This window comes from Lepus europaeus, chromosome 2 (assembly GCF_033115175.1).
Source record: "Lepus europaeus isolate LE1 chromosome 2, mLepTim1.pri, whole genome shotgun sequence".
Lineage (NCBI taxonomy): Eukaryota > Metazoa > Chordata > Mammalia > Lagomorpha > Leporidae > Lepus > Lepus europaeus.
The window spans coordinates 76,334,590-76,622,947 of record NC_084828.1 but is presented as its reverse complement, the minus strand read 5'-3'; the positions used below and the strand labels follow the sequence as shown (position 1 = coordinate 76,622,947).

The 288,358-nt window shown below is 39.7% G+C and overlaps 1 protein-coding gene and 1 non-coding gene across 2 annotated transcripts; one reads left to right on the top strand and one right to left on the bottom strand.

Moving 5' to 3' along the window:
- The first annotated feature begins 48,815 nt into the window (after positions 1-48,815).
- On the top strand, positions 48,816-282,546 carry GSK3B (glycogen synthase kinase 3 beta). Its single transcript, XM_062208662.1, has 11 exons — positions 48,816-49,932; positions 131,278-131,471; positions 167,571-167,654; positions 174,232-174,342; positions 183,872-184,002; positions 191,581-191,687; positions 209,178-209,275; positions 222,231-222,326; positions 235,872-236,058; positions 263,954-264,052; positions 282,264-282,546. The coding sequence occupies exons 1-11, from the start codon at positions 49,845-49,847 to the stop codon at positions 282,329-282,331; spliced, it is 1,263 nt and encodes a 420-aa protein (XP_062064646.1). The 5' UTR covers positions 48,816-49,844; the 3' UTR covers positions 282,332-282,546.
- LOC133752616 (U6 spliceosomal RNA) lies at positions 250,312-250,418 on the bottom strand. The gene has a single exon (XR_009864956.1). It is a non-coding gene; the product is annotated as a U6 spliceosomal RNA (small nuclear RNA).
- Positions 282,547-288,358: the final 5,812 nt, after the last annotated feature.

The window sequence follows — 288,358 nt, the reverse complement described above, 5'->3', positions numbered from 1 at the left end:
GATAAAACAAATGAAGCAAAACTTTATGTAAAATTAGGAACCGTCTTAAAGATATATTGTAAAAAGATAAACATGAGCTTCAAAACAGTGTGTCCATTGTGCTATAGTTACCCCTTGTCCTTATGCCCTGCCACTCCACCTCCAGCTCCTATATTTGTAGACTATTTCTGAAAGGAGACACTAGAAGCTAGTAACAGCGGTCGCCTCTGGGTTTGGCACTTGGTTGACTGAGGTTACAGCGAGTAGCTAATAGTATAGGTTGACTTTTCATCACACACCTTGGTGTGTATACCTTTTTAAATAATAAAACAAAAACAAATAGGTATTAAAGGAATTCCAGTCTACCTGTATTTCACCCATTAGTAACTGTTGCTAAATTATCTCAGATGTCAACCCCCATCTAAGTTTGATTTGTAGGCTTCATTAACCTCACTGCTTGGTTTCCAGCGCTGCTGTGTTGCTCTTTCTTCACTGTTGGACTCTTAAAGAATTGTTTTTCTTATTTTCTCTCTGAGAATGTATCTGTTCCTGCATCTTGGAGCATTCTCATTGCAGCTACCTGGAGCTTCCTGGTGGTGTAATCAGGAAGAGAAGATGCCTTTGTCCTCTTTCCACTGCCCTAAAGACGTCAGAGAGAGACCCACCAAAGCAAACAAACACTTACCTAAGAGCACAATACCATCAGTATACTCAGTGCCATCTTTCCTTGTGGTCTTCTCCAATCAGGGCTTGCTTTCTTTTTTTTTTTTTGACAGGCAGAGTGGATAGTGAGAGAGAGAGACAGAGAGAAAGGTCTTCCTTTTTGCCGTTGGTTCACCCTCCAATGGCCGCTGCGGCTGGCGCATTGTGCTGATCCGAAGCCAGGAGCCAGGTGCTTCTCCTGGTCTCCCATGCGGGTGCAGGGCCCAAGCACTTGGGCCATCCTCCACTGTCTTCCCGGGCCATAGCAGAGAGCTGGCCTGGAAGAGGGGCAACCGGGATAGAATCCAGCGCCCGAACCGGGACAAGAACCCGGTGTGCCAGCGCTGCAAGGTGGAGGATTAGCCTGTTAAGCCACGGTGCCGGTCAAACTATGCCCTTTCTTTCTTTCTTTATTTTGATAGGCAGAGTGGACAGTGAGAGAGAGACAGAGAGAGAGAGATCTTCCTTTTTCATTGATTCACCCCGCAATGGCCACTGCAGCCGGTGTTCAGCTGTTCCGAAGCCAGGAGCCAGGTGCTTCCTCCTGGTCTCCTATGCAGGTGCAGGGCCCAAGCACTTGGGCCATCCTCCACTGCACTCCCAGGCCACAGCAGAGAGCTGGACTAGAAGAGGAGCAACCGGGACAGAATCCGGCACCCCGACCAGGACTAGAACCCCGGGGTGCTGGCGCTGCAGGCGGAGGATTAGCCTATTGAGGTGCAGAGCCGGCCAGGGCTTTCTTTTAACAACCATACTTTTTCTAGCAGGATTCTCTAATCCTTGCAAGTACAAATATTTCCCTACAATGGAATTTCTCTATTTAGAAGTCAAGTTTTGAAGATTTACAATGAATTTGCTCCTAAATATTCCCTGGAAAAAAATTTCAAGAGGACATTTTAAACACATTTTCAACCTAGTTCTTAAAAAAATTTATAGTCTTTTGGTTTACTGCATGTAACAATGTGAAAAAAGCATTCAAATCAAGGTCTGTTTATAATTTCCCTTCTAGAAAGGAGCTTCTTCAGCTTGAGATGATCACAGAATCACTATTGCCATAAGAGAACTGTAGGGATCAACTAGTTCCTTCCTCCACTGAAGATGAAAATCACTGCGCATTATTCATAGCATGTGGCTCTCAGGAAGTTTTAGAAAGGCACTTTCTCCAAAGGCAACTGTTTCCATTTTTCTCTTTCTTTCAACTATTTCCATTTATTTCTTTTTTTTTTTTTTAGGTTTACTTATTTGAAAGAATTACAGAGAGAGAGGGAGACACAGAGAGAGACAGAAAGGGAACTAGCGAGCTTTCATCCACTGGTTCACTTTCCAAATGGCCTGGGGCTGGGCCAGACTGAAGCCAGGAACTCCATCCAATACTCCCACTTGAGTGTAGTGGCCCAAGCACTGCTTCCCAGACCATTAGCAGCTGGTTCAGAAAAGGAGCAGATGGGACACAAACCAGTGCCCATATGGGATGCCAGCACTGCAGGTGGAGGCTTAGCCTTACTATGCCACAGTGTTGGCCCCTCCATTTCTTAATGGTTATTACTATTAGAATTCTTTTTTGTTTTTCTAATGCCAAGTTCTGTCCTATATTCTATCATTCCTCTTTATTCTTATTGCCTTCTGGATAGGGAAAACACTTATATGATACTAATAGGCAACAGATGGTACCCACGAAATGGAAGACTCGGGGCCAGTATTATGGTGCAGTGAGTTAAGTGAGATATGGCTCACTATGACAACACTGCATATCAGAGTGCCAGTTCTTATTTTTTTTTAAGATTTTATTTATTTATTTATTTGAAAGAGTTACACAGAGAGAGAAGCAGAGGCAGAGAGAGAGAGAGAGATCTTCCATCCGATGGTCCACTCCCCAATTGGCTGCAACGACTGGAGCTTCACCAATCTGAAGCCAGGAGCCAGGAGCTTCCTCTGGGTCTCCCATGCGGGTGCAGGGGTCCGAGGACTTAGGCCATCCTCTACTGCTTTCTCAGGCCATAACAGAGAGCTGGATTGGAAGTGGAGCAGCTGGGTCTCAAACTGACGCCCATATGGGATGCTGGCATTTCAGGCCAGGGCATCAACCCACTGAGCCACAGCGCCGGCCCCGAGTGCCAGTTTTTGTGCCAGATGCTCTGCTTCTGATCCAGCTTCCTGCTCATGTACCTGGGAAGGTGGTGGAAGATGGCTCAAGCACTTAGGCCCCTACCACCCATGTGGGAGACCCAGATGGAGTTCCTGGTTCCTGGTGTCAACCTGAACCAACTCTGGCTCTTGAAGTCATTTGGGAATGAACCAGATGATGGAAGGTCTTTCTGTCTGTCTCTTCACCTCTCTCTGTTGCTATATCTTTCTGAATGAATAAATAAATAAATAAATAAATTTTTCTTTAAAAAATTGGATGATTAATGAGAGGTTGATAAAAGGACTATTAATAAAGTTATCTTTTAATTCTATTTTCATAAGCTTTTTTGAAGTCCCCTTGAATTCTTCTTCCCATCCCCCTATTATTTTTCAAGGATTCCAATTACATGGATATTAGATGTCTTAAAGTTGTCTCACAACTCACTTATACACCACATTTTTTTTTTCAATTCTCTTTTCTCTCTTTATTTAAATTTGGACAGCTTAAATTAAATTAAATTAACTAATCAAGTAATTTTATTTTAAAGGTAAAGAGAGAAAGAGCTTGCATCTGCTGGTTCACTCCCTAAATGTCCAGAACAGCCAGAGCTGGACCACGGTGAAGCCAAGAACCTGGAACACCATCTGGGTCTCCCAAATGGTTGACAGGGACCTAAATACTTGAGCCATCACCTGCTGTATCCTGGGGTACACATGAGCAGGAAGTTGTATTGGAAGTGAAGCAGGGACTCAAACCTAGGGATTCCAATATGGGATATGGATAGCCCAAGCAATATCTTGCATACTGCATCTAATGCCTGCCCCTAATTTTGAATATCTTCTATTGCTATATCTTCCAGTTCACTAATCCTTTCTTCTGCAATGTCTAATTAGCTGTTAAGCATATCCATTGTATTTTTCATCTCACACAGTGTTTTTTTTTAAAGATTTATTTATTTATTTGAAAGTCAGAGTTACACAGATAGGAGAGAAAGAGAGAGAGAGAGAGAGAGGTCTTCCATCTGCTGGTTCACTCCCCAATTGGCCACAATGGCTGGAAGTGCACAGATACAAAGCCAGGAGCCAGGAGTTTCTTCCGGGTCTCCCACGCAGGTGCAGGGTCCCAAGGATTTGGGCCACTTTCTACTGCTTTCCCTGGCAATAGCAGAGAGCTGGATCAGAAGTGGAGCAGCCGGGACTAGAACTGGTGCTCATATGGGATGCCTGTGCTTCAGGCCAGGGTGTTAACCCACTGTGCCACAGCATTAGCCCCCACAGTGTGATTTTATCTTTGAAGTTTGGATTTGAGTATTTTCTTTACCTTCTATATCTCTACTTATATTTTTGAACCTGTGGAGTACCATTTTAATATTTTTATCTAATAGTTATCTACATCAGTGCTTGTTTGATGTTCATTGATATATCTGCTTACTGTGAACTAAATTTCCTGCTTTTTTGTATGCCTGGTAATTTTTTAAAATTAATAACAGACTTTGAGAAGAATAATGACATGAGAACACACTACACAATACACACACGAACACACACACATGCAGACTATTGTGACACAATTCTCTGAGATATTACAATATCTATTATCAAGGGTTTTTTATGGTTTATATACATTGAGTTTTTAAGTCAGACCTTGTTATGGGTGGTTTCCTTTTTCCAATAATGTTGAAAGGAATCAAATATTTCTTTTTTGGGAGAGGGTCTTTTTTCCCAAAGAAACCTTTTATTTAATGAGAACAAATTTCATAACTATAACTATAGGAATATAGTGATTCTTCCCATCATACCCACCTTCCCGCCCCTACTCCCATCTTAACTCCTCCACCCTCTCCCATTCCCAGTCCCATTCTCCATTAAGATTCATTTTAAATTAAGTTTATACATAGAAGGCTAAGTAAAGATTTTAACAATTTGCACATACACACACACACACAAAACTGGGAACAAGTTTTACAGTTAATTCTCATAATACAACTCACTGAGGATAGTGGTACTGCATAGGAAATGCACAGTGACTTCTTAGGTTAATTTAAGAATTAACACTTTTATGTATTATGTCAGTGGTCATCTTGACATCAGCTGCCAAGGCTATGGAAGCCTTTTCAATCTACAATCTCAGTATTTAGACAAGGCCATAAGCAAAGTGAAAGTTTCTTCCTCCCCTCAAAGAAAAGTGCATCCTTCTTTGATGGCCACTTCTTTCCACTGGGGTCTCACTCACAGAGATCCTTCGTATAGGACATATTTTTGCCATAGTGTCTTGGCTTTCCATGCCTGAAATGCTCTCACAACCTTTTCAGCCAGAACAGAATGCCTTAAGGGCTGATTCTAAAGTCAGAGTGTTATTTAAAGTGCCTGTCATTATTATTATTATTTTTTTTTTACAGGCAGAGTGGACAGTGAGAGAGAGACAGAGAGAAAGGTCTTCCTTTTCTGTTGGTTCACCCCCTCAATGGCCACTGCGGCTAGCGCGCTGTGGCCAGCGGACCGTGCTGATCCGAAGCTAGGAGCCAGGTACTTCTCCTGGTCTCCCATGTGGGTACAGGGCCCAAGGACTTGGGCCATCCTCCACTGTACTTCCAGGCCACAGCAGAGAGCTGGACTGGAAGAGGAGCAACCGGGACAGAATCCGGTGCCCCAACTGGGACTAGAACCCGGGATGCCAGTGATGCAGGTGGAGGATTAGCCTATTGAGCTGTGGCGCTGGCCAAGTGTTTGTCATTCTATGAGTCTGCTGTGTGTACTGCTTCCTGTGTTGGAACATTCTCTCCTTTTTAATTCAATTATTAGTACCAGACACTTGATCTTATTTATATGATCCTTTTAACACTTAATCCTATCTATATGATCACTTTAACACTTAAAATAATTACTTTAACATTTAAGATGGCATTTGTGCCACCCAGCTTAATGAGAGTTAGGGTCCCAAAGCAAGTTTTTAAACTGTACTCTTAGAAGAAAGTCCATAGGAATAAATGCAGAACTATACAGCTTTAAAGTAACAAACTTCCCCCTCCCTCTCTTATTCCCACTATTATTTTGTACTGAGGCCTATTTACAATTGACTTTATAAACATATGATTAACTTTGTTAAATAAAGAGTTCAATAAGTAGTATGAAGAAAAAAGAAACTGTTCTTCAACAGTCAAGATAAGAGCTATTCAAGTCATTACTTCTCAAAGTGACAATTTTACTTCTATAGATTTCCATTTAGGTGCTCTATTAGTTCTCAGAGATCTGGGAAAACATATGATATTTGTCCCTTTAGGACTGGTTTATTTCACAAGTATGATGTTTTCCAGATTCATCCATTTTGTTGCAAATGACTAGATTTCATTTTTTTTTTTACCACTGTGTAGTATTCCATAGAGTACATATCCCATAATTTCTTTATCCTCAGTTGATGGGCATTTAGGTTGATTCCATGTCTTAGCTAATGTGAACTGAGCTGCAATAAACATGGGGTACAGATGACTCATTTATTTACTAATTTCATTCACCTTGGGTAAATTCCCAGGAGTGGGATGGCTGGGTCATATGGTAGGTCTACATTCCAAGTTCTGAGGTATCTCCAAATTGTCTTCCATAGTGGTTTTACCAGTTTACATTCCCACAAACAGTAGATTAGGGTACCTTTTTCCCCCACATCCTCGCCAGCATTTGTTGTTTTTGAATTTCTGTATGAAGCCATTCTAACTGGGGTGAGGTGAAACCTCATTGTGGTTTTGATTTGTATTTCCCTGAAGGCTAGTGATCCTGAATATTTTTTTCATGTCTTTGTTGGCCATTTGGAATTCCTTTTTTGGAAAATTTCTCTTTAAGCCTTTTGCCCATTTCTTAACTGAGGTTGTTTATTCTGTTGTTGTGGAGTTTCTTGATCTCATTATATAATATGGGTATTAATCCTCTGTCAGTTGCATAGTTTGCAAATAATTTCTCCCATTATGTTGGTTGCCTTTTCACTTTCCTGACTGTTTCTTTTGCCATACAGAAACTTCTAAATTTGATGTAATCTCAGTTGTTAATTTTGGCTTAGTCTGTGCCTTCTGGGGTCTGCTCCAAGAACTCTTTACCTATGCCAATGTCTTGTAGGATTTCTCCAATGTTCCGTAATAATTTGAAAGTATCAGGTCATAGATTTAGGTTTTTAATCCATTTGAATGGATTTTTGTGTAAGGTGTAAGGTAGGGGCCCTGATTCATACTTCTGCATGTGGAAATCCAGTTTTCCCAGCATGTTTGTTGAAGAGACTGTCTTTGCTCCAGGGATTGGTTTTACTTCCTTGTCAAATATAAGTTAATTGTAGATGCTTGGATTGATTTCTGGCGATTCTATTCTGTTCCATTGGTCTATCCATCAGTTTTTATACCAATACCAGGTTGTTTTGATTATAACTGCCCTGTAGTATATCTTGAAATCTGGTATTGTGATACCTCCAGCTTTATTTTTGTTGTGTAAAATTGCTTTAGCTATTTGAGGTCTCCTGTGTTTCCATATGAACTTCAGCATCATTTTTTTCTAGATCTGAGAAGAATGTCTTCAGTATTTTGATTGGTATCATATTGAATCTATAAATTGCTTTTGAGAGAATGGACATTTTGATGATATTGATTCTTCCAATCCATGAACATGGAAGATTTTTCCATTTTTTGTATCTTCTTTATTTCTTTCTTTAATGTTTTGTGATTCTCATCATACAGATCTTTGACATCCTTGGTTAAATTTATTCCAAGGTATTTTATTTTTTTAAAGCAATTGTGAATGGGATTGATCTTAGAAGTTCTTTCTCAGCCATGGCATTGTCTGTGTATAAAAAGGTTGTTGATTTTTGTGCATTGATTTTTTTATTCTGCTACTTTAATCTTATATGAGTTCCAATAGCCCTTTGGTGGAATCTTTTAGACCCCCCTATATATAGAATCATGTCATCTGCAAATAGGGATAGTTTGACTTCCTCTTCCCCAATTTGAATCCCTTTGATTTTTTTCTTGCCTAATGGCTTTGGCTAAAACTTTAAGAACTATATTGAATAACAGTGGTGAGAGTGGGCTTCCTTGTCGGGTTCTGGATCTTAGAGGGAATGCTTCCAACTTTTCCCCATTCAATAGGATGCTGGCTGTGGGTTTGTTATAAATTGCCTTGATTGTGTTAAGGAATCAACACAATATATCTACACCCAATTTGCTTAGAGTTTTCATCATGAAAGAGTGCTGTATTTTATCAAATGCTTTCTTTGCATCTATTGAGATAATCATATGGTTTTTGTTCTTCAGTTTGTTAATATGGTATAGCACATTGATTGATTTGCGAATGTTGAACCATACCTGCATATCAGGGATAAATCCAACTTGGTCCAGGTAAATGATCTTTTTGATGTGTTGTTGGATTCCATTGGCCAGAATTTTGTTGAGGATTTTTGCATCTATTTTCATTAGGGAAACTGGTCTCTAGTTGCATCTTTTCTGAGTTTAGGAATTAAGGTGATGCTGGCTTCTAGAACGAATTTGGGAGGATTCCCTCTTTTTCAATTGTTTTGAGTAATTTGAGAAGAATTGAAGTTAGTTATTTAAATGTCTGGTAGAATACAGCAGTGAATCCATCTGGTTCTTTTTTTTTTTTTTTGTGGGGAGGGTCTTTATTACTGAATCAATTAATGAATCTGTTTAGCTTTTCTGTGTCTTAATGGCTCAATTAGATAGGTTGTATGTGTCCAGGAATCCCTGCATTTCTTCTAGGTTTCCCAGTTTGTTGGCATCTAGCTCCTTGTACTAACTTCCGATGATTCTTTTTATTTCTGTGGTGTCTGTTGTTACATTCCCTTTTTCATCTCTAATTTTATTTATTTGGCTCATGTTTCTCCTTTTTTTTTTTTTGGTTAGTTGGGCCCATGGTGTGTCAATTTTGTTTATTTTTTCAAAAAATCAGCTATTAATTTTACTGATATTCTGTATTGCTTTTTTGCATCAATTTTGTTTATTTCTTCTCTAATTTTAATTATTTCTTTTATCCTATTACTTTTGGGTTTGGTTTGCTGTTGTTTTTCCAGATCCTTAATATGCATTGATAGCTCATTTAACTGGTGCCTTTCCAATTTATTGATGTAGGCACCAACTGCTATAAATTTTTCTCTTAACATTAACTGCTTTTTGCCGTATCCCATAAGTGTTGATATGTTGTAATGTTGTCTTTATTTGTCTCTGGAAGTTTTTTTATTTCTCTTTTGATTTCTTCTATGACCCACTGTTAATTCAGGAGCACGGGGATGGCACTGTGGTGTAGCTGGTAAAGCTGCTGCCTGCAGTGCCAGCATCCCATTTAGGGGCCGGTTTGAGACCCGGCTGCTCCAATTCTGATCAAGCTCTGTGCTATGGCCTGTGAAAGCAGTGGAAGATGGCCCAAGTCCTTGGGCCTGCATCCACTTGGGAGACCCAGAAGAAGCTTCTGGCTCCTGGCTTCAGATCAGCATAGCTCCGGCCAATGCAGCCATCTGGGGAGTGAACCAATGCATGGAAGACTTCTCTTTCTCTCTCTGCCTCTCCTTCTTTCTCTGTGTAACTCTGACTTTCAAGTAAATAAATAAATCTTTTTTTAAAAATTCAGGAGCATGCTGTTCAGTCTCCATGTGTTTGCATATGTTCTAGAGATTCCTAAGTTGCTAATTTCCAGCTTCATTGCATTGTGGTTTGAGAAGATGCATGGTATGATTCTGATTTTTTTTTTATTTGCTGAGACTTGCTTTATGGCCTAGCATATGGTCAATCCTAGAAAAAGTTCAATGTACTGGTGAGAAAAATGTGTATTCTGTGGCCATAGGGTGGACAGCTCTGTAGATATCTGTTAGGTCCATTTGGTCTCTAGTGTCAATTAACTCCATCACTTCCTTGTTGATCTGTCCATTGCTGAAAGTGGGGTATTGAAATTCCCTATTACTATTGTATTTGAGTCTATGTCTCCCTTTATATCCTTTAACATTTCTTTTTTAAGTCACCAGGTGCCCTGTAATTAGGTGTATATATGTTTATAATAGTTACATCTTCCTGTTGAATTTATCCCTTAATCATTACATATTATTCTTGTCTCTTTTAACAGTTTGTGTGTTAAAGTTTATTTTGTCTTTTATTACTATGGCTACACCAGCTCTTTTTTTGGTTTCTGTTAGCATGGAATATCTTTTTCCATCATTTCACTTTCCCACATGCATGCATCTTTGTTGGTGAGATGTGTTTCTTGGTAAGCAGTAAATATATGGGTTTTGTTTTTTTAATCCATTCAGCCAGTCTATGTCTTTTAACTGGAGAGTTGAGGCTATTTACATTCAAAGTAACTATTGATAAGTTACAACTTTGCCCTGCCATTTTCCCATAAATATTCCTTTTTTTTTTTTTAACTTTGGATTTCCTTTGCATTTTTACTGGGAAACTTTCTTCCTTTACCTTCTTTCTTAGTGATATGTTTCTGTGTGCAGCACATCCTTAAGTATCTTTGGCAAGGTTGGACAGGTGGTGACAAATTCTTTCAATTTCTGTTTGTTATGGAAGATCTTTATTTCACCTTAATTCATAAATGAGAGCTTTGCAGGTACAGTATTCTGAGTTGACAGTTTTTTTTTTCTCTTAATACTTGGAATATATTTTGGCATTCTCTCCTAGCCTGTAGGGTTTCTGATGAGAAGTGCACTGTGAGTCTAATTGGAGATCCTCTGAACGTAATCCGGCATTTCTCTCGTGCCCATTTTAGAATCTTCTCTTTATGTTTTACAGTGGTGAGTTTGATTGCTATGTGTTGTGGTGAAGATCTTTTCTGGTCATATCTATTAGGAGTTCTACATGCTTCCTATACTTGGATGTCCTTTTCTTTCTCCAAATTGGGGAAAATTTTTGTTATTATTTCACTAAAAAAGTCTTCTAATCCTTTCTCTCCTTACACACCTTCAGGAACTCCTGTAACCTGTATGTTGGGTCATTTGATAGTATCCCGTAGATTACCAATAGTGTTTTTTAATTTTCTAATTTCTCCTTGTGTTTGGTCTGACAATATAATTTCCTATGCTTTGTCTTCTAAGTCAGATATTTTTTCTTCTGCTTCACTGTTTCTGTTGTTAAGGCTTCACACTACATTTTTTTTTTTGACGGGCAGAGTTAGTGAGAGAGAGAGAGACAGAGAGAAAGGTCTTGCTTCTGTCGGCTCACCCCCCCAAATGGCCGCTATAGCCCGCACTCTGCACCAATCCGAAGCCAGGAGCCAGGTGCTTCCTCCTGGTCTCCCATGAGGGTGCAGGGCCCAAGCACTTGGGCCATCCTCCACTGCCTTCCTGGGGCCACAGAAGAGAGCTGGACTGGAAGAGGAGCAACCAGGACAGAACCAGGAGCCCCAAATGGGACTAGAACCTGGGGTACTGGCACCACTGGCAGAGGATTAGCCTAGTGAGCCACGGCGCCGGCCCACACTACATTTTTTAATTTGTTCTATTGAATTCTTCATTTCCATGATTTCATTTTGCTTTCTCTCTAAGATCTGAATTTCAAGGGAAAAGTTTTCTTTCATCTCATGTATGGATTTCTTCAGTTCATACATTTGCTTCTGATTACTTGTAAGTAATCCTATGATCATTTTTTGAATTCCATTTCTGGAATTTCTTCAATCTCTTCATCTTCACAATCTAGTTCTGTTCTGTCCTTTTTGGGGTGTCATATTGTCTGCCTTATTCTTGTTTCTTGAATTGGTGTGTTTGTTATTCAATACTTATGGAGATACTCGTTGGTTTCTTTATTTTTTCACCATGGCAGTTTTTATCTTTGGACTAAGTCTGTGTGGACTGGTGGAGTGTCTGCTTTCAGGGAATACCTAGAGGTGTGGTGGGTGTAGTCAGGGAGCTCCGTTCAGTGCTCCAGCATGAAGGGCATGTCTGAGGTACCACACCCAGGTTTGGCTTGGTAAATCTCCACTTTATTTATTTATTTATTTATTTATTTATTTTTTCTTTATCAGAGGGGAGGTTTGTTCTTTTCTGTTGGTGTAGACTCAGCTGAACTTTCCTTGAAGGAGACCAGTGCCTTGGAGCTAGCCCCAGTGGGTATATTATTTGTCTGCTCTGCCACAAGGACCACACAAAGGATCTGTGCAGTCCTCAGTGTAAGCTCAGATTCCGTAGCAATGTCCCTTGCCAGTTAACCAGGCAGCCCTGACCATGTGGAGCCTCCCACAGAGACTGCCCAAAGTCCCAGCCACAACCTGAGTCCTCCCATGCAGCCTCAGTGTTTCCACAGTCCCGGCACACACAGTTTCCCACAGTCACGAGCACTCAGCCCTCTGTCTGTTTTCCCCATCAGATGCAGGAGTCTCTGCTTGGCTAGTTGCTGGGTGTGGACACAAGCTGGTACAGCTCTTATGTATGTCCAAAATGGCACCTGCTCTCTGTTAGCTTGTTACAGGACACTGTTGCAGGGTGATTGGAGATACAGAAAACATGCCCCCTCTTTGTTTTTTCTCCTCTAGTTTGGCAGGTACAACATCCCCCATGGGACTCCAAGATGGATTCCTTCTAGGCTCTTCGTGAAGCTTTTTTGCCAGTAGCTTGGGCTGCTGCAGTCTGGTCTCACCTCACTCTCCCAGTGCTGGTGCAGAGGCTCTAGGCTGCTGTGTCCTGAGTTGTGTGTATCTATGCCCCCCATGTAGGTCCACTGTGTCCCTTCAATTTGTGTAGAGTTTCCTCTGCTGTTTTCTCCCTAACTCTTCCCTGTACTCTTTTCTCTTTTTTAAAAACTGTCTTCTAGACTAGAGCAGCAAGCTCTACCATCTTAACCCAATTCACATATTTCTTTCCTTCTTTCTTTCTTTCTTCCTTTCCTTTTTTTTTTTTTTTTTTTTTTTTTTGACAGGCAGAGTGGACAGTGAGAGAGAGACAGAGAGAAAGGTCTTCCTTTACTGTTGGTTCACCCTCCAATGGCTGCCACGGCCGGCGTGCTGCAGCCGGCGCACCACACTGATCCGAAGGCAGGAGCCAGGTGCTTCTCCTGGTCTCCCATGCAGGTGCAGGGCCCAAGCACGTGGGCCATCCTCCATGGCACTCCCGGGCCACAGCAGAGAGCTGGCCTGGAAGAGGGGCAACCAGGACAGAATCCGGCACCCTGACTGGGACTAGAACCCGGTGTGCCGGTGCCACAGGCAGAGGATTAGCCTATTGAGCCGCGGCGCTGGCCCAATTCACATATTTCTTTTTAAAATCAACAAAAAGCCATGAGATGAGATTCCAGATTTCCTTCTGTGCTCAACTGATTGATAAATGACCAGGATGGGACCAACCTTTTATACTTTAGGGAAATCTGGCTGTTTTCTTAATTGATTATTTTTATAAGCTTTCATATTACTTTCTTGAAGTAGTTCCTTGCTTGTAGCAATAGGTTAACAAGCTGATAACTTTTTCATCCTTCTGCATGGCCACCTGAAATTGGTAAATAGTTTGTGAGGACAATTTCCAATAGACTTAACCTATCTGATCTTCACTTTGATTATGAACAGTGAGAATATTAAGACTTAGCTCACAAGGCTGTGTGAGGACTAAATGATATAGCAAGGGAGAACCTGCCAAGAAGAAGGTGTGGCGTTTAGAAGGTCTGCCATGAATGTGAGTTTCTTTACTTGGGGGTGGGGAATATTTGGTGGATACGGTTAAATTTGACTCTGTGTTTTCCTAATTGTGGCCTTTTTCCTTCTAATTCTGGTCTAATCTTGGAGTATTTTATATCAGATTAAAAACCTATCTGAGAAAGGAGATATACTTCTGCCTTTGCACCTGTTACATATCTTTTGCTGCTTAGCTCTTAGCTCGAGAAATGAAGGGGCCACGTGAACAAACCAGACATTAGATGGGAGCGCCTGTTCTAAAGGTGAGGTTCTGAGACTAACAGCATAAGGATCATCTGAAAATTTGTTAAAGATGTAACCTTTTGGGGTCAGCATTCTGGCACAGCAGGTTAAGCAGCTGCTTGCGACACTGGCATTACATATCAGAATGCCTGTTTGAGTGCCAGCTGCTCCACTTTCGATCCAGCTCCTGGCTAATGTGCCTGGTTAAGCAGCAGAGGATGGCCCAGGTACTTGGACCCCTGTCACCCACATAGGAGACCTGACCCAACCCTGGATGTTGTGGCCATTTGGGCAATGAACCAGTGAATGGAACATGTGTGTGTGTGTGTGTGTGTCTCCCTCTCTCTCTGTGTAACTCTTTTGAATAAATAAAAATATATCTTTGTTTTTTAGAAAAGTTAAGTATCCTTCTTTAACAACATCTTTTCATGCAATTCAACATATCAACTAATCTGAATTATTTGGGACATTTCTTTTAAAAAATGCAAACTTTTGGGCCCTACTCCAGACATCCTGGAGGAGAAACTCTAGGGGAGGGAACCATTAACCTGTGCTTTATTAGGCCCTCCAATTAATTCAAATGCATGCTAAAGTTTGAGGATTTCCTTTGAAGCACTAAATGAAGAAGCCAACTGTCTGCTAATGGTCAGAGCAACTTCAAGAGTGGCTAATAACTCTGTGACAGGAAAAATGAAAAGGTCAGAAGGAAACACAGCTGTGTTTGTGTATGCAAAGGGAAGGAGCTGAAAAAGGTAAAGTATAAGCACACAGGGTTTGGAGCAAAAGAAATACCCCTAAAAGGCAGAGGAAGAGAATGTGGGGTGGAGCATGTGGGGTCAGAGGAAGAGGACTCAAAGCCCTGGAATACATTGTGTGTGTGCATGTACACATGCATGAGTGTGTGTGCAAGCATGCATTAGCGTGCATGTGTGCATGCACAGGTGTGTATGTGCACATGAACATGAGTGTGCATGTGTCTGTGTATTTCTACTCTTTGAGAACCAAAAAGGGCAAGGTCTCCCTCAGCCAGGGACCAGAATAAGACTCAGATGGTTGTGGACCTCGGCAGCGTTGTTTAAGCAGAGCACTTTTTCAAAGAATTTTGAAAAATTATGTTTTTTTTAATATGTTTAAGGTTGATATTTAAATTTTTCATCAAAAACAAAGAATTGGGAAGGATACAATTTCCAGTACATTGTAAGTAAATATTTCATCACTTTCATAATTCTCCAATGATATCTGAATACCAGAGTATCTTGATATCCACCAAATCCATTTTACAACAGATTTTGCTTTCGCAGCTGAGACTTCTTTGGTTTTTTTTCTCCTTGAATTTGTATTCCCATCCCACTTCTTCCACAGATTTTAATCTAAAACACTGTATTTCTACACATGAAATATTTTTATTATTATTTGAATAATAAAGAGAGAGAGACAGATCTTCCATCCACTGGTTCATTTCCCAAATGCTGAATAGGACTTGGTCAGGCTGCAGCCAAAGGCCTGGAACTCCAATGTGGATGGCAGGGACCCAGTACTTGAGCCATCACCTGCTGCCTCCCAGGGTGTGCATTAGCAAAAGCTAGACCAGAAGCAAAGTAGCCAGGACTCAAGACAAGGGACTTTGATATGGGATGCAGGTGTCCCAAGCAACAACTTTCCCATTGCACCAAATGCCAGCCCGAATGCTTGAAGTCTTTCATTGATCACTCTGCTGATCAACAAAAAATATACATGTGTAAAATGAAAGTTAAAAAAGAATTCTATGACCATAAATATATGCTACACAACTGAGCAAAATAGCCTCCATCATCAAAAATTCTAATGACTTATTAAATTTTAAAAGTAAAAGCAAGATGGGGCTGGAATTGTGTCATAGCAGGTTAAGCTGCCACTTGCAACATGGGCATCCCATATTGGAGTGCTGGTTCAAATTCTGTCAACTCTGCTTCTGATCCAGCTTCCTGCTAATGTCCCTGGGAAGGCAGCAGAAGAGGGCCCAATTACTTGGGCCCTGACACTCCTGTGGGAGACCAGGACAGAGTTCCTGGCATCAGCCTTGCCCAGCCCTTGCTATTGCAACCATTTAGGAAGTGAACCAGTGGCTGGAAAACCTCTCCTTTTCTTTCTGTCACTCTGTCAAATAAGTAAATACATCTTTATTTGAAAAGTTTTACACTTGATCTTAGCCAAAAGGCCGAGAAGCGATTTATTTGAAAAGTTTTAAAAATTTTATTTATTGAGAGGCAAAGGGAGAGAGAGAGAGAGAGAGAGAGAGAGAGAAAGAAAGAGCGCTCCCACCCACTGGTTCACACCCCAAATGCCTGCAATGACAAAGCTTGAAGCTGGTAACCAGCAACTCAATACAGGTATCCCACATGGGTAGAAGGAACCCAGTTATTTGAGTCATCACTGCTGCCTCTCAGGATGCATATTAGCAGGAAGCTAGAATCAGGAGTGGAGCCAGAAAGGGAACCCAGGCATTGTGATATGGCGCTTTCACACTTGCTTCATTCAGTACGCACAGCAGAGACTCATATAAAAGGCAGGGGTGATGATCATTAGTTGTTTTTTTTTAACTTTTATTTAATACATATAAATTTCCAAAGTACAACTTTTGGATTGTAGCGGCTTTTTCCCCCTATAACCTCCCTCCCACCCACAACCATCCCATCTCCCACTCCCTCTCCCATCCCATTCACATCAAGATTCATTTTCAATTATCTTTATATACAGAAGATAAATTTAGTATATACTAAGTAAAGATTTCAACAGCTTGCACCCAGCACAAAAACACAAAGTATAAAGTACTGTTTGAGTACTAGTTATACCGTTAATTCACACAGTACAACACATTAAGGACAGAGATCCTACATGGGGAGTAAGTGCACAGTGACTCCTGTTGTTGATTTAACAATTGCATTAGTCTTATTTTTATTTCATTTATTTTTAAAGAGTTATTTATTTATTTGAAAGGCAAAGTTTCAGAAAGAAGGTGGGGGGGGGGGGAGGAAGGGAGGGAGAGGGAGAAAGGGAGAGAGCCAGAGAGATCGATCTTCTATTTGCCAGTTCACTCCCCAAATGGCTGCAACAGCCAGGTCTAAGCCAGGTTGAAGCCAAGAGCCACAAACTTCATCCCAGTCTCCCACATGGGTGGTAGGGACCCAAGGACTTGGGCCAGCTTCTGTTACCTTCTCAGGTCATTAGCAGAGAACTGGATCAATAGTGGAGTAGATGAGATGGGACTTGAACCAGTGTTTTATTATGGGACGCCAGTGTTACAGGCAGCACCTTAATTCACTGTACCACACAACATCTGCCCCATAGTGTTTCTTTTTATTTTTTATAGTTTTAAAGATTTACTTATTTATTTGAAAGGCAGAATAAGAGAGAGAGAGAGAGAGAGAGAGAGAGAGAGAGAGAGAGAGAGAGACTCTTCTATCTACCGCTTGATTTCCCAAATGGCTGCAATGGCTGGGGATGGGCCAGGCAGAAGCCAGGAACCAGGAGCTTCTTCCAGGTCTCCCACAAGAGTGGCAGGGGCCCAAGAGCTTGGGCCGTCTTCTGCTGCTTTCCCAGGTGCTTTAGCAGGCAGCTGAATTGGAAGTGGAGCAGCCAGGATACAAACGAGTACCCATCTGGGATGCTGGTGTCATGGCAGCAACTTCACCCACTATGCCATAGTGCTGGTCCCAATAGTGTTATTTTTAAACAGGAAAACTGAGGCACAGCAGGTGAAGAGCCTAGGCTAGTGTCATACAACACATCAGAATGGATCCAGGATTCAACCCCAGCTCCACCTCCAAAGCTCATGCTGCAATGATTCTGTAACAATGCTTCCTTGAACAAATCATTCTCCGACTAAGGGCCTCGGGCATTCACCCATAAAATTGTGGGAGATGAGTTGGAAGAACCTGAAAGTCACTTATGTATTTGGCATCTGATGAATGTTTGAGTGGTAAAGGCCCATGTTGGAGGTAAAAAGGACTTCACAGAGATTCACAGTCCAAGTGATTCAGAGTGATTTTAAGAAATCCAGAAATTCATTACCCTAAATGAGTGGTGATTCCAAGAGAATCTTAGAGTCTAAAGAATTTGACCTGGCATTCAATCCAGGCATAAACAGAACTGATGTGAAAGACAATGACTAGGTATCTAATGACTGGACAATGGAAAGAGAATGGGGTGGGAGGGAAGCAAGACAACACATGTAGCCCTTTTTAGGTTCACTGAAATTTATCTATAAAAATATATTTCAATTTTTTCCCTCTTTTATGTAGCGAGATCTTTTGAATAATTGGTACAGTCATAAGACTTACAAAGTAACTAATTCTAGAGTCAGTTACAAATTGCAGTGAAGTAATAATTAACCTCATCTTATATTTTACAGTACTGGATCATGTGGATTTGCTTCTTTTTACTTTACATTGACGAGCTGTATAATCTTCTCAAATTATCAGTCTACATTTATCCTTAACTTCATTGCTTTGATTTACTCCTAATTTTTTTTCTTAACTAGTTGTAATCTAGCTCTAAAGCATCACTGGAATTATTTTCTCCAAGGCCATTAAACTATTTCACTGAAAAACTCAGGAGTATCATTAAAATTTTTATTCTCTAGGAACTTCCTATGGCATTTAATGTGACTTGTTTTTTAAAATACTTCTTTTTTTGTTTGTTTTTAGCTACACATAGTAATTGTACAGAATACGGGGTTACATGTATTGACATTTCAACACATATATATATATATATAATGTGTAATGATCAGACCAGGGTAATTGGCATTATCTATCACCTCAAACATCTACCATTTCTCTGTATTGGGAACACTGAAGAATTTACTTTGTTAGCTGCTTGGAAATATTAAATTAACTGCTGTCCACCACAGTTATCATATTGTGTTATAGAATATCAAAAGTAAGGCTTTTAAAAAGAATATCAGCCGGCGCCACAGCTCAATAGGCTAATCCTCCGCCTGTGGCACTGGCACTCCAGGTTCTAGTCCCGGTTGGGGCGTCGGATTCTGTCCTGGTTGCTCCTCTTCCAGTCCAGCTCTCTGCTGTGGCCCGGGAGTGCCGTGGAGGATGGCCCAAGTCCTTGGGCCCTGCACCCGCATGGGAGACTAGGAGAAGTATTTGGCTCCTGGCTTCAGATCAGCATGGTGCGTTGGCCGCAGCGCGCTGGCCACAGCAGCCATTGGGGAGGTGAACCAATGGAAAGGGAAGACCTTTCTCTCTATCTCTCTCACTGTCCACTCTGCCTGTCAAAAACAAACAAACAAACAAAGAATATCAAAATTTCCTTCTGCTACCCAGCTGTACCCCTCTACCGTCCTTTCTTATCCCTCCTCCCTCACACCTTTCCCAGAGTCTAGCAACCACTACTCCATTCTCTATCTTTGCAAGATCAACTTATTAATTTCCACATGTAAGTGAGAACATGTGGTCTTTGGCATCCTGTTCATAATTTATTTCACTCAACATAGTGTCCTCCAGTTCCATCCATGTCACTGCAAATGACAGAATTTTATTTTTTATGGCTGAATAATATTCCAACATGTATAGATGCCATCTTTTCTTTATCTATTCATCCATCAACGACACCTAGGTTAATTCCTTGCCTTGGTTATTGTGTATAGTGCTGCAATCAACATGCAAATGCAGATGCTTCTTTGACATGCCAATTTCAATTCCTTTGATTATATGACAGCTCTATTTCTAGGGCTTTGGTGTTTGAGAAAACACCAAACTGTTTTCCACAATGGCTATACTAATTTACATTCTCACCAACAGTTAGAGTTTTCTTTTCTCTATATCCTCACCAGAATGTTACTTTTTATCTTTTAGATAATAGCCATTTGGGGCTGGCGTTGTGGTGTAACAGGTAAAGCCACCACCTATGACACCAGCTTCCCATATGCATGCCAGTTTGAGTTCCGGCTGCCCCACTTCCAGTCCAGCTCCCTGCTGATGATGCACCTGGGGAAATAGCAGAAGATGGCCTAAGTGCTTGGGCCCCTGCACCCATGTAGGAGACCCAGAGAAGCTCCTAGCCCCTGGCTTCAGATCTGCCCAGCCCCAGACATTGTGGCCATTTGGAGAGTAAACCAGCAGATGGAAGATTACTCTCTGTCCCAGTCTCTCCCTCTTTCTGTAACTGTGTCTTTCAAATAAAAAAAAAATTTAAAACAGATAATAGCCATTTTAATTGGAGTGAGATGATATCTCATTGTGATTTTGATCTGCGTTTTCCTGATGATTAGTGATGTTGAGCATTTTTCATATACTCATTGACCATTTATGTATTTTTTTCCAAGAAATATCTATTCAGCTCATTTTCCCATTTGCCCATTTTTGAACTGGAATACTATATTTTCATTTTGTTTCAGTTCTTTATATTATCTGCATACCAGTCCCTGAGGAATGAATAGTTCACAAATATGTTCACACATTTTGTAGATTGTTTCTTCACTCCATTGATTGTTTTCTCTACTGCACAGAAGCTTTTGGGTTTGTTGCCTTCCTATTTGTCAATTTTTGCTTTTTTGCCTTGCTCTGGGGTAATATCCAAAAAACTTCTGCACAGACCAATGTCCTGAAGCATCTCCCCTATATTTTCTTCTAGTAGTTTCATAATTTCAGATCTTACATTTATCTGATACTTTCTGACTTGATTTTTTAATTTATGGGTGTGAGATAGGGATCCAGTTTCTTTCTTCTGTATATGGAGATTCAGTTTTTTCAGTACTGTTTATTGAAGAAATGTTCATTCTTGCTGTCTTTGTCAAAAGTATGAGAATTTATTTTTTGGGTTCCCTATTCTGTTACATTCATCTGTTTTATACCAGTACTATGCTGTTGTGGTTACTTCAGCCTTGTAGTATGTTTTTGAAGTCATATGTTGTAATGCCTCAGCTTTGTTCTTTTTGTTGAACAAAGGATGATTTGGCCATTGTGGTTCTGTACAAATTTTAGGAGTGTTTTTCCTTTCTGCAGAGAATGCCATCAGAAATTGCACTGAATATGTACAATGTATAAGATGATGTGGACATTTTAACAATATTAACACTTACAACCCATGAACATAGGATGTCTTTCTTTTTTGCTTTTTTTGATATCCTTTTTAATTTCTTTCATCAGTATTTCATATTTTTAAGTGTCCAGATCTTTCACTTTGTGGGCTAAATTTATTTCAAGTTTTTTGGTAGCTATTTTGAATGTGATTGCTTTCTTGATTTCTTTTTCAACAATTTTGTTTCTGGTGTATAAAAAACTACTGATTTTATATGTTGATATTGCATCCTACAACATCACTGAGTTTGTTTATAAATTCTTACAGCTTTTTGGTGTCATCTTTAGGTTATTCTACATATACAATCAAGTCTTATGCAAAACGGGATAATTTGGCATCCTCTTTTCTTATTTGATGCTCCTTATTTATTTCCTCTGCCTTATTGTGCCAAGACTTCCCATAGTATACTGAATAAAAGTGATAAAAGTGGACGTCTTTGTCTTCTTCCTGGTCATAGAGGAAATGATTTCAGACTTTCCCCTCAGTATGATGTGAGCTATGGGTTTGTCATACATAGCTTTATTGTGTTGATGTAATTCTTTTTTTTTTTTTTTTTTGACAGGCAGAGTGGATAGTGAGAGAGAGAGACAGAGAGAAAGGTCTTCCTTTTTGCCGTTGGTTCATTCTCCAATGGCTGCTGCGGCAGGCGCATCATGCTGATCCGAAGCCAGGAGCCAGGCGCTTCTCCTGGTCTCCCATGCGGGTGCAGGGCCCAAAGACTTGGGCCATCCTCCACTGCCTTCCCGAGCCATAGCAGAGAGCTAGCCTGGAAGAGGGGCAACCGGGATAGAATCCGGCACCCGAACCGGGACTAGAACCTGGTGTGCCGGTGCCGCAAGGCAGAGGATTAGCCTGTTAAGCCATGGTGCTGGCCGATGTAATTCCTTTTATACCTAATTTTTTGAGGGCTTTTTGTTCTTTATCATGAAAGCATGTTGAATTTTATCAAAGGCTTTTCTGTATCTATTACAATTTTCTATGGTTTTTGTCCCTCATTTTGTTGATGTGATACAGTATGTATATTCATTTACATATATTGAAACATCCTTGCATCTCTGGGATAAATTGAATTATTTGATAAATTGAATTTGACCATGGTATTTAATCTTTTTGATGTGCTACTGGATTCAATTTGCTACTATTTTATTGAGAATTTTGGTATTTACGTTCATCAGGGATATTGGTCTATAGTTTTCTATTTTTTTGTTATGTTGTTGTCTGGTTTTGATATCTGGTTAATGCTGGCCTCGTAGGATGAGTTTGGAAAGGTCCTCTCTCTTTTAATTCTGTGCAACAGTATGAGATGAATTGCTGTTATTTCATCTTTAGAGATTTGGCAATACTAAGCAGTGAAGCCACTCAGTCCTAGGTTTTCTTTGTTGAGAGACTGTATTATTGATTCAATCTTGCTATTTGTTATTGATCTATTAGTTTTCTAGTTCTCATGGTTCAATTTTAGTAGGTTATATATGTTCAGATGTTCATCCATTTCTTCTAAGTATTCCAACTTGTTGGTATATAGTTGTTCAGTATATAGTTGTTCATAACAGTTCCTAATAATTCTTTACATTTCTGTAGCATCATTTGTAATGTCTCCTTTTTCATCCCTGACTTTACGTGGATCTTCTCTTTGTCTAGGTTAGTCTAGGTAAAGGTTGTCAATTTTGTTTATCTTTAAAAAAATCATGTCTTCCTTTTATTATCTTTTATATTTTTAAGTCTCTTTTATTTATTTCTGCTCTGAAATCTTTCTTATTTCTTTCTTTCTACTAATTTTGAATTTGGCTTGTTTGCTCTTGTTTTTCTAGATCTATGAGTGACATTGTTAGGTTACTTATTATAAGTTTTTCTATTTTTATGTAGGCATTTATTTCTATAAACTTCCCTCTTGGTATTTTTCTGTATCCATACGTTTGGGTATGTTGTGTTTTAATTTTTATTTGCTTTAAGAATATTTTACATTTCCCATTTACTTTATTCATTGACCCACTGGTAATTCAAAGCAATGTTGTTTAATTTCCATGTTTTTAAAATTTCTGAAGCTTGCCGGCACCGTGGCTCACTAGGCTAATCCTCCGCCTTGTGGCGCCGGCACACCGGGTTCTAGTCCTGGTCGGGGCACCGATCCTGTCCCGGTTGCCCCTCTTCCAGGCCAGCTCTCTGCTGTGGCCAGGGAGTGCAGTGGAGGATGGCCCAAGTGCTTGGGCCCTGCACCCGCATGGGAGACCAGGAGAAGCACCTGGCTCCTGCCATCGGATCAGCGCGGTGTGCCGGCCGCAATGCGCCTACCGCGGCGGCCATTGGAGGGTGAACCAACGGCAAAGGAAGGCCTTTCTATCTGTCTCTCTCTCACTGTCCACTCTACCTGTCAAAAATAAAAAATTTAAAAAAAAATTTCTGAAGCTCCTCTTATTGATTTTTTTTTTTTTTTGACAGGCAGAGTGGACAGTGAGAGAGAGAGACAGAGAGAAAGGTCTTCCTTTACTGTTGGTTCACCCTCCATTGGCCGCCACGGCTGGTGCGCTGCGGCCGGCGCACTGCGCTGATCCGAAGGCAGGAGCCAGGTGCTTATCCTGGTCTCCCATGGAGTGCAGGGCCCACTGCACTCCCGGGCCATAGCAGAGAGCTGGCCTGGAAGAGGGGCAACCGGGACAGAATCTGGCACCCCGACCGGGACTAGAACTTGGTGTGCTGGCGCCGCAAGGTGGAGGATTAGCCTATTGAGCCGCAGCGCCGGCCCCTCTTATTGATTTTTAGCTTTATTTTATCATGGTCAGAAAATACACTTGCTATGATTTTGATTTTTTACATTTGTTGACAGCTGTTTTGTGCCCAATTTATATTCTGAGAAAATGTTCCATGTGCTAATAAAAAGAATGTGTATTCTGCAGCTGTTGCACGAAATGTTATATAAATGTCTTTAAGCAGGCTGGCATTGTGGTGTAGTGGGTAGAGCTGCTGCTTGCAAGACCAGCATCCCATATGGGTGCCAGTTCAAGTTCTGGCTGCACCATTTCTGATCCAGCTCCCTGCTAATGTGCCTGGGAAAGCAACACATTAGAAAATGTGCCCATGTGCTCGGGCCCCTGCATCAACGTGGAAGACCTGGAGCCATGGCAGTTGGGACCATTTCACTTAACAGTTGAAAGATCTCTCTCTCCCTCTCTCCTACTGTGCCTTTCAAATAAATTAAAATAAATCTTCAAAACAAGTCTTTGAGGTTGACTTGGTCTATAGTTAGTGTAACACTGATGTCTCTTTGTTGACTTTTTTGTCTGAATGACCTTTATTGATTAAAGTAGTGTTTTGAAATCCCCAACTATTAGTGTATTAAAAGTCTCTAGGTTTACTTTTAGAGCTAATAATATTTGCTTCATGCAATTGAGTACTCTAGCATTAGGTGCATATATGTTTACAATTGTGATTTCCTCTGGTTGAATTTGTTCAATTTCTTTTTTAAAGATTTATTTATTTATTTGAAAGTCAGAGTTACACAGTGAGAGAATGAGAAGGAGAGAGAGAAAGAGGGAGAGGTTCTCCATCCATTGGTTCACTCCCCAATTGGCCGCAATAGCTGGAGCTTCGTCAATCCGAAGCCAGGAGCCAGTTTCTCTAGGTCTCCCAAGCAGGTGCGGGGGCCCAAGGACTTAGACCATTTTCCACTGCCATTCCATGCCATAGCAGAGAGCTGGATCAGAAGTAGAGCAGCCAGGATATGAACCAGCACCCATAAGGGATGCCAGCACTTCAGGTGGTGGCTTTACCTGCTATGTGACAGTGCCAGCCCTTGAATTGGATCTTTTATCACTATATAGTGACTTTCTTTGTCTCTTTTTGACTGAAAGTTTATTTTGTCTGATGTAAATGTAGCTACTCCTGCTTACTTTTGATTTTTGTTTACATGGTATATCTTTTTCCATTTTTTCACTTTCAGTCTATGGATCTCCTTACTGGTGAAGTGAGTTTCTTGTAGATACTACATTGTTGTGTCTTATCATTTTTATCCAGCCAGCCAGCCTATAAAAATTTTATGGAAAGGCTTATATAGTATTTGGCAATGTTTCCTAGGGCATTGTTTAGGTAGGCTGTATTGGCTTTGGTTTCAGGTACTTATTTTACTAAAGTGTCTGTGTAGCTTCTTTTTATAAATAACATTTATTCATTCATTTATTTTCAAATTTTATTTTATATCTCAGAATCTGGCAAGGAAATACCCAGAATGATGGCAGTGCACTTTCTTTCTTTTTGTAAAATACTTATTTCATTTATTTGAAAGGCAATGTGACAGGGAGTGAGAGAGAGCGCGCGAGTGTGAGCATGATCTTATTCCACTGGTTCACTCCTCAAATGGTCACAACTTGCAGGGATGGGCCAGGCTGAAGCCAGGAGACTGGAGCTCCATCCTCATCTCTCACATTGGTGCAGGGGCCCAGGCATTTGGGCCAACTTTGCTGCTTTCCTAGACACATTAGGAGGCAGCTACATTAGAAGTGGAGTAGATGTCACTCACATGGCATGCTGGCATCACAGGTGGTGACACAACACTGGCCCCTATTTATTTATTTGTTTGTTTGTTTGAGAGACAGAAAGAGAAACAGGGAGAGAGAAAGAGAAAGAGAGCTCTCACCCTCTGGTTTACTTCCCAAATGCCCACAATTGTTGAGGTTAGACTAGGCCAAAGCTGGGGAGCCAGGCACATAATACAGGTCTCCCATGTGAGTGGCAGAGACTCAACTATGTGACTCATCACCCACTCTTCCCAGGGTGCACATTAGCAGGAAACTTGTCTATTTCCTGGGGTTCTTATGGACAGAGATGCTTAAGGTCATTTTCCCAGGTGCTTCCTGTGGCCATGGATTAGGGAGGGGGATAGTGCCACCCAACTGGTTTGCAGAGCTGGTCAGGCAAATTACTGGGGGCAGCTGAAGACCTGCTCCACAGGGATTTGGTGGGCAGGGTCTCAGGATGGCTTCATGCAGCAGGAGTCTGAACAGAAAAGGGCTCGGCAGGACTTTGCCTTTTCTCAAGGGCAATGCAGTGGAGTGGGAAGGTGGCAACTCTTCAAACTGCCTTCAAGGTCTGTGAGGGTCAGGTACCTGTGGCATGTGTGAAGACTTTTGGAGGCCTCATGCTCATCCTTCCCCAGTAAGCAAAGGCCCTTTTGGTTTAGGGTTGATTTCTAGAGACGGGACAGTAGATGCTGTGTGCTTTGTTCCCTTTTTGATGGGGCCATTATGAATCTCCGTGCTCTGTGGAGTGTCTGCCTCATCCCCACTGCACACTGACATTCGCCTCAAACCTCCCGTGATGTAGCCATTGTTTCTTCCTTGTTCTGCACTTTTGTTGTGGGGGGAACCATGCCAGGCCCCTCTAGTCAGCCATCAAGCTCCTGGTGTGAGAAATTTATCTTCTTTTTGGAATCATGTCCAGCTTTGGCTGATCTAATATTAAAATCATCGAGTTTTCCTCATACCCTCTAAGCACTCCTCTCTTTCTGGGAGCTTCCTCCAAATATCCATTGTCTAAGCCAATTGCTCCAGGTTTTGTTCTTAGCCTTGTCTTTTCTCTTTTCAGAATGTTTATTTTGTTTATTCGAAAGGCAGAGTGACAGAGGAGACACATACACACACAGAGCGATCTTCCATCTGCTGATTCACTCCCAGTCAGAAGCCAGGAGCCTAGAAATCCATTTGGGTCTCCCAAGGACTTGGGCCATCTTCCACTGCTTTCCAAGGTGCATTAGCAGGGAGCTGGATCAGAAGTGGATCAGCCAACAGTGGAACTAGCACTCCCATAAGGGATGCCAGTGTTGCAGGTTGTGGCTTACCTTGCTACAACACACTGCCAGCCCCTTTAGCCTTGTCTTTTTCATTCTCATCCTGTGGGTAAAGCCCCAACGACTTCTGTTGACAACACATATTTCAGTTTCGTCCTTCAGACCAAAATACTAAAAAATGTCTAACTCCTCAAGCTTCAAATTCAACATGTCACAAGCCAGGGCTTCATTTTCACTTGAGGACCTGCTCCTCCTCTTGAACTTCTTGCATCTATAATAGGACTTACCTTCCTTTCAGTCATCCAGGATAGGAATCTCGCTGCCTTTGACTTTATTGATTACATTTCTAGGTAGTAACTAGGAAAAATATATAAAACACTTAAAAAGAGTTGTATCGCTGCTTCAAGGGCAGATAGATATGGAGAAGCTGGGAATTTACTCCTAATTTATAAGTGGTCTGGAGGAGAGGCACCTACCAAGAAAATATGCTGGCAGCCACTGGATCTCATTGCCGATGCCTCAGGTATGTTGCTCTTTTGGCCTCATCCTTTCTGGCTGCATTGTTCTAATTCAGTACCTTGTGCTTTTTGCCCTGGATTATTGTAATAGCTTTTAAACTTGAAGCCTTGGGCTTGGTTTTCAAAATCTAACTGGACAAGTCAAGACAGGAAAGCTGTGAGCAAGCAGTAGAACACAGCAAAGGGCGGAGGGAGTGGAAATGCAAGTGGTTAGCTGCCCATTGGAGAAACACAAGACAACTGTGTGAAGTCAGCCTCAACAGAGTTAGTGCTGCCTTGGGTTACAAGATCTAGAACAAGCAAGATGATAGGACCTAACTAGAGGGTGTCACAAAGTTGGAGTACTATCTTCTGTTCTTGCAGCAACACATTAAAATAAATAAGGACAAAATTAGAGTTTATTTGAGAGTGTAATCAGAATAGTGAATGAACCCAAAGTTTTTTTTTTTTTTCAGTGAGAAATTGTTGACTAACTGGCTTTTAAACTTGGAGAAGGTATGAAAGGGATAGTACAGTTGTCTTCATCCATGTAAAATACTGTCTTGTGGAAATCAACTAAGAGTTTCCTAAACATCAGAGTTGTCCTGAGATAGAATTCATTCATTCCAACTAATATTTATTGTGTGCCTACTCTGCGCCAGGCCCTGGGGTTATGTGATACAAGATAGTCTCTGCCTTCAGAGAACTTGGATTCTAGTCTGGCAGAGCAACAGCGAGCAAATAAACGAAATAGTAAAAGAATTTCAGAAAGTGATGGGGCCAGCTGGCATAGGAGATAATAATGTATCTGATGCTGGGAGTTTTTGAGCCTAACTTTGATAATCACTCTGTTGGGAAGTTTTAGAAGAGACTTAGACAGTGGATGTGTTATTGGATTAGATGACTTTTGGGGACCCTTTCATGATTTCATATTTCATGAATTTTGCCTTCTTACTATCATCTTCCAAATTAGGACTTCCTTCCAGATGCTCTAAGGCTTGGAAACTCCAACCCCCTTGCTATTCCAGGAACAAGAGGTTCCTGAGGTTAGTGACTCAATAGTGACTCAGGGTGAGAATTTGCCCATGTGGTTCCCTTGCCTAGAATGTCTTTCCCGCACTTCTCTGCTTCTCAAAAATTCAACTTGTTCATAAAAGCTCGACTGAGAGATGAGCTTTTTCATTAAGCCTCCTGGGTATCACTGAAATGTGTTGTTTCCCTCTGGGCCCAGTGGCCCTTAGCTTGGAGCACTATTAAAGCACTTAGTGTATTTTATTTCTAGTGGAGTTCATTATTTCTCAATTTCCCAACTAGCTTATGATTTTTTTGAAGGCAAGGATCAGGTTTTTCTCTTTTCATAATCCTGCATATTGCAAGTCTCCTCTTGGAGGGAGCTTCATACCAGAAGATACTCAACAATCCCATGGATGTTACATAAGGCAACACGTTCATTATCATCTGGAGTGAATTAGAATGACCACTGCTGGAAGTAAGAAAGAATAACCTAATGGCTTAATTAAGAACTTCTGGGGCCAGTGCTGTGGCATAGTGGGTTAAGCCACTGCCTGCGGCAGCACCAGCATCCCATATGGGCACCAGTTTGAATCCTGGCTGTTTCACTTCCAATCCAGCTCCCTGCTAATGTGCCTGGGAAAGCAGCGGAAAATGGCCCAAGTGTTTAGGCCCCTGTACCCATATGGGAGACCCACATGGAGCTCCTGGCTCCTGGCTTTGGCCTGGCCCAGGCCCAGACATTGCAGCCATTTGTGGAGTGAACCAGTGGATGGAAGATTCTCTCTCTCTCTCTCTAACTCTTTCAAATAAATAAAATAAATGTTTGGAGCCAGTACTGTGGCACAGTGGGTTAAGCCACTGCCTGCGGCAGCACGAGCATCCCACATGGGCACCAGTTCGAGCCCCAGCTGCTCCACTTCGGATCCACCTCCCTGCTAATGGCCTAGGAAAGCAGCAGAAGATAGCCCAAGTCCTTGGGACCCTGCACCCATGTGAGAGACCCGGAAGAAGCTCCTGGCTCCTGGCTTTGGATTGGCCCAGCTCCGGATGTTGCAGCCATTGGGGAGTGAACCAGTGGATAGAAGACTTCTCTCTCTGTCTCTCCCTCTATCTGTAACTTTGCCTCTAAAATAAAGAAATATTTTTTTAAAAAAGGAAAAAGAATAAATCTTTGAAAAAAATAACTTTCTCCTCTTATTTCTGCTTACTATCTCTATTTACTAAGCTGAATGAGTCTGGGAAAGTTGTCTAAAATCTTTATACCTTGCTTTCTTCACCTGTACAATGATCAATAATACCTAATTCATTGTACCTACTTCATAAGCTTGTTGCAAGGATTAAGTGTAATAATTCATGTGAATTCATATTAAGTGTCCAGTATAGTATTTACCACAAATTAGTCTTCACTGAATATTAGCAATTATTATTAATATTAGACATATCTGTCATATAAAACCTTTATGGTTTAAAAGTATTTTTTAGAAATATGAAAAAATAAAACATATTTGAACAGAAATAACAAAAGAAGACAGAATAGTGATATTGTTAGGTAATGTTTCTATCATCACATCAAAGATAATTTGAGACATAAAATTAAGAGTGAAGCCTTTACTTTCATTCAACTTAAAAATAAAAATAGCATCATATAAACACTGAATATAGACACTATCAGTAGTCTCTGTAGGGCATGGAAACTGGAGACAATCACCCCTTGACAGTAAGGAAATAGATGGTGCAGAGAGGCAATTAGAGGCAATTTTGAAAATTTTCCAAAAACCTGATGTGCTCAAGGCCACACAACTAAGGGTCAGCTTGGGGAGATCAGCCTTAACTTTCCAACTCTGGCTCCCTATTTGCTGCTCTCTCTACTACAATCTGTTGCTTCACAGTTGCGTGGCTGAAGTCAACATAGATTAGAGGGGCCAGCTCTGTGGTGTAGCAGGTAAAGCAGCCGCCTGCAGTGCCAGCATCCCATATGGGCACCAGTTCAAGTCCCAGCTGCTCCACTTCCAATCCAGCTCTCTGCTATGGCCTGGGAAAGCAGCAGAAGATGGCCTAAGCCTTGGGCTGCTGCACCCATGTGGGAGACCCAAAAGAAGCTCCTGGCTCCTGGCTTAGTATCAGAGCAGCTCCTGCCATTGTGGCCATCTGGGGAGTGAACCAGCAGATGGAAGACCTCTCTCTCTCTCTCTCTCTTTCTCTCTGCCTCTCCTCTCTCTGTGTAACTCTTTCCGAATAAATGAATAAATCTTTTTTTTTAAAAAAGCATAGATTAGAGATGCTGTCACTCCAAAAAACCAAAACACATTGCTAGCACACTATGGGGCAGCAAGACTATTTCAAACTGTTGGAGCTGAAGTTGCCAGTACTCTTCTGGCCTCAGACAGAACTGTCTCCCAGGATCAGGCAGGCAGGGACCTGCAGGTGGAGGTTACCTGAGGTTCCATCTGTGAAGGGCTGGGGACAGGATAAAGGTGGAAAGTCCAAGGATATCTGATATGTGTGTAACCCAGGAGAAGAGAGAGTACTGCATGGGTTTTCATTTGATTTGTCAGGAAGACAAGCCCTAGAATAGATACACGCTTCCCCAATGTGCCAAAGCCAAACAAAATGGATTTTCAAACTCTGTTCAGAGCAAGAACAAAAAAAGTATGAATGGATAGTCCTCACCCTCTTGCTCTTTGAGAATGTGTGTAAGCTTAATAAAGAATGGAAAGCGGCAGAGTAGCTATGATCTGAAGCAAGGGAATGGTATCCAACTAGACAGATTAGAATAAACACAGGGAGAAAAACTGAAGCCCTTCTGAAGCCAGCTGCTTTCCCTAGGTCTTAGGCTTAAAAGGATTATATGCCAAAGAACTGCCTAACACTGATGTTCTTATTTAACCTTTATATTTATGTAAGGCTCTTCTGTTTCAAAGGGTTGATGTTTCAACAGTCAACAAATTCAATTTAATAAACATTTATTGAACTTTTCTCACGTACAGAGAACAGCTACTTCACCCCAAATCAAATGGGATGACATGGCCTCCAAAAGCATCTATCCTAAACACAATTCAAGCACATTCTGTTTCTCACCCTGGCTTACACTCTGTGTACCCCTACCATGTGCCAGGAAAGCAGAAAGCCATGGGTGATGTGGAGTAGCTCCCTAAAGACTCAATTATTTGAAGATATGTATGTGGGTCTGTGCGTACACTTCTGTAGTAAACAAACATCTATTTGTGGAGTAGAAGACAGTCTGCTTTATTGGGCTGTTTTTGGTTTTGTTACAGAAAGAGGGATAGTTTTCTAGTTGAAAACTTTGAAAAGTGGTAAATCTTGACCTGGCCTCTCAGACTAATGCATTAATTTGCAGGTGTATTAAAAACTCATGGGCTGGTGCCGTAGCTCACTAGGCTAATCCTCTGCCTGAGGCGCCAGCACCCTGAGTTCTAGTCCCAGTCGGGGTGTCGGATTCTGTCCCGGTTGCGCCTCTTCCAGTCCAGCTCTCTGCTGTGGCCTGGGAGTGCAGTGGAGGATGGCCCAAGTCCTTGGGCCCTGCACCCGCATGGGAGACCAGGAGAAGCACCTGGCTCCTGGCTTCGGATCAGCGTGGTGTGCTGGCCGCAGCGCGCTGGCCGCAGCAGCCATTGGGGGGTGTATCAATGGAAAAGGAAGACCTTTCTCTCTGTCTCTCTCTCTCACTGTCCACTCTGCCCATCAAAAAAAAAAAAAAAAAACTCATTAGGGGCAGCCCATATGGGCACTGTTTTGTGTCGCAGCTGCTGCACTTCAGATCCAGCTCCCTGTCAATGCGCCTGAGAAAGCAATGGAGGATGACCAATGGGAGAGACATAGATGAAGCTCCTGGCTCCTGGTTTTAGTCTGGCCCAGCCCTCGCCATTGCAGCCATTTGGGGATGAACTTGCTGATGGAAGACTTCTTTCTCTCTGCTTCTGCTTCTCCTTCTTTGTAATTCTGCTTTTCAAATAAATGAATAAATCTTTTTTAAAAAAAGCCTCATTAATTCTGGTTCTATTTGGAATTTATAATAATTGGAATGAGTAATGTAGTTGGTATATAGTCATAATATTAAAATTATGATGAGATTTAAAATTTTTCAGTTCTATGATTATTTAAGTAACAAAGAAAACTAAAAAAAAAAAACCTTAACACATTACAAGCAGTAATTTATATTCAACTATTTAATACACAAATTGTAAGTATTCTTACCTACTCATCAAAGTAGAAGCTGACATTTTGTCAGTATTTTTTTAAGATTTATTTATTATTTATGTGAAAGGCAGAGTTATAGAGGCAGAGGTAGAGAGAGAGATCTTCTATCCGCTGGTTCAATCCCCAAATGGCTGCAAGGGCCAGAGTGGGGCCCATCCAAAGCTAAGAGCCTGTAGCACTTGGGCCACCTTCCACTGCTTTATCAGGCCATAGCAGACAGCTGGATTGAAAGTGGAGTAGCCGGGACTTGAACTAGCACCCATATAGGGTGCTGGTGACACAAGAGATGTTTTAACTTTCTATGCCATAGTGCCAGCCCCTGATCAATATTGTTTAGAATTACATTATGTAACTAAATACTCACACTTCCATTTGTTTAACAATATTAGAATAAAGGCTTTCCTTTTTTCCCACCTTTCTTGCCATTTCTGATAATCTCTAAGATTTAAATCACTAACCACTTCCTATTTTCTACCACATAAACTTTCTAAAGAAAATGTGGTTCCCTACCTTGTAGTTGGGCAAGTTGTAACCAGATCATTGCATTGAGGTTTCCTCACATTATCCTTGAAATGACCTTGTTAACTTCTATTCATTGGAAAACAATTGGTAAACAAAAATAATGCAAAAAATAATGAGCCGTTCTCTAGGGATACCCTGACATACCTTTAATTATTGCTAACTTTGAATAATATACTCTATTTAGGTAGAAGACAACAGTCACAGTGTCAGTGTTGTGGTACAATGGATTAAGCCACTGCTTTCTTTGCAAGCTTCTAATATGGAACTCTGAGCCAAGTCCCAGATGCTGTTTCTGCTCCAGCTCCCTACTAATGTGTCCGGGAAAGTAGTGGAAGATGGCCCAAATGGTTGGGCCCCTGCCATCCATATGGGAGATTCAGATGGAATTCTGAGTCAGTCCTGGCTGTTAAGGCCATTTGGGGAGTGAACCAGTAGATGGAAAATCTCTCTCTCTCTCTCCTTTCCTCCATCTCTCTATTGTTCTGCTTTTCAAATAAATAAATATTTTTTTTTAAAAAGAAGACAATTGTCAAAAAATTTCCCTTCCAAAGTCCATTGAACAAAAGTTTGCAAGTTCATTCCCAGTTTTATTGAATTCTCTAAGAGGGTGGCAAATTCAACATAAAGGTCATTTGCTGCAAACACAGCATGTTGCAAGCACACTGGCATTTTAAGTTCTCAATATTGCTTCATCTATTATTTACCCCATGCCATCCTGGTCCCTGGACACCAGTTTTATACACCCTGTCCCAGTGTTGAGGACCAGAGGAACAAGTTATAAGTGGAATGCAAAGCATATTATCATGGCCACAGTGTAAAGGCTGTGTGTTGTCTTGGGAATATCACGCAATCTCTCTGGCTTTCATTTTCTCCAACCATGATATGTAAGAGTTGAACAAGCACCAGTTTTTGTTAGGCCTGCGAGCTCCAACAGTACTTGCTTCTAAATGTAGAGCACAAAGAGCTGGCACTGAAAGATGGTGGAGGCTGGTGAATGAGTGGCAGGGATGGATAGCTGAAGGAGAACTTTGAATGCAAGACTGAAGAGCTTAGGTTTTCTGCAGCAGACATCGGAGGCAAACCCGAGAGGCAGGGTGAAGTGATGACAGTGGCATGAGAGTAAGATTAATCTGGTGAATGTGAAAGGTGTGCTAGAGCAGATTTAGGGATGTCACATACACAGCAACAGCAAAGTCAAGGCAAATATTCTTGTTATTTTTGCCTCCCAGAAGGGAAAAGATTCCACTCCAGTCCTCTTGAAAAGACCTAATTAAAAAAGAAGTAGTGAGCCCAAAGGGAGATTCAGGATGGAGGCCTTACCTTTTTATCTCCTGGCAATCATCCCCATTCACACACCCCACCCCCGCATGAGTACAGATCTTTAAAGTTTTCAAACAATTTTCACAAGTGCTGTCTCATTGCATCCCCTTAAGAATCAAGCATTTTCCAACAACAGAACAGTCTTAAGCCAGCATCAAGAAGTAACTGACTATAGATTCTTTTAGGCAACCAGCCACTTGAACATTTCTTTACGGAATGATTCACTCAGCTGATGGCTACTTGGTGCAGGTACTTTGGGGAAGTGGACCGTTAGCATTAAAGCATAGAAATCCACCTCCTGGAGCTGGCTGGATGGCAAGTGGGTCCCTGACCTGGACATCCTCATGAGTATACACTGACTCAGTTATGCTGCCCAGTATTTTAGGAGATGAGATTCCCTCCCATCACCAAATGATTTTCAGGTCTGCTATCCTCTCATCTTATGGTAGATCAGGCTTATGTCACATGGGAACTATTCATAGGCAAGGAAAGAGGTTTAAAATGATCTGAAAATTCCCAGTGGTGGTTAGTCGCTATCGAAAGTGCTGTGTTGATTAAGAAAGATCCTGATTAGTTATGTTATCTGCATCTGCTGTGGATATAGAAGGGAAGAATGCTAGCAAAGGTCCTCATTCTTGTCATTCCTGCCCTGGGTCTTAACACTGAAGTCTTAAACCTCTCACTCAAAGATTTCCCTTTACCTAGGGGGTTTCCAATTTGCCTGGTCATTAAAATAGTGAAATGCCCAGTTACTTCTACTTTGATTTCAGTACAGCCTTCAGCAAATTCTTTGTTAACAGTTTGTAATGTCTTCTCTAATGTAGGCTACCTTTCCCTTTCTGGGTTATGCTCCTTGGTCATCCATGATGGAGTTTGATTTATTTTTTATTTTTATTTTATTTTAGCAAACTATCATTTGGCTGTCAACATAGTATGCATCCTCTAAGTAATCCTGATTTTGGCAAGGAACACTTTGGTTCTTTAGGGAGCATGATGAGGCTTCTTTTTTACATTTTCCTACGAATGCCACTAGATTATAGCATCAACACAGGAGCCCAAGTCAAGAGTCCAATCTTGCTTTTAAATGTGAACCTGGCAAAAACACGGAAGTTTGTCCCTAGATTCACTGGATCCTGGGCTGCCTTCCAGAGAGGGAGAAAATCTATTAGACTGCTTGGGGAAGCTTCAGCCAGTCTCTAAAATTGGCAACTTTTGACTTATTAGCTTTGGAGTAAAACTGTAGTGTGCTATTGACAAAACCCTATAGATTACCAATGTCCTTGCAAATATACAAAATATCAATGCAGATGATCTCAATTTAACTTGCAATTTTTCCATTTGGGAGATTTTAAACCACTGTTCAATTTTCTGTTTTATTAGTGAGTAACACAAATCTGAATTTAGGTAGAAGAGTACATGTCTGTGTCAATTCTTGCCTTCCAGAGTGATCGTTATACTCACCTTCCAAGATAATGTGTGTGTGTGTGTGTGCGCGCATATAATGGTGGAAGGCAGTGGTTCAGGACAACTTCTGTTTCATTTCCAAGAAAAACATCAATATTGCCATATCTTTTACTGTACTATTACCTACTTCTAGCTCTTTAATTCCTGCAGTGAAGTATTCTTTTATCTATTCAAATTGGTCCTGCAATGTGACCTCAGCTTAATTCTGACTCTACATGGTTCTAGATGCCTCTCAAGGCTACTTAGTGGTGAATCTAATATTCTTTTGTAGTCTTTAAAAAAAGTTGATATAATGGTTTACTGCCTGCCTTCTTTGCCTGTTCTACTGTTTTCATATCTTCACAATTCTTGAAAGTGAGACAGTCATCATCTCAACTCTCCATTTACTTTTTTTTTTTTTAAGATTTTATTTATTTATTTGAAAGAGTTACACAGAGAGAGAAGGAGATGCAGAGAGAGAGAGAGAGAGAGGTCTTCTGTCCTCTGATTCACTCCCCAGTTGGCTACAATGGCTGGAGCTGTACCGATCTGAAGCCTTTTTTCGGGTCTCCCATGTGGGTGCGGGGCCCAAGGACTCCACTGCTTTCCCAGGCCATAGCAGAGAGCTGGATCGGAAGTGCAGTGGCAGGGACATGAACCTGTGCTCTCATGGGATGCCAGCACTAGAGCTCAAGGCTTAACCTACTATGCCAGAGCACTGGCCCCTATTTTATGCAGTTATCTTACACCAATCACTGAAACACATAAGGGAATAAATAGGGCAACGAGAAAAAGAAGGACATGGAGAAAAAAAATGATGTCACATTATAAGCTACTCTCATTTTATGAGATAGTTCTCTTGTCTGATCAGAGCATACTTTCATGCCTTTTCTTTAATGTTACTCCAAGAAGATAGCAAATTCCATATACCTGTGACTACTCAAAAAATACTTATTTATCAATGTAATAAGGTTGAGCCATAAAATGTAATTATAGTTTTCTCTGCCATGTTTTATCTGTAAAATGGGAAAAATACCAGTGTTTTGTCCACCCTGTATGTCTCAAACCTATATCTAATACTATAATGTTCATTATAAACTACTGAACACTATATGAAATGCAAAACCCTGGAATTTCCACTCCAGCAATCTTTAGATTCTTAAAATAGCATTTTAGCTGCAAATCATATACTTTCAAAATTACCTTTTAAAAGACTAGACAGATTTTTCCCACAAATATTGGAACATTTATCAGTTTCTTAACCTAACAGAAGATGAACCATATTTAACTTGCATTTGTGGATCATATTGTGGGAAAAAAATGCCCTGCATTAAAAAAAAAAGGAGCAGTAATCTCGGCTCAGTGATATGATCACACAAATAAAACCTGGGTGAGGAGGGGGGTAGCGTTGTGGCATAGCGGGTAAAGCCGCTGCCTGCTGTGCCGGCATCCCACATGGGCACTGGTTTGAGTCCCGGGTGCTCCACTGACAATCCAGCTCTCTGCTGTGGCCTGGGAAAGCAGTAGAAGATGGCCCATGTCCTTGGGCCCCTGCACCCACATGGGAAGACCCCGAGGAAGTCCCTGGCTCCTGGCTTCGGATCAGCACAGCTCCAGACATTGAGGCCAACTGGGGAGTGAACCAACGGATGGAAGACCTTTCTCTCTTTCTGTCTCTCCTTCTCTTCCTGTGTAACTCTGACTTTCAAATAAATAAATAAATCTTTAAAAAAAAACCCAACCCTGCGACCCTGGGGACCAAGTGAGGAAACAGATTTACTTCTCAACAGCTCATGTTCTTTATCAGGTAAAAAAGCAGTTGAAGGTTTTGTAATCCATATTTCATTGGCTCCTGCCATTGCCTGCTGATGCTGATATTGGACTTCAGCTCCTTGCAAAGTCCCCTGTCCAAAATTTCTGAGAGCCCATAGGTTCCTGCTACCCACGTGGGAGATTGGACTGAGTTCTTGGTTCCCAGCTTTTGCCTTGGACCAGACCTGGCTGTTGCAGATACTTGGGGAATGAACCCTTCTGTCTCCTGGGTAAATAAATAAATAAGAAGCCTTATCTGTAGCCACATGGATATCTGCTGCTGAGGTTTCCATTGTCTGGCACTCATCAGTGAGACAGCCCCATGAAACCAGGTCACCACTACCTTCTGTTGGAAATCCATCTCCTGATCTCCCGTGTGACCCTCAAGTAATCAAAATGCTTCTGTGTTTATTGAAGTCTGCAGAATCATGCCATATTTTCTGCACAAGTGGCCACAAGATGCAATCATTCAACTTTGGATTATATTTTGTGATGTAATAAATATTTTAGTGCTCTTATTTCTGCTTTTGATGTTCTCCAAGGGGAGTCCTTGGGGTTTACATTACTGTCTGAATCTTCAAGATACATAAGGAAGGGTGACATTCAAAACAGGTTAACAACTGGTATGATGTGGGACACTGGCTGGTGACTGAGGCAGTGCAAATTAAAGAACAGTGTGGCCAACCTCCCCTCACCTCTGGCACCCACCCTTCCTGGAAGTCTTTCTACCAAAACCCTTATGTAAACCACCTCTTGGCAGCCTGAGCCTATTAATTTGCCAGATATGCCAAGACATGTTTGAAGGCCAATGATGAACACAGCTTTGTCCTACATTGTGATTCTTTTTTAATATTTCAATGTATTTAATTTTTAAAACTTGACACCCAAAGCATATTATAGCAACAATACCGGAAAAATTTTTAATGTAAGGAAAACATCCAGAAAACCAAAAAAATTAATGAAGCAAATGTTTTTCTTTGGGGGCATTCCTGCTGAGTGCTTCCTTACATACAAAAACTTTATAAAACTGTAATTTTAATGGTTATAACTAGGCTTCATTTTCCAATTATAATCACCTACTCATTTTGCAAACATTTACTGAGTTCCTACTATGTGTAACTGAGATCAAAAGAAATCCTTCATATATTCATGTAATTCTATCTAATGAGGAAGAAAGTTAGATATAAAGGCAAATCATGTATGTGTTGTGCTTTTGGCAACTCCCTGTTGATGTATTTTTTTCCCACTCAGTGGTTTTCCTTGTATTTAGAAGTACTTCACATTAACTCCTCTGATGCCAGATTAAAAGCTTAACCTCCACAAAATAGTTTACTCAGAGTTCCAGTTGACAAGGCTCTGTAAGAGACTTGTTTTTAATTTTGAAAGAACCCATACCCGTTTCACATTGGAAATATTTTAAAAATGCAGTTGAATAAACTATAGTGAGGTTTTAAAACATATCAGCAGTTTTCTCAAATACAGGCATATGTGTTTCCTACCACAAGTGACACAGTTTTGAGCTTACAGTAAGTAGACACACAGTAAGCACTTCCTGGTGTAATAAGGATACATTGTTTTTATCTTTTCTTGTATTTTGCAACGCTGATCAACGTTTATGAAATCTTATACAAAAACAAAGTGTTTCATGATTACAAACTAAAATAATGGGAGTACTTCTGATAAGAAAACTAACAATGAAAACTGTATTCAACTTGTATTCTTTTTTATTTATTTATTTATTTATTTTGACAGGCAGAGTGGACAGTGAGAGAGAGAGACAGAGAAAGGTCTTCCTTTTTCCGTTGGTTCACCCTGCAATGGCTGCTGCAGCCAGTGCTGCACCGATCCGAAGCCAGGAGCCAGGTACCTCCTCCTGGTCTTCCATGAGGGTGCAGGGGCCCAAGCTCCTGGGCCATCCTCCACTGCCCTTTTGGGCCACAGCAGAGAGCTGGACTGGAAGAGGAGCAACCAGGACTAGAACCCAGTGCCCATATGGGATGCCGGTGCCACAGGTGGAGGATTAACCAAGTGAGCCACAGCACTGGTCCTGATCTCCCTCTCTCTCTGTCTCTCATTCTGCCTTTTCAATAAATAAATAGATCTTTAAAAGAAACTGGTTAGAGAAAGTAGAAATGTACTGAGAGAAAAATGTAATTACCTATCTCAGACATGCTGATTCCCTAAAAAGAAAAAAAAATCTAAATTGGTGTTCTCCTGAGATTCCCAAATGCTCTTAAAAGGGAAATAAAAGTCATTTTTGGAAATATAGTTATTATTTTTATAAATTATTATTTTCATCTTCAAGTACTGGACACTACTAATACATATTAGTTATAAAAATAATGACTGGGTTAATGGGCTTCCAAAATGGGAATATAAACTGGTGTAGCCACTGCAGAAGACAGTATGGAAATACCTCAGAAATCTGAATATAGACCTACCATGTGACCCAGCCATCCCACTCCTGGGAATTTATCCAAACCAAAAGAAATCAGTATTTGAAAGAGTTATTTGCACCCCCAAGTTCACTGCAACACAATTCATAATAGCTAAGATAGGGAATCAGCCCTGAACCGTAAAAACCCTCTCCCATAAGAATCCTTTCTGTTCCAGTATCTAGCACTTTCTACTACTGTCTGATCTGATGTTACATTCCTCAGAGCTTTTCACATTCCCTCCCATTTGCTTTTAGAATTCTGTCCTGCAGGGCACAGTAATGAAGTTAGAGAGATGATGCATCTTGTTGGCCACAATCCAAGAGACTCTGGCCTTACTGGGGGAAATAGGCTGTATGCATTTTGGAATTGGTTTTTGGATAATCCAGGGGACTTCATTTTTTTTCCAACTTTTTTTTCTTTCCTTACCCTTAAAAATATTTAATAGTCAAAAATGAAATGCCAATTTTCTTGTAGCTTTCACATTTACATAATATAAAGATAAGTACTTTTATCAGTTATGAGATGTGAGTCTTATTCCCTTGTGAAGAAAATCTGACCATTTCTGATTTACAGCTGACTATTAAGGTACTAAAATATTTGTCCTGAGAATTTCTCAGACTTGTATTTATTACCTCCCCCTCTCTCCTCCTTTTTTTCTTAGTTGGGTTGCAGGAACCCAAATACTTGAGCCATCACCTGCTGCCTATCACGGGCACATTAGCAGGAAATTGGAATCAAGAGCAGAGCCAGAACTTGAACCTAGGTATTCCAATATGGGATGCAGGCATTTTAAAAGTGGTATCTTAACCACTTTGTCAAACACCTGCCCCTACTTATTATATTTCAATGCACATGAAAACAAACCTGAATTTGTTGTAAAAAAGTATGCCTAGGGATGGACATTAGGAGCATCTGTGAATATGTGGTTTGGGATGCTGGCAGCCCATCTTGGAGTGCTTTGTTGAAGTCCCTAGGGCCTCCACTTGATTCCAGCTTCTTGCTAATGCATATCTTGGGAAGCAACATATGGTGGCTCAAGTCCCTACCACCATGTGGGAGATTCAGATTGAGTTCTAGGCTTCTGGCTACTGCCTGTTCCAGCTCAGGCTGTTGTGGGCATTTGGGGTGTGAATCAGAGGGTGGAAGATCTCCATCTTTCTGTCGCTGTATCTTTCAAATAAATTGAAAATAAAGTTTTTAAAGAATTAAATTGATCCACACTTTTAAAATCAACAACAACAAACAGCCCACTTAAGAAATGGGCAAAGAACGTGAACAGGCATTTTTCAAGAGAGGCGATACAAATGGTCAACAGACACGTAAGAAAATGCTCAGGATCATTAAACATCAGGGAAATGTAAATCAAAACCACAATGAGGTTTCACTTCACTACAGTTAGAATGGCTCCCATACAGAAATCAACAAGCGACAAATGCTGGTGAGGATGTGGGGAAAAAGGTACTCAGGTCCGCTGTCAGTGGTAATATAAACTGGTGCAGCCACTGCAGAAGACAGTATGGAAATACCTCAGAAATCTGAATATAGACCTACCATGTGACCCAGCCATCCCACTCCTGGGAATTTATCCAAACCAAAAGAAATCAGTATTTGAAAGAGTTATCTGCACCCCCATGTTCACTGCAACACAATTCATAATAGCTAAATAGGGAATCAGCCCAGATGTCCATCAACTGTTGACTGGATAAAGGAATTATAGTATATATACACTACAGAGTACTATCAGCAGGAAAAAAAAAAATGAATCCTGTCTTATGCCACAAAATGGACGCAACTGGAAACCACTACACTTAGTGAGGTAAGCCAGTCTGAAAAAGACAGATATCATATGTGTTCCCTGATCTGAGGTAACTAATACAGTACCTGAAATGCCATGTATTGGAGTGAAATAGACATTTTAAGATTCAATGATCATTTATAGCCCTTGTCTTTTCCATTGAAGAACAGTGTTTTTGTTTTGTTTTGTTTTTCTCTTCATACTATTTTTTGAACTTTTTATTTTCAGTAGGGTTAACTATATGATCATTAAGTATACTGAAAATAGATCTTTGCAAAAAGAGTGGGATTGTGAGAGGAGGGGGAGGAAAGCGTGATGTATGTGCTGGAGGGAGAGTAGAGGAGGAAGTGTCACTATGATCCTAAATCTGTATATATCAAATATATGAAACTTGTATAACTTAAATAAAAATTTAAAAAATTAAAGAAAATGGTGTATTAGATACTTTAACACTTTGTATTGGAGGAGAGTATAGTAATGTAAAACCTAAAAGCATTGTTACATCTTGACATAATAAATGAATGTCCAAAGTGCTTCGATATATAGACTACTCCAGATAATTTTGCTCCTTTACTACTTGTAGCTTATTGTATTTTTTTTAAGAAACTCAAGGTCATTAGTATCACACGAAATAAGTGCTTTAATTGATACAGCTATATAGTTTTTTGATTTTTGAAAAACCCATAGAGACAGCATTCTTGTCCTTAAAATATGATAGTCCTTTCAGTATAATGTCTTAAAGTCTTTGCCTTTAAAATCTGTTGGATAGAAATATACAGACTTCAAATCTCCTTATTTTATGGTTTTTTTTTTTTTGTTTACATAGGGAACAATGTTTATGGTTTTGTGTACAGTAGGGGTCTACAACAGGAAGAGCATATTTTTAAATAATTTTTAATGATTTAGTATTTTTATAAATAATTTTTGTTATTCTTCTGCTGTAAATTCTGTGAATCCCTTGCTTACTCATGCATAAGTGTACTTGCAAAGTCTACCAAATATACAGGTTTAGTTCCTTTGCCTGCTAGTTATTGTTTCACATGTGTAGTATTTTAATTGAGATGTTAAATGGTGGACAAGTACTGTGGATGTGAATGTGGGAAGTAATTTTAATCATATGCCATTGGTCATAAGACCTAATTTCCAGTAATCATTGCTGTTTTATTTAACAATGCCTTGTTGCTTTGTATGCATTAACATTTCAGTGTAAAGGCTGTGTGTTTATCCAACAAGGAAATACAGTATTTAAACTGACCAACCTAATGTCATAAGTACTTTGAGATTGCCAAATGTAAACTAATAGCCTTAATTAAAATGATGCAGTTTTATATAACTTAGCATCAATAGTTCAATAAATCTGTATTGGCATAAAAAAGTATGCTTAGATCAAAGTATTTAATCAACACATCCTGATTTTAGTTCATGTGAATTCATTTACTTAACTCAATGTTAAAATATTTGCACTCTTATCTAAAAAAGCTCTCGAGGAAATGCAAGTAGAAATGGAATAAAATAAGTAAAATAAAGGTAGTGTGAAATAATGTAATCAGTAATAAGATAATAAACTTATGGGGGCCGGTGCTGTGGCGTAGGGGGTAAAGCCACCACCTGCAGCGCCAGCATCACCTATGGGCACCAGTTCGAGTCCCAGCTACTCCACTTCCGGTCCAGCTCTCTGCTATGGCCTGGGAAAGCAGTTGAAAAGGGCTCAACTACTTGGGCCCCTGTACCCACATGGGAAATCCCAAAGAAGCTCTTGGCTTTGCATCGGCCCAGCTGTAGTTGTTGTGGCCATTTGGGGAGTGAACCAGTGGATGGAAGAACTCTCTCTCTGCCCTGTGACTCTGCTTTCCAAATAAATAAATAAATCTTTTTACAAAACGATAGTAAACTTATGATTATACTGTCAGAAGCAAACAATGTGATAAGCATAAACAACTAAAAGGATTCCTCAAGGCTTTGCTTTATTTTAGTACCAGCTGTCTTCGACAATTAAGAGTATTTGGGACAGACAGTTTTGTGTAGCTATTAAAATACTGCTTGAGATGCCCATGTTTCATATTGAAGTGCCCAGATTTGAATCTCAATTTGGCTTCTGATTCCAGCTTCTTGTTAATGCGCATCTAGGAAGCAGTAAATGATGGCTCAAGTACTTGGACCCTTGCCACCCACACGGGAGACCATGATTAAGTTTCTGGTTACTTGAGGATATGAGTAACAACCATACTAATGTTGGCAAACAAATTACTCTGTTTTACAACTTTCTGATGAACTCAAAATATAACTTTTAGAATTTATTATTTAACTTTTCATGTAGTTGTTCTCCAAAGGGTTAATGAAGCTCCCTAAGAGCATCGGACCATTCATGTATTTCTTTGTATCAGATACCTACCAGACACCTTGCATTTGTATGTACTTAATAAATATTGCCTGGTTTTCTGAATTCAACTCATGACAAAAGAATTATCAGTAAAAGCTTGGTTGGAAGGCTCTGCTGAGATTTGGAGTTTTTGTTAAAACTTCCATTGTGTTCAGAGGCTGCTGAGGTACATGTGAATTACAGTGAAGAGATGTGTTATTTTGAGAGCCAATTCCTTTTAAAATCAAGAAAACCGAAATTTGTTATAAAAATACTAAATAAAAACATTTGGAGTGAATATTTCCATGTATAATTAAACATGAAAATATACTAACAAAATTATTTTTTCTTTTCAAACTTCACCTAAATGTATTTATATTTTGCAGAATTGGAAATATGGTACATATATATATATATATATGAGTATAATCTGCAGTTCTGCATTTTTCAAATAGTATTGTTTCCTAAATATATATTTGTAGTTGCCTTAGTTGCCTTTAGTCCTTGCATTTATTTTTACTGGCTACCTACTATGGAGCTAAGATAGCATAGCTTAGTTCACTGCTCTTCTATTATCCATTATTGGCTTCTTTATTTTCTCTTGGTTCAAATCTTTTTTTTTTTTTTAAGATTTATTTATTTATTTGAAAGTTAGAGAGAGGCAGAGACACAGAGAGGTTTTCCATCTGCTGGTACATTCCCTAAATGGCTGCAATGGCTGGAGCTGGGCCGATCCAAAGCCAGGAGCCAGGAGCTTCTTCCAGGTCTTCCATGTGGGTGCAGGGGTCCAAGCACTTGGGCCACCTTCCATTGTTTTCCCAAGCCATAGCAGAGAGCTGGATCATAAGTGGAGCAGCTGGGACTTGAACTGGTACTGAAGGTGGCTTTATCTGCTATGCCACAGTGCTGGCACCTGGTTCAAATCTTATATGCTACATTAATTTCACAGTACCTTTAGGTTTCTGAATATCTTGTTACATGTATTTTTGTCATTGCATATCCTCTTGTCTTTGCCTGGAGTGTTCTTCCCTTTCTTACCCATCTGGACAACTAATCTTTATTTAAGCTAGTTGTCTATAAACTTTTTTGATCTTAATCTTGAACTAATATAGTATGCATATGATAATATATACAAAAATAAAAAGGAAAAAAGTATAATAAAGAACATTTTAAAAATAATAAGATCCTAAATCTTTTTTTTTTTTTAATATTTACTTTATTTTCTTTGGGTCTGTGTTGGCAAGAACCTGGAGTCAGGAGCTAGGGCAAGGTATCACTCAGGTACTCTGATATGGGGATCTTAACCCTTCCTGTTAATCTTCACGTTGGTCCTGCTATCGGTGGGCTTTCCTAGGGTTTATCACTTAACAATTCTTTCCATCTCATTGTATCTCGTTGCAAGTACCTGGAGCACAGAGTGAATATCCTATTAAATTTTGAGCACCCAACATCATTTAGGTGTTTGATTCATATTGGCCAAGTAAGTGAGATCCTGGGAAGAGCTGGCTCACATTCTGTTGGGAATGGTTCACTCTGGCTTCATCAAAATAAAGTGTACCTTATAATCTATGTGTTACTTTATTATTAATCCCGCCTTTAGGGGCCAGTGTTGTGGTGCAGGTTAAGCTGTGACTTACTACACCGGCAGAGAGGTGGGGACTATGTACAAGAAAGAGGTATGTGAACCTTGGTTCTGCATTTTAGTTTTGTGAACCTTGGGTAAGTCAGTTTCCACATGCAAAAACTGGAAGTGATAACAGTACTTAACTTCACAGGATTATTTTAAAGTTTAAGAGGGTTATGCACAAAGAACTGAAGAGCACATTGGAACACTGATACACTGTAAACAATAAATATTAACTATTAAAATTATTATGACTTTTTTTTTTTTTTTGACAGGCAGAGTGGACAGTGAGAGAGAGACAGAGAGAAAGGTCTTCCTTTTGCCGTTGGTTCACCCTCCAATGGCCGCCGCGGTTGGCGCGCTGCGGCCGGCACACCGCGCTGATCCGATGGCAGGAGCCAGGTGCTTCTCCTGGTCTCCCATGGGGTGCAGGGCCCAAGCACTTGGGCCATCCTCCACTGCACTCCCTAGCCACAGCAGAGAGCTGGCCTGGAAGAGGGGCAACCGGGACAGGATTGGTGCCCCGACCGGGACTAGAACCCGGTGTGCCGGCGCTGCAAGGCGGAGGATTAGCCTAGTGAGCCACAGCGCCGGCCTATTATGACTTTTTATGTGATTAACAGCATATGACAGGTAGAGTAGGTTTGAGAGTTCAGAGAAAACGATAGAATGTTGGTTTCAATAGTTCCATATTCTCCCACAAACTTTGTCCTCAAGTCCTAATTTTAGACTGAAATACGCCCTTTTTTCTCCTATAAAATTTCCCCCACTTGGTCAGGTCTTTAAACAATATCAGTTCAAAATATTGGAAGGCAGGAACAGCAAAACTAACTATAACCTGAAAGTGGCCTACTTTTGTATTTATATACAAACAACCGTATTTCCAATTTGTATAACTTAAACATTTGTTATTTATTTTCCTGCTGGTATAACTGCGAACAGGGATGGGAAGTACAGAAGTAGGCAGGATTTAAAGCTTTGCATCACAGGACATTCAGGAAACAGTGGCAAAGGTCTTTCATAATAGCATGGAGAGGCACGACTAAGATGACAGAGTTGCCAAGCACTGAGTTTGCTTTTAACATTCTTTACCCTCCCCCATAGCATCCAGTGACCTCATGTTCTCTTTTAATTGCAAAGAACAAGAGTCTCTACTGCTATAAAAATGCAATCTTAGGTTTGAAATTACAAATTGATTACCTATTGGTCACATCTAGCCTGAGATGTTTTTAGTTTGGCCTGCAGGGTTTTGAAATGCTGGTAGCCAATACTTAAAAAATCCAGAGACTTTGCACAAAAATCCAACTTCAAGGTTTCTTTTGGAATAAAACCGAGTGTCTCTGAACAGAACCAACATTTTGCAAGGGCAACAACCTGCTCGCACTCAGCAGCTAGTCCCTTTAGTTAAGCATGTAAGCTCCAATTTGTCATATTCCCTATCATCCCCCACTGTCTTATACCAGGCCAGTCTCATTTGTTTTCCTGCAAGCCCTATCTAGACTTTCCTGTCTCCCATCAAAGGTTACTTCCTTACCTCTCAAGCCCTTCATTAGTTCTGCAAAGCAGCAGCCAGGTAATCTGATCAAGTATGGGTTCTTTCACAGGTGCTTTCTGGAGATAGCATCTTAACAGAAAGGGATGACTCTGCAGGTGGAAATGACAGGCGCCGCTGGATTACAGTCGGGATGGCAACAGCCCCCTCTACGTTCTCCGCTGTCCTAATACAGCCCCACCTTACTGCACGAAAGGAACTGGTTCTGTGGCAGAACAATGGACACTGGTTTATGTATGAGGCCTTCTCCGAAACCACTTCTACAGTTCAGTGCGGCTCCCAAAGACCCAGAGCTACTAAGGGCTCTTCCGACTCCCCGCTGCCTCGGAGGCTTCAGGATATCCGGCTTGACCGCATTTCCCCTCACCTGCTATCGGGGCCAGTTCTGAGGCGGGCGGTCGCGCCCAAGGAGCGCGCGCATCCAGCATGAGCTCATCTTTCGGGGGGCGTTTCCAGAAGGCCCGGCCCGGCCGCGCGCACCCACCACAGTGAACCCCACTCTGTCAATGGCCCTGGACAGGGCGAGGCGCGGCCGCCCACAGGCGCTGCCTCTCTGGAAGCTTTGTTCGTACTTTGGCATCTGAGGGCTCGCACCCCGCTGGGGAGACCCCTTAGTCCGTCAGGCCCTTTCAGGAAAGACGCCGCTGACACTCGGCAGGCGCGACCTCGGGCTGAGGGCAGAGCCAGCCGCGCCCCTCGGAGAGCCTCTCGTGGGTGGGGGGAGCCCCTGGACCCTCTGCTCATTTCAGCGCGCCTCAGAAACCGGCCCCGCCGACCGCAGCAGTTTCGGACGGATGAGGGGAGGGCTCGTGCTTCCTTCACTGCGGTTTCCACACCGGTCGGGAGCAGCCACAGGCGAGCCCGACACACAAGTCCGCCCCAGCCCAGTCAAGCTTCTCTCAGCTCCTGGGACCGCCGCCGAAGGCCAAACGCCAATCACGCTGCAGCTAGGTCTTGCGATTGGATGGCACTCAGGGCCCATTGGCCACCGCTACGGGGTTCGGCCTCCCTCCCTTTCTCTTTCGCCACCCCTCCGGCTCCAAAGCTTCCGGCCAATGAGACGGCACCTTATAGACCTCCTCCCTCCGCTTTCCTCGCCCCACCTCGGCGAGGGGGGAGGTCTTCTGACTGGCCACATGTCCTCGGAAGCCCCCTGCCCTTCGCCAATCATCGAGGGAGGTTCACTCCCAGCGGAGTTTTCCAGCCAATTACGAAGCAGCCCCAGCTCGCAGCCCTGCAGCTTCACCAGCGACTCTGGGTTTCACCGTCCTTAACTCTTTAATGCTTATTCGCGAGGGCGACGACTGTGATTGGCCCCTGTTGCCCTCGTCGAATTTGTCCTCCAGCCAGCCACAGAACAAGCCGAATCCACCTTTTTTCCGTTCGGATGCCTTCGGCATTTTCCGCTCTCTAGGCGAGGCTTCCCGGGGGCCCTTTCTAATTGGCTCTTCAGGCCGATCGGCTTTTTCCGGGAGGAGCCGCAAAGAAACGACGCCCGTGATTGGCTTCGCTGGGGGTTCGGCTCCGCCGCCGAAGAGGGCGGGCGTTGGGCTCGGCCGGCGATTCCCAGACGCCTGTTACGCGGGCGGCGGGGCGCGGGGCGGTATAAGGCTGGGTGGGGGAGGAAGGAGGCGGAGGACGAGTAGGAGGCGGGGAGAGGGAGGGGGAGGGGGAAGGCGCTAGGCGGCTGCGCAGACGGAGCTCCTCACACAGAGCAGCCCCCGACCCGGGCGAATGCGGGTTTGTGCTGCTGCTGCCGCCGCCCGGGCCGAGTGACAAAGGAAGGAAGGAAGGAAGCGAGGAGGAGCCGGCCCCGCAGCCGCTGACAGGGCTCCGGACTGGGGGCACAGCACGGACACCTCCTCAGCGGACACGGAGCTGAGGCGCGGGGCGTGAGGGCGGCCGCGCTGGTGCTTTGGCCGGGGGAGGGGGCCCCGAGGGAGACGGAAGCGGTTGCCGGGTTCCCATGTCCCCGGCGTATGGGGAGCAGTCGAGGAGCCGCTGCCTGGGGTCTGAAGGGAGCTGCCTCCGCCACCGCCGCCGCCATGGCCGCTGGATCCAGCCGCCGCCTGCAGCTGCTCCTGGCGCAATGAGGAGAGGAGCCGCCGCCACCGCCCGCCTCTGACTGACTCGCGACGCCGCCGCCCTCCAGGACGCCGGGCCCCCGCCGGATCCCGCCGCTGCCGGAGCCGCAGCGTTTCCCGTCGCATCTCCGAGCCGCCCCCTCCCTCTCCCTCCCTCCTTCCCATCCCCCCTTCTCTTCAAGCGTGAGACTCGTGATCCTTCCGCCGCTTCCCTTCTTCATTGACTCGGAAAAAAATCCCCGAGGAAAATATAAAATCCAAAGTACTTATTTTCAATCAAGTATTTGTCCCCATTTCACGTGATTTTTTTTTAAGGAGTCCCCCCTCCCAGGAAAGGGGGGGAAAGAATTGTGGGTTTTTTTTTTTCCCCCAGCCCCAAATCATCTATATGTTAAATATCCGTACGGATCCGTCTTGAAGGAGAATACATCGCTCGTGCTTTTTTTTTTTTTTTTTTTTTTTAATATAGCTATACAAAAGGAGTGAAAAGCCAAGAGGACGAAGTCTTTTTTTTTTTTTTTTTTCTTGTGGGAGAACTTAATGCTGCATTTATCATTAACCTAACACCCCAATATAAAACAAAAGGAAGAAAAGGAGGAAGGAAGGAAAAGGTGATTCGGGAAGAGAGTGATCATGTCAGGGCGGCCCAGAACCACCTCCTTTGCGGAGAGCTGCAAGCCAGTGCAGCAGCCTTCAGCTTTTGGCAGCATGAAAGTTAGCAGTGAGTATTGATTTTATTTTACACCCCTTCTCCATCTCACCCCTAAAATAAGAAACCTCGAAGTACTAGAACCTTAACATACTAGACCTGATGGAACACTCACCAGAGCTAATGGAAAAGAGCAAGACCTGTCTTCAGTCGAGGATGAGGCAGCTCCCTCTTTTCTCCTCCCCTAACCCCCTCCCTCGGTCTCATTAACCTTGAGTTCAGAGAGTACGATTTTTATTTCGATGATTCTATTTGAAACATTTCTTGTGCTTTCCTTGCTACTGATGGTCGCCTTTATCCAGTGCTTGGGTGTTTCCACTTGGAAATTGTGATGGAAGCGTTTGCTTGCAGATCCTTTTGAATAAAGAGGACAAAACGACTCATAAACCATTATGTGCATTTGCAGAGTGTTTGTCTTTTGGAACGAGGGAGGAAATTCTGGTTAGCTCAAGTGTTGGGTTATCACAGCTTTGTGTACTTCATAGAGACATGAAATGTCCCAGTCTCCTAACGTTTCTCTTCGTGCTGGTGTAACTATACAAAGTATTTGTTCTTAACCTGGGGATGAACTTGTTCAGTAGCCAGCATTCATGTGTGGAGGTGATCATCGCTCCCTCCCTTTACAAGGGGCTGATGGGAACAGATAAATATGCAGCAGCAGTAGCATCTCCAGATACATTGTCTTCAATTGGATAAGTGGTTTAATCTGTTATCTCTTAACCTTCCTGTTTTGGCATTACCAATCTGCCACCATATAATTTGTTTAATCAAAAGGTAACTTGGAAGGAGGTCCAAGTTTTGATTGAGGCATATGTTGTCATAATGCCAGATACTAAGTTAAATGTTAATTGTCACTGACTCATTGTCATTTAAGTTCAATTTGAACGTGCTGTTGCATTTGTTACTTGTTAAAATATTCTAGAGTACAGAGGATTCCTTTTTAGGAATACTTAAAATATCCTTGCATCAGTTTTCTTGTAGATAAGATTGAATTTAGTTAAAAGAACATAGATTTAGTCCTTTCCATCATAGTTTTTGCAGAAGGCTGTCCTGGAAATGGTAGGGCTGCCTGGACTGTGGTCTCAGGGTTGTTACCAGACTGTACTTTCACAAAGTCTGTTTTCTTGAGGTGTTTGTTATACTAAGTATCCAGTGATCCCACAGAGCTCTGTTTGTGAAGGGGTTTGTGTGGCAATTAATGGCAGGTTATTTAAATATACTTCCAGATTTTGACAAAAAAATGTTTATATTGTTTCCTTATTCTCTGAGAAAGGGGCATGAAGAGGGCAAAGACAAACTATTTTGTTGCCTAGAGGAGCTAAGAGAACTAAAGAGCCTTAAACAGTAGATTCTGTTATGTGGACTTGATTACATCCTTAAGCAATATAAAATGTTTACTTTTAAATGAACTCAAGATTCCAATCACTTTGGCTTTTGGAACTTGCCTGAAACAGGATAGTCCAAGATAATAGCTGAATGGGAGATTATTTTTGAGTTAATTTTTTTTTCAGTGACTAGCTAGTAGAGAATGCAGACTATGTGAAGAGGGAAGCTGATTATGCATCTTTTTAGAGAAGGGTCATGCTTTCTAAGCTCTTCATGGGGTCATTTGAAAGAAGTTTTTTATTCTGGGGGTAATTTTTAGCTATGATGAAGCAAATATTACAATAGCTAATGAAGAGCCTCTTGTGATACTGCAGTGTTTGTGTGTTTTACATCTTGGTAATAATTAAAAAACATTGAAAGTCAGTTTTAGGAATATAATTAGATGTATTTCAGAGATCTGTAATACTAGTGTATAATGCTAAATTCTGGGATTTTATATTTTGTTTCTAGGATTTTCTTTGAAGATGACTCCTTAATTCTTGATGGCATACATGTTGACCAAGAATGGTGTGATTTTTGTAAAGTATGTAGGTTAAAATGTTTGATTTTCTGTTATCATGTCCTTCAACTTAATATTTAAAAAGTTGGAATTTATTGCCGAATATGCATTTTTGATAAGCCTAGCTTTAGGGACCTTTAGAAGAAAGGGGAGTCATTAAGCATTTGTTAGGTGCTGGTGTTTTCAGGACCCATGTTCAAAACAGAGATACATATGAAATTATAGTCCTTGGCTTCAAAAAAAGCTGGTCAATTAGTAGTAGAGGCAATTTATGGGAAGAACAACGAAAACAGTGGCATTATGACTGCAAGATGATAAAATACAAATTGAATCCTTTGTTCAGAGGGACAAAGAATAAAGGGGTGAGACATGCATTGGAGGGAGAAGGCTTCCTGTAGAGAAGGTGTGCTTTTAAGACAGGTGTTAAAGAAGGCTGTGTCTTGAATTGGTGGAGAAGCATGAAAGATTCTAGGTGAAAGGACTCCAGGCACAGAGATGGTGAGTTTTGGAGGAGAGGCAATAAATAAACTGGTAAATCTGTAAGCCTAAGTAGGAAAATAACAGGTAAAATTTGAGACATATTGGAAGGATAGCTGACAGAGGGCAAGGGGTCTGAAAAAGTTTGACATTCATGAGAGCTCTGAACAGTTTTTTTTTTTTTAAACTTTATTTATTTTAATTTTATTGGAAAGGCAGAGAGACAGAGATCTTCTCATCTGCTGCTTCACTACGCAAATGGTCACAACAGCCAAGGCTGGACCAGGCCTAAGGCAGGAGCTGGAACTCAGTCTGAGTCTTCCACTTGGGTGGTAGAAACCCAAGTCCTTAAGCTTTCATCTGCTGCCTCCTTGGATGTGCTTTAGCAGGAAGCAGAGGAGCTGGGACTAGAACTGGCACTACCATGTGGGGTGAGAGCTGTACCAAACACCCACCCCTGAACAAGGTATTTGAAGATGATTTGGGCAGCTAAGTTGAATTAGAGTAGAACTATATTAGAGCCCTTTAGGGAGATGCTAGTGTATGTTGTGAATCCTGAGGGAATAAAATAAACTGAAAATGGGATGAAAGGAACAGATTTGAGAGATGGTGTGAATGAAGAACTGGCAGGGTTTTGGATTGGACTGAAGCGGACTATTTGTGAACAAGTCAGGAGTTAAAAATAAGTTCTGAGGTTATTGGTCTGGAAGACTTGACCGCTGAGTTACATTGTTAATTGTAATGGGAAAATTGAGAAAGTGCTGAGATGCAATGGTAGATGAGTTAACTTTTTTTTAAAAAGTTTCATATAGGATAAGTTGCCTTGAAATTCATCAGACAGCAGTTATTGACAATTATATTTAACTTTCCAGTCTAAAGTTGCACTGATTCTAATTTTTCTGTACCTACAAATGTTAGATTTATATTTAGGAGCATTAAACTAAAGGTTTTTATTTCCAGGCTTTTCATTAAAGTCTTAAAAAATAATTTGAAATTCAAAAGCCTCACATTTGAAACTAAGTTATAATTTATGTTTCATGGTAACTTAAAAACAATGAATATACTTTTTGGAGTAAATTGTGACTTAAACATTTTAAATATTTTGAATATGAATATCAGTTTTTAGTTTTTGTTGCATACTTAAAACTTTTTCATAAATAATTTTTTTCCGGTAAACCTTACATTAAAAATGATAGTAGTAATACTAAGAGCCTTCATTTTGCATGTGAAGATTCTTACAGAAATTAAAAGTTGATTTTCTAAAAAAGTAATTTTTGTTAAAGTATTTATTCCAAGTTTAAATTGGTATATGAGTATTGAAATCCTTACTTGGTAAAGTAAAATCGGTTTCATTTTCGTTCACATCAGGTTTATGTGTTATTACCTAAATGTTAATATTATTATAATTCCTTCTTTAGAATCATGTGATCTTTTACTCAAAACAGAAAGTAAGGGGCTACCAACTATGGCAATTTCAGTTAAAATATCAGTAATGAATCCTTTTGACAAACTTTTGGAAAAAAATTTAGCTATTTGTCTAGGTTCAATGTTTAAATAGAAAATTGGTAAAAGAGGAAAATAAGCCAGTGAGTAGCACTTAAATTGTTTCCTTACATAAAGCTTTTTTTAAAAAAAGATTTACTTATTTGAAAGGCAGAGTGATAGAGGAAGAGAGAGCAAGACACACATGCGTACACACACACACCTTCTATCTACTGGTTCACTTGCCTGAAACATCCAGACTGAGATAAACTGAAGCCAGGAGCCAGGAGTTCCATTCAGGTCTCCCATTTGGATGGCAGAGACCCAAATACTTGGGCCATTATCTGTTGCCTTCTCAGGCACATTAGCAGGAGGCTGAATAGGAAGTGAAGTAACACCATCATGGGTTACTGGCATTTTAAGCAGCAGGCTTAACTTGTCATGCCACAATGCCTGACCCTCATGTAAAGCTTTTTTGGATCAAAAATGTTATTACCAGAGAGAATAATTCATAATGGTATGTTTTGCAGTATTAAGTTGTGTGATAGTTGAAACTGAAGAGTAAATAAATAACAACTTACTTTGTGACATATAAAAATTAGATTATTAGAATTCAGTTTCTTGATTAGCCTGTAATAATGTAGGAAAGAGCTCATGTTTGAGAATGAAAACAAGAACCTCATTTTTACTCTTCCAATCAGACTTAGCTCAGAATTGTTATAACAGTTAAGATGGTAATGTAAGAATTACATGCTGTTTTGTTTTATGCACCTGTAGAATGACAATATGACATAGGCATTAGGAAAAAACTTCAAGGGCACCCAGTGATTGACAGTTCAATTTCTGACTGGGCGTCACGTTTAGAAAATGACATCTCATTCCACTGATATAGTTCAGCTGAAAATCAGACTGTACTTGCATCTGTCCTGTCTGTCCCTTTAATTGTACTTCAGTTGCAGGAATAAGATACTATTTTGTAAAAAAACAGCAATGCTGGGAAAGCTGGCTTTTTTTTAAGTGCCAGCAGCAGACATGGAAACAGCTCTATTTTTCTATTTGCTTTATGCACAGAGAAGGCTGTGGAACAGTATATGCTGACCATGCTGCCACAGTTCCATACTTTTAAATAAAACTCATGGGATTGTGAGAGAGGGATGGGAATGGGAAAGATGTGAGATTGTGGTGCCTCTTGTGATGCCCCGTCTTAAAATGTAGAATGGCAGGGCTGAGCACATGGGTGTGACAGGAGTGTGTGCTGTGCTGGCATTAACAGGACTAACCTGATTGCCTGGATATTGTTCTTCTAAAAACACAATCATCATTAGTATATGAATTTGGTGGAATATTTAAGATCACTTTCTAGCTGATTTGGAGGTGGGAGGTGGAAGGGGGAGTTTAGCATAACTTCGAGAATAAAAGCATTTTAATAGTTTGTGGATTTAAAAGTAGAGGTTGCATTCTTTGCTTCTGTCCTCAGTTGTACAGCTATTCCTTGGCACAAATAGTTTTTGAATCATGCTGGAGGTGACGTTGACCTGTATATTTATATAAAAGCCTGTGTGGATAGAACAACAAGGCAAAATTGACAGTAAAATTAAAGAACTGTTTGTGTTTCCAAAAAAAAGTTTCCTACCATTAAAATTAAAAAATAAATGAATATATTTATTCTATTTTAGTTTTTTCATAAGAAACACTTAGGATATAGTAGACAGTAAATTATTCCAGTATACACTTGCATCTGTAATGCACTGGTTTTGATATATGATACAAAGACACACAGCTTTGTAGATTTGGGTTGTTAGTTTACAGACTCTTCCAACTTTGAGGGAGGAAAGCCTGCATTCAAAGAGTTCTGTTTTGTAAATTGTTGAATCTCACACTTTTGTATTGGGTCATGTATTTGCATTTTTGGTTTGATCACCTGGAGGTAGTGATGTATTTTTCTTGAAATGGATCTTGTAAAATTGACTTCCCCTTTTATTTCCAAGACACTGTGGTCAACAATGGCACAAAGCAGCACTCTTATGTTCCTATATTAACATGATTATCCTTTCAAATCAATTTAGTAATAAAAGTAAACATTGCTGAGAAAGGAGGAACTTTTTTTCCTAGAAACCTGTATTTTATTTTTAAAGATTTTTTTTTTTAAGATTCATTTATTTATTTAGGGGCCGGCGCCATGGCTCACTTGGTTAATCCTCTGCCTGTGGCACTGGCATCCCATGTGGGCACCGGATTCTAGTCCTGGTTGCTCCTCTTCCAGTCCAGCTCTCTGCTGTGGCCTTGGGAGGGTAGTGGAGGATGGCCCAAGTACTTGGGCCCCTGTACCCGCATGGGAGACCAGGAGGAAGCACTTGGCTCCTGGCTTCAGATCGGTGTAGCTCCAAGGTGAACCAATGGAAGGAAGACCCTTCTCTCTGTCTCTCTCTCTCACTGTCTAACTCTGTCAAAAAAAAAAAAAATTCATTTATTTATTTGAATGGCAGTTACAGAGAGAGAGAGAGAGAGGGAGACAGTGAGAAAGGTCTTCCATCTGCTGGTTCACTCCCCAAATGGCCATAACTGTAGGAGTTGGGCCGATCCGGATCTGATCCCATTCAGGAGCTTCTTCTAGGTCTCCCACATGGGTGCAGGGCCCAAGCACCTGGACTATCCTCCACCACTTTTCCAGGCCATCAGCAGCCAGCTAGATTGGAAGTGGAGCAGCTGGGACTTGAACCGGTTCCTATATGGGATGCTGGCAACACAGGCTGAAGTTTAACCCTCTATGCCACAGTGCCAGCCCCAAGATTTTTATTTTAAGGATTTAGTTTTGTTTCAAAGGCAGAGTGACAGGGAGAGACAGAGACAAAATTAAAAACTTGTATTTTAGATGATTATATAATTTAAATGAATTTAGCAAATTCAGAATTAAATAGGCATGCCCTAAAGCCAGAAAGGTAGTAAGTAAGTAGGCAGACAAAAAGAAACATTGGGATCTGGTGTTGTGGCTTAGTGGGTAAAAGCTACTCTCGGAGATGCCAGCATCCCAGATGGGTGCTAGTTTGTGTCCTGGTTGCTCTGCTTCCAACCCAGCATCCTGCTAATGGCCTGGGAAAAGCGGTGGAAGATGACCCAAATGTTTGGGCCCTGCCACCCATGTGGGAGACCCAAATGAAGCTCCTGACTCCTGGCTTCAACTTGGCCCAGTGCTGGCCATTGTGACCATCGGGGGAGTGAACCAGTGGATGGAAGATTCTTTGTCTTTTTCTCTCCCTCTTTATTTGTAACTTTGACTTTAAAAAAAAAAAAAACAAACACTGGTAAAAAGCAGTGACATTAATATTCCATTTCCATTATAATTAATTGTATCATGGCGCAATCCTTGGCTTAGGAAAATAACAATAGTTTGCTTTAATAGAAAGTGGCTATAAATAATAATGTTGTTAACATATTAATATTAGTGTGTCTCTTGAGTGTTTAGGAGTCTGTCCTTTTTTTTTTAAGGTTGATTGATTTATTTGAAATGCATGGTTAGAGAGAAGGAGAGATCTTCCATCTGCCAGTTTATTCTTCAAATGCCCACAGCTGCCAGATGTGGGCCAGGCTGAAGCCATGAGCCAGGAACTCTATACTGGGTCTCCCACATGGATGGCAGGGGCTCAAGTATTTGAGTCATCTTCTGCTGCCTTCCTAAGTGCATTAGCAGTAAGCCTGGATTGGAAGTGGAGCAGTCAGGACTCAAAGGCACTCAGGTGGGATGCTGGTGTCCCAGGCAGTGGCTTAACTTGGTGTGCCATGGTGCTAGTTCTTGACAAATTCCTTATATGCAGTATTTCATTTTAATCATTATGGCAAGTTCTTTTTTTGAGAAAAAAATTTTTTTGACAGGCAGAGTTATTAGAGAGAGAGAGAGACTGAGAGAAAGGTCTTCCTTTTTCTGTTGATTCACCCCTCAAGTGGCCGCTATGGCTGGCACATTGCAGCCAGCGCGCTGTGCTGATCAGAAGCCAGGAGCCAGGTGCTTCCTCCTGGTCTCCCATGCGGGTGCAGGGCCCAAGAACCTGGGCCATCCTCCACTGCACTCCCGGGCCACAGCAGAGAGCTGGACTGGAAGAGGAGCAGCAGGGACAGAATCCGGTGTCCCAACCGGGACTAGAACCCGGGGTGCCGGTGCCGCAGGTGGAGGATTAGCCTAGTGAGCTGCGGCGCTGGTGAGAAAAAAACTTTAGGATGTATTTATTATGTATTTGAATGGCAGGGTGAAACAGAGAGAGGAGAGATCTTCCATTCCCTGGTTCACTACCCAAATGGCCACAACAGCTGGTAGTCAAAGAGCCCAGAACTCTATCTAGATCTCCCATGTAGGTGGATGGCAGGGGCCCAAGTCTTTGAGTCAACTTCTGCTACCTTCTCATACACATTTGCAGGGAGCTGGATTTGGAAGCAGAGGAGCCAGGACTTGAACCAGCACTCAGATATGGGATACCTGTATTACAAGAGGCAACTAGCTTATCCTGCTGTGCCACAATGCCAGCACCCATGGTACGCAACTTAATAAAGCAGCTAATACTGTTTGTTATCCACACCTTATAGATGAGATAAATGAAATAAAGCGCACTGTCCAAGATTACCTAGCCAGAAATGTGCTCAGCCAATTTAAACCTAGGCATTCTGATTTCAGAGCCCTTGTTCTTTTTTTGTTTAGGTTATAAAGAATGGATTGTTGTTACCTTAATACATGGATTCCAGAGGTTAAATGCCTTTTGATTTTAGGATTGTCTTTCTTTAGTAATTTAGCAGTGATTAGGTAAGACTTTCATTGTTAATTCTTTGGAATTAGTTCCAGGCATGCATATTTGCACAATATATATCCATTTATAGTTATACTGGAAAAATCTCCAATTCTTTTAAGATATCTGGGAAAACTTAAGACAAACTTTATGAAAAATAAAAATATTGGGGCCAGTGTTATGGTGTAGTGGGTAAAGCTGTTGCCTGTGAAGCTGGCATCCTATATGATCACCTGTTGCTGTCCTGGCTGCTCTACTTCCCATTCAGCTCCCTGCTAATCGCCTGGGAAAAGCAGCAGCAGATGCCCAAGTAGTTAGGCCCCAGTTACCCATTTGGGAGGCCTGGAAGAAGCTTCTGGCCTTGGCTTGGCCTGGCCCCAGCTATTGGGGCACTATGGAGTGAACCAGCAGATGAGGCGCTCATACACACACTTCTCTTTCATCTCTGTGTAACTCTGACTTTTGAATAAATAAATATTAAAAAAAAAGTAGGGCTTATGCTAGCACAAGAAGAAAAATAAGTAATTTACTTTTTTGTTTTGTTCTGTGCCAAGTCAGAGCATTGTTTGCTGTTGAATAGTAATGACCACTCATAAATAAATCTGTATTTATATCAGGTAATATTAAAATGTGATTCTCCACATCAGCCATTATCAACGAGTTTTATTTCTCTCCATCTCTCTTCCTGTGAGTTGTGAAAAATGTTTTATCCCTCCTTTGAAAATTGGATGTGAAATTACATGAAAGTATTTTTATTATGTACAATCCATTAGTCAGTCATATTGAACATTAGTTATGTTTTGAACTTGAATCCTCCTCTCACTTCTTTTCACTTCTTTTTACCCCAGAGAGTAACAGCTATACATCAGTGTGGAACTGGAATTAGCTTGTAGTTGATAATCAGGAAGTAAAACAAAGTCTCCTGAGCAGTTCCTATGGGCAGGCAAATGGAACATATACTTTGTTCATTTTATTTTTTAAAAAATATTTATTTATTTATTTGAAAGAGTTACACAGAGAGAGAAGAGGCAGAGAGAGAAAGAGAGAGAGAGGGGGATCTTCCATCTGCTGGTTCACTCCCCAACTGGCTGCAGTGGTTGGAACTGTGCCGATCCAAAGCCAGGAGACAGGACCTTCTTCCAGGTCTCCCATGTGGGTGCAGGGGCCCAAATACTTGGGCCATCTTCTACTGCTTTCCCAGGCCATAGCAGAGAGCTGGATCGGAAGTGCAGCGGCAGGGACTTGAACTGGCACCCATATGGGATGCCAGCACTGCAGGCGGCAGCTTTACCTATTACACACAGTGCCGGCCCCTTAAGTTAGTTTTTAGGCTTATCACTTTACTATTTCATCCACTTATTGGTTTCTTAAAAACTACAACTCTGAGGGGAATGGATAGATGCTGATGTTAAGTATTATGCCTACTAAAGAGAATAGATAAATGATTCAGGAAAACAGTATATTGGGATTAGTTAGTATAGGCTTATGCAGCTTCAGGGGTAATGATTGTTCAGAATGTTCACCTAGAGAAGGTTAGTTACACTAGCTTAACTCTTTTAAAGGGGCAGGAGGCAGGAAAGTCTCTACTGGAGAACTGGGGTTCTTCAGTAACTCTTCCCTAAATCAAACATACTCTAATTTGTTGGTCACTGAAGTAATGATGAGGAAGAAAACTGGGTTCTTTCTTTAATTCTTTCTTTCTTTCTTTAAGAAAACTGGGTTCTTTCTTTAATTCTTTCTTTCTTTCTCTTTCTCTCTCTCTCTCTTTCTCTCTTTCTTTCTTAAGATTTATTTATTTATTTGAAAGTCAGAGTTACACAGAGAGAGAGAGAGAGCCAGACAGACAGACAGACAGAGACAGGTCTTCCATTGGCTGGTTCACTCCCCAAATGGCCACAGTGGCTGGAGCTGAGCAGATCTGAAGCCAGGAGCCAGGAGCTTCCTTTGGGTCTCCCATGCAAGTGCATGGGGCCCAAGCACTTGGGCCATCTTCTGCTTTCCCAGGCCATAGCAGAGAGCTGGATCGAAAGTGGAGCAGCCAGGACTCGAACCAGCGCCCAAATGGGATGCCAGTGCTTCAGGCCAGGGCGTTAACCCACTACACCACAGTGCTGGCCCCAAGAACTGGGTTATTTCTGATTGGCCAACCTCCAGTTAGATTTCTGTGATATGGTCAAAGGTATTAAAATTTTTAGAATGCTAGCCAGGATATTGATACCAAGTCTTTCTTCCATTGTCCATGTACATTTATTACCCCGCAACAGAATTATATGTTTTAGTGTTTGTTGGTCTTGTTTTTTTCTCCTTGGTGCATGTGGAATTAAAGTTTGGCTTTTGATCTGCCTATACCTTGTTTGTGGAATGCATAGAAGGACTTTCATGGAGTCATTTAAGCTTTCCTAATGAATTATGAATAGCTATTTAGAGGGTAACATTACCCAGTACATTTATAGGTGTAATGAAAACTGAAAAGCTAGGTTTCTTAATTGATAAGCTGAAGAAAAAAGGATTGTCATGGCAAAGTATTTTTTCTTTTACAGGTCTGAGAAATTTTTAGAGGATTAATTGGCTGAATAACTAAAACGGTTATGTGTCTTAAGATTTCTTTGAAGAGGGGTTGGTATTGTGACGTGTTAGGTAAAGCCTCCACCTGTGATGCCAGCATCCCCTACTGGCACCAGTTCATGTCCTTAACGGTCTGCTTCTAATCTACCTCCCTGGAGGTGCCCTGGAAAGAGCAGTGGAAGATGGCCCAAGTATTTGGGCCCCTGCTACCCATGTAGGAGACCTGGAAAAAGCTCCTGGCTTCTGGTTTCAGCCTGGCCCAGTCCTGGCCATTGTGGCCATCTGGGGAGTGAGCTACTGATGGGAAGATCTCTCTCTTCTGTTGCTCCCTCTCTTTGTAATTCTGCCTTTCAAATAAATAAGTAAATGAAAAACAAAAGAATAAATTTCTTTCAAGGAATGTGACTCCCTCTACTACTTATTATACAAAATTGTGAATCTTTTTATTTGATCAACAATTTTCTTCATGATTTATGTTGAAGTTATTGAGTTTAGGCAAATAAATTGTTAGTGGCTAGTCTTTTGAGTTTGTGGAGATGCACCTAAAGAGGTAGAGTTGTTGGAATTGTACCTGGAATCAGAATGACAGTATTCCAGATACATCTCTGGCTTATTGGAATTTTAAGACTTTCATACTCCATTCATTATCTAACTCTGAAGGAAAGGGGAAATTTTTGAGTTGAAAATTTCAATAAAATATATGATTACATATAGCAGAGTATGTCATATCTACATGATATATGATAATAACCACAATAAAATGAGTTACGTCCTATATGCTAGACAGTTACATGCTTATTTATATGTTGTGCTTTATTTATTTTTTTAACTTTTATTTAATGAATATAAATTTCCAATGTACACCTTATGGATTACAATGGCTTCCCCCTCCCATAACTTCCCTCCCACCTGCAACCCTCTGCTCTCCCGCTCCCTCTCCCCTCCATTACATCAAGATTCATTTTCAATTCTCTTTATATACTGAAGATCAATTTAGTATATATTACGTAAAGATTTCAACAGTTTGCACCCACATAGAAACACAAAGTGAAACATACTGTTTGAGTACTAGTTATAGCATTAAATCACAATGTACAGCACATTAAGGACAGAGATCCCACATGAGGAGCAAGTGCACAGTGGCTCCTGTTGTTGACCCAACAAATTGACACTCTAGTTCATAGTTCTAGTAACCACCCTAGGCTCTCATCATGAGTTGCCGAGGCTATGGAAGCCTTCCAAGTTCGCCGCCTCTGATCATATTTAGACAAGGTCATAAAAGACAGGGTGAGGATAGTAATCAATGATCCTAAGAGTGGCATTAACCAGGTCTGAACAATTATACAGCATTAAGTGGGGAAGAGGACCATCAGTACACACAGGTTGGGAGTAGAGCCATTGGAGGTAGAGTAGAGGTTATGATTATGAAGGAATGAGGCCCAAGTGTGCTAGACAGGGTCTAGAACAAAGGACAGAGTCAATATTAGAGGAGCTAAGAAAGGTGCTAAGCTACAATTAAGTTTTCTGATTGAGAGGCAAATAGAACCTGAAAGAAGGGGCTTGATAATAATCTAGTGGGCTTTAGGCCTTGTAAGTTAAGAGGCCCAGACCTATCTATCTCTTCACATGAGGTACATCCTAAGGGAGGGGTGACCCTCCTGGGGGAAGGCACCCTGTTGACTCTCATTACTTAGTTGGCCTGGGAGGAGAGCTGTCCAGGTAAAGGCAGGTGGCATCTCTAACAAGAAATATACAGTTCTGCCTGCAATGTTGCTGACCCTGCTTGGCCGTCCCCTCAGCTGCAGTGGTCACTTTGGAAGTTGGGCTAAGTGAAGGGCTTTTCAGCTTAGAGCCAATCAGATCTGTGGCTCTGACCTGGGCATCCTTCGACTCCAGGGCAGGTCCATTTCCAGTGATCCAACTCTTGGTAGAGCTGCCAGGGCTCTTCGCAAGCTGACTTCTGCTGAAGCCCAGGCTCACATTGAAAGCCACTGCAGTGGACTGGCCTGTTGGGTCTCCTTGAGGGCAGATCACTGTACAGATCAGCCATTAATAGGCCTGCCACCCATTGCTTCTGATGCCGAGCTTTCTTTTCCTCCTGGTTTGTGTTAAAGCAGACCAGAGGATGCAAGTCAAGGGAGTGCCCGTTTCCCATCTCTAATCTTCGGTGGCCTGAACTACAAGTCTGTAGTCACAGGCATGTTCTGTAGTAGTTTTTCTAAGGTAGACAATGCCCATGAGGAAAATTATATTCTCACTTTAAAACTTTCTTTCCCTTTGGTCTGAAAGGGAGGTTTTTTCTACTTACTGTTTACTTCACTGATGGCGAAATAAATCTAGCTATGGGATTATAATTTAAGCTCTTATTTTGGCTATGCTATTACAGAAAAATGTTAGCCATCTCTTTTATAAGGTCTAAAGATTAAATTGTGCATCCTACAGATTCCTTCATAATAGAATTAGTTTCCTACCTTGAAGAGAATAGAGAAATGAAAGAACAAGTTGGGCTTAGAATAGAGAAATGAGGGAGCAAGTCCTAGATTGCTTGCTGACAATAGCAATATCACATGAATACTTAGCAAACAGTTTCAACCATTAGGTAACAACTTAAGAAAACATTTACCAGAAGGTCCAATGCCTTCTATAAATTTTAAGAATCATGTATTTCAAAACACCTCTTAAATATCTAACATGGTGTAGTTTGTTTAGCCAGTAAACTTAAGCACAACCATATAAAATGTTTTTAGTTTCTTTCTACCAACAAGTATAAAACATATGATGCAGAGATTCAGGTCACACGAATTAAAATGTATCTTTGATTAATTTTAGCAGCTTAAATTTATGGACAATCTTATTTATAAGCCAATTAAAATAAAATTTTTAATAAAATTTTCCCATGTGGACATACAATATGTACACATATATAACATAACATAATAGACCAATATAGCAATTTTAATAATAGCTTTTAAAATCTTTAACTCTTTTTGTAAATTGTCAATTGATTTGAATTGCTTTTTGTTTTTAGTAACCTCAGTTAACCATACTTTCTCTCAGTTGGTACTGTTAATACATAATTGGCTTCATCTGTTTACAGAGCCATTCCAAAGTGCTGAATACAATAGAAGTGGCTGGGAAAAGTCCATAGGAACCTATAGGAGGACAGCTAAACACAGAACCAACAATGCTTTAGTTTTATGAGCAGCAAATCATATATAACTGTGGATGACAAAAAACTTTAAGTTGCCATGTTTAAAATTATAAGCTCATCAACCAACAAGAGGCACTTCCTTACTTCACAGTATTTTTGAAAGCACCTGCAGGATTTTACAAGTATTTAACCCTTTAGGCCTCTGGGGCTTTCTCATTAAGATAACTATCATGTCTAGTAACACAAGATCATTAGACTTTTTAATTCTCAAACATTTGTATTAATAGCATTTTCCATTATAGAAACTTAAAGTTTAGTACCACGTCACATCTTGACAGTACTTCTAATCTAATCCAAATAGAATGATTAGTTGGTGTCTCTATAAGATGAGAGACATAGGTCCTTCGATTTTTTCAGTTGGGCCCAAACTGGAAAAACCAAAGTCCAGGATTTACTGGAAATTTTAGAGTCAAGATTGTTTGGAACTTTGATTTTTTGGATGCCTGTCAATAATGCCAAGAAGGCTCAAAATCCATAATATCTGGTTGAAATAAGATTCCTTAAAATCATGACATAATATAGACCAAATTTGATTGTTGTTACAAGGTGATTATTCAGATCTTTAAAAATAAGCACATATTTAAATAACCCATAGCTCTTAATAAAAATTCAGCTGTTTTTGAACAATTAGAATTTAACAGACATCAAGAGAACATAATAGATTACTTTAACACATTGCTTTAACAGAGCATCAGAGTTTAATTCTATGTCAAAGAGAAATTGAGCTTCGTGTGATCTTTTGCTGTGAGGTTTCCTTCCTTTACCTTCTTTCATATTGGTGACCATGTTTCTGTGTTTCTGTGTGTAACACATCTTTAAGCATCTTTTGCAGGGCAGGATGAGTGGCAACAAATTCTTTCAATTTCTGTTTGCTATGAAAAGTCTTTATTTCACCTTCATTCACAAATGAGAGCTTTGCAGGATATAATATTCTGGGCTGGCAGTTTTTCTCTCTTAGTACCTGGGCTATGTCTTGCCATTCCCTTCTAGCTTGTAGGGTTTCTGATGAGAAGTCTGCTGTGAGTCTAATTGGAGATCCTCCGAGAGTAATCTGACGTTTCTCTCTTGCACATTTTAGGATCTTTTCTTTATGTTTCACTGTGGTGAGTTTGATTACAACGTGTCGTGGTGAGGATCTCTTTTGTTCGTGTTTACTAGGGGTTCTATGAGTTTCCTGTACTAGGATGCCTCTGTCCTTCTCCAAACCTGGGAAGTTCTCTGCAAGTATCTCACTGAAAATGCCTTCTAATCCTTTCTCCCTCTCCATGCCTTCAGGAACTCCTAGAACCCGAATGTTAGGTTTTTTAATAGTAGCCTGTAGATTCCCAACAATATTTTCTAGATTTCTAATTTCCCCTTCTTTTCTTTGGTTTGCCTGTTTCCTTTCCTGTTCTCTGTCTTCTAATTCTGATATTCTCTCTTCTGCTTCACTGATTCTGTTTTTAAGGCTCTCTAATGTGTTTGTCATTTGATCTATTGAATTCTTCATTTCATTATGATTTCTCGTCACTATCAGAGTTTCTTGTTCCACTAGTTGTTTCATTTCATTTTGATTCCTCCTTAATATTTCATTTTCATGAGAGAGATTTTCTATCTTGTCCATTAAGGATTTCTGTAGTTCAAGAATTTGTTTTTGAGAACTTCTTAATGTTCTTATCATAAATTTTTTGAGATCTGCTTCTTGCATTTCTTCGATCTCATCATCTTCATAATCTTGAATTGGGGTGTCTTTCATTTGGGGGTGTCATAGTGTCTTGCCCTGGTTATCTCAGTTTTTGCATTTGTGGTTTGGCATATTGGAGATATTCTTTGGTTTCTTCACTGTGGTGTTTTTTCTTTTTATTCTATGACTCTAGATTAAGTGGACTGTCTGCTTTCGATGGAGCCTTAGAGGCTTGAGATGGGTGTGGCCTGAGAGCTCTGGTTCCTCAGGGTTAAGGGTGTGCCAAAGGTGACACTCCTAGGTTAGACGTGGTAAATCTCTCTCTCTTTCTTTCTTTTTTTGATTCAAAAGGGAAGTAATTCCGCACAGCTGAATGGAATTGGAGGTAGTTAGCAGGCGAATGATATACCCACAGGAGCCAGAGATCGGAAGCTCTTTCCCAAGGACCACACAGGGAATCTGTGCTGCCCTCAGTGTGGGCTCCAATTCTCCTGCAGTCTCCCACTGGGTTGCCAAGGTTACCGAGTTGTAGTGTCTCTGGAGAGTACTCACATGAATTCTGTGAGTTCTCTCCCCCACCGTCTCTTTTTTCACAGTCTCAGTTCATTAGCACCACACATTCATTAGATCCTAATCTCCTGTTATTTCACACACACACACACACACACACACCCTGCCAGGCTCAGGTTTTTCTGCTAGGCTCAAGGCCGGTGCAGTCCTTACTGAGGACGCCCTGCTTATGACGTATGTCCAAAATGGCGCCTGCTCTTTGTCTTACCCGCCTTTCAGCGGTGAGTGGAGAGAGAGAAACTCGTGTCTGTATTGGTCACTTTTTTTTCTCTCTCTCTCTCTCTCTCTCTCTCTCTCTCTCTTCTAGTTAGCCTGGTGAACTTTTCCCCACAGGGTTTCAAGCCTCATTCCCTCTAGTCTCCTCTTTCTGCTTGCCTGCTGGTGTGTCAGGCTATTGAGGTTCGGCTCACCTCGCGTTCCAGCGCTAGCGTGTTGAGTCTGCCGCTGGTGTCCTGAACTTGGGCTCCCACGCTCTCCATGCAGGTCCACTGTGAATCACTAGTTCTGGAAGAGTTTCCTCTGCTGTTTCTTCCCCTACTCTTCCTTGAACCTGCAGTATCTCCACTTTTATTAAACTGTCTCTTCCCGGACTATCAGTGTGCTCCCTTCCTATTCCGCCATCTTACCGCTCTCCATGTTTTGCTTTAAATTAAGAAAAGTTATAAGCAGTGATTCAAACAAATAGAAAAGGTGTTCAGTGAAGTTTTCCTCCTCTCCTGATCTGTAACTATCTGTTTCCTTTCCTGGAAAAGCTAACGTTACAATTTAAGTGTCCTTCCATAGATTTTCTGAATCCTTACAGAGTACTGATGTCTATACCTAACATAATACTGGCTTTAGCAGAAGAGTGTTGGAATTACACCAAAATTTAAATCAATTATTCTTGAAAATTGTTACTGCTTTTCAACTAGTAGATTACTGAGCTTTTATTTCTCTGAATGTGAGTTAGATGGAGAATAAGTGCAAAGATAAGAGAGCTTCCCTCTTGGCTGTTGTAGGTAAAATGTAATATTCTTAACCAGTGAACACTTGGTAGCACTTTTAAAATACTTTCCACCTTGTGTGTATTTATGAAAGTATTGCAAAGTAGATACTGTATTCTTCATGGAAATAAATGTTTATTTCATGATAAAGAGAAAGACAAAGGGTGATTTTTTTTCTTTTAACATTTCATGTTTTGGACATCTTAGATGAGAAAACCTGTTCTCTTGAGAGATCAGAGGCGCAGAGTGCGTCAATATCAATGAAGCCTGTGCCTTTTACCTCTTTAAGAGCGCACGGTTTCATTCTGCTCCTAAACTAAGCATTTGTCAATCTTTAAAACATATTTTGTTACTTTTATAAGTAATTTATTAATATAATTTTAAAAAACCCAATTATACAAGAAGGCTTGCAGTGAAAACTTATATTCTGCCTCCAGCCCTGCTTCTCAGAAGCAACTTTAATTATGATAGCTTTTTCTCTACTAGGTGTGTTAATATTTTTAATTAGTATGTTCCAAATTTATCTCTTAGTTTAGATATTTTATCTTCCCATTGTGGTGGAAACCATTTATTGTGGAACATCTTCTTTTTGCCATCATGCTAATATAATTATACAACTATTTTTAGTCAACCTATTGTTTAAATTAAGTATTACTTAGAATCTAGACACCAAATAATATTTTTAGCAGAACAAGTAGTGTACAATGACCACATTACTTTTTTTTTTTTTTTTGTAAGATTTATTTATTTATTTGAAAGCCAGAGTTACACAGAAAAGAGGCAGAGAGAGAGGTCTTCCCCAACCGGCCGCAACGGCCAGAGTTGCACCGATCCAAAGCCAGGAGCCAGGAGCTTCCTCCAGGTCTCCCACGCAGGTGCAGGGACCCAAGGACTTGGGCTATCCTCCACTGCCTTCCTATGCCACAGCAGAGAGCTGGACTGGAAGAGGAGCAGCCAGGACTAGAACCGGTGCCCATATGGGATACTGGCGCTTCAGGCCAGGGTGTTAACCCGCGCCAGCCCTGACCACATTGCATTTTAAAAACAGATTTATTGAGATATAATTCACCATAAAATTCACTCATTTAAGCTATGCATTTTAGTGGTTTTTAATATATTCACAGAGTTGTGTAACCGTTACCACAATCTAATTTTAGTATACGTCTGTGGTCCCAGATAGAAATCTTGCACCCATTAGCAGTCATTCCCCATCTTTTCACTTCCCCCCAGCTTTAGGCATCCATTAATCTCTGTGACTCTATAGATTTGCCGATTCTGTATATTTCATATAAATGAATTTATATAATATGTGGCCTTTATATGACTGGCTTCTTAGTATAATGTCTTCAAGATTCTTCCATGTTGTATCATGTATGAGTACTTCATTGCTTTTTTTTTTTTGCCAAGTAATATGTCATACAGTGGATATACCATAATTTATTTATTCATTTATCAGTTGATGAGCCTTGGGTTCCCTCTGCCTTTTTGTTGTTTATTTTAAAGATTTATTTGTTTATTTATGTGAAAGAGCAACAGAGAGAGGCAGAAAGACAAATCTTAGGTCTGCTGGTTCACTCCCCAAGTGGCCACAACAGCCAGGTCTGGCCCTTGCTGAAGCCAATAGCGAATTACCCCATCCTGGTCTCCACATGGGTGGCAGGAGACCAAGTACTTGAGCTATCACTGGCTGCCTCCTGGAGTATTAGCAGGAAGCTGTGTCCAAAGCCGAGTAGTCAGGTGTGTAGCAGGCACTATGATATGGGATACAGATGTAAAAATTAATTTATTAAGTTAAACCTAGGGTTTTTGTTTAAATGTGAGGAAACAATAGTCGAGAAAGGTAAGAGACACAGATATAGATACTTCTCTTACACTATGTGCTTAGCACTGAGTGGCTGTGAACTCTTTGGATGGCTGAATGAATGAAAGAATTCAGATGGTAAGTTGCACTGGTTGGTAAGTGTCAGTACTTTGCAAACAAGGGGCATGTGTGGTTATTACAGTATTCAAGGCTCCTATAAAGCTTCCCGGATTTTATTTTTAGTGAGTGAAGATGAAAGAGAGATTTAGGATGGTGAAATCTGACAAATCAAGTTCTTTCTTTTCACCAAGTAGCTGATCCTGCAAAAGAGTAAAGATAAAATAGTATTTAAATATGAACAGTTCCTTTCATCATGGATATACTTAGGCCTATGTAATTGTCCTATTGTGGAAATCATAAAAACTTTGATTTTTACAGAACCTGGATCTTAATAATATTTGTTTGACATACTAGTACATATTAGTGTTTCAGTTCTATAGCTTCCCCAGAGAGTAAGATATTAATAAATAGTATAGATTCTGTTGCTAAGTAATACAGCTTCTTATATTGCTGTAAAATATGGCTGTCTGTTTTTGGGAAAACTGTTCTACTGATCAGCATAGTATCTGCTTCTGTGACTAATTGTGTACTTTATGAGGTGTTTGGCTGGCCTAACATACAATTCTTAGACATGGATGGAACAATTTGTTTTCTGTGTTAAATAGCAGATCTTTGCTATGTCCTTCTTAAACCAAAAGGAGTTACTAGAGAACAAGGTTTAATTCTATTTAAATTGAATTGAACAGCAGGGGTAACTTCTATTGTGAGACTTTTGAGACCTTTAAAATATACACTTGCTTGCATGTAGAGCTTTGCTACTTTTTGGTACTTGAAAGCAACCAATTTTGAGCCTGGTAAAACTCATTAGCTTGATTCAAGGCAGGAATAAAAGTGATAGATTTTGCCTGCCTCCATCCTTATTATTTCCTATGGCTGCTGGTCTTGGTATTTTTTTGTTGTTTCTTTATATTATTCTTTCACACAATGATTCTATTTTATTTTTTTAAAGATTTATTTATTTACTTGAAAGGCAGAATTACAGAGAGAGAAGGAGAGATAGAGAGAGGAGAGACAGCGAGAGATCTTCCATCTGCTGCCTCACTCCCCAGGTGGCCTCAAGGACCGGGGCCAAACGCGCCAGAGCCAGCAGCTTCTTCTGGGTCTCCTATATGGGTACAGGGACTCAAGCACTTGGGACATTCTCCTCTGCTCTCCCAGGCTCATTAGCAGGGAGCTGGGTCATGAGTGGAGCAGGTGGGACGTGAACAAGTGCCCATATGGGATTCTGATGCTGCAGGCTGTGGCTTAACCAAGTGAGCCACAGTGCTGACCCGTGATTCTCTTTATTTAGTTGGCATTTAATGAATAATGAATGTTAGAATATAAAACCAGAAATTTAAGACTTTGAATCTTAAATATAGAGACCAGATTGTGATATGTTATTTCATGGTCATATTTTCTTTTTAAGAAGTGTTTCTGTGGCCAGCGCCATGGCGCAGTAAGTTAATCCTCTGCCTGTAGTGCCGGCGTCCCATATGGGCGCCGGTTCTAGTCCTGGCTGTTCCACTTCTGATCCAGCTCTCTGCTGTGGCCTGGGAAAGCAGTAGAAAATGGCCCAAGTCTTTGGGCCCCTGCACCCACATGGGAGACCGGGAAGAAGCTCCTGGCTCCTGGCTCCTGGCTTTGGATTGGCACAGATCCAGCCATTGAGAAAGACCATTTGGGGAGTGAACCAGTGGATGGAAGACCTTTTTCTCTGTTTCTCCCTCTCACTGTCTGTACCTCTACCTCTCAAATAAAAATAAATAAATAACATCTTTAAAAAACAAAGAACTGTTACTTTGGTCTTTGGAAGTAAATACTAATAGGAGAGGTTGATCTATAGTTCTCATGATTTGCAGAAAATTTTCTGTACCTCTTATTTGAGGAATCTTTTAAGTATCAGGTTACAAATAAAATCTGGTGATTACAGAATTCAGAAGCAGTGTAATTGGCTCTGCTGTACCTTTTGTCTACAAATAAGGGCCCAGGTACACATTTCGTTTGTAATAATTAACTTATTTCATCTTAGGTCATACATTTCTTTTCTTTTCTTTTTTTTTTTTTTTAAGATTTATTCATGGGCCAGTGCTGTGGTACAGTGGGTTAAAGCCCTGGCCTGAAGTGCCAGCGTCACATATGGGCGGTGGTTATAGTCCTGGCTGCTCCTCTTCAGTCTAGCTCTCTGCTATGGTCTGGGAGAGCAGTGGAAGATGGCCCAGGTGTTGGGCCCTTGCACCCACATGGGAGACCCAGAGGAAGTTCCTGGCTCCTGACTTCGGATTGGCTCAGCTCTGGCTGTTGCAGCCATCTGGAATGTGAGGCAGCAGATGGAAGACCTCTCTCTCTCGTGTGTACCTCTCTCTGTAACTCTGTCTTTCAAATAAATAAAAGAATAAATAAAAATATTTTTTAAAAAATATTTATTCTTTTATTCATTCATTTTTTTAAAAAAAGATTTAATCATTTATTTGGAAAGCAGAGTCAATAGAGAGGCAGAGAAAGAGAGGCCTTCCATCTGCTCATTCACTTCCCAAATGGCCACAGTGGCCAGAGCTGGGCTGATCCAAAGCCGGGAACCAGGAGCTTTATCTGGGTCTCCCACGTGGGTGTAGGACTTGGACCATCTTCTACTGTTTCTCCAGACCATAACAGAGAGCTGGATCAAAAGTAGAGCAGCTGGGACTTGAACGGAACATATGGGATGCTGGCACTGCAGGTGGCAGCTTTACCTGCTGCGCCACAGTACTGGCCCCTGTTTCATACATTTCTAATATGAAAATCAATTTATGAACTTTTTTCCTTTCCTTCCAGTATGTAACTGAAGACTAGAGGGAAATGCTGTTTTGTGTTAACGTTGTAATAAGAAGCCCTGTTTTTTTATGAAGTTGGATTTTTTGGATGGTACTTTAAAGAGTATACCTGGGTTTTAATGTACAGTATTTATTATTATTTAGAGTACTTATATATTTGGAAAGTATTTATTTGCTAGCTCAGCTGTCCAAAATGAAGGTGAGAAGTAAGTAGCAGATAAAAATGAGCATTGGTTCCTGAAGTTTTGTTTTTCCTGGGATTTTACTATACTGTGATGTGATTTTATTGAACTACTGCCTATTGGATTTTATTTCTTAATAAGAGCAATTTAGTAGCAATATAAGGAAAAGACTAAGCTGCACTTTTGAAGGAAGAGGAAAAGATAAAAAATTGACACAAGTCCCACATTTTTGTTTTGTATTAATGAATTCCATGTCCCAAAGGGAAAATTTCACTGTAAATTAAGGTGCTTCTTGAGTGACGTTTGATATTGTCTTTGGGTTTCTTGAGCTTTTTCTCTGTTTTTTTTTTTTTTTTTTTTTTTTTTTTTTTTTTTTTACTTTTTGACAGGCAGAGTGGACAGTGAGAGAGAGAGACAGAGAGAAAGGTCTTCCTTTTGCCATTGGTTCACCCTCCAATGGCTGCTGCGGCTGGCGCGCTGCGGCCTGCGCACCGTGCTGTTCAGATGGCAGGAGCCAGGCACTTATCCTGGTCTCCCATGGGGTGCAGGGCCCAAGGACTTGGGCCATCCTCCACTGCACTCCCTGGCCACAGCAGAGAGCTGGCCTGGAAGAGGGGCAACCGGGACAGAATCCGGTGCCCCGACTGGGACTAGAACCCGGTGTGCCGGCGCCGCTAGGCGGAGGATTAGCCTGTTGAGCCACGGCGCCGGCCTTTTCTCTGTTTTTGACATCATAAGGCCATCTGGTTTCTTCTCTGATCAGGTTTAATGGTGTTTAAGAAAGTTACTGCTTTAAAAGTTTGCTTATTTAGAATGTTAGTAATAAAATCTACTTTTCTGAGTGATGATGAGGCTTAAAGGAAGTAATTATGCATGTAAGGTGCTTAGCATACTGTCTGGCACTTAGTGATATTAGCTGCTATTATTATTACCAGCACTAACAATAATAAGGCTTAGGTGGAGTTTATTAACCTTTCTGTAGCCTGGTTTTTTTTTTTAAATTGGTCTGTGTAAGGTGGTTATAAAGAAAGCCTCCATATCTTCTTTTTCCTTTGTGTTCAATTGAGAAAAGAAATCATCACAGGGTGCTTTTTTTTTTAAGCAATGGAAATTCCATAGAAGGACATTAAAGAAAGTTGCATTTCTCACCCTGGATGTGGCACTTTTTTAGCCAGTATTAGGTGTAATCAGCAGATGTTGGTTGGCCTGGGTGCCTTTAAACTTTTGTTTTTAATGTATTTTAAGTAGATCTGATGTTTATAGAGTTTAGTCTTTTTAGACTGCATACTTTCCCTCTTAAAACTTATTTTGGGGGGAGGGGGGGCGGTGCAGTTGCTCACTTGGTTAATCCTCTGCCCGCAGTGCCGGCATCCCATATGGTTGCCCGGTTCTAGTCCCAGTTGCTCCTCTTCTAGTCCAGCTCTCTGCTGTGGCCGGGGAAGGCAGTGGAGGATGGCCCAAGTGCTTGGGCCCTGCCCCTGCATGGGAGACCAGGAAGAAGCACCTGGCTCCTGGCTTCGGATTGGCGCAACGCCGGCCGTAGCGGCCATTTAGGGAGTGAACCAGCGGAAGGAAGACCTTTCTCTCTCTCTGTCTATAACTCTACCTGTCAAATAAATAAAATAAAATAAATTTAAAAATTAAAAAAAAACACAAAACGTATTTTAGGGGCCAGCGCTGTGGGGTAGTGGGTAAAGCTACCTGTAGTGCTCACATCCCATATGGGCGCCAGTTTGAGTCCTGGCTGTTCCACTTCTGATCCAGCTCTGCTATGGCCTGGGAAAGCAGTAGATGGTCCAAGTCCTTGGTCCCTTGCATCTGCGTGGGAGACCCGGAGAAAGCTCCTGGCTTCAGATCGGTGCAGCTCCAGCTGTTGTGGCCCACTGGGGAGCGAACCAGTGGATTGGAAGACTTCTCTCTCTCTCTCTCTCCCTTTCTCTCCCTCCCTCTCTCTCTTTCTCTGCCTCTCCTTCTCTCTCTGTGTAACTCTTTCAAATAAATAAATAAATCTATATTTTAAAAAACTTATTTTACTCTGATTTGTATGCAGTGGCAGTTTGTTTATATTGATCACTAGGTATTAAATGTTTTAGTTAAATGTTTATATGTGTTAGACATACCAGATTACTATGGGATGTAAAGATTTTTTTCCCAACTGTGATTCGTTTTAAATGAGAAAATATACCATGGCCAGTGTTTCCAAGTCTAATTTTGTTTTAGGATTAAGGGTCTAGAATTAGAAGATTTGTCTTTAAAACTGTTTAGTTTTAGACTTACAGTTCTTTTATGCTTAAAATCCTGAGACTAATAAATTATTTGCTGTATTATTTATGTTTGTACATATACAGGATAATACTGTTATCTTGATATTGTAAAAAATTGTTGTTAAACAATTTAAGAATTATTTTCAATTTAAAATCTAGTTGGGATGTATACTCAAATTATTATTTTTAAATCATTCAAAAAGATTGTTCTCTGTGTGTTTAAGCCACCCATTTGATGTGTGATTAAGTTCATTTTAATGTCAGCTTGTAAGAATGGCCTTTTTTGGGGGCCGGCTCTGAGGCATAGCAGGTAAAGCCACTACCTGCCAGTGCCGGTATCCCATATGGGCACAGGTTCAAGTCCTGGATGTTCCACTTCCAATCCAGCTCTCTGCTATGGCCTGGGAAAGCAGTAATGGCCCAAGTCCTTGGGCCCCTACACCCGTGTGGGAGACCTGGAAGAAGCTCCTGGTTCCTGGCTTCAGACTGGTGCAGCTCTGGCTGTTGTGGCCAATTGGGGAGTGAACCAGTGGATGGAAGACCTCTCTCTCTTTGCCTCTCCTCTCTCTGTGTAACTCTTTCAAATAAATAAATAAATCTTAAAAAAAGATGTTTTTAAATTTTGATTTAACTTTGTTTTATAATTGTAAGGAATGTTTACATGGCTCCAAAACCAAAGGTGAGGTAAAATCAGAAAAGTGCTTTTATGCTTTACTTTTCCCATAGAGAGCTATGTTTATTAGTTTTTGGTTCTTTTAAAAATAAATGTATATGTTTATTCATATTTCTCTCTCCTTTTATCTTGCTTGCTTTTTTTTTTCTTTTTTAACTTACAAGTCCTAGGGATCACTCAGAAGTGTATGTGGAACTCTTTCTTACTGCCTTCTGTACAGCTTAGTACTCTTGATTTTTTTTTTTCCAAGCAGTTCCATTTTCATGGGTATTAGTGTTACACAGTAAAATTTTGATGGAACTGGGTGCTTGGTGCAAAGATACTTAAAATAGTATTGGAAATGTATACAATAAAATGTTTCAGACTTTCTCTTATTTTCGTATGCTCATTTTTCTTGTGTTTCATTCTCCAGAAATTATCACTAGTATGTTAGTTCAAGCCCTTTTTCTAGACAAGTATAGTATTTATATATTACAGATGTTTTTTAAGCAAAACTGGGGTATATCATGAATATTTATAACTTGATTTTTTTAATGCAGTTAGTTGAGCTTTAATTTTGGATAATAAAAGATTGCTGAAAAAAATAGAGCTTTAAAGCATGATTTTTTTTTTTTTTTTAATTTTTGACAGGCAGAGTGGACAGTAGAGGGAGATAGAGAGAAAGGTCTTCCTTTTTGCCGCTGGTTCACCCTCCAATGGCTGCCGCAGTAGGCGTGCTGCGGCTTGCGCACTGCGCTGTTCCGATGGCAGGAGCCAGGTGCTTATCCTGGTCTCCCATGGGGTGCAGGGCCCAAGAACTTGGGCCATCCTACACTGCACTCCCTAGCCACAGCAGAGAGCTGGCCTGGAAGAGGGGCAACCGGGACAGGATCGGTGCCCCGACTGGGACTAGAACCCCGTGTGCCGGTGCCGCAAGGCGGAGGATTAGCCTGTTAAGCCACGGCGCCGGCTAAAGCATGATTTTTGAGAGATTTTTTTCTTCTGCCCTTAGTACTAGATATGTATTGTCTATGTGTGTATGTGCATTTCTGTATATGTACTTCCTAAATATTCTATTTTGCAATCATTGCTCTAAAATCCAAAAAGTGGTGTGTGCAGCTATGTTCCCATATACTTTTTTTATAGACTTAAACTTACCTTTAGTAAGAAACTCAGCAAAATCTTACCTGTTATGGTTTAATACTAAAAGTAAGTGCAGATAAAATTGAGAGGTGCCTATTGACCATCAGAGTTTAATGTAATTTATTGAAAAGCAGGGAAGAACCTGTCTATCTTGTTCATAATTGGGTCTTTAGCACCTGGGATAGCAACTGATACTTCATTCTTCAATTTTCTATTACTTAGGTTTTGCCATATAAATTATAACTGAATCACATTTTACAAGCCATTCTGTGTTCTTTTTTCATTTGTCAATATATCATGGACATTTTTTCATGCTAACACTTAAGTATTTATTCCTTGAGTGTGTTACTGGAGATACTGTAGATTACATAATTAGCTAGTTTAAGATTTTAAAATTGTTTGAAAGGGGGAGACACACTGAGACTGATAGAGAGGTGTTCATCCTCCAAATGCCTGCCAAGATTATGGGCTGAGGCTTAAGCTGGGCCTGGGGAACTCAATCCAGGTCTCCCATGTGGGTGACAGAAACCCAGTTACGTGAATCATTACTGCTGACTCCCAGGGTCTGCATTAGCAGGAAGCTGGAGTGAGGAGCAGGAGCCAGAACTGGGAATCAAAGCTAGATACTCTGATGTATAGGACATGGGCATCTTAACTGCTAGACTAAATGCCCACCCCATAGGTAGTTTTAAAGGGGCCAGCACTGTGGTATAGCAATAGTGGCATCCCGTATAGGTGCTGGTTCGTATCCTGGCTGTATCACTTGTGATCCAGCTCTCAGGTAATGTGCCCGGAAAGCACTGGAAGATGGGCCAAGTGCTTGGGCCCCTGCACCCACATGGAGATGTGGAAGAAGCTCCTGGCTTCTGGCTTCAGACTGGCCCAGCTCCAGCCATTGTAGCCATTTGGGGAGTGAACCAATGAATGGAAGCTATCTCTCTGCCTCTCCCTCCCTTTCTCTCTTTGATTCTGCCTTTCAAATAAATAAATCTTTTTTTTTTTTCCAAAGACTTTGAGCCATTTATTTTCTCTTGGTCTTTGGCATTAGTGTTTTGTTTTTAAGTATTAATGAAAGATACTAAGTTGGGGGTTATGATGGAATGAGAATGTAACTTTCTATAGATTCATGAGGTAAATATGTTGTATTGAATGGTAGTACATGGAACTTGTTTTAAACAAATCCAATCTGATTATTCTCACTATGAATATTGGAATAATTCACTTTAAAATTTCTGACAAGCAGTTCATATAAGAATAAAAATCAACATGTGAAAGAATGTTTAGTTTAGGGTGTGTATAATTGTAGAAGCAAAATTATATTTCTTGTTCCCTAGTCAGATTGTTATTGATTAGAAATGCAGTCACTTAGTGACAGTGGTGATGTATTACTGAAGGAAAATAAATTTGTGTATTTTTTCAGAGAACACTTTAACAAGACTTCAGAAGTCCTACTTCTGGGACTTCATTTGAAAGAAAAAAATTAAAGATATGACCAAAAATTTAGGTATACTTGGATATTTGTTAAAAGTTTAATCCTGGGACCAAGAATAGTAGTAGTACAGGTATTTCTCTGGTCTTTGAGAGGTTGGTTCTAGGACCTCTAGGAAGAGAAAATCTCTGGTTGTTGTCCCTTATTTTTGTATTAAATTGTGTAGTATTAGCATGTGACTTAGACACATCTTTCTATGTACTTTAAAATATCCAAATTAAAAATTTAAAATTTTTATAACTAATGTAAATACTATGTAATAATAATTGTTAATACTATTTGGTTAGGGAATAGTGATAAGGAAAATAGTCTACATGTTCAATAGGAATGTAGTTTATTTTTTCAAAATTTTTTAAAATTATTTTTTAAAGATTTTATTTATTTATTTGAAAGTTGGAGTTACACAGAGAGGAGAGGCAGAGAAAGAGAGAGAAAGGTCTTCAATCCCCAATTGGCTGCAACGGTCAGAGCTGTGCAAATTTGGAGCCAGGAGCTTCTTCCGGGTCTCCCACGCAGGTGCGGGAGCCCAAGGACTTGGGCCATTTTCTACTGCTTTCCCAGGCTGTAGCAGAGAGCTGGATTGGAAGTGGAGCAGCCGGCTCTCGAACCGGTGCCAATATGGGATGCTGGTGCTTCAGGCCAGGGCATTAACCCGCTGCACCACAGCACTGGCCCCTATTTTTTCAAATGTTTTCAATCTCAGGTTCATTGAATCCATGGATGCTGAACTCATGGATATAGAGAGCCATTGTGCTTAAATAATGCTTCCTGTGTGCCAAACAGTATGCTTACTTCATACTCTCAATAATTTGGTGATTTTAAAGCAAGATTTATATATTTATTTGAAAGGCAGAGTTACAGAGAGGCAGAAAGAGAGAGAGAGAGAGGTCTTCCATCCGGTGGTTCACTCCCCAAATGCTTGCAACGGCAAGAGCTAGCCAGGAGCTAAGTGCTTCTTCCAGATCTCTGATGTGGGTGCAGGGGCCCAAGGATTTGGGCTGTCGTCTGCTGTTCTTTCAGGCACATTAGCTGGGAGCTGGATTGGAAATAGAGCAGCCAGAACTTGAACTGCTGCCCATGTGGGATGCCAACACTGTAAGTGGTGGCTTTTCCCACTGTGCCACAGCGCTGGCCCCTTGTGATTTTTTTTTTTTTAAGATTTATTTATTTATTTGAAAGGCAGAGTTACAGAGCCAGAGAGAGCCAGAGAGAGAGAGAGAGTGCACTTCCATCCACTGATTCACTCCACAAATGGCCACAATAGCCGGAGCTGGGCTAGTCTTAAGCCCAGAGCTTCTTTGAGGTCTCCCATGTGGGTGCAGGAATACAAGTACTTGGACCATCTTCTGCTGCTTTCCCAGGTGCATTAGGAGGGAGCCTGATCAGAAGTGGAGCAGTAAGAACTCAATTGGCGCCCATATGGGATGCTGCATTGCAGGCAGTGGCCTTATCCTCTATGCCACAGGACCAGCCCTGATAATTTTTTTTTTTAATGCAATAGGATTACAAATGGCGATTCATGCAGTAGTGAGTGGAAACAATAGATTTCAAAGGAATATGTGATTACATTGACGAGCAACAGTATCTAGGGAATAACTTGTGAGAATATTCTCCAGAATATTTTGTCAGTTTTACTCTTGTTACTCAAGTTACAGAATTTCTTTTGGCTGTTTTTTATTTTCTGTGGTAAACCTATATTATCTAACAAGAAACTTAAGCTATTTTTTAAAGTGGCATTTGATTTTTTTTTAAAGATTTATTTATTTATTTATTTGAAAGGCAGAGTTTCAGAGAGGCAGAGGCAGAGAAAACCTTCCATCTGCTGGTTCACTCCCCAAATAGCTGCAATGGCCAGAGCTGTGTGACTGAAAGCCAGGAGCAAGGAGCTTCCTGCAGGTTTCCCCTGCAGGTACAGGGGTCCACATACTTGGGTCATCTTCTGCTGCCTTCCCAGGCCACAGCAGAGAGCTGGATCAGAAGTGGAGCTGCCAGGACTTGAACCCATGCCCATATGAGATGCCAGCACTGCAGGTGATGGCTTTACTTGCTTTGCCACAGTGCTGGCCCCTTGATTTTTCAATAAGATTTACTTCAGGATTCTTATAAACAGTAAATTCTGTGAAAGTTCCTTTAAAATAGAATTCTGAGTAAAAACTAAAATCTGTAAATAACTCTTGGAGAGCATATAAACGGATTAAAATGAAGTACATTTTGTACAGTCTTTAATTTTTGCTAATTTGAGTTTTTATTTGAGATGCAGAGACAGATTTGAGGGACAGAAAGGGAGGGAGTGTGCATGCATGAGAGCTTGCATGTGCTGGTTCACTCATTACAACTGTGGTTAGGCTGGGGCCTGAGCCATAGAGGAACTCTAGTTTTCCCAGGTGGGTGAGAGGAACCCAATTATATAAGCCATCACCATCTTCTGGGGTCTGAGTTGGGGGGATAGGTGGAGATTAGAGCTGGGTTTCAACCACTAGGCAAAATGCTTCTTTCCTGATGATTTCTTATTGTGTGTAAACTATTTATTTGAAAAATCTCAGTAAAGCTGATAAGGGTAAAAAGACACGCACAATTTTGTAATGTATCACTTCTTGAATAGAAATAGGTAAATAAGGCGGCTGGAAGAATGTAAGGTTTTGTATTTTGCTGGTATTTTTTGTTGCTAGAAATGGAAAAATGGAAAGTTAAGCTTAAACATCCAAAGTTTGAAGGCTGACAATGGCAAAATGGCAGATTTTTTTTTTTTTTATTTGACAGGTAGAGATATAGATAGAGAGAGACAGAGAGAAAAGTCTTCCTTCTGTTGGTTCACCCCCCAAATTGCCACCACAGCTGGCACTGGGCCGATCCGAAGCCAGGAGCCAGGTGCCTCCTCCTGGTCTCCCATGTGTGTGCAGGGGCCCAAGTACTTGGGCCATCCTCCACTGCCCTCCCAGGCCACAGCAGAGAGCTAGACTGGAAGAGGAGCATCCGGGACTAGAATCCGGTGCCCATATGGGATGCCGGTGCTGCAGGTGGAGGATTAAACAAGTGAGCCATGGTGCTGGCCCCAAAATTTTTAAAATATTAATTTTGTGGTTGTTGGCAATGAGCTTTACCAAAAATGAATTAATGAACTTGCAGTATTTTCGTGATACTGTAATTAGATTTTTTTCTCTTTCTCAATAACTTAGCAACTCTTATAATTGTTGTTTCATCTTGTTTTTAAAAATATTTAAAACTCTTTGTTTGAAAGTTCAAGAGGTACGTGTGCACATGTGCAGAAACACACACAAACACACACATACACATGCAGATTGAGAGAGACACAGAGAAAGAGAAATCTCATATGCTGGTTCACTCCCCAAATAATAATAGTTGTTATACTGTTTGTTTAGGAAATAATGACCCGGCCAGGCTGAATTCAGGAGCCTACAGCTCAGTCCAGGACCCGGTCTGGTTAGAGGGATCCAACTACCTGAGCCATCTGTCTGCTGCCTCCCAGGCTGCACATAAGTTGATTGCCATGTTGGGGAGCAGAGGCAGGACTCAAACCCAGGAACTTCCATATTGGATGAAGGAGTCCCATTCTGCATCTTAACTGCTGTTCTAATGTCTTCCCCTGTTTCACCTTCTTAAGAATTGATTTCTCAGGGCCGGTGCCATGGCTCACTTGGTTAATCCTCCACCTGCGGCACCAGCATCCCATATGGGCGCCGGGTTCTAGTCCCGGATGCTCCTCTTCCAGTCCAGCTCTCTGCTGTGGCCTGGGAGGGCAGTGGAGGATGGCCCAAGTACTTGGGCCCCTGCACCCGCATGGGAGACCAGGTGGAGGCACCTGGCTCCTGGCTTCGGATCGGTGCAGTGCGCCAACCGTGGTGGCCGTTTGGGGGGTGAACCAACAGAGGGAAGACTTTTCTCTCTGTCTCACTATCTGTAACTCTACCTGTCAAATAAAAAAAAAAATAAAGAATTGATTTCTCAAATCATCTATGTCTTATGCTTTTCTTGCTTCCTACCTTTTTGAAGATTCGAAAAAAATTAGTTCACTACGTAGCTGTTACTGAATCTGATCTATCTAGAACTAAAACGTGTTAATATTATATAGTTTCATTTTTAAGACTGTTGAAATATTTTTCTTAGTAGTGAAGTTTTAACTCTTATTTTAAACATTGCAAGTGTACCCCTTGACCCTGCACTTCATTTCCCTGCTCTGCTTTATTTTTCCTTTAAATATTTGCCATTTTAATACAAGATAATTTACTTATTTGTGTCTACTGTTACCTCCTCTGCTTCTCAGCTTTATGTAAACTCTGAGTATAGGAATTTTTGTTATTAGTTCATTGTCTATTCTCTGAGTTCAGAATAATGCCTAGCACCTGAGGGATTTCAATAAAATTTTTTAAAGATTTATTTATTTAGGGGCTGGTGCTGTGGCACAACGGGTTAACACCCTGGCCTGAAGCACCGGCATCCCATATGGGCGTTGGTTCTAGTCCCAGCTGCTCTTCTTCCAGTCCAGCTCTCTGCTGTGGCCTGGGATGGAAGTTGAAGATGGCCCAAATCCTTGGGCCCCTGCACCCGTGTGGGAGACCTGGAAGAAGCTCCTGGCTCCTGGTTTTGGATCGGCACAGCTCCGGCTATTGCAGCCATCTGAGGAGTGAATCACCAGATGGAAGACCACTCTCTCTCTCTTTCTCTGCCTCTCCTCTCTCTGTGTAACTCCGACTTTTGAATAAATAAATCTTTTTTAAAACAATAAAAAAAAAAGATTTATTTATTTATTTGAAAGTCAAAGTTACACAGAGGAGAGGCAGAGAGAGAAAGAGGTCTTCTATCCGATGGTTCACTCCCCAATTGGCCACAATGGCCGGAGCTGCACCAATCCGAAGCCAGGAACCAGCAGCTTCTTCTGGATCTCCCACACAGGTGCAGGGGCCCAAGGACGTGGGCCATCTTCTACTGCTTTCCCAAGCCATAGCAGAGAGATGGATGGGAAGAGGAGCAGCCGGCTCTTGAACCGGCGCCCATTTGGGATGCTGGTGCTTTAGGCCAGGGCATTAACCCACTGTACCACAGTGCCAGCCCTCAATAAATATTTTTAAATAAATGAATAATGGGCACTAAGTATTTGTGGAATGATTGTATATACTATTTGGTTGATGGAGTGAAATTTGTTCTAAGTATTTACAGAAGAGGGTTAGGTTTGCATAGTTGTGTAGTGTGGCTGTTGCATTGTGGGTCTAGTAGTCGAATGTACACAAGTTGGAATTTCAGAACTTTGCTCCCTGGCACATAGTAGGTACTCCTTAATTATTGCTAAGTGAATACCACAAAAACACTAACTGTTCTGTGGGGGGAAAAATCTACCTTGCCATGAGATTCTGACCCGTTGGCATAGCCTTTTTGGTAGTGGAGTTGGACTATGATTTCAGAGCTTTTCTGCTTTCTTGATCTCCTGCTCTCACTCATGTTAAGATTCTCTCAGGCGACTTTGTAAGTATATTTCTTTAGAAACAAGATGTTGTGAGGAGGTGAATTGGATGAAACTTCACTCAGGATTGCTTTTTTGGATCAAAACTTGTTGAATCTTATTTAGCACCACAGCATTGTGTGAAGGCTTTTAGACTTGAGTGATAATGAAACTTGTTATTAGAGAGCCAAGAGTGTTAGATTTTCAATGGCCTCCACGTTTATTTATCCAACAGTTAAGGCACTCTGCTGGATGACTGAAGATAAAAAAATCAAAAAGGGCAGATTCAGTAATGAATCAAACATAAAAATATATGTTCCATAATACTGCTTCTGGGCTTGAGGTTTTCCAAAAGGCAAGGGAAATTTGTTTTCTAGGATAGTTTGATTTTGCTTTAATTTAAATTGAAAGTACATATGAGCCATTAACTATTGAGAGAGTATGTAATTAGGGTATACTTATATCAATTTTGTGTTAAGTTAGAGTTTGCATGGTTCTTTTTGACAGAGTGAGCATTTACTAAATATTTCTTATTTTATTCTCTTAAAGTATATTGTGATTGTAAACCCTTCAGATTTTTTTTTTTTTTTTTTTTTTTAGATTTATTCATTTGAAAATGACAGGGGAGATAGACAGCTTCTGGTTCACTCCCCAAATGGCCACAATAGCGAGATCTGGGCCAGGTTGAAGTCAGGAAATCCATCCTGATCTCTCATATGTATGGCAGGGTCCCAAGTACTTGAGCCACCTTCTGTTGCCATCCTAAGTGAATTGGCTGGAAGCTGGGTCAGAAATGGAGCAAGTGCTGTGCCAAAATGCTAGGCCCTAGATCTTACACTCTTTCATGTATTATTGTTTTAACATAGAGCTCATAACAATCCTGAAAGATAAAAATTATTACCTGTATTTCACAAATAGGAAAATTGAGTGTAGAGAGGTTAAGTAATTTGATTAAGGTTCTCAGCTTGCAAGTTGTTGATTTTAAAATAGGTTTCTTTGATGCCAAAGTCCATCTACATTTTGTGACACTTGCCAAATCATCAGACAATAACTTATCCATACAGTGGAATGCTATAATATTTTCAACCATCTATTTTTTATTAAAAATTTTATTTAAGTTATACAAGTTTAATATGTTCATATATGTAGATTAGGAAACATAGTAACACTTTTCCCCTACCCTCCCTGCCGCCTGTGCTCCAAACCTTCCCTTTTCTCTCGCAATCCCACTCTTGATTTTTACAAAGATCTATTTTCAGTACACTTAATGATTGTATAGTTAATCCTATATAAGTAAAAGAGTTCAACAAATAGTATGAAGAGAAAACAAAAAACCAAAACAGTGTTCCTCAGTGGAGGAGACAATGGCTATAAACAATCATTGAACCCCAAAATATCTATTTCATTCCAATACATTACATTTCAGGTACTCTATTAGTTACCTCAGATCAGGGAAAATATTTGATATCTGTCTTTTTGGGGCTGGCTTATTTCACTAAGTGTAATGGTTTCCAGTTGTGTCCATCTTGTTACAAAAGACAGAATTTCTTTTTTTTTTTTTTTTTTACAGCTGACTAGTACTTCATAGTGTATATGTACTATAATTTCTTTATCCAGTCAGCAGTTGATGGACATCTGGATTGATTCCATATCTTAGCTATTGGGAATTGCACTGCAGTGAACATTGGGGTACAGATAACTCTTTCAATGTGCTGATTTCTTTTGGTTTTTCAACCATCTTCTTGATAAGCTTTTGTCCCAGGTTTTTTATCTGCAGTTGAGCATAATGCTTTAGTGAATATTCTGGTAGCAGAACTTGTCATATGTTCTTACTCCGGAGTTGGTTGACTGAGAAGTAGGTACACTTTTAATATTTCTAATCCATTTTGCTTTTGATTGTCTTCTAGATAGGTTGAAATAATTTATATTCTTAGTAGTAATTTATATGGGCACCTGCTTACCTGCATTATTACTGAATTAGATAGCTAATTTAAAAATATCATTGATTAGTAAGTTTCAGATTTTTTTTTTAAAGGTTTGTTGTATTTATTTGAAAGGCAGAGCTACAGGGGAGAAAGAAAAATGGTGATCTTCTATTTGCTTATTCACCCCCCAAATGACTTAGCTTGGGCCAAGCTGAAACCAGAAGCCAGGAACTCCATCCTGGTCTCCTCCTGGGTGACAGGGGCCCAAACACTTTGAACCATTTTCTGCTGCCTTCCCAAGCACATTGGCAGGGAGCTGGATCAGAAACAGAGCAACCTGGACTTGAACTGGCACTTTTTTTTTTTAAAGATTTATTTATTTGGGGGGAGGAAGAGAAAGAGATCTTCCATCTGCTGGTTCATTCCCCAGATGGCTGCAATGCCTAGTGCTGGCCCAGACTTAATCTTTTTCCTGGTCCAGACAGGATCTTCTTCCTGGTCTCCCATGGGTACAGGGGCCAAGCACTTGGGTCATCTTCTGCTGCTTTCCCAGGCCATTAGCTGGGAGCTGGATCAAAAGTAGAGCAGCTGGGACTTCAAGTGGTGCCCATGTGGGATGCAGGCATCGCAGGTGGTGGCTTTACCAACTCCACCACAACACCAGCCCCCCAGACCTGCACTTTTAATAAGGGAGATGTAGTTCTAAGTGGTAGCTTAACCTCCTGTGATTAATGTCAGCATCAAGAGCTCTTTTTTTTTAAGAATTTATGTATTTCAGAGAGTTAGAGAGCGAGAGGCAGCGAGAAAGGTCTTCCATCTGCTGGTTCACTCCCCAAAAGACAGCAATGGCCAGAGCTGGGCCTATCCAAAGCCAGAAGCCAGGAACCAGGAGCTTCTTTTGGATCTCCCATATGGGTGCAGAGGCCCAAACACTTCCCCAGGTCATAGCAGAGAGCTGGATTGGAAGTGGAGCATCTGGGACTCAAACTGGCACCCATATGGGATGCTGGTGATGCCCTCAAAAAAGTCTCCTTTCTAATTATGAAAGTGATGCATAATCATTGTAGGACATATAAACTGTACTTGAGAGTAGGAGTGTTTGGCCTAGCAGTTATGACACAGGTTGGGTTACCTGCATCCCATATCAGAGAGCCTGAATTGGAGTCCCATCTCTGATCTTGATCCTAGCTTCGTGCTTAATGTATACCCTGAGTGCTCTGTGTGCAGTGGGGAAGTGAATCAGGAGACAAGAGCTCTGTCTGCCTCTCAAATAAATTAAAAAATTTTTAATGTACTTAGAAGTATAAACAAGTACAATCACTATTAATATACAAAGTGCTGCTGTTTTACTCTTTTTACTGTGGTAGAGGTTACTTTTATAGTTCCAGGAAATTGACTATATACAAATTCCTACTCCATTGTTAATAAACTGTATGTCTCTCTCTCTTTTTTTAAAAGATTTATTTATTTATTTGAAAGTCAGAGTTACACAGAGAGAAAAGAGGCAGAGAGAGAGAGAAGTCTTTCATCTGATGGTTCACTGCCCATAGGGCCGCAACGGCTGGAGCTGCACCGATCTGAAGCCAGGAGCCAGGAGCTTCTTCCAGGTCTCCCATGTGGGTGCAGGGGCCCAAGAACTTGGGCCATCTTGTACTGCTTTCCCAGGCCATAGCAGAGAGCTGGACTGGAAGAGGAGCAGCTGGGACTAGAACCAACGCCCATATGGGATGTCGGCGCTTCAGGCCAGGGCGCCAGCCCCTGTATGTTTTTAAAAAGCGAAAAACTTTGTTTTCCCTTTTTGTTTGCAAGGCAAAGAGAGGGAGAAAGAGAGAGAAGAGATTTCCATCTGCTTATTTACTTCTGAAATGCCTGCAGCAGCTCTAGCTAGATAGGAGCCTGGATTCCAGTCTGAATCTCATGTGGATGGCAGGGACCCAAGTACATGAGCCATCATCTGCTGTCTCCAGGGTGCTAGTTAGCAGAACGCTAGAATTGGAAACAGAGCTGTAACTTGAACCCTGACACTCTAACATAGGGATATCCCAAATGGTGTCTTCACCATTGCACCAAATACCCACTCCGAATTCTCTGTTTTGATATGTCACTTAGATTCTTGGAACCCTTTATTCATTGGACTTACTGATAGCTCTTTGTGTGTTTCAGAGTACTTTGGATAAAAAGAACAAGACAGTTTCTCCCATAATGAGGTTTGCAAGTTAACGGAAAAGCATATATGTTATGTGATAGGTTATTGTAGCCATAGCAATTATGAATGTTATTGGGAAAGCCTAAGCAAGGTATTGTTGAAGTGATGGAGGAGAGAAGAGACATTGATTTGAAGACTAAGGTTATGCAATCTTTTTAGTGTTTGAAGATTTGTTTGAATGAGTCAAGAGAAAAAGGAAATGAGTGACTCTTGAGAGCCCAGATGGATGATTATGTTTGCCAAAATATACCCAAACAAAACAAAAACTCTTTTGCATATCTTACATTTTTCCAAGACTCTAATTGTTCTCCTGCTTTCAAAGGTCGTTTACTTTGTAGACATGTTTAGTTTGATGGACCTGAGAAATCCTCAGGTGCTGGTGTGTAGGAAGCCTTTGGACAGCTGCCAGGAGTCTTAACTGCACTGAGTAGTGTAGCACCAGTGGTTAAATAGAGGCTAAAATCTTTCTTTGAGAATTGTTATCAGGAAAAGGGCGGAAAGCCAGAGGCCATTCAACATTTGAGGGACAAGGAGAGAAAAATGAAACCAGCCAGAAGTCATTAAAGGAAAACAAGAGTGATGTGTAGAGGGACTGACTGGAGTTTAAAGAAAGGAGGAGGACAGTAGGGGAGAAAGAGAACTAAGTATTAAATCCTCCTTAAAGTAAAATTAACCCCTCAGAAGTATTCATTAGATTTAGGAATCAGGAGGCATTGATGACTGGCAAAAACAACTGAGAATTTGGATAATAGAGATCAGAGAAGTAGAGGATAGAGGTGAAAAAGTAGAAGATGAATGTTGAGTGCTCTTGGAGAAGTTAGCTTATGAAATGGGAGTGCAGGTTAAAAGCGGTTAAAAAATGATTTCACTATATATATATATATATATTCTAAGGAAGAACAGAGATGTTGGGGGGAATCATCTTGAACTTTTTAGAGAAAAAAATTTTTAACAGTTATGAGATTTTTATTCTAAAAGCTATAATTACAGTACCTGTTGTAATGAAAACTGAAAACAGGCATACAGAACTGTTGATTCCTAATCTTGTATTGAAAGCAGTAAGAGGTTCCATGACACCAAATAAAATAGTTTTGTGATTTTCCCCAAGATAACTTTAACAGCTATAGGTTCTTCAGTTTATGAAAATACAAAAACAAAACAAAGAGGATATCTTTTTTCTATGGCATTTGGTGAAACCCCACGCACAACGCCCCTGTGTTTGGGCAAGGCGTTAAGGGAGTGGGTCCTTGGAACTACAGACTCCCACACTGGGAACATGCTTATAAAGGGGACCTCCCAGCTCACTCCCCCTCCCCCCACCCAGGTAACTGGGTGGGCACAATAGAAGCAAAATGCTATGGAATGCAGGGTGGCTCAAAGACCAGTAAGCCACAGGGATCTCTATTATGACCATGCACAATGGCTCCCAGTTGGTTTTGTCTTCTTATGTTTCCCAAGGGGAACTGAGGATGCCATGGACCAAAGCTCACTCAGCCTGTTAACTGCAAAACCTACACTCTAGGCGTTCTCCCTGCTGTGTGTTCAAGTATTCCCTTCATCTTGTAATTTTAACTGTTTTAAAAAATGAGCAGAGTTCAGATTAAAAACCAACTGCCAAATGGATTTTAACAATCTAAGGCCTGGAAGCTTGTCCAGCTCTTAATATAACAGGGTGGCAGGTTTCAGGAGGTCAGGTGCCAATGTGCCTAAACCCCTTCACCCTACTGAACAGTGAGTTGATTTTCTTTCTACAATGCTAATAAAATAAAAGTGAGTAATATTGCATAGGAGTACCAGAAACTGCCTTGGTAGGAATAGAAACTATTTACATTAAATAAAAACTTGGCTGTGCAGGCTGCATCTGCACAGGGACAGAATGGTGCGATGCACACTGACCACTATGTGGAGACAGCTTCTGGCAGTCAGGGCTACAAGTCTGCCACCAAAGAGTAAAGGGGCGGGGAGGAGGAAGTGTGGGGGTTGGGGAGATTCTCATTAACATCTGGCTCCAGAGCTGATTGGATAGACAGTCCAATCCTTCATAGAGCCAGTCCCTGCTGACTGGCATAGGTAGCCGGACTGTATCAGTTCTTGTTGTCATAGGGGGTGTAGCCCCAGCTTGTCTATGATTTCAGCTGCGTTCATGGCATTCAAGCGATTCTACTTGTTGGCAAATACTAGGAGGACTGTGTCTCATGACTCATCCTCATGATCTCCTCCTGCACTTCATTTACATGCTCTCTGTCATTGCTGTCCACCACAAAGATTTTGGTGTTTCAGAAGTTTGTGGCACCACAGTGGCCGAATCTTGTCCTGTCCACCTACATCCTGCATGGTGAAGCTGATATTCTTTGACAGTCTCCACAGTGAAACCTATGGTGGAATGATGGTCAGATTTCAACGAGCTTCTCTTGTACAGAATCATTCTCTTCCCTTCCGCATCCAGGCCCACCATGAGGATGCATGCTTCCTTTTTGCCAAAAAGGCCCTTGAAGAGGTTTGCAAAGATATTCCCCATGCTTGTGGACAAGTGGAAGCTAGAGTGGCCAGAAACCTCGGTGGTGGCAGGTCAGAGCCAGGTGTGTGTTGTGCTTCCACAAGATGGCGGCTCTGGCTGCAAGAAAGGTTTTTAAGTATTTTTTACTTTTTTAAAAAATTATTCTAAAATGTCTGTGGCATATAGTGCTGAATATGATTTTTTATATCTATTTACCTACTTAAGTCACCATGAACATTAGTTCTTTTTTTTTTACTGTCCTGTTGAAATATATAGGACAAGCCACATTCTAAAATACAATAGCTTAGGGCCATTTAATACAATCATATAATAGCTTTTTAATAGTCAATTTAATCTTTTCCTTGTGTGTGTACTTCTCTCCTACCCGGCAACAACTTGAGTGTGATTATCCTAGCAGTTGGTATCACCTTTTTTCTATAAGTATACTAAATAGCCACTAGCTGGGAAATCTATATTATGAAGTTGTTAGAATTGTACTCTTAATGAAATTATTAATTTTATTCAGTAGATTCTAAGGAATATCTGGGTATTGCTTCCATAAAACTTAGTCTGTGATATTTGTGGTTTTTCTATTGCTATTTCACTTAAGAATGTACAACTGTGTAGTTAGACTGCTTTCTAATGCCAGCTGAACTCTGAACCAAATGACTGACTTTACAAATTTTATCTAAGAGGGTGATAATGTATCTATTTCACAGGGCTGTAGTGGAAATTAAATTAGATAATGCATGAAAAACACAAGTTGGCATAGAATTGGTACTTACTCAGTATGCATGACCTGTTAATATTTTCTCCTTGTCTCCAGGATTTTTATTTCCCAACCTTGATGTTTTTGGAAGTCTTACAGGATTTTACTAAATTTGAAAAGGGACTAGACTCCAATAGAGTCAAAATTCAGACTTTTTATGTGTCTGGGAGGGAAGTAAGAATCTGCAGCATATATAAATAAGGAGTTTTTTTCTTAAGATTGATTGGTTATTACAACTGTTTAGGGAAGCTGCATTTCTTTTGTGAGTTTTGTTTATTTTCATCTGCTGAAAGAAGAGGAGAGCACAAGCGCGAAAGCGAGAGAAAGAGGGAGGTCTTTCATCTCCTGGTTTACTATGTGAATGCCCATGACAGCCAGTACTGGGCAAGGCCTAAGCCAAGAGCTAGGAACTCCATCTGGGTGGCAGGGGCCAAAGCATTTGAGCCACCATCTGTTTTTTTTTCCCCATCTACTTGAAAGGCAGAGTGTCAGAGAGTGAGGGAGAGCTTCCTATAGATGATGTGGTAGTTGATGTGGGCATCCCAAGCAGCAGTTTAACCTGCTCTGCCACAAAGCCCATCCTAACACTCCATTTCTGGAAGCCACTCTGTAATCTCTTTCTTTTTGATTGAATACTAAAAAATATTTTAAAATAAGAGGGGAGGAAAAGATGATGTAGAATGTTGTATGAGATATTTTACTTGAAGAGTTGGCTAGTTGCAGAGTGGGTATAGAGTTATTTTGGACTAGTTATTTTAGGGCAGGAAATTAACTAACATGACCTGCTGAGGCTCATAAATATTTCAGACGTAATATCAGAACTACTAGGTAACATGTAATTTAACACAGGGCAGTACTTAGAGGGCAGAAAGTTAGGGGTTTAGGCCGCAGTCTGAGAAGGCTTACATTGATTCACCATTTTATATGAGACTTGTGATCTCAGAATGAAATTTTGTAGGATTCACCTCTTTGTATGAGATTTGTTGTTCTTAAAAGAGAGAACATAAAATTTCTAGGGTATTTCATAACCATCCATTTAGTCATTCTTTTTTTTTTCTTTCTGTCAAGTCATTTGTACTATTTTGTTAAATGTTTTAAAGAATCTGTACCTTTGGTACAAATGGTATAAAATGTCAATGGATGTCAAATACGAAGGGTGGCCCTTTCCATTGAACCGCTCCAACACCCACAGATCCCATTCTGTATGTTTAAAAGTAATAAACTAAATTGTTTCTTTTTGTTATTTTCTCGGGATTTGTTAATGGTGTTTAAGGCTGCTAAATCCACAAAGAAATTTTCACTTGTTTTTAATGCCACAAAAGCAAGTTTTTTTTTTTTTTACTTTTTTAATAATTTGTTAAATTCAGCAATGGTTTAACACATTATTAAAGGCTTCATTTTTTTTTATAAAGTGCTTTCTGTTTTCATGTCTCTCCATGTCTGTAGTCATACCAAATGACTTGTCAGTGCTTGGTTCTTGCTGCACATTTAAAATTATTCTCCCAGCAATAGGTAGAACTTGCTGGCATTGGCAGTAATTGGTCAGTGATTTGACCATTAAAGCGATGCTAATTTTTTATAGAAGAGGAAAGAAGAGATGGTATCTCTGTGGTCTGGTGAAATAGGTTAGATGCCTGTCAGTTGAGGAAACTATTATACTATTTGTGATGAGTATTTAATTAATGTGGTTTAGTATTTTTGACTTGGTAGAGTAAGATTTGATTGCCTATATTAAAAAGTTTCTCCTGGGACTTTGACATAGCAGGTAAAGCTGCTGCCTAAGTGCTGGCATCCCATATGGGCGCCAGTTTGAGTCTTGGCTGCTCCACTTTGATCCAGCTCTGCTATGACCTGGGAAAACAGTAGAAGATGGCCCAAGTCCTTGGACCCCTGCGCCATGTGAAAGACCCAGAGAAAGCTTCAAGCTTCTGGCTTTGATCTGCCCAGTTCTGGCTGTTGTGGCCATTTGTGGAGTGAACCAGTGGATAGACCGACCTTTCTCTCTCTCTCTCTCTCTCTCTCTCTCTCTCTCTCTCTCTCTCCCCCCCTCCCCCTCTCCCCCCCTTCCCCTTTCCCACTCTCCCACTTTCTCTCTCCCTCTGCCTCTGCCTCTCCCTCTCTCACACACTCTCTCTCTCTCTCTCTGTAACTCTGCCTTTCAAATAAATAAATCTTCAAAAAATGTTTCTCTTATGATATAGTGCTTTTGGAAATTAAAAGTTTCACTAATATAACACTTGGACAGTTTAGTAATCTCGGTGGAATTCCCTTTTTTTTTTTTTACAGGTAGAGTTATAGACAGAGAGAGAGAGAGAGAGAGAGAGAAAGGTCTTCCTTCTGTTGGTTCACTCCCCAAATGGCCGCTACGGCCGGCGCTGCGCTGATCTGAAGCCAGAAGCCAGGTGCCTCTCCTGGTCTCCCATGCGGGTGCAGGGGCCCAAGCACCTGGGCCATCCTCCACTGCCCTTCCGGGCCACAGCAGAGAGCTGGACTGGAAGAGGAGCATCTGGGACCAGAACCCGGCACCCATATGGGATGCCAGTGCCGCAGACAGAGGATTAACCAAGTGAGCCACAGCGCCGGCCCCCTGGAATTCCCTTTCTTAAACTAAAGCAAAGCAACCTCCCATAATTCCAATTTCAGTTAGTCATGAAAATAATTCCCCTTTTAAATATGTCAGTTGTTATAGTGTGATAATTATTTTCCAAAGATACATCAGTGTTATAAAAAATTACATTTATATTTTTAATGGTATAAAGTTACTGTAATTTTAGGAAAAAGGAAGGTTATGACTTAGTAGTTCAACGTTTAGATTTCCAGTCAAAAAGTAAATTTTTTTTTAATACAGGAATTTGAATAGTAAAGTTTTCTTTTTTCCTGTAAATTATAACTTTATATGTACAACGTAATTCACACTGAATAAGTAAGGTGGGTGACATAAATGTAGCTTTTACACCAAATCAATGACCTTTTTCTATCATCACTACTGTCATTATTATACAAGATAGCTATGGCTACATAACAAATCAGTCTAAAACTTGGCTTCAAAGTACCACCATTTATTATTGCTCATGAATGTTTGGATCATCATGGTAGTTTTGCTAAGGTGGATCAGAGTTCAGTGATTGTACAGGCTTGGTTGTTTGGTACCTTAACTGGTAGATTTGCCAAGGTTAACTTGTCTAGGGTGGCCTCATTTGCATATCTGTCAATTGGCTGGGTGTCAGATGGGATAATAGGGTATCTGAGTCATGTGTCCCTAAATATCCATCTGTCTGGCTAGAGCTTATTCAATGGTAGCTGAGCAGATTTGCAAGAGAAGAGAGTGGAAGTACTCAAATGTTCTTGAAGCTTAGGCTCAGAACTGGCATAATGGCTCCCTCATGTCCTTGTGTTAGCCATAGCAAGTCATCAGGCCAGTTCATATTGATGAGGTAGGGAATATGTAGCCTCATGGATAGATTATGGATGACATGAAAAACCTGGAATATTTTTATATAATCCTCCACACTTAGTAGAATGCTTTTTATAATTACCCAGTTACTTACTTTCAAAAAAAACTTCATTAATGATAGAACCCAGATTCACTTTACTGACTGGCTGTACTATACCTGTAATACCTATTTTATCTTATTTCTTTCACAGTTGCAGCTTTGGGGTGGGTGTTTGGCTTGGCAGTTAAGAGTCCAGAATCCCACATCAAGAGTTGTTAACAGCCTATGGCTCCTGGCTCCAGCTAATGCAGATCCTGGGAGATAGTGATAATTCAAGTAATTGGGTCCCTGCCACCCACAGTTTTATTTTCCAGTGTTTTGTTCTCTGGCTTGCCCACCGGGTTTTCTGCTTTTTTTTTTTTTTTAAAAGATTGAGGTGGAAATGAATATAAAAAATTAACCATTTTCAAATGTTCAATTTAGTGACTTTTGGTATGTTCATAGTGGCCATCTACTAGATTTATCAAGTTCCAAAACATTTTCATCACCCTAAACAAAACTAATCCCATTAAGCAAGCCCTGGCCATTCCCTCTGCCTCCAAGAGCTGCTGGCAACCACTGGTCTGCTTTCTGTCCCTATGAATATACCTGATCTGATTTATTTTAATCACTGTGTATGTTTATATTCTTTATGCCTAGAGTAGCCTAAATCCTACTAGATCTCTTTGGTGTTTGGCCCACTGATGTCTTTCTCAGAACGATTGTATTGTGAAGCATAATTTAGCTACAGTGATCCTTAACATTCCACTTCACGGAAATTGATTTTCTCTGTGATTGTTTTTTCTGTCTTCCTTGCCAAATACTTCCCTACCCATCTCACTCTTTAAATGTTTATATTTAGACCTCAGCCCATTGTTCTTTTTCTACCCTCTTTCCATTTCCTGTTTTTTCTTCCATAACCAAATCTGGATCTGTAACCCAGATCTCTTCAGAATTCCATACCTACTGTGAAAACCATTTAGCTGTACATTAAACTGAAGACTGAAATTATTTTCTCTTTCATCTTTTTTCCTTCCCTAAACTAAATGAAGCCTCAGCATTGCCTTTTTTCCTTTTTTTTTTTTTTTTATCTTGGTGGAAATTCTCTTTATTCATAGAGATCTCTGGCTTCATTCCTAAGAAATCAGTTATTTCCTCTTTACTCTTAGTTTTCTACATTTAGTCATTCCTCAGCTCTACCTTCTGTCTCTGAAATCCATTCCTCTTCATTTCTCCAGCCCTTACTTTAAGATCTTCTTACCCTTTGCCTAGAGCAGAGGTTCCCAAATAGTAGCTCACAAGACTAAACTAAATACTGGCCAGTGACCTTTAAGTTTTATTAGAATACAACCTTGCTTATTAGTTTTATGTATTCATTATTGATGGCTGTTTTTATGCAGCAGAGTCTAAAGTATTTACTGTTTGGTTGTTTATAGAAAAGGTTTGTCTATTCTTAGACTGGTAACTGATTTTTTTTGTCTCCAATCTTGTCTACTCTTCTCCTTAACTGCAGGTAAACATTCAGAAGTCTGATCATATGTCCTTTTATATGAATCTTTTATTCATTATTCCTTCCTTAAAGAGTAAAGTTGGAGACGTTTATCATGGCATAAGAAGACTATCTCCTTCTCTGGTTCAGAATGCATCTCAGTCTCTTTTTGTTAAGTGCTCTGTTTCTGTCTGAAATACCATTGGTTCTCTTTTCTTGGTAATTTTTTTTTTTTTTTTTTACTTTTCTTTCTTTTTTTTTTTTTTTTTTTTTTGACAGGCAGAGTTAGACAGTGAGAGAGAGACAGAGAGAAAGATCTTCCTTTTCTGTTGGTTCACCCCCAAATGGCAACTACGGCCAGCGTGCTGTGCGGATCCGAAGCCAGGAGCCAGGTGCTTCCTCCTGGTCTCCCATGCGGGTGCAGGGCCCAAGCACTTGGGCCATCCTCCACTGCCTTCCCGGGCCACAGCAGAGAGCTGGACTGGAAGAGGAGAAACCAGGACAGAATCTGGCGCCCCAACTGGGACTAGAACCCGGGGTGCTGGCGCCGCAGGTGGAAGATTAGCCATGTGAGCCGCAGTGCCAGCCGTTTTCTTGGTAATTTGTCTATTTCTCAAAATTTGATACAATTGTTGTCTTCCTAGGAAGTTATCTGACATTACAAACTATTCCCTTCTCCTTGACTCCCTTCAGACTTCTACAGCTTTTGTGGTACTTACCACACCAGTTGTACATTTTTTTCCGTTTCACAATATATTCCTAGTAGATTAAATACCAACCAGGGTCAGGCCTGGAGTGAGGCATTGAGTACTCTTTCAAAAAATGTTTGTTGACTGAATGAATAGCTTTCTTTTATGTTAGACTCTTCCTGATTAGTCTGCCAGTTCAGGAAGTATGTCTCAAACAACTTTTCATCCCTAAATCCATAGTAGTTTTAGTTATTGGTTAAATTGTTGATTTGAATTGTCATTTACATTCAGTGAAGGGGCACTTTTAGAGGTGGTAGACATTAATCAGAGTAAAACTATTTGGCTAATCAGCCTGCTTAAAAAGGAACATGATTTGCCTTGACTACTAGTTTTCCTCTCATATAGGCATTTCCCCCTTGCTTTGTATTTGGGAATTTGATTGGCTTTCATTGAAAATTTTGTGTCATAGGCATCATTTGATTTCTTCTATATAGTGTATGTATAAACAACAATTTAGTTGGAATGTGATGATACATTATCATATCACAGATTGCTGAGGTAGTCTAGGTGTAGATGGGAACAGAAATGGAGGGCTGTTGATACTATTAACTGTTATCCACCTATCCTTCCCCGCCCACTGCATCAGTAAGCAAGCTTGTAAAGTTTATGAAGAGAATACATCTGGCAGGCCAGGTGGGCATCTCAGAAAAGAACTGAATTTTGTTTGTTTTAACTGGATTGATTTGCCTGTTTGTAGTATGTAGGTACTTTTGGTAGGATTCCTAGTAGTAGCAACAGCATCAGCAACAGAAAAAAGTCTATCTAGTGCTTTTTATGTGCCAACCAGTATTCTAAGCACATTATATAAATTAACTCATTTAAATCCCCATAACCACCCTATGAGATAAGATCCTATTATTTCTGTTTTACAGATGAGGAGCCCCAAGGCAAAGGGAATCGAAATAAATGAACTTGGCCGAAGTACAACTAGGAGTGATAGAGCTAGGATTTAATTCAGGCTGTCTAGCTCCACAGTACATGCTCTTAATGGCTACCCTAGACATTCTCTGTTTGGATCATGGGAAATTTCGATTGCATAATTATTTCTGTATTTTTATCTACTTGAAAGGCAGAGCAGCACACACAGAGAGGAGGCAGTTGTGAGAGTTTCTGTCCTGTGGTTCACTCCCCAAGGGCTGGGCCAGGCTGAAGACAGGATTCTGGAACTCCATCTGGGTCTCCCACATGGGTGGTAGGAACCCTATTACTTGATCATTATCCCTTGCCTCCCAGCATGCATTAGCAGGAAGATGAATTGGAAGTGGAACAGCAAGGACTCAAACAGGAGTCTGATTTGGGATGTGGGTATTCCAAAGAGCAGTTTAACCCACTGCACCCCAATGCCTACCTGGAGTGCAGAGCTTTTGAGTTCCTTCTCTCCCTTCTAACAGAAGCTCTAGCTGTGGGTTTGGGTTGGTGTGTTGTTGGGGGGCGGCAGGTGTGGTGGATGAACACATACTAATTGGTTAAAGATTTTTTTTTGTTAAGACATACATTCTGTTTTAAATTTATCGAGATTAGTTGTAGCACTCAACTTCTTAGCACCATTCTGTTTTTTATTTTTTACTAGAAGTTGAGATAAGAGTTTGGCTTTCTTTTGTCTTGCCTATGTCCAATAGGTGCAAATGGTTGGCTTTAAGTACAGAACTACAAGATTAAAATGCATTACAGTTGGAAAGTTAAATATATATAATGAAACATAAAATCAAGTATGTGGTTCCAGAAGTTATAATTTTATTTAGATGTGATAATATTGAGTCCCTGCTTCTAGAAGTATATTAATATCTGTAAGTGCCAAAGGAAATCATTTAAGCAAGGTGAAATGCAGGGTTAAAACACTTGGGGTTACAACTTAACATACAGCAGATTGCATGAAGCCTGAGTATATAGCTCAGTGAATACCACCACCCAGATCAAGTTAAATGTGGAACATTTTCATAATTGTTTCAGAAGACTTTCCTATGGCTCTTTCCAGTCAGTATCTCACAATTCACTTAATTTTTTAAAATTGTATTTATTTCCCCTTGCTGTATTTCAGTTTTTCTTCCCTTCTGGAGTGTAAAAACTTGGTTTTGCTCACCATTCTTTTTCACTGCTCAGCATAGTGTCTGATGTACAGTAAATGTTCAACAACTATTTTGTTGAATGCCTCTATTGAAAAATAATTGATTGTTATATACAGTATTTTATGGTAAAAAGGTGCTGTTTTATGTATTGTATACTGAGGATAGTTGATAAATTATATATTTCTTGGATGAGACTTTTGATATTTAGCTTGTTAGACCAATTTTAAGACAAAGGAATTAAACCATGCTGGAGTGTGTGTGTGAGCTTTGCTCATATGAATATTAGGAAATAGGAGGAAGTTGCTACTAGTAACAGATAATGCCAGCCTATTGGATTACCTTCTTGAGTGTATCTGATTTCTTATAGTTATCTTAAATTCTTAACTTACACTCTTGATGATCTTTTTGAATACTTTAAATAGCCATGAAAGACTAAGCAGAGAACTGTGATAGGAAAAACATTAAATTATTTGATCATTTATTTTATTTATGACAGTATAACTGTACTTTATAGGTCTTTGTGTCACCTTAGTTGAAAAAAAATGAAAATTGTGGCATATTGATTTATCTTGGTTTAAGATAATAAAGGAATATGGCTTATAAGTCATTTTTTATTCAAACTTAGACATTTGTGGACAGGAGAAAGAAACTGTGATCTCGGTACTCTAATTCATGTTCCTATCTGTGAAGTTTAGCCTTGACATTTTACATTTGACAGAATTATGATGTCAAGAATTTATGTTATGTTCTGGGATAGTAGATAGCAGCAATCAAACCAGTTTATTTAACTGAAAATTGCTATATTTTTTGCTTGATATTAACAGTAGTATTACCTAGGAAGCCTTTTAAACTTACACATGCGAGGCTCCCACAAACAAAGGTTTCTATTATGTTTGGAGTGCGGTCTAGGCATGTGTAAAAAGATAAAAAAGCAAAGCAATATAATAATTCCAAATTAATCTATCCCCTTAAAATTTTAATAATAAATAAACTTTCCAAATGGTATGTACTCTTGTGTCAGAACCATTATGCTATCATGACTTTTTCTTTTTCTTTTTTTTTTTTTTTAATTTATTTATATGAAATGCAGAGTTACTGGTAGGGGAGAGATGGAGGGAGGGAGAGAGAAAGATAAAGAGAAAGAGGGATATCTTCCATCTGCTCCTTCACTCCCCAAATGGCAGCTGAGACAAGAGCTTCTTCCAGGTCTCCCATGTGGGTGCAGGGACCTAAGGACTTGGACCATCTTCCACTGCTTTCCCAGGCACATAGAGGGAGCTGGATCAGAAGCGGAGCAACTGGAACTTGAAACATTGCAGTGCCGACTTAAGCCATTATCGCACAACACCAGCCCCATGTCACGGCCCCCAAATTAGTAGACTGTTTCTTAAAGCAGCTTTAGATTTTCAGAAAAAGTGAACAGAAGGTATGTAGACTTCTATAAAACCCCTTTTTTAAAGTTTTATTTAATAAATATAAATTTCCAAAGTACAGCTTTTGGATTATAGTGGCTTCCCCCACCCCCATAACTTCCCTCCCACCCACAACCATCCCATCTCCCGCCCCTCTTCCCTTCCATTCACATCAAGATTCATTTTCAATTATCTTTATATACAGAAGATCATTTTAGTATATATTAAGTAAAGATTTCAACAGTTTGCACCCACACAAAAACACAAAGTGTGAAGTACTGTTTGAGTACTAGTTATAGCATTAATTCACATTATACAACACATTAAGGACAGAGATCCTACATGGGGAGTAAGTGCACAGTGACTCCTGTTGTTGACTTAACAATTGACACTCTTGTTTATGGCATCAGTAATCACCCTAGGCTCTTGTCATGAGTTGCCAAGGCTATGGAAGCCCTTTGAGTTCGCCAACTCCTATCTTATTTAGACAAGGTCATAGTCAAAGTGGAATTTCTGTCCTCTCTGCAGAGAAAGGCACCTCCTTCTTTGATGGCTGGTTTTTTCCACTGGGATCTCACTCGCAGAGATCTTTCATTTAGGTTTGTTGTTTTTGTTTTTGCCAGTGTCTTGGCTTTCCATGCCTGAAATACTCTCATGGGCTTTTTAGCCAGATCCAAACGCCTTAAGGGCTGATTCTGAGGCCAGAGTGCTATTTAGGACATCTGTCATTCTGAGTCTGCTGTGACTCCCGCTTCCCATGTTGGATTGTTCTCTCCTTTTTAATTCTATCAGTTAGTATTAGCTGACAGTAGTCTTGTTTATGTGATCCCTTTGACTCTTAATCCTATCATTATGATCAGTTGTGAACTGAATCTGATCACTTTGCCACCTTGGGATTGAATTGGAATCCCATGGCATGTTTCTAACTCTGCTGTTTGGGGCAAGTCAGATTGAGCATGTCCCAAATTGTACATCTCCTCCCTCTCTTATTCCCACTCTTACTTTTAACAGGGATCACTTTTCAGTTAAATTTAAACACCTAGGAATAATTGTGTATTAATTCCAAAGTTCAACCAATAGTATTAAGTAGAACAACAACAACAAAATACTAAAAGGGATAAAGTATTAAGTTGTTCATCAGCAGGCAGGACAAGGGCTGATGAAGTCACTGTTTCTCATAGTGTCCATTTCACTTCAACAGGTTTCCTTTTTGGCGCTCAGTTGTCACCAATCAGGGAGAACATATAATATTTGTCCCTTTGGGACTGGCTTATTTCACTCAGCATGGTGTGTTCCAGATTCCTTCATTTTGTTACAAATGACCGGATTTCATTGTATTTTACTGCTGAATAGTATTCTATAGAGTACATATCCCATAATTTCTTTATCCAGTCTACTGTTGATGGGCATTTGGGTTGATTCCAGGTCTTAGCTATTGTGAATTGAGCTGCAATAAACATTAAGGTGCAGACAGCTTTTTTGTTTGCCAATTTAATTTCCTTTGGGTAAATTCCAAGGTATGGGATGGCTGGGTCGTGTGGTAGGGCTATATTCAGGTTTCTGAGGAATCTCCAAACTGACTTCCATAGTGGCTTTACCAGTTTGCATTCCCACCAACAGTGGTAACTAACATGTGCCTTTTTCCCCACATCCTCTCCAGCATCTGTTGTTGGTAGATTTCTGAATGTGAGCCGTTCTGACCCGGGTGAGGTGAAACCTCATTGTGGTTTTGATTTGCATTTCCCTGATTGCTAGTGATTCCGAACATTTTTTCATGTGTCTGTTGGCCATTTGGATTTCCTCTTTTGAAAAATGTCTATTGAGGTCCTTAGCCCATCTCTTAAGTGGCTTATTTGTTTTGTTGTTGTAGAGTTTCTTGATCTCTTTGTAGATTCTGGTTATTAATCCTTTGTCTGTTGCATAGTTTGCAAATATTTTTTCCCATTCTGTCGGTTGCCTCTTCACTTTCCTGACTTTTTTTTTGCAGTACAGAAATTTCTCAATTTGATGTAATCCCACTTGTTAATTTTGCCTTTGACTGCCTTGTGCCTCCGGGATCTTTTCCAAGAAGTTCTTGGCTGTGCCTATATCTTACAGGGTTTCTCCAGTGTTCTCTGATAATTGGATGGTGTCGGGTCATAGATTTAGATCTTTAATCCATGTTGAGCGGATTTTTGTGTAAGGTGTAAGGTAGGGGTCTTGCTTCATGCTTATGCACATAGAAATCCAGTTATAAAACCCTTTTCTTCCACTAAAATTTCTCCTATTATTAACATCTTCATTGGTGTGGTACATTGTCTACTATAATTAACATCTTGGCATTGGTGTGGTCTGTATGATACAATTGATAAACCAATATTGATCCTGTGTTATTAACTAAAGTCTATAGTTTATTATTCATTATTGCCATCAGAGCCTACACTTTTTGTTGTATAATTCTGTGAATTTTGACAAATGCATAATGTCAGGTATCCACCATTAATTTTTGTCTGTAAACCATTAATTGGTATACAGAGTGGTTTTACTGCTGTCCAAATACTGTCTTCTACCTTTTTGTCCCTGTTTCTTATTCCCTGGCAACCACAGAACGTTTTGCTTTATCTGTGGTTTTCTAGAATGTCTTATATGACTACCATTTCTTTCAGTTTTTCCTGGGGATTGGTCCAAGGAAGACTGTGCTGAGTATACCAAAATCTGAGGATGCATATGTCCCTTATAAAAAAATGGCATAGTATTTGCATGCAACCTATGTACATCTTTCCTATGATTTAAATTATTTCTAGATTACTTATAAAATATCTAATACATTATAAATGTTATACAAATAGTTGCTATACTGTATAGTTTAGGGCCTGATGGCAAAGTCTGTCTATGTTCAGTACAGATGGAATAACTCTTCACCCTGCCCCAACATAGTATTTTTGATCCAAAGTTGGTGAGTCACAGATTTGGAGCCCATGGATAGAGAGGACTGATTATAGTTGGAATCAGAGATATGTAGCATTTTTAGACCTGCTTCTTTAACTTACCAGTATATATTTAATGTTCTTTCATGTCTTTTTTGTGGCCTGATCCCTTTTCTCTTTATTCCTGAATAATACTGCTTTGTATGGATGTACCACAGTTTGTTTATTCATTTGCCTATTCAAACATCTTGATTGCTTCTATATTTTGATGAAAAATTTTTAAAAATTTACTTGCGCAAATATCTGTGTAATTGCTGGATTGTATGACCTTACCAAATTGGCTGTACAATTTTGCATCCTCACTAACAATGAATGAGTGAGAAATCCCTTTGCTCTATATCCTTACTAGCCTTTGGTGCTGTCAGTGTTTTGGATTTTAGCTATTCTGATAGGTGTTTGATGACATCTCCTTGTTTTAATTTGCAGTTCTCTAGTGATATATGTGGTAGCTTTGGGATCCGCATGGAGGGAAGGCCTATACTTCCGGGAATGGAAAGTTCCTACCTGTACTTCTGGGGAAGAAAAGTCCTTGTCAAGCTCCCTGCGGGTGCCTAAAGGTCAACCAATGAGGATCAGACCTGCCTCAACCTTTAACCCCCATGCCCTGAATCTATAAAAGGAGCCCACCCAACCTCTGATGCGCGACTTCCCGACTTCCCCGGACCCCACTCTGTTGCTCTGTTGGGGCCGTGGAACCTCGCCCGGGAGCGGAACCCCAATAAAAACCTGTGAATTAATTGATTTGTCTGCTTGGGAAGATTTGTTATGCGCCAGACACCTTGCAATATGATGTTGAGCATTTTTCATATCTGTATATTTTCTTTGTTGAGGTGTCAATGTAGATTTTTTGTCTATTTTTTTTTTTTGACAGGCAGAGTGGACAGTAGAGGGAGATAGAGAGAAAGTTCTTCCTTTTGCCATTGGTTCACCCTCGAATGGCTGCCATGGCCAGCGCCCTGAGGCTGGCGCACTGCGCTGATCCGAAGGCAGGAGCCAGGTGCTTCTCCTGGTCTCCCATGGGGTGCAGGGCCCAAGCACTTGGGCCATCCTCCACTGCACTCCCGGGCCACAGCAGAGAGCTGGCCTGGAAGAGGGGCAACCAGGACAGAATCCAGCGCCCCGACAGGGACTAGAACCCGGTGTGCCGGCGCTGCAGGCGGAGGATTAACCTGTTGAGCCGTGGCACCGACCTTTTGTCTATTTTTTAATTGTGATAGTTTATTTTTAAAAATTTTGAGAGGCAGAGAGACAAGAGAGAGTGTTCTTATGTATTTGTTCATTCTAAATGCCAGCAAAAAGTGGAGCTGGGCCAGGCTGAAGCCCATAGTCAGGCACTCAGTCTAGATCTCACGTGGAAGTGGCAGGGATCCAGCTACTTGAGCCATCACTTCTTGCCTCCCAGGGTATGCATTAGCAGGAAACTGAAATGAGAATTTGACTCAGGCACTCCAATATGGGATGCTGATGTTCCAACTGGTGGCTTAAACCCTAGGCCAAATGCCTATCACAAGTGGTTTTCTTACTGTTGAATTTTGAGTTCTTTGTGTATTTTGGATGAATCCTTTATTAAATAAGTGTTTTGTAAATATTTTCTCCTAGTCTTTGTGTATCTTTTCATTGCACTGCCTGTGCCTTTTGTAAACAGAAATTTTTAATCTTAAGCCTATCTTAACCATTACTGTTTCATGGACTATGTATTTGGTGTTGTACCTACAAAGAAATCACAAAGGATAGACATTTGACCTAGTGGTTAAGCTGCTAGTTGGGATGCATGTGTCCCCTAAAGGAGTGCTTGGGTTTGATAACCTGGACCTGGCTCCTTTTTCCAGTTTTCTGCTAATGCAAGTTCTAGGAGGCAGCCGTGATGGCTCAAATAGTTGGGTGTCTGCTACCAATGTGGGAGACCGAATTGATTTCCTGCCTCTCAGCTTTGGCCTTTGCCTGGGTTCAGGGGTGTTGGTGGACATACAAGGAATGGATCAGTGGATGGGTGCCCTCTCTCTGTGTATCTCCTCTCAAATAAGTAAGTGAACATTTTCTAAAAAGATTTTTTTTAAAAGTCATACGTTCAAGGCCACTTAAATTTCTTGTAAGTTAGCTTTTAAATGTGTATAGTTTTGCATTTTAATTTAGGTCTGTGCTGCATTTTGAGTAAATTTTTAAGTGAATTTTTGTACCTCAGATTTTACTTTTTTTTTTTAAATGAATTATTTATCTGAAAAGCAGTTATAGAGAAAGATAATTTTTTGCTAGTCCATTCCCCAAATGGCCTCAATGACTAGGACTAGGCTGAGTAGAAGCCAGGAGAGAGTAACTCCATCTGGGTGACCCATTGTAGGTAGCAGAGCCCAAAACACTTGGGCCATCCTCTGCTGTTTTCCCGGGTACATTGGCAGGAAGCTGGATTGGAAGCAGAGCAGCCAAGACTGTATGCGATATTGGTGTGCCAGGTGATGGCTTAACCTGCTGTGCCATAACACTGGCCCCAACATTTTGTTTTTGTATAAGGTGAGCGTCTATTTGTGTTTTTGCAATGGGATATCCATTTGATCCAGTACCATTTTCAAAAAAGATTTCATGCTTTTTTTTTATATTCTCTGTCAGTGATGTGCTTTTGAGCATGAATTGTGATATGAGAAACCTGGGATTATCATAATAAATTGACTTTAAATTATGTCTTTAAAAATAGTGTAGTAGTGGGCTGGTGCTGTGGTGTAACAGGTAAATCTGCCACCTGCAGTGCCAGCATCCCACGTGGGATGTTCAAGTCCTGGCTGCTCTACTTCCGATCCAGCTCTCTGCTATGGCCTGGGAAAGGAGCAGAATATGGCCCAAATCCTTGGGCCCCGACACCCCTGTGGGAGACCCAGAGGAAGCTCCTGGCTCCTGGGTTCGGATCAGTGCAACTCCAGCCATTGAGGCCATCTGGGGAGTGAACCATTGGATAGAAGATCTCTCTCTGCCGCTGCCTATCTGTAATTCTGCCTTTCAAATAAAAAAATAAATTTTTAAAATAGGTATAGTAGGTGGCAAAAAATGACCTAAATGAAAGATTTCTGTGAGTGAGATCCCGGTGGAAAGAAGGGACCATCAAAGAAGGATGTACCTTTCTTTGAAGGGAGGAGAGAACTTCCGCTTTGACTATGGCCTTATCTAAATAAGATTGGAGTTTGTGAACTTAGGAGGCTTCCATAGCCTTGGCAGCTCATGACAAGAGCCTCGGGGATTACCTAGGTCATAAATAAGAGTGTCAGTTGGCTGGCGCTGCAGCTCACGAGGCTAATCCTTTGCCTGTAGCGCCAGCACCTTGGGTTCTAGTCCCGGTTGGGGCACCAGGTTCTGTCCCGGTTGCTCCTCTTCCAGTACAGCTCTCTGCTGTGTCCTGGGAAGGCAGTGGAGGATGGCCCAAGTCCTTGGGCCCTGCACCCACATGGGAGACCAGGAGGAAGTACCTGGCTTCTGGCTTCGGATCGGTGCAGCACGCCGGCCGTGGTGGCCATTGGGGGGTGAACCAACGGAAGGAAGACCTTTCTCTCTGTCTCTCTCTCTCTCACTGTCTAACTCTGTCTGTCCAAAAAAATAATGATAATAATAATAATAATAATAAAATGTCAATTGTTAAATCAACAATAGGAGTCACTGTGCACTTGCTCCCCATGTAGGACCTCTGTCCTTAATGTGTTGTACTATGAGAATTAACAGTAAAACTAATCTTCAAACAGTACTTTATACTTTGTGTGTCTGTGGGGGTGCAAATTGCTGAAATCTTTATTCAGTGTAGAGTTGATCTGTATATAAAGATGATTAAAAATGACTCTTAATGAAGAATGAGATGGGAGAGGGGATGGTTTGCAGGTGGGAGGGCAGCAGGTATGGGGGGAAGAACCACTATAATCGAAAAGTTGTACTTTTGAAATTTATATTTATTAAATAAAAGCTTTCTATTAAAAGAAAAAAGGGGGAAAAGGAAGAAAAAAAAAAGGTATAGTAGGAGGTAACATGTGAGTTAAGTGGGCTCTGAAGTAAGTTTTTTTTTTTAAGGTTTATTTAGTTATTTGAAAGGCAGAGTTACAGAGAGGCAGGGGCAGAGAGAGAGAGAGAGAGAGGGATTCCATCTGCTGAATCACTCCCTAAATGGCTGCAACAGCCAGAGCTGAACCTATCCGAAGCCAGGAGCCAGGAGCTTTTTCTAGGTCTCCCATGCAGGTGCAGGAACCCAAGCACTAGGGCCATTTTCTACTGCTTTACCAGGCCATAGCGATGAGCTAGATGGGAAGTGGAGCATTCAGGACTTGAAATGGTGCCTATATCAGATGCCAACACTGCAGGCAGCAGCTTTACCCGCTATGCCACAGTGCCGGCCCTGTAAGTCAGTTTAATTCAGATTCTGAATTTACCATTTAATACCTGTGATCTTGGACAAATTAATGAGCTGTGCCTTGGTTTCCTCATATATAAGAAGTACTCATTTTCTTAAATGTATAAAATGTAATACAGGGGCCAGCGCCGTGGCTCACTAGGTTAATCCTCTGCCTGCCGCACTGGCATCCCATATGGGCGCCAGTTCTAGTCCTGGTTGCTCCTCTTCCAGTCCAGCTCTCTGCTATGGCCTGGGAGTGCAGTGGAGGATGGCCCAAGTGCTTGGGCCCTGCGCTTGCATGGGAGACCAGGAGGAAGCACCTGGCACCTGGCTTCAGATAGGCATAGCACCCACCATGGCGGCCACTTGAGGGGTGAACCAACGGAAGGAAGACCTTTCTCTCTGTCTCTCTCACTAACTCTGTCAAGAAAAATAAATACAACTAAATCTAAAAAAAAAAAAAAAAATGTAATACAAAGCATTTAGTGCAGTACTTTATATTATAAGATTATTCATAAAGAGCCCTCCATATGTTTTGAATACTTTTAATTTATTAATACTTATTATTCCTGCAGGATATTCTTGGGAAATAATAATGGTATTAACCTAACCAAGAGTTAACTGCATACCTGCACTGCTTCTGTCATTGTTGATGCTTTCTGGCAGGGGCAGATTTACATAAGGAAGTTCAGTTACAGACCTAGAATAGTCATCAGTTAAACAACATTAACTGTAAAAAATCTGAATGCTTCTGCATGTTCAGTGATTTCTAAAATCAACAGCATAAAATAGTTGAAAGAAGAGCAAAAGTGCTTTATAAAATATTTCATACCTTTGCATATGATACATTATATACTGTTTGCTTATATATTTTGAATCATTTATTTCTTTTTTTTTCAAGATTTATTTATTTGAAAGGCAGAGTTACATAGAGGTGGAGAGGAAAGGGGGAATGAGGGAGGGAGAGAGGGAGGGGAGAGAGAAAGAGAGAGAGAGAAAGAGAAGAGAGAATAAGTATGAGTGAATCTTCCATCTACTGGTTTGCTCCTCAAGTGGCCACTGGAGTTAGGTCAGGCTGAAGCCAGGAACCTGGAACTCCAGGGGCCCGTGCATTTGGGCTATCTTTCACCACTTTCCCAGCTTTCCCACATACATTAGTAGGAAGCTGGATCAGAGTGGAGCAGCTGGGACTCTGACCGCTGCTCATATTTGGCTGTGGCACAGCATTGACCCCTGTTTCTAATTGTTTCTTAATTTAAGGTTTATTTGAGTTCTCTCTCTAGAGTATAAATTCTTTAATATGGCTTACCCTTTCTAATGCTTGTCACAGAACTTTTGGATAGAGAAACACATTGCTTAATTTGACGTTTTTTTCCAAATGATGGTGAAAGCATTTAAAGTGTAAGAAATTCTTGTCTGTTTTTAAAATTAAGTCTGGGTAGGCCAGGTGGATAAATAGGGGTTCTTTTGGGTAATACTCTGAATAAAAGCTAAGCAGTTCCTCGTTTGCTTTAAGCAATTGCTAGTGAATAGGGATTATTTCTAAACTACTGTATATTTAGCATTTCACATGTTTGTTTAGAAAACAGGATATTGAGATGTTAATTATTTAGTGCACTGATAGAAATTGCTATCTAGCTGAGTTACCACAGAGTTAGGTTTTGTCAGCTAAGGCAGATGAGTTTTAGTAATTCTGTTTCTTTGTTTAGGACCTTGTAAATGCATCTGACAGTGATTGTAAAAATTTATTGCTATCAGGGCCAGCACTGTGGTGCAGCAAGTTAAGCGGCAGCCTGCAGTTCTAGATCCCATATGGGCACTGGGTCTAGTCCTGGTTGTTCCACTTCCAGTCCAGCTCCCTGCTAATGTGCCTGGGAAAGCAGTGAAAGCCCAACTACCTGGGTGGCTGCACCCACATGGGAGACCCCTAAGAAGCTCCTCACTCCTGGCTTCGGTCTGGCCCAGCCCTGATCCTCCCAGATGTTTGGGGAGTTAACCAGCAGATGGAAGATCTCTCTATGTGTGTGTGTCTAACTATATAACTATATATAACTATAAATTTGATCTCTGTGACCATTTCCTTTTCCTAAAATTGCTGGACGGTATAAATTTGTTTCTTTAATTAAATTTTTGTTCTCAGAATCATTTAGTAATTTAATGAACCATAGTACCTCTTCCCTTAGGATACTTTAATTGGTGACATCCTGACAACAGCAAAGACCAGGGATCAAAATTAGTTTGAAAATGTAAATATTCTTAGTGAACATATCTTGTGAATTGTTAAACTGGTGTTTATATTGTTCTGCTGTATAAAAAGAAAAACTAAAGCTTTTTTGGTAAATTGTCCTAATACCAGTTTAAGTAATTCAGTACATCACAGAATATCAGTAAGCTTCACATTATGTAGAATACAGGGACTTTTAAAAGTATATTCTATTCATGATAAAAAATACTCATTAAACTAGGGAAAGATACTCTGATAAGGAACATCTATGAAAACATCCTAAGCTAAAACTTAATGGTGAAAGACTAGATATTTTCCTCCAAATATTAGGAGCAAGGTAAGGATAAATGTATAAATTTTATTTCTGTACAGAAGTGAGCAAAATAAAAATGAAGAATGGAAAATGAAATTAAGGAAGCAATTCTACTTACCATAGCATGAAAAGCAGTAAAATATGTAGGGATAAATTTAGCAAAATACATTTTTATTTGGCCTAGCAGTTAAGATGCCTGATAGGATCCATCCCATATTGGAGTACCTGCTTTAATTCCCAGCTCTACTCCTGATTCTAGCTTCTTTTTAATGTGGTGGGCCCTGGAAGGCAACAGAGATGGCTCAAATAGTTGGATTCCTGCCACTCATGTTAAGTTCTGGCTCCTGGCTTTGACCCTCTGGCTGTTGTGGACATTTGGGGAATGAATGAGCGGATGAGAATCCTCAGCTTTGCTCTTGCTCTCTCTGCCTCTCAAATCAATAAGTTAAAAAAAAAAAAAAGAATGTAAAATGTACTTCAGAAATTATAAAATACTTATTAAAAAATTAAAGAAGACCTTAATAGAAATACATTCCATGTTTATGGATTGGAAGACTCAGTATTATTTAGATAGCAGTGTTCTTCTAATTGATAAACAGACTTAGTGACTTATCAAAATTTAATTGCCTTTTACAGAAGTTGATTAAGTGGAACTCTGTATTAGTTTCCTAAGGCTGCTGTAACAAATTACTAAAAGCTAGCTGCCCTCAAAGTACAGAAATTTATTGTTCCACAGATCCAGAAAGTAGAAGTCGACAATCAAGGAGTTGGTCAGAGTGCGTACTCTGTGATAACTATGTACAAGGAATGATCAAGGATACTTCAAAAAATTCTTGAAAAAATGGAATAAAAGTAAGAGTTTATTTTGCTGCAATGTTATGAAAAAAACATGCATGGGTTTAAAAAATTGCATCAAAAAACCCTCACTTAAAATTTTTTTCCATGAATTTTTTGGTATCTCCCTGTATTGGTTAGTTTTTCATTGCTATAATGAAGTATTCTAGGCAGGCTAACTTTAGAGAAAGGAGGCTTATTCAGCTCATAGATTGGGAGGCTCAGAGTCCAGATAGCATTGTGCAGGCTTGTGCAAGGGACCTCATTGGCTGCATTTACCTCATTTAGATGGCAATGGTATGTGCATGTGTAAAAGAGAGATAAGCTTGTGAATCAAGAAGCTAGAGAGTATATCAGTGATTGGGCTTGCTCTTATGTTTACTCTCATGACAGGTTAGGTGCTCCCACAAGAACTACCTTAATTTCTTCTGAGGGCAGCTCTCCCAGTAACCTAAAAACTTCCCACTAAATCCCGCCTCTTAAAAGGTCCACACCATCTCCTAACATTACCATAGTAAGTGCCACACCTCCCATATATCAACCCTTTGTAGAACACACTCAAACCACACCTGAATCAGTGTAGGGAATAATCTTCCCTTGCCTCCTGATGTTTGTGAACAATCCTTGGCATTAGTTGTCTTGTATATCACTATGGTCACTTCGATGTCTTTTTCCTGTGTCTTATTATATCATCTTCTCTCTGTGTGTCTGTGCTTAAAATTCTCTCTTTATACAAGGACACTAATTGTATAGGATTAGAGGCCACCTAAATGACCTCATATTGACTCAATTACTCCCATAAAGACCTTCTAAATAAAGTCACATTATTAGGTACTCAAGGGTAGAAGTTAGTACATCCAGTACAGCCCATAACTGACTCTGAAAATTCAAATGAGAAGAATAGACTTGGAAGTCTCTGATTTCTCCATTTCAGAATTTACTAAAGCTATAGTAATCAAGCAGTGTGATACTTATGTAAGGATAGACATAGAGATTAAAGGAATGCAGGGGGCCGGAGTTGTGGTATAGCTGGTAAAGTTGTGGCCTGTGATGCCAATATCTCATATGGGCTCCAGTTCATGTCCCAGCTGCTCCACTTCCAATCCAGCTCTCTGGTAATGGCTTAGGAGACACAGTAGAAGATGGCCCAAGTGCTTGGGCCCCTTCCTGCCATGTGGGAGACCTGGATGAAGTTCCCAGCTCCTGGTTTCAGCCTGGCCCAGCTCCAGCTGTTGGCAGCCATTTGCCGAGTGAACCAGATCTCTTTCTGTCTTTCCTTTTCTCTCTCTATAACTCTGCCTTTCAAATAAAAAAATTTTTTTTCTTCCAGTAGCTGCTTAAAAAATGAAATAGATAAAACTAATTTTAATATTGTTCTTCAACCAAATATATGAGTATAATATTTCAACATGTAATCCATATAAAACTTACATCAAGATATTTTACATTCCTTTTCCTGACTAGATCCTCAAAGTCTGGTATGCATCACAGCACGTCTCAATTCAGATTAGCCATTTTCAAGTGCTTAATAACTTCACATGGTGACTCTTGTACTGGATAACATCAGTCTCTATTGATCTCCTGTTGAAAATTTATATATGCATCTATTTTGGATATGAAGTTTTTTTCGCTTCTCTGTTTGGCAGTGGTTGGTTTGTATATGGATTCTAGATGCCTTTGCAATAACAGATTCTCATATTTTGAAAACCATGACCAGGGACTAAACCACTTTTGTTTTTCTTTCACACCTTTTCTCTCTCTCTCTCTCTCTCTCTCTCTCAAGATTTATTTATTTATTTGAAAGGCAGAGATACAGAGAGAGAGAATGTTCCATCTACTGGTTCACTCTCCAAATGGCCACATGGCTGGAGCTGGGCCTATCCAAAACCAGGAGCTTCTTCTGGATCTCCCACATGGATGCAGGGGTTCAAGCACTTGGGCCATCCTCTGCTGCTTTCCCAGGTGCATTAGCAGGGAGCTGCATCAGAAGTGGAGCAGCCGGGACTCAAACTGGCACACATATGGAATGCCAGCACTGTAGGTGGAAGCTTAATCTTTTATGCCACAGTGCCTGCCTCACACTCCTTATCTTTCTCAGGGCTTGTGCCCAATGCTCCTAACAAAATTCTCCTTTACTCAGTGACTTTTTCCCAACTACCACTATTGCTGAATATTTGTGAATAATTTTAAGGCTTTAATTTTAAAAAATTGTATTTTGAATGCCTAGTTTTGTTATACCCTTTGTTAACCTTGGGTGTTTATTTTTAAAATAGCAGATGCTTGTGAACTTAAAAAAGGGTTACTTAACTTCCCAATAATTATATCATAAATTGAACATATTAAATCGAAAATGCACTTAGTATGCCTAACCTGTTGAATGTTCTGGCTTAACAACACAGTATAGGGCTGGTGCTGTGGTGCAGCAGGTAAAGCTGCCGCCTGCAGTTCCAGCATTCCACATGGCCGCCGGTTCTGGTCCTGGCTGCTCCACTTCCTATCCAGCTCTCTGCTGTGGCCTGGGAAAGCAGTAGAAGATGGCCCCAAGTCCTTGGGCCCCTGAAACCATGTGGGAGACCCAGAGGAAACTCCTAGCTCCTGGTTTTGGATCGGCCTAGCTCACTCCGTTGCGGTCATCTGGAGAGTGAGCCAGTAGGTCAAAGACCTCTCTCTTTCTCTGCCTCTCTGTAACTCTGCCTTTCAAATAAATAAATAAAGCTTAAACACACACACACATGCATACACAGTGTATTGTATAGCAGGATCCTTTACCCTTGTGATTGCATGACTGGCTGGGAACTGCGGCTCTCTGCCACTGCCAAACCTCACAAGAGAGTATCCTACTACATACCACTTTTTTCTAGCCCAGGAAAAGATCAGAATTCACAGTTGGAAGTACAGTTTCTACTGAATACTTCTCACTTTTACACCATTGTAAAATAAAAAAATCTGAGGTCAAATCATCGTTAGAATTTGGTTGTGTTTGCAATCTGTTAGTGAAATGTGGTAGGTATATTAATGGTTAACTTAAAGTTGAAAGTTGAAAGGTGAAAACTAGGCTTAAAACTCATGTTTTCAATTTATCATGTTCATTTGGCTGCCATGAAATCATGTACTCTCAAGGCAGAAATGCACCTAAAATTTGTATTTGTACAGTCTTTTCAGTTTATAGATAGGGAAACTGAAGCCTAGAAGAGGTTTCTTTATGTCCCCAAGGTCATAAAGCAAACAATAACATTCTAAGAGATTGACCTGCTTTTTTTTGTTTTTTTAAAAAATAGCATATTGGTTTTTCTCATAAACATTTCCTGCCTGTTGTGCCCCACCCAACCTTTTAGGTGTCTTTTTTTCTCATTCTGATGCCTGGGAGACTCTTTTTTCTCCTTAAGTTTAACAAGGATACTTTTTTCATTGTGAGTCTCTCCTTTTTGGCATATAGTACTTTTTTGTCCTGTAGACAACATTTCTCTCAATTTTAAGGAAATTTGTCTCTTTTGGTACTTTTCTATTTATTTATAGAATTCAGACTTCCAACAATAATTATTCTTGTGTTGAATCATCTTTCTTCTCTACATTTCTCATCTTTATCAGTTAATCTCTTGATTAAATTCGCTGTGATTTCCTCTTCTCCCCTCCATTGATTTTTTTATCATATTTTTTTCCTGTTTCTAACTTATTAGATTTGTGATTGTCTTGCTAAGCTAAAAAATAAATTGAGAACTGTGGTAGCTCTGGCTACTGTAACAGAATATCATAGACTTGGGTGGCTTAAAACAGAAGTTTTTAGTTTTGAAGGCTGGGAAGGCCCAAGATCAAGGTGCTGGCAAATTCAGTTCTTGGTGAAGCACCTCTGGCTTTTAGATGGCTGCCTTCTCACTGTATCCTCACGTAGTGGAGACACTCTGGTATCTCTTCCTCTTGCAAGGGCATTAAACCCTTCATGGGAGCCCCACCCTCATGACCTCACCTAAACTTAATTGCCAAAGACCCCAATCCTGATACCATCATAATGGGGCTTATTGCTTCAACTTGTTTATTTTGGAGAGGGTACAGGATTCAGTCCCTAACAATATCTGTGATCCAATCCCTGCAGATTTATTTGGAAAAAGAGTTTTTGCAGATTTTAATTAACCTAAGATTCTTGGAATAAGATCATTCTAGGTTGTTTGGATGAGACCTAAATCCATTGACAAGTGTCCTTACAAGAGATACATAGAAGACAACAGACACAGTGGAGAGATCTGAACGTAGAACCAGAGATTTGGATTATGAAGCCACAAGGACACAATTCAAGTAATACTACCAGCTACCCACAGCTAGACGAGGGAAGGATTGGATTCTCTCCTAGTGCTTCCTGAGAGAATGCAACCCTGTCAACATCTTGATTTTGGATTTCTAGTTTTTAGGACTGAGAATAGTAATTTGTTACTTTAAGCCACCTGGTTTGTGGAAATTAATTACGACAGCCAAAAGAAACTAATATAAACACCAGCAGTATCCTTTTTTAAATCTGTTTTATCACTTTATTTTTGGACTCTTGTTTTACTTATTTCATATTCTTAAGTTCTTCTGTAGTGCTATATTCTCAGAAGGAATTTTTTTTTTCCTCCTTAGATTTTCTCCCAGTTATACTTTTTGGTTTGGCTTTGTATGTTTTTCCTGCATTATTTTTGTCACATCTTTTATTTTTATATAATACTTATCAGTGAATTCTTCTTTTTCATTCTATTCTTAATCTTTTATTTTTCTCCTAATGTGGCTGTTGTTTTTAACCCACTTTTTTGTAGCCTGATGGGTGTGATAGTGAGGTAAAGAGGGAGGTGCCTGTAGTTGATTGCAGTCTTTTTGAAGATCTGTTTGAGCATCAAATCAGGAGTTTGTTCCACTTTTCTGGGCTTCTATTTATTTCTTCTACTTAATAGACTAACCTGCAAGATTATGGTCTTACAGATTATATATTACGAACTTTCTTGAGTGAAAAATATTAAGGGTAGATCTTTCCTTCTCTACCATGCTCTCTCTCTACAACTGCCTATGGCATTTTCATGGCCCACCTTTACCATATTGAAGAATGTTACGGACAGTTGTCAGTAAAAACAATTTTCTTTTTTGTTGTTACTGGAAGAGAAAGAATAGTGATACTGATTAATTTCAGTTTTTCTGTTTACATGACAAAATTTTTTTCACTGATCATAGTTTTCTAAGCATAGCATGGCAAATATGTCTCATTTTATGAATAATTAATTAGAGGCCATTGACTTCTCATTAACTTCAGTTACATTTAAAATATTCGGTAGCTAAAGTAGTTAAAGTATTTATCTGATTTTTTTTCTATATAGCCAGTATGGGGGAGATGGTGGATCTTCTTGAGTTGCAGTGACTATGTATTATCAGTCATTTAATTAGACTTAGTGCTACTAATATGGCCTGCACTTTCTGTCAGTCAGCCTACTAACATTAGAGAATACTTAACAACAAAACACAAGTGATGTACATAGCATAAATAAAAGTAATATTTTATAATAAAGTCATACAAGTGACTGACTAAAATGCAAATACTTAAGTGTAAGGTTACATCTCTTTTTTATTTTTTCACTGACTTTCTTTTTTAATGAGTATGTGTTCTAATGCTTCTGCAGAGATATAAATGGGCTTAGCCAGCAGACGCTTAGCAGGCTTGCGCTGGTCTTAATTCTAGTTAATCATTAAGTTAAGTAGATAATGGTAGGAGATGATAAATACCACCTGAAAACAGGCTATGGATGTAGGTATTTCCCACAGATAGAGTTCTATTTTAAGAGGAATTGTCTCTTAGCTTTATGTCCTTCTTGGGACACTTCAAGTTATGAGTAAGCAGTGTGGGAGATACTTTTCTCTGGTATGGATCTCCTAGGGTGTTTTACCATGACCCAGTAACAAGAGGATCCAGCCAAACCTGATAGGCAGCAGCAGTGGAACCAAGTCCTATTGTAGATCCACTGTGAATGTAGGAATGTGTCTTTTCAGTGGCCTTCATTTAATAGATCCTAGTTAGCATCTCTACTAGCAAGTTTGGTACGGAGAAATGGTATACTTGGACTTACCTATTTGAATTATTGCTGGGTTCTCTTAAAGTCTGTGATGGGGAGGGGTTTGGAGAAATGATAAGCCAGGTTTTAGAGGCAGGAAGATTGATGCAAATTTAAAACTTAATATGAATTTGAATCCAGGTATTAGAATAAATTGTGACAATTATTTATTTTCCTATAGATATTTCCTTGTTAACTATAAACATAGCACTCATGTAGTTGTAAATTAAAAATTAATCATTGTTGAAAAATGTATGGTATATCTTGTAGAAATGAAATTATGACTGATCTCTTATTATCGGGCTGTTTTATTTTCCAGAGTTAAAGAGATAATTTTAAAGTTGTTAGGAGGTACTCTGTCTTTGTAGTTATTGTTTAAAAAGTTAAATTGTGGGGCCAGTGTCATAGAGGGTCAAGCCACCGCCTGCAGTGCTGGCATCCTATATGGGTGCCCATTTGAGTCCCTGCTGCTGTACTTCTGATCCAGCTCCCTGCTAATGTGCCTGGAATAGCAGCAGAAGCTGCCCAAGTGCTTGGGCCTCTGCACCAACTTGGGAGACCTGGGAGAAGCTCCTGGCTCCTGGTTTTTGGCCTGGTCCAGTCCCGGTCATTGCAGCCATTTAGGAAGTGAACAAGCAGGCGGAAGACCTCTCTTTCTCTGCTTGTCTCTCTGTAACTCTGCCTTTCAAATACATAATTTTTTTTTTTTTTAAGTTAAATTGTAGGGACCGGCACCGTGGCTCACTTGGTTAATCCTCTGCCTGCGGCGCCAGCATCCTGTATGGGCGCCAGGTTCTAGTCCCGGTTGATCCTCTTCCAGTCCCGCTCTCTGCTGTGGCCCAGGAGGCAGTGGAGGATGGCCAAAGTGCTTGGGCCCCTGCACCTGCATGGGAGACCAGGAAGAAGCACCTGGCTCCTGACTTTGGATCCGCGTAGTTCTGGTGGTAGTGGCCATTTGGGGTGTGAACCAACGGAAGGAAGACCTTTTTCTCTGTCTCTCTCACTGTCTCTCTCTGTCAAATAAAAAAAAAAGTTAAATTCTAATGTTAGGTGTATTTTCCCCTCCTCCTCAATTATACAGAAAAACTTTGGCTGATAAACAGATTATATTTTATAAGGAAGTTCATCAATTATTTGGGAATTTAGAATACATTTTTCCATAGGAATTTTTTTACAGATTTACTTTATTTATTTGAAAGAGTTATAGAGAGAGGTAGAGCCACAGAGAGGTATTCCATCTGCTGGTTCATTCCTGAATTGGCTACAACGACCAGAGCTGAGCCGATCCGAAGCCAGGAGCTTTTTCTAGGTCTCCCATGCAGGTGCAGTGCGGGGACCCAAGCACTGGGGCCATCTTCTACTGCTTTCCCAGGCCATAGCAAAGAGCTGGATCCGAAGTGGAGCAGTCAGGACTTGAAACGGAGCTTATATCAGATGTCAGTACTGCAGGTGGCAGCTTTACCCGCTATGCCACAGTGCCGGCCCTGTAAGTCAGTTTAATTCAGATTCTGAATTTACCATTTACTACCTGTTACCTTGGTCAAATTACTGAGCTGTGCCTCGGTTTCTTCATATATAAGAAGTATTCATTTTCTTAAATTAAATGTATAAAATGTAATACAAAGCATTTAGTGCAGTACTTTGCATATATTATAAGGTTATTCATAAAGAACCCTCCATATGTTTTGAATACTTTTAATTCATTAATATTTATTATTCCCACAGAATATTCTTGGGAAATAATAATGGTATTAATCTAACCAAGAGTTAATCACATACCTGGCTGAGCCAGGAGCCTCTTCCTGATCTCCCACTTGGGTGCAGGGGCCCAAGGACTTGGGCCATCTTCCGCTGCTTTCTCAGGAGCATTAGCAAGGGCGCTGGATTGGAAGTGGAGCAGCTGGGACTCATTGGGATTCCATATGGGATGCTGGCGCTTCAGGCTGGGACTTTAACCTGCTGTGCCACAGCGCTGGCCCCAATAGAAACTTTTATAAATGCATAATATTAAAATGGTTAGGCTACCCTTTAACAGCTTAATAATTAAGCTATGATTAGCTTAAATGTCTCTGTTTACAGTGACAAATTATAAAGAGTAAATAAAAATTTGCAGGAATAGTAATTAAACAAAATTTTTTTAAAAAATGAGGATTAGTTTTGAAAAATTATCCAGAATGCTGGTAATAGATTGATAAAGGGATTTAATCAGAGGGAGCTAAGGAGTGGAGATTTGTGGGAGTCTAACTGGCCTTTCTGGGTACTTTTGAGGGCTTTACAGGAGATGGCATTATTTTCTCTTAATATTGGTACAGAGTGATTGGTACATAGTGGAAGTGCTATCCTTTGCTTACCAGCTATGGTTAAGATTGCTTTTTAACTGTTGAAAAATATGTTCTAAGTTAGAATACAAATACAATCTGTTTATCCACTAAAGCTTTTCTGTTTAATGAGAGTAGGGGAGATACACCTAAAATCTTAGTTTATCTTGTTAAGCTGTTGTTATAGAGATAGGATACCTCCTAACAACTTTATTTTTTTTAATTTTTATTTTTATTTTATTTTATTTTTTTAACAGGCAGATTGGATAGTGAGAGAGACAGAGAGAAAGGTCTTCCTTTACCGTTGGTTCACCCTCCAATGGCCACTGCGGTTGGCGCGCTGCGCTGATCTGAAGCCAGGAGCCAGGTGCTTCTCCTGGATGTGGGTGCAGGGCCCAAGCACCCGGGCCATCCTCCACTGCACTCCCTGGCCACAGCAGAGAGCGGGACTGGAAGAAGAGCAACTGGGACAGAATCTGGCGCCCCACCGGGACTAGAACCCGCTGTGCCAGTGCCACAGGCGGAGGATTAGCCTATTGAGCTGCAGCACCGGCCCCTCCTAACAACTTTATAATAATGAAGATAGTAGGGAAGAGGAAGAGTGAATTTCCTTAAGTAGCTGAGATTTGAAGGAACAAAGGTAGAGTAAATCTGGGATGTAGGTTTGAAAAAGAAGTTGCTTGGGGTAGATTTAATGGTTGAGGTAAAGGAGTGTGTGGAGAGTGTAACGTGTGAATGATCCCTGATACAACAGACAAAAGGTGATAATATTAAAGTGATGCAATCCTGGTGTTGGTCAGAACTGGTGCTGGCTACTTTGGTGTTTTTGAACAAACTATTTGAGAGTTGAAAATTTTCATCATGTTGAACAGCATGATGTTGAACAGCAGCCCCCAGCAATACTTAAATAGCTTTATATATATATATATTTAGAATATTTCTCTTTAATAAATTCAATTATTTTTAAGCAATATGTTTCTTGAATTTATGAAAGGTAAAATATTGCACTTTAGCTAAATTAATAGGAGTTTCCTAAAACTATTGTATGAGTGGAGGAATTTTTTCTTCATATTCCTCTTTTATAATGATGCTCCCCTATTTTTTCACTTCCCAGTATGTTTCATATTTAGAATAAGCCGACTTCAACCCCCTCCCCATGAAAAAACAAAGCAGGAAGTATTCCTTCTAGTCCTGCAAAAGTAGCAGTTGTTTTCAAGTAGTGGATTATTGCTTTGTATTCTAACAAATTTGTTCAAATGTTTGCTATCAGTTTACTGATTTGATTTTCCTCAGGGGAATTCTGTCTCTCCTTTTACTCATTTAGATGATTGCCTCTCAGATAGCCTTATATCTCAAGTAAAATGAAACAGTTTTATTTTAAAAGGTATCTGCGATTTATTTTAAAAAGTATAAGGACTCTTATTGAAAATATGATTATATTGGGCTGTTAACTTATTGATTTCTTTTGGAGTATAAAAGGTTTGTCATTTCCATTTTTATAGGCATTGGAAAGTGTACTAGGATTGGATGACCGACTTCGGTTGTAGTCTTCAATATTACTAAATAATCCTTAGCAATTTTAGCTATTTTTTTTTAGCTTCTGTTCACTTTCCTGTTTTGGTGTTGGTTCTCTCTTTCATAAGACTATTGCTTGGATGAAAATATGCTTGATTCCAGTTCATAGATTTTAAGTAACATAATGTTTAAGTTCAGACTTGAAAATTAACAGGATTTATTCTAATTTTTGGTTTATTGTTTGGGTTTTAGAAGAAAAATTAAATTAGTTCAAAGGAAGTATGGATATTTCAAAGTAAAAAGTTGGATAGTTAATAGATATTTGAATCAGAATCTTGTAAAATACTTGAAATTTTCAGTTTTGCTGAATACAAGATTAATTTGAGGACCTGAACACTTGGGTGATGTTTATGGCATGGTCCTTAGCAAAGTTATATAATAGGGCATAGGTGTTTGGAGTAAATGGGCAGATTTGAATATTGTGTGTATGTTTTGTTGAAGGAATTACTTTGCGCAAATTATCAAAACCTTGAGTATCTTAGGTTCTCTCATTTTAAAAATGATTATTTTGAGTATGTCACAGAATTGTTGTATAAATTTTATAGTATATTATGATTCTCAAAATATGGTGGAACTTAATTAAGAATCATTTGTATTAAATATATTAAAATATAGTTTTTAAAAAAGATATATTTATTTGAAAGGCAGAGTGATGGAGGCTGGGGGAGTGGGGGAGAAGAGGAAGAGAGAGATCTTCAATCTGCTGGTTCACTCCCCAAATGACTACAATGGCAAGTCTGAATCAGGCTGAAGCCAGGACCCTGGAACTCCATCTGGTCTCTCAAGTGGGTGTGGTGCGTTAGAAGGGAGCTGGGTAGCTGGGTCTGGAACTGGTGCTCAGATATGGGATTGCCACATTGCGACAGTGGCTTAACCTGCTGCTTTACAACACTGACCCCTGTGGAGTTTGTTTCTTATCTTTTTTTGAATGTATAACTATTTATTTATTTCCCCATATAGTTTCTTGAGTCCTACTGACCTTTCTGGGGCTCAAAATCCAGAATTGTCATTTAGTAAATCCTCTCAGGCTGTACTTACTTCCATTGTGAATGTTGCTTGTAAATTATACAATGATTCTCAAGGAATATACTTAATATATATTTGCTATAAATTCACTTAAGACCTGAGATATGTCATTTGCCCAGTTCCTACTCATTGCTGTATATTGATTCTCCAAAGAAACCAGAATTGTTTGGAGAAAGGTTATAAAATAGAGTAATTCTCTTGCTTGTGAACAAATACACATGTGTCAGATGGGGTTATTTATTTTTGCTACTTGTTGTTGGCATGTTTTCATTAAGTCCTCCATTCTGTTCTACTACTTGTAAAGAGTTTTTCTAGATTCCTCATCCCCTCAGATTTTACCTGACCAAGGACAACCATAGGAAGAAGCAAAAGCACTGTCGTGTTTGCATGAAGCAGTCACTTGTCAAATTTTAACATTCTTTCTGTTTGAATGATTCTTAACATAAATTCAATAGCAAAGAGAGTGCTGAGTACTTTACTTTTTTTTTCCCTGCCTGCTAATTAGGAAATCAAATTCCCATGCCCCACCCCACCTTCCTGAATCAGATCCTGTGTAGGAGACCTGTTATAGTTGCAATCTGGGTGGTTTTAACAGTGCCGTTGGGTGGTTCTGATTCACACTACAGGTGTGTTTTTGTTTTGTTTTGTTTTGTTTTAAGATTTACTTACTTGAAAGGTGGGTAGAGTTACAGAGGAGGAGAGGCAGAGATCTTGCATCCACTGGTTCACTCCTTAAATGGCTGCAATGGCCAGGGTTGTGCCAGGAGCCAGGAGACTCCCCCAGGTCTCCCACGTGGATTGCAAGGGCCCAGGGACGTGGGCCATCCTCCACTGCTTTCTCAGGTGTACCAGCAGAGAGCTGAATAGGAAGTGGAGCAGCCTGTGCCCATATGGGATGCTGGCACTGTAGGCTTTGGCTTAACCCTCCACACCACAGCACCAGCCTTGCCGAATACTTCCTTATGCTGAGTAATAAGCACTAGGGAACTGTAAGTGATTGAGATAATATCTGATTTTCCTGAGAACTCTTAATGAAGTGAGGGCTCACACTCTTAGTAGGGCACAGATTGGTAAAATGGTATAGGGGAGCAGAATTATGTTTTTTTTTTTTTTCCTGTTCCCAATGCTATTAATTGAAGTTGAGAAAATCTTTGAATTATATTTATAAAGGAAATACAAAGTGAGGAACTGAGGACCATAAAGTTGACAAATTTTAAAACAGACTTATTCTTGTCATGAAGTAGAGGCTTCATGAGGTGGAATCTCCAGTCTATACTAATTATTTATTGAGCATTCACTTTTTAAAAAGTAACTGACTAACCTATGTTATTTAATCATCACAATAGCCCTGTGAAGTAACAGTTTCTCTGTTTTACAGGTATTAAGTGGTAGAATGCATGGTTTAAACCTTGATACAACTTCAAAGCCCATATTTTTACCATTACACCAATTATGTCTCTTTCTAGGTGCTTTTTTGGGAGAGATTTTATGGATTAATATTGTGTCTTCCTGTGTTTGAAAAGAACTCTGGAGACCTTTGTTTATCTCCGTCCTCTGCCACCCTATGTTTTTCCGTTCATTTCTAGAAGTGTGATATACAGGGAAAACATTTCCAAAAGCCAGTCTCTATGATATGTTTTGTTTTCCCTTTCTCCTTTTGTTTATTTTTTCCATCGCCGTAGAATATTTAGTAATTCTTTTGTTTTTCGCAATCCCTTGGATAGAATCATGTGGAATCATTTGTACATGAGTAGTATCTAAAAGAAAAGAACTTATTAGAAAAAAAATTTATATCATAAGTTTACATAGAAATTACCCTGAATTTTTTTTCCCCCATGCTGTTGATCATTAAAGTTGGTTTGATTGATTCAGCTGTTCAGATTGTTACCTGCCCTCTTCCCTCCTCCTGCATGGGCTTGTTAAGCGTTATTTATTATCTTCATGTATTTTAAAGAATAGAGAGAGAGAGAGATTCTTTATTTGCTGGTTCATTCCCAACATGTCTGCAATAGCTAGGGCTGAGCCAGACAAGCCAGGAGCCTGGAACTCAATGAGTAGCAGGAAACCAACTGCTTGAACCATCATCTGCTGCCCAAGGTGCATCTTTTCAGAAAGCTGAATCTGAATTGGAGCAGAACTTGAACCCAGGCACTCCAGTATGGGATGCAGGCATTCTGTGTGGTGTTTTAACCATGGTGCCACAACAACTGCTTGCCCCCTTTCTCTTTCTTTGAAGTTTTATTTACTCCAAGGTATGTGAGCAGTTGCACTTGCAAGCTAGGATTCCATATCATAGAATAGAGCCCCTGTTTCATGACAGTTCATTCTAGAATTTGTCTGATTCTGATTCTGTGAGCCTCACTCTTTATTACCTTTATTTTTATGTTGTGCTCATGTTTCTAGCAGTTTTGTTTACTATGGAGAGAGCATCTGGCTTTAATAGAGGTTCTTTAGGTAGTTGCTTAGAATAAATAGTTGTTTGAACTCTGATTTTAAAATCCTGAAAAATTGATAGTGGCCAGTGCTTCCCATCTGTCAATCTTAATCTTATCTGACAACAAGGTTTTTGTTTTTTTAAGTAATTTATATAATTTAAAATATTTATTTATTTATTTGAAAGGCAGTTACAGGGAGACAGAGGCAGAGAGAGTGAGAGAGGTCATCCATCCGCTGGTTCATTCCCCAAATGGTCGAAACGGCTGGAGCTGAGCAGATCAGGAGCCAGGAGCTTCCTCCGGGTCTCCCACGCAGGTGCAGGGGCCCAGGGACTTGGGCCATCTTCTTCTGCTTTCCCAGGCCATAGCAGGGAGCTGGATCAGAAGTGGAGCAGCCAGGACTCAGACTGGCACTCTTATGGGATGCAGGCATTGCAGGTGGTGAGTGTTCCTGCTTTGCCACAGCATCGGCCTCTATAATCATATTTTTAAAGAGTACTGTCTTACTGTTAAATATTCTTTAAAAATAGCTATCTGTTATTTTTCTACATGATAAAGAAACGATAGTGCTATTTTTCCTTACTAATACTATTGTCAGGTTGAAAATGCTTTGTATATTCTGCATAATTACAGAAGGCATGCTGGTTTCTTTGGGCTTCTCTTGCAGAATTTTAGCTCTCTTATTTCTACATGGAGTTGTTATTCTTGGGGTATAGGAAGATTTGATAGAGGCATTCATTGCAGACTGATCTTTCTACATCAAATCACCAGGGTATTTCTTGGATTGTAGCATGACTTTGCTGAGTTTTTTTTTCAGTAGTGTGGCTTATTTGTATCTTACAAAAGCCTCTAAATTAGAAAATATTTCAGTTCTTGCTTTTTCTTAGATCTGAATCTTAAAAATTTAAGATTAAAAGAAAAGAAACATCAAATTAACTATCTTTGTTAAAAGAGTATTTTCAACTTTGATATTTATCATTCATATAAAATTAGAATGTCAGTGCCAAAGACCTCCCAAATATTTAAACATCCTTAAAGTGGCACATTGATTTCTGGGTACTCACTCAACACTTTGGATGTGGTATATGTCATATTGCTACATTTGTTCACTCAAGGTAGATTGTTCTGGAGAAAGCTTCAGAAGACTGAAAATAAGACCACAAGATGTTGTTTCAGGTACAACCCTGTGTTTGAGAGATTGATAACTATGCTACATAAAGCATTTTGGGATATGCTTAAATTTGCCAAGACTTTTGTAAAATATGTGTTCTTTCTTTCTTTTTTGGGGGGTGGGGGTTTATTTTATTTATTTGAAAGGCAAAATGTGAGAGAGAAAGATCCATCCATCTTCCATCCACTGGTTCACACTCCAAATGGTCACAACTGCCAGGACTGGGCCGAAGCCAGGACCCAGGAGTTTCTTCCTGATCTCCCACGTGAATGTAGGAGCCCAAACACTTGGGCCATCGTTTGCCATTTTCTTGGGCACATTAGCAGGGAGCTGGATGGGAAGTGGAACAGCCAGGACGCAAACTGGCGCCCATGTGGGATGCTTGTGTTGCAGGTAGCAGCTTTACCTGCTACACCACAATGCCAGCTCTGTAAAATATATATTCTATATGTAACAGCCTTCAGTAGAAAGTTATTGTTCTTTGACACAATGATTTCATGTCTTTTGGATATATACCTAGTAGTAAGATTGCTGAATCATAGGGCATTTCTATTTCTAGTTTTTAATGAAATCTCAATACTGTTTGCTGCAGGGGCTGTACTAATTTACATTCCCACAAAGAGTGTATGAGACCCTCTTTCTGCTCACCTTTGCCAGCATTTGTTACTTTCTGTTTTTTTGTTTGTTTTATTATAGGCATTCTGGTGGGGTGAGGTGGTATCTCATTGTGGTTTTGATTTGTATTTCCCTGATGGCTAGTGATACTGAGCATTTTTTCTTAATTTGAGATCTGATCAGGTCATTTGCCCATTTCTGAACTGGATTGATTTTTCTTTTTTGTCATTAAGTTTTTAAGTTCCTAATGTATTTGGGATATTAACCCCTTGTCAGATAGCTCTAAACATTTTCTCCCATTGTATTGGATGTCTGTTCACTGTTGATTGTTTCCTTTGCTGTGCAGAAGCTTCTGATTTTGATATAATTCCATTGTCTAGTTTTTCTTTTGTTTTCTGTGCTTTTGGGATCTGTTCCCAAAAAGAAAACCACTTATACCAGTGTGTTGAAGTGTTTCTCCTATATTTTCTCCTAGCATGTTCATAGTTTGGATTTCACATTTAGGTCTTTGATCTATTGTGAGTTTATTTTGTGTATGGTAAGAAGTTCTGCTCCATCACATTTATTACAGCAGTGTTGACAATAATCAAGATATGGAATCAGGCAGAGTGCCCATCATTAGATGAGTGGACAAAGAGAATGCGGTATATGTACAATATACAATGGAATATTATTCTACCATGAAAAGAATAAAATGGCTGTCTTCTACAGCAAAAATGGATGGAACTGAAGATCATGTTAGGTGACTTAAGCTAGACACAGAAAGGCATAATACTGCATGCTCTACCTCACATGTGGAAGCTAAAAAATACCTCAATCTGAACACAGAATGGTGATTATTAGAGACTGGGAGTTGTAAGGACAGGTGGAGGGAGTTTGAATAGTGGATTCCAAATCAGATCAAAGGAATAAGCTCATAATGCAATGTAATGGAAAAGACTATAGTTGATGATAACCTAGCATATATTATATAAAATAGATAAAAGAGGCTTGAAGCCTTCAATCACAAAGTAATGTAAAAGAAGGGGAAATGTTGATTGCCCTGTTCAGATCAATATACATTGTATACATGTATTAAAATAACATACTATATTGCACATAAATATCTGCAGTTATTAACTTTTGAAGTAGTTGTTTTGTTTGTCCATTGCTCTATGAGGAGTCTATTATCATTTATATATTTAAGATCTATCTATTATAAGGAGTAGGGGATTTAAATCTATTTTCTAATTATAGTAGGAAATTCCTAGAGAATCCCAGGAGTGCTGTGGCCATGAAGAAGGCCTGGAGCTGAGTTATTTCCCACTGCTATACTGTCATTGCACCAGAGGCAATGACATTTTTTGAAGTCCAATTTTATTATAATGACTGGTGTTTTATAGTTAGTGTGAGATTCACTGTCCATGTGTTCTGGGAAATTTAGTGTTGGGTAAAGTGTTCATTGTTTTCAGTGAGACATATTTGTTATGACTTCTAGTCTTACATGAGGATTTGGTCTCTTGAAGCAGTGCTCCCAAAATAATCCAATGTTTAATGGCAAATTTTAAATTATTTGGGTGTCACAGAATCAAGTACTTAAAATTTTGTTTTTCACATGTTTTTGCTTTGGGGTAAGTTTCTAAAACCTAATGATGCCAAAGTATCTTTGGAAATAGCTCTGTTGCTTTTAAGGAGTAAATAGTTGAAGCCTGAAAACTTTAAAAGATTATTCATTTATTCTCCTATTGCTCTGGAAGTGATTTTTAAATATTATTACCAGAAACATTGTCTCTTTTTTGGGGGAAAGGTGGGAAAAATACATAAAAGTTCATCTTTCAGTGGTAGTAGAAAAGTAGTAAAGTAACAGTAGAGGCAGCATGAGGCATGTAGATTCTGCTGCTTAAAACTGTATGATCTGTTACTCAAAACCCTAAGTTAATCTGTCTTAGTCTTTGTGTAGTAGATACAACAATGTATCTCTGTTTGTTTTAAGTGTTAGATGAAGCAATGAATCAGAAAGTTTTTTAACAATACAGTTTTATACAAATGTTACCTTATTGGTAAGTAGGCTAATTACAATGCTAAATGATGACATACATTTTTTTTCCCCCTTGGTATATTAGCTGCTAACTGCTGTGTGGCATTATTGATGTTCATACCAGGTCATCTCTGGTGTTAATTTTAAACCCTGCTGCTCAGCAGTTGCAGCTGAAGCACTCTGAAGAGCTTGACGATTTCAGACTAAAAATTCCAGGTTGCTTGAGCTCTATAGAAAACCTGAGAGCATTACTCCAAGCATACCTAGACATTTCATGTTAGTAGAGATGGTAGTTCATAAGAGTTCTAAGAAACTTCTCTATGCTTGAAAGAGAGGAGAGGAAGTGTTTTAATTCTTGCTAAGATAGTAATAGCCCCCTGCCTTGTGCAAGAAGATGAAAGGAATCAAACCTCAGTTTAAAGAGGCCTGAAGAATCTTTCAGTTATAGCATCCATAGGACCCATTTTATGTTTCTATTCTGCTGTTAATATTTTAGCAGAATTATTTCATTTCCCATTTGCAAATTGTAATGTTGGGATAGGTGTTCTCGGTTTACTAGGTAGTATGTGGAGTGAAGAGATGCTAAATCCCAGGATTGTAATGAATGTCTTTCATGGCTTATTCTGCAGTCCCTGGATTCTAAAGATTTTTAAAGAAATAAACCTCAGTGGGGAAGAAGAGAAAATCTTCCCAAATGTTGACATTGCTTATGTTCTCTTACTGAACAAGCACAAAGGTGTGAGTTGTTTTCTTTATTGAAATATAATCATAATGTAGAAAAGCATAATTTTGTGGTATACTCCAGTTTTTGTTTTCATATAAAATTGTGGAGTATAGCAGCCGATCTCCAATTTATTCATTTATCTTAATTAAGATAATGATGGTCTGTTTTGTGAGTTAGACATGTAAGATTTTGCAAGCAATTTGTACGGTGAAATTAATTCATAGTTCCTGAAACTTTCTGGTGATAGAGTTTTGACTTCAGTGATAGAGGGAAGAGTCAGATTGTATTTGAAATCACTCCAGCTTTTTGTCTTCTTTGGGACCTTTGGGTTGTAAGAATATATTCAATACCTTGGATTTTAATGTTTCCGAATGAAATCTTTCTGGGCTTGTTCATTTTGAGTTTAAGTTCTCAAAATTAAGCTCTGTCTTTAGTAGTACTAAAAACAGATAAAAAGAAATTTATTTTGCAGATGAATAAGAAAATAACGTAAGGTTTATAGTTTTTTGTTTTTAAGATTTACTTATTTATTTGAAAGTCAGAGTTAAACAGAGAGAGAGGAGAGGCAGAGAGAGAGAGAAAGAGGTCTTCCATCTGATGGTTCACTCCGAATTGCCCGCAGCGGCTGGAGCTGTGCCGATCCAAAGTCAGGAGCCAGGTGCTTCTTCCCTCGTATCCCACGCAGATGCAGAAGCCCAAGGACTTGGGCATCTTCTACTGCTTTCCCAGGCCATAGCAGAGAGCTGGTTCGGAAGTGGAGCAGCCAGGTCTCTAACCGGTGCCCATATAGGATGCCAGAGCTTCAGGCCAGGGCGTTAACTCACTGCGCCACAGCGCTGGCCCCAAGATTTATAGTTAACTTGGAAAATTATAGTTAAGGTTAACACGGATTTTTGGGGGGGCCGCTGAGTCATAAAAACTAGAGCTCTAGATTAAACTAGATTTTTAGTAAATGTATCTGAGATGTATTTTATTAGGAAATGAGACTTAAAGTGAGCATTTGGAAATTTTGGGAACTGCTATGTATGTGTTGGTTTGTGCTAGGGTTTATATGCATTTAAAACGTGTAATGTAAAAAAAATCAGCACTCTTTAAAGCAGTAGCAGGTTAGTGCTAATTTAATCTTACCTGCTTGGGTATTTTTACCTTGAAACAAGGTGTATGTGTTCAAGAGTTGTCCATGATGACTGCCTGTAAATTACCTATGCAGGGGTGGGGAAATTTTTTTCTGTCAAGGGCCATTGGATATTTATAATATCATTTGCAGACCATACAAAATTATCAACTTCAAAGTTAGTCTGCCATAGATTTACTGATTTACTGAATTTGGCAGGGCCAGATCAAATTTCATGGGTCTTGTGTGGCCCAGGTGCAGGACATTCTCCACCCCTGTAGGAATCAAATCATTTCTTTGTATCTGTTATGAAAATTGTTTTATAAGCAGGAGAGTAAATCTCAGTCATTATTTATTGGCTTTTGTTTATATTAATGTTTCTATGAATTTAAATGGTTATAAATCTGTAATATAATGTTCCACCAATATTTTGGATATTAATTTATTTAAAAATTTAATTTTTGGTGATGAAGAATACTCCAAAAATATTATATTTCTTTTACTGGGGTAGTATGAATTAGGTAAGGATGGCAGAGGAAATATATACAGTTCAGTCAGTGAACCTGAGGACTTACTTTATTCTGAAAATTGGTTTTAGATTTGTCAGTGAAGAGATAAAGTAGGAAGCACAACTGCTATTTCTGCTATTTTAAGATGATTTTAGTCTTCTAGAGTCTATGTGTATTCTGAAATCACTAGGAGAACAATATGATGCTTTTAAAAACCAGGGAGTTAGGAGTGCAATTTAGAATAATTTAAGAATTCGGAGAACATGGTGATTCTGGGCTATGCCTAGTTAAGCACACAGTAGGTCTTCAGCTTGAATTGAAGAGAGCTTTTAGGATTTCTACTAGGAGGGGAGGCACAAGAGGGCTATGATTGAGCAGAGATCTCAGAGCCATAAAACTTATTGTAAATGGGGCTGAATTCAAAATAGGTTTGATTTTGTTTTCAAATTTTGTATCTGTTGATCCCAAATTAACATTTCTTTTCTTCATCTGACCTCTCAGAGTTATTCTTAATAAAATGGTCTTATTGCAGTTGGCATATTTCTATATTTTCAGTGGTACATGTTTTATTTTCAAGTAAAATAAGGCTCTGAGGAAAGATCTAGGACAGATAGAAGTAGAAAGATAAGGTCAAACACTGGTGGATCTACCATTCATTCTTCAACCTTGGGGAAATTTAAAGTTCTTTCCATTACCTTTAATATGGTAACATCTTCTTCATGGGGTCCTGTTTTCACTAAATAAAATTATACATATAAACTAAGTAAGATGCCTGGTCTACAGAATGATTAAATAAATGGTGGCTTAAAAATTGCTTGTAATTGAAACATATTACTGAAATAATTTTATGTGATAAACTAAGATGACTATTTAAAAATTTATTTGTAGTGAAGAATATGGTGGTCTTTGTAGTTTGGGGGAGTTTCCTCAGTTTAACTTTGTACACTTCTAATTTTTGTGTTTTTTTTTTTTTTTTTTTTAATCCCTTTCTTCCTTTAGGAGACAAGGATGGCAGCAAGGTAACTACAGTGGTGGCAACTCCTGGGCAGGGTCCAGACAGGCCACAAGAAGTCAGTTATACAGACACTAAAGTGATTGGAAATGGGTCATTTGGTGTAGTGTATCAAGCGAAACTTTGTGATTCAGGAGAATTGGTTGCCATCAAGAAAGTATTACAGGACAAGAGATTTAAGGTAAGAACATTTGTGGCTATCTTTTTTTTTTTTTTTAATTTATTTTTTTAAAGATTTATTTTATTTATTTGAAAGTCAGAGTTACAGAGAGAGGTAGAGACACAGAGAGAGGTCTTCCATTTGCTGGTTCACTCCCCAAATGACTTCAGTGGCTGGAGCTGTGCTGATCTCTGCAATATTTTTCTGTGAGTATCCTATGTGCTTAAAACTTTGCTAAAGGGGCCAGCACTATGGTGTAGCGGGTAAAGTCAGTTCCCATATGGGTACCGGTTCAAGTCTCAGCTGCTCCTTTTCTGATCCAGCTCTCTGCTATGACCTGGGAAAGCAGTAGAAGATGGCCCAAGTCTTTGGGCCCCTGCATCCACTTGGGAGACCTGGAATAAGCTCCCTAGCTCCTGGCTTTGGATAGGCCCAGTTGCGGGTGTTGTGGCCATTTGGGGAGTGAACCAGTGGATGGAATGCCTCTCTTTCTCTCCTTTGCCTCTCTGAAACTCTGCCTTTCAAATAAATAAATAAATCTTAAAAAACAACAACAACAACAACAACAACTGTGCTAAACATGAAGGCACATAAAAGTAAGAGTTACTCTGAAGATAGCACAAGGTCTGTCGTCTACCTATTTTGGAATGCCTTGAACACTCTGAATAGAAATTTGTTTGTTTTTAATTCTAAAGATATGTTTTCAGTTCTTGCATCTCCTAAGCACTAGTCTTATGTTGTTAAATGCCTACTGGATCCTTTTAAAAACTTTTTTTTTTTTTTTCATTTATTTAGAAAGCAAAGCAAAGGTCTGAGGGGAGGGGCACAGAAAGCAGAGAGGGAGATCTTCTATCCACTAATTCACTGCCAGATGCCCACAACAACTCGGGCTGGGCCAGGCTAAAAAATAATAGCCAGAAGTCTGGGTCTCCTGTGTGGGTAGCAGGGATCCAATTAGTTGAGCCATCACCTGCTGCCTCTCAGGGTGCAGATTATCAGAAAACTAGATCAGAAGCGAAGCTGGGACCCAAATCCAGGCACTCTGACATGGATTGCAGGTATCCAACTGATGTCTTACCCACTATGCTAAATGCCTGCTCCTGCCTCCTGGATCTTAGTATCTGAATGTTGCACTATTATCTCAAACTGGCAAGTTCCCTTTTCTTAAAAATAAGATTTATTTTGTTAGTTTGAAAGGCAGAGATACAGAGAGAAAGAGAGGGAAAGACAGAGAGAGAGATCCTCCATCTGTTGGTTCACCTCCCAGATGGCCGCAGTAATGGGACTGGGCCATGCCAAAGCCAAGAGTCAGGAGCTTCAGGTATCCCACATGGGTGCAGGGGCTCAGAGCCATCTGCTGCTTCTTTCCCAGGCACATTAGTAGGGAGCTGAATTGGAAGTGGAACAGCCAGGACTGGGAAACCAGTGTAGAAGACAGCTGCTTAGCCTACTGTGCCACAACAGAGCCCCAAGGGCCTCTTTTCTAAACCTGACTTAACATTAAGCCCCAGTGGAAATCTTTTAATTTTTTTTTCTTATAAATATTTTATCATTCATCCTGTCATTTGGATTACTTCATTCTCTCATTTCTAATATCTAATCAATGTCAAATTTGGGTGACATCCCACCTTTGACCCCTTACCTCTGGTTGATGTGTTCCTTCTTTCCTTTGTCGTTACAGCTATTCTAGTCAGTCCTCTACATTAGTCTTCTCCCTTCCAGTTCCTTTTATATGTGAACACTAGAATAATCCCCAAATTCTTTTTTTTTTTTTTTAATTTTTGACAGGCAGAGTGGACAGTGAGAGAGATAGGGAGAAAGGTCTTCCTTTTGCCGTTGGTTCACCCTCCAATGGCCGCCGCGGCTGGCGCACTGCAGCCGGCGCACTGCGCCGATCCAAAGGCAGGAGCCAGGTGCTTCTCTTGGTCTCCCATGGGGTGCAGGGCCCAAGGAGTTGGTCCATCCCCCACTGCACTCTGGGGCCATAGCAGAGAGCTGGCTTGGAAGAGGGGCAACCGGGACAGAATCCGGTGCCCCGACCGTGACTAGAACCCGGTGTGCCGGCGCCGCAAGGTGGAGGATTAGCCTATTGAGCCTCGGCGCCGGCCGCCAGGAGCTTCTTCCCAGTCTCCCATGGGGTTGCAGGGGCCCAAGAGTTGGGCCATCTTCTTCTGCTTTCCCAGGCCACAACAGGGAGCTGGTTTGGAAGTGGAGCAGCCGGGACTCAAACTGGCGCTGGTATGGGATACAGGCATGCAGGTGGTAGCTTTAGCTGCTATACCACAGTGCTGTCCCCACCCCCAATTCTACTCGTTTATGTTATTCCTCCTTCTATGGTTCTTCATAGTCTAGGAAAAACATCCTCTAGCTAGTTCAGATGTGCACCCAGGAGGTTCTCTAGATACTTAGCTTACCTAACCGTCTACATCCTGTTCTTGAAATATGTTAGTCTTTATGGCCTCTCTGCTTTTATTCATTTTCCTGTCACTTCCATTCTCTTAATATCTGAATCCTGTGTATGTGTGTATGTGTGAAGACAGGTCAAATTCTTCTTCTGAAATTTCACAGATGATTTCAGACAGCTCTGTGGATCTTTTATTTTGAATTTCTTGAACCCTTATTGTCCAGACACTAGGAAACTGTTTTTTATTTCTATGAGAAAGTATCCATTTTTGTAGTGTTTGTCTCCTGAATACTCACACATTCATGTTTTTAAATTAGTAGTTAATGATGATAGTAATTACTTAACAAATCCTTATTATATGGATTTTTTTTACCCCTGTGAGTAGTGATACTTAATCCTTATCATTGGTTTTGTGACATTGATAAGTGTTACTGTTTGGATAAAGAAAAGTAAGCACAAAAAGATTCTAAATTAACTTTTCAAGGGTCACACAGCAAGTAGATGGATGGTCAAGGATTTGAATCTGGACAGTCTGACACCAGAGTGGCTTAGTGTGTTTTGTTTTAATGTGTTATTACTGTGTTAAACTCTCCTTTTTTTTGCTTTTTCAGACAGGGTTTTGAACTTCTATGTTACAATATCAGATTCTTAACAGGACAAATCTCTATCACAAGATTCAAACGTACTTCTTCCTCTTCCCCATGTGGTTACTCATAAGAGAAATGGGCTTTAAGATCATCTGCTAATGATTACATTACATCTTATGAAGTGAATATGCCCTGATTTGAGTCACTATGTTATTGATAGCTATTGAGTTTCGATTTTTTTTTTTCTATCAAATAACAAATATAAGGGTACTTCAGAAAGATTGTGGAGAATGGAATTAAAAGATTCTTTTTTGTTGTAAAATTTTTTTGAAAATCTTATATAGAAGGATTCATTAAAATGTATATTATGAAAAAACTGTGCACAGATTTCAAATATTTTTGTACCAAAATAAGCTCATCTTGTATTTTCACTTTTGCATGAACTTTTTGAAGCAACCTTACATATGTACTTAATTGGCATGAATTTTTTTAAAATTTATTTATTTAAAAGAATTAGAGACAGACAGAAAAAGAGATCTTTCATCTGCTGGTTCACTCCCCAAATGGCTGCAACGGCCAGGGCTGGGCCAGGTGAAAGCCAAGAGCCAGTAGAATCATCCGGGTATCCCACATGGGTACAGGAGCCTAAGCACTTGGGCCATCTTTCACTGCTTTTCCAGGCACACTAGCAGGGAGCTGGATTGGAAATGGAGCAGCTAGGATATGAACCAGTGCTCATACGTTTTGCTGGCGTTGCAAGTAGCAGCTTAGTCTGTTATACCACAACACAGCCCTGGAATAAATTTCTTAAAACTCGAATTCTTGGGTTTAAGACTTGGAGAATATTTTAAATTTTAATACAATCTGACTTTCAGTTAAATTTTATCAGAATAAGTATACATTATTTGAGTGTGAGTAAAACCAGTTTTCTGTGTAGTCTCTAGATATTAGTAATATTTTTAAGTTTCTCAAGTAGTTGAAAAATTATCTCAATTTATAACATTTACTTGCTGTGACTCTTTTTAACCTCTCCTAGATGTCTTCCTTATTTGTTAAGCATTCTGTTATCTATTGTTGCATAATACATTACCTAGAAAACTTAATAGTGTGAAACATTTTATTATATCATTGCTTCAGGAACTCAAGCATGGCCTAGCTAGGAACATATTACCCAGAATATCTCACAAGGCTGTTAGCAAGGTCACCTGGGCCAACATCTCATCTGAAGGCCCTATTGAAGTGGGGAATATTTGCTTCCCAGCTCACTCATGTGGTTGTTAGGAGACTTTGGTCTCCTGCCACAAGGACCTCTCTGCCAGCCTTCCTCATGACATGGCATTTGTTACCCGTGGCAAGAGATCAAGAGAGAAGTTATCAGCAAACCCAAGATATGTAAGACATAAGCCACATTTTTTTGTATAATAAATTATTGAAAAGGCAGACTTATGAAAAAGGGTGTGTATATCAGGAGGCAGGAGTCATTGGGGGCCATCCTAGAATCTGCCTATACAAAAATAGGAAAGCCAGAAAAATATTTTCTTAAAAATTAAATCATTTGAAAGGGAGGCAGAGGGGCAGAGTCAAGAGGATTTCCCATCTGCTGGTTCATTTTCCTATTGCCTGCTACAGCCAGGTCTGGACCAGGTTGAAGCCTGGAGCTGAGAACTCAGTGCAGATGTTTTGCTACATGAATAGCAGGGACTCAGTGACTTGTGCTATTACATGCCTTCTAGGAAGCTAGAATCGAAAGCAGAGCTGGGGCTTGAACCTGGCACACTGATATGGGATACAGGCATCCCAAGAGGTACCTTAACTGTGTTCAAAATCTCTCCCCAACCTCCTCTCAAATATTTTCATTTTTTTGTTTGCTTTTTTTTTTTTTTAAAGATTTATTTATTTATTTGAAAGTGCTGCTTAGAAGGATCTTCCTTCTGCTGGTTCACTTCCCAAAAGGCCGCAGCAGCCAAGTGTGTTCCAGTGCTGAGCCAAGAACTCTATGTCATGGATGATAGGAGCCCAAGTACTTGAATCATTTTCTGCTGCTTTGCTGGGCACATTAGTAGGGAGCTGGATCAGAAGTGGATAGCCAGAACTGGAACTGGTGTCCATATGGGATACTGGGATTGCAAGTGGTAGCTTAACCCATACTGTTCTGCAGTATTCCCTTGAGCCTTCTTTTGATATATTTTACTATGTGGATGTTGATTTGGACTTTGGTATCATGCTGAAAATTTTTGCATATTTCTTTATTTCCTTCTGGAGTTATAGTTTGATACACAGTATGAAGTAGTAATATATCTTAACTTTTCCCCAAATGGTACATCAGAAACCATCTTATAATCTTTGTCCAGTGATGGGAAAATGCCATTCTAGTTCTTCTCAAGCTATTCAAAACAGTGGAAAGGGAGGGTATCCTCAACGAAGCCAGCATTACCTTAATTCCCAAACCAGAAAAAGAAGCAACAGAAAAAGAATTATAGACCAATTTCCCAGATGAACATAGATGCAAAAATCCTCAACAAAATACTAGCCAGTAGATTCTAACAAGACATCAGAAAGATCATCCACCCAGACCAAGTGGAATTTTCCCTGGTATTCAGGATGGCTCAACAATCGCAAATCAATAAATGTAATACATCACATTGACAAACTGAAGAACAAAAACCATATGATTATCTCAGTAGATGCAGAGAAAAACATTTCCTAAAATTTAACATTCTTTTATGATGAAAACCTTAAGCAAATTGGGTATAGAAGGAACATTCCTCAACATAACCAAGGCAATTTATGAGAAACCCACAGCCTGCATCCAATTGAATGGGGAAAAGTTGGCGGCATTTCCATTAAGATCTGGAACCAGACTTTCACCATTGTTATTCAATATAGTCCTGGAAATTTTAGCAAGAGCCATCAGGCAAGAAAAAGAAATCAAAGGGGTACAAATTGGGAATGAGGAAGTTGAACTATCCCTATTTGCTGATGACATAATTCTATATATAGGGGACTCAAAAGACTCCATGAAAGCCTATTGGAACTCATAGAAGAGTTTGGTTAAAAAAAAAAAAAAAAAAAAGGAAAAGAAAAGAAAAAAGAACTCCACTAAGAGACTATTGGAACTCATAGAAGAGTTTGGCAAAGTAGCAGGATATAAAATCAGTACACAAAAATCTACAGCCTTTGTATACACAGACAATGCCATGGCTGAGAAAGAACTTCTAAGATCAGTCCCATTCACAATAGCTACAAAAGCCATCAAATACCTTGGAATAAACGTAACCAAGGATGTCAAAGATCTCTATAATGAGAATTACAAAACTTTAAAAAAAGAAATAGAAGAGGATACCAAAAAATGGAAAAATCTTTCATGTTCATGGATTGGAACAATCAATATCATCAAAATGTCCATTCTTCCAAAAGCAATTTATAGATTCAATGTGATACCATTAAAAATACCAAAGACTTTCTTCTCAGATCTGGAAAAAATGATGCTGAAATTCATATGGAGGCATAGGAGACCTTGAATAGCTAAAGCAATCTTGTACAAAAAAAAGCAGAGCTGGAGGCATCACAATACCAGATTTCAAGACATACTAGAGGGAAGTTATAATCAAAAGAGCATGGTACTGGTGCAGATGGATAGACCACTGAACAGAATAGAAACACCAGAAATCAATCCAAACATCTACAACCAACTTATATTTGATCAAGGATCTAAAACCAATTCCTGGAGCCAGAACAGTCTGTTCAACAAATGGTTCTGGGAAAACTGTATTTCCACGTGCAGAAGCATGAAGCAAGACCCCTACCCTATACCTTTCACAAAAATCCACTCAACATGGATTAAAGATCTAAATCTATGACCTGACACCATCAAATTATTATTGGAGAAACCCTGCAAGATATAGGCACAGGTAAAGACTTCTTGGAGAAAACCCCAGAGGCACAGGCAGTCAAAGCCAAAATTAACAAATTGGATTGCATCAAATTGAGAAATTTCTGTACTGCAAAAGAAATAGTCAGGAAAGTGAAGAAGCAGCTGACAGAATGGGAAAAAATATTTGCAAACTATGCAACAGACAAAGGATTAATAACCAGAATCTACAAAGAGATCAAGAAACTCCACAACAACAAAACAAACAACCCACTTAAGAGATGGGCCAAGGACCTCAACAGACATTTTTCAAAAGAGGAAATCCAAATGGCCAACAGACACATGAAAAAATGTTCGGAATCACTAGCAATCAGGGAAATGCAAATCAAAACCACAATGAGGTTTCACCTCACCCGGGTCAGAACGGCTCACATTCAGAAATCTACCAACAACAGATGCTGGAGAGGATGTGGGGAAAAAGGCACATGTTAGTTACCACTGTTGGTGGGAATGCAAACTGGTAAAGCCACTATGGAAGTCAGTTTGGAGATTCCTCAGAAACCTGAATATAGCCCTACCACACGACCCAGCCATCCCACACCTTGGAATTTACCCAAAGGAAATTAAATTGGCAAACAAAAAGGCTGTCTGCACCTTAATGTTTATTGCAGCTCAATTCACAATAGCTAAGACCTGGAATCAACCCAAATGCCCATCAACAGTAGACTGGATAAAGAAATTATGGGATATGTACTCTATAGAATACTATTCAGCAGTAAAATACAATGAAATCCGGTCATTTGTAACAAAATGAAGGAATCTGGAACACACCATGCTGAGTGAAATAAGCCAGTCCCAAAGGGACAAATATATGTTCTCCCTGATCAGTGACAACTAACTGAGCACCTAAAAGGAAACTTGTAGAAGCTTGACACTATGAGAAACAATGATTTGATCAGCCCTTGTGCTGACTGTCGAGGAACAACTTACTATTTTATTCTTTTTAATATTTTCTTTTTCTACTTAATCCCATTGGTTGTACTCTTTAATTAACACACAGTTATTCCTAGGTGTTTAAATTTAACTGAAAAGTGATCCCTGTTAAAAGTAAGAGTTGGAATAAGAGAGGGAGGAGATTTACAGTTCAGCACATGCTCATTTGGACTTACCCCTAAGGGTAAGGTTAGAAACATGCCATGGGATTCCAAATCTGATTATGTTCGCACGTTCCAATGCCATCTTAGTACCAATGCCATCTTAGTTAAAGTGATCAGTTTAAGTTCATAATTGATCATAAAAATAGGATTAAGTGTCAAACGGATCACATACATAAGGCCAGTGTCTGCTAATAATAGTTGATAAAATTAAAAAGGAGAGAATGATCCAACATGGGAAGCAGGATACACAGCAGACTCATAGAATGGCAAATGTCCTAAACAGCACTCTGGCCTCAGAATCAGACCTTAAGGCATTTGCATCTGGCTAAAAAGCCCATGAGAGTTTCTCAGGCATGGAAAGCCAAGACACTGTGGCAAAAAATGACCTAAATGAAAGATCTCTGTGAGTGAGATCACAGTGGAAAGAAGGGGCCATCAAAGAAGGAGGTACCTTTCTCTGAAGGGAGGAGAGAACTTCCAGTTTGCTTATGGCCTCGTCTAAATAATGTTGGAGTTTGTGAACTCAAGAGGCTTCCATAGCCATGGCAGCTCATGACAAGAGTTCATGACCAGAGTGGTTACTGATGTCAAGAATAAGAGTGTCAGTTGTTAAATCAACAACAGGAGTCACTGTGCACTTACTCCCCATTTAGGATCTCTGTCCTTAATGTGTTATACTATGAGAATTAATGGCAAAACTAGTCTTCAAACAATACTTTATACTTTGTGCGTCTGTGTGGGTAAAAACTGTTGAAATCTTTACTTAGTAATAGAGTTGATCTTCTGTATATAAAGATAATTAACAGTGAATCTTAATGAAGAATGGGATGGGAGAGGGAGTAGGAGATGGGATGGTTTGCTGGTGGGAGTGTAGTTATGGGGGAAAAAAATCCTCTATAATCCAAAAGTTTTACTTTCTTTTTTTTAGAAAACTTATTTACTAAATATAAATTTATTATTATTAATATAAATTTATTTAATAAATATAAATTTCAAACAACTGGCCGGCGCCATGGCTCAACAGGCTAATCCTCCGCCATGCGGCGCCGGCACACCGGGTTCTAGTCCCGGTCGGGGCACCAATCCTGTCCCGGTTGCCCCTCTTCCAGGCCAGCTCTCTGCTGTGGCCTGGGAGTGCAGTGGAGGATGGCCCAAGTCCTTGGGCCCTGCACCCCATGGGAGACCAGGATAAGCACCTGGCTCCTGCCATTGGATCAGCGTGGTGCGCCGGCCGCAGCGCGCTACCGCGGCGGCCATTAGAGGGTGAACCAACGGCAAAGGAAGACCTTTCTCTCTGTCTCTCTCTCACTGTCCACTCTGCCTGTCAAAAATAAAAAAAAAAAAAAAAATTTCAAACAACTTTTGGACCCTGATTTGCTTCAGCAGCCTTAAACAACAAAAACAAAGCTGGAGGCATCACAATACCAGATCTTAAGAAATACTACCAGGCAGTTATAATCAAAATAGCTGGTACTGGCACAAAAACAGACATGTAGACCATTGAAACAAAGTAAAAACTCCAGAAATCAAACCACACTTTACAACCGACTTATCTTTGACAGATGAGCAAAAATCAATCTCTGTAGCCAAGACAAGCTCTTCAACAAATGGTGCTGGGAGTACTGCATCTCTGCATGCAGAAGTATGAAGCAAGACCTGTACCTTACACCTTACACAAAAATCCACTCAAAATGGATCAGAGACCTAAATCTGCAATGTGATATCATTAAATTATTAGAGAACTTTGGGAAAATCATGTATGACATTGGCATGGGGAAATATTTCTTGGAAAAGACAACAGAAGCACAGGCAAAGCCAAAATTAACAAATGGCATTACGTCCAACTGAAAAGGTTCTGTACTGCAAAAGAAACAATCAGCAAAGTGAAGAGGTAACTGACAGAATGGGGGAAAATATTTACAAACTATGCAACTGATAAAGGATTAATTTCCAGAATCTATAAAGAGCTCAAGAAACTCAATAACTACATTACAAACAACCTAGTAATGAAATGAGCAAAGGACCTGAACAGAATTTTTTTTTTTTTTTATTTGACAGGTAGAGTTATAGACAGTGAGAGAGAAAGACAGAGAGAAAGGTCTTCCTTCCGTTGGTTCACTCCCCAAATGGCTGCCACGGCCGGTGCTGTGCCGATCCAAAGCCAGGAGCCAGGTGCTTCCCAGTCTCCCATGCAGGATCAGGGGCCCAAGCACCTATGCCATCCTCCACTGCCCTCCTGGGCCACAGCAGAGAGCTGGATTGGAAGAGGAAGTGGAACCTACAGGGTGGCCATTGGAGGCATTTTTCTCAAAAGGTATTAAGCACTCCTCATAGGATCTCCGTAGTTGGGTTCAGGAGTGAGTTGTTAGAAAAGAGCAAGCCTCTCCTCCCCCTCTGACTTCCAGTTCCCTGTGTTATATTCTGCTTCCTGCATGCTCCTACCATGATTCCATCCCCATAGTTTGCTGGAGTCCAAGCTTTCCTAGGCTAGACTTTCACCTTCTAAATTGTGAGCTAAATAAATTTCTGTTCTTTATGCATTACTCAACCTTAGGGATTTCATTATAGCATGTGAAAATGGACTAATACAAAATAGTTTATCTAGATGCCAAAAATGAAGTGGTGTGGGTGATGATGTTGTTCTGTTTTTTATTCTTACATTAACAGTTTTTATTAGGATTAGATGTTGATTTTATATTGGTTTAATTATTTTAAGTGTAATAATAAATTATATAAATATGATAATATTCAGTCTGTTTTTTCCTTCTTATAAAATCGTACTTTTATCTTTGTTAAACATTTTAATGTGTGTGTGTGTGTATTTTACCTTTTATTTTCCCTGGTCAGTCTTGCTATATAACTTAAATTATCTTTTCAAGGAATGAGCTGTTTTATTTTTTACTTCTGTATTCTAATTCATTATGTCTTTCATCATTATTCCCTTTTTAAGAAAGTTCTAAACATATCAAACTACTTTCATCAAAAAATGAAATATATGCTTCCATAAATGAAGTGTAATCTGAAAATGAACATTTAAATGATAGAAAACTGCTAATGTTGGGTGGCACAGTGTAGAGCACAATAACACCTGTGATTGTCCTCACTGGGAATTGTCCACCTTTTATACGTCATGCATTGCAGTGAGGTACAAGTACTCTGGCCGGAAACAAAAGAGTGAGAGTCAGGAAAATAAAATAAAGCAAAAGAACACTCAGAGACTTGACCTTCAAGAAATTGTGTGTTTGATATTGTATATTTTTTGTTTATTTATTTTAAAGATTTATTTATTTACTTTGAAAGGCACAGAGACAGAGATAGAATCTTCCATCTGCTGTTTCACTTCCCAAATGGCCTCAACAGCCTAGCTGGGTCAGACAATAGCCCCTTCCTCCTGGTCTCCCACATGGGTGCCAGGGGCACAAGAACTTGGGCCATCCATTGCTGCTTTTCCAGGCGTATTAGTAGGGAGCTTGTTTGGAAGTGCAGCAGCCAGGACTTTATCTGGTGCCCATATTAATTGCCAGTATTGCTGGTGGTAGCTTAACCTATCACGCCACCACTCCAGCCCCATGTCATAGGTTTTCTTTTTTTCTAGTGCCCATATGGGATGCCACTGCCATAGGCAGTGGCTTTACTTGCTGTGCCACAACACTAGCCCCTATGTGTATTTATTGATGAGGAAAGATAACCGTGATCCATTGTTAACAAAACAGTGGATCTAATATTTTGTTATGATTTTTGTTTTTGATGTTTTGATGGAGGAGAGCTGTAAAGTGTCAACAAAGTGGTGTAAGAGTACACCATAGAAACTATGCAGCATACCCCAAACTAGCATTGCTGGGTATGTTAATCAGTATATAACTGTCTAGGTAATTAAGATACCCTTTAAGTAGTTAATTTAATTGGTATTGGTTGGTCTTTTGATGATGGAAAGTAATTGAGCTGTCATATAGCATTTATAGTTTTAAAAATTACTTTAATAAACATCAATTATTTAATTCTTACTACTTATTTTGAGATAATTTTAGATTTAAAATAGCCAAATACTGCAAATAATTCCCTGAATCTATTCATCTAGATTTCCCAAATATTTACATTTACTACACTTGCTTTATTTATTCCTATATATACATTTTATTTCATGAAATGTTTAAATGCAAAATCATTATCTCTAAATTATTCAGAGTATTTTTCAAATTCAAGGAATTTAGCTTATATTACCACAGAACAATTTATAAAAATCATAAAATTAATATTTCTCCAATACCTATTATTGTCTAATACACAGTCCTTTTTGAATTATCTCCAGCCACCCCAGTACTAATCATGTCAGCAAAAGAAAATCCTGAGCTGTGTATTTAGTCATTATATTTCTGTATTCTGTCCTGGGAACAGTTCCTCGATTACTCGTACGACATTCATATTTTTTAACAATATAGGCCAATTATTTGGTTTATCTGCTTATTTATACTTAGATTCAGAATATTTATTTTTGGCAGGAATACCATAGAAATGATGTTTTGTTCTTCTTAATGCATCATATCAGGAGGTCCATGATGTCTCTTTGTCCTGTTACTGATGATGTTGACTTCCATCACTTAAGGTAGTGTCTACCAGGTTTCTTTTCTATAGAGTTATGATTTGTCCTTTTGTGATTGATAAATATTCTACGGGGAGATATTTTAGACTATGTAAATAACACCTGTTTTTCATCAAACCTCGCCAGTTTTAGTATGCATCAATCAATTTGTTTTGAGTCACTTACAATAATAGCTGCCAAATGGTGATTTTCAAATCATTTATTCCTTCTTTATTACTTGATATTCTACTCTTAAGTATTATAAGAAGGAAGAAATTTTTACTTCTCTTGTCCTTATTTATTTGTATATATGCAGACTCATTTTATTAAGTTAGTTAGAATCATTAGCTTTTTTTTTTTTTTTTTTTAAAGATTTGCGTATCAGACTTAGAGCAAGTGAGAGCTAGAGAGAGGGAGAGATTTCCCATTAGCTGGTTCACATACAAGATGGCTGCAGTGGCTGAAGCTGGTCTTGGCCAAGCCAGGAGCTTCATCTGGTTCTCCCACATGGGTGACAGGGTCCCAAGCACTTGGGCCCTCTTCTACTGCTTTCCCAAGCAGGTTTCTGATGAGAAGTCTGCAGTGAGTCTAATTGGGGTTCCTCTGAATGTGTTACAGCATTTCTGTCATGGACATTGTAAGATTTTTTTCTTTCAGTTTTACTGTGGAGAGTTTTACTACACTGTGTCTTGGTGAAGATCTTTTCTGGTTGTGTTGATTGGAGTTCTGTGTACTTCCTCTACTTGTATGTCTTTCTTCCTCCAGATCGGGGATGTTTTTCCTTATTACTTCACTAAAAAGGTCTTCTAATCCTTTCTCTCTTTCCATGCCTTCTGGAACTCCTAGGTACCATACGTTGGGTCACTTAATAGCATCTTGTAGGTCTCCAACAGTGTGTTTCAGTTTCCTAATTTCTTCTTCTTTCTTTTTGTCTGTACTATTCCCAGAATTTTGTCTTCTAGTTCTGATATTATTTCTTCTGTCACTCCTGTTATGTTGTTAAGGCTTTCCATTGCATTTTTTATTTTATCTGTTGAATTCTTCATTTCTAGTATTTCATTTGACTTCTCTTAAATGTCTCAATTTATTGGGGAACTTTTCATTTAGATCGTGAATTTGCTTCTGATTACTTCTAAGTAATCTGACAGTTAATTTTCTGAATTCCCTTTCTGGCATATCCTCAATCTCTTCATCTTCATCTTCACCTTCTGTTATTGAAGTGTTGTAGTGTTCCTCTAGGGGGTTCATTGTGTCTTCCTTATTCTTATGTAGCGTTTTTGCTTTGCTTTTGCATTTATGTATTTTTCCTTTTTCTTTTTCTTTTCTTTTCTTTTTTCTTTTTGTCTAGTTGCTTTTCTATTTAATTTGTATCTTTGTGATTTAGTGGGATATCTATTCTTTCAGTGAGTTCCAAGAGGAGGGTGCTGGATGTGGCCTGGATGTCCTGTTCCATATTCCAGGGTGGAGCAGGTATCTAATGTAAGGCCCCCATGGGGCATTGTAGTTTTCCTCTGATTTTTCTGTTTAGAGGAATTTGTTCATTTTTATTGGTGTGACCTACCCTTTTCCTCACAGTTTTAGGATGCCCTGGTTTTAGGCTCTGGTGTGTTCAGGATTATATTGCCTTGCTTATTGAACTGTACCTCTAATCTATGGAGATTTTCTTGTGGGGAAGTTTCCTTCAGTTATGATCTCCTATGGGTCTGTGCATTTCAAATGGAAGCCAGAGCCCTGCCTACTGGAGCCCAGCTCAGTTCTCAATCGTGGTGGAGGGGGTTAAGAGCTCTGGTGCAGGCCGGCGCCACGGCTCACTAGGCTAATCCTCCGCCTTGCAGCGCCGGCACACCGGGTTCTAGTCTCGGTCGGGGCACCGATCCTGTCCCGGTTGCCCCTCTTCCAGGCCAGCTCTCTGCTGTGGCCAGGGAGTGCAGTGGAGGATGGCCCAAGTCCTTGGGCCGTGCACCCCATGGGAGACCAGGATAAGCACCTGGCTCCTGCCATTGGATCAGCGTGGTGCGCCGGCCGCAGCGCGCTACCGCGGCGGCCATTGGAGGGTGAACCAATGGCAAAAGGAAGACCTTTCTCTCTGTCTCTCTCTCACTGTCCACTCTGCCTGTCAAAAATAAAATTTAGAAAAAAAAAAAAAAAAAAGAGCTCTGGCTCACTAGGCTAATCTTCCACCTGTGGCACTGGCACCCCGAGTTCTAGTCCCAGTTGGGGTGCCGGATTCTGTCCCGGTTGCTCCTCTTCCAGTACAGCTCTTCTGGCCCGGGAAGGCAGTGGAGGATGGCCCAAGTGTCTGGGCCCTGCACCCGCATGGGAGACCAGGAAGGAGTGCCAGGCTCCTGGCTTTGGATCGGTGCAGCACGCCAGCCGTAGCGGCCATTTTGGGGGGTGAACCAATGGAAGGAAGACGTTTCTCTCTGTCTCTCTTTCTCTCACTATCCAACTCTGCCTGTCAAAAAAAAATACATAAAAATTTAAAAATCCTTATGATATAGGATTAAAATTCAGCTTGATACCTAATTAATGAAGGAATCTTTCATAGTAGAACAGAGAGAGAGGATCATTTAGTCCTAAAAGCTACTTCTGGTTCTTGAGGCTGGCTTCTCCTGTTTGAAAATCAGTAAGTTACATTTTTAATTAACTTAATGATCTTAGTTGCATGAACTATTAACTTCAGTTCTCCTTTGAGCTATATATTGTGAAGACAGCATGCAGGAGGAAGAGCATGCTCCACCACTTAATAGTTGTAAAAAATTGAGTATATCTATTAAGTCCGTGAATATCAGTTTTCTCACCTGTAAAAGAGATGCTACTACTACAGTAATACTCCAACTCAGTGTTTGGTACATTAAAAAATTCAATATTATTTTGCTGTTTGATATTATGTGGATTAAATGAAAGTATTCTTGGCCCATATTCCATTGCTTTCCCAGGCCATAGCAGAGAGCTGGATCAGAAGTGGAGCAACTGGAACTCAAACTGGCGTCTATGCCAGCACCACAGGTGTCAGCTTTACCTGCTACACCACAGTGTTGACCCCAAGATTTATAACTCCTTATATTAAGCTCTATTTTTATAGTTAGGTGTGCATTACTAGAAACTGCTATGTACTTGGATTTTTACTTCTTGAAGTTGATAATCCTATTTTAATGTACCCAATTATGTGCATTTATATTTAAGTCATTTGTGGGAAATGTGTCTTGGTAAAACTCACAACTTGAAAGAAATAGTCATCTTCATTTATATCCATATTGCAGGGTACTTTGGCTAATAGAAACTTATGTTTTTCAAGTAGAAGCTAAAATCCAGGTGGAAGAGAAGGTATAGACAGTAGCAGGTCGGATATGAAAGCTGATAGGAGTCCTCAAATCAGAATTACCCTGTAGGTAGTCTGTGTAGAAAAGGCCTGGGAAAGGCCTCCTCCATTAAGTATACCTGCCACGTTCATTGGCTGGTAGTAGTTTGTGGGAAGCTTGACTTGGAAACAGCAAGAGAATGAATTTGAGATCTCAGCACTTAGAACCATTGGACCAATGATGTTCTTTCCAGTGGGAGATCTGAGAGACACATTTTCATGGTTGCCATACCAGCGTTCTTAAGGATACAGTCTGTTACATAACCACTTTTTATACTTTCTCTAGTGCTTAATTAGTGTAACCATTAAAATACAAATTTTTAAATTTGAGTTTTTAAGGACTCTAGCATGGCTAATGTGGATGAGGTCTATTGAGTTTTCTGGTAAAATTGTATAATCTAATTGCCTCCATTATTCCAGAAGTGGGAAAAATGGAAGGATTATATTTGTGGTTGTGAATGTCCTATTTCTCATGTTCAGTGGTTTAAATAGCTTAAGAGACAGAGGAATAAAACTTGATAAAAGATATATGCTTTTTAAGTTTCCTGCTTTTTTTTTTTCTTTATTCTTATGTGGTGTTTATTGTTTCAAATTTGGATGAAGCTTTGGTAAATTCAAAAGCACTGTCTGGGGGCCAGTGCTGTGGTGTAGAAGATTAAGCCTCTGCCTTCAGTGTTAGCATTATATTTGGCTGCTGGTTGAAATCCCAGCTGTTCCACTTCCTATCTACCTCCCTGCTAATTCACATTGGAAAGCAGCAGAATATGGCCCAAGTACTTGGGCCCCTGCACCCACATTGGAGACCTGGAAGAAGCTCCTGGCTCCTGGCTTTGGCCTGGCCCAACCCTCGCTGTTGTGGCCATTTGGGGAGTGAACCAGTGGCTAGAAGCTCTCTCTGACTCTCCCTCTCTCTGTAACTCTGCCTTTCAAGTAAATAAATAACTTAAAAAAAAATAAAGAATTAAGCCAATTAAAAAAAATTTTGTACTAAAAGATGTACAGGTTTTTTTTTCTTGTCATTATTCCCCCAAACAATACTTTTTCTTTACAGTGCTTATTGAGTGGTTTCAGTACCACTTTTTAAAAATGATCCTTTCTCCTTTGAAATGTATTTATTCCTTTGTGAAAGTTCAGTTGACAATATTTGTGCTATTTCTAGGCTTTCCTATTCCAATAATGTGTGGATGAACAGTAATTCTTGAAGTCAGGTAGTTAGACTCTGCCATTTTTTCTTCAGTCTTATATGTTGGCTATTCTGGATTGTTTACCTTTCCATACAAACTTTAGAATAAGTTTATTGATATCCACAAAATAATTTGATTGGGATTATGTTGAATTTGTAAGTCAGGTTGGGCTAGGCTTAAGACAGGAGCATGGAACTCCCTGTGCATCTCCCATGTGGATGGCAGGGAGCCATCTTCCACTGCTTTCCTATGCAGTATAGCAGGGAGCTGTATGAAAAGTAGAACAACTGGGACTTGAACCAGCATCCATATGGGATGCTGTCATAGAAGGTAGGGGCTTATCCCACTGTGCTACAGCATCATCCCCTATAAAATAATTTGAAATCAGGAAGTATGATGCCTCCAACTTTGTTTTACTTGTTCAAACTTGCTTTGGCTATTTGGGGTCTTGGGCTCCATATAAATTTTAGGATTGCTCTATTTTTGTAAAAGATGTCATTGGGATTTTGATAGGGACTTAAATTGAAGCTGTAGATCACTTTGGGTGATACGGATATTTTTTTACAATAGTTACTTCTTCTAATCCATGAACACAGGATATCTTTCCCTTTAAATTTGTGTCTGCTTTAATTTTGTTCATCAGTGTCCTGTAGTTTTTAGTATATAAGCCCTTTGCTTCCTCTGTGAATTCCAAGTATTTTATTCTTTTCACTGTTAATGTAAATGATAATTCTTGTTAATTTTTTGAATACTTTATTGTTGGTGTAAAGAATTTTTTAAAAAAGATTTATTTATTTATTTGAAAGCCAGAGTTACACAGAGAGAGGATAGGCAGAGAGAGTGAGAGAGAGAGAGAGAGAGAACACGAGGTGGGGGGGTGTCTTCCATCCGATGGTTCACTCCCCAATTGGCTGCAGTGGCCGGAGCTGTGCCGATCTGAAGCCAGGAGCCAGGAGCTTCTTCTGGGTCTCCCACATGGGTGCAGGGGCCCAAGAACTTGGGCCATCTTCTACTGCTTTCCCAGGCCACAGCAGAGAGCTGGATCGGAAGTGGAGCAGCTGGACTAGAACCAGCACCCATATTGGATGCCAGCGCTTCAGGCCAGGGCATTAACCCACTGCACCACAGCACCAGCCCCAGTGTAAAGAATTGTAACTGATTTTTGCATGTTGATTTGGGATCTTGCTACTTTACTGAATCCCTTTATTAATTCTGATGGGGATTTTTTTGTGGAATCTTTAGGGTTACTACAATATTATTTCATCTATAAACAGATAATGTTACTTCTTTCTATTTGTGGATGCTTTATATTTCTTTCTTACCTAGTTGCTCTGGGTAGGACTTCCCCTAGTTTGTTGAGTGGCAGGAGTCAGCCTGCTTTCCTTGTTTCTGATCTTACAAGAAAAGTGTTCAGTTCTTCTTCATAAACCATGATGTTATTTTTTGGACTTTCCACATGTAACCTTATTGTATTCAGGCCAGTTCCTTCCCTACATAATTTGTTGAAGCTTTATTTTTCTTTTAGATTTTATTTACTTATTTAAAAGTCAGAAATAGAGGGAAGGAGAGAGACATAGATAGATAGATCCTCCATCTACTGGTTCATTCCCCAAATGGCTGCAATGGCAAGTGTTGTGACAGGTCAGAGCCAAGAGCTTCCTCTGGGTTTCCCACATGGTGCAGTGACCCAAGCACTTGGGTCATCTTCCACTGCTTTCCCTGGCGCATTTGGAGGGAGCAGGATTGGAAGTGGAGTAGCTAGAACTCAAACTGGCGCCTATATGATATGCCGGGTCTGTAGGCAGAGATTTAACCTTCTGTGCCACAGTGCTGGCTGCTGTTGAAGATTTTTTAACATGAAAAGTGATATTGAACTTTGTCAAATGCTTTTTTGTTGATCTATTGAGATGGTCATGTGATACTTGTTTTCTATCCTGTTAATGTGGTCTATCACATTTATTTGAGTATGGAATCATCCTTGTATCCCTGTGATAAATCTCATTTAGTCATGGTGTATGATGTTCTTTGGGTGGCTTTGACATTGATATTGATATTAATGCGATATTGGCTTCATAAAAGTAGTTTGGAAATATTTTTTAAATTATTTTGTATTTTTTTAAAGATTTATTTATTTATTTCAAAGGCAGATTTACAGTGAGGTAGAGGCAGAGATAAAGAGAGAGGTCTTCCATCCATTGATTCACTCCCTACTTGGCAGCAATGTCTGGAGCTGCGCCGATCCCAAGCCAGGAGCTTCTTACAGGTCTCCCATATGGGTGCAGGGGCTCTAGGAGTTGGGCCATCTTCTACTGCTTTTCCAGGCCATAGCAGACAGCTGGATAGGATGTGGAGCAGCTGGGTCTCGAGCCGGCGTCCATATGGGATGCTGTCACTGTAGGCAGCTTTACCCTCTACGCCACAGCGCCGGCCCCTGGAAATATTCTTTACTACTTTCTTGAAGTGTTTAGGAAAGATTGGTATTAATTCTTTAAATGTTTGGTAGAATTCACCTGTGAAGCCATCTTGTCCTACTCTTATACTCTGTTATGGTGTTATAGTCTTTCTTATTTCTTCGTTTAAGTTTTTTTTTTTTTTATATTTGAAAGGCTGAGTTTGAGAGAGAGAGAGAGTGAGGGAGGGGAGAGGTCTTCCAACCACTGGTTCACTCTCAAATGGCTGCAATTACCGGGACTGGGCCAGACCAAAGCCAGGAATCAGGAGCTTATTATGGGTCTCCCACGTAGGTTCAGGGGCCCAAGCACTTGGGCCATCTTCCGCTGCCTCCCCTGGTGCATTAGCAGGGAGCTGGATTGAAAGTGGAGCAGCCAGGACTCAAACTGGAGCCCATATGGGATGCCAGTGCTGTAGGCTGAGGTTTTAACCTGCTGTGCCACAGCGCTGGCCTCAGTCTTTTTTACTTCTGTTGACACAAGTTGAAAAGTCTGTGTGCTTTCATTTCTGATTTTATTCATTTCTGTTGTCTCCATTTTTCTTAGTCTAGCTAAAGACTTGTCAACTTTGTTCCATCTTTTGAAAAAAACCTCTTAGTTTTATCTTTTTTTCCGAGTTTTTCTATTTCTTATTTAATTCTGCTATAATCTTTATTATTATTTCCTTTCTTCTGCTGATACTGGACTTTATTTGTTTTTATTCTGGGTTCCTTGAATTGTAAATTTAGGTTGAAATCTTTTTAAAACATAGGTATTTATCAATATAAATCTCTTGGTACTGTTTTTGCTGTATCCCAATTGTTATGGTATATTTGTGTATATCCAGTTTGATGTATTTATTGTTTTTTGTTTCATTTGCCCTGAAATATTTTTTGAGTTCCTTTTGATTATTCTTTGGCATAGTGGTTATTTAAGACTATGCTGCTTCCACGTATTTATGAAGTTCCCAATTTTCCTTTTTTTTTTTTTTTTTTTTTTAAGATTTATCTGACAGGTGACAGTGACTCTGGTTCATTCCCCAAATGACCATAATGGGCAAGGATGGGCCAGTCTGAAGCCAGGAGCCTAGAACTCCATCTGGGTCTCCCACATGGATGTCAGGGACTGAAGTACTTGGGCCATTTTCTGCTGCTTTCCCAGGTACATTACCAGGGAGCTGGATAGGGAATGGAGCAGCCAGGACGTGAACCAGTGCTCACATGGGCTGAGACAATGTTAGTGCTGCTTCCATATTGAGAGGAAAATGTTGGGGATATTTTGATTAGCAGCTCAGTTAAATAAGGGGATTTTACAGTTGGATTAGTAGCTTCCTAGAAGTCAGTGCCTCTTAGAAAGTTTTATTTAGATGATTATTGTTCCTTCTTAAGATTATGTGTCAGGCCAGCACTGCGGCTCATTTGGCTAATCCTCCACCTGCGGCGCCAGCACCCCAGATTCTGTCCCGGTTGCTCCTCTTCCAGTCCAGCTCTCTGCTATGGCCCAGGAGTGCAGTGGAGGATGGCCCAAGTCTGCCCTGCACCTGCATGGGAGACCAGGAGGGGGCACCTGGCTCCTGGCTTTGGATCGGTGCAGCGCACCGGCCATAGTGGCTATTTGGGGGTGAACCAACGGAAGGAAGACGTTTCTGTCTGTCTCTCTCACTGTCTAACTCTGCCTGTCAAAATAAATAAATAAAATAAAAAAAGATTATGTGTCAATGAAAGAATTCAGGGATAGAAAATAGCACATTATAATATGTATGGATGCCTTCCTTAACATGTGAACTAAGAACATGTCTCTTTGGGTTTGGAGAAGTTGGAATGAGGTTTTATTTTTCTCATCATTTTTTTTTTTCATTTTCAATTCTCTTTATATACAGAAGATCAATTTAGTATACAGATTTCAACAGTTTGCACCCACATAGAAACACAAAGTGAAACATACTGTTGGAGTACTAGTTATAGCATTAAATCAAAATGGACAGCACATTAAGGACAGAGATCCCACATGAGGAGCAAGTGCACAGTGGCTCCTGTTGTTGACCCAACAAATTGACACTCTAGTTTATGGCGCCAGTAACCATCCTAGGCTGTCGTCATGAGTTGCCAAGCCTATGGAAGCCTTCCAAGTCTACCGACTCTGATCATATTTAGACAAGGTCATAAAAGACAGAGTGAGGATAGTAACCAATGATCCTAAGAGTGGCATTTACCAGGTTTGAACAATTATACAGCATTAAGTGGGGAAGAGGACCATCAGTACACACAGGTTGGGAGTAGAGCCATTGGTGGTAGAGTAGAGGTTATGATTACAAAGGAATGAGGCCCAAGTGCGCTAGACAGGACCTAGAACAAAGGACAGAGTCATTATTAGAGGAGCTAAGAAAGGTGCTAAGTTACAATTAAGTTTTCTGACTGAGAGGCAAATAGAAACTCACAGAAGGGGCTTGATAATAATCTGGTGGGCTTTAGGCCTTGTAAATTCAGAGGCCCAGACCTATCTATCTCTTCACATGGGGTATATCTTAAGGGAGGTGTGAACCTCCTACGGGAAGGCACTCTGTTGACTTTCATTACTTGGCTGGCCTGGGAGGAGAGCTGGCCAGGTAAAGGCAGGGGGCATCTCTAACAAGAAATTTACAGTTCTGCCTGCAATGTTGCTGACCCTACTTGACCATCCCCTCAGCTGCAGGGGTCACTTTGGAAGTTGGGCTGAGTGAAGGGCTTTTCAGCTTAGAGCCAATAAGATCTGTGGCTCTGACCTGGGCATCCTTCGACTCCAGGGCAGGTCCATTTCCAGTGATCCAACTCTTGGCAGAGCTGCCAGGGCTCTTCACAAGCTGACTTCTGCTGAAGCCCAGGCTTACCACATTGAAAGCCACTGCAGCGGACTGGCCTGTTGGGTCTCCTTGAGGGCAGATCACTGTACAGATCAGCCATTAACAGGCCTGCCACCCATTGCTTCTGATGCCGAGCTTTCTTTTCCTCCTGGTTTGTGTTAAAGCAGACCAGAGGATGCAAGTCAAGGGAGTGCCCGTGTCCCATCTCTAATCTTCGGTGGCCTGAACTACAAGTCTATAGTCACAGGCATGTTCTGTAGTAGTTTTTCTAAGGTAGACAGTGCCCATGAGGAAAATTATATTCTCACTTAAAAACTTTCTTTCCCTTTGGTCTGAAAGGGAGGTTTTTTCTACTTACTGCTTACTTCGCTGATGGCAAAGTGAATCTAGCTATGAGATTATTATTTAAGTTCTTATTTTGGCTATGCTATTACAGAAAAATGTTAGCCATCTCTTTTATAAGGTCTAAAGATTAAACTGTGCGTCCTACAGATTCCTTCCTAATAGAATTAGTTTCCTACCTTGAAGAGAATAGAGAAATGAAAGAACAAGTTGGGCTTAGAATAGAGAAATGAGGGAGCAAGTCCTAGATCGCTAGCTGACAATAGCAATATTACATGAATACTTAGCAAACCGTTTCAACCATTAGATAACAACTTAAGAAAACATTTACCAGAAGATCCAATGCCTTCTATAAATTTTAAGAATCATGTATTTGGAAACACCTCTTAAATATCTAACATGGTGTAGTTTGTTTAACCAGTAAACTTAAGCACAACCATCTAAAATGTGTTTAGTTTCTTTCTACCAACACATTTAAAACATACGATACACAGATTCAGGTCACACAAATTAAAATGTATCTTTGATTGATTTTAGCAGCTTAAATTTATGGACAATCTTATCTATAAGCCATTTAAAATAAAACTCTTAATAAAATTTCCCCATGTGGACATACAATATGTACACACACATAACATAGCATAATAGACCAATATAGCAATTTTAATAATAGCTTTTAAAATCTTTAACTCTTTTTGTAGATTGCCAATTGATTTGAATTGCTTTTTCTTTTTAGTAACCTCAGTTAACCATACTTTCTCTCAGTTGGTACTGTTAATACATTATTGGCTTCATCCGTTTACAGAGCCATCCCAAAGTACTGAATACAACAAAAGTGGCTGGAAAAAGTCCATAGGAACCTATAGGAGGACAGCTAAACACAGAACCAACAAGGCTTTAGTTTTATGAGCAGCAAATCATATATAACTATGGATGACAAAAGACTTTAAGTCGCCATGTTTAAAATTATAAACTCATCAACCAACAAGAGGCACTTGCTTACTTCACAGTATTTTTGAAAGCACCTGTAGGATTTTACAAGTATTTAACCCTTTAGGCCTCTGGGGCTTTCTCATTAAGATAACTATCATGTCTAGTAACACAAGATCATTAGACTTTTTAATTCTCAAACATTTGTATTAATAGCATTTTCCATTATAGAAACTTAAAGTTTGGTACCACATCACATCTTGACAGTACTTCTACTATAATCCAAATAGCCTGATTAGTTGGTGTCTCTATAAGATGAGAGACATAGGTCCTTCGATTTTTTCAGTTGGGCCCAAACTGGAAAAACCAAAGTCCAAGATTTACTGGAAATTTTAGAGACCAGATTGTTTGAAACTTTGATTTTTTGAATGCCTGTCAAGAATGCCAAGAAGGCTCAAAATCCAAAATATCTGGTTGAAATAAGATTCCTTAAAATCATGACATAACATAGACCAAATTTGATCATTGTTACACGGTGATTATTCAAATCTTTAAAAATAAGCACATATTTAAATAACCCATAGCTCTTAATAAAAATTCAGCTGTTTTTGAACAATTAGAATTTAACAGACATCAAGAGAACATAATAGATTACTTTAACACATTGCTTTAACAGAGCATCAGAGTTTAATTCTATGTCAAAGAGAAATTGAGCTTCGTGTGATCTTTTGCTGTGAGGTTTCCTTCCTTTACCTTCTTTCATATTGGTGACCATGTTTCTGTGTTTCTGTGTGTAACACATCTTTAAGCATCTTTTGCAGGGCAGGATGAGTGGCAACAAATTCTTTCAATTTCTGTTTGCTATGAAAAGCCTTAATTTCACCTTCATTCACAAATGAGAGCTTTGCAGGATATAATATTCTGGGCTGGCAGTTTTTCTCTCTTAGTACCTGGGCTATGTCTTGCCATTCCCTTCTAGCTTGTAGGGTTTCTGATGAGAAGTCTCTCTTTCTTTCTTTTTTCTTTTTTTTTTTTTTTTTTTGATTCGAAAGGGAAGTAATTCTGCACAGCTGAACATAATTGGAGGTAGTTAGCAGGCGAATGATATACCCACAGGAGCCAGAGATTGGAAGCTCTTTCCCAAGGACCACACAGGGAATCTGTGCTGCCCTCAGTGTGGGCTCCAATTCTCCTGCAGTCTCCCACTGGGTTGCCAAGTTAGATGCTAATCTCCTGTTATTTCACCCCCACCAGAGTCAGGTTTTTCTGCTAGGCTCAGGGCTGGTGCAGACCTGAGGTCGCCCTGCTTATGACGTATGTCCAAAATGGCGCCTGCTCTGTCTTGCTTGCCTTTGAGAGGTGAGCGCAGAGAGAGAAACTTGTGTCCGTATCGGTCACTTTTTTTATTTTTTTTCTCTCTCTTCTAGTTAGCCTGGTGAATTTTTCCCCACGGAGTTTCAAGCCTCGTTCCCTCTAGCCTCCTCTTTCTGCTTTCCCGCTGGTGTCTCAGGCTATTGAGGTTCTGCTCACCTCGCGTTCCAGCGCTGGTGTATTGAGTCTGCCGCTGGTGTCCCGAACTTGGGCTCCCACGCTCTCCACGCAGGTACACTGTGAATCACTAGTTCCGGAAGAGTTTCCTCTGCTGTTTCATCCCCTACTCTTCCTTGACCCTGCAGTATCTCCACTTATATTAAACTGTCTCTCCCCCGGACTAATAGTGTGCTCCCTGCCTATTCTGCCATCTTGCCGCTCTCCATCATTGTTTTAATGTACCAATAATGAGGAAGTGAAGAGTGTGGTTATATGTGGTTACATAATTTTTGGTGGGCCAGAGTTTGGATAAAGGGTTATATTTTCCTTTTAGGATCTCTGTAAGTGAGACCCCAGTGGAAAGAAGTGGCTATCAAAGAAGGATGCACTTTCCTCTAAAGGGAGGAAAGAACTACCACTTTTCTTATGGCCTTGTCCAAATACTGATGGAATTTGTGTACTCAAAAGGCTTCCATAGCCTAAGCAGCTCAGTTCAAGAGCCTCAGCTAGGTGCCGGGCGCAGCTGGTTAACACCCTGGCCTGAAGTACAGGCATCCCATAAGGGCACCAGTTCGACCCGGCTGCTTCATTTCCGATCCAGTTCTCTGCTAAGGCCTGGGAAAGCAGTGGAAAATGGCCCAAGTCCTTGGGTCACTGCACCTGCGTGGGAGACCCGGAAGAGGCTCTTGGCTCCTAGCTTCGGATTGGCACAGCTCCGGCCATTGTGGCCAATTGGGGAGTGTACCATTGGATGGAAGACCTTTCTCTCTCTCTCTGCCTGTCCTCTCTCGGTGTAACTCTGACTTTCAAATAAATAAATAAATCTTAAAAATAAAAATAAAATAGAGCCTCAGGTCATCACTGACATTGTACATAAGAGTGTTAATTGTTTATCAGTTAACCAGAGTCACTGTGCACTAACCTCCCCATGCAGGACCTCTGTCCTCAATGAATTGTATAATGGGAGTTAATTGTAAAACCAGTTCTCAAACAGTTGTGTGTGTGTGTGTGCGTGTGTTTGTGTGTGTGTGTGTGAAAATTTGTTGAAATCTTTACTTAATGTAGAGTTGGTTTTGTGTATAAAGTTAATTGAAAATCGATCTTAATGGAGAATGGAATGGCAAGGACAGAGGCGGGGTGTGCCAAGCTTGTAGTGTTGCACTGTGAATACTGGTCTTTTGATCAGTTCTTAGTTCTTATTGTTCAGTTGGAGAGTGATTTGGGAAAGTGGTACATCATAGCTGTATTCCTCTGAATGGAAAATATTCTCGTATGTATGAGAGTTTATATACCCAATTCACATATTCAGCAGTTGAGTTGATGTATAGGTTTTCAGCATATTAACAGTCAACAAAAAAGCCCCCAAAACTGTTACTTTAAGCTTATATTCTTGTGGAGAGAGGCAATAATTAGTAAATATATGAAATAGATTTGTTAGATACTTTTTTTCTCTGGAGAGGAATGCAGGAAAGAAGTAGGGATTGAGGTTGCAATTTTAAATTATGTGAGAATTTGGCATTTGAAGAAACACCTAGGGGCCAGCGCTGTGGGCGCAGGAGGTTAAAGCCCTGGCCTGAAGCACCAGCATTCCTTGTGGGCACCGGTTCTAGTCCTGGCTGCACCTCTTCCGATCCAGCTCTCTGCTATTGCCTGGGAAAGCAGTAGAAGATGGCCCAAGTCCTTGGACCCTTTCACCCTTGTGGGAGACCCAGAAGAAGCTTCTGGCTCCTGGCTTTCAGATCAGCTCAGCTCAGCTCTGGCCGTTGCGGCCAATTAGGGAGTGAAGCAGCAGATAGGAGACCTCTTTTTCCGTCTCTACCTCTCGCTGTAACTCTGTCTTTGAAATAAATAAAATAAATCTTTAAAAAAAAAGAAGAAGAAAAAACACCTGAAGTAGATGAGGGTTGCTAGCTGTTCAGATATTTTATTAAAAACAATGGGGAAATTCCATGTACCCTCAACCCACTTTCTGTCAATGATCTTATCTTGCAAAACTATGGCATAGTATCACTATCAGGATATTGGCATTAATACAGTCCCCCAGTTTTGTTCAGTTGTATTTGCATTCCTTTGGGGGCAGTATATTCAGTTCTATGCAGTCTTACTGTATGTATAGGCTTTTGTATTCACGGTGACAATCAAGATGGAAAATATAGCAGGGAGTTTCTTACTTTCCTTTTAGAATCACACTGACTTTACCTACCAGCCCTCTGCCCCTACTACCCAGAATAAATCTGTTCTCAATTTCTGTACATCTTTTTATTCATGAAAGTTACATAAATGGAATCATACACAGTATGTAACTTTTGGGATTGGCTTTTTCTTTTTTTTCTTTTGCTCTGCTTCTCTGGAGATTCATCCATGTTGTCACAATGTATCAATAATTATTTCTTTCTTACTGCTTCATTGTATTCCATGGCATATATGTACCACAGTTTATCCTTTTACCTAGTGAAGGCCATCTTGTGGCTATTCTGAGTAATGCTGTTTTGGACATTCTTTTGTAGGTTTTTATGTTAACATACACTTCCATTTCTATGGAATAAATACCCCAGATTGTAAATGCTGGGATCCTGGGTGTATTTTGAAGATACAGCTAATAGATCTTGACATATTGAATGTGAAATCAGAAAGAGAGGATTCTGGATTTCAAGCATTTTTGCCTGGGCAGCTAGAAGAATGGAATTGCAAACAATTGAGGTGGGGAAAACTACAACTGGATCTGATTTAAAGAAGATCAGGAATTTTTCATGTGACTTGTTTTGCTTATGTATGTGATATATATATATGTATTAAGTGCAAAGTTTAGAGTGAGTATAAGGAATTTTTTTTAACTTTAGGGACATGTGGACCAGCTACTTATTTTTGTAAATAAAGTTTTATTGGAACACAGTCATATCCATTATTTTCTGTAAGATCAGGGACTGCTTTTTCCACTGCAGAGTTCAGTAGTTACAATTGAGTCCATATGACCTACAAGACTGAAATTAAGACTTTTCATAGCAAACAGAAACTGAAAGAATTTGTTGCCACTCATCCTGCCCTGCAAAAGATGCTTAAAGATGTGCTACACACAGAAACATGGTCACCAATATGAAAGAAGGTAAAGGAAGGAAACCTCACAGCAAAAGTTCACAGGAAGCTCAATTTCTCTTTGACATAGAATTAAACTCTGATGCTCTGTTAAAGCAATGTGTTAAAGTCATCTATCATGGGTTATTTAAATATGTGCTTATTTTTAAAGATTTGAATAATCACCGTGTAACAATGATCAAATTTGGTCTATGTTATGTCATGATTTTAAGGAATCTTATTTCAACCAGATATTTTGGATTTTGAGCCTTCTTGGCATTCTTGACAGGCATTCAAAAAATCAAAGTTTCAAACAATCTGGTCTCTAAAATTTCCAGTAAATCTTGGACTTTGGTTTTTCCAGTTTGGGCCCAACTGAAAAAATCGAAGGACCTATGTCTCTCATCTTATAGAGACACCAACTAATCAGGCTATTTGGATTATAGTAGAAGTACTGTCAAGATGTGATGTGGTACCAAACTTTAAGTTTCTATAATGGAAAATGCTATTAATACAAATGTTTGAGAATTAAAAAGTCTAATGATCTTGTGTTACTAGACATGATAGTTATCTTAATGAGAAAGCCCCAGAGGCCTAAAGGGTTAAATACTTGTAAAATCCTACAGGTGCTTTCAAAAATACTGTGAAGTAAGCAAGTGCCTCTTGTTGGTTGATGAGTTTATAATTTTAAACATGGCGACTTAAAGTCTTTTGTCATCCATAGTTATATATGATTTGCTGCTCATAAAACTAAAGCCTTGTTGGTTCTGTGTTTAGCTGTCCTCCTATAGGTTCCTATGGACTTTTTCCAGCCACTTTTGTTGTATTCAGTACTTTGGGATGGCTCTGTAAACGGATGAAGCCAATAATGTATTAACAGTACCAACTGAGAGAAAGTATGGTTAACTGAGGTTACTAAAAAGAAAAAGCAATTCAAATCAATTGGCAATCTACAAAAAGAGTTAAAGATTTTAAAAGCTATTATTAAAATTGCTATATTGGTCTATTATGCTATGTTATGTGTGTGTACATATTGTATGTCCACATGGGGAAATTTTATTAAGAGTTTTATTTTAAATGGCTTATAGATAAGATTGTCCATAAATTTAAGCTGCTAAAATCAATCAAAGATACATTTTAATTTGTGTGACCTGAATCTGTGTATCGTATGTTTTAAATGTGTTGGTAGAAAGAAACTAAACACATTTTAGATGGTTGTGCTTAAGTTTACTGGTTAAACAAACTACACCATGTTAGATATTTAAGAGGTGTTTCCAAATACATGATTCTTAAAATTTATAGAAGGCATTGGATCTTCTGGTAAATGTTTTCTTAAGTTGTTATCTAATGGTTGAAACGGTTTGCTAAGTATTCATGTAATATTGCTATTGTCAGCTAGCGATCTAGGACTTGCTCCCTCATTTCTCTATTCTAAGCCCAACTTGTTCTTTCATTTCTCTATTCTCTTCAAGGTAGGAAACTAATTCTATTAGGAAGGAATCTGTAGGACGCACAGTTTAATCTTTAGACCTTATAAAAGAGATGGCTAACATTTTTCTGTAATAGCATAGCCAAAATAAGAACTTAAATAATAATCTCATAGCTAGATTCACTTTGCCATCAGCGAAGTAAGCAGTAAGTAGAAAAAACCTCCCTTTCAGACCAAAGGGAAAGAAAGTTTTTAAGTGAGAATATAATTTTCCTCATGGGCACTGTCTACCTTAGAAAAACTACTACAGAACATGCCTGTGACTATAGACTTGTAGTTCAGGCCACCGAAGATTAGAGATGGGACACGGGCACTCCCTTGACTTGCATCCTCTGGTCTGCTTTAACACAAACCAGGAGGAAAAGAAAGCTCGGCATCAGAAGCAATGGGTGGCAGGCCTGTTAATGGCTGATCTGTACAGTGATCTGCCCTCAAGGAGACCCAACAGGCCAGTCCGCTGCAGTGGCTTTCAATGTGGTAAGCCTGGGCTTCAGCAGAAGTCAGCTTGTGAAGAGCCCTGGCAGCTCTGCCAAGAGTTGGATCACTGGAAATGGACCTGCCCTGGAGTCGAAGGATGCCCAGGTCAGAGCCACAGATCTTATTGGCTCTAAGCTGAAAAGCCCTTCACTCAGCCCAACTTCCAAAGTGACCCCTGCAGCTGAGGGGATGGTCAAGTAGGGTCAGCAACATTGCAGGCAGAACTGTAAATTTCTTGTTAGAGATGCCCCCTGCCTTTACCTGGCCAGCTCTCCTCCCAGGCCAGCCAAGTAATGAAAGTCAACAGAGTGCCTTCCCGTAGGAGGTTCACACCTCCCTTAAGATATACCCCATGTGAAGAGATAGATAGGTCTGGGCCTCTGAATTTACAAGGCCTAAAGCCCACCAGATTATTATCAAGCCCCTTCTGTGAGTTTCTATTTGCCTCTCAGTCAGAAAACTTAATTGTAACTTAGCACCTTTCTTAGCTCCTCTAATAATGACTCTGTCCTTTGTTCTAGACCCTGTCTAGCGTACTTGGGCCTCATTCCTTTGTAATCATAACCTCTACCACCAATGGCTCTACTCCCAACCTGTGTGTACTGATGGTCCTCTTCCCCACTTAATGCTGTATAATTGTTCAAACCTGGTAAATGCCACTCTTAGAATCATTGGTTACTATCCTCACTCTGTCTTTTATGACCTTGTCTAAATATGATCAGTGTCGGCAAACTTGGAAGGCTTCCATAGGCTTGGCAACTCATGACGACAGCCTAGGGTGGTTACTGGCGCCATAAACTAGTGTGTCAATTTGTTGGGTCAACAACAGGAGCCACTGTGCACTTGCTCCTCATGTGGGATCTCTGTCCTTAATGTGCTGTCCATTTTGATTTAATGCTATAACTAGTACTCAAACAGTATGTTTCACTTTGTGTTTCTATGTGGGTGCAAACTGTTGAAATCTTTATACTAAATTGATATTCTGTATATAAAGAGAATTGAAAATGAATCTTGATGTGAATTGCAGGGGAGAGGGAGCAGGAGAGGGGAGGGTTGTGGGTGGGAGGGAAGTTATGGGAGAGGGAAGCCATTGTAATCTATAAGCTGTACACTGGAAATTTATATTCATTAAATAATCATTGGATCTGCCCCAATCCAAAGCCAGGAGCTTGGAGCTTCTTCCAGGTCTCCCACACAGGTGCAAGGACCCAAGGACTTGGGCCATCTTCCACTCCTTTCCCAGGCCATAGCAAAGAGCTGGATCAGAAGTGGAGCAGCCAGGACTCAAACTGGCACCCGTCCATATGGGATGCCAGCACTGCAAGTAGTGGCTTTATTCACTACTCCCAGTGCCAGCCCTTCCATCATTTTTTGGGTAGTTATTCTGTGTGTAGGTAGGGAGCACATTAAGAAATCCATTTTTTTAAAAAAAGATTATATATTTGAAAATCAGAGTTAGAGGGAGAGACAGAGAGAGAGAAAGATCTTCCATTTGCTGGTTCACTCCCCAAATGGCCTCAATGACCACGGCTGGGCCAGGCCAAAGTCAGGAGCAAGGGGTTTCTTCTGTGACTCTCACTTGGGTGCAGGGGCCCAAGCACTTGGGCCATCCTCCATTGCTTTCCTAGGCCATTAGCAGGGTTCTGGATTGGAAGAGGAGCAGCCAGGACTGTAAACCAGAGCCCATATAGGTACTGGCATCACTGGCGGCAGCTTTACTTGCTATGCTACAGCACTTTTCAGCTATAGCACTTTTCAAATTGGACTCAGCTTTCGCTTTCTCTAAGGCTCTCTCCTGTTAATCTGCCAGGGATGTGTGGGGAACTGATTCAGGCCCTTTATGCCTCTCTCATTCCTAGTATCTGCCTGTTAAATTTCAGGATTTCTTTCCAGTCTGTTACTTGCTCAGCTGGGGTTGCAGCCTCATGATAGCTGAACTGTGGGCCTTTCCCTTTGTTTCCTATAAAATTTGCTATTTTTACTGCTAGTGCAACTGCACATGGGATTCTGCTCTCTTCTTACTAGTAGCCCCAACTGGAAGCAAAATTCTTGGTTTTCATGGTCAGCCTTGCTCTGGTACAACTACCTCCTCACTGACTGAGTTGGGTGGTAATAGGGGAAGGTAGCATCCTCTGAAGTTCATTTTTTCCATGTCTTAACTGTAATATCTAGAAACTTTTCATGACTTATCACATCTCAATTTGTTGTTGTCTTCAATAGAATTCCAGAGCCCTTCACATGGGGTATATCCTAAGGGAGGTGTGAACCTCCTAGGGGAAGGCACTCTGTTGACTTTCATTACTTGGCTGGCCTGGGAGGAGAGCTGGCCAGGTAAAGGCAGGGGGCATCTCTAACAAGAAATTTACAGTTCTGCCTGCAATGTTGCTGACCCTACTTGACCATCCCCTCAGCTGCAGTGGTCACTTTGGAAGTTGGGCTGAGTGAAGGGCTTTTCAGCTTAGAGTCAGTAAGATCTGTGGCTCTGACCTGGGCATCCTTCGACTCCAGGGCAGGTCCATTTCCAGTGATCCAACTCTTGGCAGAGCTGCCAGGGCTCTTCACAAGCTGACTTCTGCTGAAGCCCAGGCTTACCACATTGAAAGCCACTGCAGTGGACTGGCCTGTTGGGTCTCCTTGAGGGCAGATCACTATACAGATCAGCCATTAGTAGGCCTGCCACCCATTGCTTCTTTTTTTTTTTTTTTTAACTTTTATTTAATGAATATAAATTTCCCAAGTATAGCCCATGGGTTACAATGGCTTCCCCCCTCCCATAACTTCCCTCCCGCCCGCAATCCTCCCCCTTCCCGCTCCCTTTCCCCTTCCATTCATGTAAAGATTCATTTTCAATTCTCTTTGTATACAGAAGATCAGTTTAGTATATATTAGGTAAAGATTTCAACATTTTGCCCATATAGCAACACAAAGTGAAAAAACTACCATTGGATTACTAATTATAGCATTAAATAGCAATGTACAGCACATTAAAGACAGAGATCCTACATAATTGTTTTTTTCGAATTAATTAATTTTCTATGCCATTTCCATTTTAACACCAGGTTGTTTTTTTTTTTTTCATTTCCAATTCTCTTTATATACAGAAGATCAATTCAGTATATAATTAGTAAAGACCTCATCAGTTTGTGCCCACACAGAAACGCAAAGTATAAAAATACTGTTTCAGTACTAGTTATAGCATCACTTCGCTTTAGACGACACATTAGGGACAGATCCCACATGGGGTGTAAGTACACAGTGACTCCTGTTGCTGATTTAACAATTTGACACTCCTGTTCATGGCGTCAGTAATCTCCCTAGGCTCTAGTCATGAGTTGCCAGGGCTATGGAAGCCTTTAGAGTTCGCTGACTTTGGTCTTATTCCGATAGGGTCATAGTCAAAGTGGAAGTTCTCTCCTCCCTTCGGAGAAGGGTACCTCCTTCTTTGATGGCCCCGTTCTTTCCACTGGGATCTCACTCACAGAGATCATTCATTTAGGTCTTTTTTTTTTTTTTCCATGATATCTTGGCTTTCCATGCCTGCTATACTCTCATGGGCTCTTCAGCCAGATCTGAATGCCTTGAGGGCTGATTCTGAGGCCAGAGTGTTGTTTAGGACATCTGCCATCCTATGAGTCTGCTGTGTATCCCACTTCCCATGTTGGATCTTTCTCTCCCTTTTTGATTCTATCAGTTAGTATTAGCAGATACTTGTCTTGTTTGTGTGATCTCTTTGACTCTTAGACCTATCAGAACTATCAATTGTGAGCTGAAATTGATCACTTGGACTAGTGCGATGGCATTGGTACATGCCATCTTGATGGGATTGTGTTGGAATCCCCTGGCACATTTCTAACTCCACCATTTGCGGCCAGTCCGATTGAGCATGTTCCAAATTGTTCATCTCCTCCCTCTCTTTTTCCACTCTTAGATTTAACAGGGATCACTTTTCAGTTAAAATTTAAACACCTAAGAATAATTGTGTGTTAATTACTGAGTTCAACCAATAGTACTAGAACAACAACAACAACAACAAATACTAAAAAGGATAAAGTATTACATTGTACATCTAAAGTCAGGACAGGAGCTGATCAGTTCATTGTTGCTTATAGTGTCCATTTCACTTAACAGGTTTCCCCTTTGGCGCTCAGTTGTCACCGATCAGGGAAAACAAATGATATTTTTCTCTTTGGGACTGGCTTAATTCACTCAGCATGATGTTTTCCAGATTGCTCCATCTTGTTGCAAATGACTGGGTTTCGTTGTTTCTTACTGCTGTATAGTATTCTATGGAGTACGTGTCCCATAATTTCTTTATCCAGTCTACTGTTGATGGGCATTTGGGTTGGTTCCAGGTCTTAGCTATTGTAAATTGAGCTGCAATAAACATTAATGTGCAGATGGCTTTTTTATTTGCCAATTTAATTTCCTTTGGGTAAATTCCAAGGAGTGGAATGGCTGGGTTGTATGGTAGGGTTATGTTCAGGTTTCTGAGGAATCTCCAGACTGACTTCCATAGTGGCTTAACCAGTTTGCATTCCCACCAACAGTGGGTTAGTGTCCCTTTTTCCCCACATCCTCTCCAGCATCTGTTGTTGGTCGATTTCTGAATGTGAGCCATTCTCACCGGGGTGAGATGGAACCTCATTGTAGTTTTGATTTGCATTTCTCTGATTGCTAGTGATTTTGAACATTTTTTCATGTGTCTGTTGGCCATTTGGATTTCCTCTTTCGAAAAATGTCTGTTGAGGTCCTTGGCCCATCTCTTAAGTGGGTTGTTTGTTTTGTTGTTGTGGATTTTCTTGATTTCTTTGTAGATTCTGGTTATCAATCCTTTATCTGTAGTATAGTTTGCGAATATTTTTTCCCTTCTGTTGTGTGGGCTGTAAACCCATCAGGACTATGTAAATTCTAGCATGCCATATTTTAATTTTTCCTGAAGCATAGCATCTGAGCTCATTTCATAGAAAAATACTCTCAGTATTTTTCATTGTGTCTTGGAAAGTAACGGGATCGTAAGAACTTTCTTTGTTCCCAAATTCATCTGTTTGGTTCGAAGTTTAACTTTTTTATTACAGTTGCAAAAAATTACACTAGTAACTTCATTTCTGATATTTCTTACATATTACAGATTTACAGATCTCAAGGTATTTGTGGTAAAGTATTAGTTTTTATAATTTCCAATTCATTAAAGACTGATTTTTTTTTTTAAGATTTATTTATTTATTTGAACAGAGTTACACAGAGAGAGAGAGAGAGAGATCTTCCATCCCTAGTTGGCCACAATGGCCAAAGCTATACTGATTTGAAGCTAGGAGCCAGGAGCTTCTTCCAGGTCTTCCACACGGGTGAAAGGGTCCAAGGACTTGGGCCATCTTGTACTGCTTTCCCAGGCCATAGTAGAGAGCTGGATTGGAAGAGGAGTAGCCAGGTCTCAAACCGGTGCCCATATGGGATTCCGGCACTTCAGACCAGGGGGTTAACCTGCTGCACCACAGCGCCAGCCCCTAAAGACTGATCTTTTTGCAAAATACAATGCCAAAGAATTACTCAAAAAGTGAGATCTAAACTATGTAAAATATAGGTCCCATTCTTATTACCAGATTCATAGCTATCAAATTCTGTCAGATTGCTATAAAAGATTCCAAACATTCTCAGTTTGCATATTTATCTTATTTCCAAGGAATAACATAGTTCATGGATTAGTAACAAATAGTTTGCAGATCAGTACTGATCCACAGGTCACACTTTTAATAGCAAACCACAGCCTGCTGTTTGTAGTGTTTAATGTTACTTCTGAAGCATCTTTGTTAATATGATGAACCACGGTTAAACTTTTTTAAAAAAACATTTTCATGTGTTTCCTTTTCAGAACCGAGAGCTCCAGATTATGAGAAAGCTAGATCATTGTAACATAGTCCGTTTGCGTTATTTCTTCTACTCAAGTGGTGAGAAGGTAGGTCTCACAGTAAATCTGTACTGAATATTGTGATAAATTTGTTACTCTTCTGCAAATATTGTCTGTTCTCCCAAAGTGAGAAAGTTTTGTTAATTGAATGGAAGAATTCAAAAACACATGCCCCAGTGATTCTGAGTCCAAGATACAGTTATTGAATATCAGGAAAATGTTAATGAGAAGAGAAGGTGTGTGTGAATGTCTGAGAATTTTATGTTTTTTTTTTTTCAATTTTCAAGTAAATTTATATATTTTATTTTATCTTTTTTATTTTATTTATTTTTTTGACAGGCAGAGTTAGTGAGAGAGAGAGACAGAAATGTCTTCCTTCCATTGGTTCACCCCCCTAAATGGCCACCAAGGCCGGTGCACTGCGCCGAAATGAAGCCAGGAGCCAGGCGCTTCCTTCTGGTCTCCCATGTGAGTCCACTGCCTTCCTGGGCCACAGCAGAGAGCTAGACTGAAGAGGAGCAACTGGGACAGAATCTGGCGCCCCAACCGGGACTAGAACCCAGGGTGCCAGCGCCACAGGCAGAGGATTAGCCTAGTGAGCTGCGGCGCCGGCCAATTTATATATTTTATTAAGCCTTCTCTGTTCCTTATGTGTTTTTGGAGCCCTCCACAATAGTTCACCTAATTATTGGAGGGAAGAAAATTATGTCATTTTGTTAATTGTATGTTGATTAGAGGGAATAGCAAGAGGAAGTAAGAGGATTTTGGAGGACCAAAATGAGAATTAAATGCCAGGGGAAATGTTGGCAAAGGTATTGTATTACAGAGGTGATTCTAAGTGGTTACTAGTTATGTTCATATTTAATTCTGTGAAAGCAAAGGATAGTTAAAGGCTTTGTGCTGTGAATCTCTACCCATTCTCACTACTCCTTGGTCATTCTCCAGAGGATACAGTAACTAATGTCATTGTACTCACTAGAGTTGGAAGCAAAACCAGTTTTTTGATGCTCTACATTGATGTTTTTCTTTGTGCCTGTCATTCTCCCATTTCCTCAGATTCAGTCTTTCTTACTTTTTTTTCTTCACTAGTTTGGAGCAAAGAGACAGGAACGGTAACATGCCACTGATTCTTTTTTTTTAATTTGGCTAAATAAACATGATTTTGAGTAGGTTCATTTTTGTATTTTGGATTTCAGGTTTCATGCATGTTAACATCTAATGTTGTTAGATCCATAATGCTTCTTGATTTCTACCCCCGTTTTCTTGTGTGACTGTTTTTTATCGTTTTCCATTATACTCTATTTTGAGTGTTTCCATAGGATTTTCTTTTTATGACAAAGCCTATCATGGTTGTGATATACATGCTTATAAATCTATAATTGTTCTATATGTATGTGTGTCATACCAAATGTGTTTTAATAACCATAATTAGCAAATTGGCCCCTATTTACACTTGTTCAGTTTAAATGATGCCTCTGTTATTGTAAGCCTTCATAAGTATTTGAGCTATTTTGTTTTTAAACTCAATTGTTTGATTCATGCTACTTTTATTTTAACCTAGCAAACTGCCTATTATTGCCTTTAATTTTATCTGTTTGGAAATGTCTTTACTTTTTCCTATCCCTTCCTAAATAAAATTATAGAGCATCTGTTATATTCACAGCATTCTTATAATGGAATTTTGCATCCTCACGGCTTTTTGTTATTAGTTGGTAGACATCATAATGCTCCAGGGAGTAAAGTAAAGGTCAGAGTTATTTGTTCCTTGAACCACTAAATCACATACAGATTCATTTGTAAGACTTTCTTACAAAGTCCCTAAACAGGTTGTCTTGATTACTTACTTTAATTTATATATAGCATTACCTGTTGCCAGGCATAGTGTTAATGCTTTGTAAATATTGGCTCACTTAATTCTTACGAAGTTAAAGAGCAGAAAAGAAGGATGTCAAGCCTTTAGAATACAAGAAACCTAATGGCTTACCTGTGCAGTTTGGGTTTTATGGGAAGCCCTGTCAGAGTCAGCCCCTTTACCTTGACTTAATCCTGCCTTAAGGAAGACACCTGCCTGGCTACTATCTATTTCCTTCAGAGGATGATTGTTCTCCCTGCTGCTGCACACAACTTCCTATTTGTCTTAAACATTCTTACAGATAAAGAGAAACCATTAACAGAGGTTAACCAGATTTCAGATTTGTCTCTTGTTAAAAGGAATGCACTTCCTAATGTTTTATTTGTCACACTACTTTCTCTTGAGCAATGTGGATTTTCCAAAATAAAGACACCTCTTAGTTTTGGTTAGCTCCGTCAAAGAAAATAAAGGAAAGACTGAAGGAAAGGTTGTAATACTTGACTGGAAGTAATGGTGGTTCTTTGTCTAAAAAAAAAAAAAGTTTTATCAAGATAAGACATCAATACCACAGGTTCAAGATGTACCATAATCCTCCAGTCACCACAAACATAATTTCTTCTTGTCCCACTTATGATCACTTCTTCCAAAATATTCTGGCAAGACTAACATATCATTTCAGATACCGAGTAATAAACTTCTTTTTTTTGGAGATGAATTCTGTTCTAGGGCTGAGAGCTCCAGTTATTTATTGTCAGCTATGACTCTCCAGGAATGGATTAAATGAGAACAACTACTGCTGTTAGTAGAGAATCTAAATATTTCTGGGTGTGGCAATCCTATATTTGATATTTTTCTATCAGAAACATTATTTATTAGTTTTGTCTATATATGATGTTTCAAACATTTACATTAGAACATTTGTAAATTTAACATTTGTTTGAGCTCTCATATTTCTCAAAATTCAGTAAATCAGGGTTTCCATCCTGTAACATACATATAACCTTTCTTTGATGTATTCTGCTTTGTTGGTATTATGAATAAAATATGCTGCCTAAGAGGGGATACCCTGTGTACTTCAAATGAGGCCTTAACTGTACAGAGTAGAATTATTGGATGTTGATATGAACACAATATTTCTGCTTTAACATAATATTTCATAATTTTTTTCATTAGTTGCATCTCAATTTTGATTCCTTTGGAGTTATGTACAGTTGCACTTACCACTTAATTTCTGGATGAATTACTCTCAAGTCCAATTTTGATTTTGCCTGATCTGTCATTCTATGTAATTATTACTTTGATTTTAGTCATAGGCCTATTTATCTTGGTTAAATTTCACATTAGTCTATCATTTCAGCCTGTCAGAGTCTTTCAAATTCTTGTTCAGCCTTCTATTTTAAACCGTTTTTCCTAGGTTTATGCCATTCTTAGGTGACTGATGAAATGATATTGTAAACTGTCAAATCTGTCCTGGGGTGTGATGTATTTGGCTAACACTCTTTGTTAGTTTTTTGTTTTTGTTTTTTTTTGTTTGTTTGTTTGTTTGTTTTAAGTGGAATGTTTTTAGTGAAGTCTTTATTGGATTTATCAACTGCTGCCTCTTCCAACATTATACTTTTGGCTTCACCTTTACTTGCTTAGCTGTTGAAGATAGTTGGCTTTTGCAACCCCTAAAACATGAAATCACCTACATGACTGGGACTAGGGAAGGGCAGAGCTTAGACTCTTACAACTAGAAATATCTGTTGAACTTGACATTCATGTTTTAATGTTTTTAGTGTTAACTTATAGTATGATTCTTTAGCAAGTGAAGTAACTTGTAATTCAGTGCTGGTTATCCATATTTAAATTAATGATTATTTGTCAGATGTTTGATTTATGAAAATTAAGAATTGCTTTAGTTTAGTAATTGATTTTTTAAATAAAAGTATAGCTTCTACATTTATATTAATGACCTTTTCAATACCTGAAGTCACTATTCCTTGAATTCTACTTACCTACCTTGAATATCCAGAATCCCTAGGGACCAGAAGTTTTCAGGAGTTCAGATTATTTTCAGATTTTGGAATATTTTCACGTGCATACTGAGATATCTTGGGGATGGGACACAAGTATAAACACAGAATGAATTTATTCATATTACCTTATTCAGATAGCTTGACATAATTTTATACAGTAGTTTTAATGTGCATATGTTTTCACTGTGATCTGTCACATGAGGTCAGGTGTGGAATTTTCTACTTGTGGTGGCATGTTGGCATTCAAAAAATTTCAGATTCCGAATTGTTTCACATTTCTGACTTTTGAATTAGTGATGTTCAACCCAGCATCTTTCACACCAGTTCAGCATTCTATTTATTCATTTTATTAGATCTTACTTTCACTGATTTTCTTTGAACCTTGATCTCTGAAGTTTTCTTTTCTTAGTATTTTCATTACCCTTATTATTCTGTTTTGTGTATGATCTTATCACAAGAAATAGGATCATCAGACATATACTCAATTTGCATTTGTTTCCCTTTCTTCAATACATTTATAGAATGAAGTAATACTCTTCTTTGAGGTTGATAATGATTAAAACTTGAGTCCTTATTATGTGCCATGTAAAAAATCACTTAATATGGATTACTCTCAAGACATTCTAAGGTATATACCACCATTTCCCCTACTTTACAGTTAGGAAACTGAGGCTTGAAGAGGTTAGGTTACTTATTCATGCTCACATAACTCATAGCAGAGTTAGGACTTCATGTAGTTTTTTTTTTTTTCTTACCCAGAAACCTTTTATTTAAGGTACACAAACATCATACATTTCATAAATACAACTTTAGCAACATAGTGATTCTTCCCATCCTACCTGCCCTTCACCCTTTACGTGTAGTTCTGTGTTATGAGTACTAGACTCGCTTCTCAGTGACTATACTGTGTAGCTAGTTTCTGTTCTTTCCTTCTCTTTTTATTTATTTATTTATTTTTTGACAGGCAGAGTGGATAGTGAGAGAGAGAGAGAGACAGAGAGAAAGGTCTTCCTTTTTGCCATTGGTTCACCCTCCAATGGCCACCGCAGCCGGCACATCTTGCTGATCCGAAGCCAAGGAGCCGGATGCTTCCTCCTGGTCTCCCATGCGGGTGCAGGGCCCAAGGACTTGGGCCATCCTCCACTGCCTTCCCGGGCCATAGCAGAGAGCTGGCCTGGAAGAGGGGCAACCGGGACAGAATCTGGCGCCCCAACCGGGACTAGAACCCAGTGTGCCGGCGCTGCAAGGTGGAGGATTAGCCTGTTAAGCCACGGCGCCAGCCGTTCTTTCCTTCTCTTAATGTTCTCAAACCTTGTTTCATCAGTTGTCCATTTTCTGTCTCTTATAAGTAGATTCTATCCTTATCTACTTGCCTACAAATAAATTTGAGTGTCTTTGTAACTAGTAAAAAGAGCAAATAAAAAGGACACCAATTTTTCTTCTTGCATCTGCTTAAGTTATCAAGTCCCAGCTGTATCCTCACTTTTACCAGCAAAGGTGTTTTTTTTTTTTTTTTTTTTTAAGAGCAAACTGAATTAACTATCTTGTTACTTACCTGCCATCTCCTACTCTTGAATTCAGTACAGTTTGCTTGCTATTGGTATCGAGGTCTTTCAAAGAGCAACACTGAACCAAGATACACTAGATGCAACAGCTTGTCATTCTTCATTGCCTCTTCCTATTGACCTGGCATCTTGAATATAGTGTTCCTATTGCCTGATATGTTCTTTTCATGCTCAATTTAGATGTTCTGTCTTTTATACCTATGTCCTGAGTGGCTAGTGACATTTAGAAAATGCTTTGTTAATGCTGAACATTGAAATTCTCCACTTCAGTTTGGTAGGCAAGATGATTTAAAATTGTGACATTATTAAAATTTGCTTACTGGTAGTTTTTCCCACTCAGCAACTGATTCTAATATATAGTGATTTTCGGCTTTGTTTTGTGCTTCAGTTTACTTAACTAACAGTGTTCACAGGAAACAGGGTAGAGCTAGTGCCCTGTTCCTCTTTCCTACTTGGTTAGAATGCCTTTCTTTCTCTCTACTGATCTTGGATTAGTATCTTTATACTTCTGAGAATGGTTATTTAAACATAAGAACTATAATAAGCTTGTGAATATGGTAACTTCACTGCCTTATAAGTTATTCTTTTTATTTTAGTTAATTATAGAAGACAAGTGGTTGTTCTACTAATTGCAAGCTATCAGATAACTGTAGGATCTTTTTTTTTTTTTTTGTGGGGGGCGGGATAGAGACATTTTGAAGAATCTTGTTCAACCTTTCATATTATAGTAAAAGAAACTAAAGCCTCCAGAGATTAATTGACTTGCATGTACCAGTTAGCAGTAGAGTTAGGGCTAGAAATCTGCGTTTCCTAGTTCTCAATTCAATGTTCTTCCTACTACCATGCCACTTTTCTTGATAGGCTATGAGGCATCAATTATTAGTCTAGAAAATATGAAATTTTATGAAAGGTGATAGCCTCTGAAATCATGGTAACCAAAGAATAGTTTAAACCTATTGGGAACCTTAACAGCATTGAATTGGCCATGTTTTCCCATGGAATTATTAGTAAAAAGATGTGGTGGACTTGTTTTTACTGTTATGTGTATATTCTGAAGTAATTTTGAATAATTGAAATTGAATCCTAATGTATTCTTTAAGATCAGAATAAGTGAATATATAAAGATTTAATTTGAAATTTTAAAGATAAATGTCTGATTTTTTTGCTTATTTTTGAATATACTCTTTCAGAAAGATGAGGTCTATCTTAATCTGGTGCTGGACTATGTTCCGGAAACAGTATACAGAGTTGCCAGACACTATAGTCGAGCCAAACAGACACTCCCTGTCATCTATGTCAAGGTATGTGAAATAGAACAATTTCCCACTTTAGAACATATTTGCTATGAGCAAGAGATTGTGCTGAGTATGTTTTAGCAAAATTACACTTATTTCTCAAGAGGAGAAAAACCTACAAAGTGGATATTATGAAAGTGTTATTGACATTTTATATAGTTTCATGACTCAGGTACTGAAGATATATTATGATAAACTGAAGTGGCAGTTTTTAAAAAATTTAGATTATTTATTTATTTATTTATTTGAGAGGTGGAGTTTCAGAGAGAGATAGAAAGGTCTTCCATCTGCTGGTTCGCTCTCCAAATGGCGGCACAGCAAGAACTGGCCCGATCCAAAGCCAGGAACCAGGAGCTTCTTCCAGGTCTACCATGGGGGTGCAGAGGCCCAAGCACTGGGGCCGTCTTCTACTGCTTTTTTAGGCCATAGCTGAGAGCTGGGTCAGAAGAGTAGCAGCCGGGGCTAGAACTGGCACCCATATGGGATGCTGGCACTGCAGGCAGAGGCTAAGCCTACTATACCACAGCACCAGCCCCTACAACTATTACATTTTGAAACTTCACAATAATTTAATGGCTACCAGTGCAGGAACATTAATATTAGAAATTCTTTTCGGATTTTTGGTAGTTAGATCATTTTGACAGAGTCCAGGATTCCTATTGAATTCAGTGCTAGAAACTAAAAACTGATCCCTGTTTAATTTTATTTGAGTTTATTATAATTTGGTTGGGGTTGTGGATACATTAATAATAGTAGAAACTAAAAAAGTTACAGTTTTTTTTTTGTTTGTTTTTTGTTTTTTTGACAGGCAGAGTAGATAGTGAGAGAGAGAGACAGAGAGAAAGGTCTTCCTTTTTGCCATTGGTTCACCCTCCAATGGCCGCTGCGGCCGGCACATCTCGCTGATCCGAAGCCAAGGAGCCAGGTGCTTGTCCGGGTCTCCCATGCGGGTACAGGGCCCAAGGACTTGGGCCATCCTCCACTGCCTTCCCGGGCCATAGCAGAGAGCTGGCCTGGAAGAGGGGCAACCGGGATAGAATCTGGCGCCCCAACCTGGACTAGAACCCGGTGTGCCGGCGCCACAAGGCAGAGGATTAGCCTGTTAAGCCACGGCGCCGACCAAAAGTTACAGTTTTGTATTATAAATTTACTCTAGTAATTTGTTAGGATTTTAGAATTGCAGATCTTATTCTAGATGACTAGCCCAGCAGTGGATCCACTGTGAACTCCTTGGAATAATCTTTTATATATTTAGTTTAGATGATGGTGGTTTGGATCTGCTTACCCTCTATCTCTTATTATTGTCAACAAAAGCAGTGGCACATTTGTGAACCAGAAGAAACCCTAGATTTTGTTCCTAAAGACCTAATTTTGGAGCCTCATGTTGCTACTTAGTTAAATGATTTTAGACAAGTCACTGATCCATTCTCTACTTAACATCCATGTTTTTCAAGTTACACTTAATTCCTTTTCTGCCCACAATATAGAACTGTTGGTCTAAAGATAAGTATAACACACAAGAAAACATTTTTGGGGCTGTAAATAGAAGTAAGAGAAAGTCTTGAACATGATCAAAAATGACATGCTGTGGACATTTCAGTAACAGGCACAGAGTGGTTAGACCAGTTTTTTGTTCCACCTCTTTAATTTGGCAAATAAATGCTTAATGATTGTAGAATAATCTGAAGCCTAATTAAATATTCCTTCTCTAATAGGAAAAATCCATCAATATTCATAACTATAAAACAAGATATGTGTGTTATAAAGTGGTTCAGAGGGTGGTAAATTGATACTTTGTTGAATCTGCCCTCCAGGTTTATTACTTCTTCATAGATTTATAAGCTAAGCAATACCTATTTTCCCACTTTTTTTTTTAGATTTATTTTTATTCATTTGAGAGAGAGAAAAGAAAAAAGAAACAAAGAAAGAAGGAATCAAAGAAAGAAAGAAAGAATCTTTCATCTGCTGGTTCACTCCCTAAATGGCCTCAAAGGCTGGGGCTGGGCCAGACTGAAGCCAGGGGTCAGGAGCTCCTTCAGGTCTCCTATATGGAAACCCAAGCATTTGAGCCTTCTTTTGCCGTTTTCCCAGGTGCATTAGCAGGGAGCTGGATTGGAAGTGGAGCAGCTGGGAATTAAACTGGTGCCCATATGGGATGTTGGCATTTACAGGCAGTGGCTTAACTGGCTATACCATAATGCCAGCCCCTTACACTATTTCTTAACATGTGATATGCAAAATGATTTTCTGTTCTTCTGTCTGCAGAAATTTTGCTTATTTCATAATCTATTTTAGTCACTCTAAACATTTGTTTTTATTGTTGAAGATTTCAGACATACATGAAATTAATGAAAAATAGAATAATGAACCCGTATGCACTCATCACTCAGCTTTAACAATTATCAGTTCATAGCCAGTCTTGTTTTATCTGTAACACCCTCTGCTCTGCTTTCCTTTTATTTATTTTGAAGCAAATCCTAGATTTTATTTTCTTACGTAAATATTACAGTATAATGTAAAAGAGCCTTTTTAAAAATATAATTACAATGTCATAATATGCCTGTATAGGTAAATGATATTTCATTGGTGTTATTGAATGTCCAGTTACAATTTAAATTCCTTATGTCTTAAATTTTTTACAAGTTTGTTTGAATTGACACTTATAATTGGCATATTATAATTGATTGATGAGCTGGAAATTTTTTTTAAATAAGAATCTATTTTATTTATTTAAAGATTTTACTTATTTATTTGAGAGATAGAGTAGTGAGAGAGAAACAGAGGAGTGAAAGGATTCCATCCGCTGGTTTGCTACCCAAATGGCCGCAACGGCCAGAGCTGGGCTGATCCGAAGCCAGGAGCTTCTTCCAGGTCTCCCATGTGGGTGCAGGGGCCCAAGCCCTTGGGCCATCTTCTTCTGCTTTCCCAGGCCATAGCAGAGAGCTGGATTGGAAGAGGAGCAGTGAGGACTCAAACCGGCACCCATATGGGATGCTGGTGCCACAGGCAGAAGATTAACCTACTTTGCCACTGCCCCGGCCCCTGTAATGTTTCTTTTAATCTATACTTTGTCTTCCTTTTTTTTTTTTTTTTTTTTTTTTTTGACAGGCAGAGTGGACAGTGAGAGAGAGAGAGACAGAGAGAAAGGTCTTCCTTTGCCGTTGGTTCACCCTCCAATGGCCGCCACGGCCGGCGCACTGCGGCCAGTGCTCCGCGCTGACCCGAAGCCAGGAGCCAGGTTCCTCTCCTGGTCTCCCATGGGGTGCAGGGCCCAAGCACTTGGGCCATCCTCCACTGCATTCCTGGGCCACAGCAGAGAGCTGGCCTGGAAGAGGGGCAACCGGGACAGAATCCGGCGCCCAGACCGGGACTAGAACCCGGTGTACCGGCGCCACAGGCGGAGGATTAGCCTATTGAGCCGCAGTGCCGGCCTGTCTTCCTGTCTTAAGCTTTGTTGCTAAACAGACTAGATTATTTGACCCATATTGGTCTGGATTTTGCTAGTTGATTTTCTGTAGTATTATTAACACATTCCTGTGTCCATGTATTGGTGATTAGATAATTGATAATTAAATGCATTTTTTAAGAGTCAAGGCTACTTCATTTGCAGTGTTGGGTACCTCCCTAAGGAGGAACATAATGTGCTTTTTGTGATATTAATAGTCATTGGTTACATATTACCTAAATTTGTTAATTCATTAAATGCTACAAAATGTTGGTATTATGTTATTATTACTTCTTAATTTATAAGCTGGGGTATTTCCATAAAGAGAAGCTTTCCCATGTCAATTATTTGTACCTAGAACTACAGTTAATAAAGAAAAGATAGGATATATATTTGATTGTTTCCCTTTATTTACTAAAATTTATAATAAAAATAAAAAATAAAATTTATAATAAATATTTAGCATTCTCCATAGGTGACTAATGAGGTGTTTTGTTTTTATTTGTTTTAAAGTATCATGTCTGAATTTCATACTGTTTGATATATTACTTGCTTTCTGGCGTGACAAAGTGCTTCAGATTCATCTTACATACATTTCTTCCCTAGACTTAGAATCAGCCTTTTCTTTAAAGAGACCTTCTTTTAATGGGAAATGATATTGAGAGACCACAGTCTGATGCTGAAAGTCCTTATTACCAATGTTGGTTTTTGTTTCTGGGCCTTTTTAATGAACAGAACAAAGAAATATGTAGGTAATTTTTTCAGAGATACAATGCATATATTTTCCCCCAAAGATAAATAATACCATGATTTTATATTGAAATTTCCAATTAAAATCGAGGGACTTTTACTTGACTGTAACAGTTTTACATCTTTCTCTTAAAATGAAGATCTACTTTTCAATGTCAGCAGTATGTTACTTATTCTGTCCCATTTTCTACATACTGCAGCAATCTTAGAGTAACAATCACTGTACTACCACCAGCAACTGAAAATCATTTAAGATCTTTTCAAAGCTCTTTTTATCTCCCTTTAGGTCCTGTTAAGTATAAACAGTCAAATGTCCCTTTTTTAAAGCAGCATTGAATAATTACTCTCTGTGTTATGATGCCTTGTTAAGCTTTGTCTCATTTTATTATGAAATATTTTTGAATTTTTAAAATATTTATTTGAAAGGGAGAGCAACAGAGAGAGGGACAGAGAGAAAGTGAGATCTTCCATCCACTGGTTCATTCCTCAAATGGCTGCAACTGCCAGGTTAAACCAGGAGCCAGGAACTCCATCCTTGTCTCTCACATGGGTACAAGGGGCCCAAGTACTTGAGCCACCTTCTGCTGCCTTCCCAGGCAGTAGCAGGAAGCTGGATTGGAAACAGAGCGGCCTGTACTCAAACCAGCATTCCCATTTATGATGCCATTGCAGGTTAAACTGGTGTGCCAAAATGCCAGTCTCTATTTTTGAAATTGTCAAAAATTAATCTTACTTTTAGAATTAATGTAAAATATTTACATGGTTCTAAGTTTTAGTAAATATTCAGTTAAGTTTAGCTTTTATTTCTGTTTCTTCCCTCTACCAGGTAAACATTTAAAAATTTAAAATAGTTTAACCTACCATTTATCAAATAAGTAAAAATGTGGTTGTATATATGCCTATATCCTTTTTTATATCTAGCATATGCTAGATATCTAGCATATCTTTGACCCCCCCCCCTTATTTTTCTTTTTCTTCTCCTTGTATGCACAATTTTTTTATAGTTGCATATTGCTCCAGTATTTGGCTGTATCCCAGTTCTATTCATCCAGTGACCTATTAATGCCTGGTGTTTTCAGGTTTTGTCTTTTTGTCTTTTTTTTTTTTTTTTTTTTTTGCTATTTAAATAATGTTGTATTGAGTAGCTGTTTTTGGTAGATGTGCTATATCTTTAGCATTCTGTATATTAAAATAAGAAAATAAGATTAATGTGCATATTGAAGCTGGCATTCAGAGGAAACGTGTGAGTGAACGCACACTACACTCATTTCTCCCCCTTATAGGAAAAGAGATCATTTCTTTTATAACCACAGTCTATCCAGGATCAGAGCTGTTGGCCCTTGGTATTATTCCATAGAGACAAATCAGTTCTTAGGTTACAGCTCTGCAAAGATATAAACAATGTCTGCAATCGAGTTTATGATTTGATCTCCTTCGCTTAGTCATCCTAAGTAGTTTTATTGTAATACCATTATATGAAAAATCTTAAATTAGGAGATAGAAGTAAAGGTGATAAATACTTATGACTCTTGCCTTCATGGACCTTACCATCTAAGGACTTGTTTGCCATACACTTTGCCAAGATAGCAGCTGCATTTTCTATGATGGTTTGACCTTCACTTTTTCTGGGTAAGTGGAGTATGTCCTATGACCATATTGCTTGGAATCTTTTTTTATCTCCCCACCCCCAATTTTTTGTTTTTGTTTTTTACTATTGCTTATTTTGTAGTTGGTGCTAGTTGATTTGCAAGTTTAAAAGCTTTTGAGCACCTTTGCTTTTCTTGTGAATAACTTTCAGAATTAAATGGGTTTTTAAAATACAACTGTTTTAAAACAGATGACTAGCAAATCATTGTTTTGAACTTAAATGCATTCTAATTGAAAACTCATTTAAAGACAAGGTCAAGTACATAAAGAGAACTGGATTCATTTTTTTGTGAACCATAACCAAGTTTTGATTATATTATTTGTTTTATGTAGATGTGTTGAAGAGGAAAGGACATTCATTGGACTTAATTAGATTTGATAGCTGTGTGTTCAGACTGTAAATATAATAAGGATAAATATGTATCTTAGAGTGGTTAAAAGAAATAATCAATGAGTAGAAAAGTACTTGGTATGGTAGTTAGTATATGTTAAATAAACTTTATCAGAATACTTCAAAAAAGTTCATTGAAAATGAAATGAAAAGATGTTTATTTTGGTATAAATTTTTTTGGAAATACATGCTTAGCTTTTTCATAACATACATTTTCTATTAACTTTTTGAAGCCCTCTTGTATTTCAAGTTGTAATTTGAGATTCTAAGAATCTACTCTTTTACTTGCCAGGCTATTTTAATGATCTTATTTCATATCTCTACTTAGTGAAATAAAAATATGGCAAAATAAAGAAATTATAATTAAAAGAGAGGTAATTACCAGGTGCACTACAGAATATTTAGTATGTGACTAGGCAATTTGCTTAATTTCTGCACTTCAGTTACTGTATATTTAAAATGGTAGTAATAGTAGTGCTTATTATATAAAATTATTATAAGGATTAAATGAATGAGAATACACAATAGTGCCTAGCACATAATATGTTGGTTTTTTTGGTGGTTTTTTTTTTTGTTTGTTTGTTTTTTGTCATCTTTCTAGCTTAGAGAAATTTCCTTCTTTCTTACATAATTTTACGAAGTGGAACAAAAATGAAGATATAAAATTCATATTTCATTCTGTATCTTGATTTTCCAAGATATAGTGAAGAGAACAAGGATAGAGTAATTTTTCAAATGGTAGAAGACAGTAAGAAGGCATCTTTAAATTAACTTCATTTAGGCTATTAAGTATTTTTTCAAAGAAGACATTTTTTACACTGATTTTACTATCAATTCCGAGATACAGAATTAGACAGTCTCTTTAGTAAATTAATACCCATGAGCTCAATTTCTTATGGGAGATCATTTTCCTAAAGACAGTTCATGAAACACTTCAAGTAAGGTTTTTTTTTTTAAGATTTATTTATTTATTTGAAAGAGTTACACAGAGAGAGAAGGAGAGGCAACGAAAGAGAGGTAAGTAAGTTTTAAGGCTTATAGATTGATTCTGTACAGGGATGACAGTAAAATTACAAAGCTTTTTAAAAGTTACAAGGAAACCTAAATGCTCTAATTCTAACTTCAGTGATAAAATGCTGATCTTATGTATATGTTTTACATTGTGCTTCATTTTAATGTAGTCAAACTTCTCCAGCTTTTTTTGAAATTAGCATTAAGATTTAACATGAAGGATGTATTGAAATTCAAATCTGCAGTTTTCATTACGCCTCTTTGAAGGGAAGTAGGTTTATGTTAGGTTTAATTACTAAGCTTCAGCAATAGCCTCTGAAGATGGTGCTATATGTCAGTGCTTCATCTGACCTTAAGTATGCTTTTGTTTTTTACCAGATACACTGGTAAAAAGATACACTGGTATCTTTGGTTTGAGGTAGAGGTCAGAAAATGAGTAGTCAGAAAAATTTTAAAGTGAACATGATTATTGACCTTGGCATAAAAAGAAGGCTTAAAGTATACTCATTTTCTCTATAAAGCCCTTCCTTCCCAAGGAAAGAATATGATTCACTCTTCTACACATACCTAGTTTTTCAGTATATCTTTTTTTGTAATAAAAAAATGTTCTTTTAAAGTGATATTAATAGTTAACTAAGCATCTGTTTTCAAGTGGCTTTTTAAAGGGTACTTACTTCTAAAGTATACCAACAGGATTACTGATTCTTGATAGGTTATTGACTATAGATTTTCCCAGTCCACCTATGAATTTTCCTAGACTGTATCAGTAACTTCAGTAGTTAACCATCTGCTTGCTATATCAGAATACCTGGATTTGATGTCTGTTGCCAGCCCCTGTTTCCAATGTTCTGCTAATGCAGACCCAGGTGGGCAGCAGAGATGGCTCGCTTGATCAGTTCCTGCCACTCACATGAAATTATGTTCATGGCTCCCATCTTTGGACCTGGCCCAGATCTGGCCATTGTGGGTATCTGGGGAGTAAACCAGAGGATAGGAACTGGTTTGTTCGTTATTTCTCTCTCTTTCTCTTTCTCTCCTAAAGAAAACATCAAAACAATCAAAAACTTAAATAAAAAGCACCTTAGAGACCAACATCAAAGAAAAAGATAATTCTAAAGATGACAGTGGAAATACTTTTATGTTAGACACTCTGATATACGAGATTGAATGATGAGTTAAAAACCAGAAGCCCTGCCTTCTGGTGTAAACATTGTTACTTATTACTGATGTTATTGGGATACCTCTCTGAGCTTTTCATCTGTTGACTCAACATAGTATCACAGGTCAGATAAGTTATAAAGAAAAGAGGTTTGTACTCACTGTTCTTGTCCAAGATGGAAGGACATATATGGTGATGACCTTCTTGCTGGCAGAGTCCCAGGGTTGCACAGGGCTTCACATGGCAAGAAATACAATGTGTGTATGTTGTGGTCTTCTCCCTATTATTTATTTATTTAATTAGTTTGAAAGGCTGAGCAACAGAGAGGGAGACAGAGAGAGAGAGAGAGAGAGAGATCTTCCATCCACTGGTTTATTTCCCAAATGGCCACAACAGCCAGGACTGGGCCAGGCCAGAGCCAGCAGCTGGGAGCCAGAAACTTTACCCTGGTTTTCCCCCGAAGGTAGCAGGCCCCCAAGTACTTGGGTGGTTTTCTGCTGCCTTTCCAGGTACATTAGCAGGAAGCTGGATCAGAAGCAGAGCAACTGGGACTCAATACTCCTATATGATGCTAGCCTCATGAGTGGTAGTTTAATCCACTGGGCCACAGCAACGGCCGCTCTCCCCATTTTATATAAAGCCACCAGTATTCAATCAGACTCCACCCTGATGATGAAATTTAATCTTAATCTCTTTCCAAAAGCCCCACTTCTAACCACCACAGTTGGAATAAATTTCTACTTTTTTATACCTCGCAATGGGAATTAAATTTATACATGAGTTTTCTGAGGGGACAAATCATATTCAAACCATAAAATCTGTGTTTTAAATAAAAAGCCCATCTTACCAGTTTTGATGTGAAATGTTAGCAAAAGTTATAAAGAACATTGTAAAGTTCTGTGAATTATTAAAGGATGGAAAAATATTATATGTAGTTAATGACAGTTTAATGAACTAATTTTTAAAGATATCTCTAACTAATACAGAAACGGCATGAAACTTACTAAAGAACGATTAAATGCTAGTAACATCCAGCATTCACCTGTTTGGGAGAATGTGTTACTTTATTGCTTGAGGATTCTTATCCATTTGAAATAGGAAGTATTCAATTAATTTTTACTATTTATTCCAGTTGTATATGTATCAGCTGTTTCGAAGTTTAGCCTATATCCATTCCTTTGGAATCTGCCATCGGGATATTAAACCACAGAACCTCTTGTTGGATCCTGATACAGCTGTTTTAAAACTCTGTGACTTTGGAAGGTAAGTCAGCTTACAGAATAGTTTATGTACAGAAATTTTTATTATAGCATTGGCTATAAATGTCCATTAGTAAGAAAATGACCAAATAAATTCTAGTACATACACATATATAGTGATGAATTCAGCTATGAAATGAATGAAGCAGTTCTGTATGAGCTGAAAGGGAATGGCCTCTAGAAAGTATTAAATGAAAAAAAGCAAAGTCAAGACTATGTATACAGTATGCTACTTATTACATTTTAAAAACACATAGAATGTCACTATATGTATACACATACATACCTGTCTATACATGCTTATCTTTGGAATGAACATAATAGTCTCATTACATTGATTGGCCCTGGGCAGAGAAATTTGAGAATGTACTGTAGTTGAGAAATCTGCTTTTTTTCACTGGTTGTACTTCAACTATTGTTTGACAATATATATTGTGTGCATATACTCCATTTTAAACTAAGAACTATTTTTTAAAATTTTTTGATTATTGTATATCTGTATATTATTTAAACTGTTTAACTTCAACATTTATCTTAATTTCGGTTCATGTAAAAGGTCTAGTATCTGTGTTTGCTTCTTTTTTCCTTTATTATTTAATCTTTTATTCTCTCTTCTCTTCTGCAAATCCCAACAAACTTTCTGCTTTCTTAAACTCATAATATACTGTGAGTTTGTGATGAAACTTTATATTTTGCATTTCCATAGTTTTTAGTATATTGTATCTCTGTGATCTAACCTTTTAACATGCATTCAGGCTTATTCCCATGTAACTCGGGTTATTACCTTGCTAGTTGATTTTTGAATGAAGAAATCCCTGCATCAAGTAATCTCTTTTCTCTCAGCTCTAAAATATCTCTGCATAACTTGGATTCTCTACACTTTAATTTTTTATCATTGTCACAAATCCTTATTTTTTAATTTAGCTCTATAAATTATATATCAACTCACATCAGCTGATATGTGTATTCCTACTTCTTTGTAATACTGTTTACATCAACTCATAGTTTAAATTTGGAGTTTAACAGGCTGTCTCTTGAGAGAGATTCTTAAATAACCCAACAAATCTACTCTGTCATAAGTTAGTTCTTCGTCTCACAACTGTGTCCTCTTCGACCATCCCCATTTTAGTATTTGCTAATTTCATACACCTATTACAGGATCCACCTCACTTTACAGTTTGTGACTGTCCTCTAAACATAAGAAAGGGTAAAAGGTACTAATTCAAAATTATTATTTGATTGCTTAAGATAAAGTACTATTATTATCTGTAGAAAAAAACTGCCCAATCTGATGAGTTTTACCATTAGGAATACCTTATCCAAGAACGACGGACTACTGTGGACTATATAAGGACTGTGAAGGACCAAGCTTAATAGAGATTCTATTCTTGGTCTTTCTCGCTCTCCATCTCTCTGTTATTCTTTCAAATAAATGTCTTTAAAATAAATTTTAAAAAACTATAACAGGGGGCCAATGTTGTAGCACAGTGAGTTGAGCCTTGTCTTGTGAGCACTCCATATTGGAGTATTCATTGAGTCTCAGAAACTCTTTTTCTAGTCCATCTCACTGATGTTGTACCTGGGAAAGCAGGGGAATATGGTCCAAACATTTAGTCCCCTCACACACACTTTGGAAGACCTGGATGGAGTCCAGGCTTCTGCCTTCAGCCTGACTCAACCCCAGCTTTTGTAGCCATTTGGAGAGTGAACCAGTGGATAATGGGAGATCTCTTTTTCACCCTCTCTCCCCCTCTTTCTCTAACTCTGCCTTTCAAATAAAAGATCTTTAAAAATTTTTTTAAAGCATTGGTATGGACCTTTAACTTCGGACATAAAATAGATTTGTTCTAATGAATTTGGAATAAGGATTTCACTTGGGTGATAATAGCTTATTGTAAAATACCTTCTCTTAACACACCTAACTGCCTTTTTAGTTTTTTGTTTTGTTTTGTTTTGTTTTTTGGACAGGTAGAGTTATAGACAGAGAGAGAGAAACAAAGGTCTTCTTTCACTCCCCAAATGGTCACTACGGCTGGCGCTGTGCCGGCCCGAGGCCAAGAGCCAGGTGCTTCTTCCTGGTCTCCCATGCGGGTGCAGGAGCCCAAGCACTTGGGCCATCCCCCACTGCCTTCCCGGGCCACAGCAGAGAGCTAGACTGGAAGAGGAGCAACCAAGTCTAGAACCCAGTGCCCATATGGGATGCTGGTGCCACAGGTGGAGGATTAGCCAAGTGATCCACAGCACCAGCCCCCACCTTTTTAGTTTTTAAAAAAATTTGTGTGGGCAAGTAGGGTTTGGGAGATGCTGTAGACTCCTAGGTACCAGGTAGGTAGTGAGTAAAAATATCACTGTCTTGCTAGTAATTCTTTACTTAATGAAACAAAGTCTAGAAATACTAGAGTTAGTTGGCCTGTGTAAGCTCCAGCTATGTGTGACTGCTATATTATGTAGGGAATTCCATTAAGCCTCATATGCATGAGAAAGAACACAGTTCCATCAAGTAGTAGAAAAGTATACAGGTGCAAGGCTTCAAATAGGTGCTGCCTAAAAACATAGGTTGAAAGTTTTAATTTATGAATTAGCTGCTGTATGTCATTACTTGAGGAAAGGATTAAAAAATAAACTTCAAAACTGGTGATAAAGAGAAAATGAGTTGAAATTAGAGTTATCACTGAGTAGAAATAAATGGAGGAAAAGAAAACCCAGGCTTTGAAATCCTTGTGACTGCTTTCATCTGTCTTTGCAATGGTTTTCTTGTTCCTGTACTTCAAATTGTTCTTGCCTTTTTTTTTTTTTACTAATTTGTTTTTGTTGCTTATATTTATTTATTATATTTATCTTTCATATTGCTATTTTTCTTTTTTTAAAAGATGTATTTATTGGCCGGCACCGCGGCTTAACAGGCTAATCCTCCGCCTTGTGGCGCTGGCACACCGGGTTCTAGTCCCGGTTGGGGCGCCGGATTCTATCCCGGTTGCCCCTCTTCCAGGCCAGCTCTCTGCTATGGCCCGGGAGTGCAGTGGAGGATGGCCCAAGTCCTTGGGCCCTGCACCTGCATGGGAGACCAGGAGAAGCACCTGGCTCCTGGCTTCAGATCAGCACAATGCGCCGGCCACAGCGGCCATTGGAGGGTGAACCAGCGGCAAAAAGGAAGACCTTTCTCTCTCTCACTATCCACTCTGCCTGTCCAAAAAAAAAAAAAAAAAAAAAAAAAGATGTATTTATTTATTTGAAAGTCAAGAGTTCTAGAAAGGGAGAGAGAGAGATCTTCCATCCATTGGTTCACTCCCCAGATAGCTTCAATGACCTGGCCAAAGCCAAGAGGCAAGAACTTCTTCCAGGTCTCCTGTGTGTGTGCAGGGCCCAAGCACTTAGTCTATCTTCTATTGCTTTTCCTAAGCCATTAGCAGGGAGCTGGATCAGAAATGGAACAACCAGGATTTGAACCAGTGTCCATATGGACACGTGGTGGCTTTACCTGCCACATGCCAGCCCCTTTTGATACTACTTTATGTCAAAATGCTTAGCTTCTACATTAGCTTATTTATTTTAATTATTTCAGGTTATTCTAAGAAAACATCTCAAAAAAGTTATAATTTGAAATATAGTATGAAATATTGTTTTTAAAGAATTTACTGGCCGGCGATGCGGCTCAATAGGCTAATCCTCTGCCTATGGCGCCGGCACACTGGGTTCTAGTCCCGGTCAGGGCGCCAGATTCTGTCCCGGTTGCTCCTCTTCCAGTCTAGCTCTCTGCTGTGGCCCAGTAATGCAGTGGAGGATGGCCCAAGTGCTTGGGCCCCTGCACCCGCATGGGAAACCAGGAGAAGCACCTGGCTCCTGGCTTCAGATCAGCGTGGTGCACCAGCCGCAGCGGCCATTGAAGGTTGAACCAACAGAAAAGGAAGACCTTTCTCTCTGTCTCTCTCTCTCACTGTCCACTCTGCCTGTCCAAAAAAAAAAAAAAAAAAAAAAAAAAATTTACTAATACGTTAGGTTCTTAGGATCACAGCAAATCCATGATAATTACTACAACACAATTCTCATCAATTTAAATATTAATGTAATAAAACCAGGAGAACAGATTCAATGTAATTCATAAATATAATTCTTAGAATGTAACAATCCTTCCCTCCTCCCTGCTTCCCTCCCTGTTTTCCTCCTCCTTCCTTTTCTTCTCTTTCTTGTTTTTTGTAATTTTTGAGATCACATTTTTATTTACATTATAGTCAAAGAGTTAATGTTCCACTAAATGAATAAGTTCAACAAGAAAAGAGATCTTAGTTCAGTGGGAATTTATGCAAGACTATAAACAATAATTGGAGGAGAAGATGACCATTTTATTTCTATACAGTAAATTTAAAAATAAACAGATTATTAAGTCTATAGTAGTATGTCATTCTTAACCATTGGTTTGACAAAAGATATAAAACACAAGTTTGACAAAAGTATATTTTCAGCCATACTGATACACACAGGCATTTCTTTTTTTGTTTTGTTTTGTTTTTATTTCTTTTTTAATTTTAGTTCCCACATATAAGGGAGAACATAAGTATTTGCCTTTCTGTGTCTGGCTTATTTCAGTCAGCATGTCGGCCTTGAGTTACATCCATTTTGATGCAAATAGTAGAATTTGATTCATTTTTATACCTGAATAGTAGCCTGTGTTTTCTTTATCCATTCATCCATTGATGGACACCTTGGTTGATTCCATATTTTGACTATTGTGAACAATACTGCTGTAAGCATGACAATTCAGTTATCTCCATGATACAATGAGTTCGTGTCTTTTGGGATTTCTGGGTCCTATGGCTACCATACAGTGGCTATACTAATTCACATTCTCACTAACAGTAAATAGGAGTTCCCCTTTCTCTACATCCTTGCCAGCATGTGTGACTTTACTCTCTATCTTTTGGATGATAGCCATTCTGACAGGGATGAAGTGATATCTCCTTGTGGTTTTGATTTGCATTTCCCTGATGGCTTATGATGTTGAGCATTTAAAAAATATATTTATAAGCCATTTGTATTTTTTTTTAAGATTTTTTATATTGATTTGAAAGATACAGTTGTGGACAGAGAGAGGGAGAGACAGAGAGAAAGGTCTTCCATCCATTGATTCACTCCCTAAATGGCCGCAACGACTAGAGTGAGCCAAACTAAAGCCGAGAGCTAGGAGTTTCTTCCCAAGTCTCCCACAGGGGTGCAAGGGCCCAAACACTTAGTTTGTCTTCAGTTGCATTTCTAGGCTTTAAGCAGAGAGCTGGATTGGAAGAGGAGCAGCCAGGACATGAACCAGTGCCCATATAGGATGCCAGCACCACAGACGGAGGCTTAGCCTAATATGCCACAGTGCCAGGCTACTGTTTCTTCTTTAGAGAGCTGTCTATGGAGGTTCTTTGCACATTTCTTAATGGGATTGATGGTTTTTCTGTTGTTGAATTTTCTGAGTTGCCGATATATTCTGGATATGAATCCTCTGTCAGATAGGTAGCTTGCAAATATTATTTCCCATTCTGTTGGCTGCCTCTTCACTCTATTGATTGTTTCCTTTGCTATGCAGAAGTTTCTGAGTTTGTTATAGTCCCATTTGTCTAATTTTGCTTTTGTTGCCTCTGCTTTGTGGATCGTATCCGAGAACTCATCACCTATACCAGGTGACCCCCTACATTTTCTTCCATTAACTTCAAAGTCTCATGTCTTAAATTTAGGTCTTTGACCTATCTTGAGTTGATTTTTGTGTATGGTAAGAAGTAGGGATCTAATTTCATTTTTCTGCATATATATCCACTTTTGCTAGCACCATTTATTGAAGAGATTGTCCTTTCTCCAGTATATGTCTGGACACTTTTGTCAAAAATTAGTTGGCTCTATGTATGTGAATTTTTTTTCTGGGCTCTCTATTCTGTTCCACTGTTTTAATTACTATAGATTACTATAGTAATTAAGTATTTTAGAAGGATAATTTGAGTCAGATAACATCTAAACTCACAACATCAGAGTTTCATAGGCTTTGAATCATATCTGTAAATCATATATATGCTGTAACATTGAAGCACTGTCTTTTTGCATTTTGTACAATAATGAATGTTTAGACAGTTAATAAATTGATCAAATGTGGAAAAATAAAGCAGATTGAGTCTATAACCCTTGAAATATTCACCCAAGTCAAAAGTTGAATAGTAAAACAGTGACAAAATTTTCCACGTTTTAAAAGAAACACACTGCGTGATGAGTATTCAACTTAAATGAGAGTACATCAGAAAATTCAAGGAAGATAAACAGTAAGTATAGGATGGGCATTTGGTGCAGAGATTAAGTTGTTGCTTGGGGTGCTCACTTCTGAATTCATCGTGGTTAGAGTCCTAGCTCTTCTACTTCCAATCCAGCTTCCAGCTGATGTGCATTCTAGGAGGGAGCAGAAGATGACTCAAATACTTTGATCCTGCCACCCACATGAGAGAACCAGATGGAGCTCTAGGCCTCTACCCTTCACCTGGCCCAACCCTGGCTGTAGTAGTAGTAGGCATTTGGGAAGTGAACCACTGGATGGAAGATCTCTTTCTCTGTCTGCCTTTTTATTTTTTTCTGTATGTCTCTCTGCCTTTCAAATAAAATGAAAGTAAATAAATAAAAATTTAAATGTATTTTGGTGCAAAAATTTTTGAAATCCATACATAAGCTGGGCCTTCAAAAACTCCATGGAAAATGCATATGGAAAAAGTCTGCATGGATTTCAAGTTTTTGCACCAAATTAATGTATATATTTTTAAAAATATTTATTTATATAAAAGGCACAGTTACAGAGAGAAAGAGGAGAAAGAGAAAGAATGAATGAATGAATGAATGAATGGGGATATTGATCTTCCACCCATGGGTTACTATCCAAATGGCCACAATGGCTGGAGCTGGGCTTGTCTGAAACTAGGAGTCAGGAGCTTCTTCTGGGTCTCCCACATAGGTACAGGGGCCCAAGGACTTGGCCATCTTCTGCTACTTTCCCAGGCACATTAGCTGGCAGCTGGATCAGAAGCAGGGCAGCCAGGACTCGTACTAGAGCACCACAGTGCCAGCCCCACATTAATGCATATTTTAATTCCATTTTCTTAAGATTTTTTTGAGATACTTCTAATCTATTATGTTTTTGGGTGGAAAAGATACCTGTTCCTTTTCTGCTCTTCTATGTATTTAGAGATGGAATTCAGAAAATAGTGAAACAGAAAAAAATTGGACTTTTATAATTCTGTAACTTTCCATCCCTTTTTTTTTTAGGCAACAATTATAAACTGCTTTCTTGAAAAGTTAATTTTTCTTTCTTTTTGCAAAGTGATGTAAAATTATAAATTTCTTTTGTGGGAGGTAGTTGTGGTTTCTTCTACATATGTGCTATAGTTGCAATGATATGAATCTGAAATATAAATTTCTTTTGTGGGAGGTAGTTGTGGTTTCTTCTACATATGTGCTATAGTTGCAATGATATGAATCTGAAATAAACATTTTGATTTTGTGAATAACAGTCTAAGTTCTGTTAAGGTTTAGATTTAAAGCTTATCTGCTTTTTTGTTGTTGTCGTTATTAGTGCAAAGCAGCTGGTCCGAGGAGAACCCAATGTTTCGTATATCTGTTCTCGGTACTATAGGGCACCAGAGTTGATCTTTGGAGCCACTGATTATACCTCCAGTATAGGTAAGTACTGAATCCTAATATAATGCATGTATATATTAATTACATTCTGGTTTTAATAATTTGGTACTATTAATCTATAATTTCACTTCTGTAGAAAGATAAATAAACCATATAATACATTTCTTCTTAATAAAATGCTGAAATGGAATTTTTAAAATTTCACCTTTAATATGGCCAGTGTTTGGTGTGGCAGTTAAGATGCCGCTTGGGGTGCCTGCATCCCATAACTGGAGTGCCTGAATTTGAGTCCCAGCTGTGCTCTGGATCCCAGCTTCCTGCTGATGCACACTGTGAGAGGCAGCATATGATAGCTCAGGTAATTATGTCTGTGCCCCACGTGGGAGACCTTGGTTGAATTCCTGGCTCCCAGTTTTGTTCCAGCCCAGCCCTGGCTATTACAGGCATTTGAGGAATGAACTGATAGATGGGAGATGTCTCTCTGTTTTTTGCCTCTCTCTGTGTTTCTCTCTCTCTCTCCCTCACTCCCTCTGTCTTTCCCTCCCTTCTTCCCCCAAAACTCTGCCTTTAAATCAATATTTTTCAAAATTTCACCTTTTAGAATTTAAGATATACCTACTGTCTTAAGGCTTCAAATAAATGCTAGTAGTATACCTTTGCTTAACTTTGTTTTTAAAAATCTTTCTGAATACTCAACTTCTGAGTGAATATTCATCATTTGGAGAATTTGTTTAATGCAATGTTATTTTGTAGGATTTTTCAAGGTGGCTGAATAGGTGCACCCAGCATTGGCTTTCTCCTTCATAGAGAAGAATGAAGACAGAAAAATAGCTGAATTTCCAGAGCATAGGCTGCAGTGTGCCTCCATCTTAAGAAAGGAATTGCTTTCAGAATCCGTACTGCCCCTATAGGCAGAAGCCTCTGCATATCCCCATCCCTGATGCCCCATAGATATTCCACCACAGTCGCAAACCAGTTTATATGGTCACAGACCCAACTAAACTGAACAGAGTGATGGTGACCCCAGCATCTAGTCCACTTAAAGCTCTGTACTGTAAGATACACAGGCTATAGAACAGCAGGGGACCTTGTCTCAGTACCCTAGAAGTAGGGGTACCTACCTTCTCATCTGGGACATGTCCACCATCCTCCTCTACCCCGCCCCATCCCTACCGTCCACCACCCAAGACATTGCTCACTCCTTATGGGACTCAGCATTCAGCCTAGATTACCCTCCAGCAGTGCTCCTGAAATGCCAGTGCTGGACCCATGCAGCTCCACTGGAACTGAGGAGTACCCCAGACCCCCACCACAACCAGTAACATCTCTTAGAATAGAAGAAGGTAGAAGTAAAGTGTACTGTGGCATGCAAAGAATTTTTTTTAACATGGGAGCCACCCCTTAAGTGAATGGCAGAAGTGATCTAGCAGATGTGTAAATATCAGCCTAAGGATCCAAGAAATATCAAAAAGGAAGGCAATATGATACTTCCAGAGTAACACAATAAAGTTTTAGGAACAGACTCCAAAGAAAAGAAGGTTGATGAAATGCCTGATCAGGAATTCAAAAGGATATTCAAGGAGTTACAAGAGAATATAAACAGATAGCTTCACAGAATCAAGAAATCAATGCATGGCATGACATGATTAAGACATTTAGCAAAGATACAGAGACCTTAGAAAAGAACTGAACAGAAATTTTGGAAATGAATAACTGAGTAAAGCAAGTAAAAAGAATTTGGAAGACTCAACAACAGATTAGATCAAGCAAATGAAAAAAGATCTGAACTTAGAGTGAAGATTGCAGTGTGATGTGCTAAGCCACCATTTGGAACTCCTGCATCCCATATTGGAGTGTCAGTTTTGTTAGGGCAACAGATGGCAGCCCAAGTGTTTGGGTCACTGCCACCCATGTGCAAACCCAGATGAAGTCCAAGCTCCTTGCTTCAGCCTGCACCAGCCCTGGCTGTTGTGGGCATTTGTGGAGTGAATCAGCCAATGGAAGATCCCTATCTCTGTCTCTTCCTCTCTCTGCCTTTCAAAAATGTAGACCTTTTTTTAATTATAAAAAGAGTATCTGAACTTGAAGATAGATCTTAAGAAAAATTCCAGTCAGACAAAAAAGAAAAATCAATAAAGACAGTCTCCCAGACTTCTAGGATACCGTTAAAATGAAACAGTATTTGAAGTTTGGGATCCCTGAAGGAGAAGACAGGAATAAAATCATAGTAAAACTTTTCAACATATCATATCATAGTGATACCATATGTGAAAACATCCTGAAACTGGAGAAAGATATGGATATCTAAGTACAAGAGACCCATATAATCCCAAATAGAAATGGTCAGAAAAATCCTCATTGTGACATATTTATAGTCATTCTCAAAAGTACCATACAAAAAGAGAATTCTTTTTTTAAAAAAATATTTATTTATTTGAGAGGTAGAGTTACAGAGAGGGAGAGATAGAAAGAAAGGTCTTTCATCCACTGGTTCACTCCCCAGATGGCCGCAACAGCCAGAGCTGAGCTGATTGGAAGCCAGGAGCTTCTTCCAGGTCTCCCATGCAAGTGCAGGGGCCCAAACATTTGTTCCATCTTCTGCGGCTTTCCAGGCTATAGCAGAGAGCCAGGTTGGAAGAAGAGCAGCCAGGACACAAACCAGAGCCCCTATGGGATGCCGCCGCTGCAGCCAGAGTCTTAACCCAGAATTCCACAGTGCTGGCCCCAAAAAGTGAATTCTAAAATTTGCAAGAGAAAATGCCAAGTCACATTTAAGGGAACACTCATTAGACTAGCAAGATATTTTTCAACAAAACCATGAGGGAATGGAATAATGTATTCCATGCTCTGAATGAAAAATTGCTTACCAAGAATATTATATCTGGCAAAGCTATCATTTATAGATTAAAGGAGAAAATAAAGACTTTCTAATACAAGCAAAAACAGGAAATTAATCACCACCAGACTATCAGCTTCTTATGATCATAGCTTGAATACCTGAGAGAAAATAAGGAAAAAGGAAAAAGAACATTTTTGCCATTTTGGAGGTTCACAGTCCAGTATCATCCATCCCCATTGACCTGGCATTTGACAAGAGTGATGGATGGTGGAATATATGCAGAGAAGGAATCACATGGTGATCCACAAAGCAGACAAATGAAACAGATTCAGCCCTGTTGCCTCTCCTAATAAACTTATGATTAGTTGTGATGTTTCACCTTGTAGCCTAATTCCCAGAGGCCCTACCTTCAGACTTCATAATTGCATTAAGTTTCCACTCTCCTAGCACTATTTTTTTTAATTTTTATTTATTTCTTTATTTTTTTTGACAGGCAGAGTTAGTGAAAGAGAGAGAGACAGAGAGAAAGGTCTTCCTTTTTCCGTTGGTTCACCACCCAAATGGCCGCTACGGCCGGTATGCTGCGCCGATCCGAAGCCAGGAGCCAAGTGCTTCCTCCTGGTCTCCCATGTGGGTGCAGGGCCCAAGAACCTGGGCCATCCTCCACTGCACTCCCGGGCAACAGCAGAGAGCTGGACTGGAAGAGGAGCAACTGGGACAGAATCCCGCACCTCATCCGGGACTAGAACCCGGGGTGCCGGTGCTGCAGGCGGAGGATTAGCCAAGTGAGCCGTGGCGCCGGCCTTCTAGCACTATTAGCATAAGATTTGAATTCTATTTAAAAATTTTTATTTTGATGGAGCATGCTAGTACTCTGCCATCCACTGGTTCATTGCCCAAACCCAAGCTGGGAGCTGGGAACTTAATTCTGGTGTCTCATGTGGATGACAGTAACCCAGTTATTTCAGTCGTCACCACTGCTTCCCAGGGTACGCATTAGCAGGAAGCTGAAATCGGAAGCAGAGCCAGAACGTGAACCCAGACACTCTTAATATGAGGTATGGCCATCTCAAGTAGTATCTTAACCATTAGGCCAAATGCCCATCCCAGACTTTGGAACTGAAATGCCTACATTATTTGGTAAACCAAATCATGTTCAAACTATAGCACTAACCTTATAAGACACATTAATTACTCCTCCCTTCTCCTTCAGGGATTCCTAAACCAAGACCAAAATTAGCACAAGAGGAGCCATAACAAAGAGCAGAAATAAATGAAAGAGATTAAGAAAAACAGTACTGAAAAATAGTTGATTTCTTGGAAATGTAAACAACATCAACAAACTTTATTTAATAGTTTTCAATAAAGAAACAAAGAAGATTTATATAAGGAATATCAGAGTTGAAAAGGAAGACATTTCAACTGATATCACAGAAGTAGAGTCATTAGGGACTGTTAGCAACAACTGCATGCCAACAGATTGGAAGATTCAAAAGAAATGGATACATTTATAGACAACATAACCTGCCAGAATTGAACCATGAGGTTGTAGAAACCCTGTCCAGACCAATGATAAATAACAAGAATGAATTAGTAATAGAATGTCTTCCCAAAAAAAAGCTGAGGACCCTATTGCTTAATGGCTGAGTTCTTCCAAACTTTTAAGGAAGAATTAACACCAGTCCTTCTAAAACTATTGTTAAAAATTTAAAGAGAGGGAACCCTTCCAAACTCATTCTATAAGACCAACATTACTCTGATACCAACACCAGACACAGGTCATAAAAGGAAGGAATGGAGGGAGAGAGAGAGGAAGGAAGGAAAAAGAAATTTGCAAATTATTATCACTGATTAACAAAGATCCAAAAGTTCTCAACAAAATATTGGCAGACTGAATCCACTATCACATCAAAAAAATCAACCACCGTAATCAGTTGAGATTTTTCTGAGGGATGTAGGGATGATCCAACATATACAAATCAATAACATAATATGTCAACAAAATGAAGGTCAAAAGTCATATGGTAATCTCAGTAGATGTAGGACAAACATTAAATAAAATCCAACATCCTAAACAAATTAAGAATAAAAGAATTATGGTTCAACATAATGAAGGCTATCTGTGACATAACACAAGCCTCATTCTACTAAATAGAAAAAAGCTGAAATTGTTTCTTGTAAGGTCTGCACCTAGGTAAGGATGTTCACTCTCAGCATTCTTATTCAGAATTGTATTGGAAGTGTTTTCCAGAGCAGTTAGGTAAGAGAAAGAAAAGGTATACAAATAGGAAAGGAAGAAGTCAAATTATGCTTGTGTAGATGGTATGATTCTATTTGTAGAAAACTATGAAAACTCCTCCCAGATACTATTGGATCTGATAAGTGAATTCAGTAAAAGTTGTGGGATACAATAATCAGCGTTTTTATAAGCCAGTAGTTCAGTTGTGGAAAAGAAAAAAAAAAAAATCAAGGAAGCAGTCCCATTCACAATAGGTACCCCCAAAAGAACTTTCCTAGGAATAAATTTAGCCAAATACGTGGAAAAACTTCAACAATGAAAATTATAAAGCCTTGATGAAGGAAATTGAAGAAGACACAAAAAGTGGAAAGACATTCTTTGTCCATGGATTGAAAAAAGTAATGTTAAACTATTCATGCTATCTATAGAGATTTACAGATTCAAATGCAACCCTTTTCAAAATACCAATGGCATTCTTTGCAGAACTGAACAAAACATTCCTAAAGTTAATACATTAACACAAAAGCCCCTGGTTACACAGTGCAATCCTGAACAAATATAACAAAGCTAGAGACATCACAATGACTGACTCAGAACTATTACAAATAAAACCATATAGTACTGACTTAAAAACAGACACATAGACCCATGGAACACAATAGAGATTCCAAAAGTGAATCCACACACCTATAGCCAATTAACAAAGAATCACTCCACAAAAGCATCAGAAACATAAACTGAAGAAAGGATAGTCTCTTCTATAAATGGTATAGGGAGAACTGGATATTCACATTCAGAAGATTGAAAATTTGACCCCTGCTGCTCTTCCTATACAAAAAAAAATCAAGTGAAAATTGGCTGATCAAAGATTTAATTTGTAAGATCTGAAATGATGAAGCTGCTAAAATAAAGCATAGGAGAAATACTTCCAATACATTGGGATAATTAGTGATTTTATGGATAAGACCCCAAAAGCATAGGCAACAAAAGGAAAAATTGACAATTGAGATTCTATCAGACTAATAAGCATTTGCATATCCAAAGAAAAATTTTAAGAGTGGCAGAGGATTTTTATACACTACTCATCTGAAAGCTTTAATATCCAGAATATATAAGGAACTCAAAAAACTCACTAACAATAACAAATCAATTTAAAATGTGAAAATGATGTTGAATAGAGTCTTAGCAAAAACAAATGAGCAAATTTATGAAAAAAAAAAAAAAGAGCTCAACATCATTAACCGTCAGGGAAGTTTGTATCAAATGCATCACTTTGGTTAGAAAGATTTTTCAGAGAGTTTAAAAAAAAAATAGCAGATACTGGTGAGGATATGGACAAGGAGGAGCCTTACACACTGTTGGTACAGGGTATGTTAGTGCAGCTATAATGGAGAAGAGTGTGGAGATTCCTTAAAAAAACTGAAATTAGATCTACCACATGCCCTAGCTGTCCTGCTCTTCACAATAGCAAACAGAAGCCTGCACTCCCATATTGTTGCTCCACTTCCTAAAATAGCCAAGATATATACAATCACTCTACATGTCCATCAGCAAATTAACAGATATAGAAAATGTGGTGTATATACACAGCAGAATATTATTCAGCCATCGGAAAGAATGTTATGCTATCATTTACAACAAAATGAATGGGACTGGAAAACATCATGTTAAGTGAAATAAGTCAGTCTCAAAATGACGAATACCACATGTCTGTCTCATGTGGATCAAACAAAAAGTTCATTTGAATGTAGGGTGTTGATTACTAAATTTTGGGAAAGGAGTGATGGAGAGGTGGAGGGCAGGTACCAGAACACAGAAGAAATAAGTCCTAGTTTCTATAGCATAGAAGAGTGACTATAGTTCACAATAACCTGTTATATATTTTATGAACAGACAGAGGAGAGGAGCTAAAAGACAGCAAGCACAAAAGTGCTTGATTTGATCAGTACAGGTTCTGTACATTGGTGAAATGTCATAGTGTAGCTTACAGATATGTGAATTTTTGAGTATTAATTTGAAAACATTTAAATGTTTGATATGAAAACCCTAGCCATGCTGATTTGATCATCCTCCAGTGAATACATGTATCAAATTATCACACTGTACCCCATAAACATACACAATTAAAGTAACATTTCTTTTAAGTTAATAATGAAAGTGATAGGGTGACTATATAGTTGATGGTTCTGTCATGCTGTATCAATTGATTCTTTAATTTCAAATCATTTTAAATCTTTAGTTGTTCGACTGAACTCACGAGTTCTGTAGAAGTCTACAGCAGAGGAGTGTAGTGATAGAAGGAACTGAGCACAGTTACCCTCAATCTGCTGTAACCTCTTCTATCTCCTTTTAACTTTGTAGCTAGAAGTAATCAGAGAGAGCATAATCACTGGGCATGGATAGAAAGCTAAGATAGAATTAGTTACCTTAGGCAGGTAGAGGCCAAAATTATTTTACTTTTATACATTATCTCTGAAGAGGGTTCCTTAGTCCAAAACTTACATACGCAAATAATGAACATACAGACCAAAAAACCCCACACTATCAGAAAACTAAAGAGTAAGACAAAACCGTAACTTAGGACAGTTTTTTTCCTTCTTGATAGAGGTAAAGATTCTCTTACAAGAACAAATAGCCCTAAATAAAACATATTAACATTTATTTTTTGCCAAAGGGCAGAATACCAAAGTACACTATCGTTTGTGTCAAGGGCTGGAAGTTTTACCCACCATTTCTTTTGTACCATCAGTGTAAATTTTAATACAGTGGAAAACGCATATTCTTATGAAAATAGTTTTCCCTTCCAGGACCTCTGAAAGTGTCCAGAGGTTACAGGGTTCCACAGATCATGTTTTGAGGCCTGCTTCTCTAGATCATGGAGAGTATAATAATGTGTATTGTATGTAATGCTCAGAGTCTCATCATGGCTGCATTGTCTGGCATGTATTAAAGAACAAATGAGAAATAGTACAAAGAATGTTTTGCGTAAAGTGGACTTGGATTTGATATCAAGTTTATTACTTACTTAACTGAGCTGTAGAGGTCACTAACAGTTCTGTCTACATTTTGAGTGGCTATCATGATTAAATGTTATCAAAAGTACTATTGAAAATATAAAGTAGCAGTAGCAGTATTCTGTTTGTGGTATTTATTAACTTGACTTTCCCCAAGAATGAATTTCAGCCCTTTGCCTTTGGGGATGTTATTGGGCTTTCCAGCTGCATTATTTGTTATTCAGGTTTATGATGATATGTATCCAAGATACTAGGGTGAGTTGGAACAGTGTCCCCTAAAATAAAGTCAGTTTAATTTTCTAAAATCATAACCACATCATTTGACACATTAGTGAACATATATATAAACTGGTTCCTTCTGATTGCTACCTAGCAAGCTTAGATTTGGCCTTCCTTTTTAGATTTAGTATACCTGCTTCTTGAGGCACTGTAAGATTTGTATACAGATTTTTTAAATGAAGTTATTTGGAAAAATTTTAATACAGGCATTTTTTAGTGTTTTTAACAACAATGTTTGGATTAAAAGACTAGGTGGTTCTGACTACTCTTGTCATTATATGAGATTACCCTGAATGCTCCCAATCTCATCTGATCGCAGAGGATACTTTAAAAAGTTCATAGCAGGGGCCAGCGCTGTGGCATAGTAGGTTGAGCCTCCCCCTATGACACTGGAATATGGGCACTTCTTTGTTATCCGGCTGTTCTTCCATTCTAGCTTTCTGCTATGACCTGGGAAAGCTGTAAGAGATGGCCCAAGTTCTTGGGCCTGCACCTGTGCGGGAGCCCTGGAAGAATCTCCTGGCTCCTGGCTTCAGATTGGCCCAGCTCCGAGCCATTGTGGCTATCTGGAGAGTGAACCAGTGAATGGAAGACCTTTCTCTCTGTCTCTCCCTCCCTCTTAACTCTGTCTCTCAAATAAATAAAAAAAATTTTTAGAAGGCTTTTATTTAATGAATATAAATTTCATATGTGCAGCTTTTAGGAATATAGTGGTTCTTCCCCCCCCCCATTCTCACACCCCCATTCCCATCTCACCTTCTACCCCCTCTCCCATCCCATTCTTCATTAAGGTTCATTTTTAATTGACTTTATATAAAGAAGCCCAACTCTATATTAAGAAAAGATTTCAACAGTTTGCACCCACACAGACACATAAAATATAAAGTACAGTTTGAAGACAAGTTTTACCGTTAATCCTCATAGTACACCTCATTAAGGAACAGAGGTCCAACATGGGGAGTAAGTGCACATTGACTCCTGTTGTTAACAATTAACACTTATTTTTGACGTCAGTGACCACCCGAGGCTCTTCACAAGAGCTGCCAAAGTTATGGAAGCATTTTGAGTCCACAAACTCTGTCGGTATTTAGACAAGGCCATCTGCAAAGTGGAAGTTCTTTCTTCTCTTCAGAGAAAAGTACATTCTTCTTTGATAGCCTTCTTTCCACTGGGGTCTCACATAGATCCTTCATGCAGAACAGTTTTTGCCGCTATGTATTGACTTTCCATGCCTGAAATGTTCTCGTGGGATTTTCAGCCAGATCCAGGTGCCTCAGGGGCTGATTGTGAGGGCAGAGTGCTCTTTAGGGTGTTTGTCATTCTATGAGTCTGCCGTGTGGACTGCTTCCCATGTTGGAACTTTCTCTCCTTTGTAATTCTATCTATTGTTATTACCAGACACTTGGTCTTATTTATGTTGATCCCTTTGATACTTAATCCTATCTATATGATCAATTTCATGCTTAATATGATCATTTCATTACATAACATGGGATTAGTACCACCCAGCTTACTGGGATTTAGAGTCCCATGGCAAGTTTTTAGCTTTATCCTTAGGGGTAATGTGTGGGAAAGTGTGCCAAACTGTACAGCTCTTCCCTCTTTCATTCCCACTCTATCTATTTTCAGTTGACTTAATACACCTATGATTAATTCTATGTTAAGTAAAGAGTTTAGCCAATGGTATTAAGTAGAAAAAAAAGAATAACTAAAAAAATAAAATGAAATAATAAACTGTTCCTTAACAGTCAAGACAAGGGCTGTTCAAGTAATTTCTTCTCATAGTGTCAGTTTCACTTCTACAGGTTACCTTTTAGGTGCTTTGTCAGTTATCACAGATCAGGGAGAACATATGGTATTTATCCCTTTGGGACAGGCTTATTTCATTAGTGTGCTGTTTTTCAGATTCATCCATTTTGTTGCAAATGACCTGTTTTTTTTTTTTTAACCGCTATGTAGTATTCCATAGAGTACATATCCCATAGTTTTTTTTTTTTATCCAGTCTTCCGTTGATGGCCATTTAGGTTGATGCCATGTCATAGCTATTCTGAATTGAGCTTCAATAAACATGGAAGTGCAGATGACTCTTTTATGTACTGATTTCATTTCCTTTGGGTAAATTCAGAAGAGTGGGATAACTGGGTTGTATGGTAGGACTATATACAGATTTCTGAGGTATCTCCAAACTCTCTTCCATAGTGGTATTACCAGTTTGCATTCCACCAACAGTGGATTAGGGTACCTTTTTCCCTACATCTCGCCAGCATTTGTTTTCTGTATTGTTGATTTTTGCATGAAAGCCATTCTAACTGGGGTGAGGTGAAACCTCATTGTGGTTTTGATTTGCATCTCTCTGATGGCTAGTGATCCTGAGCATTTTTCATGTGTCTGTAGGCCAGTTGGATTTCCTTTTTTGAGAAATGTCTATTTAAGTCCTTTGCCCACTTCTTGACTGGGTTGTTTGTTTTGCTGTTGAGTTTTTTGATTACTTTAGATATTCTGGTTATTAATCCTTTATCAGTTGCATGGTTTGCAAATAATTTCTCCCACTCTGTTGATTGCCTCTTTACTTTCCTGTTTCTTTTGCTGTATAGAAGCTTCTTGGTTTTATGTAATCCTACTTGTTAAACTTGGTTCTTATTGCCTGTGCCTGTGGAGTCTTTTCCAGGAACTCTTTGGCTATGCTGATGTCTTGCAAGGTTTCCCCAATGCTGTCTAGTAAGTTGATGGTATTGGGTTGTAGATTTAGGTCTTCCATTTTTATTATGTCTTCATCTATTTCTTCCCTTAAAGTTTTGTAATTTTCATCGTAGAGGTCTTTGACTTCCTTGGTTAAATTTATTCCAAGGTATTTAAATTTTTTTGTAGCTATTGTGAATGGGATTCATCTTAGAAGTTCTTTCTCAGCCATGGCATTATCTGTGTATACAAGGGCTGTTGTTTTTTCTGTGTTGATTTTATATCCTGCTATTTTACCAAACCCTTCTATGAGTTCCAGTAGTCTCCAAGTGGAGTCTTTTGAGTCCCCTATACATATAATCTTATCATCTACAAATAAGGATAGTTTGACTTCATCCTTACCGATTTCAATCCCTTTGATTTCTTTTTCTTGCCTGATGGCTCTGGTTCAAACTTCCAGGACTATATTGAATAGCATTGGTAAGAATGGACATCCTTGTCTGGTTCCGGATTTCAGTGAGAATGCGTCCAACTTTTCCCCATTCAATAGGACCCTGGCCATGGATTTGTCATAAGTTGCCTTGATTATGTTGAGGAATGTTCCTTTTAGACCCAATTTGCTTAGAGTTTTCATCATGATTGGCTATTGTGTTTTATCAAATGCTTTCTCTGCATCCACTGAGATAATCATATGGTTTTTGTTCAATTTCTTAATGTGATATATCACATTGATTGATTTGCGAATGTTGAACCATCCCTGCATAACGATGATAAATCCCACTTGGTCCTTGTGAATGATCTTTCTGATTTATTGTTGAATTTGATTGGCCAGAATTTTGTTGAGGATTTTTGCATCTATGTTCATCTGTATGTATGGTCATATGTATGGTCTGTGTTACTCTCTCTGTTGCATCTTTCCTGGATTTAGGGATTATGGTGATGCTGGCTTCACAGAAAGAATTTAGGGGGATTCCCTCCCTTTCAATTGTTTTGAATAACTTAGAAGAATTGGAGTTAGTTCTTCTTTAAATGTCTGGTAGAATTCAGCTGTGAAGCCATCCAGTCCTAGGCTTTTCTTTGTTGGGAGGGCCTTTATTACTGATTCAATTTCCATCCTGGTTATGGGTCTGTTGAGGTTTTCTGTGTCTTCATGGCTTAATTTAGGTAGGTTGTATGTCTCCAGGAATCTGTCCATTTCTTCTAGGTTTCCCAGTTGGTTGGCATACATCTCTTTGCAGTAATTTCTGTTGATTCTTTTTATTTCTGTGGTGTCTGTTGTTATATTTCCTTTTTTTATCTCTAATTTTATTGATTTTGGTCTTCTTTTTTTTTTTTTTTTTTTGTTAGTTGGGCCAATGGTGTGTCAATTTTTTTTAGTTTTATAAAAATACAGCTCTTCATTTTGCTAATCTTTTATGTTTCTTTGGACTCAATTTTTTTTATTTCTAATTTTAATTATTTCTTTCCTTTTGCTTTTGGGTTTGGCTTGCTGTTTTTTTTTTTCCCCCTAGATCCTTGAGGTGCATAGATAGTTCATTTATTTGGTGCCTTTCTAGTTTCTTGATGTAGGCACCAATTGCTATAAACTTTGCTCTCAACACTGCTTTTGCTATATCCCACAACTTTTGGTATATTGTATTTTTATCTTCATTTGTTTCCAGAAATTTTTTTATTTCTTTTTTGATTTTTTTCTATGACCCACTGTTCATTCAGTAATGTGTTGTTCATTCTCCATGTGTTTGCATATGATGTAGAGATTTTTGAGTTGTTGATTTCCAGCTTCATTGCATTGTAGTCTGAGAAAATGCATGGTATGACTTCAATTTTTTTTAATTTGCTGAGACTTGCTTTATGGCCTAGTATGTGGTCAATCCTAGAGAAAGTTCCATGTACCAGAAAGAAATATATGTGTACTCTTTGTCTGTAGGGTGGAAGGTTCTGTAGATATTTGCTAGGTGTTTTTGGTCAATGGTGTCGATCAACTCTGTTCTTTCCTTGTTGATTTTCTATCTGATTGATCTGTGCATTGCAGAAAGTGGGTTATTGAAGTCCCCCATTACTATTGTATTTGACTCTATCTCCCTTTAAATCCTTTAACATTTCTTTTAATAGCCATGTGTCCTTTAGTTAGGTGCATATACATTTATAATATCACATCTTCCTGTTGAATTGCTCCTTTGATCATTATATAATGTCCTTCTTTGTAACTCTTGATGCTTTTTGTGTTTAAGTCTATTTTGTCTGTTATTAGGATGGCCACACCAGCTCTTTTTTGGTTTCTATAAGCATGGATTATCTTTTTCCATCTTTTCACTTTCAGTCTGTGAGCATCTTTGTTGGTAAGATGTGTTTCTTGCAGGCAACAAATAGATGGGTTTTCTTTTTAGTCCATTCAGCTAGTCTTTTAACTGAGGAGTTGAGACCATTTACATTCAGTGTTACTATTGTTAAGTACCAACTTTGCCCTGTCATGTTTCTGTAAATAGTTCTGTTTATGTACTTTGGTTTTCATTTGTTCTTTTGCTGGGTAATTATCTACTTTTTTAGTGATGTTCCTATTTCTGTGTGTAGCACACCTTTGAGCATGTTTCATAGGGCTGGGCAAGTAGTTACAAATTCTTTCAATTTCTGTTTTGTGGAAGATCCTTATTTCTCCTTCATTTGTAAATGAGAGCTTTGCAGGGTACAGTATTCTGGGTTGACAGTTTTTTTTCTCTTAGGATTTGGAGTATGTCTCACCATTCTCTCCTTGCCTGTAGGGTTTGTGATGAGAAGTTCAGGGAGAGTTTAATTGGGTTTCCTTTGAATGTGATTTGTTTCTCTCATGCACATTTTAGGATCTTTTCTTTATGTGTTACTGAAAAGAACTTTGCCACTATTTGTCGAGGTGAGGATCTTTTCTGGTTGTGTCTATTGGAAGTTCTGTGTACTTCCTGAACTTGGATGTCTCTTTCTTTCTCCAGAAAGGGAAATTTCTCTGCTATTATTTCATTAAGAAGGCCTTCTAATCCTTTCTCTGTTTTGATGCCTTCTGGAAATAAATAAAATCTTTTAAAATAAAATATGTTCATAGGAAATGGGTGGGTGTTTGGCCTATTGGTTAAGATACCCACATCTCACATCCAATAACCTGGATGTGATACTGGCTTCTGCTCCCAACTCCAACTTCCTGTCAGTAGCAGTGATGGCTCCAGTAATTGCGTTCCTACCACCCACACTGATGACCTGAATTGAGTTCCCATTTTCTGGCTTTGGTCTTGTCCAGTCCCTGATACTACAGGCTTTTGGGCAGTAAGGCAATGGATGGAAGAATTTTCCTTCTGTCCAGTTTTTTCTCTGCCCTCCTTCCCCATGTCTCTGTCTACCTCTCAAATACATAAAAGCAAAGAAAAAGATATGTTTATTTTAAAGCAAAATATTTTTGAAGTCCCTGCATGCTTTTTCATAATACACATTTTCCATGGACTTTTTGAAAATTTCTCATATATAACCAGATCTAAGACTGACGGGCAGAATGGAAATAAAGGGCCTCGTTAGCACAATGAATTGAGCTTTTACAAGACCTTTAAATAAGGTGCTATTCCATGGCAGTGAGACAGTTACTGAAAACAGTGGTGTCTTTTTTGAGAACTGAGAATGGGTTCTAGAGCTAGCCGTGTTCCTCAATAGCTTTACCTTGAGCAAGTCATTTAACTTTACAGTGCCTTAATTTTCTTATCTGTAAAGTAAATTTGTTAAACTAGGTACTGTTGAAATAGAACTTTACTGTGATTTAAAGGTACTGAAAGTTATTTTGCCTTACACCTCGGGTAACTGAAATTCAGTAGGATAAAGTAATTTTTTGGTAATGCTTCTGTATAGTAGTTTTATCCAATTTAGAGAATTGCATCTATTTGTTCTTTAAAGTAAGAAAAGAGATTTCAGTATCTCCCAGAAAGAATTAAGTACCTTCTTTTTAGTAATTTGACTGATGTATTATGAACTGGAGACCATAATATAGTTGTCACCTGAAGCATTTGATTATTAATCTTCCATGATACTTACTCACTAGATTATAGTGTTCCTTGATGTTTTACCTGCCTTCCAAGGTGTAGCAGAGTACTGCATAAGAAAGTGTTTCCCATGGTTGTAATTTTTTTATGAAGGCATAATTATTCCTCTGCAGTTTTTCCAACCTTGCCTTCTGAGAGGAATTACTCTGTAATAAAGAGGAAAGAAGTGAGTGTATATTATTTTCTGTCTAATTAACAAGTAAAAGCATATTTATAAATCTTAGGTCAAAGTAAATAATTGAGATTAATAAGAAATTGCATCTTTTCCACTTGAACAAGCATTATTTTTAATACTGACTTTGAAGTAAGGAAGTCCTTAGCAGATTTTCGTATGTTTGCTTCATTTGACAATTTCCTAATCTATCAAGTAGGACTTATTCTATGTTGCAGAATAGGTACTAGACAAAATCTACTAGTTTCCTAAATGAATTCTGTGTCATTTTTCTAGGTCAGTAAAAAGTAGTCACTGGAGCAGAGCTTTTCAACCTCTCTCTCCCTCTTTTTAAAGATTTATTCATTAATTTGAAAGGCAGAGGTAGAGAGAGAGAAAGAAATCTTCCAATCCGCTGATTCACTCCCCAGGTAGCCATGACTGCTGGAGCTGTGTTGATCCAAAGCCAGGAGCCAGGAGCTTCCTCTGGGTCTCCCATGCAGGTGCAGGGGCCCAAGGATTTGGGCCATCTTCTACTGTCTTCCCAGGCCACAGGAGAGAGCCAAATCAGAAGTGGAGCAGCTGGGACTTGAACCGGTGCCCACATGGGGTGCCGGCACTGCTGGCGGCAGCTTTACCCGCTAAGCCACAGTGCCGGTCCCCCAATATCTCTTAACAATATATCTAACTGCATCAAAATTTGTAAATTGTTTTTTGTCTCCATGCCCTTCACTATTATTCTCTATTCTCTTTCCTACTGGTAGATGGGAAAGCCTAGCAATGATTTATATCCATCTCCCTAAAGCGCTTGAGTATTGATACAAATAAGCCTGGAATTTCAGGAATTTTTTTTTTTTTTTTTTTGACAGGCAGAGTGGACAGTGAGAGAGAGAGAGAGACAGAGAGAAAGGTCTTCCTTTGCCGTTGGTTCACCCTCCAGTGGCCGCCGCGGTAGCGCGCTGCGGCCGGCACACCGCGCTGATCCGATGGCAGGAGCCAGGTGCTTCTCCTGGTCTCCCATGGGGTGCAGGGCCCAAGGACTTGGGCCATCCTCCACTGCACTCCCTGGCCACAGCAGAGAGCTGGCCTGGAAGAGGGGCAACCGGGACAGGATCGGTGCCCCGACCGGGACTAGAACCCGGCGTGCCGGCGCCGCAAGGCGGAGGATTAGCCTAGTGAGCCGCGGTGCCGGCTGGAATTTCAGGAATTTGGAAATTGAAAAGCAGCTATGCTTGCAGGAAATCTTGAAAGGCAGAGTTAGCGATTTCCTCCATGTACTGGTTCACTCCCCAGAAGCCCAGGGCTTGGCCTGGCTAAAGCCAGGAATCTGGAACTCCATCTGGGTCTCTTAATGTGGATGCAGGTACCCAAGCACTTAGGCTATATTCCGATTCTTTTTTGGGTGCATTATCAGGGGAGCTGGATCATAAGCGGAGCAATTGGAACTAGAGATGGTACTAATATGGGATATTGGCATCTCAGGCAGTGAGATTAACCCACTGTACCACAGTGCTGGATCTTGGTAGAACTTGTAAGAGAAAAAGAGGATGCTATTAACAATTATGTCAGGACAGTAGATATAAACCAAAGATTATCCTGGGTAGGCAAGCATATGTGCTTTAATTTGTTTTTTAAATTTAATACATTTATTAAATTATTACTTTTTAAAAGTGTTCTTTCAGTATTGCAGTCTCTGAATTGATTTAAAAGTGAATTATTTTTATAATATATGAAATAAAATATTCTTTTTTGTCATCCCTTTGCATTTAATAATGATAGTAGATTTAAGTACATTTTTCACATTTTTCTGTCAGTGATCTTAAAACATAATAGCCAACCATTTAAAGTTTTACAAATTTTCCTGAGAATTTGCTTTGGCTTAAAACCCAATATGTATGGAGGATTGCTTACTTCCTCTCTGTGAGCACCTATTAATGTGTAAAGGTTGTGTCACTTTTACATTTTTAAGTGTAAGTAGATTGTCATGCCATAGCTTTGATACTATATTCCCTTGTGTTGCCATTTGAAGAATTGAGTACCTGATATTTGCCAATAATAGACTTTACATGTTTTTGGAATATTCTTACAGGCCTTATTTCCTGTTTAGCAAATTCAATGCTTAATTTAAAAATGCATTGAAGTTTTTTAACTATTTTCCTTTTTGGATTATACAATCTTTATATTTACTCTGTGATCAAAATAAAATTTAAAAATGTATAAATATTTTTAATCTGATACTACAAAGTATTAATAAGCCTTTGTTTTCTTTCCTCTTCAGATGTATGGTCTGCAGGCTGTGTATTGGCTGAGCTGTTGCTAGGACAGCCAATATTTCCAGGAGACAGTGGTGTGGATCAGTTGGTGGAAATAATCAAGGTGAGAAGGTTGAACCTGAGATTTTGAACTAGAAGGAATTTTGGTGCTGTTTTTGTTTGTTTGTTTTTGTTTTTGTTTTGACAGGTAGAGTTATAGACAGTGAGAGAGACAGAGAGAAAGTCTTCCTTCCATTGGTTCACTCTCCATATGGCCGCTACGGCTGGCGCTGTGCTGATCTGAAGCCAGGAGCCAGGTGCTTCTTCCTGGTCTCCCATGCAGGTGCAGGGGTCCAAGGACTTGGGCCATCCTCCACTGCCTTCCCGGGCCACAGCAGAGAGCTGGACTGGAAGAGGAGCAACCGGGACTAGAACCCGGTGCCCATATGGGATGCTGGTGCCGCAGGCAGAGGATTAACCAAATGAGCCACGGAACCAGCCCTTGGTGCTGTTTTAATGATGTAACCCAAACACACATTGACAGGAAAGTTAAAAAATGGAGAAAGTGATCCAGAGGTACATAGCAAGTTCACCAACCTTTTGGTTTCTAATTTAGCTGCTGTTCTGTTGTATGGTTATGGGAAAAGTATTTTATATATGTATATGCTGAAGCAATTGATTGATGCAGAGATTAAGACTCTGGGCTATCTACCTTCTGTATCAGGGTACCTAGATTCAGGTTCTGGTCCTGCTTCCAGTTCTTGCTTCCTGCTGATGTGGCTCACAATGACTTAGGTAGTTAGGTTTCTGCCACCACGTGGGATTCCTGCATTGAGTTCCTGGCTCCCTGCTTCAACCTAGCCCAGCTTTAACTGTTATAGGCATTTGCGTGGGACTACTACATGGGAGACTTCTCTTTTTTTCTCTCTGTTTCTCTTTCAAATAAATAAAAAATGATAAATTAATTTTAAATCGATATATCTGTTATTTAAAGTACTTTAAATAATAAGCTCATTAAAATATAAAAAATAAAAGCAGAAAGTATGTCTTTGTTCAACATGTTTTCTCTGCTAATACTCAGTAGAACACATAGAAGATACTTATAATTATTTAGTATGTGAATATTATAAGATGAAAGAAAGAATACCTGTGTGTATGGATGGACTACTGATATATAAACAGAATTTCTGAAAAAAATGGGCAAAGAATCTGCATAAATTTTTCTCCAAAAAAGATATGCGGATAACCAATACACACAAAAAGATGCTCAGCATTATTAATCATTGAGGAAATGAAAATCTGATGTGGTAGTGAATACTATATCGTACTCACTAGAATGGCTACAATAAAGAGACAGTAACTAGTGTGGGTGAGGATGTGGATAAATTGGAACCCTCATATTTTTGCTGATGTGACTGTAAAATGGTGTGACCTCTTTAAAAGCACCATGCCCTCTTCTGCACATTAAACATTGAGTTACCATAAGAGCCAACAGTTCAATTGATAATTATATGTACCCCCAGAGAATTTGAAAGTATGCTCAAATAAAATTTAACACAAAAAGCTCATGAGGATTATTTATAACCAAAAAATGGGAACAAAAAATATCAGCTGTTGAATGGATGAGTAAGTAAATATTACACACAAAATGTCAGATACTATTTGACTTCATTTCAGTGAGAGTGCTTCAAAAAGTTAATAGAAAAATGGAATTTGAAGTATGAGTCTATTTTGCTGCAAAAAGATTTTAGTATGTATGTGTGGTTTTTTTACAGTACTCATTTTCCATATATTATACAAAAATTTTCTTTGCTCTCCTGATTCTTTGTACCAAAATAAACTCATACCCTTTTTGTGTGTGTGTGTGGGTTTTTTTTGGTAATTTATTTTAAAGGGAGAGAGAGAGATCTTCCATCTGGTGGCTCACTCCCCAAATGTCTCTTTTTTTTTTTTTTTTTAAGATTTATTTATTTATTTGAAAGAGTTACAAAGAGAGAGAAGGAGAGAGAGAGAGGTCTTCCTTCCATCCGCTGGTTCACTCTCCAATTGACCGCAATAGCCGGAGTTGCGCCAATCCGAAGCCAGGAGCCAGGAGCTTCTTCCAGGTCTCCCATGCAGGTGCAGGGGCCCAAGGACTTGGGCCATCTTCTACTGCTTTCCCAGGCCATAGCAGAGAGCTGGATCAGAAGTGGAGCAGCTGGGACTCAAACCGGTGCCCATATGGGATGCCGGCGCTGCAGGTGGCAGCTTTACCCGCTGCACCACAGCACTGATGCCCCCAAATGTCTTTTAATAGCCGAGAATGAAGCAGGTGGAAGCCAGGAGCCAGAAACTCCATCCTGTTCTCCCACGTGGGTGATAGGTACATTAGCAGAAAGCTGGATCAGAAGCAGAGTAGCTGGGACTTGAACAGGCACTCCTATTTGTGATGCTGGCAGATTAACATGCCATGGTACAATGCTGGCTCCTCAGTTCCATTTGCCACAGGCATTTTAAAGTACCGTCATCTGAAAATCAAAAATAGGAAGATCCAGGGAGACAGACAATAAACTAGTGGTTGTCAGTAGCTGGAGTTAGAATGGGACTGACTGCTCTTGGTAGGTAACGTGATACTTGTGAACATACTAAAAATCACTGAACTGTGTGTCTTTAAAGGGTGGATTTCATGATAGGTCAAATGTATTTCAATCAAACCACTAATTCTTTCTAAAAAGGGCTAGAATGAGAGTATGTGCTTGTGGAACTATTGTTAAGGTAGTCTTACTGTTTCTACCATATTTTAAGGAAGATGTTAAACTGACCACAGTCACTACAGATGATTCTAGAGCACTTCTTAGGTTTATACCTGACAGCCCCACTCCTCTCAAAAATACAAGGAGGAAGCAGATCAGCTATGGTTAAGTGTTCTCATTCATCCTCCCTAGGCTGAATAAATACTCGGATTGTTGTGTTCAAGTACCATGACAAGTTACTGTTCTTTTCTCTACTTAATTTCTTACTTGGGACTTAGGGACTTGCACTACTGCTACCGTAGCTTTTTGCTTTTTGGCTTTTGGAAGTTGGGAGGGGCCGGCGCTGCGGCTCACTAAGCTAATCCCCCACCTGCGGCGCCGGCACACTGGGTTCTAGTCCCGGTCGGGGCGCTGGATTCTGTCCTGGTCGCTCCTCTTCCAGTCCAGCTCTCTGCTGTGGCCCGCGAGGGCAGTGGAGGATGGCCCAAGTGCTTGGGCCCTGCACCCGCATGAGACCAGGAGAAGCAGCTGGCTCCTAGCTTTGGGTCAGCGCGGTGCACTGGCCACAGCGCACTGGCCGTGTTGGGGGGTGGACCAATGGAAAAGGAAGACCTTTCTCTCTGTCTCTCTCTCTCTCTCTCTCTCTCTCTCTGTCCACTCTGCCTGTCAAAAAAAAAAAAAAAAGGAAGTTGGGAGGAAAGTTTTTTTCCCTTTAAAAAAATTTTTTTTATTTAGTAAATATAAATTTCCAAAGTACAGTTTATGGATTACAATGGCTTTTTCCCCCCCATAATTTCCCTCCCACCCGCACCCCTTCCATCTCCCGCTCCCTCTCCCATTCCATTCACATCAAGATTCATTTTCAATTATCTTTATATACAGAAGATCAATTTAGTATATATTAAGTAAAGATTTCGTCAGTTTGCACCCACACAGAACATAAAGTGTAAAATACTGTTTCAGTACTAATTCACATTGGACAACACATTAAGGACAGAGATCCCGTATGAGGAGTAAGTACACAGTGACTCCTGTTGTTGACTTAACAATTTGACACTGGGAGGAAACTCTTAAGGAAGAAAATATTACACCACAAGAAGAGGGTTGCTTTCACCAAAATCTCAATATAGGGAGGAGGTAGAAATTCTGTAAAATTGGTGAGTTTATTACTTTAGCTATCTATATTTAGTAGATTTTTAAAAGGAAAACCTGTTAGTAGTAGGGAGTTGCCAGAGAAGATAATATTTCCTGTCAGTCCACTGGAGGTAAAAATGTGCAGTAGCAATTCTATTGTTGTTGTTGTTAGAATCCTGATATTTTGAAATAGAATACATGTTTTCTAGTTACGTAGTTCTAATTTCTAATTCAAGAAGTTTGTCATACTTAGTGTCTAGGCAGCCAGTCTAACAGTATTCCAAATTGAATGTGCAGTTCTTTCATGCAGAGAAGAAATGAGAATGGTTAATTATTTAATCATGCATTCAGTGGCTTTACATGTTATTGTATTATACAATTTTCCATACTTATTTTAAAAGTTTTTATTGAATTCATTATTTACAGCCTTAGGCACGCATTCCTTTAGTCTTTCACAGTGCGTACCACCTTAAATATGTATGTTGATTTTTTTGAACAATTTTTGCTAAGTGTTAGGCAAGAAAAAATAGGGGGTTCTTGGCCTAAAGGAGTTCAGAGACTGAGAGGAGGGGAACACCATGACAATAAAGCAAAGCACAAATTATCCTGGTAGTCTGAAAAGTGTATAAGGCAGAAACCTATTTGGAGCTACTGCTGTCTGGAAAGGCTTCATAGGAAAGAGAATCTTGAGCTGAATTTTGATCATGGAAAGGTATTCACCACTTACAGTGGGCAGGAGAATGGCTAAATACTTGTGAAATCAAGGTCTGGTGTCAGGGTGTAGGTGCTTTTGGTTGGTTGGTTGGTTGGTTGGTTGGTTGTTGGTTTTTCTCATTAGAACCTAGGGTTCTGAAGAGGTGGAATTGATAGAATATGATTTTATCGGGAAAAAGAAGGCTGAAGCTCTGAGCAGTGGCTGGATCACATTAGCATATAGGCTGTTGGAAGCCTTTGCAGGATTTTAAGCAGAGGAGTAACATTTCTAATAAGATTGCTTCTGTTTCACACTTGGCTTTAAATAGAGCTGCAGCTATATGTTGAAGTTTGGCGACCTCTGGTGTTGAGCTATAAAAAAAAGCAAGGCTGTGGAAGAAATGTATTTCATAGCTTTGGCCAGTTTATTTCCTTGAAGATGATAATTATCAACTTACAATTCCTATTTGATCTTTCTCTGTAACTGGATAAATGTGTAAACAGTGAATTAAAAAAAATTTTTTTTTAAAGATTTGCTTATTTGACAGGCAGAGAGAGAGAGATTGAGATCTTGCATCCATTGGTTCACTCCCCAAATGGCTGCAGCTGCTGAAGCCAGGAACCCAAAACTACATCTAGGTTTCCCACATGAGTGGTAGGGGCCCAAGTACTTGGGCCATCTTCTGCTGCTTTCCAAGGCTCATTAGCAGAGAGCTGAATTGGAAGTCAAATAGCCAGGACTCAACTGGTGCCCTGATATGGGATGCCAGCATTTCAAGCAGCAGCTTAACCCACTGTGCCACAATCGTAGCCCCCTAAATGAATTTCAGAAAATTACAACAAATGTGGATGAAACTAGGTACAGCTAAAATTATTGAATGATTGATTCCTAAAGGGATGTACCAAACTGATTTCTGGTTTTTTGGATCTTTCTACCACTCACCCCCCATTATGTTCTAGAATGGTGGACTTTGTAGAAAAAAAGTGTTTTTTTGCAATAATTAGTAGTGTCATGCATTCTAATAGATAAGTGAGGATGCTTTCTTCCTGTTGGTGTATTAACTTTTAACATTTCCTCCCCCTTTTTATCGTATGGAATAACATACTTAGAAAAGAGTACATAAAACATTTATATACAGTTTAATTTCTTTTATACTAAGGAGAGATTCAGTTTTTAGGAAATCAAAACAAAAAGAAACCTGAAGTATTATTTTTAAAATTTATGTCTTAAAAGTTTAGGAATAACATTCTTTTTGGCCCTTAAAACTGGAGGACATTATGTTAAGTGAAATAAACATTGACACACAAAGCCAAATTTTTCATTTGTATGTAGAAGCTCAAGAAGTTGTTCTTTGTGTCCGGCGCCATGGCTCACTTGGCTAATCCTCTGCCTGTGGTGCCAGCACCCCAGGTTCTAATCCCGGTTGGGGCGCTGGATTCTGTCCCAGTTGCTCCTCTTCCAGTCCAGCTCTCTGCTGTGGGCCGGGAAGGCAGTGGAGGATGGCCCAAGTACTTGGGCACCTGCACCTGCATGGAAGACCAGGAAGAAGCACCTGGCTCCTGGCTTCGGATCGGCGCAGCACGCTGACTGTAGCAGCCATTTGGGGGGTGAACCAACGGAAGGAAGACCTTTCTCTCTGTCTCTCTCTCTCTCACTAACTCTGACTGTCAAAAAAAAAAAAAAAGTTGTGCTTTGTAAGAGAATAAAAATCATGTGTTATTATACCTTTAAAAAAATTGATTTCCTAGAAGTAGAGACTAGAATGATGGTCACTAGAAGCTAGGAATGGAAGGGTGAAAGTGATAGGAGGAGGTCAGATAACAGGTACCAAATATAAAGTACTAGAAGAGAGGAGTTTGATGGTCTCAGTGTGAAGATATGGTAAATATATAAGGAGATTGAAATGTTCACTACCCTGATTTGTTTACCATACACTGTATACATGTATTGAATTATCACCCTGTATCCCATAAATATGTACAATTATGTGTAAAAGACAAAAAATCTTGGAAGTTACAAAGATTTAGAATATCTCTATTCCCTCCAAATTTTCCTCTTATAGCCTGCAGTGACCAAACGTCCCGTTTACCAAGATGTTCCCAGGTGATCTAGGATGACTGTCCATGCCTCTTTGCCGTCAATCTCCCATCTTATGTTTCATGTGACTACTGATCTGCTTTCTGTCAATACAGATTAGTTTTGCCTATTCTAGAATTTCATAGAATTATGTTTATTATGTTCCTTTTGTATAGTGCTTTTGGGATTCATCCATATTGCTTATTCATTTTTATGCTGAATTATTATATCAGCATACCACAATTTGTTCATACATTTACCTGTGCATAGTCATTTCACTGACTTTTTGGTTTTGGCTATTAAAAGTAAAGCTGGTATAAATGTTTGTTTGTAAGTATTTTTGCAGACATAATGTTTATATTTCTCTCTTTTTTTAAGATTATTTTATTTATTTGAAAGGCAGAGTTACAGAGAGGCAGAGAGAGAGAAAGAGAGGTCCTCCATCTCCTGGTCCACTCCCCAATTGGCCACATCGGTTGGAGCTGTGTCACTCCAAAGGCAGAAGCCAGAAGCTTCTTCTGGGTCTTCCATGCGGGTGCAGGGGCCCAAGGACTTGGGCCATCTTCTTTTGCTTTCCCAGGCCATAGCAGAGAGCTGGATTCGAAGTGGAGAAGCCTGGACTCATGCCGGCACTGCAGGCATTGGCTTTACCCGCTGCAGCCAGTGCCAGCCCCCTTGTGTTTATTCTTAAGTCCCATCTCTGAGATATTTTACTGTGTCTGAAGTCTGAAATACTTCTTGTCCCAAGCATTTAGGGTAGGGGATCCTAAACATGTTATCTTTTCTTATCCTATTTTGCCTTCATGCTTCAGCCTTGGTTCACAGATGCTTTTTCTTTGTTGTTTACTGTTAATCTTCTGCACTGAACTTTTAATTTCACATGCTGTATTTTTCCTTTTTTTAAGATTTACTTTTATTTATTTGCAAGAGTTACAGAGAGAGGTAGAGACAGAGAGAGAGGTCTTCCATCTGCTGGTTCACTCCCCAGGTGGCCACAATGGCCTGAGCTGTGCCGATCCAAAGCCAGGAACCAGGAGCTTCTTCTGGGTCTCCCACGTGGTTGCAGGGCCCCAAGGACTTGGGCCATCTTCTACTGCTCTCCCAGGCCACGGCAAGAGCTGGATGGGAAGAGGCGCAGCTGGGACTCGAACCGGCACCCATATGGGATGCCAGTGCTTCAGGCCAGGGCTTTAACCCGCTGCGTCACAGCACCGGCCCTGACATACTCTATTTTTCAAGTGTGCAATTTACATTTGTTTCTTTTTTCTATTTTCTATTTCTTCATTATAGTAACTATTTTAAAGTCGTCTTGCTAATTTTATCATCTCTCACTTCTGTATCTGTTTCTGTTGACTGATCTTTTTTCTTCCTCTTGCTCTTCCATGTTTTATTTTTCTACTTCTTTAAAATTGTCGAGTTTTATTTCTTGGTCTCTTTTTTTTAGTTGTTTACACTTAGAGGAAAATGCCTGAATCGGTTACTCTGTAATGGCTGGAAGCAGAAGTCCATAATAGCTCTTCCACTTTTTTATTTTTAATAATTCATGACTTTGCATAGCATTCCAAATTCACCAACCCTTTAATACAAAGTTATACAAAACTGTACTACTTTGCTGAAGGCTTTTACTTTACATTTTGTAAGGCTTTAGTTTACATTTGGTCACATTAAGATAGTTATAGCTCCATGTTAGATAAATGCACAATATTTATCCCCAAAGCAAGTATTACTAAACTTTAATGTTTGTGTGTTAGTGACTTTATGTATGGTATTGCAAATACACCTAAGCATGAGCGAGCAAGTGAGGGATTTACAATGAGAATCCACAGCTATGGAAGTCTGAAAAGTAACTTATCAGAATTGCTAGGTCATTTAAACAATTTTTATAAATTTGTGAAGCATTATATAAGTTTTAGGTTTGTAATAGTCTGATTTTGTTTTGCCAGTTAGGTAACTATTTCTTCATATTTTTCTGTTGCCTGAGACCTATGTTATATATAATTTAAGATATTTTCTTAATGGGGGCTGGCATTGTGGTATAGCAGGTAAAGCCACCGCCTGTGACACCAGCATCCCAATATGGGTGCCAGTTTGTATTCTGGCTTCTGATCCAGCTCCCTGCTAATGGCCTAGGAAAAGCAGCAGAGAATGGCCCAAATGTTTGGGCCTCTGGCACCCACAAGGGAGACCTGGCAGAAGCATCTCACTCCTGGCTTCCGCCTGGCCTAGAGCTGTCCGTTGCAGCCATCTGGGGAGTGAAACCAGGCATGGAAGATCGATCGATCTCTCTCTCCCCCTTTCCATAACTCTGCCTTTCAAATAAATAAATAAATAAATTTTATTAAAAAAAGATTTTATTACAAATTGAATTATCATAGGAAGAATATTTTTTAAATCATGTATTTTTTTTTAAAGATTTATTTATTTATTTTAGTTGAAAGAGTTACACAGAGAGAGAGAGAGAGGTAATCCATCCACTGGTTCACTCCCCAATTGGCTGCAGTAGCTGGAGCTGTGCTGATCTGAAGCCAGGAACCAGGAGCTTCTTACTGGTCTCCTACGTGGGTGTAGGGGCCCAAGGACTTGGGCCATCTTCTACTGCTTTCCCAGGCCATAGCAGAGAGCTGGGTTGGAAGTGGAAAAGCTGGGACTCGAACCGGCACCCATATGGGATGCTGGCACTGGAGATGGTGGCTTTACCCACTACACCACAGCTCTGGCCCCCTAAATCATGTTTTTTATTAGGTTATCAAAAAAGCAAATTTTTCTTTGCTGTTTATAGCCTCATGATCTTATTAAAACATGAATATATCTTACACATGTCAAAAGGATTCAGGTTTATTTTTTATGGCATAATCAATGTAGTTTAAGAGTTTTTCCCAACAAAAAAACCCTCTCCCTTTGTTTCTTTTATTAAGATTTATTTATTTATTTGAAAGGCAAAGTTACAGAGAGGCAGAGGCAGAAAGAGACTGAGAGAGAGATCTTCAATCCACTGGTTCACTTCTGAAATGGCTGCAATGGCCAGAGCCACGCTGATCCAAAGCCAGAAGCTGGGATCCTCCTCCAGGTCTCCCACGTGGGTGCGGGAACCCAAGGACTTGGGCCATCCTCTGCTGCCTCTACAGCAGAGAGCTGGATCGGAAGTGGAGCAGCCAGGACTCAAACCAGTGCCCAAATGGGATGCTGGCACTGCAGGCGGCTACTTCAACTGCTACACCATAGTGCCAGCCCCATTATTTTCTGACCTTAATACTGGGTAAACCATTTTAAGGGATCCATTATACCTGCATTTGTATCCACTGTCTGATCCTGACAGACTGTAGCTCTAACACTTCAGTTAGCCTTTAAATTTCTTCAGCCGTAAAATAGAGTAATATAGTAATATAAAGTGTGAAAATTTATATGCCTAGCATAGCATTTTTATATACTGGGAGCTCGATAAATACTTCTTTTTCTCTCCTTTTCCTCCCTGATGTACTTTTGAATAAAGAACGTACGAGGAGCTTAAACATTCATAGAAAATGTGTAGTATGGGCTGGCGCCGCGGCTCTCTAGGCTAATCCTCCGCCTTGCGGCTCCGGCACACCAGGTTCTAGTCCCGGTCGGGGCACCGGATTCTGTCCCGGTTGCCCCTCTTCCAGGTCAGCTCTCTGCTGTGGCCAGGGAGTGCAGTGGAGGATGGCCCACGTGCTTGGGCCCTGTACCGCATGGGAGACCAGGAGAAGCACCTGACTGCTGCCATCGGATCAGCGCGGTGCGCCAGCGGCAGCGCGCGCCAGCCGCGGTGGCCATTGGAGGGTGAACCAACGGCAAAGGAAGACCTTTCTCTCTGTCTCTCTCTCTCTCTCACTGTCCACTCTGCCTGTCAAATAAATAAATAAATGAATGAATAAAAGAAAATGTGTAGTATGGGTCTACGTTGTGGCACAGAAGATTAAGCCTCTGCCTGCAACTACTGGCTCCTGGCTTCAGCCTTGTCCATCCTTGGCCATTGTAGCCATTTGGGGAGTAAACAAGCAGATGGAAGATTTTTCTGTCTCACTCTCTTTCTCTCTGTATCTCTGCCTTTCAAATAAATAAATATTTAAATAAAATGCATAGTGTAAAAACTGCATGAATCTTTTACAAATTTAGCATCAAGATAAACCTGCCTTTTAATGCCATTTTATTCATGAACTTTTCTTTAAAGATTTGTTTGTTCATTTATTTGCAAGAGTTCCTGAAAGAGAGAGATCTTCCATCTACTGGTGTACTTCCCAGATGGCCACAACAGCCAGGCTTAATGATGTGCATGTTGGTGTGTCCTGATGTCTGTGACTTCTTTGGCAAGGCACTAAAAAATAGGTGGCTAATTAGCTGTTAGAGGGTTGGATATGTGTTGGTCTGCCAAATATATAGTAAAATGTTAATTATAGAATTTGGGTTTGTAGTAATATTGTGGTTTTAATTAGCATTTCCCTAATGATTAATGATGTTGAGCATCTTTTCATGTGCTTATTTGCTGCATCTCTTTGTTGAGGTGTATATTCATACCTTTTGCCCATTTATATTGAATTGCTTGTCTTATTTATTGAATTATGAGTTCGTTACGTATTTTAGATATAAGCCTTTTGCCCAGTGTTTTCCAAATGTTTTCTCTTAGTTCATGACTTGCCTTTTCATTTTCTTAAAGAGTGTCTTTTGAGAAACTATTTAAAATTTTGATGAAGTTATGACAGTTTTACTGGAGTCTAGAGAATTAGAACCAGCAAAAAATACTGAAATTCTCACTTTCTCCTGAAGAGTTATGGAATTATGCCTGATTATTTACTGGTTTGTACCACAGATTAGGTACTTATCATTGAATTCCTCTCTTTCTGTGCAGCTATCCTTGAATTGTAAATGGCTTAATATTTTATTTCAGCAAATGTGTTTTTATAGCAGATCCTAGGATTAGAAAGATGAGTGATGTATGGCATCTCTCGTCAAAGTGCTCCTTGTTAGTATTTAACGTTTCTTCTTACCATCTGGGAGCCAAGTCCATATACTTTTCATTGTCCAGTGCCTCATATAGCTGTGGAGGCAATATGGTTTTGTCTTACAATTAAACTTTTTCAACACACAAATATGTAAATTCATTGTAGCAGGACATCTTTTGTTCTTTGTATCCACCATAGATCATAGCATATTTCTGTGTACATTGGGAATGCTCATTAAATATTCAGTGACTGAATGAAATTGTTGATGACCATGTTCAAATAAGGTTCTCCATACTTTACTAAGTCAATAGAAGATACTCTCATTTTAGATGTGATCATTGCAATAGGTTGCTTTTCTGGTTACAAAAAAGATGCCTGATTTTTATTTGGATATATCTTATGGGTGTTTGCTTAATTTTTTAAAAACCTATTTCAAACTAACCCATACACTGTGTGCCAGGCTACAATGCTGAGAGACCATCTTTGGTGTGATTTTCCCTCTTTTTTTTTTTTTTTTTTTTTAAGAAATTTTTTTAAAGATTTTTATGTATTTATTTGAGAGGTAGAGTTATAGACAGTGAGAGAGAGAGAGACAGAAAGGTCTTCCTTCCGTTGGTTCACTCCCCAGATGGTCGCTACGGCCGGCACTGCGCCAATCTGAAGCCAGGAGCCAAGTGCTTCTTCCTGGTCTCCCATGTGGGTGCAGGGGCCCAAGGACTTGGGCCATCTTCCATTGCTTTCCCGGGCCATAGCAGAGAGCTGGATTGGAAGAAGGGCAGCTGGGACTAGACCTGGCGCCCATATGCAATGCCAGCACTGCAGGTGGAGGATTACTGCGCCACGGAGCCGGCCCCATGACTTTCATTCTGACAATCACCAATACCAGTGTTCTGATCTGATAGGAGAGTGAGTCAGGACTTACATGAATATTTTTTAAAAGATTTATTTATCTGAAAGTAGAATTACAAAGAGAGAGATATATCTTCCATCCACTGATTTACTCCCCAAGTGGCTATAACTGCCGAGGGCTGAGCCAGGAAGTTTATCTGGGTCTTCCACATGGGTGCAGGGGCCCAAGTACTTGGGCCATCCTCTGCTGCTTTCCCAGGCACATTAGCAGGGAGCCTGATCTGAAATGGAACACCTGGGACTTGAACTGGTACTCATCTGGGATGCCAGCACTTCAGGTGCCAGCTTAACTCACTACGCCACAGTACTAGTCCCTCCATTAATATTTTTGAAGAATCTTTTTTTATGATACAGATTTTATGTTGTTTTCATAGAAGTCTGTTTGTGTTAGTATAGCACAGAATCTGTACTCAGTTGTAAATGAAATGCTTTCACAAAGCTTACTCTATTCAACAAATTAGGTGTTTTATTTAACTTTGGAATTCCTTTTTTTAGATGAAACCAATGTGCTAAAACTCGAGACTATATATGTAAATATGTGACATAAGTTGGCAATAATTTGCTTTCTTTATCTAGGTCCTGGGAACACCAACAAGGGAGCAAATTAGAGAAATGAACCCAAATTACACAGAATTCAAATTTCCTCAAATTAAGGCACATCCTTGGACTAAGGTGAGTCAAAATGAGTTTGTTTTTTTTTAAGAGTGGGTATTAACCAGTTCTTAATTAAAACCTGAGTTTGTCATTGTTCTTAAACTAAGCTCTGTTGAGACCAAACAGCTGCTTAAATACAAGTACTAAGTAGTTTTGCATGTAAAGATAGCTGAGTGGTTGTCCTTCAGTGCTTCATTATGTGTAGTTTCTTCGTGTTGATTTCTATGGACAGTTTCCAGCCTAAGTTTTTATTTGCAAGGTAAAGACAATGTACTAATATTATTAAAATGTATGCACAAGGTCTTACATTTAAATTCAGAAGTTAACATATAGAGAGGTTTGTAGTTCATTTTCATATATAACATTTCATATATTTTCTTTATTTTAAGAATAAATTATTTTGTTTTTTCTTATGTATACTTTGTTAGGAAGCTGGATTAAAAAGCAGATTGCTGGGAGTATACATTAAAAGCAACTAGCTTTTGTCACTAGCCTTTGTAAAAGCCTGACCTTAATATTAAATGGAATTTTAAAGAGCACAATTACTGATTTACCAGAAGATTATTTTTTCCTTTGACACTTGATTGAGATGATTAAGGAAGATTCAATTTTATTTGTGACATTTAAATGTACAGGAAAAAAATAACAATATCTGAGTAGAGTTTATAAAGCTAGTGTGATTCTGTAGCTTGTTCATTTTACAGGTTCAGAAACTCTGGCCAGAAATACAAGTGACTTATCCAAGATTATATAAGTGGCTTGTGACAAGGCCAGGATTGAATTTCTACTATTGTTGTATATGTGTGTGTGTTTAATGTCAGATCTTTTAGACTTTTCCTCATGTGCCATATGCTCCTTCCCCTGTTTAATTATATCTCAGTATATATTTTTCATAGGTTAGAAATGGTCGTCTTTTTATTATATATATCAAGTAGAGACTCTGTATTTAAGACATACATAAAACAGTTTTTGTACATTGATTAATTCATTTAGTTAGTTATAGATCATTTATAATGAGATAAAAGTAATTTACAGCTATAGGTGAAATAGTTAATATTCCCTAGACAAAAAATGTTAGCACTCCTCCCACACAAGTTGCATTATGACTAATTCCATTCCTTCAAGTTCTCACATCACATTACCTCTCTCAATCATTTATTTTCTGTTTAAAATCAAAGGCCTCAGTATTACTTTAGTGTCAGAGTTTGTAGCTTTATTTCAAATAACAGAGTTACACAGAGAGGGCAAGAAAGAGGTCTTCCGTCTACTAGTTCACTCCTCAAGTGGTCACAATGACCAGTGCTTGCTTAGGCTACAGCCAGGAGCCTGAAACTCCATCAGGGTCTCTTACATGCATGACAGGGGCCCAAGCACCTGGGTCATCTGCTGCTGCTTTCCTAAGCACATTAGCAAGCAGCTGGATGGGAAGTGAATCAGCCAGGACAAGAGCTTGCGCTCATATGGGATGCTTATATTGCAGGTGGTACCTTAACCCCTGCACCGCAATGCTTGCTCCAACCCACTCCCTTTTAGTGTTGTGGGGCAGAAGGTTAAGCTACCACCTGCAGTTCTGGCATCCCATAGCATCTCAAGTGCTGGTTCGAGTTCTGGCTGTTCCACTCTGATCCAGCACCTTGCTAATGCTTCTGGGAAAGCAATGAAAGATGGCCCAAGTGTTAGAGCCCCTGCCACCCACATGGGAGACCCGAATGAAGCTCCTGGCTACATCCTGGGCCAGCCCCAGCTGTTCCAGCCATTTGAGGAATGAAACAGTGGACAGAAGATCTCTGTCTCTGTGTCTCTCCTCCCCCTCTCTGTAACTGTGCCTTTCAAATTAATAAAAAAAATCTTTTTTAAAGTTACTATCAACACTAAATAGTCTGAGAGGTACTTTGATCTTTGTACTTAAATTTTATTTTGAACCCATATTAGAATATATTTAGGGGTTCTCACCTGACTCTAAACCCAGAGATTCCTAGTAGTCTGGATTTAGGGGCTGAGTGACAATTTGAATCCATGGAGGTTATTTTTAGTTAAAGTGACTATTAGAAAATGATTTGTTAGTGTACTATGATTTCAGCCAAGTTAAAGAAAAGCCAACAATAGCGTTCTGTGTATTGCATAAATATGGAAAAATGGTCTAAAATGCTAATAAATTTGGGTGAGTAGGGTGATTTGATTTTTTTTGTATTGTCTTTTCATATTTCTGTATTTCCTTTAATAATCTTGTTTATTTTGTAAAGAAAATAAAGTTCTTTTTGTTACATCTGAAGTATTCATCACTTTACCTTTGATATAGCATTTCCAACAAATGCTGAAAATGAGGCCCTGTCCTTTTTTATTTTAAGTCAACATTGTCACCAGTACTAGAGTGTGTCCCCTGAATTATCTCTACTGCATGCAAATATTAAATAGAAAAGAATGTAAGGAATAATTTATTATAATTATAATACAGTCAACAGAAGAGCTGAGGTAAATACGTATCTTTAAGCCTTCCTTTGCCTTCTTGGATTCCTGATACATTTTTATCTACACTAATGATTTTCAAACTTGAATTATCTATACAAAGCCCTTTATCTTAAGTTTCCATTCCTGTACCATGCGTAGAATAATGACTCTATTCTCCCACCTTGTGTGTGTGTATGTGTGTGTGAAAATTACTGTCAACTATTCATTCAAATTGTGTCCCTTGACATAATTTGGTTTTTGCTTTGTATAAATGCATTATTAAGTAGATTTATGGTAATTTCTGATTAGTACGCATATCCCAAGTGAAACACAGAATTTCCATGATTCTACTCTGTCATCTAGATGATCTAGAATATGCTTGTGTTGATTTTTTTGTAGATAAATTATTATAAGAATGAAGATAAAAAATTTAAAATTCCTGGAGGGAATTCATTCCCCTTTCCTCCTAACCCCCACTAAGATAATAGGCAGCAACCTAAGAATTGCTGCTTTGTGCTAGGCAGGCAACAGAATCATTTAAAAATCATACCTAATGTTCTTTAAAGAAGAAAGCTTGTTGCCCTTGGAGGGCAGGTAAGTACAAGTGTAGAAACAAGAATTGCTTACTTTTATTTGTTGTCTTTGATTAGGATCCACTTCAGTCACATTTCCTGAAGTTATGGGGATGGGAACCCTGGGTTCCTGTGTTCAGCATAGTACAGCTGTATCCAGAGGATCAGGAACTCTTCTCAAAAAAGTAGAGAGAAATAAAGTGTCTTTCATGGAAATATTGAGGTGAGGGGATAGAAGTGTGTAAGAAAGATACCAGGAAAAAGACACTGAGATACTCCTGTGTAGTGTATGGCAGGAATCTTGAGGATTTAAAGATCCAGTAAATTGTCCTTGACTATTACATAATAACCAGTGCAGCCTAATTAATTAATAAATAGACTTTTAATGTTAGGTGGGAAAGAAATGGATGTTGATGTTTTTGTTCTTAAGATGTATTTTATTTATTTGAAAAAGTGAAGAGAGAGATTTTCCATCCACTGGTTCGTTCCCCCAAATGGTCTTAACATCCAGGACTGAACCAGGCTGAAGCCAGGAGCCAGGAATGAATCCATCCTGGTCTTCCAAATGGGTGGCAGGGACCCAAGTACTTGTGCCATCTTCCATTGGTTTCCCAGACACATAGCAGGGAGATGAATCATAAGTGGAGCAGCAGAGACTTAAATTGGCTTTCTAATATGGAATGCCAGTATTGCAAGAGGCTACTTAACCTGCTGCACCACAATGCCAGTCCTGGTGCTGCTAATGTTTTAAACAAGGACCACTATTGGGAGTGGGAGCATAAAGATCTCAGCATTGGTGTATGCTATAATACTTCAGAGAAGGAAAACCAGATGCAAAGCAAAATAAAGTGATACAAAAGTAGACTGAGAATTAAATAGAGTCATAGACTGACCAGAAGACAAAAGGAAGCTTAAATTCTGCAAGTGACAGGCTGTAAGATGAAGGGAAGATCTAGTTTACATCGCTGCTAGTTTTTATGCCTTAGCTTTTATCTCTCATTAATGTGGTGATTGTCTGCTTTACCCTTTCTCATGGTTCTTTTGAAAATATAGCTGTGATATAAATATAAAGAATTATTTTAGATCTAAATAAATGTGAAATTTCTACCTCCATGTAGTTCTCTGATTTGTCCTCGTCTGTCTCTACTACCCTAACCTTAGTTTAGACCATTATATCATAGTTTTATTTATTTGAAAGAGTTATAGAGAGAGGTAGAGACAGAGAGGGGTCTTCTATCCACTGGTTCACTCTCCAGATGACCACAACAGCCAGAGCTGAGCCAAGCCAAAACCAGGAGTCAGGAGCTCTCCCATGTGCTTGCAGAGGCCCAAGCACTTGGGCCAACTTATGCTGCTTTCCCAGGCACATTAGCAGGGAGCTGGGTTAAACATGGAACAGCCAGGACTCGAACTGGCACCCATATGGGATGCCGGCTCTGCAGCCTGGCGTTTTAACCTGCTGCACCACAGCACCAGCCACAAAATTAGCTTTCTTAAAAGCACATATGGTACTGTCACTGCTGTTTAAAATAAGCTGTACTTTGGAAATTTATATTCATTAAATAAAAGTTTAATTAAAAAAAAAAAAAACATCTAACCCAACATCCATAGCACTACACTTACCTCCTTGATTGTACTTCCAACAACACGGGCACAGGCATACTAACTTCCAATCCAGGTTCTTGTCTCACACACAGGTTAAAAAAAAAAAAAAATTATTCTCTTATTCCTCACAGCTTTTAGGAAAATTTGGCATAATATGGAAATGTTCGTCATATATCCTGATTTGTACTTACCCAGTGTAATTACCAATTATTTCCCACTTTACTCTCAAAAGTGTCCCAGTTTGGATGACAGATAATGCAGTCACTCTGTTCTTTGATCTTTCCTACTTTTGCTTGTCAGGAAAATGGCAATTTAGTTCTTCCTGATCTTAACTTTCCCTAAAGTATCTAGTTGCTTCAACCTAGTCTCTTTCCCAAATTACCCAGTTTCCATCATCGTGAAATGTTTATGTTAAGCAATGAATTTAAAAGTATAGTTCCAAGTTTAGGATAAATTAGGGATTTCTAAAATGGTTATATTATAGTAGATGTATGAGTGTTTACCCAGTTTTGAATAACTGATACTGTTACCCTTTCTAAAGGCCCCTGAACTCTTAGAATTATACTAGGGCTTTTTAATGTGTTAGTTGTGTATGGGAATGTTGTGCAGTTTGTGACTCACTGAAGGAACCACACAGTCATGCTTAATTTTCTGCCTGATTAAGACTGCCTTCTAATTGTCCCTCAGAGAAGCCACATTTATTTCTACTTTTTGCTAGCATCTTTTTTCTCCCACTTAGAATCCTCTTCTTTTTTTTTTTTTTAACCAACTCTTAACCTTCTTGAAGACTTGAAATCTCACTTCCGCCATAAGTATTTTCTCATTGTCCAAGTTCTCTGTGATTATTCCCACCACTTAACTCCTGTAACTCCAGTATGATCTACTACTAAGTCATACTTTGTTTTATAGCAGTTCTTAATTTCTATTTCATAATGATAATATGGATATGAATGACCTTAAATATCTGTTACCAAGTTTTTGGCATATGTAGTACTTTAATACTCAATAGGCATATGTCTGTAGGTTATAAGGGTCCATTGATTGTTGGACAATTTCCTAGCAAGCATTGTCCACAAAAATCAGTTTCTGTGTACTTAATTTCTTAGAACACTATCAATGTACTTCCATGTGAATGAACACTAGTATGTCTATCTGGGTAACACAGTAAAGAGAGTTCTGAGGTCATTTTTGCTATCAAAATGGTAATTTCAATTTGAAGAAGTTATTATTCTCTGTGCTAAACCCAAAAACCTTCCTATCCTTCCTTCTTTTTGAGACTTTATTCATAATCTTAACTCTTTTTTTTTCCTCTCAATGCAAGATTTTTCAGAACTGATAAACTCACATATTCCAAATATTATTCAGCATTTTACCAGGAATGCCTTCAGAGAGACCCAGAAAACACAAAACAAAAACTGCTGCCTCATTGTTCTGGTCTATCTACCTTTTCTGGTCTCTCATTTTATTAACTCAAATTTCAGAAAACATAAAACCATATTGGGGGGGTTGGGGGGGCAGTGCTGTGGCTTAGTGAGTAAAGCCGCCACCTGCAGTGCCAGCATTGCGTATTGAGTCCTGGCCTCTCCACTTCGATCCAGCTCTCTGCTATGGCCTGGATATGAATGACCTTAAATATCTGTTACCTGGGAAGGCAGTGGAAGATGGCCCAAGTCCTTGGGCTCTTGCACCCGCGTGGGAGACCCAGAGGAGGCTCCTGGCTCCTGGTTTAGGATCAGCACAGCTTTGGCCATTGCAGCCATTTGGGGAGTGAAGCAGCAGATGGAAGACCTCTCTCTCTGCCTCTGCCTGTCTGTAATTCTGCCTTTCAAATAAATAAATAAATCTTTAAAAAAATATTGGGGATTTCTGTTAGCTCCTAAGATCACACTTTGTCTATTTTATTCTGTTACTTACAGTAAGTCAGGCTTTATATTATTCAACTCCCTCTCCCCTGAACACTACTGATCCATCATTACTTATCTCGTTTGTATATACATACTATCTGCTCTCCTGAAATTTTTACCCTCATATTTTTAGAATAATCAATTCTCTTTTTCTAATTTCCATTTTTCCATGTGAATTGACTTTTCTTTTTATGCTGCCCAAAGAAGCCTTTTATTTAAGGAATGGAAACTTCATGCATTTCATAAGTACAACTTTAGAAAATAGTGATTCTTCTTACCATACTTGCCCTCCACCCCTCCTCCTCCCTCTCCCATTCCTAGTCCCATTCTCCACTAATATCCATTTTCAATTAACTTTATTCACAGAAGACCAACTCTATACTAAATAAAGAATTCAACAATATATTCAATTTCTTTGATGGAAACTGTACACATTAAAATCCAGCTCCTGGGGCCAGCAATGTGACACAGTGGGTTAAGCTGCTGCATGTGACACCATCATCTCATATGGGTTCATCTCATACTGGTTCAAGTACCAGCTGTTCCACTTTCCATCCAGCTCCTTGCCAATGCACCTGGGAAAAACAGCAGAGGATGGCCCTTGCTTGGGCTCCTGCCACCCATGTGGGAGACCTGTATGGAGGTTCAAGGCTCCTGGCCTTGCCCACCCCCAACTATTGCAGCCATTTGCATGGATGGAAGGTCTCCCTCTGTCGCTGTCTCTGCGACTCTGCCTTTCAAATAAATAAATAAATCTTTAAAAAAAAAAAAAATCCAGCTTCTAGGGTGACTAATCCATATGTGAAAGGAATAATGTAAAAAAGGAAGAATACTAAGTCATGAGTTTAAAAAACGCTTGTAGAGGGGCAGTGGATGGAATTGAGGTGAAAGACAAAAGAAGATAGCATCTATTTTTAATTTATAATTTCTTCTTTATATCCTGTATCTTCTGTGTAACCAGTACTTGCTGAGTATTATAAAGAATGCAAAAGGAAGTAAATTTATAGTCCTTGTCTGTGAAAAATTTACAGTTGAAAAGTTCAGTTGACACAAATATTAAATAATGTCAGGTAATATATGGGTATAACTATACATGTATACTTGATTGTGTACTGTAAGTCTCAAGAGGTGTTCCACGTGCTGTAGGTCTTATGAGGCATACCATTAGTGAAAGTGGTGAAGGAAAAAATGAAATTATCTTTCAAGATGATAGACATAGGCTATTGAAGGAGAATTAGGATTTGCTCAGGTGTGAAAAAGATTAGTAATTGTTGAAGCCTAGGTGAAGCTTTCAGGATGGGGAGGTATAGATGAAAAGGAAATATTCGTATATTTTTCGGAAGACCAGCCTCACTACAGTAACTATTTTGTGAACAATGAAAGATTAAATTGGGGTAAGTGTACATTTGGGTAAATCATACTTCTTTGTGGGCCCATTGTTCTGTTTCATCAATGAATGATATTGGAGGGAGAAATTTCATTTCATAGTAAATGCTGTTATCTACTCATGTGAATACTTCACAAATATATAGAAAAATAGAATTAAGGATAAGCTTATTTTGGTGCAGAAAATATAAAATCAGTACATATAAGTCATCTTCAGAAAGTTCATCGGAAATGTATTTATGAAAAATTAAGCATGTTTTTCAAAAATTATTTGCACCAAAATAAACTGCTCTTTTAATTCCATTTTGCATGAACTTTTTGGAGTGCCCTTGTGTATGATTTTTCTTACATGCAGTATACCTCAGAAAAACTCAGCCTTTTCATTAGTGCAAGTGAAATTCACAAATACTAGATCTGTCATAGCTAAGGAAAGGGTTGTTGATATTTCTTATGCTCAACCTACTTTGCCTGAATTTAGGAACTGACTAGAGAAAATCTACTGAAATCTACTCAGTGGATTTGAGCTGTATTTTTGCATACGCTATTTAGATGCTAACCTCAAAGCTCATAGACTCTGGAAGTTGACTTAGCCTATGGTAATCATTTTTGACAGCTTTTAGAATGAATTAGATTACCTTGCATGTCAGTACATCGTTAGATCGATGTTTAAAAGCTTCACCAAGGAATGTTTTAAAACATAGTGTACACTGAGTATTGAACTATGTGCTACATGTAAGTGCTTACGGAGACTCAATGTCTTATTTAGCCAACATCATCAGCTTTTCAACAGAGCCATGGCATTGTTTCATGTTTAACCATGTATTTAGGTTTATAAATTGCAAATAAATGATTACTAGAATACCTGAGAGCCAGTATTGATGTTGCTCTCTAGAGTACTCATGGTTTGTCAGGTTTTAAAACTGAGCTTATGTTTTGTATATGTCTGAAAAACACTGCTAATGTTGCACATCTATCATACTGAAAACTGGCAAGGAATAACTGGAACAGGCCCATTATTTGTTCTGTTTCATTAGATCAATTACTATGCATGGCCATTAAAAAATGGACATTTTTTTTGTATTGCCCTGGTTGGCTACTTAATACAGTAGAGTTGCTGCAAGCTGATGCTGTGAGAAGTGTGATTGTTTATAAGTGTCCATTTTAAAGGACTTGAGAGTCAGTCATAACAGTTAGCTCCAGGTTGAAATTTGATGGTCTAAGTCTACTCTAGGACATGTAGAGGGAAAATTGCTTGTTGTTTTTGTTTTCCAAATGCAAGCTTGTTTTGAATAACTCTTCACTTAAGGATTTGGTTGCATTTGTTCAATACCACAGAGACTTTCTTTTTGAAAAACTAAATTATCTCCATTAGTTGCTTCTATGAACTAGTATGTGTGATGATAGTCGTGACTCGTTTCAATTTAAGAAAATGAGTTGCTGCATAGGTGAGGTAGTATTCGAATCACTTTAAAAGTTCATGTCAGTGTTTTGGTTCTTTTCAATTTTTCCTTTTTCTTTCTTTTTTCTTTTGTTTTGTTCAATTCTGTTCCGTTTTGTTTTGTTTTGTTTTTATTTATTTACTTAGTTTTTAAAGGGGCGTTTGGGAATCTCCATGGCCTTGCTGCATACTTGGCTGGCCATATTTAGTCTGCGTACTAATTGTTAGTTGGCCCAGTTGAGTCTTACTTTGTGCTCTCAGTTCTTTTAGTCTGGCTTTCTATTTTTGTCTACCTGGTTGTGTTTTGAGATTTTTATTCTTATGGGCCGGATTTTAATCCGTGTACTAAATTTTAGTCTGCAGACTAAAAGTAATCCGCGGATTATTTATTTTTGCAAAATATTTAATTCCCCCACTGGAAACTATCCTAAAAGAATGTTAAATTCTCCTAGAATAGTCAAGGGAGTTCACAGCTACTGGTGAGTTCTGCCATTTTTTGTTCTCAATACCTAGACATAATAGACCCTACCACCTCCCTTGCTTATTTGGCTCCGTTGTGCCTAGGTGTTGGTATACATTACTATGCATGTCACCTGTAACTGTGACTGTCCCTTAGTTGTATTGTTCATTGTATATATTTTTGTTTAGCTTTTGGTGGGTGAATTGGGCATATTTGCAGATGGAACTGTGTTGAATTTGTAGTGCTCAAAGATGTAGAATTATATTTTCAATGAGTTTTTCCAAAAAAGAGTGTTCTATATTTATTTTTCCTAAGTAATGGGTGCAAGGGTATGAGGAGGCAATGCCCACAATAGACAAAGTAAGTTTATACCCGCACTCCTGAGGTGATATGTCAATTTCCTGAAGAGTTCTAAGATAAAGAGAATGTCAGCAATTGAACATCTTTTAGCAGGGAAGTCAATCCAAAATGAAGAATAATCCGCGGTGGCCTGATCCTTCTTAGCTCGCACAAATTGAAAATATCTGGCTTAAAATCTGTAGTAATATAGATTAACTATATATATTACTTTCCTCTCATCACTAATAATTTAGCAAAAAATGTTTATACTGTATAACTGGAACACATTAACAAAAATTAGCATATTGAGAACTTAAACCTTTAAAAGCAAGCAAATGTGCCCCCTCCCAGCCATATCTATGGATGATGAATCCAGGTCATAGAAGACCACTTTACTTTGGGAACTTTACTTCTAGATTTCATTTTGATTTAACTTTTTTTGGTTTTGTATTTTTTTAATAAACACACTGGCATTGGAACATAATAAATTAAAATTAAAAATGTTTCTTTACTGTGCCTCACCATTGCACAATCAAAAATTTTTTGGCATACACTGTGGTGAAATAATTTTTAAAACTTGGACTTGCTACTGTGGAGACTGATGTTTAAAGTTTATAACTGTATAAACATTTCTATGTCCCCCCCACACCATGGATTTCTTATAACATTGGATATATTTTTCCTTGCTGTACTATTCTCTTTTGGATTGACTTCCCCTGTTTGGATTATTTCACTGAATTATCATCTTTAGGATTCGTCAGGAACAGGACGTTTCACCTCAGGAGTGCGGGTATGTACTTAATTTTTTCTTTCCCAAAATTTCAGGGCAGGTCTATAAAACTCGGGGGAAAAAATTTTCTGAAATGCTGAACAATTGTTCATTGTTGAAATGTAGTACTAAAAACATCTTAGGTACCTGTGATTTCTGTTTTCATTCCTTGTGTGGAACAGGTTTTGCTTATGGTATGTTTAGATTGTCAGTCTCCCAGGTGATTCATTCATAAATATCTAGACTGAAGTTTAGGAATTATAGGCTTTTAACATTATTCTTACCAGAATAAATATTGATGAAGATTCATGAAACCAGATTCTGGGTGTTAAGCAGTTTCAATGAGTGAGGAATGTCATGGCAGCCAAAACTTCTTAATCAAAAGCCAAATTTCAGTAGTTCTTAGTTTCTGGTTTAGACATAAAGGTATTTCTACTTTGGCCTGTAATATTGTAAATTGCATTCTACCACACCCTGTATTATGGTCAGAAATCTAAACTCTGGGAGATACTGGGTTTTGACCCCACATAATTTTCCACTTAACCTTTGTCCACAGAATACTGAACCAAGGCTTTTCTCATCAAGAATCTCTCAAAGGGTTTAAAGTAACAGCGGATACTTTTTGTAAAGGCAGGTTAAATCTTGATTTTTTTTTTTTAATGTAGGCTCTTGAAATGAATTTTTTTTATTGTTTTTAACTCTGATTCCATGAGTTAAGATCTCTGACAAAATAAGCTAATATATGTCTTAGTACCAATATGGATGGTCACTTATAGCTAAAAAAATACCAAAAAGATATAGATGACTTTTAAGAGAAAAAAATCAGAAATAAGCTTACAGCACTGGTTTATTAAAATCTTTAACACAAAGTCTTTATAAATATAACATGAAATTTTTCAATTTGAAGTAACTAACCATTCAGATATCCTACAGTTGAACATTGGCAAGACTTTATTTTTACCTTTGGTACTACTTTTAATTCTGCTTATGTGATACCATATTGGTGCAAAAGCATTTTTGCTAGCTAGCAAAATAAATCCATATCAAAAAGATGCAAACTGGCCTCAGGGATAAAATATGTCAGTAGTGTGTAATATTTTTGTGACAACTTTTCTGGGTTTTTTCACTGATTTATATTCTTTTTGCATTCTGGATTTGATTGTGGACCTTGGGAGCAAGAGAAGGGAAAAATGACCAAGGACAGCGGAAGAGCTAAATATTTCAAGTAATACAAAAAGTTTGCTTGACTGAAATAAGCCAGCGTATTTAAAAATATCAAAATAAGGCAGGTTTTGCCCTCACAGTGGCTTTCTAACATAGCCAATAAATTGAGGCCTTCTAAGGTTCTGAAATAAATTCCCAAAATGCTACTGTCTCCATTTTCAGAAAATATATTTTACAGTAATAGAATATATGTAAAAGTAGAATACAATAAAGGGCATTTTCATTGTAGAAAGTGCTTATATAAAGGCTTTTGAAGCTCTAATGAACTCTGTAGTTATAATTAGTTCTCTTATCTTCAGTCAGCTTAAGCAACTAGTCAGATATTACAGAGCCATTCTCATTAGGAAACCTAACCTCCCAGGCTCCACCATGCCTTGTCACAGTCTGCATGTCCTTTCCTTGCTGGTGAGTCTACTTCCCTCATTTCCTTACACATGTCTGCTTCTCTTTATGTCTGTCTACCTCCACCACCCCACCTTTTATTTGGTTATATGTTCTTCCTATCAAGGGACTGTATGTTTTCTTTTTCTTTAGTTTCAAAGGCTTTTTGTTCATCTATTTTTTGATGATTTCTGATTCTTTCCCTCTGGTTCTATTCTTTAGCCATAATTTCGAATGAAGTATGTTTTGTGGTTTTATATATTGACAAGTATTAACACGTAAATGAATATAAAGCTATGTATTCCTTTAAGAATATTAATTATATTTTATTTCAATATAGCCTTCAGTTGACTTTTTCTGTGATTTAATGGCTCTTAATGAAAACTACCTTTTTCTCTCCCTGATTAAAATTCTAGTACCATCATTCTAATGAAAATAATCTGGCCACATTCATGATAATAGTTGCTTCAGAAAACAATGTCAGACATTTTGTCAAATTCTCATACTAAAGAATTTGTACAAATTAAGATAGGTTCTGCTTATTGAGAAGAAAATACCACCTCATTAGCATTTATCAATTTAGAATGACAGTTTTTTTCTTTTTTTTCTGATTGCTGAATTTGAATAGTTCCATCCATTATCAATAATTGTTCTGCTAAAAATAATGCAAAAGAGGCAATTTTTTATTTACTACCACAGCTGTCAAACTTTAAAATTTTTTCTACTCTCCTAGTTGTGCTTGCCTCCAGAACCCAGCCTTTCTCATATGCCTGTCATATTTTGTATGCATGTTTGATTGTCCTGCTTCATGACTAGCATATATAGACCACTCACTGAGCTTTTCTCATATAGTCTCTAACTAGCAGTTCACCCCAGTGTGGTGAGTCATAAGCAGTTAACTCTTTTCATTCTGGAAGATTCCTTTCCCAAATGTAACCATGTTTTTGTACATGGTGGGAATTAACTAAATACTGAGTTATTTACATACGTTCTTATAATAAAACACTAATTGTTCCTTCCTTTATTTTGTACTACAGGTCTTCCGACCCCGAACTCCACCAGAGGCAATTGCACTGTGTAGTCGTCTGCTGGAGTACACACCAACTGCCCGACTGACACCACTGGAAGCTTGTGCACATTCATTTTTTGATGAATTACGGGACCCAAATGTCAAACTACCAAATGGGCGAGACACACCTGCACTCTTCAACTTCACCACTCAAGGTAATTCCAAACACTTTGTTCTTTTATTTTTTTTTTATTTTATTTTACTTACTTTTTTGACAGGCAGAGTTAGACAGTGAGAGAGAGAGACAGAGAGAAAGGTCTTCCGTCTGTTGGTTCACCCCCCAAATGGCCATTATGGCAGATGCACTGAGCTGATCTGAAGCCAGGGGTCAGGTGCTTCCTCCTGGTCTCCCATGTGGGTGCAGGGCCCAAAGACTTGAGCCATCCTCCACTGCCCTCCCGGGCCACAGCAGAGAGCTGGACTGGAAATGGAGCAACCAGGACAGAACCGGCACCCCAACCGGGACTAGAACCCGGTGTGCCGGCGCTGCAGGCAGAGGATTAGCCTAGTGAGCCATGGCGCCGGCCAACACTTTGTTCTTTTACCATTTCTGTAAAAGTTACTAGGTGCAAAACGAAATTCCATTAAAATCTATGGAGGAAAATATTGGACATAGTAAGTATTCATGGATGTAGGAAGCTTCCTCTCTAAATTATCAGACCACTACTCACATGGTGTTCAGAAAACAGTGGCAAGTAAAATTTTTTCTAATAGGCATAGCTTCTTTAGTTTTGATAGATTATAAAATCACAAAGATTTCACTGAGTGGTATTTACCACTAGTAACACTAATAATTTAAATTTTAACTGTTGAGTTTGAATTTTTTATTTACTTCCATTTCATTTGAAAGGCAGAGAGAAAGACAGAATATCTTCCATCTGCAGATTCATTCCCCAAATGCCCACAACAGCTAAGGTTGGGCCAGGATGAAGCTAGGAATTGAGAACTCCATCCATGTCACCCATGTGGGTGGCAGGGACCCAAGTACTTGGGGCATCATCTGCCTTCCCAAATGCATTAGTGGGAAGCTGATTGAAAGTGGGAGGACCAGGACTCAAACTATGCACTCTGGTATAGTGTCCCAAGTGGTGATTGAACTACTGCTCCAAACATCTGCCTCTGTATCAAGTTTTTTAAAACCTGAGAATGAAAGTGGTGGTTTTAATGACTTATATTGAGTTATCTTACACACAGGAGGAAAACTATAAATCAGTTCTAACTATTTCACAGGGGATATATACAGAGAAATCCCTCTGGGACTTGGTACCATTGCTACTGCTGAGAAAAGATTTTAAAAAAAAATAGAGTTTTCTGCATTCATTGATGGTTTCTCAAAGATTTAGTGATACTCATTTCCACACCACTTCTCTGTTCTCATTTCCTTTCTCTTTGAATAAAATCCTAAGTGATTTGTTCAGTCAGTCACAACAGCCTTTGATGATGTGATTATCTTCTTAAACTGACTGTAAGAAGTGTACAATTCAGGACAGATAAAAGAAATTGATATATTAGTTGATTGGTAAACTTAGACTAGATGGAAAACGTTCTGTCTCCAAGAAAGCAATGCATTTCCTTTCAACTGAGGTGAATGTTTTCTCCATACTTAAATTTTTCTAAAATTTAGTAGAGACATGAATGACACAGTTTATGTGAAAGATCTGAGTTGATAATAAAATAAATTTGAATAGCTTAGTTAACTATAAATTTTTTAAAGATTTTTATTTATTTATTTATTTGAAAGTCAGAATTACACAGAGAGAGAAGGAGAGGCAGAGAGAAGTCTTCCGCGGTCCACTGGTTCACTCCCCAATAGACCGCAATGGCTGGAGCTGTGCTGCTCTGAAGCCAGGAGCTTCTTCTGGGTCCCCCATGAAGGTGTAGGGGCCTGAGGACTTGGGCCATCTTTTGCTTTCCCAGGCCACAGCAGAGAGCTGGATCTGGATTGGAAGTGAAGCAGCCAGGACTTGAATTGGCGCCCATATGGGATGTGGGCACTGTAGGTGGCAGCTTTACCCACTACACCACAGTGCCAGTCCCAGTTGACTATAAACTAATTATCAATATTATATAACCATTATCAATGCTGATGTTATCTACCTTTTTGAAAAATTCCAGAAACCCTGAGACCATTAATTTTATTTAAAGATGATCAGAAACCTTTTTGAATATTGTTTTGAGTAGTATTTACACCATTTTAAGAATATTAGTGAGGTGCCAGCACTGTGGCATAGTGAGTTAAGCCACAACCTGCAGTGCAGCTTCCCATATGGGTGCCAGTTCGAGTCCCGGCTGCTCCACTTCTGATGCAGCTACCTGCTAATGTGCCTGGGAAGGCTTTGGAAAATGGCCCAAATACTTGGGCCCCTGCACCCACATGGAAGACCCTGAAGAGGCTCCTGGATCCTGGATTCAGATCACCTCAGCTCTTGCCATTGTGGCCATTTGGGGAGTGAGCCAGCAAATGGAAGATCTCTCTCTAACTCTCTCTCTCTCTAATTCTACCTTTCAAATAAAATAAATAAATCTTTAAAAAAACAAAAAGAATATTAGTGAATAGTGGGTAGAGTATTCAGAGAAGCAGAATTAATGTAGAGCCTGGAAAGGGGAAGACTTAAGGCACTCCTTGATAAATGTCTAAAAATACTTCAAGACTATCTCATAGGATGGCCCAAGTCCTTGGGCCCTGCACCCGCATGGGAGACCAGGAGAAGCACCTGGCTCCTGGCTTCGGATCAGTGAGATGCTCCGGCCACGGCGGCCATTGGAGGGTGAACCAACGGCAAAAAGGAAGACCTTTCTCTCTGTCTCTCTCTCTTTCACTATCCACTCTGCCTGTCAAAAAGAAAAAAAAAAAAAAAGACTATCTCATAAAGCAAGGAGTAAACATATGTTCTTTCGACAGATAGCAAACTTTTCAATAGTAGCAGCAAATTCCAGGGCTATTTGGATTTGGACTTAATATAAAGAGCTCAGTATCCAGCACAAATATGTACTGAATTTTTATTAATGAATCAGTGAAAAAAATTTTCAGTTAACAGTGTAACAACTTGTTTTCAAAGTATTCCTTTCTGTACCTGGAAGTATTCAGGGGAAGTCTGGATATTGCCAAAAATTGTTTGTCGGGTTACTCATATATGGCAAAAGTTTCTTTCTTTCTTTTTTTTTTTTTTTTAAGATGTATTTATTCAAAAGAATTACAGACAGATGGGGAGAGAGAGAAAGAAGCCTTCCGTCAGTTGGTTCACTTCCCAAGTGGCTGGAGTGGTCAGGGATGAGCCAGACCAAAGCCGGAAGCTTCATTGGGGTCTCCCACATGGGTGACAGGGCCCCAAGCGCTTAGGCCATGTCTGCTGTGTTTCTGAGGTCATTAGCCTAGAGTTGGATCAGAAGCAGAGCAGCTGGGATGTGAATCAGCGCCCATGTCGGGTACCAGCATTGCAGACGGCAGCTTTACCTGCTACGCCACAATGCCGGCCCCCAGTTTGGCAGAGGGTTAAACTGCATGACTCTGTCACCATTTTTCAAAGCAAAACATCTGTGAATCCATGTTATATATTTTAGGCTGTGCTGAGAAAATAAATTTTATTTTTAATTCTTATTGCTTTGGTTTTAATTAAGAGTGATACATGTAGAGTGAGAAAAATGTTGAGAATACAAAAGAAGTATTGAGAAAATTAAAATCATAATTCCAAAATAAGCCCTCTTAGCATTTAGAATAATTGCTTTTCAGCATTTTATACAGTATAGACTTTTTCAAAATCTCCTTTTTAAAAGAGATTGTTTATTTGAAAGGCAAAGTGACAGAAAGAGAGAAGTCTTCCATCCACTGGTTCACTCCCCAGATAACCATAGTAGCTGGGCCAGGGCCATGCCAAATTCAGGAGCCAGGAACTCTGTCCAGATCTCCTATGTAGGTGGTAGAGGTTCTCATATTTGAGCCATCATCTGCCTCTCCCAGAGGCAATAGCAGGGAGCTGGATCAGAAAGTAAAGCAGCTGCAACTTGAACTGGTGCTCTGAAATGGTATGCCAGCGCCGCAAGCACACTGTGACATAAGTACTGGCCCCAAAATCTCTTTTCTAACACATACACTGATAATCATTGAATATAAAATGATTCCTATTTTTCTATTAAGATTGTGAAGTTATATATTATACAAAATTAATTTGGAATCTTGCTATTTTGCATCTCAAATTTCATAAAACAATTTTATTCAAGCTCTTCATATGCATCCTGTATATATATATCTTTATAATCAATAGAACTACTTTTTGAACCTTCTATCATAATTTCTTAGGTTATACAACTTTAATTTTTGATATGGAGCACTTTGAATTTAAGGATTCCATTGAAAAATAAATAAGCACCCACTTACATAATAACAAGTTTCATTTTCTTTTGTACTATAGATATATGTTTATTAACTACACAGTATAACTGTTTTGGGATTGCTTTTTAAGTGGTCTCTATGGGGCTGGCGCTCTGGCATAGTGGTCTAAGCCTCTGCCTTCAGCAGTGTCATCCCATATGAGCACTGGTTCTAGTCCCGGCTGCTCCTCTTCTGATTTGGCTCTCTGCTTATTGCCTGGGCAAGCAGTAGAAGATGGCCCAAGTGCTTGGGTCCCTGTACCTGCATGGGAGACCTACTTCTGGCTGCTTGCTTTGGATCAGCCCAGACCTGTTTGATGCAGCCATTTGGGGAATGAACCAGCGCATGGAAGACCTCTCTCTCCCTCTCTCCCTCTCTCCCTCCCTCCCTCCCTCTCTCTCTCTCTCTCTCTCTCCCTCTCTCCCTCTCTCCCTCTCTCCCTCTCTCCCTCTCTCTTTCTCCATCTCAAATAAAAAGAAAAAAAATCTTTAAAGTGGTCTCTAAAAGGCTATGCAGCAATATTAACTATTAAGAAAACCCCTTGTCAGGCGGGGGTCCTGGGAAAACCTCAAATACAATGTGATACTAGTGATGAATAGATTTTGCAGAATACTTCCTGTATTCTTTTTTTTTTTTTTTTTTTTTGTGACAGGCAGAGTTAGACAGTGAGAGAGAGAGACAGAGAGAAAGGTCTTCCTTTTTTTCCCGTTGGTTCACCCTCCAAATGGCCGCTATGGCTGGCGTACTGCGCCGATCCGAAGCCAGGAGCCAGGTGCTTCCTCCTGGTCTCCCATGCAGGTGCAGGGCCCAAGCACTTGGGCCATCCTCCACTGCCTTCCTGGGCCACAGCAGAGAGCTGGACTGGAAGAGGAGCAACCAGGACAGGACTGGCGCCCCAACCAGGACTAGAACCCCGGGTGCCGGCGCCGCAGGCAGAGGATTAGCCAAGTGAGCCACGGCACCTGAAACATATCCTATAATGTGTGTGTACATCTGTATGTGATGACCAAAAATGAGATACTTGGGGCCAGTGTTATGCAGCAGTGGGCTAAGCATGCCAGCGTCCAGTAATTGAGTGCCAGTTTAAGTCTTGGCTACTCCACTTCCAGTCCAGCTTCCTGCTAATGCACCTGGAAGGCAGTGGAAGATGGTCTAAGTGCTGGGGCCTCTGGAACCCATGGTGGATACACACACGGAATTCCTGGCTCCTGCCTTCATCCTGGCTCAGCCTTGACTGTTGGAGCCATTAGGGGAGTAATATCTCTCTATGTTAGTCTCTCTCTTTTTTTTCTCTCTCACTCTCTCTGAAAGTATAAAATAATAATAAAAATTGAAGTGAAATCTACTTAAGATTAATCATATTAATGTAAACAATTGAGTGGAATTTAGTACATTCACACTGTTGTATAGCTACCACCTCTATCAAGTTCCCAAACATTTTTATTGCTCCTAAAGAAAACCCTGTTGCTGCTAAGAGGTGATTCCACATGCACCCTTCTTCCAACCCCTGTTAACCACCAATTTGTTTTCTGTCTCTGTGGCTGTTATATGTAATATGTAGCCTTTTGTGTCTGGCTTCTTTCACTTAGTGTGTTTTCAGTGTTCATCCATGTAGCACATTTCAGTACATTATTACTTTTTTAAAAAAGATTTATTTATTTATTTATTTGAAAGAGTTACACAGAAAGAGGAGAGGCAGAGAGATAGAGAGATCTTCCATCCGATGGTTTACTCCCCAGATGGCCGCAATGGCTGTAGCTGCACCGATCCAAAGCCAGGAGCCAGGAGCCTCCTCTGGGTCTCCCACGTGGGTGCAGGGGCCCAAGGATTTGGGCAGTCTTCTGCTTTCCCAGGCCATAGCAGAGAGCTGGATCGGAAGAGGAGCAGCCGGGACTAGGACTGGCGCCCATATGGGATGCCAGCACTTTAGGCCAGGGCGTTAATACACTGCGCCACAGTGACAGCCCCCATAATTACTTTTTATGGCTGAATAGTATTCCAGTTTGTGGATTTACCACATTTGCTTCTCCATTCACTTGTTGATGATCATTTGAATTGCTTCTACCTTTTTTCTACTGTAAATAGTGCTGCTGTGAGCATTGATATATAAATATTTGCATACTCGTTTTTCATTCTTTTGGGTATTGCTTCTGTGTTTTAACTTTTTAAGGAACCACCAAACTAGTTTCCACAATGGTTGTGCATCCTGACCAGGAATGTACAATGGTTCTAATTTTCCCATATCCTTATGAACATTTTTTTCTTCCTTCTTTCCTTCCTTACTTCTCTCCCTCTCTCTCCTTCCTTCCTTCCTTTCTCCCCTTCTATCCATCCATCATTATGGGAGTTATGTATCTCATTGTGGTCCTAAGCTTATTGCATTATAATGAATCAGGACCTGATAAATGCAATTTACCTATTCTTTAATAAATATATTTATAAGACAGATAAACATGAAAATAAGTTGGATTAAATTTTAGAATATGATCTTGAAAATATTGGAAGGACTTTTTTTAAGAATGAGGAGGTTAGCTAGCTAATAGAGTTAATTAACTTTACTGTCTTTAAAAACCTCTCAAGCTGTTATGATACTTTATCTTTGGCATATGACTTTTTTTTTTATTTTTAATTTTTTTGACAGGCAGAGTGGACAGTGAGAAAGAGAGACAGAGAGAAAGGTCTTCCTTTGCCATTGGTTCACCCTCCAATGGCCGCCATGGCTGGTGCGCGCTGCGGCCGGCGCACCGCGCTGATCCGATGGCAGGAGCCAAGTGCTTCTCCTGGTCTCCCATGTGGGTGCAGGGCCCAAGCACTTGGGCCATCCTCCACTGCACTCCCAGGCCACAGCAGAGAGCTGGCCTGGAAGAGGGGCAACCAGGACAGAATCCCTGACCGGGACTAGAACCCGGTGTGCCGGCGCCGCAGGCGGAGGATTAGCCTATTGAGCCGCGGTGCCGGCAGCATATTTCTTTTTAAAGTAAAGGCTCAGTTTAAAGAATAATAGATGGGGCCAGCACTGTGGCGCAGTAGGTTAATCCTCTGCCTGCAGTGTGGGCATCCCATATGGGCACCAGTTCTAGTCCCGCTGCCCCTCTTCCAATCCAACTCTCTGCTATGGCCTGGGAAAGCAGCAGAAGATGGCCCAAGTCTTTGGGCCCCTGTACCCACGTGGGAGACCGGGAAGAAGCACCTGGCTCCTGGCTTCAGATTGGCACAGCTCCGGACATTGTGGCCATCTGGGGAGTGAACCAACAGGAGAAAGACCTTTCTCTCTGTCTATCCCTCTCACTGTCTGTAACTCTACCTCTCAAATAAAATAAATAAATAAAATTTAAAGAATAATAGATGATTCAGTTCAAACTTACCCAAACATAATATTTCTAAAATGTTTTAAATGAATGAAAGGGCTTTTTTTGGTATTGAAGAATACAGTATTCTCTGGTATATTAGGCAAGAATATGACTATCTGAATGTGTATATGTGTTTGAGAATTTGAATAGTGCATGTGTATTTGGATAAAGTGTGTTTCTATAACACGTTCAATCTTTGTAGCTATCAAAGTGTTTATGTGATTCCATGAATATCAGAGAAAAGTGTGCATATTGAATCTTTCCTATTTATTCAAGTAGACCTGTAGATATATCCTTTAAATCACTTTTCATCACACTAAATGTATTAAATTGAAAGTACCACCATTTTGAGATATAGCCTCCTTTATTTTTTAATTTTTTAAAGCATTAAAATGCCCCGTTTTTGAAGCAGTTCTGAAACTGGAATATGGTCATATAGTAGTACTTTGTCCCTATCTGACTAAATCATTGTTTTTCTCAGTGTTTCTATATAAGGACACAACTGTCCAGGAAAGCGGTATTACTTGATGTCATTCTATTTGATGCTGTCCTGATTTTGGAGAGATGTGTCCAGGTGGTATTCTGTTTCCTAAAGCTAAAGATGTAACTGTTGTCCAGATGCAACTTTAAAGCACGTAGTAGGTAACACTAAATAATGGTTAATCAGAATGGAACATTAATTCAAGGGGTTGAAGGAGAACCAGTCCCTTAGTTGGTTGTAAAGTCAGAGAGAATACAGAAGTAGTAGCAGATGGTAAAAGGAATTGGAAGAATTTGTGAGGATATTCTGTAAGCAGTATAAAGCCTTCTTCCATCTTCACAATACATTTTCATAAAGTCTGCACAGCTACCCCCCAATAAGATAAATTTAATCCCCAATCTACATATGGTACATGCTCAATTAATGCTTGAATGAGTGACACATACCAATTTATATAAACATGGTAACAAGGGGACTTCAAAAATGTCATGGGGAAAAAATGGAAATAAAAGATAATGCAGTGTTTCCATAAACTGTTTGAAACCCCCTTGCATTTATTAATTCATGCAACTATTGTTTGAGGGGCATTTCTAATGTTCCCTCTAGTTGTTACTATTTCACTTTTTAAAGATCTGTTTACTTATTTGAAAGGCAGAGTTAGAGGTGGGGGAGAGAGACAGAGAGAGATCTTCCGTCCAGTGGTTCACTGCTCAGTTGGCCACAGTGGTTGAGGTTGGGCCCAGCCGAAGTGAGGAGCCTGGAACTCCATCATGGTTTCCCATGTAGGTGGCATAGGCCCAAGCACTTGGACCATCTTCTTCTGCTTTCCCAGTCACCGAAGCAGGAAGCGGGACTAGAAGTGGATAAGCAAAACCTTGAATCAGCCCTCATATCCAGGTGTCATAGGCTGTGGCTTAACCACCTTGGCCACAACATCAGCCCCTACCATTGTTATTTTAATCAACAAAGTAAACTTGCCATTAAGACTCAAACTATGAAGATTAAACATTTCGAGTAAAATAGTGTTGCATTAAAATAAAGCTTACAAAAGAGCTAACTACAATTTTTTTTTTAAAGATTCATTTATTTGTTTGAAAGGCAGAGTTAGAGAGAGGCAGAGAGAGGTCTTCCATCTGCTGATTCACTCCCCAGATGCCCGCAATGGCTGAAACTGTCTCATTCCAAAGACAGGAGCCAGGAGCTTCCTCCAGGTCTCCCACGTGTGTACAGGGGCCCAAGAACTTGGGTCATCCTCCACTGCTTTCCCAAGCCACAGCAGAGAGCTGGATCAGAAGTGGAACAGCCAGGACTCAAACCGGCACCCATTTGGGATGCCAGCACTGCAGGCCGCCACGCCACAGGGCCAGCCTCAGCTAACTACTATTTGATATTTGTTACTTTGTCATGTTAATTTGCCCTAAACAGTAATTAGTATTACTTCCATATAATCACAGGAAATATTTCTGTGATCACTAGAGGAAGGAAAGAGATGAATAGATATGGAACAGAAAACTTTGAGATCTTCTGAATGACTAAATAGATAGATTGGGAGAATATTAGACCTTTGAGTTTTCTAGCAGAGGGGCTTCATTGTTCTGTGACCCCTTGAGGGTGTTATCTGCCTTCACACGTTGGAAACCAAGGTGAACCTTTGACAGGCCTCCTTCTCTCCCTGTCCTCTTCTTAATAGACATAAAAGATCGAATATAAGTGAATGACCCTAGGAAGCAGCTGGAAACAGGAAAGACCAACAGGATTATTATTTTTTTTATTCACTAATTAGTGAATACCTATTCCACTAATGCCTATTCTAAGACTGAAATATATCAGGAAATAAGTTGTTTTATATGTTTAAAGGGGATTCTTCCCTCCAACTCCACCAAACACAGTTCCTAGTCCCATTTTTCTACCCAAAATTTGCATGAAGTTTTGTCAGTTGAAATTGTTTTAGCAAGCTCAGTCCTCCTGAGGGCATGACAGAACTGGTTTAATTTGAAGAGTCTACTTCTCTACTACTTAGCTGCAGTACCTGAGAGAATGGTAACTTTGTGGAGATTTAGGGTGTGGTGTCTTTTTTTTTTTTTTTTTTTTTTTTGACAGAGTTAGAGACAGAGACAGAGAGAAAGGTCTTCCTTCCATTGGTTCACTCCCCCAAGTGGCCGCTACGGCCGGTGCTGCGCTGATCCGAAGCCAGGAGCCAGGTGCTTCTTCCTCGTCTCCCATGTGGGTGCAGGGGCCCAAGCCTGGGCCATTCTCCACTGCCTTCCCAGGCCACAGCAGAGAACTGGACTGGAAGAGGAGCAACTGGGACTAGAACCTGGCACCCATATGGGATGCTGGCTCTGCAGGTGGAGAATTAACCAAGTGAGCCATGGCACCAACCAAGTGGTATCTTAATATCTAGTCCAGAAGAAGCTTTTAAAAACTCTGGGGAAACTGCTTGACTAAGAGAATATTTGGGGCAGTCAGCAACATGCAAACTCAGGCAGACTGGATGTCTTAGGGTAGAGAGGCATGAGAAAAGAGGTTCCAGAAAGCAAGTGAAAAAAGGACAATAGAGGCTGGTGTTTGGCACAGCAGGTAAAGTGCCTTTTGAAGTAGCAACATCCCATATCCAATCACTTGAGTTTGAGTGCTGGCTCCATTCCTGATTCCAGCTTCCCTTCTGTTCCCCTCCCCTCCCATCTCCTCTGCTCTCCCAGAGTATCTCTGCCTTTCAAACAAAATTAATAAAGTTTTTTTTCTTTTTACAGAAAAGCACAGTAAAAGAATAAGAATAAAAGGAAAATTTGAAAACGGATCAGAGAGATTTTAAAACAGTATAGGAATGTGTTACAGAATGGGAACAGATGAAATGAGAGAATTGAAAAGGAGTTGGTGATGGGCAACAAAAGCAAGTGGTTTAGAAGCCCAACTCATTAGAAAGCTATAGGCTACTTATTTATAAATTTTCTGTAACTCATTACTTATAATTAGGAGGTTCCATGACCTTTGTAGCAGTGGTTTGTATAAATGTATTTTCCTGTTAAAAAATAGTGATAGACTTAAATATGTTTTTCTGTTTATCTGCCTTTCAATGTCTTGAGAATTTTCCTCAAAGCTTGCCTTTATCTTTATACATCTAAAGTAACAACACATTGTTACAACACCCTGAGGTAATCAAGTTATCTTCTGATATTATTTTCACATTACCATGAACACTGAGGTTGAGCTTTTGCTTCTTTTTTTTTTTAATTTTTTTATTTTTTATTTCATAAATGTGAATTTACAAAGTGCAACTTTTGTATTGTTGTGGCTTCCCCCCCAACCTCCCTCACTCCCATGGCCCTCCCCTCTCCCTCTCCCATTCCACCCTTTATCAAGTTTCATTTTCAATTACCTTCATATACTGAAGATCAACTTTTGCTTCTCACACTTAAAATTTATAATTTACATTAGAAATGATAAATTTACATAGGATAGGCTGGCGCCCAGGCTTGCTGGGCTAATCCACCTGCAGCGCCGGCACCCGGGTCGGTTGGGGTGCCGGAATCTATCCCGGTTGCTCCTCTTCCAGTCTAGCTCTCTGCTGTGGCCCGGGAAGGCAGTGGAGGATGGCCCAAGTGTTTGGGCCCTGCGCCCGCGTGGGAGGCCGGGGGGAGTGGGGAGAGACACCTGGCTCTTGGCTTCGGATCGGCGCATCGCGCCAGCTGTGGGGCCATTTGAGGGTTGAGCCAACGAAGGGAAGACCTTTCTCTCTGTCTCTCTCTCTCACTGTCTAACTCTGCCTGTCAAAAAAAAAAAAATATATGTAGTATAGGAACGTCTGACAAATGATTTGATGGCAGGATTATTCTTTAATAAATAATCCAGAAGAGTAAAATTTCTAGGAAATTGGGCCATATTATTCTAGGCATTTAAATACTAGACCAAAGGAGATACCCTGAAAGGAGAATGAGAAAATTCATATGTAGACTAAAAATTCATATGTGAACTAAAAAGGGTCAGGAAGATTTGGTTCAGGAAACTACAATACCAATGGTATTTTATCTTTATCTCATCGGAGGACAAGGCCCCTGAGGGCTGCCTGCCTGCACCTGTAATCCTCCAGGGTTCTGGCCAAGAACCAACTTTGCCTCAGGCTTCTTCCACACTCGCTCTGCTCGTACGACACACCTGGGCTTTGTCCAGAAAAGGTGCACGGGACCCAGCACGGTGTCTGGGCCTCGCTGCTACGGTGGTCGAGAACTGTCAGCCAGACTCTCCCAGGAAAACGCGCCGCCGTCAGACTGCTCCATGGTTCTGAAATGGAGGCATCTGAGTAGTGGACTGTGTTGCTGTTAGCCCTGGTTTCAACGCCTTACAAGTCTTGCTTATGATCTCACCGGTATTTAGGTATATCAGACAGCTGATTGTTCAGTTAAGTTTCTGGTTCTCTGCATCTCTACAACCCTAACCTCACATGCATTATGTAAGAAAGTGGCAGGTAATAGGGAACTTTATTTATAGCATGAAAATAAAAAGCTGGTGGCTTGATCCTCAAAAAAACTCTAACTTGTCAGTTTTATGTTTGAATTCTTATCATTTTTCCCTGAGATTATTTAGTGTACTCTGCTGTTTTGGACAACTACTGAGGAAAATGTAGACCTGTATAAGAACAAGTAATCAAAAACCAATGTCTTAACTGAAAGTTCTTTGTGTAGTTTGGGTGGATATACTTTCATGAAGACCAGAATACTGGTGTCATGATTTGTAACCAAGGTGGTAATGAAGGCAGCATTGCATGTGGAAGAGTAAGTCAAACCTGAAGTCTAATTCCCTCTAACTAGTTGTAAACAGCCCATGACCAACGCACTATCTCTGCCTAAGTTTTTTCATTTAAAATAATGACATTGAGGGCCAGTGCTGTGGCACAATAGGTTAATTCTCTGTTTGCAGTGCCAGCATCCCATATGGGTGCCGGTTCTAGCCCCAGATACTCCTCTTCCAATCTTGCTCTCTGGTATGACCTGGGAAAGCAGTGGAAGATGGCCAAAGCACTTGAGCCCCTGCACCCGCGTGGGAGACAAGGAGGAAGCTCCTGGCTCCTGGCTTCAGAACAGCCCAGCTCCAGCCATTACAGCCATTTGGGGAGTGAACCATCAGATGAAGGACCTTTCTCTCTGTCTCTCTCTCTCTCACTGTCTTGTAATTCTACATGTCAAATTAACTAATTAATTAGTTAATGACATTGTACAATTAAAGCATGTTCAGGAATACTTTTATCTCTAAAAGATGATAAAAATGAATTGACTCCAGAAAGATAAAGCAACAGTGAAAAATAAAGCTAAAAATGTAGACCATGATAGGGTACAGGTATGTAAAATTATGATAAATATAGAAAAACCTAAACTGATTCTCCCAGAATTGAAAATACTAGCAGGATTATTTCTAAATGCTCCAAAGGATAGTTGAATCAGAGGAAAGAACCCAATAATGCTCTGTTTATTTTACTCATCAAGAATGGTGTTCTGAGTGTAAGATTTTCAGGGTAATCATCAAAACTTTTAAAATACTAATATTTTCCTGGATGACTTTTAAAATACATTTGTGTTATAAATGTAATACACTGAAACATTACAACTTTTTTGTGGGGAGTGACTGACATAAATTATGGTTCTTTCTGTTGGGCAATTTTAAGGCAGAGTAGTCCTGGGGTAGGGAGAAATAACATAAAATTCCTCCCAAGAAACAGCAGTATCTCCAGAACAGCAAGAGTAAGCCTTGCAGTTCGCTTACTCTTTGTCTGATTTTCTTGTTAGTATAGTATTTGTTTACTTTTTTTTTTCTCTTTATATACAGAAGATCAATTTAGTATAAAGATTTCAACAGTTTGCACCCACATAGCAACACAAAGTGAAACATAACTGTTTGAGTACTAGTTATAGCATTAAATCACAATGTACAGCACATTAAGGACACAGATCCCACATGAGGAGCAACTGCACAGTGGCTCCTGTTGTTGACCCAACAAATTGACACTCTAGTTTATGGCGCCAGTAACCATCCTAGGCTCTCGTCATGAGTTGCCAAGGCTATGGAAGCCTTCCAAGTTTACCGACTCTGATCATATTTAGACAAGGTCATAAAAGACAGAGTGAGGATAGTAACCAATGATCCTAAGAGTGGCATTTACCAGGTTTGAACAATTATACAGCATTAAGTGGGGAAGAGGACCATCAGTACACACAAAAGTATGGAACGCTTCACGAATTTGCGTGTCATCCTTGCGCAGGGGCCATGCTAATCTTCTCTGTATCATTCCAATTTTAGTATATGTGCTGCCAAAGCGAGCACTTGTTTACTTTTTTAATGAGTATAGAACATGTAGTCAGTGGTAGGAAACTTGATCAGGGATTTTCTAGGAACTTTGAATTTGTTAACATAGGGAAAAACACTTATGATATGGTACTTTCATGTAAAAAATACATGAGTAAATAACATTCAAATCTGATAATGTTTGGGACCAAAGAGCACCATACATACATTTGAATTACTGTTGAAAATAAATACACAAATGTAATGGGTACCCCATTGTTAAGTCATTTAAACATTTTAATGAATAATAAGAAATAGCAATTTTAACTACATAGACAACTACTAGTAACTTTTGTGTGCACATAAGAGCCCTGATTTTTACAAGAAGACCTCAAATTACTTGTAGAAGTGGAAAAAAAATCTATTTCAGTGACTTTCCTGGAGATCTGCAAGGCAGATTCCTTCTATTTGGTGATTTATATTTTATTATGTTATAAGAATAAGCATATTTATAAGAGAGGTTCATTTCTTCTCTTGGTTCACATATTGACTACTGATCTAAAATTTATTCTCAACTTTCACACAACAGGTTGAGTAAATAAGCAGATTACCACTACCACCACTTCCCCCAGCAAAAAACTAGGAAGCTTCTTACCTGCTCTTTCATAGCAATGAATTTGAGCACCTTACATGTGGATGAATGGAAATTTTAGATTAAGAGAAAGTTGATGTTTTGCCAACTAAATTTAGATTTTATTTTCCCATTTAAAAAGAAAAGTTGGTGTGGGCATTTGGCACAGTGGTTAAGACATTTCTTGGGGGGCCGGTGCTTGATGTAGTGGGTAAAGCAGCTGCCTGTAGTGCCGGCATCCCATATGGGCTCCGGTTCAAGTCCCAGCTGTTCCACTTTCTATCCAGCTCTCTGCTATGGCCTGGGAAAGCAGTGTAGGATGGCCCAACCCGTTGGGCCCCTGCACTGCATGGGAGACCCGGAGGAAGCTCCTGGCTCCTAGCTTTGGATCGGCACAGCTCCAGCCATTGCGGCCAACTGGGGAGTGAACCAGCAGATAGAAGACCTCTCTCTCTCTGCCTCTCCTTATCTCTCTATGTAGCTCTGACTTTCAAGTAAAATAAATAAATCTTAAAAAAAAAAAAAAAAAGCCGGCACCGCGGCTCACTAGGCTAATCCTCCACCTTGCGGCGCCGGCACACCGGGTTCTAGTCCCGGTAGGGGCACCGATCCTATCCCGATTGCCCCTCTTCCAGGCCAGCTCTCTGCTGTGGCCAGGGAGTGCAGTGGAGGATGGCCCAAGTCCTTGGGCCCTGCACCCCATGGGAGACCAGGAGAAGCACCTGGCTCCTGCCATCGGATCAGCGCGGTGCGCCGGCCGCAGCGCGCCTACCGTGGCGGCCATTGGAGGGTGAACCAACGGCAAAGGAAGACCTTTCTCTCTGTCTCTCACTATCCACTCTGCCTGTCAAAAAAAAAAAAAAAAAAGATTTCTTGGATCACCCATATCACACACTCTTATATCTAGGTTTGAGTCTTGGCTCTGCTCTCTATTATAGTTTCCTACTAACATGCACCTTAGGAGACAGCAGATAGTGGCTCAAATACTTGGGTCTACCTACATGAGATGTCTGGATTGTGTTCCAGGCTCTCGGAACTCTTCAGCCTAGCCCACCATCAGCTGTCGTGGACATTTAGGGACAGAACCAGGGGATGGAAGATCTCCCTCTGTCTCTCACTGTGTTTTTTTGTTTGTTTGTTTTGTTTTGTCTCTGTCTTACAAAAAATAAAAAATAATTTCTAAAAAATAAACATTTTACTTTTGCTTAAATTGTGAATTAAAATGTTTGGTTAAGGACACACAATGATTGATACACTATCAAAACATAGGTTGTTTCCCATAATAAACTACTGTTTGGCTTTCTTTTTGTTTTTAAATATTTATTTTCATTTACTTAAAGAGTGACAGAGACAGAAAAAAAATCTTCTATCTGCTGGTTCACTCCCCAAAAACCCACAACATCCAAGATTGGCTGGGCCTGGCTGAATCCAGGAGCCAAGAACTCCATCTGGGTCTCCCAGGTGGGTGGTAGGGACCTAAGTATTTGGGCCATCATCTGCTGCTTCTCAGGATTCATTAGCCAGAACCTGGATCAGAAATGGACTTGAACCAACATTCCAGTATGAGATATAGGTATCACAAACAATGGCTTAACCCACAGCACCACAATGCATGTTCTACCATGTGGTTTTGTTTTGTTTTGCCATTTTGTTTTGAACCATGTCTTTGAGGTAGCACAATCTGTCTAATTGTTCCTATATTTTAGTTTCTTTAAAACTAGCCCCCACTTCAATATTATGTACCATCTTATTCCCTCAGTTGTCTCCTTATTCTTAAACTTAACATACATATTTAGTAAATAAATACTAGCTTTTCTTTTTTTTTTTTAATTTTTTGACAGAGAGAGACAGAGAGTTAGAGACAGAGAGACAGAGAGAAAGGTCTTCCTTCTGTTGGTTCACTCCCCAAAAATGGCCGCCACGGCCAGCACTGCACCAGTCTGAAGCCAGGAGCCCGGTGCTTCCTCCCAGTCTTCAATGCGGGTGCAGGGACCCACGCACTTGCGCCATCCTCCACTGCCCTCCCGGGCCATACCAGAGAGCTGGACTGGAAAAGGAGCAACCAGGACTAGTACCAGGTGCCCCAACCGGGACTAGAACCTGGGGTGCCGGCGCCACAGGCAGAGGATTAGCCAAGTGAGCCACGGCGCCATCCAATACTAGCTTTTCTTTTCTTTTCTTTTCTTTTTTTTTTTAATTTTTTAAACTTTTATTTAATGAATATAAATTTCCAAAGTACAGCTTATGGATTACAATGGCTTTCCCCCCATAACTTCCCTCCCACCCGCAACCCTCCCCTTTCCCGCTCCCTCTCCCCTTCCATTCACATCAAGATTCATTTTCAATTCTCTTTATACACAGAAGATCAGTTTTGTATATATTAAGTAAAGATTTCAATGGTTTGCACCCACATAGAAACACAAAGTGAAAAATACTGTTGGAGTACTAGTTATAGCGTTAAATCACAATGTACAGCACATTAAGGACAGAGATCCTACATGAGGAGTAAGTACACAGTGACTCCTGTTGTTGACTTAACAAATTGAAACTCTTGTTTATGGCATCAGTAATCACCCTGGGCTCTTGTCATGAGTTGCCAAAGCTATGGTAGGTAGCCTTTTGAATTCACTGACTCTTATCATATTTAGACAAGGTCATAGTCAAAGTGGAAGTTCTCTCCTCCCTTCAGAGAAAGGTACCTCCTTCTTTGATGACCTGTTCTTTCCACTGGGATCTCACTCGCGGAGATCTTTCATTTAGGTCTTTTTTTTTTTTTTTTTGTCAGAGTGTCTTGGCTTTCCATACCTGAAATACTCTCATGGGCTTTTCAGCCGGATCCGAATGCCTTAAGGGCTGATTCTGAGGCCAGAGTGCTGTTTAGGACATCTGCCATTCTGAGTCTGCTGTGTATCCTGCTTCCCATGATGGATCGTTCTCTCCCTTTTTTGTTCTATTGGTTAGTATTTTCAGCTACTAGTCTTGTTTATGTGATCCCTTTGATTCTTAGTCTTATCATTATGATCAATTGTGAACAGAAATTGATCAAATGGACTAGTGAGATGGCATTGGTACATGCAACCTTGATGGGATTGAATTGGAATCCCCTAAACTTTAGTCACAACACATGGGTCCAAGTTAACAACCAAGAACAAAAGATAGGGATTCCACAGATTTCTCACAGTTCTAGGTTTCTACATATCAGCAATGAGAATAAATTAAAAGCAGTATTCAGTTTTCATTTTTATTCAAAGGATAAATACAAAATTAAGAGATAAAATACAAAGCCCCCATAAATCATACTGGCTAGACATAGTCAAGTCCAACAGCAAGGAATTAGATGAATGCATTACTATTTCTCTTGCCTATAAACAAGACTTTATTATCTCAGACAATAATGCCCCATCCCATAGGGGTCTTATTTGAAGACAGTGGATCAAGACAGTGGATCAATACTAGCTTTTCAATTTTAATCCCTGGGGCCGGTGTTGTGGTGTAGTGGGTGAAGTCACCTCCTGTGACACAGCATCCAATATCGGCACCAGTTTGAGACCCGGCTGTTCCACTTCCAATCCAGTTCCCTGGTAATGTACCTGGGGAAGCAGCAGAAAATGGGTCTAGTGCTTGGACCTCTGCTCCCCTGTGGGAGATTTCCTGGCTCCTGGCTTCAGCTTGGCCCAACCCCAGTCATTGTAGCCATTTGGGGAATGAACCAGCGGATGAAAAATCTCTTTCCCTTTCCCCACCCCCTTCCTCCCTCCCTTCCTCTGTGTAACTCTGACTTTCAAATAAATAAACAAATCTTTAAAAAAAAATTTAATCCCTAATACACTCCTTGTTGGCCTCAAGCATACATACAAGTTCTCCCTGATCCTGACAAGTAGTACTGCTTTTTTAGATTTTTCTGTTGTATAAAATGCTATCATTTTTGCATTCTTTAACTATGACAGTTAACAGTCAACAAAAACTATACTGACCGATCTCCTTGAAGTACAGAACAGTAAACAGGTGGAAGGATTGGATCTTAAGAAATGTCCATAATTAAAGAAAAGAAGAAGGAAAATAGGGTATAGAGGTTGGAGCAATGTTTAATTAGGAGTAATTGCCCATTTTAGAATTCTTAACTTTTAGAGCATTTTACACTTAAAAAGTTCACAAGCTCCCCCTGCCATTCTGTTTTTAGGTGTGGCAAAGCCTCCAGGATCTCAGAACTCCTTTTCTTGCTGTCTAATTTTGTTCACTTTTTCCTTTCTTTCCCTTCGTTAGCTACTCCTTACCCCTATCCAAGGCCAGAATGACAATCTACTACCTAAGTAAAAGGAGGATTTGCTTTCCTTTTTTCAAGCCCTGCACCTGTATATGCATGTATGTCTGTGTGTTCACATACATATACCTTTATCCAGACTGGGACACAAAACTTTCAGGGTTCTCAACTGGATGTGCAGCTGAACAGAAGTATGGTTCATCTGCTAAGAGTGGAAATGAATGGGAGAAAATGGGCAACATGGGCTGTAGAGAGCAACCACAGACCATTGCTGCCCAGTTTATTTTAAAGATTATACTAACAGGAGCTTATATTAAAATCTCTGTAGCCTTTTCTTTTTATGAGTTTTGTTTTAGATGTTGGGCACATGACCAGAGAAGAACACTTTCAGTATGTATCTCTATACTAAGGATGAACACCTTTCTTGCCAGCTTGTTGATTCAGTTGTTCATTTCTATTTCTGTTGATCAGACAAGGACAATTATCTTTTTAGCTCTCTGTCCTGGAACCTAACACACTCTTTAATGCTATACTGTTAGTTGGATAGGTATGTGGGTGGGTATATAAATTGGCACGTGGATTTTTTTTTTTTTTTTGACAGGCAGAGTTAGAGAGACAAAGAGAAAGGTCTTTCTTTTTCCTTTGGTTCACCCCCCAAATGGCCACTACAGCCGGCACGCTGTGCTGATCAGTAGCCAGGTGCCCCCTCCTGGTCTCCCATGTGGATGCAGGGCCCAAGTACCTGGGCCATCCTCCACTGCCTTCCCGGGCCACAGCAGAGAGCTGGACTGGAAGAGGAGCAACCGGGACAGAATCCAGCACCCCAACCGGGACTAGAACCCGGGGTGCTGGCACCACAGGTGGAGGATTAGCCAAGTGAGCCATGGCGCCAGCCGGCACATGGATTTTTAAGAAGGCTTTCTATTTTAGGAGCTTTTAATTTTAATTGGGATAGTAAAAATTCCTTTTAGGTTAATGAAGAGCACAACATACTGCACTAATGCTCTGTGTATTCCTAAAAACAACCATGGAACTACAAAGAATTCTCTTGCTTTCCTAGGTATAAAATTGTGAATTAAAATTGGACTAATTTACACTAAAATTGGCAGAAGATCTTCCTGTTCCTCACTGAGAACCAAAACAGCCATTAAATCTGATTGTGGGAAAACAGCTTCTCTTAGAACCTGATAATTAGTGGTGAATTTCCAACTGTCTTCTTAGGGAAGACTGTTACTTGATGAGCTGGATGATTTTATCCTTTAAAGAGAAACAATAATGAATAGTCTACTATTACTTTGGTTTTTGTTTGTTTTTTTGTTTTGTTTTGTTTTCTTTTGTTTTTGACAGGCAGAGTGGACAGTGAGAGAGAGAGACAGAGAAAGGTCTTCCTTTTCCATTGGTTCACCCCCAATGGCCACTGCGGCCGGCACACCGCACTGATCCGAAGCCAGGAGCCAGGTGCTTCCTCCTGGTCTCCCATGCGGCTACAGGACCCAAGCACTTGGGCCATCCTCCACTGCACTCCTGGGCCACAGCAGAGAGCTGGCCTGGAAGAGGGGCAACCAGGACAGAATCTGGTGCCCCGACCAGGACTAGAACTTGGTGTGCCGGTGCCGCAGATGGAGGATTAGCCTATTGAGCCGCGCGCAGGCCTCTACTATTACTTTTAAGTTTTTCTTCGTGTTCATCTTTCATAAATCTTGGCAGAAGTTTATTGTTTTTCTTTACTGGGGGGGGGGGGGGAGGAGCGAGGTTACATGGTTGAGTGGAGAGAGTACACCTGGCCAGACCAGGCAGGCGGCTCAGCAGAGGCTGCGTGCACAGTCTGGTTGAGGCTGGGGGTTTTTAAGGAGATGGGTCTTGCTTCCCCACCTCTGCTGCTCTTGGAACAAAGGGCTTTTTTGGATGTAAATAGAAAAACTTTTCTCTTGAAGGTCTGAAACAAAGGACTTTATGGATGCAAATGTTAAGAAGTTCCTCCCTGAGTTTTCTCTTGAAGGTCTGAAACAAAGGACTTTATGGATGCAAATGTTAAGAAGCTTCTCTCTGAGTTTTGCAAATGTTAAGAAGCTTCTCCCTGAGTTTTCTCTTGAAGGTCGGAAACAAAGGACTTTATGGATGCAAATGTTATCAGACAGGAGGAAGGGAGCAGGATGTTTGAGATGCAGATACTGGGCTGCACCTGGGAGATTGTGGAAGATTGTCAGGCAGAAGGGGTGGGGACCTCCACCTGGCAGGTTATCAGGTAGAAGAGGGCAGGGCAGGATATGAATACCGGGCTGCCCCTGAAACACCATCGGGATGACCTTGAGATGCAGCATATGCTGGACATAGATGTCTTCTCTTTAGGCCTTTATGTCACACACACATAAGCTCATAACTGACTTCCTACCTAATATTCCCCCCTCAAGAGGCAATACCCAAAATTCTTCTTTGGGATTATGGATGGAGATCCGTTTTCTGTAACTTCAAAGCTGGCATGTGGGCGTCGAGGGGGATATGGGTATTTCCTCTTGCTATCTGTCTTATGGTGTGCGACAGTGGCCTTGGAAAGACTGTCCTGCTCGGTCCAGAGAACTGCTCAGGTCATCCAGTGGAATGGGCTGGAAGCCTTGTCTGACAACCATTTGGAGTTCGACAGCTTTTAGTCTGTTAGAGACAAAACGAACAAGGGCATTAAAAACACACAGTCCAAAGAGAAGCATCAAGATTACAGAAGTTATTGGGTCAAGGAGAGGAAATAGCCAGGATTTCCATGACCAGATGTCAGGCCAGAAATCCCAGCCCTGCTTGGCCTGGTCCTGGAGCTGTTTGGTGGCTTTGTCCAGGAAAAGTACGAATTTGGATTTGTACCTGTCTAGTCTGATTGACCCAGAGACAACATTCTTCCTGGAACATGGCACAGATACCTCCTGGAGCAGCAGTTAGCATGTCCAATATTTCTTTCTTTCATAACCTTTTGTGACTTCTGCACACCTTCTTCAACTTACTTGAAACGTTCCATCCTTTCCATTCCAGTCTAGAGTAAACTAGCCATCAGGATTCTTATAAACCATGTCCTTTCCTTATTTAAAAAGCTCTTTCCTTTTTAACCCTTCTTACCAACAACACTCTTTCCTTCTAAACCTTTCTTACCAAGCACACATTTCTATACTTGTAATGTTTTCCATAGAGCCTGGTTGGCTCTTTCTACCTTACCAGAAGACTGAGGTCTCCATGCAGAGTGAAGATGCCTTACAAATCCCTTGTGTAATCTAGAGCTCTGGTTAAGGCAATCAGTTCTGCTAACTGAGCAAAAGTTCCTGGGGGCAGAGCACACTGCAATAACATGCCATGCTGTAACTGTTGCATACCCTGAGAAGCAGGTCCTGTCTGACAAAACTGTTTCTGTCTGTGAACCAAACCTCATCTGCGTTAGTCAGGGCGCTGTCTCTTGGGTCCCTTCTGCTGGCATAGATCAAGTCTACAGTCTCAGTACAGGAGTGGAGGGGACCACTTTCCCCTGGAACTGGCATTAAAGTAGCTGGGTTTAGAGTAGAGCAATGCCTTATTTTTACCTGAGGGTTTTCTAGAAGGAGGACCTGATACATTAGTATCCTACTATCTGTGAGCCAGTGAGAGCCCTTTTGCTCTAATAGGGTATTTATTTGATGTGAGGTATAAAGGGCAATATTTTGCCCCAATGTAATTTTAGATACCTCCTCTGTCAGCAAGGCAGCTGCTGCTATCATCCTTAGGCAGTGAGGCCATCCTTGTGCAACCGTGTCTATGGTTTTAGAAAAGTAGCCCACAGGTTGCTTAACAGGTCCCAGATCCTGAGTTAACCCTCCTAAGGTGACTCCCTGCCTCTCGGTGACATACAGCTGGTAAGTTTTCTCTGGGTTTGGCAGTCCTAGCGCAGGGGCTTTAGTCATAGCATCCTTTAGCTGAGCAAAAGCTGTAGTTTGCTCTTTTTCCCAGAGGAGGGGGCCTTGTTCTGGGCTATCTTTTAGAGCCTGGTATAGAGGCCTTGCTACTTCTCTGTATTTTGGAATCCATAATCTGCAATACCCAGTCAGTCCGAGGAATGCTCGGAGTTGCCTTAAAGTGGTAGGGGTGGGGATTTGCTGCATTGCCTATATTCTCTCTGGGGCTAGTCTCCTCTCCCCAGGAGTGAGGATGAGACCTAAATAGTTAACTTCCTGGCGGACTAGCTGCGCCTTTTTCTTGGATACTCGGTAGCCACGTTCTGCCAGGAAGTTAGGGTTTTGATTAAATGCTGAAGGCCAGAGTCTCAAGTGGGAGAACAGATAAGCAAGTCATCTACATATTGGAGTATTCTCCCACCCCCCTCAAGAGATAAGTCCTTGAGGTCCTCTGAAAGGGCCTGCCCAAGTAGGTGTGGCGCATCCCGGAACCCCTGTGGTAATATGGTCCAGGTTAGCTGTTGCTTTAAGTTCTGTCTATTGACCCATTCAAAGGCAAACAAAAACTGACAAGAGGGTTCTATAGGGATACAGAAAAAAGCATCCTTAAGGTCTAAGACTGAAAACCACTTAGTCCCTGGAGGTATTTCTCCCAGTATTGAATAGGGATTGGGCACAATAGGGTGAATGGGTATTACTGCCTCATTAATGACCCACAAGTCTTGAACTAGTCTGTACTCCCCATCTTTCTTTCTAACTGGCAGAATGGGCGTATTGCAAGGGGAATTGCAGGGTGTCAACAACCCGTGCTTTAGGAACTTGTCAATCAGTGGCTGAAGGCCTTCTCTAGCTTCTGGCTTTATAGGATATTGCTTCCGATTTGGAAAATTATTAGCATCTTTAAGTCTAATGACGATTGGGCAGGCCTTCAAGGCCCTGCCAGGTATGTCTGAGGCCCATACCTGTGGGTTAACTTGACAGGGGACGGCACATGGCAATAATAGGAATCTGGCCATCCTCATGTGCAGGGAAAGTCACTCGAGTTCCCAGCTTACTTAGGAGGTCCCTTCCCAGTAGGGGTGTGGGACACTCAGCCATTACTAAGAACTGGTGGGAAAATATGGTCTTCCTCCAAAGGCAACATAAAGGGGGTGTGAATCTTCTTAGGGAGGGCACCCCGTTGATTCCCATTACTTGGCTGGACTGTGAGGAGAGTTGCCCGGAATACGAGACAAGTACAGAGTAGGCGGCCCCCATGTCTAAGAGAAAATTTACGGTCCTACCTTCCACATCAACTGTGACCCTAGGCTCTGCCCCCTCGATGGCGATGGTTGCTTCGGGAGCCGGACAGAGCGAAGGGCTCCTTCAGTTTAGGGCCAACAGGTTTTGCGATTCTGATCCGGGGGTCCTTTGACTCTCAGGGCAGTCTCGCTTCCAGTGGCCAGGCTTTTTGCAAAGCAGACTGGGCTTCTTTGGAAGCCGGCCGCTGCTACGGCAGCCTCTAGCCCAGTGCCCTGGCTTCCTGCAGTGAAAGCAGTTACCACTTGGAGGTGGGCCGGCCTTGTTGGGTCCCTTTGATGGCAGATTACCGCACAAAGCAGCTATCAACTGGGCCTGCCGCCTATCCTTATGCTGTTCCTTCTGCTTGTCTCGCTCCTCCTCCTCCTGGTCTCTGTTAAACAGCAGAAGCAGCCTTAAGAATGTCAGCCAAGGGGGTGCTTGGACCCATCCCTAATTTCTGAAGCTTTCTTCTAATATCAGGGGCGGCTTGAGTTAGGAACCTATCCCCTAATATGGCATTTCCTGCTTGATACTTAGGTATCAAGTTGAATAAATCAATGTTTATGTAAAAAATTTTTTTAAAAAATTTTAAAACTACATTAGTGGCAGCCAGTTGCATTAATGGTTCAGCAGTTAAAATGCCATTTGGGACACCACCATCCCATTTCAGATTGCCTACCTTTGAATCCTGGCTCCAATTCTGATTCCCAGATGCATGCTAATGCACACCATGGGAGGTAGCCAGTGACAGCTTGAGTACTTGGGTCCCTGCCACTCACATATGACACCTGAATAGCTTCAGTGTGGGCCAGCCCTGGCTATTGTGGGTATTTTGGGAGTCAACCAGCTGACAGAAGGTATCTCTCCATATCTCTGTCTGTCCCTCTCTCTCTTGCATGCACCTTTTTGTGTGCACCTTTTAAATAAAAATAATTTTTTTTAATTAAAAGAATAAAGGTGAACTAAAATACTTCTTGCTCTTGCCAGGACTTATAAGAAGGAATTACTTGGGAGTGACTGCTTAATGGATTTGGGACATCCTCTAGGGTGATGAAAATGTTTTGGAACTAGATAGAGGTGATGGGAGTACAATATTTTGAATGTACTAAATGCCATTGAATTGTACATTTAAAATGACTAGTTTTATGTTATGTGAATTTTATCTTATTTTACCTTATTTCATGACATACCTTTGAATTGTCAAAATATATCTGTAGCTAAGAGAATAATGTCTTCCTCTGATTAGTATGGTCATACAATTATTTCTTCAAACCATGACACATTAGAGTCAGCATGAGTTCTCACAGGTTAAATGCTGGAATGACAGATTTGAACTAGGGTTATCTCAAGCAAACTGAGAGGTCACATAACCTAGCACTAGAACCACACACTTATATAATCAAGCTCACCACCACAACTTATTATGTATGGATATTATTAGATCTAATATTGTCTTAAGATAATTTCTTTTTTTTTTTTTTTTTTTTTTTGGACAGGCAGAGTGGACAGTGAGAGAGAGACAGAGAGAAAGGTCTTCCTTTTGCCGTTGGTTCACCCTCCAATGGCCGCCACGGTAGGCGCGCTGCGGCCGGCGCACCGCGCTGATCCGATGGCAGGAGCCAGGTGCTTCTCCTGGTCTCCCATGGGGTGCAGGGCCCAAGGACTTGGGCCATCCTCCACTGCACTCCCTGGCCACAGCAGAGAGCTGGCCTGGAAGAGGGGCAACCGGGACAGGATCGGTGCCCTGACTGGGACTAGAACCTGGTGTGCCGGCGCCGCAAGGTGGAGGATTAGCCTAGTGAGCCGCGGCACCGGCTTAAGATAATTTCCTTTTTTTTTTTAACAGTTTTTTTTTTTTTTTTTTTGGACAGGCAGAGTGGACAGTAGAGGGAGACAGAGAGAAAGGTCTTCCTTTTGCCGTTGGTTCACTCTCCAATGGCCGCCGCGGTAGGCGCGCTACGGCCAGCGCACCGCGCTGATCCGATGGCAGGAGCCAGGTGCTTCTCCTGGTCTCCCATGGGGTGCAGGGCCCAAGGACTTGGGCCATCCTCCACTGCACTTCCTGGCCACAGCAGAGAGCTGGACCGGAAGAGGGGCAACCGGGACAGGATCAGTGCCCCGACCGGGACTAGAACCCGGTGTGCCGGCGCCGCAAGGCGGAGGATTAGCCTGTTAAGCCACGGCGCCGGCTAAGATAATTTCTTAAAACTCCTATACAGAACTTGATTCTTGGAAGGGGGAAAAAAAAAAGCCAGTCTGTATTCAGCTGACAGATACAACCTTTTTCTCACATATAGGTAAAAAGCCTATCTCAAACTTTTAATAAGTGACAGTTTAACTGAGTTTTTAAAAAGGACTTGAATAGGGGCCAGCACTGTAGCTTAGCAGGTAAAGCCACTGCTTGCAATGCCAGCATCCCATTTGGCTGCCAGTTCAAGTCCCAGCTGCTCCACTTCCAATCCAGCTCTCTGCTAAGGTGCCTGGGAAAACAGCGGAGGATGGCTCAAGTACCTGGAGGAGGCTCCTGGCTCCTGGCCTCAGACCAGCCCAGCTCCGGCTGTTGCAGCAAGAGCTAGTGGGTTCCATCTGTTAAATAAATAAATAAATCTTTTTTAAAAAAAAAAGATTAAAGACATTCTAATTTTTTAAATAAAAGCAGTAAAATTTTTTTTTTATTTGACAGGTAGAGTTACAGACAGTGAGAGAGAGACAAAGAGAAAGGTCTTCCTTCTGTTGGTTCACTCTCCAAATGCTGCTATGGCTGGCGCTGTACCAATCCGAAGCCAGGAGCCAGGTGCTTCTTCCTGGTCTCCCATGCAGGTGCAGGGGCCCAAGCACTTGGGCCATCCTCCACTGCCCTCCTGGGCCACAGCAGAGAGCTGGACTGGAAGAGGAGTAGCCGGGACTAGAACCTGGCGCCCATATGGGATGCTGGTACCGCAGACAGAGGATTAACCGAGTGACCCATGGCGCCAGCCCAAAAGCAGTGAAACTTTAAACAGATGTTTCTTAAATCCTATTTCCAGAGTATTTAGATAGATCTTAAACAGTTGGGTAGATTATACATTCAGTTTTACATACTTACACATATAGACACACACAGACCACACTCTTACTCTCTTTGCTGTGACAAGATCACCCTCAAATCCTGTAGCCAAATACTGCCAGAGGATGGTGGGGGAACCTAGTATATGTAAGTCAGTGAAAGAGCAAAACATGTCTTACTAATAAGCTGACTCTCAAACTTTTTGTCCACTGCTGTTTCCCAAGATATCTTTAGTTCTTAACATTAGCGTGTGGTGCTTTAATTATGTACTACAATGTTTCTGTGAGCTTTCTCTGAGTTGATTAACTAGATTAGTGATTTAGTTTCAGATGTAGGTTTATGGTATCTTCTTTTTCTGTGAAACTGGTATTTTAATATAGTATCTTATGTTTATTATTACCAACAAGTTAAGAATGGGCTGTAGTAACATTTGTGTCTTGCCTTCTCTAGAACTGTCAAGTAATCCACCTTTGGCTACCATCCTTATTCCTCCTCATGCTAGGATTCAAGCAGCTGCTTCAACCCCTACAAATGCCACAGCAGCCTCAGGTGAGGACACTTAAATCTCTAATGTTTAAAAAAAAAATGGTTACCTTCATTTTATTTCATGTGATTTGTGAACATTTCATTCCTTTTAAGTTCCAAAAACATGGCACAGGCAAATGAGTAAATGTGAATAAAATGAAGATTTCTTTCCAAAAAGAATAAAACAGAGTCACCCATTAATACTTGATATATAAGATATATAAATATCTTCTTTTAATGTTAAATTCTATTACCTTAGTTATTTTAAAAGTCATGCTTTCCACATAAGTTAATAATATGCATCAGTGAGATGCTTACAGCAGAAAACAGTCTTTACAGATATGTTACTGAATATAATTCATTTGAATTCTACCTCCCTGAATATAAATTATGTTATACTAGAGAGAGAAATTTTTAAGAACTATGAAACATATTAGAATGATTTTTAATAATTAGAAAAGACTAAAAACTGAAACACAAATACATTTAACTTAGGATTAGATCAGAATGTGACTAGACTCTCATCTATTAAAATAACATATATATTTTTCTCTTAGAGGAACTCCCAGGTTGGAGCTAGGTTGTGCTTCTGGTCCCTTAGCCAGCTGGTGTGGAAGACTAATTCATGACTGTCATTGCAGTTATTCTGAAAATAAGCAGTCTTGGAGTGAACTGCAGTTCCTCCAAAGAATAACTAGATGCTCTTTAAAATAAACAAGTTAGAAAACATAATAGGTAGCACAGTTAAGGGCTTAGAATTTGGTACCTTTATTTTCTCCCACCAAAATTTAAATGACAATATATCATATATGTCATATGTCATATTGAACTGAAATGGATCAGACCCATTTTTGCTTTGGCTGTTTATGCTGCAGGAGGTGAGTTTGGGTAATTTAAAATAGTTTCCTTAATATGAGTTGCCAAACTCATTAGTGATTGCAACCTAGGTTTTTAGGCACATTATCTTCCTGGTACAAGCCTGGTATAACTTGATTTTATGTTGCTTTGATATAGGTTATAGGATTCACAAAAGTTTTACATTGCTGTATGTGTTGTTATAGCAGTTAAAAATCAGAGTTCAGCATAAATATGGAAACATTGGAGTTTTACTCTGAGAGTTTATTCCAAAATTGACAGGGTATGAGCAAGTTAAGGAATGGTAATTGAGTTCAGAACTAAAATGAGTTTACAAAAGTTCATGCTTTGAGTACCAAAGATTTTCTGTAATACTCTGAGGTTCCTAGTAGCTAAATAAAGAAATAATCTTAACATTGCCCATTGTTGGAGCAGGCATTTATCATAGCAGTTAAAAGGCTGCTTGGGATGCCTACATCCCATATTGCAATGCCTGAGTTCAAGTCCCAGCTCCATTACTGATTCCAGTTTCCTCCTAAAGCACACCCTGGGAGGTAGTGGGAATGACTCAAGATGTTAGATCCCTGCCACCCACATAGAAGACTTGAATTGACTCTCAACTCCCTGTTTTCATCTAGCTTAGAGCCAGCTGTTGTAGGAATTTAGGGAGTGAACCAGCAGATGAGAGACCTGTCATCTGTCTGTCTGTATGTATGTTTCACTCTCTCTCTCTGTCACTCTGCCTTTCAAATAACTTGTTTGAAAAAAATTCCACTGTTCATTAGATAGAAGTGTGCTGGTAGCTTAAAGACATAATGTTTGTGGCTCTGTTATTTTTTCTTTATGGTCTCAGATTTGGCACTAAGGGAAATTTTGTTTCAGTAAATGAAATTCTCATCAACATAACAATAAATGTAATAGAGTATACTTTTTAAGTGCCCATCCATGTAAACCAAAGGCATAACACCATAGTATTCATAGTTAAAGAAAAATAGTTTCCTATTGAGCCGAAGTGCTGAAGGCCATAAAGTATGTCACAAACATATTTCAGGAAATGTTGGTCTGGACCAAGTGATTGACTATATGACCTCAACAACTGTCTGTATTTAAATATATACAAGTTTATATATTTTAAATAAGAATTTGGCAGTGTGAGTTACATTCTTTGCAGAGACCTTAAAATATACATATCCTCTGTTTCTCTCAGCTTCAGTTTCTTTATCCATAAAACAGAAATAGTAAATACCAGTTGCATAGAGTTATAAGAAGAGATACAAACTGTTTGAAGTGCTTAGCACTTTGCCTTGTCACTTAGTAGGCAGTCAGGGAAAGGAAACTGCTATTATTTTTTTTGTTATTGCCAAATAAGGGCAGATTCAGACAAATTAAATAGTCAGGCATTGGAAGGCAATGTTGACATTCATCCTCTTAAAAGAATCTGTGGCCTGGGCCAGCATTGTAGCATAGTAGGTTGAGCTGCTGGCTGCTCCACTTCTGATTCAGCTCCCTGGGAAGGCATCCAAAGGTGGCCAAGTGCTTGGACCCCCTGCTACTCAAGTGGGAGACCCCGGTGGTGTTCCTGATTACTGGCAATGGCCTGACTGGGTCAGGCCATTTGGGGAATGAACAAGCAGATGGAACATGTCTTTCTCACCTCTCCTTCTCTATATATAACTCTGTCTTTCAAATAAATAGGTAAACCTTAAAAAAAAATTTCAAGTTAATGGGAAATTAGAATTAAAAAACAATGTGGCCCTTACATGAACTTTTTGAAGTCCCTTTGCTTAGCAAACTAAATAATAACAAATTTTAAATCTATATATAAAGATATATAAAGTAAAAAAAAAAAGAGCCAATTTGAACTGAATGGTCAACAGTGGGAAATTGTTTTAATATATTGTGAAATTCCCATTTTTACTAGCTGTAAAAATAATTATGAAGCTTATAGACATTTATAAAAATACCCATTCAAACTTAGGTGGAGAACATTTTTAAATCATAGGAAACATGTTAGTAACCATAACAAATGTGTGTTTTCGTGGTGGATAAGGTCTAAATAAAAACATAAAAGATAAAACAAATATGTTAAATTAGTTGGTATGGATATTGGTTGTTTTTCCACTCAAAATACTACCATCATCTTTTTAAATTGTTTAAAATAGTTCAGTATCTGGGGGCATTATTCTTGATCATGGCTCTGATTGACATGAGAACCTCTTGAAAGTTACAAATACTACTCTCATTCCATAAAATATATGTCTTATTTCAAGATTTTATATATATAGTAAATCTGATTTTTTTCCACACCCCCAACTGGTCATCTCATTCACCCCAACTGGGGGCTCATTCAGCAGTAATAAATCTTGAGACATTACAGTTTTACTAATCAAATGTGAACCACTTCAGAGATTATCTGGTCCAGTGTCAGAGTTTAGTAAAAGGTACAATATGGAATTTCACCTAGAACAATAGAACAATTTTGTGCCTTAGTGTATTGGTCTTCTGGCTAAGGATTTTGTGGTGTTTTTTTGTTGTTGTTTGTTTGTTTGTTTGTTTTTTCACTGCAATGGCTTTGCTATTAAAAACAAGTTTGAGGGGTTGATGTTGTCACATCGAGGGTTAAGCCACTGCCAGCTGCTCCACTTCTGGTCCAACTTCCTGCTAATATGCCTGGGAAAGCAGTGGAGGATGGCCCTGGTGTTTGGGTCCCTGCAGCCCAAATAGGAGACCCTGGTGGAATTCTGGGCTCCTGACTTCAACCTGGATCAGTCCTGGCCATTACAGCCAATTGGGGAGTGAACCAGCAGATGGAAGATCTGTCTGTCTCTCCTTCTCTATCACTGTGTTTTTCAAATAAATAAATCTTTAAAAAAAAAATTGAAAACCACTAATTTACTTGGAAGTGGTCATCCCATGATTTCAGTAACTAGAAACTCATTACTACAAGAATGAGCATAAGTTTCTGTGACACCAGCTATAAGAAAGTTTATCCTTTTTTACCCTGAAGTGTATTCTCCACTCAGTAATCCTGCTGTGAGATTATTCAGAATCAAATTATTCCAAATAAAAGTTTTTAATGATGGCTAGCATGTTCTTCATACTAATGACTATTTTCTCTTCTAAATATGAATATCTTCTATTTCTATACAATTATATATCACCTGCACATCTCAGTGTTTTGCTTCTACGCAGCTAATAAAATTTGTCAAAGAGGATGAAGCAGGACCTCCTAAAGATTTTTTGCCTTTGGTCAAGTTACAGATGAAAGAAGTTCAATGGAATTAGGCAAAGTTACTAGAGATTACTCTTCTGTTTGTCTCAGAGTGATTGATTACCTCTCTTGTTTACCTAACTACAGACAAACCTTGTAATACTGCTTTATGTATAAATGATATGAAAACCTTTTTAAAATGCTAAGCTGTTGTCAAGAAAACTTTCAGCCATTTTTCCATCAAAAAGGCAACCGAGGGTAGGCATTTGTGGGGATTTGTCTCAGTGGTTAAGATGCTGCTGAGGATATCCTCATCCTATATCAGAGTGCCCAAATTCAAGTCCCACTCTGCTTCCAATTCTAACATCCTCTAGTGCACATCCTAGGGGGCAGTAGGTGATGGATGGCTCACCTAGTTGGGGTCTCTGCTTTTCATGTGGGAGACCCAGATGGAGTTACTGGCTCCTATCTTCAGCCTAGTCTAGCCCCAGCTGTTTGGAGCATGAATGGATGGAAGGATTCTCTCTCTTTCTTTCTCTCTACCTTTCAGATATATAAAAATTTATATTTAAAATTAGTAGTAACTCAGAACAGTTAGGGTGCCTTTTGAGACACACACATCCCATACCAGAGTGCCAGGTTTCAGTCCTGCCTCCACTATTAGCTTCCTGCTAATGCACACTCTGGGAGTAGCAAGTGATGCCTCAAGTCCTTGAGTTCTTGCCACCCACAGGAGAGACCCAGATTGAGTTCCTGGCTCCCAGCCTGTAGCCCAGTCCCACCTATTGCAGGCATATGGGGAGAAAACCAGTGGATGGGAGATTCATCCACCCAGCACTCTCTCCCCCACTCCCCCCCCACACACACACAGATAGCCTTTTGAATAAATGAAGAAATAAAATTTTTAAGTAACACTGCAGAGATAGAAATTAAACTTTTTAAAAGGAATTCCTAGTGCCTAAATACTTGTAAACTATGTATTTCTGTAATCTGTTTTAGATTTGCTATTTAGACTATAGATTCTGAATTTAAAGACATTTGAAATGTATAGATTGCCCTCACCTTCTTGGGCTGCATTGGTTTATTAGGATTTTTGTTATATCCTTTCCAGGTTGAGAACCCTTCTAACAGAAAAGGGAATCATGTTAAGCAGTTGGATAAGGTCTGTCTTCTCTGTCATTTTACCTGGTCAAGGAACTTTTTTCATCTTGTTTTGAAAAGCTTTTGCTGTTTAAACCAATTCTGGCCTACATTTACAGGTTCACATGTTACTTTCTATTCTTCCTGGATTATATGTGTCCTTCTTTTTAAAGTTATATATATTTTAAATGATGAACTCATCAGAGAAAACTCTTTTAGTTGGTTCTTCTACCTTTGTTTTACAATGAGATTATTTTCAATTACTTGATCAGAATTTTTATAATTTTTATTTCTTGTCAGTTACTATGTCATTTTGAGCACTCTAGCCGCAAAATCACACCTATTTATTTTATGAACTTTTTGAAATCCATTTTGCTAAAGTGTGGCTCAGATTTTGCTATGGTCAATAGCCCTTTTTCTTGCTATTACAGTTATTTTCACCTCAGAATTCCTGTTAACAATATCACTAGTCAGTTCTTTCTATTTGGGTAGAATTAAGCTCAGAGTAATTTCTCCCATTGTTTGTTTCCGCCATTTTGGAGAGATGAAAGTAAAGTAAATTAAGTCAGTTTATTAGGTACTCACTTTCCTAAAGTGAGAGTTGCCACCCCTCACCCCCTTCCCAGATACTATTATCTTTTCCCTCTATGTCAGTTTTACAGTGTGCCTTGGGAAAACTGTATTCCTATCTTGTTTAGTTACACAATATTCAGTATAAGTCCTCACTGGTGGTGTTCTTCCCGACCCTGCCCTTTCTTGTTTTCTCTTTATTTTAACCCAAATGTATGTGGGATTTCATACAACTTTAAAAAAACAGGAATTTTTCTCTACTGAAAATGTAGTTATTTTAGAAAATAAAAATCTCATATTCTCACTTCCAAAAAATAATCACAGATAACAATTATTTTGTATTTTTAAGTTAGTCTACATATAACTGGACAGAGAGACATACTAATTTTTTTTTAAAAATGTGTTTATGCTATTTTGAAGGTACAATATGACTATATAGTATTCAACTGATACTTTAAGGCTGTTATGATTTAATCCTTATATTTGGATATTTGGGTTGGTGTCCAATGTTTGTTTTTTTACTGGGTCAGGGAGGATGTTGCTATTCTAGAAGATGTTTGGAATATATCTTTGCATAAAGCCATGTTTATTCTCTTAAATAATTTTTAGAAGAAGAGTCAAAAGATAAGAGGGATTTTAAAGTCTGTTACATATTGTCAAATTGCCTTCTAGCAAACTTGTCCCAGTTTCCACTGTCTACCACCACTGCAAGTACCTTTCCATTTCCCCAATACAAGAGTGGGGTTGGAGTTATGTGCACACATAAAAATTTTAGATGTTAACCAACATGGTGGCCAAATAATGTGCCTATCTTTTGTAAGTACAGTGCAGCACCCATTTACTCCTGTTGGCTGTGTATCTGAAATAGATTTCTATTTCAAACTATTCCAGTTTGACAAATTCACCAACTTTAATAACATTTTTAATTACCCTGCATGTTAGGATTCCAAGATTACTTTGTGAATTTGTGTGTAGATTCCTAAAATCAAACCAGCTTGCTATTTTCACTGGAACAGAGCTAGGCATCATTTCTAATTTTTTTCTATGCAGAACATATTCTTTCCTATTAAGTCAAAATTGAATCTGGGCCGGCGCCGCAGCTCAATAGGCTAATCCTCCGCCTGCGGCGCTGGCACACCGGGTTCTAGTCCCGGTCAGGGCACCGGATTCTGTCCTGATTGCCCCTCTTCCAGGCCAGCTCTCTGCTGTGGCCCGGGAGTGCAGTGGAGGATGGCCCAAGTGCTTGGGCCCTTCACCCGCATGGGAGACCAGGAGAAGCACCTGGCTCCTGCCTTCAGATCAGCGTGGTGCGCCGGCTGCAGTGCACCGGCTGCGGCAGCCATTGGAGGGTGAACCAGCGGCAAAGGAAGGCCTTTCTCTCTGTCTCTCTCTCTCACTGTCCACTCTGCCTGTCAATAAATAAATAAATAAATAAATAATTTGAAAAAATTGAATCTGACATTTTCCTTCTCTTCCAAAAATAATTTCAAGTCTTCTTGATCAAGTTGGTAAAAAGCCCCTCAGACATTCTTTTAGATTCTTCCCAAGTATTACCTCAGTTTCTTGCCTGAGGTCACATGCTTTTATTTATATACTTTTGTTCTTTATTCCTAAATTAGGTATTTTTAGAGATTTATTTATATGCTTAAAAGGGCGGAGAGAGGGTTGTAAAGAAGGATGTCTTTGATCTGCTGAGTCGCTCCCAAGTGCCTGCAACAGCCAGGGCTGGACCATGCCAAAGCCAGGAGCCAGAAACCTCCTTCTGGGTCTCTCACATGGGTGGTGGGGACCTAAGAACCTGGGTCATCATCCACTGACCTCTCAGGTGCATCAGTAGGATCTCAAACAGAAGCAGAGTAGTCAGGATTCAAACTGGCCTCTGATATGGGATGTAGGCATCCCAAGAGGCAGCTAAACCCACTGTGCCACAATACCCACCCACCCCCTAAAATGGGTATTTTTAACTTAAAGAAAAGGTGAAAATGTCACCTGTTTCCCATGGTGTGCATTTTCCTACCCTGAATAACCAACCTCTTCATTTAAATGTGCTCTGCTCTGAGCTTACAGGCAGCTGACACATCTGTGCTGCTTAGCAGATCAAATATAAGCAGTCATTGTTGCCATGCCCTCTAGGTGTATCCTAGTAGATGAGTTGGCTCACAGCTATATGAATTTCACTGCTGTTTTTTACAATGACTGCAGGCCACCTTGGTGCCTTGTACACATCTTTTCCTCAGAATAATATGAAAGGAGAACTGATGAAGCTTTGCTGAGGAGGGTTCCCTTTTTATGCACACAAAATTTTCAGAATAACTGTAGGCATTACAAAGAGAAAAATAAAAATTGATTCCTTCTCTTTACAGTTGGTACTTTGATTTTTTTTAGTGTGGATTATGATTTCAATTTATACTTATTTGTAGATATATTATAAATATATATGTTATAAATATATATTCAATATAAGCTTAGGATTTATTTCCACTTTGGTAAGTAATGATCTTGTTTGTTCCAGTGCTAGTTAATAACACTAGTTTACAAGACATAGTTTTATAATGGAGGCATTTCTACTTGAAAGAGCTTGCACAGGGACATCCTGAGCTAGCTATATAGTATAAATAGTATACTTCAGGCTGCTAAATTTATATCTTTTAGAGGACTTGTCCCCTCATGAGAAATTTCCAATTGTTACAGAAAGAGGATACCTAGTTAGTTGAAACATATAAAAGAGATGAGGCTTGAGAAAGAACATTATAAAGGAAACAGGAGAATAGTAGTGTACTTAAGATTCCCATCTGTATGAAGTACGTGTAAAACTCAAAAAGGCTATCCAAAATCTGTGCCATTTGATTATTTTAAAAATATTTCGGGGGGGGGGGGGGCAGCAATGTTGTGGTACAGTGGGTAAAGCCACCACTTGCAATGCCAGCATCTCATATGGGCACCAGTTCATGTCCTGGTTGCTCCACTTCCAATTCATCTCCCTGCTAATGACCTGGGAAAAGCAGCAGAAAATGGCCCAAGTGTCTGGGCCCCTGCACCAGCATGGGAGACCTGGATAAAGCTCCTGGCTCCTGGCTTCCATTTAGCCCAGATCTCACCATTGGTGGCCATCTGTAAAGTGAATCAGTGAATGGAAGATTCTGTCTCTCTCTCTCTCTCTCCCCCCACTGCCCGACTCTACTTCTATCTGTGTGACTCTGACTTTCAAATAAATAAATAAATAATCTTTATATCTTTATTTGAAAGGCAGAGACAGATAAACAGGCACTCTGATATGGGATGCTGGTATCTCAAGTGCTATCTTTTTTATTTTTTTACTTCATTTTTCATTGAATTTTAATCACAGATTATCATCCTTGCGAAGATTTAAACACGAATATTAGAAATCCAGCCTGCCTTGGTCCTGGTGTCAGCAGAAATAACACACTCTGGATATATACAAGATTGTGAAACTTTTCTATGGACCTACAAGCATCTTTTTGTCCACAGAAACAGGCATCATGAGGTCAATGTTTCTTGGGCACCTTTCCTTAACAATACACAGTGATTTCTCTTATTCGTTAACACTTAGTCAGTCTTCCTAAAGAAGCAAATTTTCCAAATCGAAAGCCCTGCTCAGTTCCCCCAAACCCAATGTGGTGGATGGTGGGGTGCACCGACGTGGAGAGGGAAGCCAAGCTGGAGCACCCAGGAATAAATTTACATTTCCGCCACCAAGGAGGTATACCTGGTGGGGGGCTTCACCAAAGTTGGTTTTTTTTTTTTTTTTTTTTAAGATTTATTTATTTGAAAGTCAGAGTTACACAGAGAGGAAAGGCAGAGAGAGAGGTCTTCCATCCGATGGTTCGCTCCCCAGATGGCCACAACGGCCAGAGCTGCGCTGATCCAAATCCAGAAGCCAGGAGCTTCTTTTGGGTCTCCCACACGGGTGTGGGTCATCTTCTGGTCATCTTGGGTCATCTGCTGCTTTCTCAGGCCATAGCAGAGAGCTGGATGGAAAGTGGAGCAGCCTGGTTTCGAACCAGGGCCCATATGGGATGCCGGCGCTTCAGGCCAGAGCGATAACCCACTGCACCACAGCACAGGCCCCACTAGAGAAGTTAATATGGATAAAAATCCACCCCCTCATGCCATCATGTCCATTAAATCCCCTTACTCTCCACCCAAATCTAAGACTTCCCTGTCCTGGAGAGCCTATTGGACTACCTGTCCAAGCGCTTTACTTGCACTAACCACCTCCCAAGTGCTGTCTTAACCACTATGCCAAGGCCCCACCCCCCAAATTTGATAATATTGAGGCTTTTGAGTACTTGAAATGTAGTTAGGCAAGTAAGGAAAACTAAATTGCAATTTTTATTTAATTTCAGTTTAAATAGCCATATGTAGTTAACAGCTACCAGATTGGAGAGTACAAATAGAACGTCCCATCACTGCCACAAGGCCAGACAATGAGCATTTTTATAAATTAGAAGGATTTCTCTTATATAGACCCATGGTTTTAGAATACTGATTCATGGTGACAAAGCCTTTGGAACCCCTCCTTCTCTGTTTAACATTTTCTGTTCTCTCCTTTCAGCCTATTGCCATGTTTTCTATTTAAACCCTTTGGCAACAGTTTTAACATGAGACCATTCACTCTCCTTCCCACTTTGATTTGCACATTGATCAACCACATTTGGTGCAGGGATCGTCTCTTTTGCTTGCTGATATATTCTGTGTATGTGTAGGGGCAGTGAACAGTGAGGAGTCAAAGTCTGAGTTTCCGAGTGCAGCAGCTATGTAGGACATTTTCCTCATTTAACAGATGACCATCAATCTATGATTCTTTTATACAGCAACTCTTCAGGGTCTTTGAGAATCTGTTAAAAAGAAAACTATGATCCTCTCCTAGAAAAAAAATATGTGTACCAGATATGGAATTTTACATATAAAAGTTTACTCTTGGGGGTTTGGCCTAGCAATCTTTTTAAAAAGATTATATTTATTTGAGAGGGAGAGACAGAAAAAGGTTTTCTTTCTTTTTTTTTTTTTTTTTTGACAGAGTGAACAGTGAGAGAGAGAGACAGAGAGGAAGGTCTTCCTTTTTCCGTTGGTTCACCCCCCAATGGCCGCTGCAGCCTGCGCACTGCGCTGATCCGAAGCCCGGAGCCAGGTGCTTCTCCTGGTCTCCCATGCGGTTGCAGAGCCCAAGGACTTAGGCCATCCTCCACTGCACTCCCAGGCCACAGCAGAGAGCTGGACAGGAAGAGGAGTGACCAGGACAGAATCCGGTGCCCCGACCGGAACTAGAACCCAGTGTGCTGGCACCGCAGGCGGAGGATTAGCCTATTGAGCCGCAGCGCCGGCCAGAGAAAGGTTTTCCATCTGTTGGTTTACTCCCCAGGTGGCCACAACCGTCAGAGCTGAGCCAAACTGAAGCCAGGAGCTTCTTCTCCCACATGGGTGTAGGGGCCCAAGGACTTGGGCCATCTTCCACCGCTTTCCCAGGCCACAGCAGACAGCTGGATCAGAAGAGGAGCATCTGGGACTTGAACCAGTACCCATATGGGATTCCAGTGCCACAGCTGGAGGCTTAGCCCACTACACCACAGCACCAGCCCCTCACCCTAGCAATTAACTTGCCCGTGTCCCACATCAGAATACTTGGGTTTGACTTCTAGCTCTGACTCCTGACTCCAGCTTCTTCCTAATGCATACCCTCAGAGACAGCAATAATGGCTAAAGTAGTTGGGATCCTGCCACCCACATGGATTGTGTTCCTGGCTCTCATCTTTGGCCCTGGCCCAGCTCCAACTATTGCAGGCATTTGGGAAGTGAACCACTGGATGGGAGTTCTGTATCTATTTACCTTTCAAATAAGTACATTTTAAAAAAATTTACTGTAGGGAAAAAATCACAGCTTTAAAGATTCTGTTGGGAACCTGAAATCTCGGGGTTCTACACTTGGCTTCTCTGTGAGATTGCCTGACTTCTTTTAACCTCTAAAGTATCTCTCTCTCTCACACACACACACACACAGAATAAAACTGGTTTTATACATGTGTAAAATTGCCTCTAAAACATCTGATACAGAAGCCATGCAACAATGGTCTCTGTTCAGAAAGCTGTTGGTTTTTGAGAGAATTGAGGGAAAAGCAATTGATCATCTGATTATTTTTTATCTTGTACAGTTTATTAATAGCATACCTAACTATTGTACAGGGTCTTATTCAGTGATACTCTTGTAGGTATGTAGACATATACCCTGAGTAGTATTTTAGTGTTTTGACACATACATATGTATTAGTTATTGATTGCTGTAAAAGTTAGCCACTTAAAATAAGAGTAAATGTTTATTATCTTACATGAACTCTTTGGGTCAGAAATTCAGAAGCAGCCTAGCTGGGTGGTTTGAGACAGTGGTCAGTCTCTCATGATGTAGTCAGACATCAGCTAGGAATGCAAGCACTTGATTGTCTGCCTGGGACTGGATGCTCTAGTTCTGGGGTGTCTCATGCATGTGGTTAGCAATCCTCTGTTGGCTTTGTGCAAGAGGCCTCAGTCTCTCACCTTGTAGACCTCTCCACAGTGCTGCCTGAAGGTCTGACATCATGGCAGCCGACTTCCCCTAGACCCAAATGTTCCTTCCTTCCCTTCCTCCTTGCAAAGCTGAATATTCTCACTTCCATCTCAGACCTACACTTGTTTTGTTGGGAGTAGAGGACTAGTTGTTTTTCCATAGTAGCATCAAAAGTGTGGGAAGTTTCAAAGTCAGTGGAACATCAGGTCTTTATTTGTTTCCAGAGCATAGATTTACATCTGTATGTACTCATATAGATGTGTTAATTATTATTATAAACCCATTAGTCTATTTTAATATATTGACTCATTTAGAATGAAAGTTCACTTAAACTCTTTCACTCCTTTGCTAGGAAATCTTTCCTGCTATCATCTGTTGCCCATAAGGGTGATCATGCTCTGTGCTCCCACTTATTTTATGTTCTTGGGGAACATTATTTAATGTCTTTGTGCCTTTTCCCTATTTGCAAAATGGGGAGAATAATTGTACCTATTTCTTGGGTTTGCTGTGTGGGCTAAATGAGATGCCTACAGAATACAGTGTTTAGCACATTGGTAAGTACTCGGATGTGAACTGCTACCACTGATACTTATTGTAGTCACACTAGATTATAAATGTGTGTATGTTTATACATATGTATATATGTGTATGTGTGTATGTGTGTTCAATGTCTCTTTCACTTTTGCATTTGTTTAACAGTTACTATATGCCATGCACTATGCCCAGCAGTTTATAGGTCTGATTTCATAGGTAGCTGGTAGGTACCAGTGAAGAAATCGAGGGGTACAGAGGTTAAGTAATCTGTTCTAAAATCAAACAGCCATTAAGTTTACAACTAGGCTTTATAATAAATGTTGAGAGATTTGATTAGATTTAAGAAAATGCAACTGTCTGAAACTTAGAAGAACATCTCAGGACCAAAAAAACAAAAACCTGTAGATTCATAATCAAAATGATCTTTGCTTCTAATGCCAGGTAGCATCACTTTTACCAGTGCATATGCAAAGAGAAGAGAATGTAAGGAGGAATTAAATAAAGTTTACTGCTTTTCTAGAACCACTGTAGAAATGTGTGAGAGGAAAAATTGTAGAAATTACAATAGGCCGCTACCGCGGCTCACTTGGCTAATCCTCTGCCTGCGGCGCCGGCACTCCGGGTTCTAGTCCCAGTTGGGGCGCCATTTCTGTCCCGGTTGCTCCTCTTCCAGTCCAGCTCTCTGCTGTGGCCTGGGAAGGCAGTGGAGGATGGCCCAAGTTCTTGGGCCCTGCACCCACATGGGAGACCAAGAGGAAGCTCCTGGCTTTGGATCAGCGCAGTGTGCCGGCCGTAGCGGCCATTTGGGGGGTGAACCAATGGAAAAGGAAGACCTTTCTCTCTCTCTCTCTCTCTCACAGTCTAACTCTGCCTGTCAAAAAAAAAAAAAAAAAGGAAATTACAATATATAGGGACCAGTGCTATGGCATAGCGGTAAAGCTGCCGCCCATAGTGCCAGCATCCCATATGGGTGCTGGTTCGAATCCCAGCTGCTCCACTTCCGATCCAGCTGTCTGCTATGGCCTGGGAAACCAGAAGATGACTCAAGTCCTTGGGCCCTTGTATCCATGTGGGAAGAGCCAGAGGAAGCTCCTGGCTCCTGGCTTTGGATCAGCATAGCTCCGGCCATTGCAGCCAATTGGGGAGTGAACCAGTAGATGGAAGACCTCTCTCTCTCTCCCCCTCTCTCTGTAACTCTGCCTTCCAAATAAGTAAATAAATCTTTAAAAAAAAAAAAAAAGGAAATTGCAAGATATATCCAAATCCAATAACAGCCTTATTTAAACTTTAATAAAATAAGCATTTTTATTATAGAAGATGTATAGTTAGTTTCACTTATATAAAATATAGAATGACATTAGGAACAAAATAAGCATTTACCAAGAGTTGTTTCTTGGATTATTTCTGAAAAGGCAGTCATCTGTGTTGTCTTGTTTTCTGCTTTTCTTTCACCTAGTTTCTTCCTAGCCACCTCTTCACTAGCAGCTCCTACATTACCTACTTTAGTCAGTATACTTAACTGTCCAACCAACCAACTTTCCTTCCTTCATGCCTTCTTCCTTTCTTCTCCCCCCTGACCCCCATCACTCTTCTTCCCTTCAGTTTACTTATTATTTATTTATTTGAAAGGCAGAGTTACTGAGAGAAAAGGAGAGTAGAGTTCTTCCATCTGCTGTTTCACTTCCCAAAGGCTGGGGCTGGGCCAGACTGAAGCTTGGAAACTGGAACATCCAGGTTTCTCCCCTGAGTGACAGTGGCCCCAGCATTTGGGCCATCTTTGATTGCTTTCCCAGGCACATTAGCAGGGAACTGGATCAGAAATGGAATAGTCCAAACATGAACCGACACTGATGGAATGCCATTATCATAGGCAACAGCCTTACCCACTGTGCTACAACTCTGGCCCTTATCTAACCACCGTTACTATTGGACTAAAGAATTTATGAAATATAGCTTTTTCTGTCAGCCAGGTAGTCTGTTGAACCTACATTGATTGTTCAGTTTGTAGAACTTCTCCTTTAAAAAAAGAAAACAAAAAACACTTTTCCCCTCCTGATACTCTTTTTTTCTCAGCATAGTTTTCAGTGAAGCTCATTGCGTTAGAGAAAGATTCAGTTTGTCTGTTGAGGTTTTTGTTTGTTTTGTTTGTTTTTGGTGGATAAGTACAGATATGAAGAATATTTGTAATAAAAAACAATTACTTTTTAAAGATTTATTCATAAACTGATCTGGAAATAATTGAAAGGAAAATATGAGATCATTCAATCACAAATCCGAGGAGCTGGACATCTGCAAAGTTGTAGCTAAATAGGATTTTGCCGAAGAGCAAACTAACGTAAATGGGCTAGTGTTCGTGTAGGTGAGGTATTTACCGAACTCAGCCTTGGCTAATGACTGCCATGGCCAGAGCTGCTAACAGTGCTGGTATGTGTGCTGATACAGTGATCAAACACATTAATAAATTCTTGGTGATTGGTTCCTTAAGTCCTGGAAAGGCCAGAATGACAGTTCTACCCGTTACTCTTCCCATGCCAAAAATGAGAGGGGAATACTGTTCGATAAAGAAGTACATATGTTCTGAGTGTCATCTGAAGCACAGGAAATACTACAATAAACATGGATTCTAATCCTGAGGTAGCTCTGTGATCTTTCAGGCTTTCTCTGGAATGTTGTTTTTAAATGTATCTTGTGCCAAATCTTGAAAGTGAACATTTTTCCTGAAAAAGGCCTAGAGTACTCTGGCCTAGGCAGGAATTGATACTGGGTTTTTTATAGTGGAGAATTTGGATGGTCGTTGAGGGTAAAACTCCCTTTAAGCCGATTATTTTCTGAGGAAGACCACAGTCAACAAAGAAATATTAAGACATGGTCACCCACTGGTTATCAGGAAAGGCAGTCTTAACCCAGCTTTTGAAGGATAAGTTCTGTCACATATCCTCTCCTGCCACCTGTTTGTGTGCCATATTGATGAGTTAATGAAATTCCATGCCATAGTCAGTTTGAACCTAGTACATGGGCTCTGGTTCCATAATGTTCACTCTTACTTACGTGGCAAGAAACTGAGAAGCAGTTATGGGAGTTTTGAGGAAATTTAATGAATTGAACACAATCATTTGGGGACAGCATTGTGGTACAGTGTGTTAGCTGCTACCTGGGATGCTAGCATCCCATATGAGCATGAGTTCAAGTCTTGGCTGCTCCATTTCAGACCCAGCTCCCTGTTAATGCTCCTGGGAAAGTAGTGGAAGTTGGCCCAAATAATGGATGGAGTTCCAGGTTCCTGGCTTCAGGCTGGTCCAGCCTTTGTGATCATTTGGGGAGTGAACCAGCAGATGAAAGATTTCTTTCTCTCTCTCTCTCTGTCTCTCTGTGTGTGTGTGTGTATACATATATATATTCCACACACATTTCAAATAAATAAATCATTTTTAAAAATAAGTACACAGGAGCCAGTGTTGTGGCATAGCTGGTAAAGCCACCGCCTGCAGTGCTGGCATTCCATATGGGCACCAGTTCGAGTCCCAGCTGCTCCATTTCCTATCTAGCTCCCTGCTGATGTGCCTGGGAAAGCAGTGGAAGATCGTCCAAGTCCTAGGGCCCATGCACCCTCATAGGCAACCTGGAAGAAGCTCCAGGCTCCTGGCCTCAGATTAGACCACCTCTGGCTGTTGTGGCCATTTGAGGAGTGAACCATTGGGTGGAAGACTTACTCTCTCTCTCTCTCTCTCTCTCTCTCTCTCTGCCTCTGTAACTCTGCCTTTCAAATAAATAAATTTTAAAAAGATAAATAACTATTCAAGGCTATTATCAAATAAAAAGATAATAACAAATGCTGGTGAGAATGTGGAAAAAGGGGAACTCTTACACCCTGTTGATGGGAATATAAATTGGTACAACCAATATGGAAAACAGTATAGAGATTTTAAAAAAAAAAAACTAGAAATAGAACAGCTATATTATCTAGTAGTTCCACTACTGAGTATATATATCCAAAAGACATGAAATTGTCTTATCAGACTCTATCATGTTTATTGCACCACTGTTCATGATAGCCAAGATAGAAAATCAACCAGGATCTCCATCATCAGATCAATGGATAAAGAATGTATGGAATATAAATAGGAATACTATTCAGCCATAAAAAAGAATGAAATCTTGTCACTTGCATCAGAATGAATGGAACTGGAAGACATATTGTTAAGTGAAATAAGTCAGACACAGAAAGACAAATACCACTTGTTCTCCCTTGTATGTAAGAACTTTAAAAAACCAACTCTGAACACAGAATGTTGATTACTAGAGACTAGTAGGAGTGGAAGAGAGAGGGAGTTTAGATTTTAAAAGGGGGGGGGGGCGGAGCTGGGTGTGATTTACAGATTGTGATAAATTTGTCACACAAATGTAAGATGTTAACAATAGGGAAAGCGGGATGTAGGATGTAGGGGATTCTTGGTACTATCTCACAATTTTTTGTTTTGTAAATTTAAAGCTGTTTTGAAATTAAAAGTTTTAGAAAAAAAGAAAAGAAAACATAATTCAAATTAAAGGGTGTCCACATTTCTTTCCTCAAAGGCTGCGTCAAAAATATGTAAGAGCAGATTGTTTTGGAGGCAGGAAAATTAGAAACTTAGAAAGGAAGAATAGTATTTTTAGAGTGGATAGAAAAATGTTTAATAGCTCATCCTTTAGTTAAGAATTTCTGTGTGTCCTTGGAGTCGTTTGTGTTTCCAGTACCAAATATTGCATTTAGCCATGATTTTGGTTACTCTAGTCATCATAGAATGTGAGAGATTTACAAATCCCTTCAGTCCTAGAAAGACAGAAACTTCTGGGTTTCCTTTTGGTGTCACCAGCTTTGATGGCCAAAGACATTATGGCTCCTAAACAAGTGGTTCTTGGAAGTTGCCCATCCTGTTCAAGCCACCTCTCTTGCCCAGGGCTTACACTTGAAATCATAAGCATGAAAGGCAGCAGAAACACTCCTAGTCATTGTATGTGATGGCAGAGATGCACATGCAGCTTGGTTAGCCACTGAAAATGGCAGTATGCTGCCTACCGAAATGCTGGGCCAATCTGGACACTATTAGATGCTCACTTAAATGTTAAAGGATGCTGTGAAATAATAATGCATCTTTAAAATGGAGAAGGAAACAATGGTTAGATGTGAAGTTGCCATATTTTCAAAGGATTGGGCAAAATAAATTCTTATTGCCAAAATATTTGACCATAAGATGCTTTATTGAATAAGTTGGTGCTATAAAACAATATCCAAGATAACCACTAGGAAGTCAACGTAACTCACAGTACTTGTTCTTTTGGGGTTGTTATAACATTGCTTATGTTCTCTTGGGACTTTGCATTTACAGATGCTAATGCTGGAGACCGTGGACAGACCAATAATGCCGCTTCTGCATCAGCTTCCAACTCCACCTGAACAGTCGCAAGCAGCCAGCTGCACAGGAAGAACCACCAGTTACTTGAGTGTCACTCAGCAACACTGGTCACGTTTGGAAAGAAAATTAAAAAGAGAAAAAAAAAACCTGTTCATTTTAGTGTTCAATTTTTTTTATTATTGTTGTTGTTCTTATTTAACCTTGTAAAATATCTATAAATACAACAGTTTCATTGTATTCTCACTTTGAGGGAGATCCAGGGGGTGGGAGGGGTTGTGGGGAGGGGAAAGCGGAGCACTAGAACACAATCTCTCTCCCACGACAATCTTTTTTTTTTTTTTTTTTAATCAAAAGTCTGCTGTTGTATACTTTAAAAACAGGACTCCTGCCTCATGCCCCTTCCACAAAAAGAAGAAAACCTTGTTCTGTGCTGAAAGTTTTCTTTTAAAGTCTAGCGTAAGACATTGGTATAGTACACAGCTTGAAATTGGTTGGGAGCTTAGCAGGTATAAATCAGTGGGGACTTAAATGTCACTTGTAAAATTAATCCATATCCTCGGGTATTTGAAAACTTGGCCTTTGGCATGTTGGTGGCAGGTGTGGCAGACAAAAAAGGAAATGTGTATCATTTATGTCCGAGGGAAGTCAATAAAATTTGAAACTCTAAGGGGAAGATTCTTGATTGACTGACCTAGGTTTTGTGTTGTTCTTAATCAGTGCTAGTGGTGGAAAGCCGGTGTAGGAGGAGCAGCAAGCAGATGGCTGATGTGCCTGCTCAGCTGCTGGATCTTTGTTTGCCTGACCAAAGCTTCTCTCCAAATCTTGGTACAGTTTTAAACTAGTGATCTAGGAAGAGACTGAGAAAGGTGTTGAGCAGGCCGCTGAGGCTGCAGAGGTCAAAGACTGTTGAGCCTAGAGAAAGGAGACCAGGGGCAGATCTCACCACTGTGAATGGATTTGGACTGTTTTTCTGAAGTTGCTTCCCTTGGAAAGATACACTTGAGAGGACATTAGAGTTAAATAATGTGAACTGCAACAGTCTACTGGTTTATTTTTCATATTTTGTAATTGAAAATTGAGCTTGCAGAAATTGCCACATTCTACATACATAGCTCTAATTTTAAATCCAAATCTAGAATCCGTATTTAATTTTCAGCTTTTTTTAACCTCATGCTTTTTAAATTTATTTATTGATGCATGTCAGATAGGCCATTATGATTTTAGATGATAGGGGTATTAAAAACTACACAATGATAAGCAGTCACCTGTACCTGCTGACTTTATATGAAAGCTGATTATATAAATGTGTGTATATATGTTATATATACATATATTGAATACTGCCTCTTTTTTTTTTTTTTTTTTGTCTACAGTATCAAAACTGACTGGTTGAAGCATGAGAAGAATGTTTCTCCCCCACACTCAGTTAAGAGTTTCTGTTTGTTTTCTTTGTGTATCAGTTAATAATGTAAGAATCAGTCTCTGTTTTTGAAGAAAAAGCAATATTCCTTGGAAAGCAAGGAGGATTGAAGGGTTATGTTTGCAGTGAGGAAATAGATTTTCACAACTAGTTTGTTTTATACTTTTAAGGTTGACATCTATGTGGGCCTTATATACTCTAAAATGAACCTTAGTCACCTTGGTGCTTATGGGCCATTACTTGACCTATGAATCTTTAAGGCACAATCAGTTGTATTTTACATTTAAAGATCACTTGAGTAATGGCCGCCTTTCCCTCCTACCTGCTTCTTCCCCACACACTTTCCAAGGGTAGCCAATAAGGGCTGCAGAGCCCAGCCCTAGGTTTTGTGTAACTTCCCTTCACCCTCCTCATTGCCACCTTTGGTCGTGTTAGGGGTCTCACCCTCCAGGTGGTTTGGAAGTGGAGTCTCTTGGCAGCCCTCGTGCGGGCCCTCACACCCTGTCCTGCTTCTGAACCGTGTGTGTGACTCTCCAGCAGAGTCGTACTGCCTGCTGATGTGAACCAGTACCCAGGATGATGAGTGTGAGCCGTCTTAGTTTTCACTCACTGTTTAGCTAAGCTGTTAGGCCAGAAAAGAGGTTTCTTAAACCTCTGATTATATCGGAGTTCATGAGAAAGGAAAACACACTCAGTCAATCCAAATGAAACAAATCGAATTTTCCTTCTTACTAAGTGCTTCTGAGAGCTAATTAAGATTTGAAATAAGCCTGAATTCAGAATATTCAACAGCAGAATTCCTTAAAGGAGATGTCTTTGATAGATCATTTCCAAAAAGAATCTATAAAAAATCTGAACAGTCAGGACTGTGACAGAAAAGGATCTGTTTTCAGATCAAACTGCCCAGCCAAAAATATTTGGATACAGACACTACTCTGGACTTTGGTGTACTTTCTAGAGTCCATAAAAATTAGTGCTTGTTTTAGGAAACACTCCCACCCCCACCCCCACGCCCAAGAAATGGGATGAGTTGAAGAGAGAGAAGTCAGATGCTTTTCTCTGTGCGAGTACATGTGTGTGTGCGCATGTGAGGGCTGAGGTCTGTGATTTTTCTTTCTCAAGGATCATGGCAGGATCATAGAACTCTTTTATACAAGTGAGAACCAGGTCTCTGAATATCTTTTTGTAAATAATAATAATAAAAAGCTCCTCACCAAATTCAAGCTTGTACATTATATTTTCTTTCAATGTTTTTAAATTTTAAGTTTTATTGTTTTGTATGTAAATATGTGGACCCAGGAACTGTTATTAATGAGCAAAAAGTTACTGTTCAGGGCAGTGATTCTGTTTAATAATCAGACAAAATGTAGACGAGCTTTTTAAAGCCATATAGTTTTAACTCTGTACAGTAGGTACTGGCCTGTATTATTGTAACAATAACTCTAGCAATGTATAGTGTATCTATATAGTTTGGAGTGCCTTCGCTTCCGTGTGTTTTTTTGTTTCTGTTTTTCATTTTTAAAATTTTAATTGATTTTCTTTATTCATGTCTCCCTGCCCATCCGTTTCCCTTTGAAAAATAATAACTCAGTCATAACAGTATCTTTGCCCCTTCCACAGTTAAGTTTCAAGTGAGATACCAAGCTCAGGAGTAGGAAGAGGAAATCGTGTTTGTGATCTCATTTAAACCCTGCATTTGTTTTGGTTCTGAAACGTCTGTTTCCTCCTTAGCAGTGACCAGTTTCATTTCATACTTAGTCCATTCAGGGACTCAGTGTAGTGCAGGGAGCCCTAGAGCTGGAGGATATCCAGTGGATTGGATTTTGCTCATCTCTTCTACAAACCCTAATCATGGGTCTTATGGGCAGATTCTGAGAGCCCCCTATGCTCTCTCTCTTCTCTTTATCTACTTCCCTCCCTAATGAGAGAGCAAGAAAATTTGTTTTAAAAATGAAGGTTTCTTACATAGTATCGAATTTTGCTCCATCAGTGGTCTAAAGTGCTACAGTGCAATGGCTAGTAGTGACTGCTCGCAGTGCTGCCATGGTGATAGAGGACTGTTATTTCAACAGGGAACTGCTAGCCCATTCCCTCTCTCTGAGCATCTCTACCCCTGTCCAATGAGATGTCATTTTAATTTCTTTTTTAAAAATCAGTTTAATTCCTACTGTTTGCCCTACATGAAGGCCTTTTTGGGGAAAAAAAAAAAAAAGTATTTGTTTTACCTCCCAAATACTCCATATGTCTTGAATAGAAGAAAAAAAAAGAACTTTACCAAACCAAAGGTTGCTATTTTTGAAACACCATGTGTTCATTCCAGCAAGGCAGAAGACTGCACCTTCTTTCCAGTGACATGTTGTGTCATTTCTGAAAGTCCTCTTAATTTTTAGACACATAGTTTTGATTTGTATCTTAACAGAGAATGCCTAGCCAGTCACCTTGTCTTCACCAGTGCAAAGGTTTCTAAGAGCTCTGTTATATTCTCTATCCCTGTGGATATAAAGACACTGGCATTTCACTTATTTTCCCCCTCTTTCCTTTTTAAAGGATATAACTTTGGAATCTTCCAAAGGAAGTTTGGCCAACGCCAGATCCCCAGGAGTTTGGGGGTTTTTTCTTTGTTTTAACCAAAATCATATCTTAGTTCCTATCATTCATGTTGTGATCATCTAATCACAGAGCTGAATACTCTTCTCCCCATATAGAAAAATGAAGCTTGCTCTTTTGACAGAATCTGTCTTCTCTGGTAGATACCTGAGCCACTGAAAATAAGAGACAACTAAAAGCACAGTAGAGTCCCAGACTAAGGTCTACCTTTGAAAGTAATCCCTGGGGTCTGGATTATTCTCACAAGGGTTATGCCATTTTATTCAAGTTTGTTGCTCCGTTTTGCACTTCCACAATAAAAGCAAAATGACAACCAGAACATAAGGGGTTAGCTTGACAAAGTAGACTTCCTTGTGTTAATTTTTAAGTTTTTTTTCTTATATCTGTCTACAGGCAGATACAGATAGATATATGAAAATGTGCTTGCCTGTAAAATTTGCATTTATAAATGTGTTGCCGATGGATCACTTGGGCCTGTACACATACCAATTAGCGTGACCACTTCCATCTTAAAAACAAACAAAATTTATTATATATATATATATATAAAGGACTGTGGGTTGTATACAAACTATTGCAAACACTTGTGCAAATCTGTCTTGATATAAAGGAAAAGCAAAACCTGTATAACATTACTACTTGAATGCCTCTGTGACTGAATTTTTTTCATTTTAAATATAAACTTTTTTGTGAAAAGTATGCTCAATGTTTATTTTCCCCTTCCCCATTCCCTTGTAAATACATTTTGTTCTATGTGACTTGGTTTGGAAATAGTTAACTGGTACTGTAATTTGCATTAAATAAAAAGTAGGTTAGCCTGGAAATGAAATTAAAATTCACAAGTGTGTGGTCTTTATTTCAGTACGCAACCCTCTTTCTTCACTCTACCTATTTTACCACTGCAATATGTAATCACGTCACCATCTCTGTTCCTCTAATTAGGGAAACATGAATCTTTGTTATAAAAATCAAGATAGGAACACCACTTCTAGTTCTTTCAGATGATCTTACTCCATTGTATAGCCACAAGAGGTGCAGCTTCCATCTCGGAAACCTTTGGATTTGATGTAGAGGAAGCTTTACAGACACTGCTTTGGAAAGAAAGAAAACATCCCTGAAACGGACAATTGTAAAAACGTGTATAAGCTGCTGTCTTTGATTACTGTGTTCATGGTTCTGTGTCACTGTATTTTCTTTTAACTTTCATCCTATTAGCAATGGTCTTTGGGGGTCTCTGTAAACTATATGAACACCACAAACAGTGGGACTGTACCTCCCAGGTAACCAACACATGTTGTGTTTTGAGTCTGCTCATTTCCAGTACTGGATGATGTATGTAAACATGTTATGTCTCTTAGTGCAAAAAGAAACATCATTTTTTTAGGGCTGGTTCACTCTGTCCAGCCTATCTAAAGGCTAGATATAAGGTCATGTGACTGCTGCTTCAATAAAAACAAATTTATATTCGATAAAGTCTGGTCCTCTTTATTTATTGCTGTGGTGACGGGATTAACCAATTAATGTACCAGTGAAGATGGTGGGGAGATTGGATCAACAACAAGACAGACGATGCTACTTGGGATGGTTCTCCTGGGGGCACTGAGGTGTACTTGTTTGGAGTTCACTGCTACCTTGTTTTGGTCCTGCCTTAGCTCTAAGTTGGGATTGAGTTAAACAGTATGTTAAGTATCCTGCCAAATAGCCTTTTTACTTGCAATCCTGAAAGATGCTTTTTCAGTTTCTAAGTCCTTGTGAAAAGCACTGACCAAACAGCGCGTTGAGATCCTCTCGCAGGAGAGCAGAAATGGTAGGTGCTATTTTAGAAGGTGTTCTAGAAAGTAGGAACAGAGATGTTGATCAGTTGCAGCTCCCTTATGTAAAAGGAAAAGAACACAAGTAATAGGATGGTCACCCATTTTCCATGTAAATAATTCATACACCTATCAGATTGAGGGGAGGATATACAAATGGCAAGTTACCAGGGAAATACAAACTTCTATGCAAATGGCAAGATGAGGCTCTCAAGTTTTCAGGTTAAGTT

What these genes read in the sequence shown, in the direction of transcription:
- GSK3B (XM_062208662.1), top strand. Translation starts at nt 49,845, where the DNA reads ATGTCAGGGCGGCCCAGAACCACCTCCTTTGCGGAGAGCTGCAAGCCA. An exon ending in TCTACTCAAGTGGTGAGAAG is followed by an intron (nt 167,655 to 174,231) that starts GTAGGTCTCACA and finishes ATACTCTTTCAG; the next exon opens with AAAGATGAGGTCTATCTTAA. An exon ending in AAACTCTGTGACTTTGGAAG is followed by an intron (nt 184,003 to 191,580) that starts GTAAGTCAGCTT and finishes TGTCGTTATTAG; the next exon opens with TGCAAAGCAGCTGGTCCGAG.